Source organism: Coloeus monedula (genome assembly GCF_965178545.1).
Source record: "Coloeus monedula genome assembly, chromosome: 2".
Classification (NCBI taxonomy): domain Eukaryota; kingdom Metazoa; phylum Chordata; class Aves; order Passeriformes; family Corvidae; genus Coloeus; species Coloeus monedula.
In genome coordinates this window covers 25945005-26151397 of record NC_138782.1, presented here as the reverse complement: position 1 = coordinate 26151397, position 206393 = coordinate 25945005, and the positions used below count along the sequence as shown (strand labels likewise).

Below are 206393 nucleotides of genomic sequence, written 5' to 3'. Positions count from 1 at the left end.
CATGTGAAGACTGTAAGCCTGATAGGCCTTTTCCTCACTGCACACTCCAGTGCTAAGGATATTTTGCTAGTATCAAAAATTTTCAAGAAATAGTTCTTTACAGGATTGTACTTATGCCTTTCATCCATACATCCCACACGTAACTGCTAAATGAATGCTCCTGAACTTGATCCTGGCTTACCTGCCAGGAAGAACAGGACAGAAGAGCTTCTCTAGGAAGATTGTTTTTCTCTCTATCGTAAGACACTTTGCTCCTAGAGTGTAAGACTATAAAGTCCTGTGCCTTTCAGCACATGCCAAACAGCAACAGAAAAGATGTTTCTGTTGTCACATCAATTTTGCTGTCACTAGGAACAGAAGTGTCATTTTATCTTCGGGATCCAGGTAATACATTTCCTTTGGAAATGCACAGTTCATTTGAGTTTAAAAAAACGTGTTTCTTTTTCAAAGCCCACGGCATAATATCATTGTGCTTCATATATACTCACTACTTTTGGTAAAATTTTGCTCTTTTTACTGTATTAGCTAATCTGTTGAAACAGCTTAACATGGTTACTTAAGCATCCTCAGCACTCAGACAGCCTCAGCTGGCAGTGATGTGCAGTGCCAGCAGAGCAGCTGGTTCCGCAGGGAAAACAGACACAGCCTGAGCTGAAGAAATGAAGTGCTTCTTTCAGTCCTGAAGGTGTTACACCCCTAAGCAAAGCTATGGTAGAGACTTTTTTCATATTTCATCTTTCTGCATGCCCTCCATCCTCTTTTTACACCCCTCATCTACCATCTGTCCTTTTGTGTCCTACCATCGTGATGACCATGACACGCTGCCAGGGTGCTGCAGTGGGTGCCACCACCCTTCAGGCTTGTGCAGGGGAAGCAGGGAGCTGCTTCAGGGCCACAGCATGAGCTAAAGGGGAACTCAAACAAAGTAACCAGGGTGCAGTGTATCTTGGCTGCTCTGTGGTCCCTCTGGAGGCTTGTGCCAGTTGTGACCCCCCACACCTAAATGACTTTTCCAGCTGCTGGTAGCTCACATTGCCGCTACGGAGTGATCTGGTGATTAGAGAGCTATGACTGCAGCAGAGATGCGAAGGTGATTTCTAGCCTGCATTTGACTTATGTCCTTTCATTGCCTTCTTGAGCTAAAGACGTAGCCAGAGGTGTAGCAAATGCAATGGCTGCTTATTCATGCCAGGATCCTTGACAAAAGAAGTTTCTTAAGTTTTATCGTAAAAAAACCCACAGAACCCAAACCAGTCAGTCACATCAGGGAAAGGTTTAGACCACTCTGAGGTAAAGGATTTCATCTTGTGTTGTATTCAGCAAATGTAACTCTAACATGGAGGCCTCCCAAAGGGACCTGACCTTTTACATGGTCCATCCCTTGCTTTGCAACCTCTAAGACAGGGGCTGCCCTCGCTTTCTGGAGGTCACCATTTGGGCTCCTCAGTACTGGTATGAGCTTTTCCACAGCTGCACAAAGCACCCCAGAGGCTTTTCCTGGCAGGGTGTGCAGAGCCTGCTAAAATATAGTAGCCAGGGAAGCATTGCAAAGGATCCTGCTGGAAATGTTAGGAGATGCAAATCTTCCACAAGGCATCCCATATAACAGCCAAACCGCTCAGTCACGACTACTTGGAATACACAGTAATTTCCTGTGTTTTTTCAGTCTCACTTAAACTTCTCTGACAGATGGGGAAAGATGACTAAACCAAGGGAGTTTACAAAAGTTCGTCTTGTGGTGTTTGCAAACTGTCTCTGTGAGGTCCATTTTCTCTAATGTAAACACAGCCGTGGCTGGGTGCCGAGTGCCTTTGCAGCAGCTAATCCTGCTCAGCTTAAGGCTGCTAAGAGGAGGAGTACCCGGCCAGCCGGTCCGCTCAGGGGGTTGAACATGAACCAGCCCTGGGCCTGGGGGGTGTTAGGGGGAGACCTTCACTTTCTGGGCTTTACACAGCATGAAGCAAAGCACCTGTGGCTCTAAGACCAGACCAAATTTACTATGCCAGGTGAGAGGCTTTCCAAGGGGCCTTGGGTCAGGTGTGGAAGGTTAGATAAAACTCCAGGGCAGTAATCATGTGAAAGCAATTGCTTTTGGGGCTGTAGTTGGCCTGTTGCTCTCTAGTCTTGAATTCACTGCCAGGATAGGATTACATCCCAGGGAAAGTGGATTTCAGTTCTTTGGGTTTGCAGAAGTGGTGCAGAGTATGCAAAGCTTTTTCACCAGCTACAGCTGAAAGGCCAGGTAGGCAAATGTTTTAACTTTTATTGCTTAAGTTCCCCTTGCTGAGGAATGCAGGGAGTGTGAGCAGGAGCCACAGATGGGTGGTCTGTATACATTCAGAAGTATGCATGAGCAGAAAGCCCCAAACTCCAACAAAAACCCCAAAGCAGAGAGATACTGCATTTGAAAAGTAACTCATTTTCTATGGCTAGTAATTCTTCTCAATTAATCCAGCATCATTCTCCAGTTTACTGTGGAGAGCATTTATTCTGTCATACTGGGACTGCAGCAGGACAATAAATAGTCTGCTCAAGGTCAGTCCATTTACTGCTACCTCCTGCAGTAGTGCTTTCCCTGTGGAACAGCCCACCAGGCTCATCTTTCTGTATGGTGGTCTGTGTCTGCCTCCTGAAACAACTGGAGGCTCAGGTCCTTGCAGAAGAGGGTGAGGGACTGTCAGTAGCTGGTGGTCTTGTCTCCTCCATGATGCTGGCCTGTAGCTGTCACAGTTGCACTCAGCAAGCTCAGAGGGACACCACAACATCCCTTCTAGCACCGCCTCACTGCCTTACATTTCTAATACAGTATTTTCCCTTGAGAGCTATGACTGGTGTCTCTAGCAGTTTGCTGGCTGATATTTCAGAGATTTTTGCAGCTGGGTGATGGGCAATGAGACCCTTAGCTGGCATGAGATGATTACGTGCCATTGATTTTTGGGGGAATTGTGCCTGGTCCTATAAAACCTGACGACCCACACCTTTGGTTATTGCTGGTTTTGTCTTTTCCCTTTGCCTCATTTTCTTAATCAGAATAAGTTTTGAAAGACAATCCCTCTCTTCCACCCCACATTGTGTGGGACTGGCTAGTCTGTATTTACCTCTTTTAGTTAGGAAAAAGCTCTGCCAGTGGGAGTTGAAGTTGAGCAGTAGATTGTTTTCAAATCCACTTTTATTATCCAACTCCAAAATGGTTTGTGTCTCTCAGTCTATGTGTAAAATCTGTGCTCTATTCCTTCGCAAATGCTAAAAGCCCTTGTAATTATTTTTTCCCCCTCCATCCATTGCTTTTTCAGGGCAAAATCCTCTGTACTTTGGTCTGTGAACAGGTCCCACTGACAAGACTCATCATCCTCTTAGTGATATGGCTGCCATGGGGCCATTTATTCCTTTGAGTGCAGTAGTGTGGGTTTGGTTTAAAATGCAGTTGTCCTTTATCTTTCTTAAAAAACATCAGACAGGGAACATAAATCTAAGTGTTGCTACATTCTAAGTGTAATGTACTTTCAACATTGTTTTCTTCAAACTTGTCTTCTGTGAGTCTCAACAAGTATGGCCAAAGCCACCCGCATTTCCCAATTTCTGTTAATATTGTAATTATTATTACCGTGAAAATAAAATTTGACTAATTTTTGAATCTTGAACAGCCTACATTTTACCTGTGGAGGCTTAATATTCATTATTCTTTCTTTGACCCCTTCCTCGGTGTAACAGATTGGTTTCTCGTTTACTGGCAGACTAACGGGCATGATGTCAAATCTCGTTTTGTCTTTGCTGTGGAAAGTAAGGCACATAGTGTTACTGCAATCCTGTACCTCCACTGAAAGATTGCTCCAATACTGAAACTTTAAAATAACCTGTATAGGCATCACAGGCATGAAGAAAATTTTAAAGTACGAGTAGGGCATAAGATACTGTCAGATCATTTTCTGCATGCAGGCTGAGACAAGGATTTTCATTGTATGAATTTATCCACCCATTGGAAACGCCTGTTTGCTAATACTGAGACTTAAAGATGATAGTGTAATGCCAGCTTTTGAGGCATTTCACTAGTGACCATTATAAATAAGGCATTCAGCTAACAAGCTTGCCCTCCATTCCCAGTGATCCTGTGAGCTTCTCAAGCTGCTGGTGGACCCCAGTAGTACCCTTCCAGCTGCCAATGCTCCTTTTCCCCTTTGAATATTTCCATGCGCTATCAGTGAGATATATTTCTAGGCTCTAGAAACACAGGGACACGACAAGCTGTCTTTTAACTGAATATCATCATAAATAATGGAAAGGCAACCAGGCTGATGACTTTATTCTTTTAATTGTGAATATAGGAAACCTTTTTCTTAAAAACTACAGTTATTTGGGAACTTAATTTCAATTTAAATAATGTAACCCCAGAATTTTCTGGCTTTCATGAATCTGACACTCACGCACTGAAAATCCTTCATGATCACACAGCCCTACCCTGGTGGGTGCCAAAATCAGAACCTCGGCGGAGCCTCTGAGGTTTCACTGGATGTTTTCCCACACTGCCTTATTTTTCCCCTTTGCACAGAAGTGCTGAGAAGATGCATGTGGAGGGGGATGGTACCTGAGAGAAAAATGTAAATCATAGCAACCTGACTGTCAAGAGAGTATCACTTTTTATTTCCTAGCTCATGTTCCCAGCAACAGCAGAGCTGCAATATTAAATTGTTTTGTTTTACCTCTTGGTTTACTGGTGCCAGAATAGTTGCAGCCCCTCGAGCACAGAGGTAAGGGGACCTTGCAGCTGAAAGCTTGCCTGGAGGTTTTGTTCCCCTTTGATAGGTCGGGCTGGCTCTCATTGCAGGAGCAGCTGGGAAGAAATAATTAGCATAACAAAGAGCTATATTACAGTATTGCATTGTGCATTTGGAGCCTTCACATACCTTCACACGTTCGGTTACAGGCTAAATAAACCTGAATTCCGGGTAGAAATGGAAAAACACAAACTGAAAAAGAACTCAGCCTTTAAAGTGAAAAAAAATTTGAGTACTCTAACTGCAGATGTACAACCCCTCAATGTTTTGGGCATAGCCGTGCTGCAAGTGCCAGTGGCTGTCCATGTGGCTGTTTGGAATGCGTGGCCAAGGAGAGCCGTTCTTCCCGGCTGGGGGGGGGGGGGGGGGGGGGGGGGGAAGGTCCTGAGAGGGATGCAGGGCGAGTTCTTCCTGGCATACAGGAGCTGATGGACTACAGGAGAGGTGGTGAGGACCCAGGCAGCCCAGCAGCTGCTTTCTGCCCCTCCCAGCCCAGAGGTGGTGGGTTACCAAGGAGAAGGTTGGGGGTGCAAGTACTTCTTGTTTGGTCTGTTTTTATTGTCGGCAAACAGCAAAGCTGTGCTGTGGGAGCGTTGGCCATTTGTACGGATTTAGTTGCACAAGAGGTTACAAACCCTGCAGAAAGCGCCTTTACCTGTCCAGGTGCCTCCCCTGGGAGCTCCCAGGTGTTGTGCCCTCTTCTCCTGCCTTGTTCACAGCAAACCTGTCCCACGTGTCTATTCCTGCCCCACGGCACAAGCTGGATGGAGCCTGCTATGGGCTGTGGCGTTTGCAAAACCTGCGGTCCCTTCCCCGGCTCATGTGAAACAAACTTACACCACCATGCCTGCCCAGCTGCCCACTCAATGCCGCATATTTTTCTCCTCCCTTTTCCCCCCCATTTTGTCTGTGTTTTTGCTGAGGAAAATTACCCATCCTGGGAGTTAGAGGAAATGCAGAGAATGGAGTTAAAGAAGCAAAAATTTCCCAGGGAAGGTTTTTCAGAGCTGATCCTCCCCTGGGTCCAATGTCTGTCTTATGTGCCTGCAGCATGCAGCTGCACCATGCTGTCAGAAAGGGGGATTTAAAATCTAACCTTGTATGTAACTCTTTCTCTTGCTTCCTCGGATTGAGACTCCCTTGCAGGGCAGGAGTGTAAATCCCAGTTTAGGAGGGTGGCTCTGTCAGCCCTGCAGGCAGCCTGTATTGCAGCAGGGAGCTGAAAGCTCCATCATCTGTAGTGGTGGTGATTTCTGTAAAACCTGAATGTACTTTGCCCAGATATTTGTATCTTTGCCCAGATATATGCATTTGGAATGACTCATCAAGCAAGGAGATGCAAATTGAGCAAAGGCCCTGGAAGATCCTAGTGTTCTGTCCTGGTTGTGCATGAGATAGAGAGGCTGCTGTGCCTTTAACTGAGATAACTTGAGGGAAGAGCCAGAGGTAGGCTTTAAGGAAGGACAAGACCAGAGCATTGCAATAGCACTTGATGGTTCTTAAATGTCTGTAGAAGTTTAGGAAGCAAAAACTTTAAGTTACTAAGGACACAATGTTGTTCAGGCTTTGTACTTCTGATAGTGATAATAAAATTTATCAGAGAAACAAATTTGTCAAAACTAATGAGATTTTTTACATTTAAAACACACTGACATTGTGTTGTGCTTTCTTTCACAAGTAATGTCTAAAATAAGAGTTGTAGTTGAAAGAGATTTGTGAGAAAAAATTACACAGATCTATTCTTTTGTTTACTTTGTGCACTTGACAGCCCTGAACACAGTCAGGTTCTCCGCTTTGCCTGTACAGTCTGTCAGTCAGTTTTCTGACATTTGTTTGAGCCTTTACATAGCAGCAAAGACAGAACTGGTTCTTATAGGGAAAATATGTCCATGGAAACACAAAGGGTGCTGATGGATTCAGCAGTAGGGAGTATCACTGGGTGATGCTTTACATTCATCCATTTCAGGGGAAAAAAATTAAGCAGACTGTTGATTTTGGGAGTTTTGGGGGGGGTCGTGGGTTTTTTGTTGTTGTTTTGTTGGCTTTTTTACAGCAGAGACTGCTTCTTTGCAGTCTGAGGGCATAAAACACCACACTGATGAAATTTGAAAAACCAAGAATCTCAACTAAGCTCCTGGCAGGTCTGGGAGTGTGGGAGTCCACAGGGCTTTAGTCTTGTCCTCACAGTGTACAGCCACACATTCTGGGACAGTCTTCTTTGTCCATGATAAATGCAGTGTGTCCCACATGTGAAAAATCTTTTTCCTAGGCTCTGCAATGGTAGTTACTCTGAGTCTGGTAGAGGCACCTCTGGTCTGTTTTCTCTCAGCCTGTTTCTAGCACTTCAGAAACTCTGTTGTTCCTTTCTATAACAACCATGTAGCTTCATCAGCTGCATCCATCTACAGTGCCCATTTCCTACAGCTCACATTACTTAGATGGAAAAACAGGCTCTATGACTTCTCTTATCCTAACTTCACTCTTTCTTAAGAAATGTGGTCAATTTAAGCAAAGCATGTCAGACTGAGCAGAGGAGGGGCATGTACATCTCCAGTGATACCAGTAACCTGGCACAGGGGCAGACCCTTTGGGCAAGGCTTGTCAGAGGAGATCTGCTGGGCCACATACCATACCAGGACACCCATGCAGTTATTTCCTCCTCCTCACAGAGATTAACTGAAGAAACAGAAATTGAGCAGGATTGGAAAGTTTTTGCCGTCAGTGAGAGCAGTTGGCTGCAGTGCTATGAACCCTTGATGCTTGCCAGACCCACTGTACTTCCTTCAGGCCAGTATTGCAGAGGTCTGTAAGGCGTGAAAATCCTTCCTTGAGAAACAGGGGATTAGAAAAACCAGAGAGTTTGTGTACTTTTTGGTAGGTATATCTGTGTGCATCTTCTCACACCTCCAAGGCTTGGCAAATATTTGGAACTGTTTGGTGAATGCCAAGCCTGTACATTATGAAGGACCTCTGTGCCCAGCCCCACGTGTGGCTAAGTGGTCTTCTCTGACTGTCCATTTGCCCTGGGATCTGACTTGCTTGAGACATGAAGATTCTGCTTTAAAGATCTGCTCATGTTTGAATGAGACTTATTGGGTAAGAAACAGCTGCCTTATAGCTCTCATATGGTAGTCTGGAGAAGAGCTGCAGTTTTGCTAAAGCTCCCAGAAGCGCAGCTACACAGCATTCAAAGCTGACTGCTCTGACAGGAAGATGCATCTTTGGCACAGCCCCTCTGCTGCAGGTGACCCCATGCATCAGCCCTCTTGCCCCTGTTCTGCTCATCCTAAACTCACTCTGGTGCTCAGAGGCTGTTAAGGGGCATCTCCCGTGCCTTTGAACCTGGGAAATGGAAGTGATTTGTGGCGTCTGAACTATGACCTGAACACTTTTTCTTTTTTTTTTGCTTTGCATCAACACTACTTTGACTCAAATTCTTTCAGACTCTACATCATTGGACAAGAACTGCTGCCAGACCCTCTGCTTTGAAGCAGAAGAGAAACAACTCCATAATTTTCTTAGCCAGTGCCAGAATATGGAGGAAGTCTGCCACAGTGCATGCCCTGATCCTGCTTTGGGGGAATCACTTAGAGCTGTTCCTGTTTTGACAGAGCTCATTTACCTCTCCCTAACTGCTGTAATCTCTTAAGAGTGCAATTCAGGTTGTTAATGAGAGTACCTTCATAAAGAATTTCCATATGCAAATTCCCAGTCTGAACTTCACTACAACAAAGTCTGTGTTGCTGGAATATATTCATCTGCACCCACAATTATTGTCTTTTATTCTCTGTGCACCATACCCTCTGCTACCTGCTCCGAGCTGCTTTCCGCAGGCTGGAAGTTGTGAGCGTGAGTCTAATTTCACCCTTCAGTAAGCAGGGAATTCAGAAAATTTAGAAGTGCTGGGATCAACACCAGGCACTCACATCTGTGATGGTTTTCAGAGTTAAAGCTGTACGTGTAGCTGCTACACTGTCATTTGCTCTGAGTGGGAACCTGAAACCTCTTCGAAGCCACCTGCCTGCAGGCAGTGGGAGGCTCTGTTTGGTGTGCCGGAGGGAGGCTGGGTGTAGCTTGTTGGAGGACATGCACATGTGTGTACTCATTCTGTACTGGGCTGTTTCCTGGAGCCCTGGCCTTGTTCTGTCTTGTCTCTGGGCTCCTTAACGTGAGGGTCATTAGGACTGTTCACTCTGGCATTTGTTCCACATCCTTCTCTGTATTAGACAATGTCTACCTTGTAATGTTTGATACTGATCCAGCAGAAAAATCTTCCATTAACATGACTTCAAGAGAGGAACGTATTTTTCCCGGCCTCGGTCTGCTGGAGTTAATGGTGGTGTGCTGCTTTGTACATTATGACCAAATCAAACTTCCTTTCATCGGCACCAGCTGCGGAGCTTTATGCCTAAACCCGGCATGCAGAGTAAAAAACTCGGGGATCAAAGTCAGAGCAGGAACTGGCCTGAAGTCATCATGCAGCCTCAGGTTGAGTCTGCACCTATCTCCTGCTGTACTAAGCTGTCAAAGACGATTATCTCAAGAAAGCCTTTCTTGTATCTTTATATCTCATTAATTGGTGGGTCTTGATCTCAGTCATGCTGGCACCTTTGGAGCAGGAAATGACATGAGGAGTCCAACAGCAGAAATTCAATGTCATCTCTCAAAGAAAGACTAGATTGGTTTAATGAAGGTTGGAGAGGGCATAGCATACATGGAAGTCTATTTAGTCTCTGCTGATCTTGATCTCGGGAAATGAAAACAGAAAACCAGATGTGAATTTATGAAGTGACATAAGGGCAGAAAACAGAAACACAAAGGCAGCAGTGGGAAAGAGGACTGTTTAAGATGGCTCTTGGCTATAGAATGGAGCAAGATGAAATTAATGAAATATCAGCAAGATCTGCTTAAGTGTGGAACAGCCTCCAGAAAAAACCTGGGAGAGCCTTTACTTGAGCCACTCAACTAGCCTGAACAAGGTGCTGGAAGAGAGGCGCTATAGCAAACAACTCTGCAGCTGCCATAGGGCTGCAATGATCTAATAGTTTTTTTCCATCTTTAATCTCTGTGATCCTACAGTTAATCATCACATATTCATTGTGAAATCTCTGCTCAGACCGTTTGTTAAGCCTCTATCTAACTAGTGAAAATTTATGCTCTCTAGAAGAGGACAAATATAGGAGTTTTCATCCAAAATTACACCAGCCAGTGGCTTTGGAGCCATAATTTTGCAGGCAGAAATTTGGATCTAGGTCCAAATTTTGTGTCTCTACAATGGGCAGATTGGAAACACAGCTTCTTTGTTTCTGCCTTGTGCCACTGTAGTAGGTGCTGCCAAGAAATATGGATAGTGAATCAGAGATGGGTGCTTTTCCAGACCAGTGACAGTGACTAGCAATTGCAAAGAGCTTTGGGCTTTTGAATGTAAGGATGTGAATGGAGGCTGTTTTTCCCTTATATCTTTTCCCCATCGTTTCAAAGGTAGAGGTTGGGTCTTGGGTGCAATGAAGACAGGGGTGGCTAGAAGAGAGTTCAGACCATTTGGAGCTACAGGAAATGCTGCCTCTGATTTGTGACCTGCAAAGCATTGAGGAGGCAGGGGCAGCTGTGAGTCAGGAATTTGGTTTTGTCACTCTGAAAGACGATTATGGATCTGTAAGCAACCCACTGGTACTATGTAGGCTTGCACAGCAATTACTTCTGCAATTTCTTCTGGAATTATTTCTACATCACCCTGCTGGTTGTAAACTTTTAGAATATCCCAGAAATAAGAGTGAGCTGTGGGCTGATGTGTTCCCAAGCAATGAACTCTCAGATGAGCTGTGCCCTGTTGCTCTTCCTCAGCTGTGGAGCAGGTGCAAAGGAAAGCAAATAGCACTGGTGTTCCTCCTAATCAAAGGCTCATTGCTGGATGTGCCTGTAAGTTGGAGAATATGGTGATGGCAAAAGAGCTGCCAGCAGTGGACTGAAAGGACATAGAGGGGGAAGAGAAGTGTACTGGGTCACAGAACTGGGTCATGAATTGAAATATATTTCTCTGAAATTTGCTGCCTTCCTTCTCTGACTTCAGTCATGGACAAGTAACTTCTCATTAGAGTTTCTATTTCCCTCCTTTATTTCACCACCAGCTTCACATCACTCTTCCTTTGGTTTTCTTTAACCTGATCTTCTCCCTGGTAGTGCTTCTCCATATGAATGGACTGGTCCTTATGCAGCCACAGTAGCAAAGAGGCCTGCCCTGCTCTTAAAAAAACTTTCTGAACGTTTTTATTAATAATTCCCTTTTCCTTGAAACATTACCAGAGGGTCCTGACAAAAAAATTGGGTAACTCTGACTTCCCTTGCAAACTTACTGTTCCATGTTCACAACATGCAGGACAGATAAAAGAAGCCAGGTTTTTGCATAAAAGTTACTTTGTGATACTTTGTGCTCCCCACAGTGGATATGACCGGATACAGTTCAAAAACGTACTAATGTCTTGATTATTTTTTTCATCCAGATTATGCACATTAGTAACATGAGCAGTTCCTGGGCATGAATAGATGAGCTTCTCATGGGATTTTTCACTGTGTCAAGCATGGGAAGCTAGAGGAACAGGAAGGAAGCAGTTTTGCTTGTAAAGACTGTGATTTTGAGTTCAGTTTTGTTTTCACCTAGAAGCTTAATGAACTGAAGTTTTCAAGTGGGTTTTGCATGTGGGTTCATTTTCTTCCCAATGTTGCTCTTTGGGTGCAAAAGGGAGGCCAGGGGGAGTTGAGGTAGCTGTGTTTTGAGAGACAGTGCCATGTTGATAATACTGTCCATGTTCCCCAGCCCTGACTCATTGCTGGTGGCTCCAAGAGGAAGAACAAGCAGTTGGTTATCCACAGACTGCTTCAGGAGATGTATTGCATATCATTCTACAGCTTCTGCAGATCATCTGATAAAAGGCTAGAAAGCAACTCCACAAAAATAGAAGAAAGCAAAAAAAAAAAAAAAAAAAGGAAGTGCTTTGCTTTACCAAGCCTCAATCATAGCCCAGAACACTTGGTGGAGAGGTCAGATACCCATAAAATCCCTCACAATTCAGGTATGCTTGGGAATAGACTAAACTGAGATCAGCAATAAAACAGCTTTTATACAAGTTGGGAGTATGCTGAAACATGCCAGGGTATTTTGCTAGTAGTGCCTTTTGGGGCTGTGTTGTGGCAAGTTACATTTTGCACGGGCTATGTCCAGAGATGATCTTCCTTTGGTGCTTCTTCTTTTCCATTAATAAATTTTCTGCTGCTTTCGGCCACAGAGCAGAGGCAGATTGTGTGCTTGCCTGGCATTCTTAAGCGGTGGAATTGGCAGTCAGGCTAAAGGAGTCCTAGGTAGAAAGGGCAGAGGAGTGCATTAGTGTAGTAGTGCTGCATCTGCCAACAGATACACTGGTTAGAAAAAGTTGTGAGCTAAAAGCAATATTTTGTACTATTTTGTCCCCAATTTTATTATACGATCTTTCCAATTATACTGTGTCTTACTGGTCTGTGCCATTCCTGTTTTCTTTCATACTCCTTCTCTTCAGTGGACATTTCCTGGAATGCTTCAGGAAATATCTTGTCTTATTTAAGAAGGTTGTTTCTGGGTAGGAGGCAGAGATAGCCTTCCCCCTGCCAACCAACTAACTTCCAAACCCACAAATTCAACCTCATGATGAGCACATGCTGAAGTGGGGCTCTGTGTCCAGAGCAATCCCCTGATAATGGCCCAATTCATCAGGAAGCAGCATGAGCACCAGGTCCAGGCTGCAGTGTCAGGGTAACTGTTCTCTTCTTGTCCTTGCTCTCTCCTGTCTCTCCTGCTGTTGGTCCAGTGTATGATTGTGGTGAGTTGACCATGGCCAGCTGCCCATCCAGCCATCCTCTTGCTCCCCCTCCTCAACAGGTCAGAGGGAGGAAATAAGATGAGGAAAAGCTCATGGGTCAAGATAAAAACAGGCTATCACTTACCAGTTACTGTTACAGGCATAGCAGATTTGACATGGGGACAATTAATTGATAATCTGTTAAAATGGATTGGATAGTGAGGGAAAAAAAATAAGACAAAACAGCACCTTCTCCCCATCATTTTTCACAGGCACAGCTTCACTCCCAACTTCTCTGCCTCTTTCCCCCTCCCCATCAGGTGGTGCAGGGGGTGGGAAATGAGAGTTGGGGTCAGTCTGGAACAGTTCCTCTCACACACACATTCTTCCTCATGCTGTTCCCTTGCTCTGGTGTGGGTCCTCTCCACAGCCTGCAGTGCTGCATGGATGTCTCCACAGAGGAATCTCTGCTTCGGCACCTGCAGCACCTCCTTCTCAGAGCTGGGTGTCTGCAGGGCACCTTATAATTTTCCTCACACACTTTCCCTGAGGTGCCACAATCTTGTCTGTGGAGTTCAGCTGTACCCTGGGATGGGTCCACTGGAAGGAGGGGGATGTTTGAGGGGGACCTTTGTCAACTGTGTGCATGGCCAGGGGCAGAAATCTTTGTCCCCCAGAAGTCACAACTTGTCACCAAGTCAGACCCTCGCTGGCTTCTCCTGGTCAGTTTTTGCCCATGCTGTTGTACCCCAGGGTACCCCACCATCAGTGGGGATTTCTCAGAGGTGAGAGGAGGGAAAGGAGGGTGTTTTCCCCCCCGGGTGAAAAAAAAATGCAGGAAAAGTGAAGCTCTTGAACAGGAGAAGTATTTCAGGGGAAGGCAGGGAGGAGGCATGTGTGGCTGGAGGGAGGCTGGGACTGAGGCATTTTGGATTTCCTGAAGCTGTGGGATGTGGGAAGCACTGTGGGTGACAGACTTGGACGGGGGTGAGGAAACGGCCCAGCACGGGGTAGGCACCGGCCCAGGAGGAAGAGTGTCGGCCCTGCTGCGGGAAGGGGCCCTCCCCAGCCACGGGCAAGGTGTGTCCCAGCTCCCAGAGACGGCGAGGCTGGCACCGAGCCGTGCTGGCTTTGCAGGGCTGGGCCCGCCATTCCCGCACAGCAGGGCTCGGCCTTCCCGCCTGTTTGAGCCCGCGGCTCCCAGGCTCCCGCCAGAGCCAGTGCCCACACCTGGGCAGTGCTGCTGTCCCACCCGCAGCGGCAGAAAGCACCAAATACCTGTTCACCAGCATGTCTTCTGACTGTGTTTTCCATAAGAAACGCAGAGCTTTAGCGTTTTTCCTTCCAAATTAACCATTCATCAAGACGGCTGCAGTTGAACATGGTTTAAAGTAACACGTTAACTTGGGCTGCTGTTGAAGTTTTGCAGATGGCTGCGTTTTGTAACAGATACCAACATGAACCAAACTTGGATCCAAATACCTCCCAGCTTTTAGATCTGGATCCTTTATGTTCAGAACACTTCTACTTAATCATTAGTAAACTAGAATATTAAAAATGGCATCAAAGTGTGGCCACGAGCTAGAGGTTTTGTCGGAGTGGTTTCACCTTGGCAGTTTCAGAGCCAAAGCTTTGCATAAAGGAGAAATTCTAGGGTAAATGTAAATAACACATGTCTGGAGGATTAGCTGCCTCTTGTCCAGAAATGCCACACCTTGTAATTAAAGAAGAGGCTGTTAGTATACGACATAGGAATGCAGAGGGTGTGGACCATCTCAGATTTACAGGCTATCAAGTTTATGAAAGAGACTAAATACTGTTTAGTGTTACAAAGGTGGTAAGACCTTTGTTCAGCATTGCCCCAAAAACCTGGCAAGCCTCTGATGGGAAAACACTTTGCAAGTAAGATCTTGCTAGAAAAAACATCTGTAGGAAAAATGCAGTAGGGAAACTCCAGCAGCTTCTGAAATGACTGCTTTTCTTCACGCACTGCAACAGGATAATGATGTATAGGCTGAATGTCAATGTGTGTGTGCAAGTTGCCTACTGTGAACTGGAAAGTTTGACTGAGTATTTTAATTTAACTTTACAAGTATCCATTAAAATAAAAGTACGTGAGTGAATTTCAGTGCCAAAATAAGTGCAAGAGAAGCATTTCAGTATGTGAAAAACAGTATCTGTGATGTAGATCTGAATGTAAGCACAGGGCTGAGGAAATAATTTTGGTCTTGTCCTTTGCAGTGAGTTGCTATACCTCAGGATATTTATAGCTTTGTAGAATAATGAATATTAACACTTGTCATGTCACATCCAAAGTGTCATGTTAAAAAAGGGATTTGAACTCTAGAGATTAATGCAGTGAAAATTATGACAACACTTGGTTCAATGAAAGAAAGCCTTTGAGTTAACCATAAAAGGCTCAAAATGGAAAAGGTTTTTTTCCCCTTCCCAAGACCACCATGGTGACTCTCTGCTTCCCACCTTTGTGTCCACATCTCAGGTCTGGGTAAGGCTCTAACACTCTTCTACAGGTCAGTTGTAACATCTGTTATTAAATCTGGTGAGTGTTACCACGGGTTTGGTACTCATGAATGGGCTAGAGAAGAGAATCAAATGCATTAATAGGGTACGAGGAAATAATCAGGGACCTTTGGTTGCACAGCTGTGTTCACAAGAAGTTTTCATCATGTCTCCTGCAATGAAAGCAAACTGAAGAGACTTGATTGCCTGACTTTTCTGCCTGATGGTTATGCTGTCTTTTTCATTCTTGCATAGGCAAAAGTTTCACTTTTCTGAAAGAATCACAGAACTCCCCTTCTCTAAAGGCAATTAGACTTTAAACGGGATAAAGAAACATTAGCTGCAGTGCTCTGAGTGAAGGGGGAAGCAGCTGATTCAGATATCTAGAGACTGGAGGGCACCATTATAATTCAAAACTTGACCTTCAGTTGGATGGTGTTTCCCCAGTCCCACTAGGACTGGATTTGGTGGTGTCATTACAGACACACCATTGTGAGACCAGATTTTGCCCAGCTGCTACACGGGCACAAAGAGCTGAGAAAGCTGCAGGGAGCCTCTTCGTTGTGTGTTCCTGGACAGCGGCCAACCTACCATCAAAGGTTGCTCATTCCTTGAAAAAGCACAGGGCTTGCTCCATCCCCCAGCAATGCCACGACTGAAAGGTGTTCCAAGAGACTCGGAAAGGGTATTTCCAGTGCCCCAGTTTGTGGGCTGGAAAGGGTTTTCAAGGTGGGCTGCTGGAAAGGGAAGTCTGCAGTGACACAGAAGATAAGCAGTGCCTGAATGGGAGGGGGTGTGGAAAACCATCTCTCAGGGACGAGCTGTAAGGCATGACAGAGCTTTTAATGAGTGAGCTGTCATCAAATGTCTAGTAATCTTTAGTAGTGTGTTTCCGTATGCCTATAATTTTTGCATGCATTTGCAAAGACTCCCCAAACTCATCTATAAGCTGGTCTGCCTCTGACCAGCACAATTTTTTGTGTGTCTGTGTAAGTTTGCAGCAAATACACTCTAATTCTTATGTAAAAATTCCATGGGAAAATCCAGGAATGACTGCATAACTGATTTGGTATGGCACTGGGCTTTAATTGTTTTCAGATTTCAGTTTTCAAGGCCAAGAAACCAGAACCCTAAATAATGTTTCATTTCTGTCCCTCTGCAAACTGAGTCTCTGTGAAATGCACAACTGTAGCACTCAGCACTGTATATAGAAAAGCACTTCCAGTGTCCTGCAGATGTCTGCTCAGTAGCTTCCATATGGCAAATTACTTGTTGTTGGACCAGACTCTGTTCATGCTTGTGCAATTCTGTTGCAGTTGGCGAGGAGGTAACGCAATCACAGCTCGATCTGGCCCATTGGGTCAAATAAACTCTCTGCATACTTGAGTGGGGGTTTCAAGTTGAATAATGTTGCTGGAATAATTTCCATCCCTCGCTCATGCTGGTGCAGCTCTGCCTTCCAGAGCAATTGAAAGGCTTACGGGTTCGGTAATAGGTTAAGGGTTTTCTGCCACCTGGGTGCTGGGCAAGGGTGGAAACTCTTGGATATTCCTGGTGCAGGAGAAGCCTTTATTGGCCCAGTGCAATAAGCTAGTGGTCATAGTGAGGCAAAGGACCAGATAATTATAGAAACAAAGTCTTCCTCCAGAAACTGTTCTCCCTGTCAAAGCTGAAATATTTTGGCAGGGGCAGCTTCCTCAGTGTCTCTCAAACTCTGTATTTTTTGTGGCTTAAGAGAACACTGCTTTCACTCGGGCTTTTGAGCCACCTAACTCCATTCTGTTTTCTATTTATAATATTTTCCATGTTTTTTTTTTTTTTGGTTTTTTTTTTTTTTTTTTTTTTTTGTGAGACTTCTGTGTGTATGTCTGAAATGAAGACCAAAATTTGAGTTTAGACTCTGCAACCCAGTCTTGCCAGTACTGGCAGTACTGGTGTCTGCAAAGCCTGGCTCCATGCCCACTTGGTTTCATGCTGGTGGCACTAAGATTTGAGGAGGATATATTTTGTGATGGGGCTGAGTGATGGCTGGAAATTGTTTCTTACATTCAAAACCTCATTTTGAGATATTTTTGATGTAAATGTGCTGGATTCAGGTGAGTTGTACCTGCCTTGTTCACGTCAGGCCCAATCTAACAAATTCACCTGAAAGTCTACCTGAGGGTACCCTGAGTTTTAAAGATCCTTCATATTTAACCAAAAACTTTTCAGCAAATTAAAGTTTTATCCATTTAGAAAAGATGAATTTGACCTAAAGTTTTTAGATAGGGACTGCAGTTAAAGAAGAATTCAAGCAAGGCATTAGGGCACTGGATAGATAAGGCAGAAATACAGTGATCCTAAGTTGTCCACTTTTGCAATACAGGCAGTGGGTACATATAAATAAGAAGATTTTTTCTTTTGGCTACCTTGTTTTGGTTTGCAATTTGCAAATTGTATTTGTAGCTCAGCTAATTTGGAAATGGCAGGAAACTCCAGTCTAGTGATGAAGGGACACTTACCATCTGCAGTCTAGCAGCACTTGCCAACTATATGTTTGGGACACAGCAGTCTAGGCAACAGTGGTATCATCTGACCCTAATATATCTCTTTCTCAGTTTATGGTGTTGTAAGCATTTCAACAGAGTAACTCTCAAACATGGCACATTTTGAAACAAGTAAATTATAGCACTAATCTAATGCCTGATTTTGTTTTTCTGACCTACTTAATTAAAAAAGCATCTAAAAATGGAAATGCTGTTTAACTTAATGCGAAGACAGAACTAGCTTTTTTTCCTCCCAACATCTGTGTCCAGAAAGGAAGAAAAATCCTGTTTTGACTGGCCTTCCTCCACTAGTATTTTTTTTTTTTCTTGTCTAAAGCAAAGTAAGTTACATAAACATTCCACCTCTTTCCATAAATTGGCTGCAGTTTCTGAACAATAGAGTTACTGTGAAGAGAAGAAAACCACAGACACACCCCACAACTGCTGGTCACACAGCCAGAGAGAACTAAAGACGCATTCTTTGAAAGTACCAAAAAGGAAATCCATGGTCTTAAGGCAAGACCTTTTATGTTATGTTTGGAAATGTTTCTCATTTCTCTCTTTCTTCCCCCACCCCCGCTTCTGCTTTAGCTTTCTTAGTTCAACATGTTGGAGGGAGTGAAACGGCTCTAGACAGAACTTTATTCTTTGTCAAGATGTGTTGATAGTATTTGTCAGTAGTCACTAACCTGAGAAGGGATAGTGAAAGAAAACTGAAAAGTGGGATTTTAGAAAGAGGAAAGAAAACATGTTACTAATAATGCCTTTGAGGCTTCCTCAGTATAAAAAAATATACTTCACTTGCAAGAAGAGAGAGGCTAAGACAGAAATCTCTGTTTAAAGCTGGTAGTTCTCAGTTGTAAAAGTAATAATTCTCTTCAGAGAACAATAACTCTGTAGAAACATTTGTTTGCCTCTCTGAAGTATCTCAACACGCTTTCCAAATGGGAATTCACCCCCATCATAGCCTGTGTTCCCCAGCTGGGCAAGCCAAAGCACTGGGAGGTTAGATGGCCCTGTGAGAGTCACGCTACAGCAATAAATACACCCTGAATTACTCCCCTCTGCTGTATACACCAGCCTGTGCAGCCTTCTAAACACAGAATACCAAGTGGTTTGGCACTGTCTGTTGATATTCCCTCTTGGAGGCTCTGGGATTATGATCTCAATGAAGGCAAAGTTGCTGCTGATCTTAGTGGGAGTTAAGCAAGCGTAAAGTCAGCAGAATCCCGCAGGCACCAGGAATGCGCAACAAAGCGGTGCCTATAAATCAGCGGCAAGGTGTCTGCTGGCCCCCTGCTCGCTGGTGTGCGCTGGGGATACAGCGGCAGCCCCGCTCGCAGCTGTGACACCCAGATGCTCCGCAGCCTGCGAGAGGGCACGGCGGAGTTGGCCGGCTCTCCTTGGCGGCAGCTTCCGCTCCAGCCTGCCCCCGGCAGCCCCAGCCGGGCTCCAGCAGCTGCCCCGCTCTCCCGAGGGCTGCCAGGGCTCCGGCCTGCCCGCCAGCCCTGCCATCGCAGCCCTCCCCAGCGGCGGCACTTCCCCTTGTGCCCCCATCCCTCGCTCCAGAGCCAGCCAGGAGCAACAGTCAAATTATCTGCAAGCTGTGTGCCTGCGTTTCTGAGTGCATCTCTGTGTTATCCAGCACGTTTTGTGCAGGAAAGCAGCAGAAGTGAGCAAATCCTGTACCGTGTAAGGAAGAAAACAAAATAGTAGCTCTTCTGCCACGGTACTGAGACATTTCAACAGGATTGGGCCCCCTAAAATACACAGTGTATATAAGCTGCTTCCAGGCTCCCAGTTTAAGACAGAACACAAACAAAGGAGGAGAAAAAAATGTGGAATTATAATCCCTTGCATGCTATTAAACTCAGATGTATACAGAAGCTAACTGGTTTTAGACCCTGCAGTGCCTGGTAGCTGCAGTACTCAGCATGTGGACTGAAAAAGGTTAATTTTTTCCTTTTGCCTGCCAAATAATTTCTCTGCTCCACCCTTGGTGTCCAACTTTCCAATCCCTGAGTCAGTGTCTGAAGTCAAAACAACCAGCTGGGCCTCACTGAACCTTTCACTGTGGGAAAGCTCAGCTCAAAATGGCTGCATTGTTTCTCTGTAATCTTATCTTGACTGTTTAATATCCTCATCAATTCACAGAATTTTCAGGATTGTGTTTTGGCCCTATGGGAAATGCTGACCTAGATGATGTAAAGTTTTTTGCTCTTATAAGAGAAAATATTATGAAAAAGTAAACCATCCATTTACTATCTCTGTTGATATAATTTACCTACCACTTTGAGCAGAAAGCTGCAGGACTGTGCTACATACACTTTTTTTTCAAAATAATTCCTTAAACAGAATCTGATAACCTGCTAAGATGAAAGAAATGACACTGGAAATGTACCTGTTATAAAGAATATGCCATAGGACATCTGCTAACTCAAAATAGTTTGTCCCAAGATTTTCAAACCCCCTTACAAAATTACTCATGGGAAAAACATGCAGTATCTATTACTGTCCAACGATCCTTATATAGGCCAAAAAAAAAAAGAAGAAAAAAATGTGATTAAGACTAATTCTACAAGACACAGAAAAAATGTGAGAACAAGAAGAAACATACTAATTTGGGGGATGCTGTTATGTTTTAGCAACTCTTCCAAAATTTTCAGTATTGAGGTACAGCAAACAAAGGCCACATTTGAAAAAAGACACACGAGGATCACCAAATGGAAGGAAATGTAGCACTTCAATATGAGTGGTGTGTTACATTTTGAAGGCTGGGAGTAAAGCTCTGGGAGTATTTGCTGTGTGTTGGGCAAACAGGCGTTCCTCCCACTGAAGAGCCAATTTTTGTGGTGCTAGCTAGTCTCACGGGTGCACTTGTTGGAGCAGGTGTCAAGGCAGGTCTTGTGGGCTTACCTCAGCTTTGGCAAGGAAAACTTGAGGAGAATCCTGTTAGTACAGTTTTATTCTCAGCTGTGAGCTGAAGGCCAGAAATCCTTCCTTTGGTGGTGAGGTTTCTTGTAGTTAGTTGCATGGTGAGGACCTGTTTCTGTACCTGTTGTACAAATTGCTCATGTCTACTGGGGATGGCAGTGGTCAGGTATGCTGGAAAGCCAAACCAAGTCTTTTCACAGCTCAGGTTGAGAGTGTGCAAAGCCCTTAGGGTTTAGTTGCTCTAAGCTATCTGATTTCCTCATTAAGAACTTGATGTTAATGCAGTAGCTGTGATGATTGACTCATGATGATGTAGGAAAATCACTTTCTGGAGCAAGTCTGAAAAGCTCTGATGCTTCTCAGTCATTACAGATGGGTGAGTACTGCTGGAGAGCAAGTCTTAGAGAAGACAGCTGTAGCCTTCTGCTGCTGGACCTAGATCCCCAGTCTATGCCAGTTCCCATCCTGTTTCATAGTCGTACTCCTGTGTAGGGTCATTTTTCATTGATAAGCACTTTTTGTCTATGGGACAAGTACGCCTCCTGCTTTTAACTCATGTTTAACAGTGCACACTTGTAATCTAGCCTTGGGGATAGGAACTCAGGTCTTGAGGTATCTGATGGCCGAGTATTGTTTTGTGTGCTCAACTTGGAGAATTAGGCTATAAGCATCATTGATGCATAATGCATGTACTTATGTATGTAAATTAGGTTCCTGCTGTTAAAGATGTGTCTGTGAAAGAGCTGGTCCTCCCATTTCCCCTGCTTTTCCCCCCCTTAGGGAAAGGAGCCCATTTTAGAAAACATAGTTATCAGGATATGTCCAGTTCAAGTTTTCACTATTACTTACTGTACGTGAAAAATTATCCCTGACTCATTCCTTTGCAATTCAATGTTTGCACAGCTCTGTTCCCCAATGCTTCTGAGGGGATCCCTCCTCACCAGCCACAAATTCAAAAGATCAATTGTGTTACAATTGCATAGAAAAAGAATGTTGCAATTTCGACCACAGCAAATTATACCAAAAAGATGTGTTGCTGATCTATACAAAGAATGTCAAAGCCCTTCCACAGCTATTTGCTTTGGCGTTATCCATGGCACTGTCCTTGGGCACCGCGTGAGGAACATGCCGGCGCCATACAGGCGATACTTGGGTTTTTGGCTTTCTTAGAAGCAGTCTGCCAGACGGATCCCAGCAATTGTGCAACTGAGAATTCAAACAGATTAGACATGTGTTTTTAAGTGAAATTGGAAGTGAGGAGATCAGTGAAGACAGATGCTGCATTATGCATAAAAATCTGCAACTTGGTTACATTTGAGTTTCACATGACAGTAGGTCCTCACAGTGATCTTAATACAGGACAACTTTCCCTTCTATTCACTTTTCCTACTTTTCCTGGTCTTTGTACTGCAATAGCCCTGAGCCTTCTTACTATCCAAATCCAAACAGGTCTCAGACCTCAATTCATACAAGGCTTCACATTCATAACAAGGCTTTATCTGTTAGTGTAATTCTTAAATCTAAGTAGCTCACCGTAAAAATTACAGCAACAGGTAAACTCTTGGAACTTGCCTGCAGGCACAGCTGACACAAAGTCACAGCTCAAGGGCGTGTTCCACCCCGCAGATATGTGAGGTAACTGGGCACTCTGATAGTATTAGGAAAGACATTGTGTGGGGACCTTAGGGTTATCATACTACTGAAAGATATACTTGAGACCATTGCTACCAGTCAAGGCAGATTTGTTTGTACTGCTTTGCACCTTCTCATTTCTAAAAAACACCCATCTTTGCTAGTGCAAAGTTGCAGCCTGGTATAGAAATATTCACATAGGCGTAGGCAAACATCCCTATCTTTTCAAGAAGTGCTGTATTTGTGACAGGCTGTGGCCCAGTCTTGAATAGATACCTGAACTCCTGATATTAAAGCTGCAAGAGATGCAGTGCTAAATTTTTAAGCTAAAGTATGAACAAATGTCCTTATATAGTTTATGGTTCCATTAAAACTTTGCTCCATTTCCTTGTTAGTTGAACCAGGCAAGTTTGTGATGCCCTAAGCTGTAGTATAATCTGCTTGTATTCCTCACTGTATTCATTTCTCTCACAAGTGTGTTATTTTCATTCGAGAGAGTTTATACTTTTACTTATTTAGCTTTAGCCAGAAGTGTCAGCTCTTTCTACTTGAAGTCCCCAGTCATGCACTTCCACTGTTTTTCCTCAGACCAAAACATAAGCTTTGTAAACCTTACCACCTTCTACAGCAACAAAAACATGTTGTATTTTCCAGTAAAATGTCTCAGGTGCCAAGCACAACCCAACTGGCAGTCTGAAGAAACCGTCTCCCAAAAAGGTTGGTGAATGTGTGCAAACATGAGCTGTTTTTCTAAAGGCACTTGCCAGAGCCCTTCTGACACACCAAGCTTAGAAAAATATTTGGCATCAAGCCCTTCTACCAGAATTTCTCCTTTTGCAGGCAGTGGAAAATGCCTTCTTTTCATGTATTCAGATCTTCTGGGTCAATGCATAAGCAAAGCTTTCTATCTTTAGTTCAGCAATGGCTGTCAAACACACCCACTCTTTCAGCTTTTACTCACGATACCATTTCTTGTGTAGTTGGACCATTTCAGTTCCACAATTCTTCCTTAAAAGGATATTTCCTAGGGCAGGAGCTGTAGGGTGGATGAGTTCTTTTGGCTTTTTTCTTTACCCTGGGGGAAGTGCGGTCTCCTGCATCTCCAGCTTGCTACTCCTCCTGTGACAAGGAATTTACAGCATTCCATAACATAGATTATATACCTCTGCATAAAAAAAAATACATGCCATATACTTTAAACATGTTCAAAGACTGGGAATGAGGATTTCTGAAAGCCAAGCAGATGTGAAGACTCAGGGAGATGAGAGAAGAATTGAACTAAGGTTACTTTTTGTGCCACTAAGCTATCACAACAATCTGACTGTATTCATGGATGTCTCTGTTTCTTCCCATCTGGCTTGCAGGTCTTCCTGTAGACTTCCTGAATGTCATCAGTTACCTGTTATACACTATATCCCACCAAGTGGGCTTTCCCTGTATTGCAAAATGTGAATTTATGAAGTAAGCATTGTACAAATTCTGAAGCAGGTCATGGTATGTCCACAGTAAGCTGGTAAATAGGGCAATAGAGCAAACCGAGCCTATATGAAGGCTTCTCCAACTATGCTTTCCAGACATACCTGCCACACAATTCTGAATTATAACTGAATATCTCTTGGGTTTATGACTCTCTCATGAAAAACAGTGTTGGTCTCTATAAGAAGCCATTGTCCCAGCATGTAGACTTTCAGATTAGATTGACCAGATAAAACCCAAATAATACTTGTGACTTTTCACTAGTTTCAGCTCTTGCTGCTCACATTTAAGTCATTACAGAAGTCATGATGAAAAACCCCAAAGGTTTATTTCTGCAGAAGCCAGGGCGCAAGATCAATAGTCTTTTATTGCTAAAATATTTATGCAAAGCAATACCTTTCTAGCATCTGATCACTGTTTTTTCCCTATAATATTCTTATGCTGGCAGAAACTGATGACCAAGAAATGCAAAGAAAAAAATAAATTGGGGATTAAGTTCCAAAGAACAATTAAACAAGCTGTTTATAACTCAAGCTACTCTGTAGTTATTGTAAATCATATATGGCCATATATCCTGCAGGCACTGGGGGCAGTGTGATTCCGTTTCACTTAACAGATCCTGAATATTGACAACATCTGTAGGGTCAAGTGATCCTGCAAATATTTAATCAAAATCCTTGATGTTGTAATTGTCCATCTACTACATACATACATTGAGGTCCAAAGGCTTTGCTGTATCATTAACCAATTAACCAGACCAATGACATTTTTCTGTACAGAAGGGAAATCTTCATACCTAATCAGACCTGCTAATAAAGCTCCCTTTTCAATTAGGCTCTAAAGGATCAATTTTTAAATTATTTTCTTAAATTTGAATTGCCAAAGTTGCCCAGTCCTCCAATGCTCAGCTCAAGATTAGATGGAGGCCAGGTCTGATAACATATGTTATGTTCCTCCCCCATAATGAGTTACTACACAGGCAGGCAGCAACATAGTCTAATGTAGGCAAATCCTGGATGAGTACCTGTTCCATGAACCTAATTTCTGGGTAGCAGCAAATATAATTACTCAAAGTCAGAGTTATTGCTATGTGGCCTGAGTGATAGTAAACTAATAAAAAGTGGGGTGTCGGCTTCTTTCTTCCTTTTGCTTGTGGCTGATAATGAAGTGCAAAATATCTTCCTGAAAGGTCTTTTCATAGCTGTACAGAACCATAAGAGATTGTGAGATATGGTCCTTCCTGATTTACATCTGCCTACAATTTCTAGCAGCTGTTTGTCTGATTTGTCCCTCAAAACCTATAATTGCACAGACTCCTTTGGTAACCTCTGCCAGTACTAAACTATCCCTTTAGCAACTGCCTGCTCCCTGATGCCCTGAAACAGGTTTGGCTCTTCAATTTGTTTGCTCTGCAGACATAGCAGGACACTGGTGACTCATCTTAAAGCATGCAGATAATACGTGCTTTTCAAGGAAGAACATGCTTGGATGAACAATCTGTAAAACTGATGTTTCTTCCTTTTTCAATTAAACTGTTTGGCAAAAACAGGTATTAGCTTTGCTTTCCTGTTAAAAAAACTGTTTAGGAACTCTGTGGGAACTGGTCCCATCCAGCTTGCAACCCAGCTGCTTGTCAATGACTGTAAGTTATCCATGGGCCAGCTTTTTTTTCACATCCCTGCAACTGTCCTCCCTTGTGTGCTTGTGCTGTCTTGCACACAGGTTGCAGCCAAGCTGCTTTGTCCCTTTCATGTACCTGGGCTCAGTGCCCATGAACTCTGCCTGGCTGTGGGGCCAGCTGTGCTCTCCTAAGGGTCTGCAGATCTTGGATAGATATGGACAGGATAGTTCTCTCAGGCAAAAAAAAAAAAAAAGAAAAAATTCCTTGTGATTCTTAACAGAAACATAAAATAGAGCATAACAGAAATAAAGAGAAGCTCTTCTGTGTGCCTGCCATCTTGTCTGGTAGAAAACAGAGACTGCCTGTTTCACACAGCTTGGTTGGAGCCTTTGTTTCTCATCTGTTTCCCATAGTAGCTCCCTGTCAACTACCAGATCTTTAAAAAGAAAGTCACTTTTGTCCCTCTGTTTCAGTTTCAGCAGCCTTTGTTGTGCCCTGAGTGTGGAAATGTGGATTTTTGGCTTGAAACTGGAAACAAAAAAAAAAAAAAAACAAAAAAAACCAAAACAAAAAAAAAAAAAGCAACAACCAAAACACCAAAAAAACCAAAAGAGCAACCCAAAAACTTTTCCAGAAATTAAACGACCACAACTAAAGGATGTCTGGGATTTTTTATATAGTCTTTATACATGGACTGTTATGTGACCACGCTTTACAATGGTTTTATTTTAGTAAGCTTACTTCTTTTTATATGGAAGGGAGACCCAAAACTCTCAGTAGGCTAAAATTCACTTAGATATTTTGTCACGACTGGCTTAAGTAAAATTCAAGTTCCTGCAAAATACCATTTTCCCTGGGGAGTTCTCTCTGTCAATGGCAGTTAATAACTAATAGACAAAACAAGTGCTTCCAATAAGGTTGCTTGTGGATTCTCTCCACAGGCAATGTGAAATACAATGGGCTTGGGATTTTTGTGTTAATTCCTCTTAGAATAAGCACGATAAAACTGTGGCCCACTTATCAAAGCAGGAATTTCCCTCAGTGCAAATACACTTCCAGTCATCTCCCAGACAAACTGAAAGCCACAGGGGAGAGAGAGCAGTGTAGTTGATGGGTAACACATGGCCTCCTTTGCCCGCCACAGCCAGTGTGTAGGGATGGCCCAGGGTGAAGGTGCCCCTTGGCACACAGCAGAGTCACCCCCTGTGCCACGGCTGGGGCTTTGCAGTGGCCTTTTGATTACATCTATTGCAGCTTGATGCAAGGGGTGGTGCACAGAGATGTGTATCTGCATCTCCCACGCTTGCAGCACTTTCAGGCTGCGGCAGAGGGTGAGGGAGCACACTGGACTGCTCGGAAAAAAGAGACATTTGGTACAAAACGGAGAGAATCTGGGCAAAGGGACTGTCTCCTGTGAAAATGGGTAGGGTAATGAGAGATGAGGGAGTCACTTTTACTGAACAAGCAGCTGGGACAAGGGTGTGATGAAAGAGACTAAATCCAAACCAGAGGCTTGTCTGGGAATCTTTGATCCGCCTCAGAGATCTGGTCTGTTTTCTCTGCAGACCCAAGTACCAAAGAGCTTTGTGTAAATAAAGAGCTGTCTCCATTTTTCTGGGCATCAGGAGACTCCACAGTATTTGCAGGGAGAGAAACCACTAAAAACATTGATGATAGTGTGTGGTTTTTTAATTTGGTTTGTCCCAGTGGGGTTGCAGTTTCCATTGTTATGTGCTGCATTTAGCGTTTGTGATCTATGGCAGTTGTACAGTTTCACTCCAGTAGAGTTTTATTCAAATATCAGATGATACTTTATGGATGTTTGAAATCCTAGAAGTATTTTTTCCCTGTATCTTAGGTCGACATTGCCGTGCAAATGCTTTTCCTCTCTCTTCATGAACATCCTGATGATGCGGTATGATAGCATGTTCTGGTAATAGACTGGAATACTAAAACCACTTCTTTCCTTCTTTCCTTCTTTCCTTCTTTCCTTCTTTCCTTCTTTCCTTCTTTCCTTCTTTCCTTCTTTCCTTCTTTCCTTCTTTCCTTCTTTCCTTCTTTCCTTCTTTCCGTCCTTCCAGGCATTTATCTAATAATATAATCCGTTACTGGATGACATTCCCTTCAGTCAAGCTACATTCTTGCCTTTCTAAATTTAAAGCTTGGTCAGTGAGCACAGTCTCTGGTAGGAATCCGTCAGTCAACAAGTTTGTTAAAGGTGTGATGCTATCAGCAATTCAGTTTCATGATTTTCCCTGTGCTGTAGTACTGTACAAGGAAAGCAAAGTAGCAGGGGAAAGTGTGTATGTTAGGAAGGATAAGAGTAGAGAAGAAAGCTTCCTCATTCTCAAACAAATGGGAATTCCTTCTCATAACATGAGATTACAGTGGATTTACAACCAGGACATTGAGTTTTACAAAGTTGGTGTATCAAGGCTTTTCCTCCCCATTGTCTGCTGGCGAGTGACATTTGCCTACTCTGTTTCAGATGAGAGGCTGAAAGCTGGTGTAGGACTTTGCTTGCCAAAGCTTGTAAAGTGACAGTGACTGCAAGGCTGAGGGTTAAAGGAAGGGGACCATATGCACACTCTTTTTGTACTGTGTAAGGAGAGGCTCTGTTGGGAGAGCAGAGACCTGGGAGGCACAGCACATGTAGGCAGGATCCTGCTCCTAGCTTCATACTGCTGTGTTTGAGGATGTACCTATACCATGGGGCCTCATATTAAAGCTCTGGCTGTTTATATTTATGTGGCACAGCGCTGAGGTACTCATCTAGCATCATCCATAAGGTAAAGGGGGCTTGAGAGCACCCATTCTGACTAGAATTTATGGTGAGATCTTCATCAAGTCTGCACAAGGAGATCCCTGCACTTTTCTGTTCTTTGATTCCCAGGAGAGAATAGTGCTTTATATCCCACTGCTTAACTCTGGAAAGTTACATTAAATGGACACTACAAAATCAAAAGACAAAATGACATTATTGCTTAGCTGTGCCTTTAATTTCAAAGCTGCATGCTGTGGCAGATTGTGATTGCGCTTTTGTCCAACAGCTTAGATTTAGGAGGCTAAATAGTGGGTATGTGTCCAGGGGAGCAAGGAGCTAGAGGTCAATGGCATTGATGTCACATTCACTTTGCCTCTGTAAGAGAATTAATTAGGCTTCACACAGGCAGAAAAGTGAAGGGTTGAAATGGTGAATGAAACCAGAATGAAAGGCAACACATTTTGCATATTTACTCATGTTTGCTGCAAATCTGATTGAGTAAAAGGCCACATTCTCTCCCCTTTGAACCTGAGAATGGCTTAGGGACTCAGAGCAGAGATTTGTCTATTCCAGTGTCTCATTCATGGTATGGGCTAATAGCAGAGCCCTGGGTAAAATGTTTAAATACTAGAGAAGCATATAATCTTGTTTCTCTCAGTATACCCTCCCAGTTTCTGGCAGTATGAAGCTGGGTTTTTTTTCAGCCAGAGATTGTGTCCTCATCTCCATGCTTTTTTTTTTTTTTACAAGTCTTGCAGGGCTCAAAGTCACTTCATTCAAAGAGCTATCTTTGGTCTTGAGGATGGGACACAAAAAAGCTGTAGAAATACAAAATGACCAGTTAACCATGAGCTGGTACTTACCAATTCTGTGTTGTGGAAATGAGTTTAACTTTTTTGGTGTCACTGGTGACTCCCACGTCTTCAGTGTTACTCATTTTTCCTACAGATGTAAGAAGAAAATTGGGCCTTTTTAGTATATTGTTTAACAGGCAATGCCTGCGCACACAGCAAAACCTTTAGATTTAGCATATGTGATTTTATAGTCAGAAGCTATTAACCTCCACCTGTTAACAATACTTTTTTCTCAGAAACTAATTTAAAAGCTCCTGAAGATTGCCAGTGAAGTCTGTAATTGGTATGAAGTGAGGATGAAGTGCACTTTTCATCAAAAAATGGCAGTTTCTGATACTTCAGGTTCTTCTCCTGACCAGGGATTCAATGGAAGCAAAAATCTGCAACAGGAACAACTCTGTGACTAACCAGAGTACTGGATATGCTCATACAAGACTTCTTACCAGAAGTATATTTGCTTAGTTCATTTTACCTTTCTAAAGGGAGGGACACTAACCAATTTTGACAGAATATGCAATTCCATCAAGCTAAATACAAGGAGAAGCAGCATTTTATATTCCATAATTATTCAAACTTTCCTTTTGGCTGTATGTTATACATAATTCTGTGTGTGCCCAGAAAGAAAAAAATCAGATAATCCTACACATGCCCCAAGGACCTTTCCTCCCCACCACCCCCCATTCCCGCCCCCAATATGGGTCTTTTCCAGTTGATTATTCTGGTGACTGAAGAGACTATTTGTACACTGTCATTATTATGGCACAGGAGCACATTGTGCTTGTACCCTTGCCCAATTCCCAGAGATTTCCTTTCACATCAGATTGCATGATTAGATTCCAGTAAAAATCCTCAGCCTCTGTATTACCATACATTCTGTTCAGGTTTGAAATATAATTTTGTCCTTTGTAGAAAAGCAGAATTTTCAGATGAAATGTAACTCTACAATCTGATCTATGATTTAGACTCACTATTTTAGTAGATCACCAAAAAATTGGCAGTATTCTCTCTTTGGTAATCCTTTCTTGGAAAAAGTAAGCTTCTTAATAACTCTTGGTAGTCATGGATGGAAATTCACCAACAGCAACAGTGTTTATTGACCTTTCCAAAGTGCTAGACTCAATTAGACATTCATTAATACAACTGTGTATAGATTAGTCAAGTCAGCTCTTTTCTGTGTTTGTGTGGGGGAGATTCCCAGCTCCTTTTAGGTTTGACTGATTGTTCACTGTAAAGGACATGCTTGCACTTCAGTGTGCAGTGGAAATATACTGAGCCCACTCAGATACTGGGATCACTTTAATTGTAGCAGTCTGGAGATAAGCAGAGAACTTTCCCAGCCTTCTTGGCAGGCTGATCTGCAGCTTGACCCTGCCCAGCATTTGAGCGACCTCCTGTAAGTCCAGCTCAGCCATCTCTACACCGCCCTACAGTTGTAATGCAGATATGCAATGCAGCGGTTTAGTGGTGCTTGGTCCTTTGCTTATGCGCTTGTTCAGCCAACCTGCTGAGGGAGCACCTTGCACCAAAGAAAATGTGAGTTTTCCCTGTATGCTTTTCTGCTTCTTCCATGCTTTCAGTGTCACGCCACAAGCAGCTGTAGTTTTCTCCAGCTATATCATTAGAGCAATGCAGCTATGGAAACATGACTACAACATTTAGGAAGTCTTGCTAGCTTCAGTCTTATGGTGGACTTTTATCTTTCCATGTAAAGGGGAGTATGGAGTGGGACTCAGGGAAAAATATCTGATGTTACACCAAACTGAGATATTCAAACCCTTAGTTGCATTGACATATTTATTATGAATACTTACCTATGGAATTGCTTATGGTGCATGTTTTTTTTCCCTTAGGATGTTTTTTTCCCTTAGTAACACCGTCTGAAGCTGTAAAAATACCTTTTCATACTTAAAAATACTGGCTGGAGCCATATGCCCACACACCCTAATACCTACAAATTAGTATTTCCACAGAGGTTTGTTTAATTCTAGTGATACAAACATATAATGTATTAAGGGCTACCAAAATTGATAAAGTGCTTTAAATAAAATGCTTTTGTTCAATTGTTTCTTTCATCTGTTCAAAAAAACACACAACTCCAGTGCTTTGACAGACATTTTTTTGCTACTGAAAATCTTCATGTATGGATGTTGGAGAGGCTGTATAAATTTATACAAAGGTACTTACTAATGTATATAGTGCTCAGAATGGTAACGAGGAAGTCAATTTGACATGTTGTTCCCCAGAAGACCATACTCTTAAAAGTTCTAGGATGTAAGTTCAAAAATCCTCAGAAATTTCTCACCACAATTTGTGGCAAGTCAACTGTGTGAATGTGAATATACAGTGTAGATCCCTGTGAGCCGTTCAGCCTTCCTGGATTCTCTTCACACACTATGAAACACTAATTTAGATTTTCCTAGCTTCTTTCTTGGAGGCTTAGATTAGTGAATTAATTAAATCTGTTGGTATTTGGAATATTATTTTTCAGATGGGATATTAGACAAAACTCCATTAGGAGGTTATTGTATTTCTGAAATAGGTTACCCAGAGAGGTGCTGAAATCTGCTCACTTGAAACTTTTCAAGGCTTGGCCAAGTCTTGGCTCTGCTGAAATACTGCCTTTCTTTCCACTGGTGTTTTCTATTTTTATATGCAAAATACTCTGCTTTTCCCTTGATGTATATATACCATAATTTTTGGTATTTCCTGTAGTTTAAGACCAGACTTGACCAGTGTAAAAAATTAAGTCTAATCATCTGCATTACACAGACTGCAGAACTTTACCGGGATTTCCTCCTGAAAGCGCTCTTGTAGTCAACTGGCCATGTGCACTGTAATGAGGAAATTCAGTCTTTCTTGAAGGATTTTGGGTGGTAGTACATGTCCTAGTAATGTGGAGGGTTGACCCAGCAGAGAATTATCCTTGCAGCTGCTAATCTGAAGTTTGTCACCAGAATTTTTCAGCTTTTATGCATTGGTTTCTCTAGTGGCTGATAAAATTTTCCTCTGCAATGTTTACCATCCAAGACATTGTTTAGTACATTTAATTCCACTAATTCCTATTTCTAGGAATCTCCTTTTTTTTTTTTTTTCTGTATGACTTTAAGATGGATACAGCATCCAGGACTCTGCTATGATTTGTATTGATACAAGTCTGCAAAAGGTTAGTTAAGGGACATTGTTTCTATTTACTGCTGTGGTACGAAGCAGTAAAGCAGAATTCTTGAAAAAGTAGCTACATATATATGTATTTTAAACAGCTATGGCCTCTGCAGGGACTTTAGGGCACATTCTTTGGAAAAAGATCATCAGTTTAGTTCATTATCTACTCCTCCCACTGAGCAAGGTTAAATTGTACTCCTCATTTATTGACATCCCCTTTTTCAACTAAAAATCTCGTCATAGCATTCTTGTTTCCGTATGAAATCACTTAGTGCCCCTTCAGGTGCTATCAGATAGATAAGAGGTGCTGTTTGCAGAGAAAAATCTTCAGAAAACAATTACAGAATCGCAGAATAGTCTGAGTTGGAAGGGACCAAGAAGGATCAGTGAGTTCAACTCTTAAGTGAATGGTCCATACAGCGACCAAACCCATGAACCATTATTAGCACCATGCTCCAACCAACTGAGCTAATCTGACCAATTGTTGATTGTTACAGATTAGAAAAGTGTGTAGTAAAAGTAACAGGAGAGAAAGCATTCCAGAATTAAAACCAGATTTTTTCCTTCCATATTTTCTCAACCCATTCAAAATGGGAATCTATTTGTGGCCTTTCCTAATATGCCTGAATCAAAATGTGTGTAAACATAATTCCTGATGTGATTCCAATGATATTGCCAAACATCACCGTTTTGAGGACTACCATGCCCATATCGTTGAGGGTATCATCTCATACATTGGTTCACCTAACCTGTAATCTACAGTGTGGGTCAAACCCAAGGCTGCATTACTGGAGCCTTTCAAGATCCCACAAACCAAAACAAACACTTAGACTGACAGGAATCAGCTGTGCTGTGAAAAACACTGTAATGCTGGAGAAGGGTAAGGACAAATCCAGACATGAATGTGATACCTCGGGGCGGGTGGTGGGAGTTACACACCAGTGTTCAATGTTGTGTTGCTGTATCATGATGGAATAATGAAAGCTCAATGATTCGTTTTTTCATTGGTTAAGTGTACTGTCATTTGATACCCTGATGGAGAGATTTCTGCAGGGGAGGGGTTGAGCCCTGTGAAACCTCAAAGCACTTTCTTTCCATTGTGGGCAGCTCAGTTAAGCTCTTATTAAACTCATCTTTTTCTAATTTTGTAATTCACCTCCAGACATTTGCTTTTGCTCCAAAAAATATTAGCTGTAGATGTTTGTCTGTGTTTGTGGTGTGGGTTGTTTCATTGTTTGTTGTTGTTTGGTTATCCTTTTCTACTGTCAGGTATCAAATAAATATTTTATCCTTCTTTGGCTATAAAGTAGTTTGCTAATCACCAGACTAATGTTCTTGAATTCAGGAATTAATTGAGGTTTACTAGTGAAAAATACATGTATTTAGGTACATTGGAAGTAATGTGTTCTTATTGTAACTTTTGTTTACGTACAATGATCCGTAAGCTGTAGAAATCTTCTGGCACTGAAGACAAAGTTAGTTGAAGCAAATTCATTTCAGTATTATTTCTTAATCCACCAGAACGTGCTTCCCTTCTCCTAGAGTAAAACCCTTTTCAAGTCAGTTGCTTGAAATATATGAAGTGACAAACTGCAGATAGCAAATGGAGCATTTGTTTGAGTTCATGCTTATTACAGCAGTGCTCTGGAAAGTGTTTGTGCTTAGGCTTTTAATAAACTCCCTCTAGAGATCAATTAACATGATTTGTCTAGTTACTATGGATAAGAGGTTTTGGGGGGTTGTTGTTGAAATCTTTTGTTAAAGTGAAAGAGTCTTGAATGCTTTTATTCAGGCAGAATAAAAAGTGAATGGGAAGCAGAACACAGAACCTCCAAGGAAAATTTATAATTGAAATAGTAAAAGGACTCTGCAACATTGCCAGGTCTTGTAGGACAATTCTGTCTGTGTGTTTTAGGCTTGTTCACAGGTAGCCCAGAATGTAGGTCAGCAAGGGAAGATGTGTAAGAAGGAGGATAAGCAGCGATAATACTCTTGACAAAGTTTTCTCACTATAAGGTTTCAGTATAATCAAAACCAGTTTAGCATTTGAGGAAAAGCACCATGAAATGGAGTAATGGAATTAGCTTTTATGTTTTTCCAGGAACCTAAACCACATTTCCTGTCACAACTGTATATTATTAATACAAGGCATCTGCTAAGTCGGAGCTGCCCTAAAATGTGCACACATGCAATATGTCTGGTTCAAATAATTATATTTTTTACATTTGTGGTAAAAAATTAAAGCAAGATGCTGCTTTAACTCATCATAAAAAAAAGAGTATGATTTGGAATACTACAAGTTTTCAGCATGGTCTTGCAGACAGATAATATAATTCTGTTAATTTAGCTGTTACAAGACTGTTAGTGCCTGCATTTTTATGTCTTGCTTCCCTTTCATTTTGTATTCTGTGGTTGCAGCAATTAGTTTCCAGTCACAGAGGGAAATGAGCAGCTATCTTGAAACTCCCTCCATTTCCCAGCCCCATGTCATTTAGAACTGGGTGTAGAAAGTTGTTTGTTGTCCCACTTTGGTGGTGACGCATGTCATCTTTTCTCATGTTGTAACCAGTCTCTGCAGGCTTAAGGCAAAGGGCATGGAGTCTGCTAATGAAATGGGATCATCTCAGGAATATAATGTCTGGAATATGATTTCCCAGGGGACTAATGCCCCATGCAGAGATTTTTCCACATTAATACCCATTCTGAAAAAAATATATTACTGTATTTCCTTATAGATTCTTTCAACATATACCAAGAATGACTGAGACTTCTCTGAGAGCCAGACAAGCCTGGAAGTCTGGCACTGAGTCCTGGATTGTGAATCAGGACAAGACGACTCAGAAATTCTTGTGTAGTTTCCCTAGCCCTCTCCTAAAGGCTTGTGGGGAAGGGCTCTGGATGGTGACAGAGTTATCTGTCCCTGTGTGCTGCTCTTGTCATGTTAGTCTCTTTAATAGGTGCAACAGTGGGAGAGCGTATCTGAAATCCCACTTGGTTACCTTAGATGGCTTCCCAGAGGCCTCGCAGATGGCCATAAACTTCAGCCAAGTGTAGCTGTAAACTGAGATAACCTGAGAGCTCTGATGTGGAGATCAGTTCCCTTGTACAGCTGCTCAGCTGGTTTTCCAGCCCTCACCAATTCATTTTTTGCTGACACCAACCCAATCTTCTTCCTCTCATGCTTGTGGTGCCAGTGGTGCTTGACCACCTTAGCCTTGGTCTTTTCTCTGTCCCTTCTAAACACCTCCAACCATTTCCACAAATTGTGCCAAGAAAACAATCCCCCCAGCTCTTTAAAGGAACTGTTCTTAGTGAAAAATGAAAACATACTAAAACAAACAGTTTGTGAAGCCTCTCTTCTGCCCTTTAAATTATTGAGCTTCATCTTTTTTCATCTTTGGTCTGCTGTGATCCCTCGGATGTGTTATATCTAATTTAGGGATCCTGAGATTAAGGACAAGAGTTTTAGCTAGTTCATGTCTGCAGTGCTTTGCAGGTTTGCACCAGAGAGCATCCGAATTAGCATGTGCTAAAAACCGTTTTACAGCACAATCAAGTGACATTTCACATCAGAGTAACCTGCCACTCCAGCTGTACAGCTGGTTTGAGCCCTGAATATTTTGGCTGTAAAATAGCAATGATATTTTATAACCTATTGTTTAGAAACAGATTGGAGGGTCTGAAAGCCAAGCTGGGTGTTTTAAGGTTGGGACATCTACCAGGATAAATATTTTGCCATTAGAGTTAATTAATAATTTCCTTGGTTGGTGAACCAAAACCAAATCCTGCTCACCCAGTTCAGATTTTGTAAAAAGAAAATATTGTTTGTTTGGAATTTACTCTCCAATGGGGCTAATTATTCTTTATATTTCACCCATCACATTATAATCCTCTTAAGAGAAAAGAAAGAAGAGATGTTCTCATTAAATTCTGAAACAGGCATTTTTTATGACAAGTTGCTCTTCCTTTGAAGAGGCTAATATTCAATGGTGGAAATGGTAAAGAATAAATAAAAAAGCTTTGTACAGAATGATTTACTTAAAATTACACTGTCAAAGAGCTTTTCATAATAATTAAAAAAAATTCACAATGTTTGTGATGAAAACACTATTGAAACTGCAACCTGCTTACTCACCTGGTGGTATTTTCATGTTCTTACTTAATGAACACACTGTGTTTTGTTATTGTAAGGCTGCCTGGGAGAGCTGGGCTGGTAGCATTGACTCTTTCCTCAAAAACAGAAGTCTCAGTTGAGCAAATCAGTTCTATTCAGCAATGAAATAAAAAAAAATTTTTGAGCATGCTCTCAAGTTCCATTAATTCAAATGATTTTCTGCCCTGAGACTAAAGGGTCCTTAGTAGCTACACATACTTTTGCTCTTTTTTTTTTTTTGCAGTTGGACCAGATGCTTTGGGTACAGTGACTGTGTGTCGGGGTGAAACTGGATGGAAATCCTCTCCTTAGTAGCTGTGTACACGCAGTTCCGGTTCCCCTGTGAGAGCAGTGTATGTTGATATCCATGGGAGAATGGACTGCTTGGATGTATGAGAATTACCTCTTATACAGTACAGAGTGAAGTCTAACACCTTCAAAATTAAATTGTTCTGGTACCATGCCAGTTCAAACATGAACTTCCTTAGAAGGCAGACATGGCCAAATGAGGCTCATGTGGACCATTATGAACCTGGACTTTTTCTCTCCAAGAGTAATTTCATCATTCCTGGAACCCCATCGTATAAGTGTTCCTGATGAAATGTACCTCTAGGCTGCCAGGTGAAGAAATAACTTTTCCTTAGTCAAGGACTATCTGTCCAGATGAAGAAAAGCAGATCCATACTTAGCAGATCTATTTATATGTATGAAACATCATAATTTAGACCTGAATGTTGTTCCTACCTGAACACATGGAAAGGAACTTCCTTCTCATAACTGCAAAAAACTTGTCTTAGCTGGGAAATAATTAATATGGAGAAGTGTAGTTTGAAGCAGGGAATAGTTATGGTCTTTTCCAGGCCTGCTTGACTGCCAAAGTGTTACTGAGGGTCAGAAAACATCCCAGGGAAATTCATATCCAATTGTGGTGGTACTGTGCTAATAGGCTTATGTCAGTTATATGAGGGCAGCTGTAAGACTAAAAGGTGATTGTACCTGTTTGACTGAAGTTCCCTGAGCAACGTGACCATGTTTTAAACAAGCTTCTCTGCCCTGTCCCACTGGCTCCTGCTATGTGCTCTCCCTCAGCTATAGCATTTCTCAGTAGCTCATTCCACTCCCAGCCTTACAGCTTGTGGGTACCAGGTCTGGATCCACAGGCTGTTGCTGTGTCCTCTGTGAGTTCTACATTACAGCTAGTCTTATCCCTCAAAACAGGAACCATTGCTTTTCATCAACATCCTTTTTCAGGCTCACTTACTTCTCATGTAATTTTCTAATACAGCTACTACCTGGTGTTCGCAAGATATCACAATGGCTAGAAAAGGTATTGCAAGGGCATCACAGCAGGGTACCATGATTGTTCACTCTACACTTTTTGAATCCAGTCCAGCCCTGGTGATGGGGATCTTGACAGCAGAGACAAGCTGCCACTAGGGTTAGGGTTAAGATTCAGAGAGCTGCAGAGCCTACAGCTCCAGGGACACTGTCCCTCGCAAAAAGCATTGGAAGGGCATCACAGCAGGGTGCCAATGTTGCCGTCTCCACACGTTTTAATGTGGGCAATCTATGGTGATGAAGATCTCTGCCACAGTGCCAAGCTGCCAATAGGGTTAGAGTTAGGATTAGATTTAGGGTTAGGAAAGTTAAAGAACCTAGAGCACTTGGGACACTTGGGACAGAAAAGGCATTGGAAGGGCATCATGGCAGGGTGCCAATGTTGCCATCTCCACACTTCTTAATTTGGGCCACCGATGGTGATGAGGACCTCTGCCACAATGCCAAGCTGTTGTTGGGGTTAGGATTGAGAGAGTAAAAGAGCCTACAGCTCCAGGCACACTGGGGCTGGAAATGGTATGCCAAGGCAACCCAGGCAGGGCCCCGGCTTTGCTGCTCCTATATCATTCTAATCTGAACCGCCCATGGTGATGTGGACCACAGCCCCAGAGACGACATGCCATTAGGCTTAGAAACAGGGTTGAGAGAGGAAAAGAGCCTAGAGCTCTGGGGATACTGGGGCTGGAAAACACATGCCAACAGGATCATGGCGGGGTCACAACATTGCTGCCCCCAGACCTTTAAAATTAAGCCCATGCAAACAGATGGGCACTTAAGCTGCAGGCCCAAGCTTGTTTACCAGTTAGGGTGAAAAAAACCAGAAATTCTGCAATGAAGTGAAAACAACTAAATGGAATGGAATGAAGTGAAGAGCAATGAAATGAACCGAAACTTAATGAAATGATACTCGTTGAAATCGTGATACTTCATTTCCTTTCATGGAAATGAAGAATTTCCATGAAATGAAATGAGAAATCAAGGAAAGAAGTGAAAGGAAAAGACAGGAAAGGAATTATAATAAAATGAAATAAAATTTTTCAAAAATGACAATGCTTGCAACATGTTAAATTAATGAAATGGATTGGAATGATGTACACTGAAATTAACCAAAACTTCATTATACTCATTGTTATCTGCAGATTTCATTTCCTTTCATGAGGTGTTGAGATTTCATTTCAAGAAAGGGAATGAAATGAGGAATAATGAAATGAAGTGAAAGGAAAAGACAGGAAAGGAAGTATAATGAAAGGAAGTGAAATTGAAAAACATAAAATGACTTATGAAAAGGAAAACTATTGAAATGCAATGGAATGAAGTAAAGTACAGTGAAAGGAGATGAAACTTAATGAAATGATAGTCAATGAAATCTTGAGATTTCATTCCCTTTCAAAGAAAGGAAATTATATACCGAGATTTCAATTTTTTTATCATTTCATAAAGTATATAATTTTATGAAGTTTTGTTTCATTTCTCTGCACTTCTTTCCAATTCATTCTTCATTTCATGAAAGGAAATGAATTCTTGCAAGATCAATGAGTACCAATTCAGCAAGGTTTGGTTCATTTCCCTGCTCTTCATGTCATCCCATGCCATTTTATTGTTTTCACTTTGTTTCAGAATTTCCCCCTTTTTTTTGGTATCATATAATTTCATCACTTTCTTCTGTGTCTTCATTTGACTTCCTTCCCTGATTTTGAGATTTCAGTAAGTATAATTTTGGCAAGTTTTGGTCCTTTTCACTGCACCTCATTTCATCCCAATCCATATTGTTGTCTTCATTTCCAAATTTCATTTTTTTTGTTCAATTGCATTTTATTTGATCATATCTCCTTTCAGGAGTGTTTTTACACTTCATTCTCTGATTTCAAGATTTCATGTCCTTTCATGAAAGGAAATTCTCATGAAAGGACATGAAATCTTTCCATTTCAATGAGTATCAATTGGCAAAGGTTTGGTCCACTTCTGTGCACTTAGTGTCATCCCATGCCATTCTATTGTTTTCACTATGTTTCAGAACTTTCTTTATTTTTTTTAAGCATTTCATTTCATCAACTTCTTCTCCTGTCTTTTTGTTTGACTTCATTTCTTATTTTGGGATTTCAGTAAAGATAATTTTGGTAAGTTTCCGTCCTTTTCAATGCACCTCATTTCATCGCAATGCATTTGGTTGTAGTCACTCCAATTGCAAATTTTGTTTCTTTCTTCAGTTACATTTAATTTTATCATATCTCCTTTCCAGAGTGTTTCTGACACTTTGTTTTCTGATTTCAAGCTTTTATTTCCTCTCATGAAAGGAAAGTCTTTATTTCATGAAAGGAAATGAAATACTGAGAACACAATGAGGATCAATTCAGCAAGGTTTGGTCCATTTCTCTTCACTTCATGTCATCCCATTGCCATTTTACTGTTTTCCCTTCAGTGCACAATTTTTTTTTTCTGTAAGCATTTCATTTCATCAATTTCTTCTCCTGTCCTTTGGTTTGACTTCATTCCCTGATTTTGGGATTTCAGGAGCTATAATTCTGGCAAGTTTTTGTCCAGTTCACTTCAAAAAAAGAGCACTGCACTGCCCAAAGACTGCTCTCCTCAGACCTTTCTGCTTGGCACAACTCATGTGCTGGGCACCTCAGTAAAAATGTGGCTTTTACTCCTCCACATGAAGTTAAGCACAAAATTTGGGTTAGGCTTGAAATAACAACAAAGCTTAGAGTTCCAGGGACACTGCAACTGCAAAAGGAATGCCAAGGGGAGCACGGCACTGCCCCAACATTGCTCCCTCCACAGCTTTCTGATTGGCACCACTCATGTGCTTGGCACCTCCACAAAAGGCTGCTTTTACTGTTCCACGTAGGGTTAGGCTTACACTTGGGGATAGACTCGAGAAAGCCACGAAGCCTAGACATCAAGGGACATCCAACTACAAAAGGCATACAAAGGGGAGCACTTCATGTCATCTCTTTACATTCGATTACAATCATTTGTCTTCAGAATTTCCTTTCTTTATTTTCCATTGGATTTCATTTAATTAAAAGTCCACCCCAATAAGTTTGTTCCACTTCGTTCTCTGACTTTGAGGTATTATTTCCTTTCATGAAAGGAAATTCTTCATTTCATGACAGGAAATGAAATCTTATAATTTCATTCAGTACCAATTTGGCAATGCTTGGACAATTTGCCTGCAGTTCATGTCAACCCATGTTTTTTATTGTTTTCACGTTGGTTCAGAATTTTTTTTCCCTTTTTTTGCCGCATTTAACTTCATCAATTTACTTTCTTTTGTCTTTCTTTGACTTCCTCCCCTGTTTTTGACATTTTAGTGCGTATAATTTTGGCAAGTTTTGGTTCTTTTCACTGCATCTCATTTCATCCCAATCCATATTGTTGTATTCACTTCATTTTAAAATTTCCTTTTTTTCTTTCCAGTTGCATTTTATTTGATCATATTTCCTTTCCAGAGTGTTTGCTACACTTTTTATTGACAACACAGTGTGGAGGCAGGTGCAGACTGATCTAAGTAAGTGTGAAGGGAATGGGACCCTGCAGCCATAAGGCTACAAATACTACAGGTAGTCAAGGATAATGCACGTCTGTGGCCACAAATAAAATTGCATGAACTTGAGTATTCAGGGGATTTTTAATATCTGACTTGTAGTAGAGCTTAGGAGGAGCAATTTGCAATTAAGGCATCATTGACTAGGCCCCACATACTCACGGAACAAAACAACAGTCCTTGAAGAGAAGGCAGCCTGAAAAACAAGGGAAATACTGGAATTGCTCATGAAAATAAGATGTAGCAAAATCAATTCATAAAAAGTATCAGAATGTATCCAACCCATTTATAAATGTTTGTAAGAAATAATACTTCTATCAGAAAGCTAATATAAAAGACTTATGTCTAGATCTTTTCTGATTGCTGTGGAGGAGGAGTTTCTGCATCCTCTACTGATTTCTGTCTGAATAACTGGCTACTCAACAGGGCTGGATTGGCTTCATTCAAGAACAGTCAGATCCACTGCGTCCTCCTAGTTTCAGAGACCTTAAAAAGACAATAGAAAAATACTCTGCCAGATAGAAATAATCAGCCTGGAATGTATTCCCACTCTTTCACAAGGATCTTGCAAACAACAGGAATTAAGGGATAAATCAGTAAAACAGAGGTGGTTGTGATAGCTGAAATGATCCTTTACTGGCTGTTCATATAGCAAAGCGATGTGAAGAGATGGGAAGTTCAGAAAATCTGCTCAGTGAGAGAGGCCATTCTGTCTGAATGTGTCAATTATCATATAGTAATCTGAGATTTTTTTCTGCTTCTTTTATTCTATTCACCAAACTGACTAAAAACTCGATGTTTTCAGGAATATAGCTATGGATTAAATATAGATGTGCACAGATAGGAGTAATATCTTATGCCACTGAAAAAGATGTGTATAATGTGGCATAATAGAATGAAATTTGCATCTGATTTACAACTTCAGTATAAATAAATTTAAAACACCTTTTGGATCACTTACATTTTGTCAGCTATTTTCCCTGTTTGAGGTCAGGTGGGAGTCTTGCCATCATTTGTAAAAATGTAAATTATAATAGAGTAAAACAGCTGCGATCTGCTCTTTTTTTTCTGAATTTCATTCCACTAATTACTTAAAAATTGAAGAAAAGTAGTACCTGAAGTAGGGGTTTTTGAAAAATTCTTTCTCCCATGTCTGGAGTGAACCATGCCTAAGGATGACTGAGATACTGAAATACTGAGGTGCTTGAATACTCCAGTAGTGGATTATCCACTTCCTTGCTAGGAATCATGGGAGGTGTCACTAAACAGAACCCACCTTTGTGTTTGACAGCTGACTACTTAGAAACTAAGACTCAAACACGATTAACTATGATTCAGACACAATGAAGGTAGCACAGTTGAACTTCACCCCAGCTGTGGCCACCATACACAAGTAGACCCTGCATCCATGATGAGAGCAAGGATGTAAAACCTCTCTTACAACAGTCATTTCATGGGAGGAAAGAATGGGTAATCAGTAGAGAAATCCCTTAAAGGGCTCTGACCAGGAGCTGTGGTTTTCAGGGCTTCAGTTAAGAAAAGCAGGTAGTGTATCGATGAGGATGCCTCTGAGATGCTCAGCATGAATCCAACAATGAGCTGCTTAGTTATCATAGCATCATAATTTACTGTACTTTTTCCAAAAGCAGTTTTATGAATCCCCGATCCAAAGAGTGAAGGTAATTTTGCAGCCTTGCATGAAGCAAGTTCTCAAACTTGTAAGGGATTCGTTAAGCACACACAGAAATAGTAACTTTGCGAATTGCAAGGCTCTCTATATAAACAGTATCTACATAAATATGGCTAAAGGTGATGAGGAAAAAAATGCTTGGCACTTCACAAAAAGCCTGTTTCAGGGCCTGGAGTCAGAGGAGAGAGGATCCTGCAAAGATGGGCCTCTGTAATGCTGCCAAGTTAGTGTCATGTTCACTTTTCCTTAAGCCAAGCCAAACAAGACAAAAAGCGTAAACTTGCACGTTGTCTCCCCAGAGTCCATAACTCCGTGCTTGAGATCCCCAGACAGAGGGTTCACGTTAACATCAGTTGTGTCATTTTTAAACTTAAAAAATTTTAACTTTAAAAAATTTTTAAAAATTTAATTGGAAGACACACCTGGCTCTCTTTGTACATACCATACCTTCCATATTTTTCAATCTTCCCATTTTAATACTGCTGGTTTGCTACACGGAGATTTCTTGTCATACTGGTGATTTCTCCAAAATATCTGCTGCTGAACTTCTAACCTGCAAAGTCTCAGTGGGTGCTGATTGTGTCCCTTCATTTAGATGCTGCGTGCAGGGGGCATTACTGTGTGATTTCCAGAGGGTGAATGAAAACAAGAGTTGAGTCAATGCTGTGAGATCTCAACCTGGGAGGGAAAGCTCTAGGGCATGTAATCCCCATGGGGACTTTATATTAAAAAATAAAACCAGTGAGAAGCCCTATGCTTTGGCCTGCTTGAGGAATCCCCTGCTGGGTTAATATATACTCATTTTGATTTCTTAACCCTATGTGAAACAAACGACAATTGCAAAAAATGGTTTCCTTAAAAACATTTTCTTTGCTTTAATTTTCCAGCTGCAAAATGCCTCATTTGCTCACTTCATTGCCTTTTACAACCCCCACCTTGCCTTTTCCCCGTGGCCATGATGAGGTCCTAGAAATAACTAGGCTCTACTCAGCACTGGTGAGGCCTCTTCTGGAGTGCTGTGTTCAGTTCTGGGTGCCTCAATACAAGGGATACATGGATCTCCTGGAGTGGGTCTAGAGGAGGGCAACAAAGATGATTAAGGGACTGGAGCATCTCTTATAAAGAAAGGCTGAGGGGGCTGGGCCTGTTCAGACTTGAGAAGAGACGACTGAGAGGGGATCTCATCAATGTCTGTGAGTGTCTGAAGTGGGGGTGTCAAGAAGATGGACCAGGCTCTGCTCAGTGGTGCCAGGGAATAGGACAAGAGGCAATGGGCAGAAACTGATGCATAGGAAGTTCCACCTGAACATGAGGAAGAGCTTCTTTACTGTGTGGGTGACCAAGCAGTGGAACAGGCTTCCCAGAGAGGTTGTGGAGTCTCCCTCACTAGAGATACTCAAGAACAGTCTGGATGCAATGCTGTGCCATGTGCTCTCGGATGACCCTGCTGGAGCAGGGAGGTTGGACCAGATGACCCCACTGTGGTTCCTTCCAACCTGACCCATTCTGTGATTACGTAATAAAGAGTTTTGTAGAAGCTCACCTTGCATAGAAAGGCAATAGTAAGGGCCTCTTTAAAAGGCCTTCTGTTACCTCTGTCCTCTTTCATTCTGGATTTTTTTGCTTAAGTTCCTGATAACCACACCTCAGCTGATCGCATAAGAAATGGAGACTTTGACCAAATGGCATTACAACTTCACAGTCAAAACCCAACCCTTTCAACTCAGGTGCTATGCCAGCTTCAGAAATAAAAGTTAAAAAAGGGGACATGAGCATCTATTAGGGACAGATTCTCTGCTAGTGATGCCCGACCCAATCTGCAAGACGTCTAACCCTCTGTTCATGGAGGCGGGGAGGGGAGGACACTCTGTAGCCATTCTGGAAATGAGTAATCTTGGTTCAAACCTTCAAACAGAAGTGATACTCCTGATTGTCCCAAGGAAACATCTCTATCATCACAAATCATCATTCTGCCCAAAGCTGATTATTAATTTTGGCCTCAGAGAAACCTGCCACTTGTACACAGCGTAACACTGCTTTCTTCTCAAAGAGCAGATGCTTTGAAGAGGTTGCCAGGCCTGTGTAGCTGCTGGGGCATAGGGCAAGAGACAGTTAATAATCATTACCTCCTTGCTGATCAAATGACAAGTAGGACATTCTGCTGCCATTTTTCTAGAGTTTTCACTCCTAGATTCCACTGCTACCTGTCAGTGGCTAGAGGAGTAGTAGAATCTGCTTTTCATTCATGCCATCTAAAATCATGAGGGCTGTGTCAATGTATAGGTGTTTGTGCCAGTGATGTTCAGCAGCTTAGTTTACAGCTACTCTTGCAAACTCATACTTGTATTACATAAAATCGTTTGAATAAGAGTGGGGGAAAAAAAAATCATCTAATGTAGAATTCCAGATAGTGATATCTTCCAGCTGGGGCTGCTGTCAAGAGTTTGTCAGTGTTCCTGCTCCCTGGGCTTGGCAGTGACCCTTGTGGAAGGGTAAGTGCTCACCTGGTCCCAGATCATACAGGGCTTTTGAATGTTGCCACATAACTAGTGACAAAGATGTTATTTTCACAGTAACCTGATGTACAAGCTGTACCTTGTTATAACTCTTTGCTTTTTGCAGCCGGCATACTGTTGGTGTTATGCAGCCATCTAGAGGGCCTGGTGCCTGTGCCGACTTCAAACAGGTGACCAGAAACCACAAAACTGCAGGAAAACACAAACTCTGCTGACCCTTAGTGGCTGTAACTTGGCTGCAGTGCTTTGGAAATGTTTTTACAAGTTCAGAACTGCTCTTTTGGTGCTGTTACGCAGTGTGTTGTCAATTTTTTTTGGGGGGGGGGGGATAGGGGAAGATACTGACTAACCTGATGAAGGCAAAAAACTGGGGGAGCACTGTCAGCAGAGAATAGTATCTGGGTATCACAGAGGAGAACATCCCTAACCTTGAGATTTTACAGCAGTTACACAGAGTAAATGCAATTCATACATCAAGGGGCTATCACAATTGACACCGTAAACTGAAGGTGAGTCATTCTCTGGCAAAGAGAGACAGAAAGAAAAAATGGAGGCAAAAGGCAAAAATTATTCAAGAACATCGTGGGCTCTGAGGGACAGATACGATTATTGGAGACATTAGGAGATGTATGTCTGGTTCAGATAGGGAAAACAATTCCTTGTGTTGATGAGACTGATGACTGACTGGAGTAGAGTGGCTGGAAAATGGCCCAGTGGAAAAGGATCTGGGGGTGCTGGTTGGCAGCCAGCTGAACATGAGCCAGTGTGTGCCCAGGTGGTCAAGAGGGCCAGTGGCATTCTGGCTTGTACCAGAAATAGTGTGGCCAGCAAGACCAGGGCAGTGATTGTCCCTCTGTGCTGGGCACTGGTGAGGCCACACCTCGAGTGCTGTGTCCAGTTCTTAGCCCCTCACTACAAGAAAGACGTTGAGGCACTGGAGCATGTTCAGAGAAGGGCAATGGAGATGGTGAAGAGTCTGGAGAATAAGTCCTGTGAGGAGCATCAGAGGAATCTGGGGGTGTTTACCCTGGAAAGATGATGCTCAAGGGTGACCTTATCACTCTCTACAACTGCCTGAAAGGAGGCTGTAGCCAGGTAGAGGTCAGTCTCTTCTCCCAGGCAACTATTGACAGGACAAGAGGACATAGCCTCAAGCTCCACCAAGGGAGGTTCAGGTTGAACATTGGGAAGAATTTCTTCATGAAGCGGGTGGTTAACCATTAGAACTGGCTGCCCAGGGAGGTGGTGGAGTCACCCTTCCTGGAAGTGTTGAAGAAATGACTGGATGTGGCACTTAGTGCTATGGTTTAGTTGACATGGTGGTATTCAGTCAAAGGTTGGACTCGATGATCTTGGAGATTTTTTCCAACCTTAATGATTCTGTGATTCTTTGATTCTATGCCTTCGCCTGGGGTATCAGATAGAAGTCTGGCTTTCAAGATCCAGAAACAGGAATTTGAGGATGCAGCCAGGTGATCAGGGGAAGAGAAATATTATTTTATAAGAGGAACTTAAAGACCTAGCAAGAAAAGATCGAATAGGATATGAAATGTTTCCCCCTGTTAAAATATGACATCACTGATGTCAGCAACAGAGAAGGTTAAAAACCACATGGTGCAAGATCAGATGAGCATAGATTGCTCAAACCTTTGGGGTTGGAAGTCAATGTGCTTTTAACTCTCGGAACAGTGCGGTTCATTAGTTGTGTCTGCAGTGCCAGGAGGAGGAAGCCCTTGCTAAAATGCAGGTTGATCCAGGAGGGAGTTGTCACCACCAGTACTTCCAGCCCCACACTCCTGCTTTGGTGGTGCTGTTCAGACCTGCTAATTTATCAAATTGTGACGTGATAATGGTAAAAACAGTGTCCCAGCATAAGCGTGCCTTGTACATCGAGGGTGGGCGAGAAGGCTGTGAAAGGCTGTTATGGACTCCTTGTAGCTGTGTGTACACCCTGTAGGTGTGTATGTACACCCTGTAGGTGTGTGTACAGCGTGTAGGTGCATGTGAACCCTGTGTGTATGCACCCTGTGGCTGTGTATGTGCACCCTGTAGCCGCATTTGCACACCCGGTGGGTGTGTATGTACACCCTGTAGGTGTGTGCACGCCATGTAGGTGTGTATGTACATCCTGCAGGTGTGTGCACAGCCTGTAGGTGTGTGTACACCCTGTAGGTGTGTATGTACACCCTGTAGGTGTGTGCACAGCCTGTAGGTGTGTGTACACCCTGTAGGTGTGTATGTACACCCTGTAGGTGTGTGTACAGCCTGTAGGTGCGTGTGAACCGTGTGTATGCACCCTGTGGCTGTGTATGTGCACCCTGTAGGTGCGTGCACGCCATGTAGGTGTGTTATGTACACCCTGTGGCTGTGTACCTCCACCCTGTAGGTGTGTATGTACACCCTGTAGGTGTGTGCATGCCCTGTGGCTGTGTATGTACACCCTGTAGGTGTGTATGTACACCCTGTAGGTGTGTGTACGCCCTGTGGCTGTGTACGTACAGCCTGTAGGTGTGTATGTACACCCTGTAGGTGTGTATGTACACCCTGTGGCTGTGTACGTACACCCTGTAGGTGTGTATGTACACCCTGCAGGTGTGTGTACGCCCTGTGGCTGTGTACGTACACCCTGTAGGTGTGTATGTACACCCTGTGGCTGTGTACGTACACCCTGTAGGTGTACACACTCCTGTAGCAGTGTGTGCGCACCCCGCAGGCGGGCGGGCTGCAGCGCCGCCCAGCGTTCGGCCGCGGGCGCGCAGGGCCGGGAGCTCCGCCCCGCTCCCGCCGCTTCCCTCCCTCCCTCCCTCCGCGGGGCGGCCGCAGCCCGTAAGGGGCTGGGCGGGAGCGGGCGGGACCGGGCGCGGGGTCGCCCGTGTGGCGGAGTGGCTGGAGCGGCCGGGCGCGGGGCCGCCCACTCCCCTGCGGGTGTGGAGCCTCCGGTCGGCCCGCCCGAGCCGCGGCTGCCGCTCCTTCCTGTCCTGGCGGCACAGCCCTCCTCAGGTAATTGGGCAGCGGCGCCTCCTCTCCCCTCCTACTGTCCCGGATCGGCTAGAGCTGCCGGGATCCGGCCCTGGTTCTGTCCCGAGGGTCCGCCAGCCGTGGGCCGTGGACCCTCGGCTCTGCAGCCGGTGCCCTTGGAGCCGGGGCGTCTGCAGCCGGCGCGGCCGGGCATGGCTCGCTTGCCCTCCCGGCAGCTGCGGGCGGAGTGGGGCCGCCTCCCAGCCCGGTAACGCGGGGTTCTGGAGCCGCGGTGCCCGTGCCGGGTGTCCCGCTGCTGGGTGCCTGTCTGCCCTCCGCCGGGAGACCGCTCCTGTTCTCTCTTTCCCCGCAGGGAGGCGGCCGGCGGGAGCAGCTCCCGTGCCGATGCTGCTGCCGGCCTGGGAAATGTGCCTCTACGGGCTCCTCACCGTGGGCTCCCACCTCTACGCTTTCTACGAAGCGCACCAAGTGTCTCGAAGTAAGTGTGCGACGTGGGCGGGCTCGCTCGGGCACAGCTTCCCGCCCGTGGCTGGCTAGGCTGTTCGGTGTGAGTTCTGCTCTCTGGGTTGGTTTCTACTGTGTTCCTCTGCGAGGAGCCCCTTTGTTCTTCCCAGCTGCCAACCTGCCCTATGCGAGGAAGCAGTAGGCAGATGCCACCTGGGCAGAGAGCTTTATCCCACGGCTTTTTTGCTTTTGAGTGCTGGGAAGACCCATGGTAACGGTGTCCTCGGATGTGGCTGTTAGGGAAAAGATGAGGGAGACCTCTGAAGCTCAGCTATGCAGATAGGGAAGACTCAGGAAAGCTGGGTTTGAATTGTCTTGTTTTTCCTGTCTAGTCACGTGCAGCTCCTTGCAGGTGGGTGGTTCAGAAGCAGCTGTGCTTTCCGATGGTACTTGCCAGGGTCTGGACCTGGAGTGGCCCTAGCAAGTGGGTGTTCCCTGCCTGGAGCTCTGGGGCTCCGGCGCCGAGTCCAGGGCTGAGAGCAATGGTTGGGTTGTCTGTAGAGCTTTGTGGTCAGTTTGTTTCCAAGCACCTATCTCTGCCTTGTGTAACCTCTTGGTAGCTGCTGTGGTGGCTTGGTTTGGAGCTGTGGAGCTATGTAGTGCAGAGCAAGGGTGGGATTTTAAAGAAATTAAGTACAATTTGTGGATGAACAGAAGCTGTGTTATAGCGCATTGTTATTTAAATGGAAAAAAAAGTTGTATTATAAAAGTATAACAAGCTGGAGAGGCTTGGCAGGGAATACATATTGGATCTTGTTAGGCTTTAATCAGCAAGATTCTACATTAATGACTCTACCTGGCTCTTGAAAGAGCTCAAGGGAAGAACAGAAGTGCCAGGAAGGTATTTGCAGAGCAATGGAAGGAGTGCTGTGTAACTGGGTAACAGGGCTGTGCACCCATGCATACATCAAGTCTTCTGCAGAAGTGGCAAAATGTGGTGGCAACGGGCTCTAGAGGCAGCTTCTCTGAGCAGCTTTTCACTGTTTTGGCTGTATTGGGCTCTCTGGGTCTGTGTTCCCCTTCTGCTCTGGTGGGAGAAACCAGGCAGTTCTGAAAAAAGGCAAGTGAGGATTAGTGCAGGTCTTGTGTGGTGAAAGGTGGGTCACTGCTACTGTCCCTGTTGCAAGTGGGAATCAAAACACAGGTTCTGGGAAATTGCTTTGCCATTGCTGTGGTGCAGAGCTGTGGCACAGTTGGGGCCCTCACCTAGTGAGCAGTGACATGGTGGCTTGCTCTTCCCTGGATTTGGGTATCCTCACTGTTGGAGACCACATGAGAATGTGTTGCTCCTGACTCTTTGTGCTCTGGCTGCTGCGTCCTTATCAAAAGTTTGCTCTTCCCTGCAGAGTATGAAGCTGCAATGGACAGAAGGTTTGGGCTGGACCCAGGGACTCTCTTTCGGGGGCTAAAAAAGGTAGGAGAGGCGACAGTGTCTTGTTTTCTGGCAATAATGTGAATATTGTGCATCAATGCCCTTTGCACACCCAAGCTTCTGATTTGGCTTCAGAAGTTTATAGTAACATGCAGATTTAGATATTTGTGGTTGATTTTAGTCTGACGTTTCTGATGAGGAAGAGAGAATAGCTGTGTGTGTCTAGATCTAAGAATCATAACCAAAGTTTTGTTCCTTTTCTTGATCCCTGGCTTAAGTGTTTATCCTTTGCTATGTCACTTGATAATCCTCTATTTTACTGTTTGACTTTAAAACTCTGATCAACCTTGACACTTTCTGCAGCCTTTCCCCCCTTTTTCTTGTCACTGGGTGATTTGGATAATACTTAATGTCAATGAACATGTTTTTCTCTTGGTTGTCCTGTTGTACAGCATTGAGGAGAACAGATTTTTGAGGTGTAAGGTCTTAAGAAAACATCGTTGGTGTAAGAAAAAAAAAAAAGGCAACAAAACTAGTAGTCCTCTATCCCAAACCAAAAAACACATCCCCACCTCCCCTTGCATGCATTTTTTCAAAAGGATGTGAGGTTGAAAGCAAATAATGCAACTAATCTTGAGGATTCCTTACACAAAACTAGGAATGCATGTCTGCAGAAGTGTTTTGGTGTTTGGCCTGCCATGGCTGCTGGTAATGGACCTTTGATACATACTTTCTAGAAAGCCCTAAGGCAGTTGAGATGAACTTCTGGTGAGGCTCTACAGCAGACACAGGGTTACCAGCTGATCCTTCTTACCTAATTTAGATAAAAATCTCATGCCACAGGTAACTCAAGCTGACCTAACTCCATCTGATTGCAACTGGGCTTTGTTGAAATGGGGAGCTCAACTTCTCTTCCCGCAAAGCACCTTTCCACTGAAGTTTAGTTGTCCAAGGCAGAGCAGAGTTGCTCTCTGAATCCCTCAGGAGAGGTGGTGCTTGCTCAGCTTCAGCACCAGTGTGATGCTTAGAAGGCACACCATCTAAAGCTCTGTTTTCCTGAACTCTGACCCATTGGAAGTGAAAATGGTGCTGAGTTCACTGTAAGTGATCCAACTGGATTGCTGAAATGATGTTCCTGAGATGTGGGAGTTCTGTTGGGTAACACACAGCTGGCATATTACAGAGGTATTCCCTTGTCCCTTATGGCCAGATAGACATAGTGACCAGTTCCCTTCATGCCACAGGACCCCATGGACTTTGAGTGGAGCTACTGGATTGAATGGGGAAGGGAGCATATACTGTGGCTTCTGGCTGGTCACCTGCTGGTATCACAAGTGTCCAGGCTCTTGGTGGAGAAGGTATGTAGGGATTTTCTTCGTGGTAGGGAGTTTCTGATGGGTTTGTTTACTGTGGACATGAGAAGCTTTGCAGTGAGACCACTGAGTGTAGTAAATCCCATTCTGTGGTGTGGATTGTGTGTGGGGGTTGGTTGCCTTAATGTTTGGAGATTTCAGCCTCCAACCTCTAAAAGCTTCTGCCTTGTTGTGAGCCATTAAACAGCATTGTTTGACTTGTACACATAACAAGGGTGCAGTTATTTCTTTCTGAGGAAAGTATGTAAAGTGATGGCTGCTTGGTTTTTGACATGATTGCTAAATGATTACATGATTGTAGGAAATGATCTGTGTGTGGTGTCCCACCTGCTGGTTGGGGGAAGGAAAGGAAGAAGTTATGTTCTCTCTTAAATTAGGGGGGCTCTGGTTTTCATGTGATGCTGCTACAGAAGCACCTTCCCTTTCACCTTTAGGGATGCAGTTGGGTTTTTGTGTGTTTTCATGTGTGTTCCTAATCTTGTTGACTGTATTTGTCTCTACTGTAGAACGTGTCTAGGCAGCACAGGTATTGAGTGCCTTTTTTCTTTAGCAATTATTTAATTAAAGATTGTTAACTTTTCTTTTTCTGACAGTATAAACCATGGTGCTTGATGGTTTATGGAATGACTGCCTGCTGGTTGTTACTGGGAGTCAAGGGCTTTGCTGTCATTTTGTTACATGCGGCTATTTCCTTTGCTGTGGCTCAGTTTCAGCTGTCACTCCTGACATGGTTGTGCTCCCTTATCCTGCTGTCCACTTTACGCATACCAGCTGTGGAAGAAACCAAGGTAATGTGAGAAGGACTAGTTAAGTATCAAATTAATTGTGGTGGTGGTTGTCTGTAATGGCATTTAAGGTGCTGGGTTTTGGGTTTGTATCCAGGAGTTACTTAGTTAAGCCTGCCTGTACTTATTGGTGACTGTGACTTCTGCAGGGAGGGAGACTTTCTCCAACACTTTGATTTGTACCAAATGAGTTACTTGCATCAATCAGCTGTAAGCAAGCTCAGTTTTGCTCTTTGGTGGCTTTTTCTGGGTAGTACAGATTTGGAAAAGCTGTTGCCCAGTTGTGAGGAAATGTCCTGTTGTATTTCGTTGGACCAATGGGAAAAACTGGACATTTGTTGTAAGGGTTGTTGCTCTGATGTTCGGGGAGGGGGGGATGGAATGAGTGTATAGAATCTCTTCATGTGGTATGGTCAGTTTTGTGCTTTGCTCTCAAAAGGAAAGGGCCCACTGCAATATAAATTGTCAGTCAGCCAAGCTGCATTTGCTGATGTTTCCGAGTACTTTGTGGTAATAGGTTTTTGTTGTTGGCAACAAGGTGTGATACCAAGTGTCAAAAGGTCAGTACAGGCTCAGTAACGTTTTTTTAAGTCTTAAGCTTTCTCAGGAGTGACTGATTCTCTTCAGATCTAGCTTCAGCCCTAGTAGTCCCTTTGCTATCAATTGTGTTGCTAGCTGGTTTGAATATTGTATTACTGGACTGAATCTGAGGTGGATGTTTCGTTTCTGTAAGAAAAGCTCTCCTGCTGTCCTAGTTCTTCACAGCCTAACATGTTTCTGAAATCAAGCTCTTTCTGAAAGTCTGAAAGTTGTCTCTATGCTGGCTGCAGTAGCTCTGGAGGGCCTTTCTCCATCAAAAGCCAGTGCTTGTTGATGTGTTTAGTGCTGTTCACTTTATATTCTCATTCCCACTGCTGTTGGCTTTAGTTTCGTCCTGCTGCTACTGACCCCAAAAGTTAGGATGTGAGTAGACACTGCTGTCTTGCCATAGAGAAAACACAACATTGCACCGTCATGAACTGGCTTTGTTTTGTCTTGCAGAGAAAGTGGTACGACACTGAAAATGAGTATTATCTGCTGCTCTTCACTGTGTCTGTCCGCTGCCTCTTCTGCACTAGCTTCAGCCTGGAGTACTGCTGGCATGCACCTACCCAGAAGTCATCCCACTCATTCCCCTGGATGCTGGCATACGTGTTTTATTATCCTACATTCCACAATGGACCCCTTGTGAATTTTGATGAATTCAGTAAGCAGGTAACAGTGGTTGTTGGTCGAGTGTCTAAAGCTGTCTTCCACATAATTATGAAATAATCAAATAATACTATAGGAATGTGACAATTTTGAGTGTATCATTAGGAATTTTGCAATGTCCTGGATATCAACTTTTAAGACAAACCTGTCTCCCCAAGTTCTTCTGCTTCACAGGGTGTTCTTGTCTGACGTCTGGTTCATCCCTTCAATCAGGGAGCCAGTGACATGCTTTGTTACATTTGGAGAGTGTTCATAATTTTAGTGTGCAGCTACTGGACTGGATTTTTGTTTTCTTCTTCATCAGGTGGAATAAAGTAATGTTTTCAGCATAAGCTTGCTATTAACTCTGAAACAGATTTCAGGGTCACAGGAATTTGCTGGGAATTTCTGAAAACTCAAGGTTTCCCCTCACGTGGATATGAAAACAGCTGATGACTTACTATGAGCCCTTTGCTTCAACTGAGCAGTGCGTTTAATGTATAAGACCTACCTGAATGCTTTTCTTAGTCCCTTGCAGGCTTCTTTTCAAGCCTGCTTTTTGCATGGTGGGAAAAGTCCATGTTTTCATCCTTTGTTGCTTTCCCTATTTCCTTGCACGCTTGAGTAAGAAGTGGTATCACAACCTGTTATGTCTGTAGCTAAAATTTTTGTGTCAAAATGGGTTAGTGAACATTTCAAACCATAAAATGTCTTTCTCTTTATGTGTAGAAGCCTAGGGACTGCTTCCTTCTGTTTGTATTTGGGGATTATCTCTTGAAGCCAAAGCAAATACTGGGGTTTATGAAAGTGAAGCTAGATTCTGGTGGACCCTTGAGTGAAAAGTCCTATGCTCATTTGTTTTCACTTGATTTGGAAGATGCAAGGCTGTATGTTGTTATCTTGGGCTGGATATTGTGGGAAAAGTCTGCATAGACTTGCATAGAAACTGAGGTAATGTTTTTTATTAATTATTTTGTAGCTTCTGAAGTATATTAGATTCCACCTAGATCCTTGTACCCTAGAAGAGGCACAGTTGTGTTTTCTTTCCAAGGACTGTTTCAGAAGATCTATGAGATTCCAAGCTGAAAGCAGCTTGGGGATAGCTGGTAGGAAAAACTGGGGGGCCTTGCTTTGAAATTTATCACCTGATATGGCTCAGCAAAGACCTGTACAAAGAACACATGTATTCTTGGTGTAAAAGGAAAAGGAAGAATGAGAATGATATGCCTGTATTTGCAGAAAGTTCTCCTTAAATACATACAGATTGTGGTTAAATCCCTGAAGAAGATTGAACAAACTGGACAACCTTAATGTATTTCTTGTTGGTGTTTGCTGCAGGTCATTGTGAGAGCTCTTTCCTGAGCAGAAGGTATTACCTTGGCAGGTGAGGTCGGAAAAGGGTTTCAAAGGTTGCAGTGCCCAGCAGTTGATTCAAAATGTACTATGCAGAGAGAGTATTTATTGGAAGAGACCACTCTCAGAACCTCTTAACTGAAGCTGAGACTGGGATGAGGGTTCCTGCTGAGCACACTGGGAAGCAAAAATTCTGGAGCTGGAGGCAGTGAAACTGCTGCATGGCCCAAAGAGTGTAATACCAGTTCTGACAATTGGCATCCACTGCCAGGCAAAAATGAGACACTGAGCCTGTCACTGGCCTTGTTGAATTTCTGTGTTGAAACAAGGCCTGGCAGTTCTAGACATGGGTTTGAAGGCCTGTTGTGCAAATCACTGTGATAAAATGGTAATCTCCAAGCTTTCATCTAGCTGATGCAAAGGAACCCTCCAAATGAGTGTCCATGTTAGCTGTACAGTGCTTGGGATTGAGGGCCTGTGCAGATGAGTTGGTTGCTTCTCTTGTATGTGCACTTTTGGTGGCCAGGTAGAGACTGGAGAAGGAAATGTTTCACACAGTAATAGATGTATGACACATGACTGAATTTTTAGGCAATCCTATGTTTCTGGTTTTTGATTCTATTCTCTTTTATTGCAGAAAGGTGGTGCAATAATAATATGCCAATGTGTTTACTGCAGTTAGCAGTGTAAGAGTTTGGAGCCTCTTGAGAAGCCTGTCAACTGCAAACTTTGCCTTATCTGTTATTTAAACTTGCACTTCCATTTGCTTGGCACATCATGTAGGTCTTGCTGACTTTGGCAATGCTGTGGGAGAAAAATAAAGAACTGTCGTCAAGTAATTGAGTCTCTGCAGTTGATTGAAGTTGGAGGTATTTTAAGAGTAAGCAGTCATTATTCCTGTGTTCAGAAGGGCTGCTGCTTCGAAAACCTTCATCACTCTAGTTCCTTTAATCTTTTTAGATTATTTCCAGAGGTCAAGTTGCAGGAATTAGTCTCATGTCTGGATTCTGTTCAGGTTAACAACACTTGGCCTTTTTTACAACAGTTTGGTGCAGCGTGGGTTCACATTTGGCTTCTTGTTGGTTTCTACTGCTTACTGAGATTGAGAATGCAGAGACCAGTCTCCCTCAAGAGTGTGTCAGGAATTTCCAAATGGTGTAGTAAAAAGTTCTCAGGATGAGTATTTTGAGTAAAATGGTCAGTTTTGTGCCAGGTAACCTCTTTGGATTTCTTCTTTAGATGAGGAGACAAGAAGCTTTCAGTGTGAAGACCAATCTCAGCATCTTAATTGTGGGCATAATTCGTATTTTCTTTTGGTGGTGCCTGGCTGAGCTGATGATTCACCTCATGTATATCCATGCTCTCTACAGTAGTGCTCTGCCTTTGGAATCTGCATCTTACTGGGCCTTGGGTGAGTATAGAAACAACAGCAGAAATCTTTCTTCTTCCCCCACTTCAAGAACCCCAGTCTCTTTTATGTCCATTTGTAGGTATGTAAATGTAACACATTATAGCCAGCTGCTGTCAGAAGGGTGATCTACAGACTCATAATATAACATGTAGATTCTCCATAAGCTTAGTTGAACTTACTGAGTGCTTCCTAAATTAAAAAATATTCGGTACTTTTTCCAGTCTAGGGTATGTCTCTAAACTTTGTTCTAAAGTGATTCTTCCCTTCAAGTCATAGAAGTGGACACTTCAAGGAGTTTATTTAGTGTGGGGATGGAGGAGGGCAGATGTTAAGAATTATTTTTGATCTCCTTCTGACTGATTTTTGTTTTTGTATTCACATTAAAAAGTAAAAGGACAGAACTTGTGCAAATAGTAGAGGGAAGGACTTGCAGATAAGGTAACCTGAAAGTAGTAGTCAGTGCCTCTCAGTTCTGTTTTCCTGCTTGGCTTCCCCCACTTCTGCCCTCCTCCCAGCTCCCTGGTATTTCATTAAAATGCCCAACTGTGAGGAAAAAGAGTGCTGAAAATTGCAGCATAAATCAGCAAGAGCTTTAGGTGGTGTATGTGGTTGATTTGATTCCTGCCCCCCCTTCCCAGCTGTATCACCAGGTAGGAGGGAAAAAAGCAAAGAAACCCCAGACCTTAAAACTGGGTTCTGAAAAAGCCTTGGTGATTCTTGACTTGCGGGAGGTGTCTCTCACACCAGGGATTGGCACACCCTCTGGGACGGGCTGTCCTGCACTTGCTGGAGCTCGCCTGTGTCGCCACAGTGCGTGTGTGTTGGAGGGCACTGTTGGACTGCATTGGACTCTGGTCAGCAGAGGGCAATGTGTGCACTCTCTGTGTACCCCTATGTGCACACGTACACACCTGATACATGTTTTAGTATATCATTTTTATACCTAAAATGGGCAAGGGCAGATGGAGAGCAAGAAAGGGAGAGGTTTGCCTCAGTGGTTTGCTGTTCGTTCCACTGCTCACTCAGTCACTGTTCAGAAAGGGGATTCTAGTTTTCATTTTCTGTTCTGAATGTCAATTCATTGATGAGTTGCATCTGTTAGCTCCTAGTGCTTGTGTGTGTTACAAAATTCTGGCCACTTGATAATGCGGGGAAGGCTACAGAATTAGGGATGAAATATTCTAGCTGTGGTGCTACTGGTGGATTCCTCCCTCCCTTCAAGACTACCAGTGTTGATTTTTTAGGGTGGGGAGAGAGTTACTTCATGGACAGCGGCTAAGTTGTCTGTGTATTTATTTGATGAAATGAAGTGTGTTATCCTAAGAATTAAAATGCGTTTTGAACAGAGGGTTAGAAAAGGTGAAAATGCTTCAACACAACAGGAGATGAAAGCCAGTGTCAGAGTAAGTTTGGACTTTAAAGATGCCTGATTTCAAGTCAAATGATTGTAGTTTAACAAGTTGCCTGTGGAGACCCTGCCTTTAGGAGAGATGTACTCAAAATATAACCCTTCTCTCACTGAGCTTTGTCTTTGTGGTAATGTAGGCAGGTGTTTAAAATATACTATATATATGAGATTTTTGAGCTAGAAATTGGTCACTTCATGTTTTCTCTGCAGGTTTTATCACAATGATTATATAGGTTTCCTTAGACTCAAATCAGTGATAGGCCACTGTTGTGACTTGCTTTAGGGAGCCACCAATATATGAGTATGGGTACTGGTAATAATTTGCTGTTAAGTCTTACTGGACCCTTATGGATCTTACCATGCTTCTACACTAGTTCCTGTACAGAGCCAAGCACTCCCCTCTGTTACTTTGCATGCTGTGTTATTGGGACTAATTTAATCAGATAACTGAGTATTGAGACCAAGGAAGCAGCTTGCTGTTGACTCAGGAGGATTAGCCATGGTATGTAAGCCTTTCTGCACTGATGGGGTTTGTTCATTTTGGGTTTCCTGTTTAACTACAGTAGCTTCAAACCAGCATGGAACATTTATTTACACTGTGATGCCTGGCTGCCCTCATAGCCTGGTAAACTTAAGGGAAGGGCTGTGAGGCTGTTCTGCTGTCATCTCTAGTTAGGGAACTTGTATCTGCTACTTCATGCTTTTTTCTGGGATAACTTTAAACAATGGGCAGTAAATGCCAGCAGCACACATAAAGACAACACTGCTGTGAGATTTTGCTCTCAGCATCTGAGGACAATGTCGGTCTCCTCCTCCTGAGTGTGAAGCTACAGTGTGTTCTGCATCACTGTGTGGTGCTCCTGTAAGGTGAGGCAACAAGGAAATAAAAAAATACTCCAAAACTAAACCTTGACTGAGTTTCAATACTTGTTAAAAAATGCTGGTATGTAACAGTGTCATTTATGGCCATGTAAAGTAGAAATTCTAAAGTGACCTAAACTAACATTGCTAAGGGCACATAGGTATAAAATTTAAAAAATAGTACCTGGGAGAATGTTTCCCAGCAGCAAGAGAAGTATTTTCTCTTGTGTGGATGGAATCAGAGGTAAATGAGTTTCTAGAAGCAGCAACATATACCAAGTGGTGCAATATAGCTTTTCAGTAACCAAGTACTAGGCCCCACATCCAGAAGAGAATGGGGAGTATGATGGACTGCATCCAACTCTGTCTGTTTGCTGTATATGTATGGCCCTTCAGTTTGTGGAAAGGGTGTTAATGTGTGAATGCAAGAATTAATTTAAAGATGTCAGCTGTGCAATCACAAAACTGTTATTTATTGGTCCCAGGAAGCCATTGTTTGGAGAATGTGACCATTTTCCAGAATTTACAAATCATTGTCTGTGTGCACAAATGTTTGTGTCTGTGGATAGTTAGCTATTGACATACTGAGCAATATCAGGGCATTTGTGCTTTTTTAATGATGACAATCAAATGCAGTGTTTATAGCAATTCCATGGATTTGTGTTAGTGCTGCATCTCATTCTGGTAGCATCAGTCAGATTGAAAGAATTGGGTGCTTTCAGAATTAATGACACAGCAGGAAGACCCGTATTCCATGTTAATGGAAACCATGGTAGTTCGTTCTTCTCAGATTTTAATGTTAATTGGGAATAATTTTCTGCCTTTAGATTTTGCTCTGTGAAATGTAGATTTGCAGGCACCAAGAATAAAGACCACTATGAGTTCCAATAATCCAGTACCCTGATGAACTGCAGCATGCCTGAAAAATACCTACACGTGCCAGATCAGAGGTTCATCTGTTCTACTGAGTAATGTTTGGATATGGTATGTAATGAAGCAAGAGAAAAGAAATGAGTAAAGGAGAGGTAGATTGGTGATCCTTTTCAATGTCTGTTCTTCAAGCTTCTGCAGCTGAATGACAAATTCACTGACATGTAGTAATGGGGAGCTTAATAGCAATGGTTGAAAGAGCTTAAGTTGGAACAAGTGATTTTTTTTCTTTCTTTACTGTGACAACGTAGACTGTCAGTGGTAAAATCCACTCTGCTGAGGTACATTCTATTGTACAGAAACTGAAATGTATGTTGCTAGGTCATTTTTGTGTTAAGTCTGAGTCTGAAAATGCAGATGTTGAAAGAAGCACTGCCTGTATTTCCCTTACGAAGCTTCACATTTTTCCTGGTGGTTCAGCACTGTCTGCTTACCTCTGCTCATCTGGGCAGAGCTTCGTGTGCATCTGGCAAGGTACAGGGAATGATGAAAGACAGAACTGTGTATGAAAATATATTGTTGAATATAATTGTTGCTCTGGATTAATCTAGATCTCAATCGATCCTGTAGTTGTGAAAGTATCTTTTACTAGGAATCTTTGTCAGAGGTGTGTGATGTATAGACATACATCTGAGATGTACACACACAATGTTGTGAATTCTCTATGGCTTTAATGTATTGGTCATAACCGTGTGCTGTCTTCTTGTTCTAGTGAAGCATGCACAAGGTAGCGTCAATTAACAGTATCACTGTTTTAATTATTAACTAGGCTCTCTCTGCTCCTTCAAAAGTGTATTTTTGTATGAGTGGTATCTAAGTCAATCTAGAATATGATCCGTTCAAAGGTGGAGCCATGTGGTTTAGTCTGTAGTTGCTGATCCCATGTTTTAATTTGTTAGAAGAAGAAATGTTATGTATGTTCTTCTTTGACAGTGAGACCTACAGAGTAGTCTATGTAAATTGCATGTAGGGTGCTGCTTTTGATGTATTTGCAGGTTTTTCTGATAAACCCACAGATAGGAAATAGATTTCTGAGTTCATTTTCAGAAGCATGCAGTGTTTTGCTATTGAAATCGGGGTATCTGTTCATCTAAGTGGTAATGAAATACTAAGAGGAGACAGATTTTTTCCGTCCTGCAAAATAATGATAAGGAGAAACTGATGAAATACTTGGCATTTTGAGGTCTGTTTTGTAAACTGGAAATATAAACATGAATCAGAAAACTCAGATTTTTTTTTTTCTCTAAAATATTAAGTTGTTCCCTGCTTTGTAGAAAGAAGTGTTCATGCATCTAATTTTTCTAATCTTTCCTGTAGGCTGAACTTCCGAGATAGTATTGCCAATTAACCTACTCCTATGACTACTTTTCTTTTTACTCATGTGTGTTGTGACTTAACCCCAGCTAGAAACTGAACACCACACAGCTGCCCACTCCTTTTCTTTTCTTGGAGAGGTGGGAAGAGAATTGGAAGAATAAAACTGAGAATTTATAGATTGACATAAAGACAGTTTAAAAGGTAAAGCAAAAGCCACATGTGCAAGCAAAGCAAAACAAGGAATTAATTCCCTACTTCTCTGGGCAGGCAGCCCTAGAAAAGCGGGGCTCCTTCATGTACAATGGTTGCTTAGGAAGACAAATGCCATCACTCTGAACATCCCCCCTTTCTTATTCCCCTAGCTTTATATGGTAAGTGTGAGCATATGGTATGGGATATCCCTTGGGTCAGTTGGGATCAGATGTCCTGGCTGTGTCTCCTCCAAGCTCCTTGTGCACCCTCAGCCTTCTCACTGGTGGGGGGTGAGGAGCAGAAAAGGCCTTGACTCTCTAAACTGTGTAGTAACAAAAATATCCCTGTGTTTTCATCAACACTTTTCAGCACAGATCCACTGGCTGTGTGAAGAAAATGAACTCTATCCCAGTAAAAAATAGTGCAATGTGATAACTTTTGGTTTATTTAGAGAGCTTTTTCATGCAAGTAACTACTGTTGAACACAGTGCTTACAGTAGATGTTTTCATATAATGGTTTGGGTTGAAAGGAACCTTAAAGATCGTCTAATTCCAACCCCTTTGCCATGGGGGTTCCTTCTACTAGGCCAGGTTTCTCAAAGTCCTTGGGAGTATTCATGGTAGGTGTCTTTAAAGCATGTGTGTGCTTGAAAAGCCTTCTGGTTTCCTTTAACTTGGAAGACCTGTCTGTGCCTTGACTGAGAGTTCCTTGATGGCTCTGTTTAGTCTTGTTTAAGTAATTTCACTTTGGGACCTTTATGTCCATTCAGCTTTGTCTAAAAATAAGCACTTAGCCTCCAGGAGAAACACTGTGGGACTTTCCTGCCACTACTCCACCCACATAAGGATATTCCTTGCTTCTTGTGTGCTGCTGAAAGGCTGGGATATTTTGAACTTGACAATATGGCCCCAAATTCTGAGCTGTTATAAATGTCTGCTTCCTATTAGACTTCTGCCATGTGTCAGTAGCCCTTTTGACATGTGACTTCATCTTTATCTCTGTTTTCTAGTGCAACCTATCCTGGTACTTGACAGAAACAAGCATCTACAGTCATTAATGCCATAGGGTAAATGTAGCTGAAAAAAGGGTAAAGTTGTGATGTTGTGCTCATAATGAAATTGCCCCCTAAGTTACAGTTGACCATGACTTTTGGTGATGGCTTAAGGACAGAGAAATGGCAAGTGTGATTTGCAATAGCTGGATGCAAATGTTTTGTTGCTTGCTTATGAAAATATTCTATTTGTTGACTTCTGTCAAAAAAATACCAGGCAGAATTTTGAGAATAAGTAGACTAAAACTAAATCTTGTGAATATTCCAGTTTGTAGTTATTTTTGTTTCAAAGCTCTATGAAACTTAGGAAATGCAGTTTTGCAGTAAACTTAAGGTTAAGGAAAGCATTTGAAAGTCTGTAAATACATTCTTAAAGCATAGGAAAGCTTAGAATTTTTTGAGGATTGGAAGATGATAAAGCAAAAATACCAGCTTCTATGAAAGTAAATTGCTTTAGTCTGGGACTTCAAACAGCTTAACTGTTGAAATGCATGGGATTAAGATTGGGTACTTTAACTTGATATTTTATCCCTTAACACATTCTGTTAAAAAAAACCAACAAAACCCCAAAAAAACCAAACCAACAAACCTTGACTTTGAATCCTTTGAATTAATTTATTCTGGAGAAAAGATAGAATCTTTGCAGTACTTCTTCCTCTTAGGTGTGTTATAATACACATTTGATATGGCTTGTTTCCAATTTAAAATAATGCTTGTGTGTAAAAATTATGTGATATTGTTAATGAATTTAATTGTTTAATTCGTATTTTTAAATCAGGTGATGCAGTGTGCTTCTGGCTGCTTTGTGCTAGAATGGAGCAAATGCAAAGCAGCTGGAATGTCCCAGGTATGCAAGAAGGTTTAAAGCCTGTGCCTGTTGCCAATACAGCCCAGCTATTTCGTGGTGAATCTTGCCCTTAGTTTTCCCTTGAGTGGCCAGAACTCTCCTACTACTGGCAGGAGTTCAAGACCAGTGAGAACTTGATCTGTGTATTTTGACAGGGACCTTTGTGTTGCTATTTTTGTGAGTCTTGAAATTGCCATTCACAGAGTAGCTCCTGTGTGCCAGGTGTGACTGTGATGTGTGTGTTTAAGATGCCAGTGCTACTGAGCTGCCTGTTAGTTACAGTAATGACAGCCTAGACGTGTGTTATTGGAGGTGGTGAAAATGCCTTTTTTCCACAACTCGCATATTATGACTTTGTATCCGTGAACTCGATCTTTCATCATTGTATTTAAAATCAAATGTATTGATTTTTTGGGTCTCAGAGTGGAAGCCTGTTTCTAAATACCTTTCCATCAAGTACAGCCAAAGGATTTTGAATTTTACTAGTGCACAAACATCTGTGATCTTCATAATTGATTTGTGTGGGTGTCAGTGTTCAGCTCTCCAATGAAATTTATCAGAAAAGAAATGAGACACTGAATGAGAAGGGAATTAAAGCAGAAAGTTGGCTGTACAGATGATTTAGCAGTAATCTAATGTGGAGCTAATTGGCTAGTATCCAAATTGTGCTTCTGATTGTTTATTTTTCTCTGGGGAATAATGTTATTGAATACGGGATGCCTGCTTCCCTGAAGTAAAGTAACATAAGCTTCATGTCTCAGTATTTTGTTCTAACATCAATTTTTATCGTGTATGGCACAACTGTTTCTTATCATGTGCATGGATTATGATATTACAATGTAAAATATTGGATTGTCTTAGCAAAATATTGGCCATGTGTAGGCCAGCCAGAATTTTGCAATTTATGTTATTAGTACAAGAATTTCACTCTAGGTTGTTATACAGTAGATGAATTTTTAATGCTTAGCTTTTGGTTGTCATCCATAGTAATACTCATTAGTCAGCAGAATGCAATAGGGATGTTCCCCCCCTCCTCAAAAAAAGACAGGTTACTTAAATGTTCATGGAGTTGTACTGCTGCAGTCAGATTAAACACTTTGTCTCCAAGCAAAGTCTGCTGGAAGGCTTTAAAATTGGGCTGAATGTCTAAAGTCCTTCAGTCAAGTTCGGTGATATAACTGAGCGAAAGCAGAGCACTGGAATGGAAGGAGATGTAGCAATTGCATTTTATAGGGTTTTTTTCTCTATTGAAGTATAAAATTATAATTTTAGTTTCCCTTCTTTGTGGTGAGATTTTTCCGTGTGTCAGCTGTCAGATGGAAAAGTTCACCAAAGTCATTGGGTCCTTCAGGAGTGACCTCATCAGTTTCTGTAAAGGTGCTGGCCTCTGCTTTTTACTGTGTTTTTACTTATTGGTCAATACCACTTTGTTCAACAGAAAACATAGAATATTAGTTTGAATCATCTTCCTTTATAATGCATTCTAAGGTTGTTACTTGCATGAATAATAATAATGACAATATGTATGATTTTCATCTCAGATCTGTGTAAGATGCTGGAGTTTGTGTCATAACGTGAGGTTAAGCTGTGAGCGAGCACACTGCCAAAATTTCTGCTTTGGGAAAAAGGCAGCTAAAGGACCTTAAGGAGACCTTTGTGGGTTTAGAAACTGAAATATGCTTTAAGCACTATGCCAAGTGGAGTTCCAGTCTTCTATGCCTTGGATGCAGCAGAAGGGCATCTTGTAGGAGTATTTTCTGGGGACTCAAATAATCTGATGGGACATGGGATGTTTGTGGGGATGTCAGGATAAGGTGCAGTTATAACCATTGTTTATGGCTGTTCTGGAGTAACAAGTGTAGAGTGGTTGGTTGGGGTTTTTTTGCAAAGATAAATTTACTGTCCCTGTGGTAAATGTTCATTGCTTATATTGGTATATTCTGATTTTTAGCTCAATATAAGTCAGTTTTTATTTTTTCATAGCAGTCAACACCCACAGTCCAGAGATTTTTGAGAGTGGAACTACAGATGCATACTTGTGCCTTCATATTGGAATGATGGTACCATTTTGTGTGTGTGCCTAATGTCATAAATGTATGGACTTGTGTACTGTGGCTCTTGTAAAAGTAGATGTTGTGTATCCCATCAAGCAATGGTGCTTGCCCTAATTCTTGGAATAATTGCTTTTTGGAAGAAATTAGTATCAACAGCTTTTAAAAATATTGCAGGACTTGCTTAAGGTATGATTTCTTTTTTTTTCTTTTAGGTGGTCTGGCTTTAGCTCAAGTACTGTTCTTTTATGTGAAATACCTGGTTCTTTATGGTGTTCCTGCCCTCCTCCTTCGAATGGATGGACTCCAACCTCCAGCTCTGCCTTGCTGTGTGAGCCTGATGCACAGTTTCACTAACATGTGGAGGTTAGTCATTGTTGCTTTTCAGGCAGTTTGTTACTGATACATGGCATAAAAGTCACTAAGACCATGCACGTGTGTTCATGCTCACATACATGTTTGCTTTCCTGTCCTGTGCTTTTTCTCTCATCCCCATGATTCATCTTCAGTGCTTTTTAAATGAACTTCTACTTGATGATTACTTCTTTCACAGAAAGAGGGATAAGGGCAAGTACCCATTTCAGCATTTGCAGCCTTTTAATTACTAGAGTTAGATTCAGCCTAACTAGGTAATATAGCAATTATTTTTTCTAGTTATCTATCAGCTTGAAATCCTTCCAGAGATGGAAAAAAAAAAAAGGTTGATTAATCACATGAGGAAAGCTGTAGTTAGAATACTTTAACATGTAGAGTCATATGGTAGGGAAGTCCTGAAGGCATTAAAAGTACAATGAAAATGATACTTTTTTATAAAGTAGGATGGATTTCTGGATCTGCTTTGCTTTTAAGGAAGTTTCAGAACAATATTTCTTGAAAAATTTCTAAATTTTGAATCTTATGTTCGCTTTAAATCAGTGTTCACTGAAGTCTTTTCACCGAAAACTGTCTCCCAGGTGGATTCTGCCTAATGTTTAGCTTCTGTGTAAAAGGGAATTTACTTGACTTCTCTCCTCCCTTGTTTTTCTCTGCACTGTCCAATATTCCTTCAGGCTGTGGTATTCTCTGCCCCAGACTTCTAAAAACATTCCCCTAATGATTTAGACTGGTCAGTCTTTTAGTGCAGAGACTTCTCTCGTGTTGTGTTAGTGCAGAGCCTGTCAGAACAGTGCTTTACTCCATCTTGTCTCTGACTGCTTTGCAGTATGAATAAGGCTTTTAATTTCAGTCGTAAAAACAGCAGGCCTGCTGTTATCAGAGTTTTATTGGATGAGATTTTAATTTTGTTTTCAGCTTGAAGCTAGTTGTAACAAGAAGGCTTTAGAGTTCATAATAGTTGGCAAGTGTAGATCCAAAGTATTCAAAGAAATGCAGCAGGAGAAGAGTGCAGAAAACAGATGAATTATTAAAAGATATTTGAGCTACAAAGAACTGCTTTGGTTTAAATGCTCTTTCAGAGTTTGCACTGAACTTATGACCTACAGAGTTAATATAGAAATCTGTCATTTTTACCAGGCAGTCTCATGAGAACAGCATCTCTTGGCCTGCTGGCCCTTGTAGGCAGAGCTGCAAACCCTTTGTCAGTTCTTGTTGCAGGGCATCTGTGTATTGCACGGGAGGTGCCAAGTGAAAAGGAACTTCAGCACAACCACTAATGACACTGCTGTGCCAGGCAGTTTTAACAGGCCATGAAAAGGTACTCTGCACCTGCAAATGTGTGTGGTGTATCACAGTAAAAAAATTGGGCATTCCTTCAAGTATTCATACCTCTTGTATGAAAATTGAAACTAATATGTAAGTAGAAAACTTATTACTTCTGACAGTGAATGCTTGATATAAATTGAATAATTGGGCAAAAGGTAAATATCAGCACTTGACACTTTTTCATTCTATAAAGAAATAAGTTTTCTTACAGATTGAATTTGTTTGCTTTGAATGTGGAAAAAAGTCTGTTAATATATACCTGACTTAATTTCTTGCTCTCAAGGCTCTTTAGTAGTAGATTTTTCTGTAGCTGCTGTGTTATGGGTCATTCTCTGTTATCTAAGGAGCATTGTGAATGCCCTGAATTGTGGCGTCCTTATGCCTTTACAGTTAAACTCTTCAAACGCTCTACCCAGAGGCTTTGCAGTCTAATGTGGTGCATTGGTGTGTTGTATAGGAATGGTGTGTTAGAAGTAGGAATAGCCTTTGTTTCTGAACTGTAGGACTGAACAGGACAAAAACGTTAGCAAATTATGAGTTTAGCATAAAACAATTGAAAAAGGGTGAAAGTAAATGGCTCATGTTGTGAAGCCTTATTAACAATGACACTGTGTTTCCCTTAAGTTTTAAATGCATTTTGATAGTTTGTGGAAACACGTATTTTAACAGGAATGTTCTTGACAACTTTATCAGTGTCTAATTTAAATATCAATAATGCTATGTCTAGTTTTAAACTGGTAGAGTGAGATTTGTACCAGAGTGTTTTTATTAAATGGTAATCTGGTAAAGCTTTAAAGACCTCTTTAGGGCCAGGTTGGGGAATGGAGTGGGTTGGAATGATCCAGATGCCTTGGAGTTACGCCACTCTTACCTTCTGTCTGGCATCAGGGATACTGCTCAGAAAAAAGTGGTTGTCTATGCTTGGCTTACTCTTCCCCTTCTTGCTGGTATCCACTTGAGAATACTGTCAGAAACAGGGTATTATGTTGGCTGGACTTTCCAAGGCCCAGTATTATTATTTTTGTCTTGAAGCCTTTAGCAGTGCATGTTTTGAAGGACAGAAGGTAGCCCGGAGAGAGAGACAACACGAATGTCACAATGTAAGGAATGCAAATACGCTGCTAAGGAACCTTATACCACCACCTGGTGTCCTTTGAGCATAACAACAAAGCTTTTGATCTGACCCATCCAGATCCCTGTCACTTCTAGTCAGTACATGCTGACATAATTCACTGTGATACAGCATGTGGAAGAGCTTTCAGTCAGGAAGGTAAGAAAATACTACAGTGTGTCTGAAGTTGTCTGAAGTTTCTCTAGAGCTGAAAAGCAAAGCAGGTGTTAAACCAAATCAAGTATTCTGTCTCTCTGTTTATGGTACGAAACAATAAACCAAATTGTGTCCATCCAAACCTAAAAATAAAAGACTTTAATTAAAAAAGTTATCAAGCTATGGTAGGTTCTCCCTAATTCACATTTAATCAAGGCAATCGCTAGAGTCAAAAAATTATCAATCTTGTTTGCTGTCTCAAGACAAATACAGGTGTTGAATGTGTTACTGTGGTTTCATTATAGCGGGATATCATTAGCTTGCTAAATATGCAGCTGCATAGCTAATAAATACATTACAAAAGCATTGCTATTCAAAAGCTTTGTTATAGCTGTGAAAAGGTATCTCTGAGCTCCTGATTTCCAGAGAGGATAGCAGTTCAGTGGCACACCATCTTAGTTTTTAATGTCTGCTTTACCTTAAGCCATGAGGAATTAAAACTTAGTTTTTGTCACCAAGGCTAAAAGCAAGGTAATGAATTGTGGGAGAGAACCAATGTTGTTGGAAACTTATGCGTTGAAAGAATCAGTCAAGGCTGATGCTTGCCATACAACTTTTCATATGGGGGGATGAATTGTGTAGTGCAACTAGAAGAAGTTGTGTTACTACTGAAACTTGAAAATTGAAACTTGACTATGGAAAAATATCCTAGTGGAGGAGTAATGGTTTGGAAACTACAGAAATAAAAGATAGTACATAACTAAATCCTATGTCAATTTTAACATATTGGTAAATTATCTTGGCAGTGTATTCTACAGAGGAACTTGTCAGTTTGTAAATTAGGACAACAGTTAGCTGCTGTTCATGGAAAAAAATCATGCTTCCATTTTTGGTTGTTTTTTATACTGAGTGTGACTTGGTAACAAAAATGTTGGACATATTGGTTGGATATGTTTTGCCAGGCTGTGGGAACAGCATGACACAAAGTCTCCAGTTTTTTCTGGTCACAGATCTGAAATGTGCAGAAGCACAACACCTTGGTGATGTTCAGAGGGCTGGAGCACCTCTCCTATGCAGATGGTTTGAGAGAGTTGGGTTCAGCCTGGAGAAGTGAATGCTCCAGGGAGACCTCATTGCAGCCTTCCGGTACCTAAAGGGGGCTTATAAAAATGAGAGAGACACCTTTTTTGGAGGCAGATAGTGATAAGACAAGGGGAAGTGGTTTTAAAGTGAAAGAGGAGAGATTTAGAATAGATTCTAAGAAGCAATTCTTCAGTCAGACAGTGGTGAGGCATTGGAACATGTTACCCTGAGAAGTTTTGGATGCCCTGTCCCTGGAAGTGTTCAAGGCCAGGTTGGATGGAGTCCTGATCAACCTGCTCTAGTGAGAGTTGTCCCTACGTGTGTCAGGGACACTGAAACTAGATTATCATTAAAAGGCACCCAGACAGTTCTGTGATTTTGTGACTTCTTCTGTGTCTTTCCACCTTGAAGTCTTGTCATTCTCAAATATCCCAAGATGGTTTGCAGACAAGTGTGTTGGGGACAAATGGTGCTAAAACTTGATGCATGTTTAATATAGGTTAGTCACAGCAAGAGTAGAGGCTTTTTAAGAAGGTGGGCAGAAGTGGCATCTGAAAGGTAGATTTTCCCTGTAAACAGTATTTCATCTAGAATAAAGAAAATGGAGCTGAAGAAATGCTACCAGAGGAAATTAAAAAATGCAGTGATAAAGATCTGATCATTTTCAAATACCATGATTTAAGTTCTAGATTCCACTCTGTATTTAACACCCTGATTCTTGGCAAACAAGAGTGTGACATGAGGCAACCCCAATTTTCTTGCATGCTAAGGAGTGGACTAGGAGGGCTGTATTTTGCATGTACAGCCACACATGCTTCTATATGAACAAGTTAAATTAATGCCACAGATGTTTTAGTGACATCCAGAAATGGCATCTGGGTTATGATTTGCAAGAAATTGTCTGCAATTCAGTTTAGTTTACTGGCCTTGTTATTGCTAAAGATTATTTGCCTGACATGAAAAACCATGGTCTATGTGCAAGGTCTCAGTGAATTGTTTCATATTATGGATTAGAGTCTGCTGTGGGCTAATTACATTTTTGTCTATAATGATGCCATAAAAAATAAATCTACAGATGAAAATGTAAATTTATTTGCATTTGTTTCTTCCTCATCCTGGTACCTTTTACCTACTTTTACTGTTGTTCCTGAAACCGTCCTCCTTCTGGAAATAATTCCTTTTGTGCATCTATCAAAAAGGACTGTGCCAGGGTTTTTTTTCCCCCTTTGTTTTGGACTTTTTTGGGAAAAGACAAGTCTGATACTCATGTTAGGAGTGAGTGTGAGCACAAGAGATCACTGTGACCACATGCAATAATTCTGGAGTGATGACTAGTCTGCAAAAACCTACCCTCTTTTATTTCTGTCTTAAACTCTTGATAGTATTGTTTAATTGCCTATTAGTTTATGGTGAGGACTGGAATAGATTTTTAAGCAAGGAAAATGTACTTCCTGACCTGTAGAGGTAAAGTAATTACTTAAGTACATTTTCGCCTATGCTGCTTATTGTCTCAACCAGTTTGACACGTACTTTCTGTTCTTTGGGCTTCTGATTTTTTGTAGTGGAATAAATCATTTGGGAAATTAGCTTGTTAAATATATCAAGACAAGTAAGATGCTGAAAGGCTTTGTAAAATACCATTAAGGAAATTTAAATAAGATCAGAAGTGGAGTTTCTGTCAGTGCTTGACTTGGGAAGCTTGCCTCCTTACATTCCCAAATAGCCGATGTTTGGCACGAGTGAACACAAACATAATTGTGTGTAACAATAGCAACTGTAGCTGTGCTGCAGAGCCGTGTAGTCAGGATGAGATCCCTGCCTCTGGGCTCAGAATAACGTGCCTTTGCATGTTTAGTGGCTTGTGTTCTAACAAATGGTGAAAGGCTTGCTCTTTCTCTTCGGGTCTTGTAGTGCTCTTTTGTTGTGGTGTTTCTGGGTAGGCTGATGGATGGTCTGAAATTGGAGATAGCAGATTTTTCTCCCTAAATTTCTCCTTCTTATGAGTTTAGATCTCTGATTACATGTTAGTAGTAACAGCGAATTGCTGTCGTGCAACCTATCATTCGGAGGTAATTGTAGGGCAAAAAGGAAGGATGATAGGTTAAACTTATTTACATGGCAGGTATCCTCAGGAGCAGTTAAGTTACCAAACTTTGAAAAATTTGCATGAGGGACGGAGAAGCAGGCAGTGAAAAGAAACTCCACATCTCCATGGCAGATGGAAAGAGGGATTCAGCGTGAATTACCCAAAGCCTGGTAGAAACTTGAATGGCACAGCCAGATCTGTGGCTCACACCTGCTGCTTACATTGCTGTGGAAAGGGTTGCAGCAGCTGCTTTCCAAAGCTGTTGGAAGACCTCCTCTGAGGTTCTGTGCCTGGGGAGAGGGTCTGTCTGGGGATTAGATAGTAGGGTGCTGGACAAGCCTACTTGTACTATGACCAGAGAATCCCATTTTCAGTGCTATGGGTGGCCTACCAGTCAGCTTCAAGAGGATCAGGTATTATTTTCCATGTGACTTGTTTTGTATTTGTCCTATAGTTCTAGACAGCTACATTTTTGAAAGCACTGTATTCCGTGTTTGTGATGGGAAGCACATGAGCACATGATGAGCAGCTGGAACTGAGAGACAAGAAAAGGAAGGACATGCTTATGTGTATTTCCCTTTCCTCTAGAGTTTAGGATTGCCTCTTCTAGTATATTTCTAGCCTTTGATATTTTCAAAGAAAGAAGTTGTCCAGTATGTTGTAGACAGTGTAGAATAAAGGTCTTTTAATTACCTAGCTTCTCACTGGTTTTAGACTTAAAAAATGTTAATGCTGCAGCATTTCTATTTCAAAATCAAAAGGCATCTTTTCCCTACTTTGTTTTAGAGGTGATATCTTAAATATGAAAGAAGATTATTTGAAAGGATATTTGAACTAAATACAGTTATGCCCACAGTGTTGAAACAGCCTGGTGCTGATGAGTAAAGGAAAATTTTATTGAAAGTTGAGATTATTGCCAAAGTGTGCAGAAGCCCTTGTCTGCAGACTTTAACACGGTGAAGTCATAAGATTGTTTCTTGTCCTGTCCGTAAAAATGCACTGGATCAGATCCCAAATCAGTAGTAAAAATAACATGCACAAGACCAGTTATGTCATGGAAAGCTTGTGTGCTTGGAGAGGGTAGGTGATGTGCTTTAAAACACTTAAAGAATATTAAGTTTTCATTCTTGAGAAGATTTTTACATGGTCTTTGAGGATGCTGAGTGAGAGTCTTGGAAGGGAAAGTACTCTTCTTCCTTCTGTTGATGGGTAAAGTTGAATGTAAGGCAGGTGTCCCTGTATGTCCTTGCCCTCTACAGCTCCTGTGGTATTCCTAAGCAGGATGATTTGGTGGTAAATACACAGCTACTGTGTGGAGTGACAGCTGGAGTCAAGGGGAGTTCTCCTTAGAAAGGCTGTGGAGTTGTAAGTAACTTTTAAATATTGCATCTGCTTGCCAATATCTGAATACTTCAACTTCTTGCCTAAAACTTGGCTATTTGCAGAATTAGTGCATATTTTTAGTAGTGGAGTAACTTGTTTTAAAGTTGAAAAATAAGTCTCCCTGATTTACTGTATTTTTTGTTAACTGTGGTGATGCTTAAAGCTGAGTATTGATCTCTGATGTTTCCAGCTAGGATGTCACCTGAATATATGAAAGTTCTGGACTGTTTAGCCATTCTCTCACTGATGGAGACAAAAGATTTAACTGCTTCTGACGTCAGCTAAATTAGTGTATGCTGCAGTTACCTACTGTACAGTTCAATTTGCTGGTTGTATTAAAGCTTTGAAAGGCTCCTTAAATCTCTTCAATAGGGAGGAAAAAAACCCTGTTACTTTGGAGTGTAAAAAGAGTTGCAATAATAAGGCACCCTAATCATTCTCGGGTCTAAATTTCATAATTATTGGGAATTTATTTATGTAATGGCTGCATTGTTACTGTAATTTGAAATTGCTGGGATTTTTAACAAGCTAAGCCCACGTCCTGCTCTTCACCTGTGAAGCCCATTCTTCACTGTATTTGATATGAGCTCTGCGTGGATACAAACTATTACTGCTGCTCACATTTGGCAAGCAGCCCTCTGCCTGCTCACAACTACTGTAGAAAATGAGTAATGGCTGTTAATAAACTTGTTTGCTCTGTTTGCAGTGAGGATAGAGATCTCACAGTAATTGGACAATCATGCTGCGGTGCAGGAGTCTTACGTGACAAAGGCTGAGGGAGAACTTTCCCTATGGGAGTTTGCCACTAATGGGCGTTAGGTTTCATCCACTCTCCATGAGCTACCACAGGCTTTTGAAGAATTGGTGAAGGTATAAAATTAAAGTAATATTTCTTCTGAAGGGTTGTAGGAGAGATTAAGAGAATACAAATGAGACTTCTCTTTTTAGAAAAGTGTCTGCTGAGCCGTATCACCAAGATCCAATGATTGGATATGTGAGAAACAGAACAAATTTGTTATTTTAAAGCTTCCCAAGTAGACAGACTTGTGCGCTGTTTACATAAACACTGGCAATGGCTGATGCCTGCTGAATGTTCTGCTTCTCTTTCTGTCCAGGAGATTACAGGGGTGAGGAGGAGTCACTGCCTAGAATCATTAAAAATTTTCTCAGGCTTTCTGATATAAAAGTTTGGCATTTAAACTGAAATAAAACAACAAAACATGTTAGGTCATGGGTTCAATTTGTAGGCTGGAGACCACTAGCATTGTGTTTTTCTGTGGTCCTCAGAAGAGCTTTCTCCTTGTGGCTGTCTTATTGTAGGTTATTTTTACTATGTAGGTCTCCAGTCTGAGTTCCCAGCTGATAACTGAAACTGTAAAGATGAAGCTTTGAGACTTACTAATAGTTTCTACTTGGAGAGGAAAGTGTGTCTAACAAAATGCACACCAAAATTGGACTGTTATCTTGCATTATACAGACTGTCCAGAGTCAGTCCAGGTATATTTCTGCTTCCTGTCAAATCAGTGAGGGTTTTGTGCTGATTTTGATGGGGTCAGAACTTCACTGTGGATTTCCGTCATTCTTATGAGTACAGGAATCCCTAGCTTCTCCTTGTGATGCTATGCAGCAAATACTTCCCAAATGAAATGTTGATGGCTTTACCTTAAAGCCATCACACATTTACAGAGGACTCTTTCTGTGAAGTAAGGTGAATGTGCATTGGCCATATTGGTGCTGTAGAGCACTAACAGCACTCAGCAGGAACCTCTGTATGGAGGCCTCCAGCACAGGCAGCACACAGTGGCAGCTTTGGTTATTCTAATAATGGAAGAAACCAAACGGCAAGTTGGTGTGCTGCTGAATCATTCTAGGAAGAAACACAACAGAGATTCAAAGTGTTTTATCTAAGAATGAAGTGTTAAAATTCCAGGGTCCTTAAGCAATTGTCAGAGAATGATAAAGATATCTTCATGTATATACAAGTTCTGCTTATTATTGCTGTAACAAGAAATTGTTTGTCAAAGATATGATATGAAAGCATTTGACAGTCTTCATATTTTTTCTTTCAAATAGCATAGATTTTTATTTTTACTCTTAGCTGCATTTTTATATTGAATAAAAGCAAACTACTACTAATTTACTGCATTGCAGATGGTTAAAGTCAAAGCTTGCAAACAAAAGAGTCCATTGAAGCTTGAGATCTAGGCTTCTTAAGATCTTTATGTTTAAAAGAACACTGAATTCATTTAAACAGGAATTTTTATCATTGGATTGAGCTATGATTTTTTTTTTTGTTGTTGCATGGTAAGAATGGAGATGCATAGGAAATGATAGGATTTGCCAAATAATAGGAATGCCAAAAGAGCTCCATATATGCATTTGTTCCCAATTCCACTACCATATCAGTGGGCAGACTAAAATCTGTGTGTGGGTGGAATTCAGCAAGTGTCTTGCACAAATAGAAAGGCTGAGCTCAAAAATGAGAGCTCCAAAAACATCCTTGTATATGGCAAAAAGAGTCTACAGAAAAACGTTAAAATGTGACTTTAAAGGCTTGGTGCCCAAAAGTCTATTCTATAGTTTAGGTCATAGATAAATCCAAACAGATTGTTATGTTGGACTGGGTTGCATTTTTCATCAGGCGTCTCTCACTCTTCATTTGAAGAACTAATATTGCAACACAATATTCACAGTTTAAGTGAATATTTTCAGTTTGCTTACTGTGTTTATCTCTACTGCAAAATGTGCTGTGACAATTTAATTGTTGTTTTTCTGTTTGAAGTCATGCATTAGCTTTCTAAATAGTGCATTCAAGTATGAAGGCAGTTACGTCGTTTAGAAGAATTGTGCTGATTGTCACTGAAGAGACAAGCTTTACCTCAAACCTACACCTTCATAGCAAACTTGCAGAAAACTGAATGAATGCAAGCCATGGACAGGCAAAAGTGTCTTTTAAAAATATAGATTGCTTTCCCAGATGCTTATTTAATAATGAAGAGGATGGTGAATCATTTGGTAGCAGTCACTGCTTGAAAAATACTTATTCTGTTTGGTAGGCTGTACCCCTCCAGGGAATTTGCTTTAGCAAAGTTTTATAGCTCATTGAGATGTTAAATAATAGCACTTACAAAACCTGCATATAGACTTTGCTATCTGCTTTCCTGGTAGTAATCTAATTCTTCAGACAAGACTTTAAAATTGTTTCAGATTCACATTGCACACTTGTAATTATTTGAAATTTGGAAGCATTCATCTTTAAAGGATTGCCTGCTAGGGAGGCTGCCACAGGGAGCATTGGAAAAAACATGAGCAGATATAGGAGAATCCAGAAAAGTAGTTCTGGGAAAAAAGGGGAATTCTCTTTACAGTCTTTTTGGCATCCCTGCTGTAAGATATGGCTTGAGAAAGAGGAACAATGAAGCAACTTGAGTGCTGTGTCAGCGAAAGCAGCTGTTGTTCAATGACTCCTCAGTCTCCAGTGCAAAATATTCTGGTGTGGGAGAAACTCTTGGTCAGCAGCTCACTGGCTAAATGCCACATTTATTTGCAAAGACAGCTAATGGAAGTGCTAGTCTTGCAAACACTTCTGCAGTTAAGTGGGACAGGCTACTCTGAGGATGAGGGAATGAGTTTGACCTTCTAGTGTCAAGTTAAGCCACATTTTAAGAGGAAGAGCCAAGAACTGTTGTTGAAACATTGCAGCACCTACAGTGCTTTTTTTAAAGAAATGTTGAATACCTAGAGTACTGAAGCTGTAATAAATAACCCACTTGTTGGATTTCATCACTGCCATAAATGGCAGCTGGGCTGATTTGAAGAGATTTAAGTGCAATTATATTGTTTGCTCCAGCAAAGTCCTGTCCTGCTTATAGAAATTACACCATTCCTTTCTGCATTTAGAAGTGTTTGTGTTCAGTGGCAGCATGACTGTTTTTAAGGTGTCTGGGATATTTCTGTCTACAATGCAATGCAGTCTCTGGGTACACAGTGTCACATTTGCCTGTTTCCATCTACATTTCTAATTTTTTTTTTTTTTTAAACAAATGGCAAACTATCTACATAGGTCTACTCCCCTGAAGGTAGGCCCCAAAGTAAGAACCAGGCCACTACTTTATTTTGAGTGGTCTTGTACTGACTGCAGTGAGCATCTTTCTGCGGTCCATGGTTAGCCAGATGCTTCCCAGATTATGCTGCACATTGCATGATATGCTGTACTTTGTCTTCAGGAATAGTGTGCAGCCCAGCAGTTCTGGGGAGAACTGACAGAAAAAATAAGCTGTACTTGTTTTCTCTTCAGCACACAGCTTAAAAATATGGATGTACAAAATCAGAGTTGGGCAATTCAAATTATTGCAATTAGTTTCATAAAATATGGCTCTAGTAGCTGGCTTACTTTAAGTTGATTCTTACGATCTTGGCATGGACTCAGTACTTGCATTTTTTTATATCATTGTAAATCTGTGGGGACAAGATCTCACAATAAGACCTTGTGATGTCAGGGTCCTTTAGCCATCATACTGGAGTTGTGAATTGTAGTCTCTAACACAGCTAATGTGTAGCAGTTTTCATCTAGGCACCTGTGGAGTCAAGTCCTTAAATGCCATAGGCTGGCATAACTTGATTGAATATAAAAGCTGTGTACTAAAGGCTCACACAATTCCTCTGTTGAGGAACCAGCTTTTAGACTTCAGTTAAAGGAAGGCACAACTTTGTGGAAATTGTGATTATAAACAATCCACTGGATGCCATGTGCTTACAATTTTTAAATTTTCCCCCCATCATCTTTATTCTGAATGAAAATTTGGAGATATATTGCTGCATTATGCATTTAGTTTCCAGAGCAGAAACTGTATGTCTGAAATAATTTTGAAACCTCTGCCTGCAGTCATACATCTTTCTCCTGCAGGTACGTTTTCGAAGATTGTAAGGTTTTTGTTGGTTTAGTGTATGTATATTATTGGTCACCAATCTGTAGCTGATGTACTGGGAGAAGACAAGTTTGATTATGAGGGATTGTATGTGTAATGTTTTGTTGAATCGTATCAAACTAGAGCTTCCATGCTTAATAAAAGCATGAAAGTTGTGTACAGAACTGTGATTCAAAACTATCCTTCAGAGGAGCAGAATTAGGGATGCTTTTATAAAGAAAATTCTATCAAATTGTCTGCACTGTGTAACATGCTTATGAAATTCAGGTTAAATATATCTCCTCTTTATTGTTCCTTTGGCTAGTTAAGATTTTGCTCCCTTCCAAGGCTATTGCTATTTTGATAAACTAGATTTTACTTATTTCTCCAAAATTTGAAATACTGTATGCCTATTGACATTTGAGCAGTATAGAGAATTTAACTGGAAAATAATTCTTTACTCATATTGCTGTGGATATCCTTTCTTGTGTTATTTTAGATTTAAATAAAAATGTTTATTTTGAAAAATTATGCTCATTATAGGATTTCTGAAACTTACGTAACTGAGGCACCCTAAATTGCAAGAACTAGCAGCCAAATTCTGTATTTTGCAGGGAACTTCAGGATTTAACAAGCTGTGTGAAGTTGATTATAAACTTTGTTGTAATATTAAGTAAATGTGGACATATTTTATAGGCAGTAGATAGTCCTGTTAGTGTGCATATGGCAAGTCTAATTCTGTGCTGATTGTGGGGGACACTGCCATGTCTGATGCGTGGAGTCCTCTGATGTTGAAGGGATCACTATGAAATTTTTAGTGCAAATATAGTGTGATTATTTGTTCTTTTCTCATTTAATGAAGTTGCTTATTTCACCCCCAAGGTGCAGCCTTAACACTGCTATACAAACCCTCTTTACTCCTTTTTAACATTTCCATGTGAGAATGGAGGGATTAATTGCATCTACTAGATCTGTTTCCATTGCTGCTTCACTGTATTTTCACTTTACTTGTCAACTTAACTGCAGTATGTATTTAAATATGAACAAGAAGAACAGTCAAAAGCGTCTGTGGTAGTGTTTTGTCAAAACCAGTCTCCCATAATTCTTTCTTTCTTTCAGTGCTTTTGCCTTGCACAATGTTTGTATTCATTATCCCAGGTGTCTGTAGACAATATCCATAGCCTTAAGTAATGCAACGATTTCTCCCATTTACAATTTGAACTTGTTCAGCCAATACTTGCTTTTGGAACTAATCAATGGTTCTGTCTTGAGGTGTCTTTAAGATCTAGCTGCACACTCAGATGATGCTGTATAATCTCAAAATTCTGTTGGTCATAGTGTAGTTATATCTTAAATGACTGCTTACATTGTTTAGAATTCAGGATCTAGAGTAGACTCTTGAAATGCATCAGTACAAAATCAAACTGAATAATGGGCCCTGTCTATGTGTGCTGAATTATATCTAGTGAGGCTCTGATAATTTTTCCTTCTTGCTATTTATTCTAATAAATTGGTTCTATGCATGTTTATTTTTAATACTTATTAAAAATATTTCCAGGAAATATCCAATAGCTACAGCCCCTATGAAATAAACTTAAAAAACTTTTCTAATAGCAAGTGGTTTAGATATAAGTTTTATATAAACATATATGCTTTTTTAGGTAATGTTTTGGAAAGAGTGAAAAATGAGGGAAAAGATGGCGTTTCATGGCATCTACAGCAAACTGTCCTTGTTTTCCCGCCCTGTCTGAACCTAGTCTGCCTCAGTTTTGTCCACCCCAATCTCCTCCAGCTCTGATCTCAAGTTAGCAGCACCGTTCACTTTTCATGCTTTTCATGCCAAGTCCTTTGGCTTTTGGTTCAGTGGCAAAAGTAGTGATATTTTTATGTTCCACTGTCCTCAAGAAGCTTGGGGAGTGTGTGTCCCATCAGAGCCCGTAGCAGATTTGGTGATTGCCATGGAGAACAGCTGGGAGAGCTTGAAAAGATCAGCCTGGCTGAAGATGTGCAAGAGGGCTGTTTAGCATACAGCTCTCTTCAGAAACTATGCAAATTTCTTCTTCTCCCCATCCCAGCACAAACATACTGAGTGCATACAGACTGTGTCCAGCTCCAGTACAGAAGGGTGTCTGTACAACACAGAGTATTTTAGTGAAGAGAGAGAGCGCCAAAATACGGTATGTATCCAGGCAGGAGGAATGCAGAAAGATAACTGGATGCACTTCCTGCAGTTTAATTGCACAGTAATATAACAATAATATAAAAGGTGGAATGATTTCAGGAAAGGGTTGTGAAAAATACTGATTTAAGGCTGACAAAGTACATGTTCCTGGCAGGATGTTTTTCTGTTGCAAGGCAGCTTTTCAGTGAGAAATTCATTGCTCTCTTCTCTACCCTACTGAACAAGTGGACTTGCCTTTCCTTTTAAGTCCTAGAATTTCTGCAGCTCATTATCACTCTGCTGTTATCAGGATGCCATTAATTATCTGATGATATCTCTTGCTCTTTCAGTTAGAAAGCAGCACACTGCAAGCAGTACTGTTCAAATAAAACTGTGTTGTACACAAAATGACCAATTAGGTTTTTTGGAACAGAATGCTCAAGAGCTTGGTATATGCCAATGTTTTGTGTGTGTGTGTAATGTAAGCCCATTCCAGAGCAAGTCCAGCACTGGGAATAAGACACTTGCATGTCTCAATTGTGCCATTATGCACACAGTTAATGTGGGATTATATGGATAGTCCCATAAAGCTGGCACATACTCCATATATTAGGTAAATGTCTCAAATAGCAGATTACCTTCCTGTAGAGTCAAGGATTTGTTAGTACATTGTTCGTGAGCTTGGTTCTCCTGAGTTATCTTAGGAATGGAGGAAGCAGAAAAAGGGAAGAAATGCTGACAGCTACTGTCAGTGTATGTTGTTAGGGCTGAAGATTTCAGACATGGTTCTTGTAATTTAATGTGGTCTAACTTGTACTTGATGTCAGAAAGCCTCAAAGTTAATTTCCTTACCGATGTGAGAGGAACACACTTGCGAGGTCTGCTTCTTGGTATATTCTATATTTGAAGGAGACACAAGGGGATTTTTTTGATGATTCTGTATCATGGAGAGAATTCACAGCAGTCCCTTGCATTTTAGTGCAGTACAGAGCAGAAAAGGGGAAAGAGATTCCGCAGCAGTTTTGCACAGAGGATCTACTTGCATATGACAGAAAATGTGCTGATGACCAGGATGCTTACATTATTTCCAGTAACAGCATATGCGTGATTTGTGCTTTATGTGGGTTATAATACTCTGAATGTTAATACTTTACTGAATAAATACTCCAACAAGAGATTTGTGAGCTTTTTAACATGCACCTAACTCTTTTCACGTGATTATCATATTAAATTTCATGTGTTATTACAGAAAGGAAGTTGTGTTATACTTTTGCTCTTTGTTTAATCAATTCTAGTAACTGTATATTTGGTATTACTGTTTTGAAACACAGTGTTTGTACAATACTCAACAGAGTTGTATTTTTTTATAATTTGGTGGATCTCTTTTTCTTACAGAAGTTTTGACGTTGGGCTGCATCGCTTTCTGGTCAGGTAAGCTAATACTTATTTTGAATTGTATTTCCATATTGCTGTGGTTTAACCTCCGTTGGCAGCCAGGCCCACGGATGCTCACTCCCTGGAACGGGGTGGGGAGAGGATTGGAAGGGTAAAACTGAGAAGAGTCGTGGGATGATGTAACAGTTTAATAGGGAAGGTAAGAGCCACACACAAGCAAAGCAAAACAAGGAATTCATTCACTCCATCATGTGCAATGGTGTCTTGGGAAGACAAATGTCATGACTCAGAACATCTCCCAGCTGCTTCCTTCTTCCCCCAGCTTGATACGCCGAGTGCGACACCGTATGGTGTGGGATATCCACTGGGGTCAGCTGTCCTGACTGTGTCCCCTCCTCCCCTTGTGCACCCCTGGTCTACTTCTTAGTGGTGGTGTGAGGAGCAGAACAGGCCTTGACTGTGTATAACAAAAGCATCCCCATGTTTTCAGCACAAATCCAAAACACAGCCCCTTACTAGCTGCTATGAAGAAAACAGATCCTATCTCAGCAAGCGTGTTATAAAGCATTTCTGTTGTTATAAGTAAAAATCACTTTGTGAATTCAGTATTACTTTATACTTTCTATGGCAAGATCTGCTTTTGTCTTCTGTTTATTTATTAGCTTGAAAAACTTTAACTATTTGTCTTGGATATCTACCCAATGTCACTCTCTAATGAACTTCTAAAGGAAAACGTGACTCAGGAAATTTCAATGGCTGTGAAAATCTTAATTTTTCTTGTACTGCAGAAAAGCTTTTAAAAACTCTTTTATACTGGTAACTCTAGTACCTTCATACCTTGTAAAGAGGGCTTGAATTTTACAGAAAATTGGGAATGTGGAGTCTTATATTCTCAACAGAAAAATCAATTTATTCAATGCATGGAATGGACTGTGTTCTGAAGATGAATACGGAAAGTGGAATCGCTGTTCGAGTGCTTTGGTGGATGATACTTAGAGGGATGAAGCAATTAAAGCAGGGCACTTCAGCAAGAAAAGGGAGGTTAATGCATTTGAATTCTACACTGGGAAACTGGTTTTGCTGTTTAGAGTTTTTTGGGGGGGGGGCATAGTCACAGATGTTCACCCAGAATGTGTTTGCCTTCATTTTTAATAAAAAAGCTATTACCATCTACTGATCTTTACAAAGAAGTGTAGTGTGTGCTATGAAAGGTGAATTTTTCTGTAGTCTTTGGGCACTTAGAGAATTAATTCTATCAGTTATTTCATCCACTGGAATGGTGCAATATATCTATCAGTGAAGAACTCTACCTTGGAAGAATGAGCCCAGTATGTATGAGCCAGAGTGCTGTTTGGGTCCCACCATAAGCCTTTCCTTGAGATGACTTGCTGCTGAACTCTTTATTTTAGGCTACTTTGTCATATTTCCTGCATAAAGACTGTCTCAAACCTTCACACATGAGTCCTTGTGGCTTTAATGCAGTGTTTTTTGGCACCAGATATGATATCATACAAGCCTACATCACAAGGAAAATCAGGTTTGTTTTAAGGTTGCACAGGCCAACCCATTTCTCATAACCTTTGAGCAGTAGACTTTATAAGGTTAGGGTTATTTTGTGTATTTCTTTGTGTGTAACATTACAATGTTTAGCAGATAGCTCCCTTCACTGAAGGCATAGTGTCAATATTACTGAATGTACTTGTGTTTTAGAGTTCTTAGACAACTGAATATTTAAGTTCTGGTATCAGTGCTACAAAATTAGTTACATCTATATTTTGACAGGCAGATTCTGTTTGTAAATAATTACATAAGAAATGGAAATCATATTAAGACATGGCTTTAAATATGCTACTTTACAAAAGAGGTATGGTGCCTAAGAAGGTCTCCTGGGAATGCATACAGCCACATAACCAATAGTAGAATCATGGTAAGCATTAATGTACTAAGTTTGACGCCCTGGTGATGCTTCTGCCATAAAATATTTTCATTTGCTTCATACAAAGAATGTAGTAAGATATTTTTCCCTCATACAACATTGCTTTACATCCCAAGGAGATGCAGTATTTAAGTTGTATGTTTGCACGATCCTGGACTGCAAATAGCCATGGAATTGGCATTAGTTGAATGTCATCTTTGACTAATGTATCATTTTTTCAAAGCCAGCTGTGTCCTATGCAGTTGCTCATCTAACCTTAGCATAGACATTTTCAGCCTGTTATCTACCTCTGTTAACCAATTGGAGAACCATCATCTGCTATCTCTGTAGCTGTGCTGCTAAGGAGGAAGTCATTTTGCCTTCTGTTGTACTAGAATGAGTTTTGCTTGGTGTTTCCTTAATTAAAAAAAAAAAAAAAAAAAAAAATCCTTTTAGTAGATGATTTGGAGTAGGAAACAGACTTGGTGCTAATCTCTTCTGTTGGTCTGCCTTGTGAATTTTAGAAAGTTACTGCCTTTTTTTGCCTAGAGAGTCTCTGCTCCTGAGAACTTGCAGTTCATCTCCTGTGTTCATAAAGTATCTGTCACACATGTCATACTGCCCTCTTCACAGTTTTCATTTCTGTGTGAAATACCAACAGTAGGAAAGAATAAACTTGAACCCAAACAGACCTGAGTTGCAGGAAGCATTGAAAGTCTGTGAGCTGGGATTTGAAATGCACAAGAAGTTATATTGTTTTAAATATAATGATGCCACCCTGCCATGGAACAGGGAACCCAGTATGAAGCTTGCAAATATAAAATGCAGGGCCAGCAAAGCTAAATATAGTCTCTGCTAAAAGGACAATCTGCCTAATTAAATGCTGATGGAAGGAACTGGGACTGTATGTACTAGCCTGGCATACAGAGTCAGTGGCTTCCCCAAGTGAAGCATGGCACAAAGTTTTATAGAGAATTACAACTACACAGGGTTTTTTCTGTGTTCTTAGTAAAAAATTAATAGAAAATAATTTCTGTCCACCTGTCTATGTCTTGAACTGTGCTTCTGATACCACTTTTAAGATAGCTTGGAAAAGTTTTAGCAGTCCCGTATGTTCAGATGTACTATGGATAGGTACATATTATACTGCAATGGTTAATAATATGCTGTTTACTGGCTTGGACTGAACTGGATTCTGGGACTAGATTTTTAATTACTGCTTGCAAGCTGAAATCAGGTGGTGTCATGGAACTCATATTTGTGAAGATAAAGTGCAATTGAGTATATGGGTCTGGGTTTTGAACATTTGTTAGTTATACCATTGTATTTGAAACAAGGATCATGGAAACTCACCGGGGAAGGATTAGTACTTTTGTGATGAAAACTGGGGTTTGGTAGTAGTAATGAAAAATATACTACTATACCTGGAAGGTCATCTGCCTACTGTTTTCACACAATGATATAAAAGAATCTATTTGTTACTACTTTTGGGATTACCAAAATTATTAATTGTGTATTTAAATCACATGAGTACTATACAAATGTAGTAATATTTTTCCAGTGTGACTGCAGGAGAAACAAGCCTTTTTCTCCTAAATCAGAGCATTCTCAGAATGGAGCAATAGGTGTATTTTCAGATTTAAAAATATATAGAAATAGCCCTTAGTATAGCAGTTTAGAGGGGAAAGAGTAAGAGGCTGCCTGTTGCTCTTTGCTCACTGAAGCTATTTTATCTAGGCATTTCATCCAGTGCTGAGAACAGGGCATTGGATAAAATAAAATTGTGAACTTGTGGGAATATTTACTGTCCTGATGCCAAACAGTGCTTCCTTTAGGACAGCACTGATGAGGACAGTGGGGAAGAATGACAGTTCCTGCAGGCATGATTCTTTTGAAAAATCTCTATGCTTTCAGCTCTGCCGTGCCTTTGAAAAAGTGTGAATCATACTCATTTCAGTACAGATCTGGCTTTGAAGAGAGCTGCAGGACCACGCACCCCCAGTGTCTCTGAAAGGCTTCCATCTGTTAGCAGTGCTCTCAGCTCACCCCATGGTTTGCAATTACTTTAGCTTGTTTAGAGTTGCAGGTTATTTAGGTTAGCTTAGTTAGCAAAGGTACTCTGAATACAAAACTTGAAAACCACCTGCTTTTTTAGTTTTCTCAGGTAAAGCATGGCATAGTTTACCTCTAGAATCAAAATCTACTGTGTGGTGACCTCCACTGATTTTTAGTTAGGAAAAGGGCACCTCTGTGTAAGGGCAGAATGGTCCTATGGTGAAAGAGGGGATTATGGTCCTAACTAAGGTATGATTATGGAAGAAGAAATGGAAAAATCTGTTCATCATCTTGCTCAACTTCTGTATTACTTTGCTGTGGAATCCCATGGGATCCCTCATCTTCAAGCTGTCCCAAGCTGAAGAAATCTATACTCCTGCTTAAAAAAAAACCCACACAGATCTTTCTATCACTGTATTGAAAAAAACCCCACAAAAACAACTGGCTGAAAAACCCCAACACATCCAGAAAATTCCACAATACTAACCCCTGAACTTCTGAGCTTCCCCTTTCTCTTTAATGCACACAAGTCTTGGAGAGTCAACATGTGCTGCAGCAGTTCTCTAACTCCATTGCTAGGTAAGCTCGGTGGTGATTCTTGGCTCCAAGAGCTGGACACAGATTCTGTGTGAGGTTCTCTGTAGCACATGGCCTCCTCTGGGGAACCAAATACCACTGCTGCTGCTGTACAGTCTCTGCTGCTCTTTTGAATGTAGCTGCCCATAAAATACCATTGATCATCTAATATGCTGTAGCTGGGCTAGACAGCACAGTATTAATGAGATTCCATTTTCTCCAGCAGCATTGATAAGGGTATGTGGAAAGACACTTCTGCCTTTGAAAGTGCTAGCTATCCCAAGGATACATTCTTTTTTCTTTGTTTTGTCAAGAAATTTGACTTTTTGGTTCACTCTGTGTCCTGGATACCTAGTCAGCCTTCAAACATGCACAGCAGTCATAGAATCATACAATAGTTTTTATTCTAAGGGGCCACTAAGGATTGCCTAGGCCATCCTACCCTGGAGCATGTACGTACAGCTTCAACTAGGTCAGTTTGCTCAGCACCCTGTCCAACTTGACCTCAAATATTTCCAGGCATGAGGCATCTACTGCCTCTCTGGGCAACTTGTTCCAATGTTTCATCACCCTAATTGAAATAAAAAAATTCTTCTTTCCCTCTGTTTGAATCTGCCCTCTTTTAGCTTAAAGCTATTACCCCTTGTCCAATTGCAGCAGGCTTTATTCGACATGTTGTCCCCATCTTTCTTATAGGCCCCCCTTAAGTCTTGAAGGGTTGCATTAAGGTCTCCCTGGAGCCTTCTCTAAGCTGAACAGTCCCAACTCTCACAACAGTGTGTGCCCAAACTGTCTTCTGAAGCAAACCACAATGTTTTCCCAAGAAAAAAAGTATGTGTCTGGTTCTAGGGGTCCTTCACACCAATAGGCCACTTGTTTCTGATAGATGGTGTGGATAAAAGTGTACCAGTTTTGCTGTCCTGTGGCCTGTGCAGTTACCTCCTAGTTCCTTAGTAGTTTGTACCCTTGGGACTTCTCTTTTCAGGCTGTTACTTCAGTCAGCATGTAACCTCATGCCATAAAAAATGGCCCCAGTGCTGCGCTCACCTTCCTTCAGACACCTTGAGGAAAACGTGGTGCCCTAAGGAGGAATTTTTGCACTGTGTGAATTTGGCTGGTCTATTCCAAATGAGGTTAATCCTGACCAGTATTGCTAAAGCTTTGTACTGCTTTCCCTGAAAGCCCTGGATGACTGATAGGAGCAGATCTATTTGACTTCTGTGTGTATGTGTGTCTATGGGAGACCTGCTGAGTAAACAATACTCTTTTCTTTAGTATAACTTGTGGTATGTCTATGACAATTTTATGTATCTGTCTCATTTTTCTCAGTTGGATCAGTGCTGGCACAAAGGTGCTGTATTGATTAACCAGAAAAGTCTCTGGATGAAGGAAACCAATTTTTATATATATCTGTAATCATCAAAATAATGTAGACTGTAAAAACTGCCAATGCTGCAAGGGATGCACTGCATCATTCCACTTAAATCCACTGATAGGCTTCCTGGGGAACGATCCAGTGATGCTGGTAATTTGTTCGTCATGTGCAGGTAGGACGACTGTGTGTAGGATATGTGTAACTGCTGTACTTGAATTCTCTTCTGGCTCACTTCTGCCTCCAATCCCTAGCCTTTAAACAAAACAAGGGGACTGGTAGAGTATGTGACTCTAGTAAGTATTCACTAGTCTTGAATTCCTTGGATCTCGGTACTCCTCTGGAGCAGTACAGATAAAGCCGGTGGAAATAGCACAAGCGGTGTTTTCAGTCAGGAGTGGCCCGCTGTGGTACAAGGTTCTAGAGCAGACTAACACAGAAACAGGCTGTTTCCAGGTTTCATTGCAAAAACATCCCTTGGGAGAAGAAAGACCACTGAAATAATGTCTCCTTAGCAAAGGAGCAAAGCACAAAAGGTGATTCTTGCAATCTTTGGGAATCTTGTGATGTAAATGTGACGTGCTGGAGACAGCTTTTGTAGAGACTTGAAATTTTGTGGTTGTTAGTATATATTAAACCTAAAAATGTAGTCTTGTTGGTAATAAACACAATTGTAATAATCAGCCGATGTGATTGAATTAGTTTTGTGTCTAATTTATATTTCATTTTAAGGTTAAAGCATTTATTTCATTGCTGTGAAGAGGTAGTGGTATTAGCTTAGAGAATTCTCTCTTGCTTTCAATATGGGGCCTTAGGGTTTCTGCAAAAATAATTTTAAAGTTTTAAAACATGAGAGAATAGCAGCTAATCCATCCATCCATGCATGGAGAAGTTGAAAAATATAGCTCTTTTTATAAAATACTGCAGTTACATCCAGCTGCATTGCAGACTCCTGTGAGCTCTGCTTTCAGATGCACTGGAAGTTTTGCCATGTCTGCTGTTGTTTGCAATTTTTGAATGGGTCAGCACTGGTCTAAATGTGTTCTGTTGAAAGCAGTAATAAGAGCGAAGTGGTTAATAAAAAGAAAACAAAAAAACCTCAATAAAAACCAGCAGGCTGGATAGTGCTTGGAATCTTTTAAAATGTTTCAAATTTTAGACCAACGTGACCGCTGCTAGAAGTCCATAATTAACTCCTGTGGGTTGCATTGGGAGGCTCTGTGACTGTTCTCCTGTGTGTGTATTGAGCACAAGTGTGAACTGTACACAAGTGACCGTGATGTATAAAATCAGTTGAGGTGTCTGTCTTAGCATGGGACAGTGTCCAAGATACCCTGTTTGTTTTAAAACAACCCAACCTTAAAAACTTGATGAAACAGTAAGAAAGGCTGAGTGCTAAATTGCTTCAGAGCAATTGTGGTCTCTCAGGTGCCTTCTCAGAATGAAACCACCTATTTTTTTAAAAAAGCAAACAATCTGTTGTTACATAATGAATTAGCATTGAGCATGTTACAAAAATAAGGCTGGGGTTTGTATAAACAAAACTGAATCTTTATGTAAATGTTATGTAAATATGACATTTAACTTAAACTGTTGGAGTGGGGAAGTCGGGATTAACAATGTACAGATCTCATCATGTTTATGTGTCGCAACTGTGAATTAAAACAGTTTGTTATTTTTGTTGCAGGGTATTTGAGTTACTATCTGTAAGAAATACACTGTGAAATGTGAAATATTTAAAGATTCATTTCATGCTACTTTTAAATAATTTTACTGAGTCTTTTAACGGAGTGGCATCAAAGGTTGCATTTCAGTGTATTGGAAGAAAGTGTGTGCCCAGCATATTGAACCACCTGTGATTTTAAGGATTCTCAGTTTATTCTTCGTGTAGTCCAGGAAGTTGTGTCACAAGAACTTTTTGTCCCTAGTTGTAAGTGCCAGAATTTGGCTGGAGTTTACATGTGATTTCAGTCTGAGGGACTTTGCATCTTTTATAGGTGAAGCAATCAGTATTTCAGAGTCACAAAAGCGAATACATAAAAAATATTATTGTTACGTAAGAAATACCTTTTATGTATTACTTCAACTTCCACCACACACTTCTAGTTAAAACTAAGCATGTACAAAGTTTCATATGAGTATAAACTTACAGAAATCTGCTTAATTTTGTTTGCTTTTTGATTAATTCTTTTGTCTTTTACCCTTTTAACGTTGTCCTTTCTTTTCTTCTCGTGGTCCATATTTGTGCTTTAGCATGATTACAAATAGGAGGATGGGGATGGTACGAACTTCAAAGTTATTCTGTGTTTTAGACGTGTTTCAGAAACCCACATGCTCTTCATAGTGGAATTGTTAAGATGTAGACCAGAACCAGAAAAAAATAGGATGAAAAGCGTGCTCTTCTACTCCAGCTTCTGGTAAATTAGTCGTGTGCAGCCCAGTAAATGACGTCGCAGCCAGCACATGCCTCAGACTAATCTGTCGCCGGCCCTGCTGCTGCTGCTGCTGCTGCTGAGCTTGCCGTCCATCCCCCCGCCGAGAAAGGGCCGTGTGATGAACCTCCCGCCCAGTGCACCCTGCCGCGTGCGGGAGAAGATAAATCCCTCAGTGCCGATGGCTTTTCCCTTTGTGCCTGGCGGTCCCGGGCAGGAGCGGCGCGGCTGCCCAGGGCCCCCGGCTGCTGTGTCGCGCTGCCGCCCGGGGGCGCTCCTGCCCCGCCCGCTGGCCCGGGCCGGCCGAGTCCTGCGGGAGCGGGGGCGCCGGGAGCTGCCGCCGGCAGCACCCCCGGGCTGCGCAGCGTGTCCTCTGCGCTCGCTTCGCTGCTGCCCGGCTGCGCCTGCAGGGGATGGGACTTCGCTTTCTCTAGAACGTCTTGGGGAATGGCATGGGAGTCCGTGAGGCTGCTTGTGTGTTTTTTGGAAGATGGTCCCGTTTTACAAGAAGATGCAGTCTGTTATACAATCTCCTCTACTTTTGTGCCTTTTCTTCCTGAAAACACCAGATCAGACAGGACGTAGTTCATATAACATACGGGATTTTAGGAAGAGCTGCTCAGCATAACCTATCTGGGTTAGCACCAGAGAATACAGAATGATTCCCTTTATCCCTGTGGGCAGGGAAGCTTGCATGCCTTTCTCTTCCTTGGCTACTTTATTGTGTGGAATGTTGTGGAGGCTGGAGTGTTCTGAATCCTTTCCTGAAGATCATGGCTGTTTGGCTCATCTTTGTGTTCAGTGTCAGCTTGCTTCACCTTGCCTGAGCCTAGAAGCACATTTGAGGTGGTTGTGATACAGCTTGTCAAAGCAATAACCCTTTAACTTCAACGCGAAGTTGTAAGCTACAAAGGTTTCTCACGCTGTGATATCTGGATAGAACATCATCAGGTGTGTTATTGAAATAGAGAGCATCCTTCTTTAATGGCCAAACAGCAGTGTCGGGCAGTTTCAATCCGATCGATACCCTGGTAACCCACGTAGTTGTTAGTACACATTCTGCTCTCAGTCCTTATCTCCAGTACTTGGTTCTAGGTTCTCTGAATAGTCCAGGAGAGTTTATAGAGTTAAGGCAGTCTATGAGTTTAAACATCTATCTGAGAGCAAGGTGCAAAGAGAGAACATGAGAAACAAATCAAAAAGAGGAGAGGACAGGATGAAGCAGGAGGTTTGGTAACTCATACCTAGTTACCCCTAGGTCAGGTAGTTTTAGAGTTTGTGTGGAGGTGAAAATACTTTGAGATACCTGAGTGGAGGCATCAGACCTTGGTACCAGTGTATCTATCTGTCTGAAGGAGTATTGATTTCAGTAGCCCAAGCACAGGACTTGACTCAGTTATTTCCATCACTGAGAGCAACACTGGTGTGTTTGGAGCTGTAAGCAGGTAAAGCACACTGTTTAAAAGTGCTGCCTGTGTGGGATGGGAGGCGTTTAGTGATTGTCAAGCTGAATAAGATACCCTATTGAAAGCCATATTCTCTCTGGATTGATGCCTAAGTAAGTGGTGTATGGAATTACTGCGTGCAACTTACAGGCCACCAGTGTTACAGAAGGCTCTGGAATCCATCTGCAGAGATGGATGCTGTTCTGGCTGACCAGTGGTACTGTGATGGGAGGTGCAATTCCAGCTTCACTGTGGACTGTGGGAATTTAGTAAGATCCAAATTTAACCCTGAAGATCTCCATGTTTTTTCTTTTCATAGATGAAGCAGGATAATGGTCATCCTTTGTAAAGTACTTTCAGATCTATGGATTAAGAATGCTGTGTAAGAGCTCAGTGATGTTTAGTATAAGCACTTTATGTAACATCAAGAACAGATGATAAAACAGGACAGGAAGTAACTATTGGATTTGGACTTGTTCTATCACAGATATGAATTTAGGGTCAAAAAAGGAAATAAAGGGATTTCAGTCTGTGTGTGCTCTTAATTGCATATAGTTAGGTGCGTTATATATGTAGATAGGAAACTAGTAAAAAGTGATCTTTTAAGCAGGTAAAATTAAGAAAATATGTATAAAACATGCAAGTTAGCATCTTTGCAAATATATATTGTTTATGGTGTGCAGTTTAAGGGGAAACACTCATTTCCTAGCGCATAAAGAAATTAGGCTATGCAAATCAAAATTGCATGCAGACTTCCATCTTCGAGGTGATAAATAATTGGGTAGATTTCATACTTTTGAAGGGATGAAGGGTCAAAAGCTTCAGGCTTCTGTTTATCTTACTGTCTGAAATAAGTGAGTAAAATAACATGCTGTAGGCTTCTTATTCTATCCCCAAAATGTAATTGCAGAACTTCCATGCAGTGCTGAAGAATGAGCTAAGGTCATGGCAACCAGAGGATAATTCTTACTGTCAGCTGTCATACAGTTCTTGCTTCCTTTGTCCTGAAGAAGATTTATCACTTTCTTGCAAGCTACATAGCTGAATACTTGAAAAGTTGACTCCACTTTCCAACCAGCCTCTGCTGCTCTGTTCTGTGTGAACAGCAAAATGCTGTATCCTTGCCTGAGTTACATGATGTAACCCCAAACTTCAAAAACCCCATTAAATAAAGAATTCCACCTTGACTGATGTAAAGAGAATCAGGATGTATGAGTACTAAGTATTGCTCTACAATTTTTTGTGAATACTAATGTTATGTAATGAACATTATCTCCTGTAGCTATAGGGATAACAGTATTCCATGTGCTAGTGCTTTCAGAGACTGTTGTGGTAGATTTAGAGATTATTTAAAATGTGTCTAGCATTTTGGTACAATGAGTTGCTTTTCAAATCTGGATTAGACTACTGCTCTGAAAATAATAAATATTGGACATTTGCTAGTGAAGCACAGTACTTTCAAATACTGCCTTCAATTTTTTGACCAGTGATAAGCAACTGACATTAGAATGTAAAGAACAGTAGTGTTTTTCTTTGAGCTCTGCCAAACTCATATATGTGTGTGTGTATATATATGTAAAATGTCTTTCCTAGATGGCTGGAAATGGAGAGTCAAAACAGACCATGACTTGCTCAAGTGAATGTTCTAATTTGAATGCTCTCAGAGTGTAGGAATGACTCAGGAGCAAATCTTGCTCAAGAGTAAGCTAAGTAGAGTTGATCCTGCCATGGAGAAGAGATTAGCTGATCTCTGCTAAATTCACAGATTGTCTTACAGAGTAAGTGCGTTCACTGATGGGAATTTTTGCAAACACAAAGCAACAGTGAAATACAGAAGTTTGCCTGTACGATGGGAGACAGGCTGATAGTGTTTAAGCTACACAAGTTTCCAGGACACTCCTCAAGCACAGCAGGAAAAATGTTGCTTCTTAGAAAAAACTGTCTGTCTCTGAATGTTATGTAAGTAGATTATACCATGCTGCTTGAGTCACCATCCCTGGAGGTATTTAAAAAACATGTAGACCTGGTTCTTAGGGACAAGGTTTGATGGTGGACTTGGCAGTGTTAGGTCTATGGTTGGACTCGATTATCTTAAGAGTCTTGTACAAACTAAACAGTTCAATGATTCTAATTAGCAGATTTTGTTGAGATCAGTACTGCAGGACTGCTGTCACTCTTGGAGTGAGCTGTGGTGCTGTGTGATGGCTGTGCATATGGGACCTAAGGCCAAGTGCTGCCTCTTAACTGAATGAGGTTGATATCCAAATACCAAGAACTCCAAAATACCTCCAGAATTTTCCATGCTGGGTACTCTGTATAGAACTTCTGAGCTTTTGATGGCGTGTCTGGAATCTTCCCGATACTAATGGTACCACAGTTACTTGTCTTTCCTCCCCCAGGCAATAAGAAGCCTAATTCAAGTGAAAGTTTATAGGATATAAAAATGACCTGATTTAGATGACATTTTTGCTTTCAAAGTGCTGTTATACAGAATTAACCTTTCATTTACGGTGATGACTCAAGCTAAGAGGAACTTCTTTTGCATTAGAAGTAAATTATTAAAACTGCAACTGTTGAAATGGGTAGTGCTGGAGAGCAACCTTTGATGATCAGTAAATTTTAGCTGATAGCCAAGCAAGAGCTTTTACTTACTGCAGTTTTATCCCTGGTTTTAAGGCGAGGCATCATCTTCTACTGAAAATCAATTACTGATGAAATGTTAGTAAATGAACTTGGGTCAAGGGCTTCCTCCCTGCACGTAGGGGTTTGTGCTATATAATGTACCTGATAGCACCAGTAGTGAGTAGATGTCAGTGTGTCTTAGGGCTCTGCTGGACAGTCAGCTGTCGAAACAGACATGACATATGGTGGGAGCTTTCTGTGATGTAGATCTTAATAAATATTTCATTTCTTCTTGTTTATAGTGTCTTGTTTAGAAACTATGTAAACAGCAAAATGGGGATGGTTAACCAAGTAGCCATGGAAACCTGTTTTGTCCTCTTTCTCTCCCTCTCTCTGTGGAAACACATTTCAACGATAGTTATGATTTCTTGCTGTCACTGCGATTTGAACTGGACTCACAAAATAACTCACAAAAAATTGTGGTTTAAGTTGTTGGTTATCTAGTGGACAACCGACAGGCCAATATTTGTATGATCAGCGTAAAGAGGGATTTTGTGTTCATTCTCTTTATGTGGAGTAGCACTGCAAGAATAGAGTACATGCCTCCAAATAACTGTCTGTAACACTAGTAGCAAGCTGGACAAAATACACTTCTGCATTTCTGAAAAATTGGTTTTCTGACTTATGGTTTAAATATTTAGTAGTGTTTAAATTGGGAATGATGTGTTTCATACTTTTTGGATGATACAGCCTGTTGTCAAAATACAGGTAGCTTTCACAGAACAACCATCTCTGCATCTACAGAACTGACAAAAAGGAATGTGAAAGGAAATAATGTTTTATATTTAGAAATCTTTAGGCTTCAACATTATAAGTACTGGAAAAAAGACCAGTGTAAGGGGTAATTTAACTTTCTAATTAATTCCTCACAAAATAACAATTGCCAATAGAGAATACATATTTTCTATCATCTGAGACAATTTTAAGAAACAGATAAGTGTGATAAAATTTGGTGTTAATGCCTCAGATTCATATTTTAATTCTGGACTATTATTTCAAGATGATTCTCTGTATGTTAGCATAACAGTAATTAAGCTTAAACTCAGCAGGAAGGGTAAGTGTTCTTTAGTTTTTGTCAAATGAAAAAACTGTTTGAGTAATTTAAAAACAAATTACTTCCTTGGATTAACTTTGTTTCAATGATTAGATACAATGTGACATCTATTAACTGGATGCCTTTACTGCCACTTGACTTACTTGAAGTTGGGGAATAACTTCTAGTCATGCACCAGTGGTCTTTTGGTTTATTGCAGTACTGCTTGTCCTGCATTCATTCTGGTTTTAAGAATAGCTGTTGCCAGGTCTTCCATCACTTTTTGTCTCTGCTTTTATGGGCAACAGTCCTAGTTCATTGGGATACCCACCTCTGGAAGATTTTCCCTGCCTTCTCTGGTTCCAGATTCCAGAACTGAAGGTTTGTTGGTGTTTTGAACTGTCTGATCAGAGCTTTGCATGACTCAAGAGCAATGGTTATGGAACAAAAGTTATAATGAATAATTTCGCAATTTCTCATTAATGCTTTTGCCTTTTTGTTTCGTGGTAGCACAGGACATTGTCTTATGCAGGTTTTCTGCTGCCTACAGGACTTGTTATAACAGGTAGTATTTAAACCCTGACTTCAGGTTAAGGAATTTCACAGAAACTATCAGTATTTCACTTCTGTATGAAAGATCAGCCTTGATGGGACAAAGTGTTTTGTACAGCAGACAGAAATTGCCCCTGCAGACCAATCTTCTGTTATTTGTACTTTCCTGTAGATGTGATCTGCAAGCTTTCTTTCAGTTTTTGATTCTCAAAAATTAATAGTGACAAGTTAGCACAGCTATAACTTAAGTGAAAAGTTGTGATTGAATTGTCTCTGATTGAAGGGTCTGAAGCATAAGTCCTATGAGGAGCAGGTGAGAGTGCAAGGGTTGTTCAATCTGGAGAAAAGAAGGCTCAGGAGAGCCTTCCACAACTTACTGCCTTCCACAGCTATCTGAAAGGAGATTGTGGCAAGGTGGGGGTTGGTCTCCCCACCAAGGTGACAAGTGACAGGAGAAGGGGAAATGGCCTCAAATTGTACCAGGGGAGGTTCTGGTTGGATATTAGGAAAAATGTTCTTCACTGAAAGCGTGGTTAAGCATTGAAACAGACTCCCCAGGGAGGTGATTGAGTTGGCATCTTTGAAGTGTTCATGAAACAAGTGAACATGGCACTTCACAATATGGTTTAGTTGACAAGGTGGTGTTTGGCCAAAGGTTGGACTTGATGATCTTGCCAGTCTTTTCCAACCTAATGGATCTATGATTCTTTGAAATTCTGGTCACAATCTGTGTAGAAGGTTTATGGTGTGTGCCAGAACTGCAGATGTAACACAGTTATATGACAATTGCTCAAAGAAGATGTGATCTTATTTATGTCACCAAGTTAAAAGACATTTTGGTGCTAGGAGGGAAGTTGCCTGTTTACAGAACATTAACCTTTGTTGCTTTTTAGATAGTGCTTAGGGAGTGGTGTAAAGGTCAAAGGCATAGAGCTCAAAAGGGGGTTTCAGAAAGTGAGTGTCTAATACCATACATGCCCTCTGTCCCACTCAAAATTATTTTTGTGCCTAACATTGCTGTTTTCAATGTGGTTTTTTTTCTTCCTCTTGTATTGAAGTGGGGAAAGACAAAAACTTGGTCCACCTCAAACTAAGAGCAGTGACCAAGGTTTTATGAAGTGCTGTTGTGTGCATAGAACAAGTCAATGGGGAAGCCCTGAAATTATTCTTCTCAAATTTCTTCCCCCTTAACAAAAGGCTCAGAAAGCAATTTTCAGGCAGGAGTGTCTCACTTCAGCTGAGGGTGTCTCTGAAGAGTTCAGAAGTAAATTACAAAAATAATGACAGCTTTCATTAAGATGTTTCAGCTGTGGAGGTGAATGTGTAGGAGGTACAATCTTTTGCTAAAGCTGTAGGAGCACAGATCATTCTGAGGATCAAACTGACAAATTATTTAATCACAGAAAGCTGACATATCTTTGTGCTGGTTATGATCAGTGTCCTGGATGCAGCTGCGTCTTGATGAGGTCATTGTGATTTCACTGAAGTAGGACAGACCTTCCAGAACCTGCGCAGGGTGGTCACGGCACCCTGACTCTTCTCATGTGTCCTATGGATACACTTGAGGGCAGAGTAGGAAACATTGTTATGAGTTACTTTGTAGTTACTAAATATTTAATCATCAGTTCGCAGAACTGATCTCTTGACATTTTAATTCCAGTTACTAGTGATAAAATAACTTTTTTTTCAAGCATGGTAACATGAATAACTGTTTGTATGTGTGAGTAAGTTTTAGTCCACTTTCTTCTGAATCATGGAACCATTTAGGTTGGCAAAGACTGACCTCCAAGATCATTGAGTCTGACCCTTGATCACTCACCATGTTGTCAACTAGACCATAGCACTAAGTGCCATGTCCAGTCATTTCTTAAAGACTTCCAGAGATGGTGACTTCACCCAGTGCTCTGGGCAGCCCATTCCAATGCTTGACAACCCTTTCTGTGAAGAAATTCTTCATGATTCCCACCTGAACATCCCCTGAAATCACTTTATTCGAGTAAAGTGTTTTTTTTTCCCTCATTATTAAACAGCAAAGTTATTAATACTGTTATGCTGGGTCAGCATTTTGTGCTTTGGCTTTTTTTGTCCTCGTAACATATAGCTTCAGACCTTAAAATTATATCTCTTCCAAAAGATCATGTTTGTGTTGAGATCAACAGACTTTGTTCTGTTTTATAGAAATAAAGGTTTTGCTTCTCTATGAAAAACTGCATGATTTTAGCTCCTGATACTGCCCCCAAGAACTGCTGATGCAAAAGTCTGCCCAGAGGTGCATGCAGAAGGCCCTAGTTTTGTTAGAATGATTATTTAAAAATAAATTAGCAGTCAAAATATCCCATTGTTTAAACTTGTAAGTCCTCTGAAGACTAACAATGAAATTAGTATTTGCACCTCTTTTAAGCCTTCTTTTGATGTCTGAGTTCAGTAAGGAGCTCTTTGCTCTCACACACTGCTTTTGCTTAATTTCTTATTTGTAAGGATGGACCTTTCCTGAGCTTGGAGGAGGTGATGCCTGAATATCAACCAGCTTTCCTGGATCCCTCTTCTCTCCAGAGCTACATCCCATGAGGTTCTTATAAACAGATCTCTGGAAAGGATGGTGTTTGCTCTTCTGAAATCCAAGGCTGTGGTTCTGCTTACTGCCTTGCTCCCTCCTCTCAAGATGCTGAAGCTCATCATCACATGGTTACTGCAGCCCAGGCTGCCTGTGACTTCCCTCTCTCTGTAAGTACAAAGTCCAGCAGAACACCTTTCCTTGCTGGTTCCCCATGCTGGGAAGTTGTCGTTAAGGCACTCCAGTGCTGCATTGCCGAGTGCTGCTGTGGGATCGGGAGGTCTGTAACAGAGACCCAGTACAGGGACACCCATCCCCAGGCACAACTCTATGCACTCCAGCTGCTCTTTCACAGGGAACAAGTCCCTGTCCAGGCCTTCCCATGCTGTCCTTCCCACAGAGTCTGTATCCATCCTTCACAGCGCTCCAGTCGTGTAACTGCACAGAGACTTCTGGCTCCTCCTGTTTGTTCCCCACGCTGCCTGCATTGGAGCAGAGGTGTTTCAGAGAGCCACCCAAGCATGCTGAGTCCCCACAGCAGGCTTGAGAGCTTTCACCAAAAGATCATTCCCCATTTATTGCTGTCTTTTGAACAAAATATAAATTATATAGAGATGTGTGTTAGTAGCCCTGAAACAAATTACAGAAGCATTTTAAATCAATACTCTTTGTTAAATGTGTCTCTTTCTTTTTCCTACATTTTAATTTATGATCAACATTAAGGAGGCGTGGGGTTCTTTGTCTATGTAATCAATTTACAAAATTATGTTAGTGATGAAAGCTCCCAAACAATTCTGTTTAGAAGTGCATTGGGTGCTGAACATGACCTCCTCTTTTTTGTTGGTTTAGCTTAGTTGTGATTTTTGGAAGTCAGTGCAATGTTTTTGGAAAGATGCTTAATCAACTTTTCTTTTAATACAAAGAAAGGAAAGCGAGGTGTAAAGAGATGATTTATTCTTTTGTATGTAATAAACTAGTCATTATCTCTCTTATTAATTTATTCTGTGTTTGATATGATTCCATCTGTGCTTTTTTGAGTTGTTGCTACTAAACAAAAAGGTATCAATTAAATATTTATATATGAGCACCTGGCAACCGGTTGTGCAGTGTACAGTTCTGCCGACTTTGTGAGAAATGTCAGCTCACAAAAGTTGTTAGTGACAGCCTGCAGGGAGGGAAGCACTGGCACAGCAGTGATCTCGCAGACCTGATAGAAATGGACAATACATGTTGTCAGTCACTAAACCTAGGAAAGGAATTAGGGAATACAAAATGGAAGAACAAAAAGGCAGAACAAACAGAGGGCAGTAGGGAAATAAAATCTGTTCCTACTATACAAGTTGTCTGAGACATTTCTTTGTCCCTGTGGTGAATGGGCTTCTTCCTCTTTGCTGTTTCTGTAGGCAAGGTATTAGAAAGGAAAGGTAAGGGCATCAACTAGTCCTGTCTGACTGAAGGCACTTTATTATTCTATCATACCTACCCCTTTGCTGATTGGAGATAAATGAGACTAGAGAAGAATTTTTCCTCCATTGTCAAGGGGTTAGGAGGAGAAGAAAACAGGACTGTGCATTATTTCTGTTGCATACACAAATGACTCAGAAAACATGATCTGAAGGGATTTGGTGCTTCCAAGAGCAATGGGCTTTGATTCCTCTTCACTTTACAAAAACCATAGTCACAACATGTACAAATAGGCCAAGAATTGCTGTGGTTTGCTTTTAGAAGCATCTCTTAACTCATGCTGCCAAATGGTAAATCATAACACTGGGCATTGGAGAAGCAATTCCTCTGTATTCAGGGGAAGAGTGAAATGATGGGGAGTGGGAAGATGGTGCGTGGATTGAGTTCTGACAGCGTGTCAGGCTGGGCTTCTTGGAGGCAGATGGCATTAAAATGTCAGAGCGTTAAAATAAGCATGTCAGGAATAGGATTGGGCATGTAAGAGGTAATTATTCCACAGAAAAGTGATATTTCTATGAAACAGATTCTGAGAGGATTTAGGATGGTTGCTGCTGTAATTAGCTGTGTTAGGCTTATCACCCTGTCTTTCAGCCCTGGCAGGAGACTGCCACAACCATTTTAGTTGACAGACTCAATTATTTAAATAAAGGCAAAAATGAATGAATCTTCCAATCCTACCTTTATGATCTGGGAAAGGAAAACCTTTGCTTGGAAAAGGTCTTCAGAAAGTCCCTTTTCAAGTTACTCAAGAGCTGCTCTGAAATAGATTCCTGTTGATGACTTAGGTAAGACTATTGTTCCTTAGCTGATATTCACCATTTTTGCACCATTTGCTGTTATAGCAGGACTGTCTATTTTTTACATATTACCTAAACTAATGGCCCTACTCAATATTGAAGTAATAGGTGTCTGTGTGTGAAGGTAAAAGTACTCTGTAATATGTTACCTATGGACGTTCTTTTTTTCCTAACACAACACATGAAAGGCTGTGGCTTTGCATCTGAATTGAAACCAGGTTTTTGGCTCTAAGTTGTCCTCTCAGATAGGTGCAATGGGATAGTTTTGTGTCGGGAGCACTTAGCTCTGGTGTCCATTTTTGGCTGTGAAAAGTAAGCTGTTAATCTAAACTGCTGGGATTCAGTTCATCCTATGTATAATTATGGCTCTTTAGGCTGTCTTGTGTGTCTGCTCACTAAATCCTTGTTTTGAGACAGAATTCATGTATGGTGAGGCCAGTGCATTGGCCTGTGTGACTATCTTCTGGACAAAGAAAGAGGAATCTCCCTGTCCTGCATCCCCAGCTACCACGGACGCTTCAAAAGAATTGTATAGGATTCATATGTTGATTTAGGATTTTTTCTGCAGATGAGTCTTGTGTTACTTCATTATTTTTAGTATGAGGATCTCAATCCATTAGTTACTGTAACATTTGTCACTTAAAACCTCCCAATGTATCCTAAAGAAGGGAGCTTCTAAGCAATTACTGCGTTAGCCTGAGTTAGTTTAATGCAAAGTTCACACCCATTGCTCTTACTATGGACTCTATACATAATTGAGGGTGAAGCTTGCAGTCTTTCAGTTCCTTTACAGCTCTTTGTATTAAACTATCTGTGAAGTTCTCCAGTGACCATTTCTCCTTTGGTACCTTTTGTGGTACAATACAGTTTCGATTGTGGGGGAAAAAAAAGCATTGCACCATGTTTCCCTAATATGTGATAGACAATTCCAGGCAGCCAACATTACCATCTTATGCCTCTTTGCTGTCAAAATCAAATTTGCCTTAGATTTTTTGCAGGTTTTGAGGTTCTTTGTCTAAAAAATGAAAACTTCTCAGGAAAATTACTGAAAATTGCTGAAAAACAATTAGTTAGCTCTGCCTTTTTTTTTTTTTCTCTCATTCTAAGTCAGATAGGTTTTTTCCTGACTTTTATAATTCCTGCCACTCCTTTGGCTTTGCCCGTTCAGGTCTCCTGCTTAGTGCTGTGGTGTCCTTACCTAGCTGCTGTCTCAGGCTAGTTCTTGACGATGATGATAAAAAACCAACAGTAGCAAGGATGACCTTTAATTCCAACTAATTACAGTATCTGCTCCATGTCAATCAGCCTATCTGGCATTTTCCCCAGTCTGCTTTCTCACTTCCTAAAAGTCCACTTCGTTAACTTCCATGTAGGTGGCTGGAATAGACATGGCACTGATGGACAGCATACATGGCATTGTGGTTGACCTGAAAGCACTTGTTACATCCCTATGTTTCCATGGCATGCTATGGGAAGTGTTCCTGTATCCTGATGAGTGGTTCAAGGTTTCTCTAAAAATATCTGTGTTGAACTATGGGTACGTCATTTTGAACGTCAAACACATATGGAAATACTGAAAATGTAAACTCCTCTGGTTCATGCAGGCTGTCCACTGTTACTCAGTGCAGTGGCTTGTTTGGGTGGAATAATGGGGGGCAAGCTCTGCTCATTTTGGCAGCAGAAGGTGATGCACATGTTTCCCTGCCTCCCAGGGTAAGCGTTTAGATGCAGTTACAAATTATGAACAATTGGCTTTACCCCTGGAAGGGTGACTTTGAGGATGGTTCTTATTATCCTTGTGGTAGATTGATTTAGGTTGTTTACAACCTCCTTGTCATCTTTGTTTTTTCCTGTGGTGACATATTATGTTTGTAGGCTGTCATTATGCAATGCTTCATATCTATAGATGGCATTCCTATTTTCATACATAGTTACGAAAGTATAATGGGAAATATAATAAGCAATTTCCTCCTGTGGTGCTGTCAAGTACTAGCTTATATGACTCAAGTGTCAGAGGAGGACAGGACAGAATGTGGAACTAGATTCTGGGGCAACACTGCTTGATTTTGTTTAGTGTTTTGTATTTTTTCACTGACTGCTTTTTATACCATGCAGATAGCTAAGCTAGAGACTATCAAGACTATCTTCAGCAGCACAACGTAGTGTGTCCTTAAAACCTTGTTGTTACACTCACAGAATGCTCTTTTTTAGCTGAGAACCCTTGTTCCTAGATGGAGTGCCACAGTGTGATGATGTACATGGAATGGTCCAGTTGGTATTGAATACTGCATTCTTTTCACTACGATGGACTACTAACATTCTGTATACTTCTACCCTACTCAAGTACTAATCAAGTTCAAATTTTGGGCCCTGTGTGGCTGAGAGACCCAAACGATTTCATTGTGAAGATGTGGGAGGCCAACCAGGGTCAGCAGCCCTAAACTCTCAAAGATAATGAATCTTTCTACATGCAGTTTGAAGATTGATCTTTCCAGGAGTTTAATTAATTTGGTAATAAAGTCCACAGTTTTGTAGTGAGCACCTACCCAAACTAAGGGCCATGGTATCAGCTTTTAGTCCATGCATTTTAGAAAATGTATGCACAGTCTCCCTTTGTGCCATACTGCTCTGCTATATTGCACACACATTTTTCTGTCTCTGCTGAGTGACTAAGCCACAGAGTATGGTGGTTTCAGTTTGGGGTTTTTGTGGGGTTTGTTTGTTTGTTCATTCATAGATACTTTGGTTTTTAAAGACACAACCAGAGTGCATTCAGATACTGTAGTGATGGGTCTAGGATAAGCGTTTTTGTGGAACAAGCAGCAATGTTTGAACAAGCACAGACTGTTTCAAATAAAATACAGAACGCTTACCAGTGCCTGAAATTGACTTTGGAACAAACAGAGGTCTTTTGAGTACTGTTTTGAATAGATACAGTATCCTGGATCACGCATGACTTGCAGAGAAGGAACTATGTTAAGATGACATTCAGCGTAACTTTCTTGTGTGGCAGACCAGAATCTGCATTTTAACCATGACAGTTACGACAAATCTTGTTTATTTTGGTATTTGACTTAGTATGGCTTTCCATCTATCTATTTCATGCATTGGTGTATGTGAAGCTTTACTGAACCCTGTTAGACCAGATTGCATATTTGAAAGGTATTTTCTTATGCATTTTAAGACTGACTGCAACATGGTAATCTATCTGCCTTGAAAGTAACTTGCCTTTCCCAAATATACAGAAGAAAATAGTATCTCTTTAGAAAAGTCTACAATTTTTTTAGAAAAAATCTTTAACATGAGACACATCAGTGGAGAATTCATAGATAAGCTGAAGGGTCTAGAGAATAAAGAACTACTAGCTGTGTTCTTCCTATATGTTCTTTCACCCCCAAAGAGATATGTGTTCATACATTAATAATCATGACACTTTAGACTTAAATCACTTTATAATGTCCATGTGCTGCACAGATTTTAATTAGTGTCTCACCTTTTTTCCAGTCAGCTCATTCTCACTGAGTCGGAACACATTATTCCTCAGTATGCAATGTTTCAGCATAATCAACTTTCAGCTTGCAAACAGTCTAAAATCTTTCTACTGTACAAGCAGTTCTTAAGAGTTATACATGGCAAGGTCAGTTGCATTTGAATAATTATGATATAATTTGAAAACATAATTACCATCTGGGCACTAAATCCGTTTCCATCATTATCGGTCAAATGTCAATTTTCTAGGATACACTTAATTTCTGTCTCTCATTCCTTCTTCACTCTGCTTTAATTTTCATAATTTGGTTCTTGTATTTTAGTTGTATAGGAAGAAAATGATACTGAAAAGAACCAGAAAAAAGTATGCTGGGTTTTTGTCCTTCTGCAGTTCATCTCCACGTTGAATTCTTTTCATGATCTTTTCTCCACTTCGGCAAACCTGTCGATGAGTACAAGTAGGGTGCTTGCAAATGGTGCCAGCACAGTTAGATAGATCCTTATCTGTGTTTGCTTTGAAGTATGAGTTCAAGCCCTTTGCTATTAGATGAAGCCGATGTTAAAACTTTGGGTCTCTATAAGTGGTTTGGGGAGTTTGTTTAGTCATGTTATTTCTGTTGTTAATGTCGGAATCATGAGAACTTCAGAAAGCCTAGGATTTGAAGGTGAACATGTCAAGCAATTATTTTCTTGTTATAATAGAGGTCAATAGAGAATGTTTGACAACTTGGATTTTATGCATATTTGGTCAACCCTTGCCAGCAGGAAACACAAGTGAGAGGCAGTGCTTCATGCCTACCTCTGAACTAGTCAAGTGCTGTCAGTAAAACATTCTCTTCTTTCCTTTTCTCTCTCACATGTACCTGCAGAAATTCACATGGAGTTAGTGGAGTGATAGCTGGGGGGTGCAGGCCTTGCTGTGCTCCTTAGAGGTCTGATAATCCCAGTACAGAGTGAGCTGGCAGTGAGATAGGAGGACTTCCTCAGAAATGAAACCAAGGTAGCCTTGTGAAACCCTGCCCGGGGCTTACTGGTCTCCTGCCGAAGCGTGAGATACGCTGAATGCTGAGTCAGGGACATTGGATATTGTCTTGAGGATACTAGAACTGCACTGTGCAAGTCACAATGCTGTCCTAGTTTATGACCTTTTCCAGAGGCAGGAATGGTACAGTTGAATACTTTGCACTAAGTGCTGGATCAGTCTGTGTGTTTTAGATTTGGTGAGTGGTAGCCCTAAAGGGGTTTGGTTTCTGAGAGAGTCCCCCAGGCATGGCAAATAAGAGATAAATTTGCAGCAGGGAGTATGTGGAAAAAAGTACTGTCTGTGCAGACCAGGAGCCTGTGAGAAACAGAAGAAAGTGCTGTCAGTTACTACTTGTTTAAAAAGAGGGTGAATATATGAATGGAAAGCTCCTTGGATCACTTTAAAAGGTTTGGGTTCTACATGTTATGTAAGTACATGTGTCTGTTGTTAAGCATGTACATCCTGTCCAATTAAGCAAGACAGGTCTGTGCCTGACATGGGATCAGTAGAGTTTAAATACACCATTGGTTTGTACTCACATCACTTGTCTTGTTCTTTGACATAATGGCTTTCAGAGCCAGTAATGGCAGAACAGGGTTTGTACTGTAATGATTTTGTCTGAACTGGCAAAATCTTAAGCCTAAATAGCATTACTGACTAGAAAATTTTGAAACATGGACAGGACAGGCTTGTCTCACATGTCAAGCGCTTTGTACAGGCTGCTGCCTGATTTTGGGTACTATCTACTGTCTGATGGGATGTTAATTTTCAGTATTACATTTCAATTTTAACTAAAACAGAGCTGAAATGAATTGGTTGCTGTTAACAGATTACACAGTAAACAGGTGTTGCGGTCCATTTCTTTGTCTTGTTTGCACCCAGTGTAAAAAAACCCAAGAGGGAGGAATCAGGCCTGCAGCACACAAAAAGTATTTTCTATGTGTTTTGTTCACAAAACCAAAGATTGATCATAAATATGTTTTCTTGATCATTTTACCTTTCAAAAACTCTGAGTTAAAGTGGAACAGTGTGGTGGTTTTTCTTATTGCTATTTTCCCTTAGAAAGTGAAAAAGCACAGCAAAGGCGGATGAAGGTAGAAGATGGAGAAGAATGTCCTTGCTATTGATTTACACTCTACCTACTCAGCAAAACAAGAGTCACAGGAATCACAGCTAGGCTACCATCACAGAATGTACTCAGATTTAATATTGAACTCTATTAACAAGGTTAAAAATGCTGTGTGATAATTATGAACAAGTTTTCTTACTCAGATACAGCTGGCAAAGAATAGTATCTGTCCTGTGCAAAGATCCCGTTGATCACAGGCATTATCATTGTGAAGAAATGTGTATTGCATGACTAGAATTAGGTGTAAAACTCAATTTACAATTTAAATTTTGCCTGCATTCACTTTTGTTCATTCTTTGTGGTTGTTACACTAGGAGATAAAAATCACCTCTGGTTCTGAATGGCAACCCTGCCTGAAATCCTCAACCTTCTGCCAGCAGTAGATGCTTTAGAAGTTGTAACACCGGCTGTTATAGCTGGCTTTATGCTGTCCCCTGTAGCTTTAAAGGGATGTTGGATCTTGCTTAAGTGAGTCTGTGTTCAGATCGTTTGGTTTCCAACCTTTCTCATCATGCCAGGCAGGAGCAGAAAAGCCATTGCCTGTTGAGATCTCGGGAGTAGCCCCGGCAGCTTGTGCATTCCAGCTCAGAGCAGAGGTGATGAGGGAGTGAGGGAACAATGGCTGTCCATGAGGGTTTACCTCAGGAAGCTGTGTCATATGCTCAGCTTGTCCCATAAAGGCACAGAAGAGAGTCTGCGATGCAGAGAACAGTGTTGGTGTATTTGTTCTTTAAGTAAAATTGTAGCTTAACACTGATACCTCACAGCTGAGCTGCAGAGTTAGTACCGTGCGTGTGCTCAGAAGAGGATTTAGCTGGCAGCCTTAGTGTTAAGGACTCTAGTTTAGTTTGCACTGTGTTTTCTTGATGGTTTCTCTATGCTGTGGAGATAATTACTTCTCAATCAATATGCAAGTAAAAATATCAGTAGATTGTGGAAACATAGTAAGAGTTCACATGCAGGAAGGCTTAGAAGATGAAAACTTTTCAGCCAGGTCATAATTATGTACAGTTATTCTGTTATATGAGATGAGAAAATCATTGTATATTGCATGTGGTATTAGGTTTTTATAGTGAAGAGTTTTTAATGTAGGAAATGTTTTTAACTATAAAATGGAAATCCTTTTATGCATATGCTCTGGAAATTGAACTAACATTCAAATGGAAAGAAATTTCTGTCAAGTTCACTCTGCTAAATCCAATCTCCAGACTAAGCTAGTGGTAAATCAATATATTTTTGTCCTGTTGCTTTGCTAAATGTGTGCTCTTTTAATGAACCCGACCCCTCTATTCACAAACCCCACAACACGTGCAAGGGTCCGGGCAAAGCATTTGTGTGGCTACATATCGAAAAAGTAGTATAAAAACACAGTTATTCAATGCTTTTTTCTCTTGAAATAGCAGTTAATTGTAGCATGATCTCTGTAACTGTGGAAGGTCAAGAAATACTCCTTACATTTTGAAAATGTTTGGTTTGGCTAATTTTAGGGGTAGAGCAGAGGATGCTTTGTGCAAAAGGTACTTGGAAATGAAAACAGTCACATATTCCAGATCCTTATCCATCTGAAACTGATGAAAAAAAATCTTGCAGACAATAAAAGAAAATGCAGTCTGGCCCTTTCTTCTAGGAGTAAATAAACTGGTCTTAGTTATCACTGTGCAGGATAGAATGGAGACTGAGACAATCAGAATTACCAGATGGTCACAAGAAGAGGATGGAGTGGGATGCTGTTGTGGGACTAGGGGTATTTAGTTTGTAGAAAAAGGTGAGAAACAAATGAAGGCAACTTAGTATCGCCAATGGTCAAATGTGTGAGCTGGTAAAAGTGAGAAAGTATCATTTTATGCCCACTCAACCTCACATTAATTCTCACTGAACATTAATAAACAGTACTGTAGTGATGGATCATCATTATCAATCTCTGCAGTGGTACTGTCAAACAAAACATTTGCATTGTAAACAGAAAACGTTCCAGGATGTTGTCAACATGCTTGACCCCACATAATTATATTTCACTTTTTGGTATTCATGAATTCTGTGCATATGGCTCTGCTCTGCCACTGTATGAGCTCATAGCTGAGAATCGTGAAGTTTAGGTAAGAGGTGGGGGAGAATGGGAGACTACTCCTTAAACTGGCTGAGCATTTCTAGTCTACTTCAGGGCAAAGAGTCAAATCAACTGGTGAGGGTACATCTAAAATTCAGGTACTTTTTCATTGCCTCTTAGCTTTTGCTCTCAGCCAGGAGCTGATGGATGCTGTACCCTTCTGAAGGTACGTACACATCCTTCCTTCTGAAGTAACCTGTCTGTGGAAAGGGAAAGTGCTCTTGGAGGCAGAGGTCTGCTGCAGTGTGAAGGCAGAAAGCGTTGGATAATGCTCTGCTTGCAGCTCTCCAGGTTGAGTGATACCCATGTGGGTGATGACTTGTGACAGGGAAAAGCCATTTTCCAGTGAAGGACTGCTCTGTGCAAGATGGTAGAAAATCAATAGCTGACAGCAGTGGTTGTCTGCTGCCTTCCAGTTGAGGCCGGAGTCAAGGGCAAATGTGCCACCTCCATCCAGCATCACCCGTGGTGCGGGGGTGTGGAGCCTCACGTTTGCATTTAGCATGGTGGGATGTTCTCTGTGCGTGTACTTTTTTTTGGTCGTCTTCACTGCTATCATGGCAAAACTGCAGTAGGATGGAGGGATTTTGTATTGTCTGATTCTCTCCTGTGGAGATTACAGCCCAGGGAGGTACTTGCGCCCTGTTGCCGAAGGGTAGCAGTTATTGAATATTGAAGCAGTTTGAATGCTTTGTTCAATAGTTGCTGAATTATTCAAACTGTTTAAAAGCTAATCTATAGCTATCTTACCATGACATTCTTTAGGTTGCTGGTTAGACTTCAACTGACAGATTCGGTTTTTTCTTGAGGTTTTTCAGGAAAAATAAGCCATTTTGGTGTTGATGATTCTATTTAACTCTTTGAAGCCACCTTACCTCTTCAGATGCTATTTCTTCAGCTGGTTAGCCCTCAGTCCTAAGGATGAGGTGAGCACAAGCTGCTATTTCATAGAGTGTTCCCAAGTACCACCAGGAATTTGCTAAGCAGTTCCCAAGCTGGATGAAATTTTATTTCTGCTTGGTTACCCCCACTTCGGAAGAAAGAAAAGGAGTTTGTTTGCTTTTTACAGTCTGTTGAAATCTCAAGAAGCAGAAAACATGAAAAGCAAGCACTGGTGACCCCGTATGTAAACCAGATGCTTCCTTGAATACCTTTCAGAGAATTTTGTGAAGGCACACTGACTAGAATGCTGCTGACATCCTTAATGGTCTTTAAACTGTTTTCTGTCCTTTCTGGCTTACATTTGTGCTTACCAGTTAAAACTAGTTTTGTTGATTCACCCTCTTGGGGCTTTTTATGAGGTTTGATGCAAAGTCCTTACTTTATCCATCATTATTTGTTCTCTCTTTCTAACAAAAAGACTACCTTTAGACAACTGGAGAGATAACAGCTCAGTGTTGTAGCAGGATAAGATTTATGGTAAATTTTCTACTCAACTTTCCATTATACCCTAACTGATGATTTTTCCCTGCCACTTTTATCATTCCCTTTTCTTTGAGTATGCAGCTGGTTTTTGTCCCATGTTTTTACTGTTTTTTTCCCCATCCTTACATATATATTTAAATTTCTGGCTGTAACTACGGCATTTCTTTCTCAAGTTCTACCTTTGTATTGGAATAATTTCTTGCTGTATGTTCAAAACTTATTGGTTAGTTTATCTCTAGCCCCTGTTGCTACTGACTTCACAGGAACTGCCATTTTCCACTTAAGTTTTTATCTGGAGTGAACCCTATTCCTGGTGGTTGTTAGACGAGTATGTCTATTCTTTCTTTACATGAGGAAAAAGGAGCTCATCATTATTTGAGGGTGCTACTTCAACAGAAGTAAATATTGTGCTTCACTTTGCTTAATTAAATTTATATTCATTCTCACTTATATAACAACATTGATTTGAGCTGATAAATGTGTATTGTACTCTACATTAGAGGAGATTTAACTCTGCTAGTGTTTGAAGGGTTTTTGACACAGGCTGGAGAGTGTAGAGAAGTTCTTTATTGTGGAAGGTGCTGTATAATCTTAAGTGGTTCCAGCTTTGCCTAGACATCTCAGTGCTTTGGCTGTACTTTATAAATAGTCATTTCCCAGAACTGCAAAGAGCATTTTCTAAGAAATGTGAGCTCAGGAGAGGTGAGTGAATTACTCAGTTTGGAATAATGTCAAAAATCTAACTCTTCAAACTTTGTGCACTTGCAATTTGGAGGAATGTGTAAAGCTACACTTTCCTTAAGCAGATACTTTGATATTTGTCAAGTTTCCTGCCATATTTGTGTGATGTCTTTTTCGTATTTCTGCTTTTCATTAATTACATGCCTTTATTTCAGAGACCCATTGAAGTACATTTTGTTGATGTTGGTTTATAATTTGGAGATTGGAATACTTACCGAGTCTTCACTGACTTTGGAACTTCAAACATTTTTCTGCTCTCACAAAAATTTGTATTTCTGATGCACCCAAGTGAAAGTCTTCTGACATCTTGATTTCTGTTTGTCCATAGAACTATACAGTCCAGTGAAGCAAAGGTATTCATGGTTTGGTGAAACTGCTGTGTGGTCTGTGGATACTAACAATGCCCTTTGACATGCATGTGTACAAAGGGATATAAAAATGAAAAGAATCATCAAACTCTCCACAAAGGAGTCTGCAAAGATTAAACAGTCTTTCTGTTACCTAGCAAATTTTAGAGGGCTATTCAACTTTGTCACCTTGTCTCCAAGAAAAAATGGTTTAATAAGGAAAATAAATGGGTTCTGTTGTAGTGACTGCATTTCATGCACTCCTTTGACAGAGGCATGCTGGAAAAGGTAGCTTTTAAGTGCATGGTGATGAGTGTATTTTAAACATCTGAATTCACACATGTGAATGAATCCACATTTTTTCTGATGTGCCTGGCATACTAAGATTAGCAGAATGGCTTAATAGCTTGTGCTTACACCTATGGAATTTAAAGCAGCTTTCTAGGAGGAGGGAGAAACACAGTACTTTATTCTTGGCGTGGTCAAAGCAACAAATGACACATACTTAACAGTTTTTCACTAACTGAACCACAAACAGTTCAATATGTGCAGTCACACGCAGAGGAAGAACTGGTCTCTCTTGCTTTGGCTGTAGTTGAAAACTACTGTAAAATGTGCTGTTGTGAATGCACTCTTATGAAGAGAGGGGAGATGGCAAGGGAAGAGATTTGTTGCAAAGGGTTTATTTGTGTGGGAAAATTATGCCTATGCAGCCTCCAGTTCAGGTATGCAGAGTTCTGAATTGTGAGCTGGCCCTCTGATACTGAAATAGTCCAGAGAATAAACTTTCTAACACAGTTTGAAGTATTCGAAAGCAGGCATTCTTTATTACAGTGCTGGACACATTTGGAGGATTTTTCCTCTAATCAATTATGTGTCATGAAACTTTACAACAGAGTATTTAATCCATTGTGATCATACACATTCGTTACAATGTACTTCCTAGCTAATACATAAAATCCCTTTTCCTAGAATGAATTGACACGCCTGTGCTTCTTACTGGAAGTCCTTTTATGGTCCAAGAGGGTCATCTAAAGGGGTTTAAAGTGGTTCTATTCACTGAGAGCCCCCAATTTTGTAAATGACCTTGCCCTGAACTTTTTTTAGGGCATGCACTGTTGTTTCTTGTTACATAACTTTGCCACAGAAACCATTTAGGTTCCTCATTATCTGTTTATCCACTGGTTCCAACTACGTTTAGCATCCTGTGTGTCTACTTTTATATTCTTTTATCTAATTTGCTAGCTAGTCTTTAAGTTCTGTTTTGCAACTTCAAGGAAACTGAAAGTTTCTATTGTCTGTGTTGTCTGTCAAGTCCCCCCTTTTCTTGAGACAATGTCTCTTCTAGACAAGTCTCAATACTTCATTTTCCAGCACAAAGGGTTACAAGAGCTATAACACTGAGTCATAATACAAACAAGTACATGTACTACAATGATTACAATGACTGCCACGAGTGCATTTTGTAGCAGTCTCCCATTTGGTAGCCATGAAGTAAGCCAATCCCACCAAGAAGAATGTTCCTCTTTCTGCTACTCTTCTACTGCTCTTCCTGTTGGGATGATTCCTGTCTGCTGGACTTTTAACCCATCACTGATGTAAGTGCAACACTCCTGTCCTAAAATAGCACACGTTCCTCCCTGGCTAGCAAGCAGATAATCCAAGGCTATGCAGTTCTCTACAGCCACCATTCATGTTTGTGGGAGCTTACAGGATGTACTATTTAATATTTTAATAGTATTATTCACCACTTCTTCTAATAATCTATTCAGCTTGTTAATATAAATTCCATAGTGCAGGGCAGTGCACATGGGGCATAGAGTGAATTGTAATCTTTTGCTTCCCGAAATCAAAGGAGTTTATTGCAGATTGTCCCTGGATGGCCCAAACTCTTCCTTGTGCTTGTTGCCAAAGTACCCTAAGGAGAGGCATTAATACTGCTTGGAAACAGGAACCAAACCATCCTTTAGGAAGCCATTTATAGGCCCGTCTCTGCATATCTAGTAGGTCCCATTCCCAGTACCAAAGGTCTGATTTCCTATTTCCAACTGTTGCACTGCTGGTGGATCTAGGGCTCCTACATGTGCTTCTGTTGTGTCCTTGGTGCCATGAGGCCAATGGAGTTTCATAGTGGCATGGCAGCTGGGACAGGTATAATACTGACACTGATTTGTTTCAGCACTCCAAGTTCTATTTATGTTTTGGGTAATGTTAAAGCATATAAATCCTTTCACATTATGACCTCTTAACTGCCATAGTTTTAGGTTTCTTCTTAAGAGAAATGTTGCTAAATCCTGTAAAATTTATAGTTGTATTTCTTTGTTCTTTTGTACAATTTTCTTTAGCTATCCCTTCACTGACTACTACAAGTCATAGCCCATTGACAAAGTTCTTGCCACCCCGTAGGGTGAACCATTCAAGGGAACCCTGTTCCTGCCAACATTATTTGAGAACATATCCAGCGATTAGTTAAATTTATTATTTTAGCTACTTCGATCTTTAAAACTTTCATAAGAGTATTCATGACTAATCCCTTGGTGGAACTCTGAAAGTCTCTTTGGCAAACTAAGATTTTGGTTAGCTATCAAGATACAACTCATGGGTATAAGTAATACTTTAGTTACAAGGTTACTCATTCTCTTTCCTCTTTATTTGGGTTGGGGACAATAATTCCCCACAGAGCTGACGCCTTTTTGATTCTAGAATAATGCACCCAAGGTCCTTTACTGTTCAGTTTTACTGTGGTGTATGTGGTTAACAGAACTTGGTATGGTCCCTTTGGCTTTGGTTGGAGTGGTGCTGGATCCCTGTCCCAAAGGTACACCCAGTCTCATGGTTGGAATTTGTGTGCTGGTGTGTCCAGTCCCACCAGTCTGGCAACGACAACTGCCTGCCGTAAATGCTGCAGTGGATTTACCTGAAGATTTGAGGTAGTTATTGAGGTCTGCCCCACCTTTAAACATGCACATCCCTTGGGATGTGTGGAGTTTGATAGGGCTGACTATAGAGCAGCTCATAGGGGCCTACTTTTTCTGTGCCCTCAGGATGGGAGCACAAAGCAATTGGGAGTGCTTGTACTCAAGTCAGTGAGGTTACTTGACAGATTACGGAGTTGCAGCTTAATAGTGTAATTCATCCTTTCTGCTTTTCCACTAGCATGTGGTCTGTAGGGAGTATGTAAGTTCCATTGAATTCCCAAGGCCTTGCTAACTTGTTCCATTATTTTTGCTGTAAAATGAGGCCCTCTGTCAGAAGACATTCCTAGAGGAAATCCAAAGTGTGGAATTATTTAACAATATTTTTACTACTTTTGCGATGTTGTTGTGACAGGGAACCACTTCAGGCTGTCCAGAAAAGGTATCCACTAAGACTAAAATATGTTTATAGCTCTCCTTATATGTGGAAGTTCTGTAAAGTCAATTTGCTAATAATCTCCTGGGGAGATTTGATAGCCCCTATTACCACTTGGTTTTCAATATTGATGTTATTTCTTTTACATGTGCCACACTTTTGAGTCTTTGAATATACAATTTCAGTCATCATGGAGCTAATCACTGTCTTTCTTAAGTGTTTTAACAACTTTTCTGCACTGCAATGTGTAACTGCTGCTCTCTGTCTACTATTTCTCTCATAATTGCCTTGGGAACTATTATTTGTCCAGTAGGGGTGATTTGCCCATCTATCAGGGTGAAATCAGGCTTCTAATGCTTCATTTAACTGAAAATCTTTTACACTTTATTCTGGCTTATTATCTGGCAGACTAATCTCTTGTTGCAGAACCAAAACATGGATGCCTTTTTCTGCAGCCTCTTTAGCCACCCTGTTGGCCAAGTCATTTCCATGCTTTGGCCCATTTCCACATTATGTCTGGTGTGGTCTGCAGTGCCTAGTTGCAACTTCAGCTGGTTTTTGTACTGCTTCCAAAAAGAGTAATATCTGTGTCCCGTGTTTGACTGATGTACCTTGTGCTGATAACAAGCCCCTCTCCTTCCAAACTGTCCTGTGAGCATGCACTACACTGAAAGCATACTTAGAATCCATCCAGATGTTTTCTTCCAATGCCTGTGTTAAAGCAACCAGTTCAGCCTTCTGTGCTGAAACATCTGGCTTTAGAGCCTTAGATTCAATTACCTCGCTCAGGATAGTTACCATGTATTCTGACCTGTGTTTCCTGTTGCAACGAAGTTATTTCTGTCCCTGGATAGTTCCTGATCTGGATCCTATATTGGGGTATCTTTTAAATCCAGTCAGCTGGAATAAACTTCGATCTTTTGTAGGCAATCATCTTCTGGAGTACTTTCTACTTCAGTGGCTGACAGAAACATAGTAGGATTAACAATAGAGGTGAGTTTGAGGGTAATGGTACATTCTTTGATTCTAATTTGCTGGTTAGTCTTTAAGCTCTATTTTGCAACTTCAAGGGAACTGAAAATTTCTCTGTGTTGTCTGTCACCTTCAGTATAAGAGCTGGGAGAAGTAAAGAAAATAAGTGGAAAAAAATAATTCTTTTGTTTATGGTGTTGCTTATACATTTTGTCTAATGATTGTTTCGGGCACAATGAGCAATTCCTGGTGCAGAAAGCTGGACTGGAATATCTCATCTGGACTGAAATGTCATCTCTCTGAATGATGCCCTAGCCACAGACTTGTTTTTTCTTGCATATTCACTCTTTGAATCTCATTTTCTTTTCTGCCTGGTGGCAGCTTGGTAACAGACAGCTGGAGCACTCCTCTGAGAGGCAAGATATGTTGGTCTCCCTGGCAAAGAGCCTGACCTCTACCATTTTATAAGCAGAGAGTGACAGTGCTATTAATATATCCCTCTTCTAGCTGTGTTTTCAAAGGAGTATATAGCCTGATTGTTGTGCTGCTGAGCCTAGATATCATCAGCACATGGTAGGTGTATTGTGAGTATCAGGAGTGAATTGGGCCCCTGCGGGGAGTTAAGCTCAGAACGGCTTCAGGGAGCTCTGCAGGCTCTTTGTGGGAGGAGGCAGGATGCCTCCTTCCCAGTTTCATCTTGTCAGCTGCGGACACAGCCCTCTCCCACCCAGTAGCTGAGCTGTAGGCACTTAACTCTAGGCTGTTTTGGCAAAAACATCTAGGCTTCTACTGTCAGCAGAATGTTTGGGGCACTGGTTTGATCTTAATGCTATAACCAGTCTTTTGGCTCTTTGGTCATCTGGAAGCTCTCCCATTTCCATTGCGATCAAAGGCAGCTGACTGGTAGGTTTGCATTTGACTGCAAACAGGTGATGGTAAGGCAGGGTTTCTTTCTTTCCTAGATGAAGCTGGAAGAAAACTAAACACAGTACTCCATCAGTAATGAAACTTTTTCCATTAGAAGGAAATATTGCGATTTAGATTAAAATTTCATATGAAATAAATGAATCTCTTTGAAAACATGAGCTTCCTTGGAAGAGCAAATTCAAAATGATTTATTCAGTATTCTGCAGTTATCTGCCCTTTGACATGTGGACTTGACTCATATCATTTTTTGTGTTGAGTGCAAGGGAAGAAAAGTACTTTAAGCACTTCTCAGTTTTTTAGCAGGAAACTTCACCCTCAGTCTTTGCTGGGAAACATGCTAACAATTGTGAATGAGAATTCAGGTCATATTTATAAAGCTGAGTGTTCTTGCATATGAATATTCTCATTAATGCTTTGTAAACCAAATGGACTTAATTTCTCATTAAACATTTTTGTGGTAATGCAACAAGACTTGCCTGCAGCCAACATTAGCTTAAATAATTTAAAGGGTCTGCATTTGTCAAGGTCTCTAAACATCGGGTTAAGCTCATGAGGTGAGAGAGTCTTACAGAGCTTAAAAAGCTTTGCCAGCAGCCAGCAATATTGTTAGAAAAGGTTAGCCCCATGTGGCTTTTCGTGCTCTGACTAGGGTTAGGGTTAGGGTTGAGAAAACCACAAAGCCTGGAGCGCAAGGGACACTGCAGCTGCAAATGGCAAGCCAAGTCCAGGGTGGCACTGGCCAAAACATTGCTCCCAACACACTTTTTCCTTGGCACCGGTCTTAACCCTGTGCTGCTTTTTTTGCTCCACCTAGGGTTTGGGTTATGGTCAAGGTTAGGGTTAGGGTTGAGAAAACCACAAAGCACTGAGGTCCAGAGACACTTCAGCTGGAAAAGGTAGGCCATGGCCCGCATGACACTGGCCTGTACAATTGTACAGGCATGATTTTTCCTTTGTATCAGCCTTTCCCCATTGAGGCTTTTATTGCTCTGCCTAGGGTTAGGGTTACGGTTAGGGTTAGGGTTGAGAAAATCACAAAGCCCAGAGTTCCAGGATCACTGCAGATAAAAATGGCAAGAAAAGGCCAGGGCAGCACTGGCCAAAACATTGCTCCCAACACACTTTTTCCTTGGTGCCTGCCTTAATCCCACGTGGCTTTTATTCCTCTGCCTAGGGTTAGGGGTAAGGTTAGGGTTAGGGCTTAGAAAAGCACAAAGCCTGGAGTTCCCGGATCACTGCAGCTGAAAATGGCAAGCAAAGGCCGGGGCGGTGCTGGCCTAAGTGTTGCCCCCAACACACTTTTTCCATGGCACCTACCTTAATCCAATGTGGCTTTTATTGCTCCACCTACAGTTAGGGTTAGGGTTAGGTTTTAGAAAACCACAAAACCTAGAGCTCCAGGGACACTGCAGCTGCAAATGGCAGGCCAAGGCCAGGGCGGCACTGGCATAACGTTTTTCCCAACACATTTTTTCCTTGGTGCCTGCCATAATCCCATGTGGTTTTTATTGCTCTGCCTAGGGTTAGGGTTAGGGTTGAGAAAACCACAAACCCAGAGCTCCAAGGACAATGCAGCTGTAAATAGCAAGTCAAGTCCAGGCTGACACTGTCTTAACCATTGCTCCCAATTCACTTTTTTTTTGGCACCTGGCATACCCCCATGTGTCTTTTATTTCTTTGCCTAGGGTTAGGGTTAGATTTCGGGTTAGGGCTTAGAGCTCGAGGCACACTGCAGATGAAAATGCCAGGCCAAGGCCAGGGCGGGACTGGCCTAAACATTGCTCCCAACACACATCTTCCTTGTTGCCTGCCTTAATCCCATGTGGCTTTTATTGCTACACCTAGGGTTAGGGTTAGGGTTGAGAAAACCACAAAGCCCTGAGCACCAGGATCACTGCAGATGAAAATGGCAGGCCAACACCAAGGCAGCACTGGCCAAAACACTGCTCGCAACACACATCTTCCTTGGTGCCTGCCTTAATCCCGTTTGGTTTTATTGCTATTCCTAGGGTTAGGGTTAGTGTTAGGGTTGAGAAAACCACAAAGCCTAGAGCTTCTGGCACACTGCAGCTGTAAATGGCAGGCCAACGCCAAGGTGGCACTGGCCAAAACATTGCTCCCAACGCACTTTTTCCTTAGCCCCTGCCGTAGTCCCATTTGGTTTTATTGCTATGTCTCAGGTTAGGGTTACGGTTAGGGTTGGGGTTAGGGTTTGGGTTAGGGTTCGGCTTAGGGTTAGGGTAGAGAAAACCACAAAGCCTAGAGTTCCAGGCTCACTGCAGATGAAAATGGCAGGCCATTTGGCGGCACTGGCCAAGACATTGCTCCCTACACACTTTTTTCTTCGCCCCTGCCTTAATCCCATTTGGTTTTATTGCTCTACTGGGGTTCGGGTTAGGGTTAGGTTTGAGAAAACTGCAAAGTCCAGAGCTCCAGGATCACTGCAGCTGAAAATGGCAGACCCAGGTCGGGGTGGCACTGGCATAACGTTTCTCCCAACACACTTTTTCCTTGGTGCCTTTCTTAATCCCATGTGTCTTTTATTTCTCCGCCTATGGTTAGGGTTAGGGTTTGGGCTTAGTAAAGCACAAAGCTTCGAGCTCCGGGGACACTGCTGTTGACAATGGCAAGCAAAGGCCAGGGCGGCACTGGACAAAACATGGCTCCCAACGCACTTTTTCCTTGGTGCCTGTCTTAATCCCATGTGGTTTTATTGTAAGAAATGGAATTTCACAGAACAAGGCTTAGTCTCCTAATGTAAATTTTGCAAAATGTTATTCCAAATACCTCTGGTTATTTCTTTATTTCAGGTGCAATTATGAGCGTCTCAGCCTTCAAAGTCATGCTTACAGGAGATGTTTCTGTGATTTAAAACAGATTCAGTCCTGTAGGACCCAGTCTTGCAAAGACTTACAGGTGTGCTTTATTTATGTGCTCTGCGTAGCTCCATTCAAGTCAGTGACATCTTGAAGTGACAATACAGGAATTGTAAGAACTCACTCAGAAATAAGAATTTGCAGAACTGGGCCTGACATCTTTTTATTATGTAGCAGAAAAAAATGCTTGAAGTCAATAGTTTAAGGCCATGAAGAGAGTATTAAGAATAAATAAATTAGAGAAGCCCAGCACCAGCATAGTGCTGCCTGGACAAAATTTTTCATACATGTCCACAAATGAACACCCTCACTGTACAGAGCCTCGAGCGATTTATGTTGTCAGGACAAAAGATGGAAAACTGCATTATTGCTTTATAAGCTTTTGCTGTGTTATCTATGCAAGTGCCCAATTCAAAACAGTATGATAGGCACACAGTTAACCCTTGAATGCTTTGAAACTTAGAGAGACATTGGAATTTTGAGCATCAAATGTTCCCTGAAATAAAACACAAAATCCTCGTGTATTAATTGTATTTACTGTGCCATTACAAGCAACTTAACTTTTTTTCCCCCCCACATTCCACCTTGTTCTGAATTAGACATTCCAAGATATGCCTAGGAGAGGGGAAGAAAATCATGGATAGCATCCATCCTGCTGTATGACCTTACTTCAGGAAGAAATTCTGGCACATGTTGAAGAAAGCTCCTGGACAGAGCAGCAGTTAAACAGGTGCTTTACTTGCACTTAATTCAAGATTTAAATATGTTTAAAATTACATGCATGTGCAAGTAAGAGCAGTGTGTGGAGTCCTCAGGGAATAGTAGCTCTCTTGAACAATTCTTAACTGATTACAAATGCTCCTCTTAGAGGTTTTCAGAAGTTACCAGAGTAAAAACTTCGTAATGTAGAGTCATTAAAAGAAAAGAAACTGTGTGTTTTTCAAGGGAATGGTTGTCAGCTCTCTTATGATTGTTCTGGAGATTACCACTTCAAAAAAACTAACAAAATGGTTATTGGATTTAAAAGGTATTCTCTGTAAGTAAATGTCACGTTTAAATACTTCAGCTATTATGTTTGTGTTTGCATTACTGTAGGGATTTAAATGGTACCATTTGCATATTTTATCCAATTCTCTAATGTTCACTTAGTGAGTTAAAATTAAGATAAGTTGTGTAAATGAAACAGCTTGCTGGCTGTGGATAAGCTGATTTAAACTGCTGTACCTGGAGTAAAAGTAATGCACTTGGGGGAAGACACATTCACAGTGTGATTTGTTTGTGAAAGTAGAATGTTTAATCCCAAGTAAATTTTAGTTAGAAATCAAAACAGAAGTAGAAAGATAGGAAACACAGAAATATGGTTAAGACTGACATCTTTGCCTTGGGGGGGGAATGCTAGGAATGTATGTTTAGTCATGTCAGGTGTGGGGATGTGCATGCAAATAGTTTTTACTATACAACATTCTCTCAGTATTTGTATTTATGTGCCTCTAACACACCCCACATGTTTTGAGATTTTAATTACATGGAGTTCTCTTCCCCCTTCTCTTCATGTAGTGTGCACAGCTTTTTCTTCTGACAGTATGAAGTACCTTTCCTTGTTGTCCTTAAGGGAGGTCTAGCCAGACCAGGAATGGCAGGCAATGCTCGGCCTGTGGTGATCACATGTTCCTCTCCGATAGTCTTCCTAGGAATCTGTTCTTTCACCTTCAGATTTCTCCTTTGAAGTTTTGGCAGTGATTGACTTTTGGCCCCCTGAGTTGCTGTTTTATTTTTAAATACTCACATAGCCTGCATTTTTTGATACTAAGCATCTTCCACAGGTCTGATCTACCTGTCTGTCATTTTCATGGATCTTAAGGGGGACCATTGCTGGCCATCCCTCTACAACCTAGAGGGATGTGACCAATTACTACCCTCACATCTACTTAACATCCTTTTGTCTTTGCAAAATACTTTGTTGCTTTTCTTTATTTGTCCACCTTTGGCTCATTGGCCACCAAATAGCTGCCAAGTTTTCTTTTTCTGTGAGTATGTGTGTTAAGATAAATTTGTTGCATATTGTTGCCACATTTTTCAGCTAAGTCTGCCTTCCTTACACATCTAGAGTAAATGTGTAATCAGTTTAAGAGCTGTTAAAAAACTGCTACAAGGGTGTTCCTTTGAGTTGTGTTAGGCCGCCATGAGGATCCCTGGTTAGTTTTATGTGCTAATAGTCCCCGAGCTGGGGATTTTTAACTTCTGTGTGGATTTTCTGTGATTAGAAATGGAAATAATCTTAAAAGCTGCATGGAAGCTTAAAATGAGATGTTTATGTAATGCTATTCTACTTATGGTGCAGCAGGTCAGCATGTTCTACAGCAGCCTCTCCATTTGTGTAAACCCTGAGTACAGTACAGAGGGATAGATTGCAGTTGTAGATTGCAGGTAGGTGGAAGTATCGATAAGAAAAGAAAACTTAGGGAGCATGCAAATATAAAAGACATCAATCTGTTGTAGCCATTGCCCCTTAAACTCTCTTTCCCTGCCTCCTTCCTTCCCTCCTCACAGATTTTCTTAGCAAACGGGAGGGCAGAACAACTTTCTAAATGCACTGTAAGAGGTTCCTTTTTTTCCCCATCCCATGGGGGAGAGTGAATGAGGGGCTGTGTGGGGTGTAGCTGCTGGACAAGGTTAAACCACAACAAATTGTTAGTCACAAGGTATGTGTTGCATCATAAATGATGAAACGAACTAATATATTTCTTCTATCATCTGGCTTAATAATGCTTTTCACAGGATTCTCTCTCACACTTAAATGTTCATGTAGCTTTTTGTAATCAAATGAGTACTCCTCTGTGTTAAAACATAGGAGAAGTATAGAGAAGTTAGATTCTAAACTACCAGCTTGCTCTAAAATAAGCAAAATGCATCTTTGCAGCAATGAGGGTTCTGACTTGGTTCTTTTGCAAGACAGTTTTGGTTATCAGAGTATTTTGGTAATCAGAGAGCACAAAGTGCCTGGTCTTGAGCCAGGCTCTGCCCCTGGCTGCACACTGAGTTGCCTATTGCTTGTATGCAGGCCTGCCAGTGTATGCACAGTTACATCACATGGATATGATGTGCATGGATAATAAGGTAGCAAATACTTTTTTTCCCTGATGTGTTCTGTAATGTAGTAATGGCTTTTTCACAATATTTTTCTGTGTGAAAAATACAGGAGCTTACAGAATTGCTCTTCACACTATTCAAGAGAAATGACTCAACATCTATCAATCCTTAATAACCACTTTAAAACTGCCAGTGGGATTGCCAGTGGAGGCAAGACCATGCAATCTGAGAGTGGTTACTGCCCTTGTGACAAGCAATGACAGCCAGCTGCCTGTCCATGTTCTTATGGCACTAGCAGGGAAGGAGAGAGGCATTGCTTTCTGCTTTCCATTTCTCCTCTGGGCAGGGAGGCAGATTCTCCACAGTACTGGAGGGGAAGGTCAAAGTGTTAGTAAAGATTTTATTATTCCTTTTGGCTTCTGTCCTTCTTCAAACAGGTCTTCACATAGTGGATTTTCAGTTGCACATTTGCCATCAGCCTCACTAGAAGCTAAAACTTCACTAACCTTGAACATTAATCAGCATTACGAGTTATTGCTGCTCAATTATCTAGCTGCTGTTGTTAAACACTAAAAATCAGAAAATAGCCTGTTTTTCTCTGCACAGTAAGCTGAAAGCCCTTCAGGCCAACCTAAACTGAGCTGCATGCAATTGGAAACAAATGAGTTGATGCTGCTGAGCTCTTCCTGGCAATGCCAGTGCCAGTGGAGGCTGCCTGTGCTGACAAGATGGCTGGAGTGTCAGCACAGGGAAGGGGACTGAACAGAAACCTGGAGCTACCTCTGCAGTAAAAGCTACCTTTTGTGCCATGCATTTAACCCAGGGGGGTTAAAACCCCTGTGGGGTCAGCAGAAAGGTTTCTTTGGGGATTGAAGTTAGATCTTTGTCACAGAGATGTGTCTTTTTGATAGTGTCTGGGTTACATCTGCCCGTTTCAGAGAAGAGCTCAGCTGATTGGAGCATGGTGCTAATAGAGCCAAGGTTGTGGATTTGCTCCCGTATGGGCCATTCACTAAAGAGTTGGACTTGATGGTCCTTGTGGGTCCCAGACTATTCTGTGATTCTGTGAATTGACAGACATTAATCAGGTGGGAATTAGTTCCCTAAATGTACAGCAGACAGAGAGCTTTGCGCCTGCGAGAGGAGCTGGTAATGGAATGGGCCCTGCTTAAAAAATAAGCCAATCAGCCTTTAAAAAAGGAGAAGAAAGGTGTTGGGAAAATCTGTCCTAAGAGTATTGAGCTGCTTAGTCTTTCAAGTCTGTAATCCTTTGTGTAGCAGGAATTTGCTGAAGCAGCAGTCAGTGGCTCTGCTCTCTTTACCCTACCTGCCACAGCCCTGCAGGAAATTCTCTGCTTGCAGACTGCTAAGATAAACCTCTCTGCCATTAGATTAATTGATTGCAATTGCAAGTGTCTGTTATTGCCACACTGTTCAAACATAGGAAGGGGAGAGAGAAGAAAAGCACAGCGTAAATAGAAACTATTGATCTTAATTTCTATTTATTTTCATATGCTTAGTGGAAAAGCACACCTATACTGAAAAACATGTAATCAGATGTTCCCTGTAGCAGGCTGATGTAAAAAGGTGTATTGATGTTATGCTACAAAAGAATTTGGAGCATTTGACAGTTGTTTTTTTAATTACTTTTTTGTTTACCCTTTAATTATGTTCATCACCGTATTTTACCCTATTATTTATTTTCTTCCTTCCTAAGATTAGGAATAAAGAAGTATGTTAATTTCTCTTAAATTTTTAAGCAAATATTTATCTCTGAATATGAAAACTGATAACCAGAGATAAAAATGTTACTGGAAAAAAATTTCTTAAATTATCTTAGGAAGTAGGAATAGTCTCAAATATGAGTGCAGCATGTCATGCCAAAGGAATGACAGCTGAGGAGAGCTGTCACTGCTGGTTCTCAGACACCACATCTCCTTCCTGGTACCCATGAGCTGGATGGTGACTCCCCTGCCTGATGGGTTTCTTCAAAGTGTTGACAGAAATATGCAACTCTTTCAGACAAAGTCTGGCCAGTGGTCATGCCTTAATCAGAAAATGATGGGAGTGGTTGTAGCTCTTCAGGCTAGAAGTGAAATGACCCACAAAATAGTGTCAGCTTTCAGAATCTCATTGCTTCCGGTGTTTTTTCTGAAGGAGCACTGCTTTCTGGACACTTCCAGACATCAATTAATGACTAAGGTTCTGACTCCTGGATTCAGTTTAAATGCAGAATATAATTGCATGCAGAGTGCTTCATACAGGTTTCCAGGCTTTTTTTGGTACATGTGCTCCAAAGGTCATTAGACAGACATGATCCTGAGAGTGTAACAGAAGAACCAGATAGGAAATAGTCAAAGTTCACATAATTTTTAATGAAATATTTAAAAAGAAAGAGATTACAAGCTTTTAGTAATAAAGTATGTTTGCATGTGTCTACATTTCTGACAAATGGGAAACAGTCTGTGGGTTGTGACTATATATGACTTTATATAATGTTTTATATTTTTTTGTTAAGACTCTTATAATTTAAATTCACATGAAAATTACAGGTAATTTCTGTAGTTGACTCAGAACTATTCCAGTTTAAAAAAAACAGAATATTTGCTGTTTGCAGTTTTGAGAATATAGTTTGTGCTGTATATTTGCCTAATGCAGAGTTCCCAGGACCACAAAATTGTCCTTTTGCCAAATGGTACATGCACATATTTAATGGAGTGGTCTGCAGCTTTACAGAAAGTAGGGCAAGCTCTGTATGTAGAGCATGTCAGGTAGTTTTTCAGATTTTTTTGTATGCTACAAATGGACACATTTGTTCTGTGGTGGATGTTTTTCTGAGATTTTTGTGAAATGTCTAACAGCATTGCTTATCTGTTGTTTCACCTACAGGTACATTTATGTTCCAATGGGAGGATCTCAGTCCAGTTTGCTTGGAACACTATTATCTACAGCCCTCACTTTTGCCTTCGTAAGCTACTGGCATGGAGGACAGAGTTATTTGTGGTACTGGGGTGCACTTAATTGGCTTGGAGTAATTGTGGAAAATGGCACCAAGAGGATACTTTCCATTTCACTTATTCAAGATTTAATTGTAAGTTGGATCGCTCTCCATTTCATATTCTTGTTTCCTGGCTCCATGCTCATCTGAAGTTCCCGGTTACTAGTTTGATTTAACCAAGATCAAAAGTCATGAATAACAGATAGAGTTAGCATTCCCTTGTCCACCCTCCAGTATCTGAGGTAATAACTAGTTCATATCACTAGAATTTTTCAAAGTAGCAGCAAAGCAGATGGTGAAATATGCATGGTCTTAAAAGCTTCCTCTGCAGTCCTACAGTAAGCAAATGCTTGTCACGTTGTATATGGATGAACAGAAGCCAGTTTTAACATTTGTATTCTGATTTCACTCAGGATGGCCTTAAAATATTCATCTTCACTAAAATTAGGAGTGTATATTTCTAACCATGTGTTTCCTGGACAAATGTGTGTGTAGCAGCTGCTTGCATCTGGGAACAAGCTTACACTGGGAAATCTTATGCCACTAAAGAGCCAAGTAAAGATAACATTATTTTGCCTTGAAATCCTCTGATATTTTCATTTTACTTACACTTTTGACCTTCATGCTGTAATTTCGAAAGGAAAAAATTGACTTTGATGAGCAATTAGATGCAAAAAGCACTATTTTAATTTTGATGGTCATTTTAATCTTCAGGTTTGCTCACCACTAAATCCCAATCTTCTAATAACTGTTTGTAAGAGTAAATAATTAATGTCTTGCTTCCTTACTAGTGATAATTGCACAGAATTCATACTCCTATATATTGCTGTTTTGGTAGAAACTCACTCTGGAGCGTGATGAAGTCCTGATGATCAAGGAATGGTGTTTGTTGTCCATCCTACCCATTTCGGTTTTCTATGATGTGGCATCCTGTGTGTGGCAGCTGATACAGCTCAGTAATTTAATAGCCAGTGCTACCTTGTATCACCCAATTGTCCATCACTGCAATTTCAGTGATACTCTTGAAGCAGATTTTTACCTTCCTAGAGAATGAGTTTATCAGATCCATTAATCTTCCCTCCCTCTAGGGTGACACCGAGCTTCACCATCTGACCAGCTGCATATGTTTGTCTCTGGACTGGAAGACAGCATAATTTTTTAGGCATCCAGCTGTAGGAGGAAATGAAAGTGTAGGGGCTTTTTGTGTCTGATGTCACTGTATTAGAAATTTTAATAGAACTCCAGGGAATTAAGTGCTTAATATCATAGAAATTATCATAGAAATTTTAATGACAATGGCATAATAAAGGTGGGGTTATATATGTTGGATTAATTTCTAACACGTAGTTCTAATTATAGTTAACTGATGCTGGCCGTAGGGTTATTTTTTGTCTAAATTAAATCCCTAACCAAGTGCATTTTACCCCTTTCCTCCACTTTGTTTTCCTCCAGTGTTATTAAAGGCCTCTCCAGTGTCTTCCATGTCTCCTTTGTTTCTCATTTCTATTTGAAAATATAGTTGTAGACCTTCTTTAGAAGACCCTTTCACATCTTTTCCTGAAATAATTCTGAAGCCAGTATTTTTAATATGCATAGTTTTGGCACCTACATTAGTGCATGAGGCAGATCTCACTGCAGTTGTGACTGAGTCATTTTTTTGCCTTGTGCCTTGAAGATTTCTCTACAACAGCATGAGCTGCAAACCACCCATTATTGCTCTCTCCTCACTCTTCTAACTCCCATTTTCTTCTTGAATGCTGAGACTGGGGAGCAGATGAGTAGTTGGACTTTGCATTTTCCTTATCAAGGTGTGGAGTGATATGACATTCTCTGAGATGTACCACATTTAAAAGAAACTGAAAATTTCCCAGTGCCCTGTATAAATTTCCTTTGTCCCCTTTTAATCTGTTTTTTGGAAGCATCCCTATAATCCTGTCTCAGTGAGGGTGTGCTGCAAACCTAAACACTGTGGTGTTGAAGACCCTCTTCTGGGGTATGGGTTTTTCACTTGAATTTCATCTGTTGACAAGCTGAAATCCTTTGCATTCTTGTGCTTTGCTCGGTTGCTGTGTTGGCTCTTGAGGGCTATTTTTGAAAAGGAAAGTCTATTTTTGTCTTCAGAAGAAGAGCAGATGAGTTTCTGAAAAAATACAGAGCACAGGTTTATGCTTTTTTTTAACCCATTCTGTTCACCAAAGCTCCTCATGTATTATTCTTGAAGTTGAGATACATAATTCAGTTGAGCAGGAGGTGTTTTATTAGTAAAATAGAAAAAAATCTAGAGGTATAAGTTGAATTTTAATTCTACTCTGTTCTTAAGATTGAATTGATCACTAAGAGTAACAAGAATGGTGTGAAAACTGCCTCCTTTTTTTTTCCTCACACTATATTGTCTCAATTCTCTTGCAAAAGGAAGATTTAAAAACTAAATAGAACATATTCAGGTCTCATCTTTCCCTGAATCCTTGTGCTGACTAAAAATATATATGTATATATCTCCTATATTTATGCAGATTTTATGGTAGTTACAGTCTCAACACTTGAAACCTAGTGTAATATGGGGAAATAACACTTTTGTAGCAGTCTGACAGGTTTTAAATATCATCTTAGGCGTACTGAGCTAGAATGAACAAAGCAGTATGGTCATTATTTGTGAGAAGTAAAATCAGCATAGAAACAAATATGTACTGAAAACAGTAAATTCCCTGACCCAAAAAATTGGTTCTGGAACTTTAAATTTGAACTGGTTTCAAAGCAGTGCCTGGCTTCCTGAGTTCAGCTCTAGAAGAGCTGATGCTCCTTCTTACATTCTTTTCAGCTTACACTGTTCTGAACTTTGATGTTTCAGTGATTTGTGTGAGGAGAAGGTATCTCCACGTCTTTTTTCCCTCTAGAGATTATTTGTTAGTTCTCAGTAAAGTACAGCTGAATGAATTCATATTGTCTTTTCAGTTAAACGTTATGTATAAAACAACAATAAATGCTAGGCTTTATAACATAGGGCAGATCTGGGAACTTCATATTAAACAGGAGAAGTTTCATTGTGTTTTTGTCAGATCTTTTTTCTTTTTCAGGTGATATTTAGATCTGTACTAAGCAAAGTAATGCTTTGCTTCACTGTTTCTATATTACTTTCTTACAGATGCACAGACTCAAGTAGTAACACGTTTGAAATCAATGACAGAATTTGTATTGACTTTTAATAAACAATGTGTCTGATTTATGAAAGAAAAGGCTAATGGCTAACATTCTCCCAGTGATTTAAGTTTTTCCTTCTTTTTCCTTAAGGAAAACGAGATAGAGATCTATAAAAAAATATTAGATGCTGGTACAAAAATAGATTTAGAATGAGTTAAACCTTAGAGTAGCTGGCAACACCTTTAAATCAATGGATTTTTGAAAAAGAAATACTTGGAAATCATCCAAAAGGAAGATGTAGCAAGGGGAGTGAAGCTGGCAGATTGATAAAATGAATGTTTTAATCTACATTGAAATAGCAACATTTATCTTTTTAGTTCTTTAGTTAAGTGAAAACATTTCATTCGGTCTAGTGAGAATTTTTTAATTGGGACATAAAGATCTCTCTTCTCAAAATCATACTATGATGAATTTCTAGTTTAAGATCTTATTTTTAGAAGAAACTAAATCTGCAACAAACAATTCATTTTGAGAAACCAACTAATTTGAAGCGTGGCATATTTTAAATTTTTACTATCCTTGTAAGTGTTTCGGTTTTTTAAAGTGTAGAATACTTTGATTTCTACATTTTCATTTATGGCTGCAATGAGGTACTAATTAAGTCCATTTCGATGTGCTGTTACTGCCTACCTGGCTCCCCTTTGCAAAAGGGGAAGTATTTTATATGATGTCCATGTTCTTGCTTAGTGATTTAGATTAGACTTCATTAGTGTGTTACATTATTCTTTTCCCCAGAGGAATGAACTCCATACATTTGTCTCTGTAGTTAAAAGATCACCATTATTTTGTGCACCAAAGATGGGATCAGTGACAACTGGTATCCTCAGCTTTCTAACAACAGAATTTTAGATGACTTTCATAGTTTCAGTGTGGTGAGGAGTTTTTTGTCTGTTTTTTTTTTTGTTCTCTGCCTAATTTTGATTGCCCGATTTGTTCTGCTAGGTGCATTAACATTTCTACAGTTATTCATAATAAGTTATGCATTGTACAGTGATCCTGCAGACAGCTGGTGTGGAGCATGGAAAGGTTCTGACTGGTTAGCCTGGTGTCTGGGCTGTGGTTCCACAGGGCATTAAGCTGGACTAAAAGCTCATTGCTGTTGAAGGGGGGAAGATTTAATTTCTCTTTCCTCCCTTCTTTTCAGTCTCACCACTTCCTCCTCCTCACACCTTCCTGCTGGAATCTTTGCTCAGCTGATCTGGCTCTTTATCCCAGCAGAAAGCTCTACTTCCTTGGATTATTTTATTGCTAGATGCTTTGACTCATGGAGAGGAATCTTAAAAGTACCCAAAGCAGTACAGTGTAAGAGAAAAAAGCCAAGGAAAGGGAACAGAAGAGGAGGAGCTCAAGTGCTTGGACCCTCCTGCTTGTAACTGTGCATAAACAGTGTGGGGTAGCAGACTGAACCTCTGTGTTTAAGAGCAGTGAGGCAAAGAAGCCAGTTGGGTTCTGCTGCATTAATTACTCAGGCTATGCTAGGGCACACATTCAGCCTAACCAAGATGAAAGTGCCTGTGAATTTCACAGCCATGTCCCATATACATTGAAAAATGAGTAATTACTTCCTTTAAATGTCAGAATTTCTTTTTGCAAGTATAACTCACTTTAAACTACCATGAGACAAGTAAAGTTTCCTTCTTCAGTAGAGACAAGATCTGACCAAACATTACTAAGTCATTCAAGGGAGGTATGTTTGTTGACCACCTTGCAAGATTAAATCTTTAATAAGACCTTTGCAATAAATAAAGACCCTAACAGCAGTTCTTCAGCATGCACTGGGCTTTGATCTTCCTCTTACTTCATTTGGTGGAAAAAGTATTTATATCACTTGTTTACTATTGTCAAGGCAGTCTGGCCTTTTCTTTTTTCCGGTAGTTTTGTATAATCCATACATATTTTTATTGCAGCATGGTAAATTGGTTAAGTGACAAGCATTGCCAATGATACTTTCTTCATAACATTTTTATGTACTTGCTGTAGAATCGTGTTGAGTTTGTTGCTTCACTTTCTAAGAATGAACAAGTGCCCTTAATCAGACTTATTCTCTAATGCAGAATTGGTTTTTGAGACTAGGTACCAACCATAATGTCAAAACCCAGACTAGGGGAAGGGGCTTGCCACGCACTCCCTACTCCCCACCCCGACCTTGAGTTCAGCCGTATCATTGCTCTAACCAGAAATCTTTACTACCCAAAGTAGATGTACTCTGACTCAGAATCAGTGGAAACTTCCTCTTCTAGATGTGAGCATTAGTCAGGGCAGGTTTGTGACAACTGGTCTTTGATTTGGTTTTAGAAGCAGCAATCTGTGTCAAGGTGCTGTTTTGTACTGAGATGCTGAATGACCATCAAAGGTCAATATGGGTTGGCTGATGTATCCTAGTCCATCCAGTGACTTCTAGCTTTGCTAATAGTTCTGAGTCAAGCAATTCTTGCCATGTTTCTGCTTTTGCTTGATTTTATTTTCTTCGCTCTTCTCCACCCTCCTGTTGGAAGGGTTCGTTTGTCTTCATGGATGTAAATCCCGTAACATTTTGAGTGCCCTGCTAAAATGTGCTCACTCAGTCACACACTTGCATTGTGACACTGGTTTTCTTTGCTGAGGGAACTTCTCATCTCAAACTCAGTAACTGTAGCAGGTTGGGTTTGTAACCGGGCAGAAACACCAATTTAGTGTAGTGGTTTGGTCCAAGATACTCATTACTGTTTATCTTCTGTGAGATAAGAATGAGGAGAAATGCAAAGCAGGCACCAAACTTGAAAGAATATAAAGAAGTTTATTAACAGACCTAAAAGAAGGAAAAAAAATTATACCACACCTTCAGAACTTTTCTCCTCCCCCCACCTTCCTCCCTTCTCCCACTGACAATGTAAAAAGACAACCCTTAAGATACTCAGTCTGTTTACCACTTCCATAATAACCTTGTTCAGCCCATTTAGGAAGAGGAGTCTCTCTGCTTGCATGTGAGTCCCTTCCCCTGACTTGCAGCTTTTCCCACAACTGCTTTCGCGGGTCCACTCTTGAAGGTTTTTGGGGTACAATTTTAAGGTTGAGCCGTTCAGAAACAAAAGTTTTCTTCACCCATCTCTGGAAGCATTTAATCTCTAAGAACAGAGGCCCTTCTCCTTCCCTGCGGTCAAAGGATCTTCCTCATCTTCATCTTTAGGACTATCTCTGGGAGCATCTCTAGGAACTGAGGTTTTCTCCTTTCCCATTTGGAGCAAAAGTCCTCATCGCTTCCATCTCTCCCTGTCCAAACTTCTCATGAAATTACAGCTGCGTCAGCATCTGCCTATCTCAGCGCAGGTGCTTTTGCTCACAAGTACAAGTTGAACACTCCACCCTCCATATCTTCATGAAATTACAATGGGATACTCTGATATATCATAGCTTCACAAAAGAATTTCAGCTTTAAGCATCTCCTCTCTCTCTTCCCTCAGGTTTTTAGCTCTTCACAGCACTAAAAGGGTTAATCTCACCTCAGCCTTACAGCTGGAATGTGGCTTATCGAAGTGGAGCCAAGGGGGGGAGCCAAGCTGCTCCGGCTGCCCACAGCAGGGCTGTGGGGGGGTTCTGTGGGTGGATCAGGGCCCATTGGCTCCAGGATGGCCATGGCCATGGCCCGGCATGGCCCGAGCAGGGCCTGGGCCGGGTCCATTGGCCCCCGCACGGGGCCCGCAGCCACCTGTGCCAGCGCCGGAAACGAGAGAGAAAATCTGCCTCAGGGTTTCTGTTCTTAAGTGTGCATCACAGAGGGGTCACAACTTTAAGTGGCTCAAAGAATTGTCCATATTCAAACTGGCCAGCTGATAGGTTCTGTCAGGCCATAGAGGAAGCTGTAAGCACTCCTTTGTGAGAACATCACTTCCGAGACTATACTAGCTAACCCATGACAGTAACAAAGACTGAAAATGTAGTAGAGGGACAAGCATAGGCAATATGATACAGACTTTTGTGTGGTGAATGACAAAGATGGCTGCAGAAATATTTCCGAAATAACATTCTATTGTTTCCTACCTTTTAAGGCTTTTTTTTTTTTTTTTTTTTTTTTGTCTAATCTGTGCAAGAAATATTATTTTTGATGGCAGAAGTGGAGAAACCATTGTGATTTTTCTGGGATGATTACTGCTCTGCTCCAGACCACAATGTCAGGTGGGAAGCTCCTGGCATAGCTGCTTGGCTATCATAAAAAAAACCCATTTCTCCCACCTACCAGCATTATTTACTTCCTCTTCCATTTTGGAGACATTGGGCAGTTTCTGGTACTCAGTCAGTAATGCTGTTTGAAAAGCAAATAAATCATGCTCCAGTGTGAAAACAAGGCAGAATGATGCTGGTTATGTGCTTCTTTGTTACTGTTACATGAATACAGCCTCCCACTGTGGTTTGCCTCAAAAATTAGTCCAGGCAATAGATGCCAGTAATTACAGAAACATGAGTTAAAGTCCCGAGGAGTGGTTGCACTCTGGTTTTTCTGCTCTGCCTTGAGCTACAGAACCTTGCTGCAGGGAAAGCATGGTCTTTATTTGTTTAGAGTGTTTCTCCATAGGGATTATTACTGTGTATTATTTATTTGATAACAGTCATAAGGGGCAAGATCAAAATTCCGCACTAATGATTGGTGAAGTTAGATCCCTTCCCAACTGGATTACAATTTAAAAGGTAGAAAAGTTAAAATGTGGATGAGGGAACTGAGAGAATCAGAACAGGCAGAATGAGAACCCAAAGAATAAAAACAGGGATGTCAAGGACTTGGACACAGAGAAGAATGCACAGATCTCTCCATCACTGAGAGCTGAGACACATTTATAGGAGTATGTACACTGCCATTACTTGGCTAAATTCCCTGCTTTAAGCATAACCCAGAAAAGAGGATGGTGCATTTCAGGGCTGTTCGTTTTGCACTTTTCTCAAGCTGCTACTTAAAACAGAATAAATGGGCAGGTTTTTGAGAGTGAAGAGTTAAATGTAGAAGTACAGAAATTTACTTGTGTGTATGTCAAACTTTCACACATGCATCTGTAAGTGTAGTGGATACATACGAGCTGGTAGGAGGCTTTCTTCAAACAGAAGGGGGAGTTGGCTGTTTGCTGAGAGATGCTATAAATGTAGATCTTTTGGAAAATCTAAAAATGAAATGGTGCTAGTGCAAGACAGCGTTTTGTTGAGTGAATGTTTAGTAAGACATCAATAGAGAAGATGAGTATCTTCTCAAATACTATATATAGCATTTATTCCTAAATTCAGAATCAAGTTCTATTTGTGAAAATAGATCTTAACTGACAGCTGCTTGATTTTAATTGTGTGGTCCTCTTTTTATAGGAGTTATGTAGGGAATTACAGGTTGTTTGCATCATCCTGTCTCTTGGAAAAATGCTGTCAGTTCCTGCTTTCATGTGTGAACCTTCCTGGAGCTAATTTTTACTTTTGCTTTGGAAGGAAAGTATATACCTTGAAAAGAAATGGGGTATGACCTCAAGCCACAGTTCAGGTTGGGTAGAAGGGAGGGAAAACTGCAAGCAAAATGAAATGCCAGAAAAATGAAGGAAAGTGAAGTAAAGGAGATGTTTCTGGGCTAGAGTTAGGTGAAGAACAGAACAAACAGGAATGATTGCCATGATTAATGAAGGATAGAGTGTATGTTGGTGGGGAAGTAAATTTGTTCTTCTATTTGGTGTGGAAGTTGTGGATGGATAAGATCTGGTAGCAAATCTTGTTCACTTTCCTCTTGCAGGCCTGTTCTTATCTTAGTACTGTTGCAGCCCTGGGGATTCCACAGTTTCTTTTAGATTATTCCATAAGTTAATATTTTGTACATGTGTTCAACCAGAATTCTTTATTTTTGTTGCTCTTCTGTTCTGTGGTACAGTCTCTACTCCTACTCTGTTGAACATCTGTCCCTCAGCTTCAGAGTGCAGGAATGTGTACCATATTGAGATGTCAGCCTCTCATGAGTTGCCTTTCCCTGGCTCCTGCTGATCTTCAAGCATAACTTCTGCTATCATTAATGAGCACATGTAGTCCCTCCCTTGGTTTCTTCAGTCTCCCAAACACACTTTTGTCACTATGACCCATTGCCCACTGACAATGTGTATTAACATAAGATGTTCCATTGCTTGGACCCAACCCATCTTTATTTCTACTGCTCACTTTAAAAATTAAATAAATTGACATTCTGTTTGGCAGAGCTTTGTCACAATTTTCAGCCTTTCCTCCGTCCCATCTGCTCCCCCAGCTGCTCAGTCACACCCTGCCCTCCATTTTCAGTGCGCCGAACTGCAGATAGATAAAATAGCCGGTAACTGTTAGTCAGGATGTGTCGCCTCCCTTCCCACTGTCCCATCTGCTCCTCGCTCTCTTTCAGCTTTTCACCCATGCTCCTGTTTTTTTGCTGTTCCGTTATTTTTGGCAAATGGCTGCATTGCGGATGACCCAGATTCAGGGAATGCGTTGGGGTGTTTGCTCTTGTGGTGATATGACGATTCCTGGGGTTCAGGGCTAGGCATTGAAGATTTGGCTTGTCATTTACCTGAGCACATTTTCTAAAAGAAAGCACTTGAGGAGGGCTGGCACCTTTAAGATTGGCTGGGTGGTATCCTATGCTCCTGTAGGAAAGTATAGAAATTATGAGAGGGGCTTATTCTTTAGCTGGGGTACAATGGAGGGTGAAAACTGAAGCTCAGAAAATTGAACTGGTAAAAGGAACTTCAGCAACTGATTTGAGGCTTTTTCAAAGCACTTTGCTGATATGCATAAGAACACCACCTGTAACCCTCCTGTACTGTGCAACTTTACCCGCAAACATTTTACCCGTCCATCCCCTCCCCCCAAAAGTCCTTGTAAACCCTAAATAAAAGACTATTGCAAAAAACATTTAAATTAGTTTTTGTGAAGTAAAGATGAGTCAACACTGCATCAGGCTTTAAGCATTGTCTAATAAAAACCTTGAGGAAATTAAAAGAATGGAAGTGTAGCAAGCACACTTAGTCTCCTCTCATACACTAGGACAGGCAATGAAAGATAATGCAGGACTAGGTGTTATTTTCATGGTAGTTAATTTGCTTGATTTCTTCAACACAACAAATAGTGCAGTTTCTATATCTTATTCGGCTGATAGGTTTGAGTGGGAGAGAATGAAGTCTGTAGAACAGCTTGTAATAAAATATTGTATGCTTTTAAAAAAAGAAAACTCTTCCAAAAATTTCTCCATGTTATCGTGATCCTTAAAAATCAAAGGCAGATGAAAATAGTATTATATAATTTCTAGTTCTGCAGTTCGTAGTATCAAGTATGTTTCATGTCACTCTGGTCATAGTATCTGATAGTCTTCTTCCACAGTGCATATGTTCACATAAGAAATAATTCAGCTGCTTCTCCAATTTTATCATAACACTCTTGTTTTGCCATGTGCTTGGATCATCAATTCTCTGGATGGGTAGTTCATAAAGATATAAATGTGAGTCTCTGTTTTACTCCATGAAGACAGACTCTTGCTTAAATTGCAGGAATTTAATTCCTTTATATGGGACTTGTTAAAGTATTTTTAGTATAAGCAAGCTTGATAACGTCACTGACTTTATGTAGAAGTTTTCTTTAATCTGTCCCAGAACAGCTCTATAACTGAGATGTTTTGCAAATGCAGCACACGTAGATGTTTTCCATCTTATGAGCGTTTGCCAAGAAGTTACCAGCTAATGTCTGTCAGGGGAGACTTCCTGCCACTTGTCACTCTGTCATCAGGCTGAGTTTACAGCATGGTAGAAAACATGTGCTGCTGTTTCTGAGCCCTCCCTAACTCAGCGTGGTGCTTGTGACCTGCTCCCAGAACAAGCCACTGCAGCTGGATTCAGCAGCCCTCTCAATTACGAGCCACTGGGACATGCCAAATCACCAAGGTGCCATGACTGTTGCTAGAAAAAGTTAAAGAGTGGTTGATTTAGGAAAATGTAGAATTGCTTCCCTGATAAAATACTGAGGGATCTATTTCTGTAGAAAAACTGCAGTGTGATACAGTCTATAGGACTGCCTAGTTTTGACTGCTGTACAGAATTCAGTCTTAGGTGTCTCCTCAACTTTATAGAATCATAGAATAGGTTGAGTTGGAAAGGACCTTAAAGATCATCTAGTTCCCACCCCCTGCCATGGGCAGGGACACTTTCTACTAGATCAGGTTGCTCAGAGCTCCATCCAGCCTGGCCTTGAACACTTCCAGGGATGGGGCATCCACAGCTTCTCTGGGCAACCAGTGCCTCACCCCCCTCGCAGCAAAGAATCTAAAGCTACGCTCTTTCCATTTGAAGCCACTCTTTCTTGTCCTGTCACTGCATGTGACTTGTCCTGTCACTACCAGCTTCCATCTGGAAGGCTGGAGTACTTATTCTGGCCAGTCTTCCCCACAGCATTTTTTTCTGTTGCTGGCTAGCTCAGAGGAGTAAATACATTTACCTGGACCCTCAATTAAATCTTTCCATGCCATTCAGTGATATCATTATGAACAGTCCTGTAAAAATGTGAATTTACTGTTGGTAGCTTTAACTGACATTAGAGAGAAGTCCTTTTAAATTCTGCTCTGCTGCCTGAAGCCACTTCTCCTGCCATGTTTGTGTATTTTGCACTCACAGTGGTGTAATTACCTTGCATAGCAAATTAAATAAGTATTTTCTCTCTAACTCAAAATTCCACCATATCCTTTACCTTGACTCTTAATTCTGTTAACTCCCAATGATCTATTCTGGTGTGTGTTGTCCTTCATCAGCTTTCTCAAGAGACAACCATTATACAAGCTTCCTATTTCTGGCTTGGTTTTCTCTTCAAGGCTAAATGTGACATGCATGTACAACTGGAAATGGATTTAGGAATGGAAATATTTGTACCATGCGATTTCTTTTCACACCCATCTTCCTCCTCCACTCTCAAACACACAGATTTACTTGTAAAGGTACCCCACTACATGGTAGTGCTATTTCTTTTTGTAAGATGGCTGAGAAGGCTCAGTTGAGAAAAGTTTGATGACAGCCAATTTTGCTACTGAATTTTGCAGACCCAACAATGTGCAGAGGGAAGTTTTTCCCAATATCTGGCAAAAATGTCTGAGGCTGATCTTCATTTAGAGCAGGAATGGGTTTGGAATAATAACCCAAACTCCATTCGGTTCCAGGAAAGATTGCTGAGCCAATGTTTTATAAATTGCCTTCTATGTCATGCTGCATGCATTTGGGCTGAGCATCTTGACAGTATGTCTAGTTTTTTAAGTGCTACAATTCATTTATTTGACAATGTGTGGGGAGGTGGGGATGCTGGTGATTACTACAAGTATGGTAAAGGATTGATGTGAGGTTACAAGATGGAGCATTGAGGAGGGATGCAAATCAGGGTTTCAGCCAGGCAGCCATGGCTTCATTGTCATTTTAACACAAGATGCTCTTTTGCTACTCTATCTTCTGGCTGTATTTCCAACAAGAAAGAGGACAGAGAAAGAGGAGAGAGAAAGAGATGGCAGTAAAATCCAGAGAAACACCAGAAATCCATAGCAGTTGTTTATATTGCTGTAATGGAACATATTATTAGAAGCATTAAATGGCATAATGGAGAGTTGTGGGTGTGGAGGTTGTTTTTAAATTTTGCTTTGATGTAAACAACTTGCTGTACATTCACAAAATCTACAAGCTTGTAGATATTTAAATAAAAAATGTTGTTATGGGTTATCTAGACCAGGCTTACCGTTTTTTCATTGCTAAATAATGCTTCCAGTGTATTAATTTTAGCACAATACCTGCTCGGGTACTTTCACAGTTAGCTCATTCTAGATGGCTTGAGATGTTTAAAGAAAGTTTTCTTTTTTACTTTCTTGGCAGCTGAGTAAAATCTGCATTGACATCAAGGACTGTCAGGAAAATGTGTATTGCTTTTTGGATCAATGCCTAGCAAAGCTAATGGAAATTAGCTACAGCAAAACCCAGTGAAGATTCAGTGATTGTCTAAACTGTGTGTCATAAACTGCTCCTTTATACCTTATAAATGGCTAAGGGCTTTTATGGTCTATACTACATTTAACTTGCCTTGTTTAATGTGCAGCACTTTTGTAAAAGGTGATGTACTATATGTGACAGTTTATTTTTTTAGTAACTGTATTCATTTAAAAAAAAGGTAGCAGAGCTTTCTTAGCTATTTATGTTATTTTTGTAATACTACTCTGGGGTTTTTTTTACTGGTGGAAAACAGGCAAACTTTAGAAATTGACCAAGTCTGATCAGTACCTTGATGGAAAATGCAGTTAGACACCAGTTGTCTGATGGGTTGTCCATCTCCAGCTCTTTCTACTGCTTTAGCAGAAGATTTTTTCCCCTTTCTTAATTAAAACTGTTTTTGCTTAGAGTTGACAAGTTTGATAGAAAAGGGAGAGTGAAAGGTAGATCTGATGATAGACAATGCCCTATTTGAGCTGCAGGTTAATCAGAATTAATTAGCATGATGTAAGAAGAGGGTAAGTTTGGTGACTCAACAAAGAAATTCAAGCTAGCATGATCATAACTTCTTCTTATTTAAACTTCGCTGTTAACATGGATTTCGTAGCAAGATTTCAAATGTTTTCTCTGTGTGCTTACACTTACACATTCTGAAAAGGCATACATTTTTCATGTGTGGGACCAAACATTCAAACTATGCATTTCAGGAAGAGACAAACTTAAGCTGTCCTCTATGTGTGTGTGAACAGAAGGAGAATGTATTGGATATCCTTGGATAGCTTTGGAGGTGCGAAGTACTAGAAAAGGAGAAAGTTCTTTCACTAACGTAACTGTGTCTGTGAATATTTATGTAATTGTTATATTCTCTACCTCTCTCCTATCATGCCCTAGTTTTCATCCAGAATTTTCAGAGAAGAATCTCAGTCTCTGTTTTCATGCATGACTGTTTTTCATAGCATTGTATGGAAGATTGGCTATTCTCTACTGCATGTGCAGCCTGATACGGAGCACTTGTCCTTAAACCTTATCTGTCCTCATTTTTGTGCTTACTCAGACTGACTCATACACTAGATATAGTCCTGACCAGGGCTAACGTTCAATTTCCCAGAGATTACTTTGCAGTAATATGTTGAAATTGTATTTCTATGCCTGTAACTGTCATTTATTTGAAGATTTGTCACTTTATAATCTAGCAGTTGAAACATTTGTTTTGATGCTTACAGAACGAGCAATTTAATTGTCTAGAAATGTATTTTTAGGTCTGTTTTGAGCACGTGTTTATGTTGTTTCAGGTATCTGAGTATGAATTCTGGTCTGCCTGTAGCTATTAAAGATTAATTACTGCTTTTTTTTTTTTTTTTTTTTGATGCTACAGTCACAAGTCTTTATTTCCTGCAACATCACCGTTTATGACATGAAGGCTGAGCAGCCCCTGATACTTTCCTTAGTTTCCATGCCCTGGAAAATGCTCATCACTTCACACAAAGCATTCAATCTTCTGTAAATTCAAGCACTGTGTACAGAGGCTTTCAGCCTGGGGGCACAATGTACAAGATATTTTTCCTCGTGTAGTAATGAGACAATATTTCTTGGTGAAGTGCTGTAATGTTCTTTAAAATTTCTTCTAGCAACTGCATAATGGAGGAAGTTAAAATTTCCTTCTCCTTCTTTTGCCATCTTCTTGCAGTCTTCATGCTGCACTCACACCTCAGGTGACACAGGTTCAGAAAAATGGAAAATAATATATGGTTGAGACAGACCTACTTTATTTGTATTGTTAGGACAACAGTACCAAAATCTGGATAATTATACTTTGTGAACATGAGCAGTAACATTTGCACTGGAAAAAAAGTTTAGGATTGCATGTGTATGTGAATCTTTTTTTAGAGTTACCTGTTTGTTAAGACTTACTGCTATAACCAGTTCTGATCTAATTCTAGAATCTTTCATTAATGTCTTATTAATCAATGAAAGGATTAATGACTTCTGAAGTTGTTTCAGAACTTCTGTTTCAGAAGATGCTGTCTTCTGTGTACTGAAGTGCTTGACTCTATACTGGAACCTATTGGAAGTATCACCCACCCTAGAAGCAAAAATTCATCAAGGAGGATATTTTGTAAATAATAATTAATCCATTGAATATATAGAACTGTGTCCAGTTCCGGGCTCCCCACAAAAGGGGCATGGACATGCTGGACTCCAGCCAAGGGACTGATAATAAAGGGACTGAAGCCTCTGCCGTAAGAGGAGAAGCTGAGAGAGCTGGGACTGTTCAGCCTGGAGGAGAGAAGGCTCAGGGGAATCTTACCTGTCTGTATAAATACCCAACTGTAGGGGGGAAGAAATCAAAGGCAGGCTTTTCGCAGTGGTATTCAGTGACAGGACAAAAGGCAGGGGGCACAGACTGAAATCCAATTTAAACATAAAAATATCCCTTTTATTGTGAGGCTTGCCCAGCAAGGTTGGGCAGTCTTCCTCACTGGAGATATTCAAAACCCAAACAGATACAGGCCTGAGCAGCCTTCTGTAGCTGACCCTACTTTGATCTTTCTAAGTAACCTCCAGAGGTCCCTTCCAGCCATAGCTATGATTCAAGACTGCTTTTAATCAGGAAGTCTTACTCTAACATAAATGGCATTGGTGAGAGGTTCTGTTAGATATTTTAAAATCTTTGGGATGTGTTCCATAAGGATTTGAACTTCTGTATGAAAGTTGTTTTTTGTAATGGCAATGTCTTTTTCTAATGCTGCTTGAAAATTTGCAGGGCTTGTTAACTTCATCTGCACCTTTTGTTTTGCCCCTCAGGAGCATTTCTTCTCGCCAAGATTTCGTCGTCGACTTCATGCTGTCCTAGCATCTGTTAGCACTTCAATGCTGATTTTATCAAATCTAATATTTCTTGGAGGAAATCAAGTTGGAAAAATCTACTGGAACAGGATCTTTATGGAAGGCAAGTTTATTTTTATGTGCTTTCTAGGTAACAGAACGTTCCAAATGTTACCTTGGGTGGGCTGAGCCAGGTTCTTCTCTCAGTGAACTAACTGGGAGTTAATTTTTTTCTGGTCAAAACTATCAAAAATCTGAGAAAATTTAAATAACTATGCAGGCTGTGTGACTACAAACAAACATTGCCTTTCTCCCATTCAAGTCTAGAAGGGGGGCTGTCAGGCTTCTCTGTCAAGTGAAATCATTGAAGATCAAGTAAGGAATGCATGACAAGTTACCAGGTTGATTTTTTTCCCCAAACTGCATTTCACACACATCAGTAAGAATAGGCATACTAAAGCCAACCCCGTAGATTCTGTGGAAGGTTAGTGGATAAGATCTGCATGATACAGCATAATTGAGCAATTAATGGCTTTTTTTGTAGTGAATGTGATTTCAGTTTGGGGACCTGCTCACTATTGATGACAAGTGTGGGGACAGGGGAGCTTGGGTGACAGTATCAGCCTGTGGTGTTGCTGAATAAGCAGTATGGGATGCTGTGCTCTGAGCTGACTCAGGAGACAAGTCAAGCTTTGTTTTTTTTGCCAGAAGTCAGCGTAAGTAGGACCAGTTTTCTTTTTAGGTTCTTACTACTGGCAGTCAAATTAAGATCTTTTAGGGGAATATTTCTTCCTCGTGAGGGAGGTACTAATAGGCCTAGAAGTGCTCTCCTGCGAGGACCACTACTGTCTGTTGCAGTGTTTTCTCCTCTTGTTCCTTTCAATGGCTTAGAAATCAGCTCTGGAGTTCCAAGACCCTACTTAAGTATCCCATAATAGTGAAACTCTTAAAGGGTGAGTTATGTACATGAGTAGAAAATTTATCTTCTGAACTAAAGGAAAAGACCATTCAAAGAGCTTGAAGAAAGGAACATTTTTAGCATGAAATATAGTGAAGCTTTTTGTTAATACTGGACAGGACAGAAGGAGTACTAGTTTTTACTCTTTAAAGCATAAAATACTTGTTTTCTGTTTTTTTGAAAGGCTTTGTTTTTTCTTAAATTGTTTCCTTCCAGTTACCTGGCTGATAGTAGAAAATGAGCTGAGAGAAGAAGATTGAGATTTAGACATCTCTTCTTATTTATTTTTAAAAAAAAAAGGACTAGTGAAATTGTCTATCTCAGGCTTATAGCTCCATACAAATTATTTTTGTAATGCAATCCATATATTATAAATGGGGAAAGTATGCCTTCCTTGTCGGAAAGGTTAGAAGTTATGCTGGGGTTTGCAACTGACAAAGAACAATGTTTTATCAAGTATAATAGTATTTAATTAAACCAGATGAATTATTGATTGTTTTTCTAGGTTTTGGGGAGGAGGGGCTGTTCATATTTCTTTGATCTATTCCTCCTGCAGTTGAATACATAGAGTTACTTAAGGATTAGTTGTCTAAGACAGGAATAGGAAATTAGTTTAGTCATTCGCATCTTTGTTTCCATGATGTTTAAATCAAATTAACTTTATTTTTAGAACATGAGAGCTTTTGCTTAGTGTAGCTCATACTCCACTAGTAGAAATCTCAGTGTTTAGCTTTACGAGCTTTATATGCCTGTATTATTTGATCACTCAGATGACCGTGAGCGTATTCTTTAACTGCATTGTTGTTCTGACAACTCTCATGTACAAACTGAAACATCCACTAAAATTTTATTACATCTACACACCTGATCCACTGTGGAACAAATAGGGTGAACTCTGGTATCAATCCAGGCTGGGGGATGAACAGATCAAGAGCAGCCCTGCTGAGGACTTGGGGGTGCTGGTGGATGTAAAGCTGGACATGACCCAGCAATGTGCACTGGCAGCCCAGAAAGCCAAACGGGTTCTGGGCTACATGAAAAGGACCCCAAGGAAGGGGATTCTGCCTCTCTGCTCCCCTCTGGTGAGACCCCTGCTGCAGTGCTGTGTCCAGCTCTGGGGTTCTCAGCTCAGGAAGGACATGGACCTGTTGGAAGGAGTCCAGAGGAGGCCACAAAGATGGTTAGAGGGATGGAGCACCTCTCCTATGAGGAAAGGCTGAGAGAATTGGGATTGTTCAGCCTGGAGAAGAGAAGGCTTTGGGGTGCCCTAATTGTGGCCTTCCAGTACCTGAAGGGATCCTACAAGAAAGATGGAGAGGGACTTTTTAGAGGGACAGAACAGGGGGAATGGCTTCACACTGAAAGAGGGCAGGTGCAGATTAGATACTAGGAAGAAATTCTTCCCTGTAAGGGTGGTGAGGCACTGGTACAGATTGTCCAGAGAAGTTGTGGATGCCCCATCCTGGGAAGTGTCCAAGGTCAGGCTGGATGGAGGTCTGAGCAACCTGGTCTAGTGGAAGGTGTCCCTGCCCATGGCAGGGGGGTGGGAACTAGATGATCTTTAAGGTCCCTTCCAACCCAAGGCATTTGATGATTCCATGACTGAAGGCCAGTCAAATCCAGAAGGACTATTCAAAACTTTGTCTTCAGTTTCAACTAAATTGAAGTGCCAGTCTGTAAGAAAGACAACAAAAATCTAAATTTGGAGTGTGCAGTGCTAAAAGCTAAAGTTAAATACATTTGTTTGTAGTCTGCACTGTTCTGGTGAATCCAATTCATCAGTATTTACAGACCAAGCTAAACACTACAAATACATAGTCTTTGATCTTTCCTTTCCCAGGAACAGATGAGATGATCTAGCTACTTGGCTTGAACTCAAGCTTTTGTCTTCACCTTTATAAAAATTCAATGGGGATATGCTTGACTTGTTTGAACAACTAAGGGTGGTGGTAGCAGGTGGGTGTTCTGTGAGGCAGGAGGGTGTTTGTTTGGGTTTTTATCTTTGTACTTCGTTTCTGGTGTGATGCAAGCAATATAAAGTTCCCAAGAATGAAGGTTTTCTCATGTGCATTATGATTCTGGAGAGCTTTGATTAAAATACTTGTTGACATTCTGTCATTGTCTTGTGGAGAATAGTCTAGAAATCTGGCAAGGGACCCCCAGAGCTTTTTTGTACATAATACCCAAATCTGTGTCCTTTCACTTGGTAGACAAAGCAATGTTCCAATGTCCTATACATTACTGAGATCTGCTAAATATGTATCTAGCTTCTTTGAGTCAATAGCTGTTAGTTTTGGGTCAAAAAGAAAGAAGATACTCTGTGAATTTCAGGTTAAATTTTTAGAAATAATATTCTTCTCTATTTAAAAGCTTTTCAATCTCTGAAATTGGTCTTCATTTAGAAAAACCAAGCAGGATTTTGCACCACTCTAGAACTAGAGAGTAGACATTTGCATTGGGAGGACATCTCTACATTCTCAGGGACCCGGCCAGCAGGATTTAAGATTGGTTGACTGAGGTGGCAGAAGGCTCTGCAGCACTAGTGTGGCATAAAATCCCTCTGAGGTCAGGAATGGAGAGATGTGGAAACAAAACTGACCACCTGTGTATCAGCCGCAAAGAATAGCCAGTTCCTTTCCTTTGTTCAAATCCCACAGAATTCTGTCTACAAAGATTTGTACATGTATGGGTAGGGAAAAAATAGGAGAATAGATGTCTGTTTCACAGTTTGTAAATGTAATTGGCATTTGTAGATCACTAACAAAATTAGTCAAGAACATATATGCTAAACTCCAGCAATAAAATGCATCTCAGTGCAGAAATCAGATCTGCAGGTTGGGTGCAGCATAAGATGTCGTGTGTGGCATTTTCAGGTCTGGCAAGTGTATGAACCTCAGAATATCAGTATTGTAAGGCCCTAAATGCCCAGTGCACAGCACTTCATAGGCAGAAATTAGAAGTTCTATTGTATAGTACCGAAAAACAGTTTTTGAAGAGCAGCTTCCCATTAGCATGTGTGTGGCAGCGATGCAAATTTAAACAAGCTCTTAATGGAAGGTTTTACTGAAGCTTAAGATGTATGAAATGCACTTCTAGTTTCGCTCTTTGGTTACTGAAGAGGATCTACTCAGTTCCTTTGCAAAGACTGAGTACTGTCAAAAATCTCTACAGTTTTCTGAGAGTGGGGAGGAAAAGATATGGATATGAAAGCACTTAAACCTCAGGGCCAGCACAGTCAGTTCAGGCAGAACCATACAAGCGGGATACCTTTGTTACCAAAGCTTTGTGAAGTGCGTGGTAGGAACAGGATTTAGATTAAGTTTCCTGGGATTCTTATTTGACTGATACTTGAACTGTTTTGAAGTGCTTTGGCAGTGCTTTCCACAGCTCCCATGCCACAAAAAAGGGGAGTTGATATCTGAGCATGTATTTTTCAGTATTTATTTGCTTTCCTGTTGTGAAAAATAGATGAAATTTATCTGGCTTTAAAATTATTTTTGTGCATCATTAAAATCACTGTTGTCAAAATTATGAGAGCAGAGGTGTGTGTGTCCTATGAGTATTTGTTCTTAATTTTGTTCTCAAAATTTTCTCTGTTCTTTCTGTTCAGACCAGTCTTAGTGCTTGTTTCTCATACTTAATATGGCCCTGTTATTTGCAAAGAAAAAAATTCCTATGGCAAGCATTTACTTTGATGTTTCTTTAGTAAGAATTTTCTTATGAGAGATAGTGTCACAAATGTCTAATAAGAAAGTTGCAGAAATATCTCTATGTAACAAACCATTTTTAATCCTGTATTCTGTGTAAGTAATTAATGCTTCACTTCAAAATGAGATGCTCCAACAAGAAGGGTTCTCTTTGGAAGGGCTCACTCCTGCAAACAGTACTGGGCAGTGCTTTTGGTTAAGGGACTGAAATATTTTATCAAGCATGGACAAAGGCATTGAGCTGGGAGGGGACATAAGTGTATTGGGGGATAAAAGTCTAAAATTCTTCCTGTTATTTCTCTGGTTTACAAGGAACAGAGTCCAGATCAATGAGGAAAGCACACAGTGCATGTCAGGTGTATTTTACTTTGAACAGCTGTTGGAAAATTGGACAGTCATGATTTAACTGTAAACCAGTACTTTAACTACCCAATTTACCTTGCCAAATTGTGAGGAGTGCCTCTCTGGAGGGCAGTTCAGCCCATATGCATCTGTCTTAGTATGGGATGAGTTGCATTGTCACTCTTCACTGCGTTCAGAGGCATTTTGTACAGCCTAGTTTAGATTAGATTGGACACCCAACCTTTGAGAACGTGTCCTTTAGCAGACATCCAGCAAAGAGTGAATTTCACCCTCAGTTAGGAATGATTTACTGCAGGGGTACAGAATGGGTGGCTGGGCAGAAGTCCTGCAGTGGAGGATGTCTGACTGCTTTAGCAGACTGTGAACTTCATGCAGCAGCAGCATCGTACCACCTACAGCAAAAATAGACCTTGTGCCAAGATGCATTGACAGCAGTGCAAAATGCATAAATTAACCTCTTCTCCTACGTGATGTTCTGAAGGCTAAAGTTAAAATATGTGCACTTTTGGTTACTGCAGTTTAAAAGAACCATAAGCTGACAATTAGGGAGAAGGAAATACAACAACGTAACTGGAAGTCTAGAGTCATGGTCCTGAATAAATGGCATTGTTATGTTTTGAGAGGAAAGTATTGAGGGGAGAAATGGATACATAAAAGATTCTGCATAAAATTTTACCAAGATATTCTATCACCAGTGGGGTCAGGAGAAGGGAAAACCCCCTGTAAAATGTAGCAAGGAGTTGCACTTCAGTGATCCTTGTGGATCCCTTCCAGCTCTGGATATTCTATGGTTCTATGGCATTACCTAGGTAAGCTGTTGGATTGCCAGCTTCAGAGGACAGTCTCCAGGTAGACAAAAATCTGTCAAGCAATGTCAAAAATACTGACTTCATCACGAGGTAGGAGGAATCTCTAAATCTCCAGAACCATTCCAAGCCCTGTTTTCTCTGAACAGTTCATCAGCAATTAAGAGATGTTTAAAGTAAAACTAAAATTTATTTCTCAATGTCTAATATTTGTTCACTAGCTGAAGATGGTGAAGCCTTTATTTCACCTCCTGTTCTCCCTTCTGGCTTGCTTTGAAGCAAGATAAAGTTCTATGCTAATCAGAATTCAGATAATTTGTTAATTTATAGGGAAAATGTGTTCTCATCAGCACCTTACCTACTTTATAGAGGCAGAAAGCCTTCTTCCCAGCTGTGCAGCACAGCAATCTTGGATTGTGTTTCACAGGGCATCTTAGGCACTGATTTGCAAGTGGGAATTTCCACAGTCATGACATACAAGATTCAGAGCTATGAGTGAACCAAAGAGCTTGGTGTAACGTGTAGTGTGACATGCCTAAACATGGATTTTTTGGCTTGCTTTGGTAGAAAGAGTAGAGCATTATCTTATGATATTAAACTAAAATAATGCTGATTGGTAATTACACCATATCACGGGACTGAAGATTATTCTAACAATCTATATTTGTTTCATTTTATGTAAATCACTTAGTGCATGTGTTGAGAATTGCAGTGGTGTCAGCATCTTTCAAGGCATTGTCCTGAACTACTGTTGCCTTTAGAAGTTTTGCCCTTCTAATAAGGAGGCAGTATTTGGGTTTTTTTTCCCCTTCACCTCCCAAAGGATGACAGCTGTATAAAAGCAAATATTCACATGTTTTTTTGGGGGGATTTTCTCTAGAGCTGAAACAGCAAAATGTGTTCTGCCGTTTTCTGTTGAATCATGTTGGTTTGAGCCTCCTTTCTATGTGAAAATTGTTGGAGCATTGCTATGTTTAAATTCAATTGTTGCTGTTTAATCTCAATAGTTTGCCATTTGTCTTTAGAGTCTTAGGACCTGATCATGCAACTATATCAATGCAGAAAGCTCCTTCTCTCTAGAAAGTTCCAGAGCATGTGCAAGCATATCTGCTGGGATTAATATGATTCCAAGGTCAGAATCGGTCACAAAGAATCTGTATTTCATATATCTTATTAAAGCCTTTATTTTACATAGAGCATGTACAAGTGAAAAAAATGCAGGACAGTCCACACTGTGACTGCACATAGAGTTTACTGGTGTCCATTGTGCTGTATCTTACTTACAGAACTCTGTAAACTACTCTGCACACAGAAGACAGGGGGTTGTTCCTACATGGTGCTGCCTTCTTGTTAATTTGCAGCTCTTTCATAAAAATACAAGTTTGCTACTTTGTGAACTTTGCTGATCACAGGCAAAATGCCTCAGATTTTCCATTACTTTGGCAAGGTTCCTACAACCCTTTTTAAATTGTTTTAATATTGCTAGTGAAGGGCAGTATGGTGTGATGAGCAGTTGTTGTAGGGGGTTGGCAAAGGCCATCTTACAGATGTAACCGTGCTGGTAGTGTGGAAGCTGGAATGAATGGTGCACCAAACACACTTGTTCTGCTGCTGTGGCCATTTTAGCATAGTCTTTCAGAGGCTGGAGCAGTTTGAATGTGTGGGCTCTTTATGCCTTAAACATATCATGAACATATAAAAATAAAACTAGTTTCTGTGTCAAAAAGCTTGAAATTGCCATGACCTCATGACTGCTCATCATCAGTGTGTAATTCAGCTTTGCCTTCTTGTTCCCCTGTATTTTTGCCATACACAGCAAAAGCCTCACAGTGGCCCAGAGTAGCATAGCCTGGTATAGAATACTTGAATTGCTGTTTTATTGGTCACTGTTCTTATTGGGAAATTTATACATAAATGAACTCATGGTTCTGGTGGCATGTAAGTAACTGATTAATAGGAGACATTATTTCAGCTCAGATGCACAACCATCAAGAAAATTTTTCTGAGGAATGATGTAATTCCTTTTCCTGTATTCAGAAATTTCCAGGAGTCTCATAGGTGCTACTTCTTTCTTGTCATTGAATTCCTTTTCTTTCGTCTGGTAGCTCCTTTCATTTCTCTTCAGATTTGAACTAGTCCTGACTCACACTTTTTTTTTTTCAAATGCTTTTTGAGAGAACAGTTCCCATATACAGAAAGTAACCTTCTCGCAGCAGGAACTGGAACACCAGCTGTATTTAGCTTTGCAATCATTGAGACTTTCATGACAACTTTCTAAGTTGTTTATTTCCTGAAAAGTAATGTTAAAACAGCATTGTGGTATTCCACAATTACTGCCGCTTGGAGCCTGCTAGATCAAATTTTTTCGACTTACAGGAAAAAAAGACACTTTTTTTTCTCCCAAATGCCAGCCCCGCATATCAGGTTGAGATTGAGATTTCAGCAGTGTTCATTCTGGCTCTTGCACCTCTGCCACCAAAGTCAGAGGTGTTAACAATCCTCTTGTAAAGATGCATGGGCCACAGAGGAGGCTGATCCTTTTCTAAAACTTGTGTTCTCTGTGCACAGGAATGAAAAGCAGTTAAGAGCTTATTTTTCTCACTGAGGAAGCCGGAGAGGATTTTTACTACACTATATCACAGTTCTGCTGCATTTCTACTCTAATGCTGTTTTGCCTATAATTTTATTCTAGCTTCACAAGCAAACATAGTTGTCTCAGACTGTTTTAGCTTTTTTTTCTTTTTTAATCTCGGAATGAATTTATTTCAACCATCTTTAAATAGCTGCTGCTTTAAAGAAAAGAGTAACTAAAAGTACAAGAACCCTGAAAAAATGAGCTGATTAGGCCTTGTCTCATTGTCTGGACTTTTGGGATTTAGGAGAGGGTTTGTTTGGTGTTTGTTTGGGTTTTTTTAAGAGGAAGAGAGCAAAACATTATATACATGTTTAATAAAATTTATAGACTTACACCCTCTTAAGTGCTGACAGTTCTGTAAAATGTCTTCTACCTCATGTCATTCCATTTGCTACTAAATTGCATGCAGGGACATGTTTTCTTAGGGCACTTTGCACCAGCCAGCAAAGTCCTGAAACTCTGCAGAGCTGGGATTTAAGTTCATGCTGAACTTGGAATGTAGCAAACTTTATGTGCATATTATCAAACTCTATGAGAAACAGCACCATATGGTGGGGCAAACAGCTCTGCTGTCCCTAAGGAAGCACAATGAGGCAAAAGTGTGTCTCCTTCCTAAACAGCTGATATTTTCCTCAGTGTTACACCAGTCATTGATAATCTTGGTGTTTAGTGTGGTACCTGTAAAAGATGGATAAGCAGGGAAGCATGTGGCTCTACTATGTGTTTCATCTCTTTGGGCATTGTCTTCCCCTGAGAGAATGGAGAAATACCTTTTCTCTCCTAAAACCTTGGTTCTGTCTGCTGCAGAGGCTGCACCCCTGGGACACACCCCTGTGCTCTCCAGCAGTGTGCGTCCAGTCATGGGTGTGACTTGTGATGACCATTTGAATACATGATGTGCATGGTTCAGGTCTATCTAAGCTCTGTGAGATCAGATAGAATTAGAGTACTAAATAGCACAGTTCCCAGACCTAACTTAATAAGCCTAGAAATATTACAATTTTCTGTTAGTGAATGTACACGTCTTTGAGTGTACCTGAGATATTAGGCTAAATAAATGCAAGAAATAGTAATGCCTTAAAGCCAGTTGTAAAGTCAGAGATCATCATAAGCATTCCCAGTTATTGTTACAAATTGCATCTGGTGCTTACTGTTCATTCTGTAGTGAAATAATTAAAATTTTCAGAGCAGACAAATTCCTCAAGAATGTTTCTTACAAGAAAGTAATGGATTTCAAATACTAGGGTAGTTTTTATTTAATACACTGTCTTCCATTTTCACTTTCTCATTCTCATTCATTTCTCAGTTATTACCTCTAAATTTCCTGATCTAAGGCGAGTGTGTACTGAAGCGCAGTAGTGACCTGTCAGCTTGTGTGGCTGTCTGTAGGTGTTGAATTCTCACTGTTGGTGGGTTAGCCTAAAAGCCTGTTACAAATGTCTTGGCTGTCCATGCTTTAACAAGATCCGTTTTATTTCTGACAGTTGTTGAGATACCAGACAGAGATTTTCCACAAATCTCTGTCAAGCTGCCAGACCTGTGTATTCCTGTCCATTCTGTGGGTAAGCAATAAACACTGTGAGTCACTTGAAGCTACAGAGCAGCATGCCTGTGTTTAGGCATCTTAAGCAGAAAATATGCTCTGTTGTTAATAACTGATTCATAATTGATTTTTCTTTTAAAGCTACTTCCTTGTTTTTGCAGCTTGCATCAAAAACTGGTAAATAACATAAGTTTTCTGTATTGTTAATATCCATCCTCTTAGCCATGTAAGAACATTGGACTATTCTGTCCCTTCTGCCCTCTTTCATGTGTTTTTTCTTAGACCCACAGCTAAGCCTTCTATCAAAGATAGTAATCCTTCTGCAAATTCTAACTTGGGCTTTGAAACAATCCTTGGAGAAGAGTTACTTGTGTATTATACTACAAAGTATCTATAAAAATTCTCCCAATGGTGGGACTTTTATGTCTGAATAAAGATTTAGCTTGCATCTAGATTGAACAAAATCTCAAATCTTTGTACTTGTGAGGAGTATTGTTGTTGAAGAGGGTTTTTTCACTCTTCAGAAATAGTAGTAAAGTGTTACTGAAGTAGTTGCATTGTTCAGAAGGGAAAACATCTTTAGTAGTCCGTAACACTGAAAGAAAACAGTAGGCACACTGTTCCATTACCTGCAGGTTAATATGTATCCTCCAGTGAGGAATAGTTTGCAAATAATTGAAAAAGTTTTAAACTTGAATCTTCTGACTATAATGCTCTGCCAGTCCTATGCCTATTTATAGTGAAGGTATCTTCTATTTAACAATTAGTTTGCATGTAAATAGTTCAAAACCAGCTTATCAGAGAATCTTAATATTGTCCCAGTTGCTGTTGCCTTTCTTTTAAAATGGTTAAAACAGTGATCCTTTTTCTAGCATGTTTGTTGCACACAGCTTAGAATGTTACATACATACATACATACATACATACATATATATATATCTCCTTTCACTGCTATGTATAAAAACTGCTTCAGCTACATTTTTACTGCAGAAAATAGGAAATTAAATAATTTATCTGCAACAACATAATCTTTAAGACAAGGGCAGTATTCATCACAGTTGAAATCCGACTTGTGGATATCTTATTTTTCACCCAGCATTGAGACAGGTGACAATTTGCACATTTCTGGCCAAATGGCACATTTAAATGTTTTAAGAACTGTCAACCTGTACAAGTGTGGAAAATGAAATGCTGAAAAAACTCTAGAGAATTGCTAATGGCATGTGCAGACTTTGACCTTAGCTTCAGTTCAGATTTTTCCAGGTCAGGAGCAACTGACAGTTTGTACCACCTAGTGTTTTTTTCTGTGCCTCTGATATACAGCTGGGAAGAAGGGATTGGAGAAAGTTGCTGTTGTTAACATGAACTCGGCAATATCATGGTGGGTCTGCAGACTTCTCTAGGAGTGGAATAAGCTTGGAGACTCAGCTCCTGCTCTTGTAAATAGTTTGGCCACCTGAGACCACAGCAGCTTTCATAAAAGCTATGAAAAATGTCCATCACACCCATGATGTGCCAGGAGGAGTATTTGCATGGGGATTTGTATATTAGTTAGAGTAGCAAAACCAGTCTCACTCTATCTTATTTTATTCCTAGCCTTACTAAATATATCCTAGCAGAATGAGATTCACTTTTCCATCATTTTTATACCCAGAGTGTTACAATTTCATCTGAAGTAACAGGAGATCTGCATGACTAATACAGGAAAGTGCCTTGTAAGTCAGCACATAGAGCAAAAACAAGGGTTACAAAGACCCTTCGGGTAAAACCATCACTAGAGCCCTGATGGAAAACCATCAGTCATCCCCCAGAAAGCCTCTTAACTTTACTTGACTCAAAATTCTATGAGAGAAGACTGTTGTATTTAGTACCTTTTTGGTGCCCACATGCCTAAAGCCCTCACAGTGTTCAGTGAGGTGTGTTAAACACTATTGTGACCAGTTTAATACTGTCTTCACAATGTGATTTGGCCAGTGTTGCATGTTAAATCAATGACACACACAAGTAGATGGGAGAAATCAGGAGTCCTGGCTCCTATTCATTAAATCCTCCTTCCATGAAGCCTTAATGATTATAATTTGAGCTGTGTAATTAATATTTTGCAGCAGATCAGCCATGTGATACAGTGTTAGTGGCTAACCTTGCCAGTCAGTGTGGGGAGATACAAGACAGAACTGAGCTGTGGGCTGTGGAATTTGCCTGCAGAAGCACATGGCAGCACAAAGGAGCACATGGTGGCACACAGAGGCATGTCTCCACCGGACTCTGGGGGCAGGAGGTGTCACACGGCAGAGCCCTGCAGGGAGGAGCCCGCCGGGAGCTGACGGTCAGGTGAACAGCGAGTGATCATCCCATAGAAGGACATTTAGAAAGTGTGTTGCTGATGTGGCAACACAGGATAGGTCACGCAGTGAGGAGTACCATGTAAGAAAATACTGTGCCTTGGAAAAGTGTGTAAAACTAGCTCGTTCCTTTGAATAAACAATTCAGATTCCCTGCCGGTCTGGGTCTGTGCCTCAGTCACTGACAAGTCAAGAGGAGGAGTTTCATGCTGAACATGGAGGGTCTGGGTTCATTTTCCTTGGATGAGCATGCAGAGAAACAGAGAAAGCAGTATTTATAAGTTAGGTTGGACACATTCAGGTTTTACAAGCAAGCTGTCACTAAAGACACTCGGTAGTCTTTTAAAAAGTGCAAATAGTCTTTCACCATTATGTCAGACCAAGTTTTGGTACATTGGCACACTTAAAGGTCAGTATTCTTGTGGTACCATGTATCATGGTAGCTTCCAGAACCAGATGCTCAAGGCAGAAATGTGTAAGGAAGGGTGCAGGTCTGGAGAGTTCAGGACAGTAAAAGCTTTCATTACAGTGAGAGCCATTGAAAATGAGGTCAGTGAGTGTGTTGCTGCACACAGTGACTGCAGTGATTGCCCTCATGCATAGGACAGGACATAACTACTGAGCAGTACTTGGTGGTACATTAATTTCCCTTGTGGAACTGAGGAAGCAGTGATTATTTCTTTATCTTACAAATATGTGTTAGGCCTCTGCACTCTTCTGCTGTTGACAAAGGACTCAGATATTTTGGCTTAACTACAGCTAATGTGCGAGAACAACAAAAGACAACAACTAATTAGTTTTCTTTTGACTGCGGTTCTGGAGGAAAGGAGCTGTATTCCAGCTCCTTCTTAGGCTGCAATGGAGATTAAAATAAGTCAATGACTGTGAGGGAGTAGAGAAAAAAGAGAACTTGGAAACAAGGCAGATCCAGACAATTTCTTCACAATGCAAATTTATGGAAAATAAACCTTGGAGAGAGACTTGCATTGAACCTACTCCATCTTTGCAGATTTCCTCCATGGCTTTTGCGTAGGTTCTCACTCTTTGCTTGGAGAAATGCTGTTGTCCAGTTCCTTTTACTGGCCTGGTTTGTGGATCAGAAAGTCCCGTTGCAAAGCAGCACAAGGAACATGGATGGCATATCGTGCAGTGCAGGATACCAGTGGGATTAGCCACTTGCTGCAAGAGCACATTCTGTTAAATGAATAAGTTATACCTACTTAAAAATGTAATGCAGACCAATGCTTTTAATTTGTAAAAGCGAGTTCAGATTCACATCTGTCTGTGGCTACATTAGCTTGTGTGGCTGGTACTGACACAGCTGTTGAGGATAACCCCAGCAAGGTGCCTGACCTTGGCACTGCAGGGCAGTCATACAAACTGTGGAGTTACTGGCTTTTTTCTTGGGGTTTTGTGTTAAAGGGACTTAGCAATCGAAGCTCTCATGCTCATTACAGCTGGAAACAGACAGAGTTTTTTCTTGTCCCAGTTGTTTCTCTTAAAAGAAGTTGGGTGAACAGGAGAGGAACATCTCTTTGGACTCTCCAGTAATGAAGACAACTTATTCCTTGCTGGTAGAGGTTAGAGCAGCTGTAAAGCTTTTTCAGTTTCTGCTGAAATTTGAACAAATTACAACAGCTGTCAACAGGCTGAAAACTGCAGAATGCAATAGATTCTACCATGGTTTAATGAAGTCCAGCTAAGGCCTAGGAAAGATGTAAAGTCCACCTACTCTGGCTGTGCTACTTCAGACCATTTGTTCTTTTACTTTATTTCTAAACCAAAAAGTACTCATTCATCATGTGCAGGATGACTTTTTCCCTGCTAGTCCACCTTTTTGGACTGAAACATCAGAAAGTGTAACACCTTTTAGATGCATTTCTCTTTCATTTACCTTAAAAAGATTACAAAACCCTTAGAAGAAATCAAGAAGTCCTTGCCTACAGTGTCATCTGGGATAAAATCCACAACATATTCAGTCATCTCAAATTTTTGCAAACAGATACTGTCCTTGACAGTATTCCTTTCTGTATGTTGTTTCCCTAATTCCCTGAACAAATAAACCAGCCAACCAACTAGTGAGTTGAGACTTTATTATTATTATTATTATTATTAGGAGAGTTGACTCAAGAAAAGCATACATGAGTCTGACTTCATCAACACCTACATTTTACTGAAATACTGCAAGACATTGGTGAAGCTTTGTGTTTAGCAGGAACTCTACTTGCAAGGCTTGAAAGAGGCACAATTCCCTTATTTTGTTCTTTTGGTCATATTTTAATCCTTTGAAATCCTTTTTCTAAGTCTTTTCCAGGGAAGAATTAAGTGCTTGACTACTTTGTGACTACTTTTATTTTTGTAAATTCTTTAGTGGATCACCCTTTTGACAGTTTTTGGATTTTACTGATGGCTGTTGAAAGGCATCAGGATTCACTCTGGGCTAGGGGATGTGTGATGGGTGGCTCATCACTCTTGGCTGACTGGCGGACTGACAGTAGCACTGCTCTGCAGTAGCTGTCACAGATCTGTTTAGGATACCATGACTTTTGTGGGTCAGCCCCTCCTAGTCCCACTATCAACCTGAATATCTCCTTGATACAGAAGAATCAGAATAGTTTGAGGACATTAAGGAGTAAACTGCCTGAAGAGACTGAGTAGCATACAAATGATTGACAAAATTATTTATTTGGCACTATTGGCATTATTTTTTAGATAATGTATTCAGGAGGAAATAAATCAGTAATGGGATTTTAGAAGCACAAAAGGAGATTTCAGTATAATGAATTACATTCAGAGAGGTGATACCAAATATCTATGGATATTACAGGGAGGATTTTTGTGTGAAGCACAAATAGCATACTCAAATTTTTAACTCTGTTGAGCACTGGATTGGTGCAGTATCTGTTGAAGATGGCATTAGTGCTTTGCATTACTCATCATTTGCCCTGTTTCTGCCGGGAACTGGGTAAGTTTCCTCACTGCATAAGAAATAGCAGGACCTCATTAGTCCTTTGATGGCTGCTTGAAGAAGCTGATAATGTTATAGGACCTGAAATTATAAATCTCATTCCTCACCGAATTTCCAGGTTGTTTTATTGAAGCAAAGAGCACCAATGGGCAGTCTTCAAACTAGTATGCTCACATGTTCAGTGATGCTGCAGAATGTACTATTTATGTTTCATTAAAATCTCTGTGCCCCAGTTGCAATGGAGTGATTTGAAGTTTCAAAGTTTCCAGTTTTTAATTGAAAAATCTACCCATGCAGAATTGGTTTGAATATAACTCTCTTTCCATTGACTAGAGGAGAAGGGTAAAATGCTTGCCTGGTATCATTTTACCATGGGCTAATTTCACATAAGGAAGATAAATCAGTTTTATTTTATAAGAGTAGTCCGGTGCTTGGTTTTGAAGAAGTTCTTGTGACAGTCCTAGAGCTTCTGCAAGAGAGGCTGATTGCGCACTTTGGTTCACACTGAACAGTTTGGGAACAGGTTTGCTTATGCCATTGTTGGCATCAGTTTTACTGAGCTAGAGTAGGACTGCTCACATGGTCATTACTGCTTTTGCTTAATTGAAAAGAACTGGAAACATACCTTTCCATTAGACCAATATTAAGCTACAGTTTTGTTTAGGAAAAAGAACATTAAATAGGTGTTGAATATTAGCCTTGATGTAAACATGATCCAAATAAATGCATATGTTTAGAAACACACAAAACCTTAAACTGAAATGGCTCTGACGTTTTTCCTTTTGCTTACTGTAAAATGAGGGAAAACTAGTGAGGTAGCTACCACACGCTAATCTGTAACACAGCAGCTTTTAAGGGTTGATCAAGTGTCTGAGATTCCCTATGTGATTGAGTCAGGTAGAAATTTCCCTTGAATATTGTCTGACAAATTTCTTAATGCTCAAGTTTTCAAACAGAGGAAAGGAGTGTTAAAAGGCTGAAAGTATTTTATGAGATGCCCTGGGGAAACCTTCTTACTCATAACTTTGCTTGAATTTGGTGTGCCGGAGTTGCTTTTTAAATTGTGTAGGTTTTGTGTTTGGTTCAATTCTGGAAGCTGTAACCTCCTGCCTTAGCAGTGCTCTCTGTGTCTGATAGGAAATAGTGGCCAAAGGTGAGTTCACTGGGCATCTTGCTGTTTGTTTCCTGATAACTTATCTGAAATGTTATTGACATATTCCAGGATTGCATCTTTTTCCTTTATGACGGTGATTAGTTTTCTGGATTTATCTCTTAAGTTGTCATGCTACCAATTCCTGTTTCTTAAAATAATCGTTCTGTTGCAATGCTTCTAATTTCAGTGATTATTACAGCTCGTCTGTGTAGAAAAGTAGTGGCAAAACTCCAAACTAAGGAGTCTTCAATTTAAAGTGCCAGAGTTAGTACAGAATAGCATATTCCTGGTCAATGTTACTGAGCAGACAGCCTCTCCATTTTGGCCTCCAGATCATGAATGTGCACTGCTTGTCTGGCAATGGAGCTGTGGTTTCTTTTAGTCTAGTTCTAATAGCATGGCATTTTTCCCTTGAAAAAGGAGAAGAAAGCAGCTTGTTGGAGACGTGGCATAAAGCTTTTTAGCCCAACAAAGAGTTTTTACCCCATGACACCGAAGGAGACACAGAACTGTTATGTCTTAGATAGCCTGGATGCTTCAGCAAGTGAAAAAATACCTTGACATTGTTAAATATGAGTGAGGGGTGGGTGAGTTATGATTTCTGGGGACTCTTAAGTGAGTTCTACTAAAACCCATATATTTTAAAATATATTTCATTAGAAATAGTCATCTTTTCCACTTAGACAGAGGACAAGTACATTTTTCTTGCAAAGCAGCATTCTGTTTTGACTTTTGGAGCAATATTGAAGAAGCCCTGCAGCTAGCTACACAAATCAATGCCCATGGTAATACTGTAGGTTGGTTTGGACTTTGTTTTTTTTCCCCACTCCCTAGATTTACAATGTTAAAAACCTGTAAAAATCTGGGGGTTTTTCCCTTGAAACTCAAAATAAAATGCATAGATTAAACTGAATTGAAGCTGAAGTAGAATTTGCATTGAAGGACAAGATTTCATTCCATAACCTAAAAGAAGCAGCACAGAAGAATCAGCCATACAGTTTTGTGTAACAATATGATTATTACCATGTTAGATTGCTCCAGAACATTGTATTAGCATCTAAATTTTGGAGTGTGTCATTTATTTCCTTCAGATAATGGCATAGTTTAAGAGGCAAAATTCGCTTTCCTGTTGCTCTTCCCACCATCCTGCTATTTGGTGTAGTTTTGACCTGCGACAACTAATTACAGTTCTTTGAGGACATTTAGGAATTCTTCTTCCAAGATTTTGTTGTTTGCATTTCCCCCAGAATGTCAAGTATAACCTTCTGAGGATAGTTTGACATTTCTGCAGCTGCACTCCATCCCAGTATGTTTTGCTCATGACCAGATTTAGTAAATTTCCTATGTTCTTTATCCAGAAAGAGAACAGATTTATTGGACATAATTAGCTTGTTTTAAATCATGGCTGCTTATCACTCTTACCTTTGTCATCACAGAGGTTGTTTGTAGTTTTTGTTATCTAAATATTTGTGGCATTCCTTCAGTAATTATACATGCCAGCATTTACAGCTGCTCTCCATTAAAATGAGCCTAACAGCTCTGCAGCTACTTTTTCATCATTTAAGAAAAACTGGCTTGTGATTTGGCAGGGGGCTCAACTCATTTGGCATCCTAGCAAATGTGTCATGGAGCTTTTTGGATACTCTGGAGGTGTCAATGGAGAAACATTTGGTGTGCTAGCAAGGATGTTCCTGCTGGATGACAGGCTGGATCAAGCAGAGAAAGGAGGGCTGCGTTTCTACTGCTCCCTGTCTTGCTAATCATAAGTGCACCTAAGAAATGTGGGGTCTCATGGATGGTGGTATATATGTTGTCTGCATAATTAAAACATAAAGTTGAGCTGGTTCAGACTTTCTGACTTACAGGGGTTTCCCCCCCTATAGCTGTCTGCTCGTTATCAGTACAGAGTAAAGAATGCCCAGCAAGTGCAGCCAATTCTGTGAATTTCAGCTTTATTGCAAAGGTAAATAAATCTGGGAGAGGCATTGTAAAGGATTAGCAGTGGAGTGTATTGCAGTTATAAATAGTCACCAGGGTTCATGATTGTGAGCTGCATTTACACACTTTCCTCCCAGTGACAGAAATAAATTGAAAGGTGACAGTGAGGTGATGGATGAAGAATTGGTGGATGCAACTGTCCTCTCTTGGCTTCTTTAAAAAAAGGGAAAGCACTGTTTTGTATTACTGTCATGCACAAAGCCAGTACCTTTCCTGAGGACCATGGAAAACATAGAACAGAATTCAGCTTTATATTTGCAGTTCTGGAGTTTGGGGGTCAGTCACTGCTTCATTAGTTCATGTGTAGGAGTGATATTTCAGGGTAGAAAGCGGATTAGCTTCTATTAATTACTGTAAATCCCTTACAGCATCTTCCGTGGTGGAATTAATAAGCAATTAGTTGCTGCTGGAAGCTACTGGGATTTCAAATATATGAAAAAGTAATGATGAGTCAGAACTGTATCACATTAGCTTTGTATGGATGTTGAGGTTGAGGATGACCATGAAATTGTGACAGTGACAGAATCCCACCAGCCATTTCAGACTGCTGTTTGTAAGCTCTGAAATGTTTTTAGTTCTCCTTAATTCCTATTCAGGACCAGTACTGAAGGGATGAGTTTGTATTCAAGTGCATGTTTCTCGGCTGTCTGCTGGAACGGGTTTGCTGAATGACTTATTTGGGCTAATGTAATTAAGCTTCTATCCGAGCCAAGCCCGTACCTGTGTGAGTGTGCTGCAGTGCTCCTGGGCACACTGTCCTTGCTCTCAGTGCACACAGATGGCAGGGCAGGGCTGGGGCTGCATCCCGAAGCAGCTTTGTGCAGCACGAGCAGGGCTCTACAAGCAGCAGTTGACGCCAAGGGTCTGCTGATTACAAAATGCTTTTGACAAGAAAATTGAAAATGTTAACGTGGTGTAACACTCTGAAAGCAGATACTCCATCTTAGGTGCACACTCAAAATTTCAGGCTCAAGGAGGGAAGGCTGAAGGGGATATTTCTGCTCTCTCAGATATCTAAAGGGAGGGTATGGATAAGACAGGAAAAGAGTCATTTTAGAGTTGAATGATAGCAGAACAAGAGGCAGAAGTCACAAGTTGCAGAAAGGGAATATGCAATTAAATTTCATGGGAAAAAGTTTTAGATTCCCAGAGAGGTTGTGGAGCTCAGCTGGCAAAGCCCTGAGCAACCTAAACTGGTGGTGGTGGCACCAGGAGAAGATGAGAGACCCTTCTGACCTAAATTGTAGTCTATAGTCCTAGACTACCTTCACGAGTCCTTGCATGGTGTGCTTCATGAAGAGGTTACTTCAGACTGGATTTGTTGGTTAGCATTGTAAGGTTTTAGTTTCAGCAGAGAGAAGTCCAGTGCAGGCAGACTGTATTGCTGTGTGATGCAAATCAAAGTGCTGTAAGCAGAAACAGGCAGAGGATTCACTTCCAAAATTTATATTTTCATTTTTAAAGGCACTTTTTGGTTTTTCTTAACTCTCCCTTATGCAGGAACATCCAGCATGAAGTAGATAAGTAACTCTTACACAGGCTCAGATCTATTGTTTAAAATTAATCACAGGTGAAAAACTGTTGTTGCAGAACCACTCTGTGTAACAGTCTGGGAGAGTCAGCAGTCTGCAGTAGGTTGGATAAGCTCCAACTTGCTTCTCACACTCATATGTTTTCATGGTCTCTCATGTTGTGATAGATTTTTGGTTTCTGAGATTTGAGTTTAGCTTTTAGATTTACTTGAACTGCTGGAACAATGAAATGTGGTGTGTGGTGAAGCTTGCAGCTGAGTATGGCAGATAAAAGGCTTATCTCTCTTCTAGAATGTTGTTCAACATTTTAAAAAGTTACTTCTAATTTCAAATGAAAACAATACAGAGAGGATTATCTTTGTCTTAACAAATGCAACAAAACAGTAGAAATTATATGCAAAGGCATCCAGGCTGAAACTCCTACTTGTACAGGTGCATGCGCTGTAAGGATGTTGACATACAGTTCAATTTTCTTCTTTATTCTGGCCCAAATATCTGCTCTTTAGACTTTTAATTTCATCTGTCTCCTTTTCTGTTTTCATTCTCATTTTCCTTTTTCCTTTGCACATACAATTTTCTTATACCATGTCCCCAGCTATGTCCTTACCTGCCTATCCTGTAGGCCTTTCCTCCCTTCCCTTCCTTATTTCTTTTTTGGAACCTTTTTTCTGATATCTTCTCTGCCATCCTCAGCATTAGTCATGCACAATCCCACTTTCATTTCTACCCTTAGTTATTGTTATATAATTGTGTGTTCTCTTCTTTATTCCATTTTCAAGTGTGGAAGGATGTTGATTTTGCTTCTGCAGAAAAGTCCCCAGCAGTTCACTGAAATGGCTCTCTGCCAACAGTAATGATCACACAGACCCCAGGCCTCCCACCTCCAGGGTAGCACTGAAACAGGAGCAAGCTCATAACTGGGTGCAGGTCCTGGGGTCTGCAGGGATTTAGGGATCTTTGGAGCAAACAGTGAAGTTTGTGTGTCTGGCCTTTCCTGAGCGTGCCCTTGCCACTCAGCAAAGTGCTGTGCTGATGCCTCTGTAGGCTTTCTCTTGTGCCTGTCGAGGGTGACCTGTTCCAGGGGTCCGTTCCAAAGCAGGTTTCTCCTTCTTGTCACCTCCGATTAGTGTGATATGAAAAGATGTTTCATCAGTCTTCTGTCTGCCACTGATTGATTCTGGTCAATGGCAGCTTGAAAGTTTCATTGCCCAGCTTCATTTTTGCATGTTAACTTAGTTCTGTAAATCACTGCTTCCCCTGTCCCCCCAATTTTTCATTACCTAATACTTTTTGCTTGGAGCAGTTATCTACATGACAGATCAGCAGTAGACCTTAAATAAGTTATGGCTTTGACTCCTGAACCTGGTGCTTAGAAATATGGAAGCAGAGAGGCACAGTGTGTTCAGCTCCTGGTTTTCTGGCTGGTGTTACAGCCATGGTGTGGGCTGAGTCGGTGTTGGGTCCAGAGCCAATACAGTGATATTGAAAGGTGCTGGAATTCTATCATCAACAGTGCTTGTCATCTTCTTTGGGAGTTATATGGCTTTGTGTGCTAGAAAACCTTCTAGCTTTTGACTTGAATTTCACATATTAAAAGGAGAAATTGAAGAAATGTTTTATTTCCCAAGTTGCCTTTCTTTTTACAGTGAAATCAATGGTGGAGTGAACACAATCTACCTGCCTTTTTCCTCTGCTGTCTGCCAATGATGCATCAAGTTACAGGGGATGAATTTAAGAGCAGCTCATGGTGGCATCCAGCCAACTCAATGAGAGAGGCTGCCTGCAGAGTTCTGTTGCTAATGAAATGGCCCATTTCATTGATAGGTATTGATCAGCATTGGTGTGTTTCTGGGGCTTATTGCACAGAAAGGGTCATAGGCAAGGAAACAAGCTGTGGCAGATTGACCTTGGTGTCCACCAAAGCCACTCTGTTGCTTCCCCTCCTCAGCTAACAGGGAAGAAAATGTAACAAAGGGCTCGTGGGTCGAGATAAGGAGTGAGAGCTGTCACTCAGCAATTACTAAAATGGGCAAAACAGACTCGACTAGGGAAAAAATTAATTCAATTTATTACCAAACAAATCAGAGTAGGGTAATGAGAGAGCAATCTTAAAAACACCTTCTCCCCATCTGTCTGTTCTACACTCCTGATTTTTCTACCTCATCCCACCCAGCAGTGCAGGGGGTTTGGGAATGGGGGTTGTGGTCAGTTGCTCACATGTTGTCTCTGCACTCCTTCCTCCTCAAGGGGAGGACTCCTCACATCCTTCCTCTGCTCCAGCGTGGGCTCCCTCCCACGGGAGACACCCCTCCATGAATTTCTCCAGTGTGAGTCCTTCCATGGGCTGCAGTTCTTCATGAACTGCTCCAGCCGGGGTCTCTCACAAGGGGCGCAGTCCTTCAGGAACAGGCTGCTCCAGAGGGGGTTCCCCGTGGTGTCACAAGTCCTGCCAGCAAACTGGCTCCAGCATGGGCTTCTCTCTCCATGTGGCCACAGGTCCTACCAGGAGCCAGCTCTGACATTGGCTTCCTACTGTGGAGTCACAGCCTCTTTTGGGCATCCAGCTGCTCTGGCATGGGATCCCACATGGGCTGCAGGTGGATCTCTTCATCCCTCTGAACCTCCATGGGCTGCAAGGGCACAGCTGCCTCACCATGGCCTTCATGGGCTGCAGGGGAAACTGCTCCAGTGTTTGGAGCACCTCCTTCCCTTTCTTCTGCCCTGACCTTGGGGTCTGCAGGGCTATTTTTCTCCCATATTCTCACTCCTCTCTGTCAGCTGCAATTGTGCAGATTTTTTCCCCCTTCCTAACTGTGTGATCCCAGAGGTGCAGCCACTGGGAGCTGGCTGGCATTGACTCCACTAGACACAGGAGAGGCTTCTCGCAGAAGTCACCCCTGCAGCCCACTGCTACCAAAACCTGGCCATGGAAGCCACATGTACACCCAGTACCATGGGTTTGCATCTTGGACTTTGCTGTAAGGGCTGAAGCAGTGTAAGAGGTTGTGAGACAGGGATGAGCTAAATGCAGGTCTCTTATGACAGGCAGTGACAACTTGTAATGTTCATATCAAGTCAAGTGCTGAGGACAAGCAGAAAAATGGTGGCATAGAGGAAGGTGCAGGGCAAGCAAGTGGTCCTCGTGCCCTATAAAGGAAGGAGCTGGGGGAAAGCAGTGACACAGAGTGTCTCAGTACTATTATGTCTGTAAGTAAGTGGCAGGAATGCTGCGTTTCTGTGCTTAGAATCAGTAGAATGGAAGCTCACAGGGCTGCAGTGCATGCCATCACCCTGGAAACATTTCTTTGAGAAGCCCTTTGTCCCTGTCTCGATTGTGTCTTGCCCATGAGAGACAAGTGCAAGGTCATAAAGGGTTGTTCCATAGTCCTGTGCCTGACAGAGGAGATAAGCTTTGTAGAAATTGTTCCTTCTTTATAGAACAGCAACTAAAAATATTGACAGTGTGTAGGAGCACACCGAGTGTCTTCCTAGACAAGGGACTGGGCATCTTCATCCTCAAATGAGACTCAAACTGCAGAAGCTACAGATAAGGAGAAATGGAATGCTTGGAAGCACTGGTGACTGTTTTAGTGGCTGATACCCAGCCAGAAGAGTTAGATCAGAAGTCAAAGGGTTACTAATTCATTACAGAATTCAGCAAGTTATTGGGTAAAATAGAACAAGGCCACACGATACTCAGGATATTGAATCCAATTTATACAGTTGATAAAAAGCAAGGAAAATAGGACCTCACTGTAGAACCTAGCTAATAAATCTATTCTGAGAGAAAGAGCAGGAGCCACGGGAGTTTCGTTGCTGAGAGTCACTGGATTTGGTACATGGAAATTAGTGGGATTCTGCTCATGCTGCTATCGAGTGACAAAAATCTGTCTTTCATGTAGGTAAAATAAGGCCGTGCTTTGTAGTATTTCTGTGTAATGATGGGCTCCCTGCTTCTCTTTACTCTGCTGTGTTTGAACTAGTTATAATTAGCAGTGACACACATTTGGCAGGCAGCGGTGGGCAGGTGGCCATGGCACTTAGCAGAACTGGAGCTTAGGAAGCACTGAGTGCTGGCCTAGCCCTTCTCTGCCAGCTCAGGTGTAGCAGCTGACCCTGCTGAAACCCTCGCTCCCCCAGCATCTGATTTTTGGGTGTGAATTGTACTGGTGAGCCAGACCTCGTATCTTTTTTTATAGTATTTGATGATGGCTTTCCAATAACATTCAGCACATCTCTCTATTTGAGCAAAACCAGGCTTTGGGAAGACAATAGCTGTGTCATGATGTACAGAGGACTTCATCAGCTGGTCTAGTACTATTTGCATGATGTCCCTCACTGACTCCATTACTTCTTGTTGCCATGCAGTTTTATTAAAGGGCAGTAGGGAACATTATAGTTTATTAAATCCAGTACTAGTCAAATTTGAATAAACTTCAGTTAATTATAAATTCACTAGGAAACCTGATGTGATGTAAAATGGAATTACACAATTCCCCTTCCTCTGTTGTTGTTGTTAAGTGTTTTTCCTATTAGTCTGGCTTTCCTGGAGAACAGCCTCTTCTTTTTCTGTTATTTTAACTTTCCAAAGTAGCTTCCTTGTATTTTCAGAGAGATGATTCAAAATAAAGACTAAAATTTCAGGAATTATTTCAAATGTCTGAGGCAGTCCCTGTCTATCTTACCCCCTTACTTGAGCAAGCACTAAATGTTAAATTATAATAGTAAATGTTAAAGGGAAAAATGTCACAAAAGAACTAATTTGGTCACAAATTAAGACATCTCATGTTACAATGAACTGCAAACTGGTTTCATTTGGATCTCCTCCTCAGCACTGCCAAATGTAAATATCGAAATACCAAAAGTCTGATTGCATAAGATGTGTTAATGTCTTGAAAATAATTTTAGAGCTTTGTTTCATTTGCATTTTCTATCATAATTTTGATTTCTTGGCCATTGGCTACAGTCCAATTGTGTTTCAGGTAGCTTTCAACAAATATGATGGCTGAATGCAAGCTCTAGTTTCAGTGAAAAGCTGAGTTTTTTATGCAATTCCAGCACCTGGGGCTTTTTTAGAATCTAGTTTCCCCAAGATAGGAATTTTGATTTCTATAGCTTCAGCTAGAAGTTGAGCATTTCTGTTTGTTTTGTCTCCATAGTTGAGCTGATTTTCAGCACAAAAAGGAAAATAGAAAGTTGAAGGTAGGAATAATCATATTGGGAGCACTTAAATGGATTTGCAGAGGCCATAGGGGGAATGTATTCCTTCCTGTGTGCCAGTGTTAAGTTCTCACTTTCCTAAGTGTGTTTGTTTGTTTGTTTGTTTGTCTTAATTCTTAGTGCTGTTTTGAGAGCAGTGGGATTTCTTTGGTTTGGATTTGGTTTTGGGTCTTTTTTTATAGGACAATTATGACCTGAAAATTTTGCTTTTCCAAAAAGGTTTCATTTTTTAAAATCAGGTCATTTCATGATGACCAGATAAATGACATCTGTAACTCTTCCCTTGTCCACTGCCATAGTCACTCCACCACAGAAGGCCTCTAGGCTGGTCAGGCAGGACTCGCCCTTGGTGAAGCTGTGCTAGCTGTCTTGAATCACCTTCCTGTCCTCCGCGTGCCTTAGCAGAGCTTCTCAGAGGATCTGTTCCAGGATCTTCCCAGGCACAGAGGTGAGGCTGACAGGTCAGTAGTTGCCAGCTTCCTCCTTTCTACCCATTTTAGATCTAGATACGATGTTTCCCTTTTTCCAGTCACCAGGGACTTTACCTGGTTGCCATGACTTCTCAGTTACCATGGAGAGTGGCTTGGCAACTACATCAACCAGTTCCCTAGGACTCTGGGATACCTCTCGTCAGGTTCCATAGAACTATGTATATTCAGGTTCCTCAAGTGAGAACAAACCTGATCTCCTCGTACAGTGGGAAGGACTTTGCTCCTCCAGTTCCTGTCTTGTGGTCCCTAAACTGTAGGGAACTGTATAGAAAACTGGTAGAAAATGTTCACATACAGAACATCAGGAGCTCTTATTGTCACATGTAAAATGGAAACAAACCTGTATTCGTCCCTTGGCTTTGGTTGCATCTAAGAATATGCCTCTGACAACCATCACAAGCCACAATCATCCTGAATAAAATGCTCTGGATAGGCTGTATTAAAAAAAACCCCACACTGATTCTCATACTTGCATAAGAAAATTCACCTTCTGAACCTCTGCTTTTTATACCTTGTGATGACTCTGCTCTGTTGCAAAGTTGCCTGTGTACAGTGCGCCAAACGTGACTATATGTTTTATTGTTGGGTTATAATAAGGTTCTCCTTGAGAAGAAGTACTTTAAGCAGCAATAAAGAATGATGGGAAGCAAATTCACTAAATAAATAAATGGGGTTGTAACAAAATTGTCGTGCCACATCCATATGTGTGTATCTGTGTGAATTCAAAGGAAAGAAATAAGTAAACATGACATCCTAGCATCCAAAGCTTGTGCCAGATGTCTGTTCTTGGAGTGACGTCCTACATGAATCAAGAAAAGCTGCTGAGTTTAATTAAAAGTCGATTCTGATCTACTTAGCTTGATCTTATGCTCAGTAGAGAGCTACTCAGAGATTAAAGTATTGCCTTTCATCTGTGAAAGTAGGAAAACCTCTGTTGTGTTGTCTTCAGTGTGTAGTTCCCAGTATTTAATTCCCTCTGCACTTAATGGAGTAGAGGAAAAGGATAGGCCCAATTTTATTTTTCTCCAATTCCTACTGGTATCCAAGGAATTATCTGTGCTGCAGAATATAAATTTTCTAATCCCTAGAAATGAGAAGTTAGGAAGCCCTTGCTGGAGCAGCAAGGGAGCTGTTGCATGCCTGATACCACACACTCAGCCTTTTTGGATAGAAAAGGAAATTTCAGGGCTGATCTACAGGCTGGTGTTGCAAATGGGGCAGATCAAAATGCCAATGTGCTGCCATACAAATGAGAATGATAGTGAGGTCTGCTCTTCGTGATTCACATTATCAGTGTTTTGTGATCATTACCATTCTTTCCTCTAGAGAGAGACCCCAAAAATCAGATTAGAGCTGTCAAAAGTGAATGGGAGTGATGGTAAATTTGGAAGTCTTCCAGAAAGAGACATCTGTATGGACCACAGCATATGGGACTTACTGTAGTGTAATGTTTATATCTTACTTTTCATAGAATCAGGTTTGGGTTGGAAGGGACATTAAAGACCATCTGGTTCCAACCCCTCTGCCATGGGCAGGGATTTTCCACTAGACCAGGTTCCTCAAAGCCCCATCAACTCTACATCAAGGACACAAAACTTCTAGCTGGTGCAGAAATTTTTACAATATATAGTGAAATGGAAAATTCTTATCTTTAATTTCACAGAAGAGGAAACAGTGAGTTTATGGAAGGTTTCTACTCCTTGGTCTGACTGCTCCAGAGCTAGAAAGAAGGCATGGATTGCCTGTTACGGTTTTCCTCTTTAAAGTACTCAAATTCTGCAGGGCAACTTTGAAACAAAGCTAAGAGGGCAGTAGGTATTTGAGAGCAATTTAAAGTTGAGCAGGTGTAGTCTAGGTCAAGATACACAAGTATGTGACTGTTCACAGATCAGGTGGGTAGATACCTAGTTTGTGGTACTGTGCTTAAAATTACAAGGCTGGGTAGTGGGAATGAGAGAAATTTTCAGTTTTCAGTGATGCCACCTAAACCAGTGGTCTCCAAAGTAGATAGGCAAATACTAAATTAGTTAAAAAAACTGCAAGATCAGTATCTCCACTATGAAATACAGCACCATCCACGGGAGTCAGTTCCCATTAAAAGGCAAAGTTACTTTTCTTTGCTATCAGGGGCTCAGCTCCCAGAGACAGGGAGTTACTTTGGGGAGGACTGTACAGGTGTGGTAGGGTTTCTTTTAATCACCTAAAACAACCTCCTTAGACAATCCCATGTCCTATGGTGAAAGTGCCAGAACAAATATCTCTAAATTAGATGCGGGGATGTATTTCAAACAATGCTCATTCAGAAATCCTGCCTGGTTTGTTCAATGTGCCATTTGTTACAGCAAATGTGCAGGAAACAGCTTGCTGTGTGTTTCTTCCCTGCTTAAATAGCTTGTTGAGCTGATAATTAATAAGCAACAGGACATTAGGTTTATTGTAACTTTACTGGATGGATGGTTAATCACTGGAGGTTGTTAGAAAGTACAGGAAGTGTGTTACCACTCAAGACTGTTCACATCTATAGGAATTGCAGCCACTGATGTATGGAGCAGAGCACTCCCTAAGAACTGTAATATGCAAATGAATTATTACTGTGTGGAAATTCTACATGGGGTTCTTAAGGTATTCTCCTTTTCTTCAGCTGAACACCAGGTACAATAGTATAGTGTGGTCTTAAAATGAAAGTAAGAGAAATTTGGGCTAAATAGCAGTCATGTGTGGTTTCTGTGGATGCATCTCCGTTGACATGCACTTAAACTGAAACAACAGTTCAGGACTACACAGAGATTAAAGTATTGCCTGCTAAATCCTTAAAAACTAAAAGCTTCCAAAATACCCTCAAAGTTTCCTTTACTAATTCTGCTCAAATCTGTTTCTGTTTAGGCATGATGCTCCAGGGAGGTTCAGTGTCTCCTGCACATATGCCAAATGCACAGAGTAGGCAGTAGTACAAGGCAGGCTTGTGTTCAGCAGGACAGGAGGCTGACATGCAATGCATATCCTGTGGGCTAGGTCCTGCCACAAACAGCTGGGTGCTGGGGAGGGCTGCTGAGCACCGGGCTGCTGTGTACGTGTCCTCCAGGAAGATGATGGGGAGCAGGTGCTGCTGACTTACAAGCTGATGAGAGTGCGGATGCTCATCATAAGCAGCTGGCTATGAGTAACGCTGCTGCACAGGAAGCTCTTCTGTGCCTGTGGCTGTCTTTCTTAGCAGTTTCTGTTCTTGTTTTCTCTTAAGGTCAGCTCTTCTGTTAAGGTGACCAAAGTGCGTCTTCAAGACAGGGATGAGGAAAGCTCGGGGCAATGAGCGCACTGATTGCGCACGCGCCTCCCGCTTGTGCATGGCAGCACTGTGCTTTAACAATGGACTGCATCAGTGACTCCCTGAGGTGCTGACGAACCCACCTGCTCATCAGAGCTCGCTTCAGTGTGCACATAGGTGATTGCTCATACAGACAGTCTGTGCACTGAGGCTGCCTCGTGTTCTGGAACCAAGGTAAAGCTGGGAGTCAGGGCATTGCTTTGTCCCTCTGTTCTTGTCACTGCATTGCAGCTTGTGGGAGCAAGTCCTAAGTGTTGTCCCCACTGCAAATACAGTCCTAGAGTCTAAAGGTGTGTAAATACAAAAGACCTGTTAAAGCTACAACACTCTGCGCCTATTGTAAAGTTTCTTTTTGCTGCTAGAGACATGTAAAAGAACTTGAAGGATTTTCAGTCCTTTATGAGCAATACTCACTCCCAAGCTTCTGCAGGGGCATGGAGTAGAAAGGGCACAGCTGCATATTGAAGGCCTTTCTCAGTTCATGCTTACTTCATGTGCAGCGCTGTGAGCATCACTAAGCAATAATGAAATTTTTGCATTTGAACTGCTTAGTTCTTTGAAGAAGCACTTTTTAGTTCATCTTTGAAAGCTTGAGGACATTTCTTCATGGTAGTCTGCTAATGTAGTTACAGTGCTAACATGTTGCTTCTAAAAGCTTGTCACGTTTATTTATCTACTTGATGGAAGTGAGCTCTGCAAAAGCTTCTCTGCTGGGGCTGCAGTGTAGGAGGAGTGAGTAAGGAACAGCAGTGAAAGAGCTGCATGATCAATCAGATGGGACAGTTGCAACACTTCATTCTCTCTGCTTTGGTGAGCACCAACTGCTTGGCTTCTTGGAGGTGCCTTCAGAGCAATGGCAGATGCTTTGGCCTGGATGCAAACAGCAAGGTTCGTAGCAGTTAGGAGGTAAAAGCCTGGAATTTCCTTCCTCCTGAGAGGCAGTGGGCACTCTTTCACTTCAAATAGACAATTATTGGCCTGTGTCCTGTGCTGGACTTGTTCTAATCCAGCAAGGTCTTTCTTGGAAACCAGAGCAGGACAGGAAGTGGTTTTCTTGCCTCAGGGAAATATTGAGTGTCCAAAAAATTTTCTGTTATAATATGGATTAAAACCAGTCAAAAAGCAGTTCGTTTTCCTGACCTGTCAGACAGGGTCCAGGGAGGTGTGTTTGCCTTGGATTTAAATTTCATTTAGATTTGAATTTTTTAAATTGAAAAATAAAATCTTAGCTTGCATGTCAAAACAAACATTTGTGGGCAGGAATTACTTTTTTATCCTGATATAGGAAATGGTAAAAGGTTCTATTTCATTGTTGTTTTTTTTTTTAATGAGAGACCACACACAGAAGGTTTGTATAAATTTGGCCTTCCCTGTCTGGTGTTGCAGCCTCAATGTGAGAGTGTAATTTGGGTGAGGAAAGTTCCCAACTCATTACTAGTAACTAAATACCTTGTGTAGAATACCAGGATATTTCAGTGATCTCCTACTGCAACATATTTGCACATGTTAAGTTTGAATGCTTTGTCCTGTAGGTTCAGCATCAGATTCTTCAAAAGGGGAGAAGTTCAGTCAGGATTGCAAAGAACTGGAAGTCCTAGATGGAGACAGCAGACTGCAAAACCAGCAGGTCACCTTGCAGGAATTCCAATTGCAGTTCCTCAGCAATCTTTGCCTTTTCAACCATTGGCAACCAATTCAGTGTTTTACTCCTGGCTGTATTCAGTCTATAGCAAAATGCACCAATTTCTAGTAGCTCTGTAGAAGACATGAGATTAGACATTGGTACAGTTATAGGTATATAATGTAATATAAATATATCTGTTCATAATTGGTTTCTTATTGTCTCATGTTTGGAAATGATGCACGTGGCTGGTGAGTGTTTCCACTCTGTGCCTCCAGCTCTGACTCCAATAGCTGGATGAATTCTTACCTGCTTAAGGCATTAAACAATTATCTGATGAGGAAGGATTTCAGCAGGGCTGAAGCTCACTGCACTCTCTCTGATTCTTACATCTTGTTATCCTCACTTTGCTAATTTTCTGGCAGACAGATGTGTTCTTCTGTTGCTGTCTGCATACAAATATTTAATTAAAACAGGAAGTGGTAATGCTTCTCAGAGGCAGCTGTTGTCCTCATCTCCAAATGCAAAGTGTCAGTTTAATAATAGCTTCAAAATGCCGAAAACCAAGCAGTGACCTGGTCAGTAAGTTCATGCTGGCATCTGGTGCATGTGCAAGGAAAGACCACGAGCAGGGTGTGTCCATAAGTGCATTTGGCAGCATGGCTGGCTGCAGGCTGCCTCAGGTCACACAGCAGCAGTCAGAGCTGTGCCTGCTGGGGAGCAGGATGTTCATGGAGGAGTTGGGCTTTCAGAGAAACAAAGAACTTGGGGATGCTGCGAAGCTGGCCAGACTTTTAAAAGCAGAGGAGCTGTGATCACTCAGTAGTGAATATAGGGGACAAAATCAGTCTGATGACACTGCTGCAGCCCTCAGCTGCCCTCCAGGCCTCTTTGATGAATCATCATTCTCATCAGCGTCGTGGTACTGACTGGCATCAAAGTGCAGTTTTCCTTTACCAGAAAGCAGTACACTGAAAACTGTCTCTAAAAACTTTTCTTTTTTTGGATGCAGCAGAAGCACTTTTGGTGTGTTAGGGCAACAGCACTATGCTGACTGCTGCCTTTTTCATTAGAATGTCCTGGCAAAGGTTATTGAACAGCTTCCTTGGCTTGTTCATCCCACAGGCATGCAGGCAGGGTATTCAGAAGTAGGATATTTTTTTAAAAAACCCTACATGGTATATTTTTTTAATAATGAGATCCATTTCTCTGAGTTATAATCAAAACTTATATATTCAAAGGTTTTGTATAATTATCACAGAAAAGACTGAAAATATACAGATGTAGAGAGGAAAAGCATTGAGGGGAAGAATTCCTTCAACATTGTCTTCCTGCTTTGATCTTGGATTTTTTGATGTTCAGAAATGTCTCAGTTAAAAGCAGGAATTCCCTAGAAAATGTATGTGTACATTTCATTAACTTGCCAGCAGGTGAACAAGAGGCATAGCTAGAGAATGAGTTGCCAGTTCACTGTATCATCTGTTGGTTTTACCAGAATACAAACAATGCTTTAGAAGAACAATAGTCCTTTTAAGGACAATATGTTCCATGCTTCAGATTTAATAAAAAAATAAAACTGAAAGGAAAAAGAAAATGGAGAGAGAGAGAAAACCCACACTCATTGAGGACTAAGAGGCAAGTATATGGAAATCAGTTTCATAATTCCTGTTTGTTATTTTCATACATAGTTTTGAAGGAAAAGTAATTAAAGTAATTGAAGTTATTTCTCTTGGATTCACATCTATTAAAATCCCCTTGAATACAAAATGAATGTAGTTAATATAATAAAAAGATCTCTTTTATTCTGTCTCTCGCCTTACCACTTCATCCTGCTGTTGAGTGCTTGCAAATATATTTGTTTCTTAATGTAGTAATGAACACACAAAGCATTTGTTACAGTTCTTCCTTTAAAATATAGAGAGCAAGACAGAGCAAGACTATTTCACTTTTCAGGTTTGCTGGGCATGTTTTAAAATCAGTAAACATGGTCAAATGCTCTCTTATAACAGAGTGTGTTTAGCTGTTCACGTTTAGAAGAAAATCTCCACTTGCAGGTGTGTGCATACACGTGCACACACTTGAATGAATCTGGTATTATGATAGATTAGATACAGCATCTGATTTGGAGCCCACTAATGAGAAAGCAGCTCTGTCTTATTCTTTCAACTACTGTTTGTGATGAGATCTCATTCCAGTAATACTGATGAGTATCAGGTAGACTTTTCCTTTAAGAACTGGAGAGCATCCCTGGCTTATTCCCTACAAAAATAGCTGGTAGTTGGTAACGAGCTTTTGCACAAGCTCATGAGAAAAAAAAGAAAGAAACATTCTTGATCCAGCTGCTTCTTTTTCTTTCTCCTCCTTTATCTGATTGAAATTCACAACACAGTTTTGCCTAGAGAATGCACCTCTCTCACTTTTACTCCCACTGTTTTTTCAGTAGTTCATTTCTAATGGTGTTAATGAAACTCACAGTTTAAATAGATGAACTAAGTTAATAAAAACCTAAACGTTGCAAGTGCATAATAACAAGTGATCAGTACAGTACACTGCTCCTCAAACAAGACAGAAAATCTATTATTCTATTTACACAATAGGTCTTTAAGAAATCAGCTTCAAAACAAGTAACCCCTCGATTTGATTCTGGAAAAAGAGAAATTCTAATACTGATTTGTCTGTATTTTCTGCCATTCTTAACAATTTCCATTCTATAAAAGCTCTACTCTTATACATGGCTCTAAAGTGTCTGTGAAAATTAAGCATTAGGACAACCCTGCCTCCAGCAAATATTTTAATAAAAGTGCCTTAAGAGAATGAGAACAGCTGGGATATTTTATCCTTTTATAATCCTTTCAAATCCATGTAATTTCTCTTCAGTGAGGCAATTTAACTACCAGTGTTCCATGAAGTTTGACATTCCAGTCACAGAATTGACTGATTGTAGTAATATTTATTGGTTGCCTCCATTTGTTATAAACAGAATTCTCCAGATTTGCTTCAGACTTTCTGTCTGACACGGTAAATCACAATTTTGGAAATTAAATTCTAAGATTCAGATTTTTACCTGAACTTTTCTTAAAAGGCAGTTTTCATGCATTAAATTATATGAATTTGGTCAAAGAAACATACAGCAGTAAGCATTGAATGCAGAGATCCACTCATTATTGAAGCAAGTAGTCTTAACTATGTTTGATTAAAAGTATTTTGAAGCTGTGTTCTTAGAAGTTGTGAATGTCTGAGTGCTGTTTCAATTTTTGGGCTGTCTAATCAAAATATAACCATGGGGTTTAAACAAGCTAAACAGGGCATTTCTCTTCATAAGTGAATATCATGTATCACCTCCTAGAAGATGGATGGGATAAACAGGTTCTATTTTGTCATATTTACACATCATCACTGAAAAAGAACTTCTCTTTGAAATGATTTTATGAAAAAGCTTCAGCTGTTTTTGTAAGAAAAATTGAGCAATCACACAAAAAAGGCAGAAGATGATGATGATGATGATTATTGTTGTAAAGTGGGACAGTAGATGACTTTAAGGGGATTTCCAATAGTATAGAAGAGCTTGACAGTACCTTTGGATATCTAAGACCTTCAGAAAGTCTGGCCCATACTGAGTCCTTTAGCACTGAGCTCTTACACTCTGCCGGTTTTCCTTTCAAAGAATCATTGAATGGTTTGGGCTGCAAGGGTCCTTAAAAGCCACGTAGTTCCAGCCCCTCTGCCATGGGCAGGGACACTTCCCTGTAGACCAGACTGCTCAGAGCTCCATCCAGCCTGGTCTTGAACAGCTCCAGGGATGGGGCATCCACAACTTCTCTGGACAACCTGTACCAGTGCCTCACCACCCTTACAGGGAAGAATTTTTTCCTGTTGTCGAATCTGCACCTGCCTTCTTTCAGGTTAAAGCCATTCACCCTTATCCTGTCACTCTCTGTCTGCCCTTGTAAATAGGCTCCTCCTTTCTTGCAGGCTCCCTTCAGGTACTGGAAGGCCACAGTTAGGTCACCCCAAAGACTTCTCTTTTCCAGGCTGAGCAACCCCAATTCTCCCAGCCTTTCCTTGTATGAGAAGTGCTCTACTACACTGCAGTACCTACACTGTAGGTACTTTGTAAGTGGAAAGAGGAAGATGAAGAACACTGATTTTAGATTCACATTGTGTTTCTAACTTTTAGCTACTTTAAAAAAAATCTGGTATATTTTCTGAGAAAACAGAAACTGAAAATTAGTTAGGACAAAACTTCCTCATTTTCGTTATAAACATAAAAAGTACTAGCATTTCGTGTTAGAAGAACACTTCAAACAGGGCCTGAATTCACTTAGGTACTTCTATCACATTATTTAGTGCATAATTATAGAACTTGAATTGACATCCACAGCTACAGCTCTTACTTATTCCATTTCTACATTCATATAACATCATCACCTTTTAACTTATTAAACTTTACAGCATGATTCACTAATGCAGTATTTCTTTTATAAATCAGTTCAATAGATTACCAAAAAGATCAGATGTTCAGTAAATTCACCAGTGGTTCTTATTAAATTTTAAACAAGTTTGTTTAAAAGACAAAATGCATTAAAATGTAATTTACATGGTAAAAATTAATTTTGAATTAATTCCTTCATCTCCATGCAATCATGGATGCAACTGTTAAAGGGAATAGTTCTTTGAATGTATGTTTCCTCTGGCCAGCTGCTCCCCAGCTCCTGAGTCCAACCATTCCTTGTGCTGCAGCATTTACATCAGCAGGTGCTGGTGTCCACTGGTTTTGCTCCATTGGCATCTCTGGTCCTAAGTCTGAACTGCTCCTTGTCTTAGTCTCCTTCCACTGCTCTGTGTAAGTCTTCCACTCCATTACACCTTGTGCCCGCACCTCCTCTTTCTCCTCTCTAAGATCCTTCACATACACCATGGAAGCAAATTCCAGTAAGATTCTCTGGCTGCCTTCTGCCAATGGATGTATATCTTATACATGTTCATTGTCCATTTGGATGCTTTTTCTACATCCACATGATGCTAAATTTTACACACAACAACGCTGCTCAATTAGGTACAGAGTCTGAAAGATTTTTACAGGGATATTGGTGAGATAAGGAGCAGGCCCTCACTGGAATTACTGACAGGTCATCCTGACAGAGGAGCATTTTATATTCCCCAAGTCCTTTATTGCAGTGTATGTGGGTCTGTAATTTCTTTGATGTTGGAGCTGTATTTAAGTGCTGGGCATTTATTGTCTCGAATCTTTTGGGTTAAGAATTGTGGTGGACATGGGGAGGCTGGTTTTTGTTAAGCTTTCTGTTTCATCTTCTTCACACATGGTCTCCTGCTGCACAGACTTGGCTTAAAATTATAAAATGCAGAATTAAGTATTAAAGAGGATTTTGGAAAGGTCAGTGGGTGACTGATGAACAATCTGGACTTACCATGTAAAATCACATGGAGGAAAAAATCCTCCTAATGTGAAACTGGAAGGACTCCTCTTCCTTGCCCTGCTCCAGCATGCCATGTGCCAGACTGAGGACTCTGCCTCCCAAGGTGGGGGCTGAACTAATGCATACCTGAATTCACAAAACTAACAGAAAGTACATCTTTTTCTCAGAAACAGAAAGTACCATTTCCATTTTGACTGTTACAGTATTACTGTCATGTAAAGTTGTGGGAAACAATCTTGGGTAGAAGTTGCTTTGTATACAATTTTGTGATAATTCCTGAAAAGATCCTTTTCCTTTGCTATGAGCCATCTGTTAGTTCTGTCTGTGTTTCCAGGGCTATTTGTGTCAATGTATTTCTGTGTTCAGCAAAACCTCAAAAGCCTGGAGCTGCTCATTTAAGAGAGTCTGATGGTGATTGCTCCTGCCACCTCCAGAGATCTTTTAAAGTGGAAAGAAGATTAGAAAGATAAGAGGGTAAAAATTAGGTTTTAATGGCAATTCCAAGAGCATGTTGGAAAAGTAGATCAGAGGCGCTCTGTTGTTTCTAGCTGAATTGTGTGTTTTGCATACAGAATGAAGGGAAAGCTGGGTTCACAATACTGTGTGTGGTTGGTTTTTCAAGGCTGTCCAGTCTCCTCCACTGCTATTTCCTAATCAGTGACTGATTCATATGATACTATGATACAGAAAACTCCAAAGAGGCTGCAGATTTTGGTTCTTGAAGAATTTTTTGGTTTTTTTTTTTTTCCAAATCAGAAGTACCTCAAACACCTGAAATGTACTCACTAAGGCAAAACCTCGTGTACAGTTGAGTTGATTCCTAAATGGCCAGGAAAGTCAAGGAGTGAGACTTCAAATGCATCTCACTGACTCAGTGCGTCCTGCTTAGGCATCCTGGGACAGCCTTCCCTTTTGCCATATGAAAAAAGTGACCAGACCTTTTAGAAACCAGTGTCTTTCAAATCTACTCCAGTGGGATGAGCTCAAGGAGAACTGTGAGCAGTTTTCCCATCTACTAGTTAAAGACAGGTAGTGAATAAGAACTGAGAGGCAGAATAACTTTGAAATGTGTTTAACCTAAATACTTCTATACATTTGAACCCTAAGCACTTACTCATGCTGAAATAAGACTGCATACTCCTTAATTTTTTCCAACAGTGATATTAGAAAACTGAAGAATAACATTAACATTTCTGTTTTATAATAATCCTTAAAAAAAGTTTGAATTGATGTATTAGTATGGTTAGGAGCAGCTCACATTTTTTGCTACAATACCATTAATTGTTTATTTGCTTTTTGGTTTTTTTTTAATTTAGTTTTTATTTATCCTTTCCCTCAGGCCAATTCCTAGAAGAAATTACTCAGACAAAACACTTCAGGCATCTCCAAGTGTGGGGCTGAAGTACATACATCCAGGTTGGCAGGTTTTTTTGAAAGGCTAGAGGCAAAACTTGACATTTGGCTAGAGATGAGGAAAAGGAGGAGGGAAGTATGGGGAGGACTTCAGATTTGTGTCCCAGAGGTGAGGAACAATTGACTCTGTCAGCATTTGGCTTTTCATCATATGGGAATTGACCACTCTTTTCTTACTCAGAAATTCCTGCTGAAGTTAACAAGGACAGTTTTGTTCTTTTGATATGTAAATGTTATTTAAATTATTTATGGAGTCTGATCTGAAACTGTGTCAGGATGCAGGACAGAGCCTGGTGTATGCTGTGACTTCTTTGCATGCTTCTGTCTTGCTTGTAAGTGCTTGCAGGTCATGCACTGTGGTCTAGGCAGAGATGCAGCCTGGAGCAGACACCACTGCACTTCCCCAGGAGCTGAACTGAACTATACAGGTGACTCTGACTTTGTCCTGTTCTCTCTCTGGTTTTGTGGAAGAAGAAGTCTTTGCCTGGGGGGCACACATTGCTGGTCTGCTCGCATCCTGTGCTTAGTGGTCGACTTTGCTCATGAGGGTGAGAATGGTAAAAGAGCATGCACCAGAGCTTGGCAGGTTTTGGAGAAGAGCAGTGGCGATGGCGAAAGGGTGAGATGGTTTCCATTCACAGAATGATTCTGCAGATAGGTAAGTTTGTAGCTGAAAGGCAACAAAATGCTGCAGTGAGAAAGTGAATAGATGGAGAAATTACAGCAAAATTTGTTCAAGTGAAATTTGCAGATTCAGAGCAGACACAACCTTTTGTTTTCTAAATGCTTTTCATGAAAGTTAGAATAGGAACGCTTTCCAGAAGTCTGGTAGGTATTTGTTAAAAAATTAATTTTACGGAAGTATTTTGATCTGTCTATGCAAAATTGTGTCTTCTTTTTTTCACTGAAGTTGACAAAAAGATGTTTATTTTCCTGTCCTCTACTCCAACTGTTTTACTAGAGAGGTACATAATTTTAATACTCAAGTGTTGCTATTCATTAAGATACTGAATTTACTCATTTTCTTAGATGGGACAGTGTGAGGGATAATTTGGATGGTGGGGCAGGGGAGGATTGTGAGAGAAGGTCTTGTCAGGTATTCATAAATGTGAAGTACCAGAATAACTGTTGCAAGCAACTAGTGTATTTCCAAGGTGAGGTAGGCATCAATATTTCAGCTACTTTCAAGCCAAGTCCCTCCAATTATTTGAGTGCTCAGCTCCCAGCTGAGTTGCTCGGAGTGGTTGTCACTGTACAACAGAGAGCATCATACCCTGGCAACCCAGTCCTATTTCCTTTAAAACTGGTAGCAAAATCCCCACTATTTTGTCAATACCAGATTGAAATGTCTGAATCTTCTTTTGTCAGGTAAACTCATTTTCTAAAAAGACCAAAGGATTTAAATCTGAGCCTTATTATGTCATATGAAAATTTTAGTAGGAGCTTATCCTAGATATGTTAAACCTTCCATTTACTGCAGTCGGCCTTGTTTCTTTCACATACACTTTCATAGCCTTAGAAAGCACCATCAAGGTGTTGTTTTCAAGAAACCTTCTCCAAGCTGTGAGGCTGTCTCACAAAAAGCTAATTTGGGTAAGCTGCATGCTGAATTTTACACAGCCTGCTTTCAGTACACTTGCTGCTTTGTGCTGGCCTGAAGATCTGTCGCCTGACTCCAAAAATGAGTCCAAGTTTTGTCACATCAACTCTCTGCAGGAAGTTGGTGTTTTCAGCTATTGAGCTGCTTCAGCTTGTGTAGTGGCAGTTGTGTCTTTTATCCCATAAACAGTTCAATGCCAACCTTTTATTGTGGGTCATGCTGCAAAACAAAGCAAACAAAGAAAAAGGAGCCCAAAGTTATTTTTTACTTGATAGCAGCATGCCAGTGCTTCCTGAGGGACATTACTAACAGCTCCCCTTGGTGTAAGGGACAGAGGCCCTGGTTAGAAGGAGAGCTGTTGTATTTAATTATGTGTGTAATTAAGCTCTGGTCCATGCATTTAGGAGAGGTTATCCCTGAGGGATGCAAAGTAACCAAGATGCCAAATTTCTTAAAGACTAATGGCCTCCTAAAGAGTGTCTCCCAAAGGTCTGGGATTCCTTTGGAGGACCACTTTTCAAGGAGGCTAAAACCATGAAGGGATTTCTGCCAGAACCTAGCTGATGCTTGGTTCTGTGTTCTCACTTCGTATGGTGGGGCCACACCTATGCAGAGGGCACCTTTGCAAGTACAGGAATGCCCAGAGGCTGCACCACCAGGCCATCTCACATGAATCCATGCCTTGTACTATTTCAGTAAAGCTCTTCCTTGGGTTGAAACAGCATATAATGGCATGAATAGGCTTGTAACTTTTACCAGAAAAATTATGTACAACAGAGATTGAACCTTTTTATACTGTTATCTGTGTGCAGCCTAGTCATAAGGGACACAGAGTTTTGCTAGGGCATTTGATGCCATCTTTCTGCTTTATACTGAACATAAATGCTGTCCCAATCACAGCAACCACAGTTAAAGGTCTTTTCTAGTAGTAACAAGATGATTCTGTTGTTTCTAAGACATCCTTTCCAATGAGCCTGATGGTGACACTATCATGCAGCTCTATGCACATCTCTGTGTGAGTTAAACTTTTAATGGTGCATTAAACATTAAATTTGCATTAACCTGATAATGCAAATTTTACATCATGGTACTCTTTCTGAAAAAAAAATTAAATAGCACCTGTCTTTATTTTATTAAAACCTCTGTTGCACTTAGCAAAAGTGCTCAAAAATGTTGAGTAAAATTGCTCAAAAGTGTCCCAAAACACCTGTCTTTATAAACCTGGTTTGTCAAAAATTATCACTCCTGAAGAGAGAGCAAATGAGCATGGTTTCTTCTCCCAGCTTCATTTGAATCTGCTTTGGTCACTTTAAGGTTACAGTAGATTGCCAGGTTTCTGAGCAGAAAAATATGGCAATAGATGTGTGTATCCTCCTGTTGACATGTATTGTATTTTTGACCTAACCATTTGAAGAATTTTGTGATTCCAATTGCTTTACAAGTCACAAAGGGAAACAAAGAGAAGCAGTAAGTCAGTAGCAGAACTGGGAGTAGATCTTGGCTCTTGTGCCTGATGTCAGTCTGAAGAAATTCACATTCATTCCTCCTTGTGGTGTGCTTTTCCACAGCTCTCCAAATTCTTTGGAGTTTGTGAATGGAACTCAATAAGCACAGAATGATGAGCAAGACATGGTCATGAAGCAGAAACAGTAGTGTTAGATCCTTTCAGTGCATTGTTTTTTGTGCTTCTTGAGCTGACAGTAAAGTCTTCTGTGGCAACAGTGCATGAAAAATCCACAAAAGGGATTGCCATGAGCTAATGATGTCTCAATTTGTTTGACCTATGCCAGGTTTAGAAAGGTCAAGTCCTTATTAAAAAAGTCCTGATCACTCACTAATATGAAGGTGTCACCATTTCATTGGGATAAGCACTGCAGATCTGTCTCCCACTGAAGCTGGCTCCTGCAGTGCAGTCAAACACACAAGGTTTGTATCGTACTTCTTTTTTAAGTAACAGTATTGCTGATGAAAGGTTGTGAGATGAGGACAGGAGAAGCTAGGAGATAGAGTCAGCATTTACTTGCTTTGACAGTCAGTCTAGAAGAATTGTCAAAATGTATCTTATGAGATGAAACAGCTCTTTTGGTTCCATCCCCCTTTCTTCCCTCCAGGATTGTCTGTCTTAGTGTGTCTGCCATGCATAGGTTAGGGGTCCTTTATGATGCTCTTATTTTTATTTGTGTGGTTTTTTTCTTCCTCTGAAAATCTACTCTCACCTTTACTGCCCACTGTTCAGGTAATGTGAAGTAGTGAGATGTTCTTCCCATGGTCTGGGCTCTTGATGTCTCCTGGGGAATGCTAAAGACAATCTGGAAGCATCTGTAAGGATGTAGTTTCTGCCAGTTGTGTGCCATACTGGAGAGTCTGATTTACTTCACGCAGTTGCTGGATAGAAACCAAGTGTAGTCTGTGGAGCAGGGAGAGGACCTCTCTCTTCCATTCTGCTGCAAGACGGTGTGCAAGCTGTGAGGTTACAGAAAATCCTGGGGTGTTCATGTAGTGACTCTAACTGAGCCACAGAGCAGCTTCCAAAGGAGGCAAAGAGCTGAGCATCAGGGCAGCTCCAGAGGGAGCCTCCAGCTGAAGCTTCCTGGGAAGAAGCATGTTTCCCTTGGGGAATCTAGTCCAATATAATTACTACCTCATCAAATGCAATATGCATTGTTGCTACAACATGGTGTGCAGGTGCTGCTATGAGCATGGCTACTGACAAAGTCAAAAAACAAAGGAGACCCATCACAGACCCAGATGTCACATCTTAGAATGCTGAGTCTTCAGCATGATTCTGAAAAAATAAGGAGTGTTTTGGGATTTTTTGTCTTGCTTGCACTTTGCACTTTCTGTATCTTCTCAGTGTCTGTGGTGTTACATAAAGTAGGTATGATTTTCTCTCAGTGCAGGCACGGTGGTGTAACCAGCTGCATGGGTCTGCCTGCAGTAACCTTCCTGCACTTGTGTTACAAGAGTGAGTGCTGACCCATCAGCTCTCTTGAAACTGAGACCATGGCAGTGCTGTGCTTGGCCAAGGACACACAGTTCATGAGCGTTTTAATCACTGAAGTTAATTACATCAAGACCTTGTATTACATATAGTACTTTGACAAATTTGTACTGGGTTTGAGATGACACAAATTACTTCCATGACAGTTCATAGATGATTCCAAATTAATGTATAGTCTGATTAGATCTCCATTAATCAAAGACAGTGGTTATTTTGTTGAAAACGTTAACATTTACTTAAGACTTTTTACAGAACTTTTCTACCGTCATGTGAGTTCTGCAGGAGTAATTTAATTAATAATTCAATTCAGCTTTATGTACTGCTGCCTTCATCAAAGAAGTTGGCTACTGACAGCACTTGTGTTTAATATTCTGTTAAGCCTGATTGAGATACAAGATTAAGTCCACTTATATCTCCAAGAGGAAGGCAATAAAATTTTTCAACATTAATGAGATGACAGCTATAATTAAGCTGCTGGTCAACCTGTGCCAAGCTTACAGGTCCTCACTGTAGACTATCTTAAGTGTTCAGACTGAAACAAAACTAGCATCATTAGCTCTGAAAGAAGGCTCAAAAGACTGGACCTGTTTTTATCTGGTAAAGGCCACCCTAGTTAGTCCTAACTTGATATTACAGAGTGATCATGTTGGGGGGTCTCTTTTGCCACATGACCTTTGGTATCCATTCTGCACGTATGGGATCCATCTATACACCAAAGGCACGAGGCAAGCTGAGCTGGCTGTTGTCCCTGCTGAGGCACACTCAAGTTCTTGTGTTGACATACAAGATTTCTTTGCTTTTGTGACTAAAACCAGCCAATTCAGATTTGAAAAACTATATTGTTACTGAATCTTTCTTACAGTCTACTTTTCTAAAAAAAAGTCTTTTTTTAACAAGAGTACTTGAATGTTTTAGTCTCTCATAACGTACTTGATTAAGATAATTTATCATCTAAGGTAGCATATAGTCCCCATTCTTTGCCCATATTCTAAGTGGACTGTTAGATCAGTATTGATGAGCTGAGGAAGCCTCTTATGTCTTCTTTTTCAGTGAAGAGATAATTTTTTTTTAATCTGTGAGTTTGATTCTTGCTTCCCATCTTTTTTGTTGCTGTTTCCCTAGTTGGGTTCTCAGTTCCCTAGTTGGGTTCTCCTCCTTTTTACTGGAGATGGACTTGATCACTTAAACACTTTAGTTTTTCATAGTCTTTGTCTAGAGTGATGCCAGTGCATTTAAGGCACTCTTCTGCTTTTGTCTTTCTTTGTACTTCCAGTTATTGTGTTTAAGGCCTCTAGTAGCAGATCAAAATGGAGACACAAATGGTGCCACAGCTTCTCAAGTATTCTACCCAACAATTATATCATCTGTTGTAGTTTGGGTTAGAATTTAAAACAAATTAAGCTACATCACTCTCTGCGGAATAAAAGAATAGTTTATTATTATATAAGCCGTAGAAGATACAGGGGCTTCAGCAAAAGGGAAGGTAGGGATGTTAGTAAATTGGTAATGACCTTGGTCCATCTGCCAGGGTAATTTTTCTGCCTTGGTAATTGAAATGTATTCAAATGTGATTGAAAGGTCATAAAGAATGCAAGTCAAAGACTTAAGCACAGTTTCTGATCAAAACATTAAGTATTGTCTTTGACTTTTATGAACGGCTGAAGGACTCTGCCAAATGGTAAGTTTCGTTTATTTAATCAGGCTTCTTTGTTACGACAAACTTTCACTGCAGCTGAGCTCTTCACTTGAGGCCAGTACTCACTGAAACACTGAAGGACAGATGAAGGTCTTTTATCCATAGTTGTCTTGCAGTTCTGCAGAAAAGTGAACGCTGAGGCAAATCCCAGCGCAAAGTAATTCTTCAAAAGGGAAAAAGGGCTTATCAAGAGCAGTTTTGACCCATATGATGAATACAGTGTGAGCAGATGTGAAGGGTGCTAAAACTTGTGCTGGAAAATATGATCCAGAAACCAGAACTTTCAAAATCTATCCTGGGTGTGCCAGTGTCTATTCAAAAGATTCTTTTGAAAGGAATTAGTAAGATGGTAGATGGTGGCTGGACAACCAGAGTGTGCATTTAAGATTTTCAAATAGGGAAAAGAACCAGTAAAACAGACTGATACTTTTCTTTTTAAATGTTCCTTTCCTGTGCAAAAATCAGCTGCATTCAGTGACCATGCATAAAATTTTAAAAGCTCTTCCATTCTATTTCATCCAGAATATTTACTTCAGTATGAGGCATTGATTTTTAGTAATAATTCATATAGAACCAGTAGAAGAGCCAACTGAAAATAAAGGAGAAGGGAAGAAAATGAACCCTCTGTCCTCTCTGTTAGGTATGCTAATTATTGCCAAAGAAATTGGCATTACTCTCCTTGTCAAGATCAGGAGTGATACAGCCTTCAGAAGAAAAACAGCCTATTTCAGCAGGGTGAGCTATATACCCTGTCCCTCTGCCCCCATCCCCACAAAAAAAAAAAAAAAAGGACAATATTTTGGTTCTTCTCCAGATAATTAGGGTAAATTGTGGACACACTGCACTCTATCCTTCTTCAGCGCTGTCTTTGCCCATGCCCAGCCAGCCTCAGTAGCCACCGTGCTCTCTTGATTGGGCATCTTGGTATTTTAGTTTAAAAATGATGATGTGGGGAAGTGTTGTTTTGACATGTAGTGATTATAAGCAAAGATATTTGATCACGGTCTGGGCCTGCTTGAGATGCAGCATTCATTGATTAGCCTACATGTATCTGTAAAATGACCAATCCATGTAGCCACACCATTGCACATGAACTGTGGTCTGAAATCAGATCAGATCCAGCTCTGTTCTATTGGATCCACAGAGCTGATGTGAGGATGCCTGGATTAGTTAATTATTCTGGTTGTGTGGCTGATCCCATAAAGGCAGCGCTCACCACACGCTGGGGAGAGATTTGCAGAGATGATTGTTTAGCAGAGACTGTACATATGGAAATTTGTTCTCATTTCTTCCTTTGTGCTATCCCATTTACAAATGAAAATGACTGCTTCGTAGCCAGTTCTCATTATATTTCTCTCCCATGAGATGTGAAATTAGCACTAGGAGAAATCCCATGAAAGTTGGGACTGCAGCCCAGTTTCTGCCGTCAAGGCTGCCCCACCAGGAGGGGGGAGCAGGGAGTCAGTGAGGCTGGCAGGATCCTGCCCTTTCCAGCACATCTTAGCCAGGGACAGAAGAAGAGGAGGAAACTAGTTGAGCAGAACAGAGTTCTGCCCACTCTCACCTTCGGAGAGGTGTGGGTATACACTGGTTTTGAGCAAGATGTATATATTGGCATTATTGACAGTCATGTTAAAAGATTTGCAGCACTGCTTTTATTACACTGAATAGCAGAGCCCACGTGCAACAGAGAATGTAACAGCTGTGCATCAGATCATGCTCCTTCCTAATTTGATGTGGAAAGATTATATCTCATTGCACTAAACTGCACTTTGTTAAATAAGGCAATTTAAATATAGGCAAAACTTTCTGGGAAGGCATAGTAATTCTATGACTTTGTTATAGTTTTATGTAATGGAAAGGTTTTTTCCTTCTAGAAAAGGGAATATGCTGGTAAAGATACAACAGTTTTAAAAGATGGGGGCTTACGAGATGTTCTGCAGTTGCAGACTTGTTTCTGTACATGGCCAGTGCAGCCATCTTTCCTGAAAGGAACATTGTGAGTGATCCCCTTCAGCGGCTGCTCAGGAAGCTTGGTTAAAACAGGGAAGCAAGGAGAACAGCTAGGCTGTTACAAGATTTAATCTTTCCATGTGCATTCCTCTAAGCCAGCTACAAGGCAAAGAAGGGTTGTATCCATCAGTGTCAGCTTGGGTTGACGGAATGGTTTTGATCTCTGTGACCGCACCGGTAGGTAACTGATTCAGATTTGTGCTCATCAGACCTCCTCCCCTTGGCTGGCTGCTTGCTGGCTGCTTACTGGCCTGAGATCAGATCCCAGGAAAGCAGAGCAGGGCTTAGGAAATGAGATCACTGTCCTTGGAAGTGCTGGCAGATTTTGCATGGTGATACAGCTGCCTGGGTATTTCTAATCTGTGTTTTCTGACACAAGCGATGAATGGTTTACCAGCTTTTGCTTCAGATGACCTCTGTGCTTACACAGCTCACCCAGGTAGGCCTGTATTTTCAGGTACTCTCTGGTTGTGTTGCCTAGTTAACACAGAAAGCAGGGAATAAGGTATTCCCTCCCCAAACTCAAAAGCAGATGTACTCTTGAAATCCAGAATGTTTTTTCTGAGAATATACAAGCAAATTGTCTAATTTTGTCCTTGATGTCAATTAAATATTGACATAATTCAAGGAATTTTAAATTAGTTTTTTCCTTTGTTTCAAGTGGTCTTGATGATGGACCAACACAGACTTGTTTTCCCCCCAAAATTAAAATTAATTTAGTCTTATCCACAAAATATCTGTAATTGAACTATTTTACTGATAATTCTTCTATTTAGTTGCTATGATTCTATGGGCTGCAGCAGGGTCAGGTCAGCTTGTGCAGCTGAAAAGTGAAACAATTGTTCCATCAAAAACTGGTCTACTGAGGTCAATCTGGTATGGCCCTTTTGCTCCAGATAACTTGTGTGCAACACTTCCATTTCATGGAATATGCCACCAGTGGGATGGGGATTGTTTGTTGTCAGGGTTTTCTGTTGGCTCATGGCTACCTTCAACTACCCCTGTGTTTCCAGGGCTGCCTCCCTAAGTCTGCATCAGCTCTTTTCTTTGCCCTTTGGTGACACTGTGAAAACAAGACTCAAGCAGAAGGGGAGTAACTTCATACAGCCTGAGACCAGCAGTGTTCAAAATCCCTTAGTCCTGCATCGACTGCTATGGCTCAGTAAACGACTGCAAGATTGCCTGGTTACCTTATCTGGGCACTTCCATCCCTCAAGATATTTGTATTTGTGCTGAGAACCCAGCTCAATGACCCCACTTGTAGTGCTAGCTTTACACTGATATAGCAATTATCAAAATGCAGTGTTCATGTAAATTAACATTGTGCTCTCAGCCCTTCTCTTACTGCATTAAACTCTAGCAGTTAATATAGTTTTTATCCACGGAGCATTTCAGGTACGAGGGCTCTGTGATAAGGAGTTATAGTTTGTTTGTTGCTAGCGTAGCTGGTTGTAAATACTTGTTAAATTTGTCACACTGTCTGCTTTTTTTCTTATTCTTAATGCTGTGAAGAAACAAGACAGCACCATGGAATAGCTGCAATGGTCTTGGAATGTAAGTGGTTTTGAAGATGACAAGGAAAAATGGCAGATTAAAAAATGGGTTGCAGGTAGGAAGGGGACTGTGAATAATTAATCCTTAAATCATTCTTCATACTTAAAAATTAATTATTTTATGGTCATTTAAGCATCTTATATTCATGACCATTTCAGGGTACCTTAGCCAGCGATCACATTGGGGAAATAAATTATAGTGCTCCACCTTTTTACCCAAATGTTTGCTTACTGGTGATTGATGGCATGTGTCTGAACCCCTGGTTTAAATCCTCTTCTTTTGTGAGTATTTAGCCTTGATTTCTCAAGAGCTCCCTAGCACTAAAAGGCAAGAGAAGGAGCTTCACTGTATGTGAAAAGCCTGACACACAAACCTAAATCCAAGAACCCCAGTTAGACTGGTAGATAAATCTTCCTGAAATTTGAAGCTCCAGTAGATGGGAAGTTAATTCACCTTTCTACTCAGCATGTCTTTCTATACATAACATGGGCATCTCTCTGCTCAGTGAGAGGCAGATGCTCACCTCAGGATCCTGCTAGGCAACAGCAGTGTTCCCAGCTCTGCCTTTGGGACATTCATGTTGTCCTGGGCAGTTAACTCTTCATTCTCCTGTTTCATCTTAAAACTGTAACAAAAGGAGGCTCCTGGCTCTGGTGTTTTCACTGGTGTATATAACACTCAGCAGATAATTACGACTGAAAACTGCCCTAAAATCTTTGCAAGTCTCATCTTTAGGTACTTGTTCACACCATGCAGTTCTGTTGGGAATACCTGAGTAGACATTTAATGATAAATACAGTGTTGTCCTAAGCCAGATACATTACTCTAAAATGTTTTCTTTGCAGAACGCTTCATAGAGGTAGCTCTTTTGCCTTGCTTCTGGGTGAAGATGCATCTTTGTTTACAATAATGCTTTTAGAAGCTTTTGTCTCCGTACTAAAAATAAATGAGCATTAAGATTTCATATTTTGTGGCCTTTGATTTCATATTAGCTGTGTGTAGCTCTCAATTTAAGACATGAGAGGAGAGGGAAGATTTACAGATTCAACCCTTCATCATCTGAAAACTAAAGCTGGTTGGTTGGGGTATTTTTCCTTTCCCATTAGCAGTTTTGGCAGGAAAATTCCAACAGGCAGTTTTCATCAGTCTTCCTTACTGTTAGTTCAAATTCAGCAGTAGCACGAATATGCTTCTTTTGATTTTAGTTGAACTACTCCAGAGTCAACTTGATATGCATGAGGCCACAATTACTGCCTAAAATATCAGGCTTTTTTCCACTGACTAGCTCTGCTGGGAAAACTACTAGAGGGTGAAGATTTATTTTAAAACATGAAGCAGAAGGCATAACTCCTGTGAAATTTTTTTGTTTTTTACAAGGGTTAGAAGTAAAAATGCTTAGGGTAGGATAGTATCACAAAAACACTCCAAGAAATATGAAGTTATCCTGCTCATATCATGTGATACATACAGGGGAAATAACTCTTTTTGTCTACATTGTGCAGCATCTGGAGAGCTGGTAGTGGTCATGGTTAGTTAGCATTAAATGAGGTTCTAGCTCCAAAGACAAAACAGAGAATCCATGCAGGCAGGCGTATCCTATATGGATACCTGCATCCACAGAGCATTTGCCAGCAAACATGATGGTTGTGGGGGGTTTTTTTGGTTTGTTTTGTTTTTCTTTCATATACATACTTAGTGCAATGAAAATAGTGTTGGCATCACCGCTGAATTGTGTTGAGGGGTGCTTCATAAAAGCTATAGGATGGGCCAATCTATTGAGCTCTACCTATGAATTTATTTATTTGCAGCTTATCTAATTAACAGGAAGAAGTGTGATCAACAACCTTAGCCCTGACAGAGGTTGATATCTTGTTGCTTAAGAAAGTCTTTGTCAGCACACAACTTCCTTCAGCGCCATCAAGCATAAAAGTAAAATGATTTTAGCTATGGTGAAGCCTGGTTCCATGCACAGTAAGAACACAGGAAAGCCACAACTTTTGTGACCTCTGTCTACTAAATCCAACCTGTTTGCATTATGAAAACACAAAGAGGCTTTGGCTTTTTGCTTTCAGTAATGCTGATCTGAATGAGTTGTGGTCATCCTGTGTTGTAGCTGATGGTCTTGGACTGTTATGTCTCCATTTTCAGTTTCTCACAGCAGTGATAAGTACTCAGAAAGCCTCAGATGTAAGCATTCTTCAGGATGATAATGATTTAAAATTCACGTAAGTAGACTACTATGTTCCACATTTGTTAGTGCCTTTTGCTGGAAACTGCTTCATGTCTACCAAAGAGGAAGATTTTGTGGTTACTGCCTGTGTACCTGGCTGAGGTTCAGGTCTAGACCTGGAAGCTTAGAATTTTGTCCTTCTTGGTCATGTTTCCAGATGCTGCATGGGACCGATCTGAGTGATCCTTTGAGCATTTCCCTGGGTTTCCTTTGAAATACTACCTATTGTACAGTAATACTTTTTATTAATATTTGGACTTTTTCCACACCCACCAGCTAAAGTGTCTTCAGTGCCTGGAAATCTAGGTCAGGTCAGCCTTACCTAATCTGCCAAGCTGGTTCCCCTTGGCTGAGCTCCTCTGCTCCCAAGCTGCACAATGGATGGAGGGGAAAGCTGTGGGAGTTGTTAGCTGGGGGCTCATAATGGGACATGGTGGTATCTTGAATTTACAGACCCTGTGACTCTGTGTACTGCTTTCTGTGGGGTGGGAGGATGGGACTTGGAGGGCTGTGTGTTTGTAGAATTTATTGCCTGTCCTTTGACACATGTGCAATGTGGAGTCTGAAAGCAGCAGCAAAAAAACCTGCTCTGAATCAGGCTAGGGCTTTGCTATAACACAGCTGAAAAGAGACAGAGTTTTCTTTTCCAAATATCTGAGGACTAATTGGGTATCAAACTGTGCCGTGTTTGTAACACATGCTGTGTGACATTCTCTGCTGTAGTGGTCAGACAGGTCCACCTGGAAGTGACAAAAAGACATTAAATTAAAATTAAAAAGTGTAGAGTTTATCTAGCCCAGCCTTTGAAGATGCTTCAAATGTTGGGCTAGATAATAGGCTTCTTTCAAGAGATCTTTAGTTTGGAATGTGTTCTTTTTTCTGAAAAAGTGGTAGTTTTACTGATCCTCTAAGTATGTTAGTAATTGTAGGTAAGAGACGTCTTGGCCTCAAATGCTGGTTTGCTTTGGCTTTTTATTATGCTTGGCAGACTGGTGCCTGTTCCTCCTCCTTCCCACCATTGTGTCTCTTTAATTCCACTTTACAGAGGAGTTGCTGCAGTGTCTTGTCACATTTGAACTTTTGTTTAAGAATAAATTTTCCTGAGTGCTAAGCCTTACAGCAACTTAGGTACTTCCAAATCAGAGTAGATGCATGCTCCTGAAGCCAAGCTTTTCAGGGAGATTACTTCTTCTGACTTCAATTGATTTAATAACTACTCTGCACTTGAAGACTTCTGAGGACTGTGCAGCCAAGGCACAGCTAAAAATAACGTTCAGGTCCAAGAGCCACTAAGGCAGTTTTGGAAAATGCAAAATATAACTACAGCCCCTTTCTCTTACACCTCACAGGTTGGAAGGAACAAAGGACTGTTTCCTAGCATTTTGATGATGATTGAAACCTGCCCAAAACATTGCCAGTGTGATTCTTTTTCATTACTGTGAGTGATGAGGAAATTTGAAAGAGCTTCTTTCTGGATACATGATTAAATGTTGGTTCAAATGGTTTGAACTGAGGTTATAGGGATATAACTGCTCTTTTAAGAGCTGTGATCCAGACTGTTACTTTTTAATTGAAAGCTTAGTTTTACACCACTCCTATCAAAATCCAGAATGTGTTTGAAACATGACCTTTTCTAGTAGTTTTCAAAGTATCCAGAAATACTTTGGAATGAGGGATAGGAAGTTGAAAGAAAGGAGTAACTCCAAAAGCTGTTCCTGTAGCAGCAAGTTTGTATCAATATTATTTTGATCGTGTAATGAAGACAAGTCTCCTGCTTCTTTAGGCTAAAAGCTGGGTACATAATATACCAAAATGTGGTTTTAACCAGCAAGACTCCTAGAAAGTCCACGAGCTCTGTTGGACAGAGCAGTGCCTCAGGACTAGCTGGACCTGAAGGCTTCTCTGGGAGGAGGTTGTGTGATAGATGGATCAAGTGCTGCTGCTACCTCTCTACAAAATTTGCACTCCTCCTCACAAAGGAGCTCGTGTTTGATGTTTTGTGGAGCAGCATACCTCACCATAAGCAGAGAATTTGGTTGTGATTCTCACCCAGTGTTTTGTTAAAAGTAATATCCAGCTGTCTTAGAAGATATTTGGGCAGACATTTGTGTAAAGCTCACAAATATTGCTGGATTTTCAAAGAGCATATGAATTAGTCCTTGTATCTACAAATAGCATATGTTAATGAATACATTAATCTTCCTGTGAAAAAAAATTATGAAAATCTGAGTAGTCCCATGAAACTTGGCCTTCAAGCCCAAAATCAAATTACTGAAACCAGTCAAGAAACTGTAAGATTTAAGGTGGTATGTGACATGGTTTTGAATAGACAGACTTAACTCAGTCATTTCCTAACAGCCTAGTACTTGATCTGAAACCAATAATGTTTTAAAGAGTACATTCTATGTATGACTTCATAGAGAGAGACTGATCTAGAATGCAGGCATGTACCCTTCCAAGCAGAGTTTGGAGAGTGGTACAGCATAGATGAGGGTGCAGTGGTTTAGGGGGATAAGGCAAAGCTGAGGAGTCACCAAAAAGAAGAGCCCTCTGAATGGTGTCTGAGAGTAGGAGCAGAATGAGAGTCAGCAAAAGGCCTGAGGGACGAACGTACCTTATAATGCTGGCCCAGGGTAAAAGGAGGACATTTCCTTGGAACTGTGGATCCAAGGCCATTGGTACTGTTTGGTTGCTTGGGTTTACAAGGAGAAACTGTGGAAGCCAGAAGAAGGCTCCTGTGACCTTGCCTTGCGAGAGAGCAGCTCGTGCTGCTGTTTGATTGTGGAGGTCAGCGACAAGGAAAATGCATGCTGGGCAGAATTTGAAATTGCACCCTTGCTGCATTAGCATTACTTCAGGTGTCCTTCCCTACATTATCACCTTCTGGAGACCAAGTTCTTCGGACTTTTCAATAACCTTATGGTATATCCAGTCCTAAAATGGAAGAGATGAGTGAAAACAGTTTAAAGGTCCCCTGCTTGCTTCAGGCTGTCCTTGGGCTGCTTCTCAAGTGTGGATGCACCTGTGCAAATCTGCCTTGAGTGGGCTGGAGCTAATCTGGGATTGCCAAGGAGCAGAACGTGATGCCTTTGAAGCAAAGGCATGCATTTCCCCACACCCACCAGCACTACACATGGTTCCAGTATGGCAAGAAAGGGCGAGGCATAGGTGCCCCTTTACCCCTACTTAGAGCTGCCTCCTTCCTGAGCAGCAAGAAATGCTTTGGGATTTGTGCAGCACCTCCTACAAGAACTGTAGCAAGATTGAATTTTTAAAAATCCCCTTTTCCTTTGCCCATATTGGGGTCACTTCATCTTCCCCCTTCCTTCTCACCTTCATTAGGTCAGGAGGAGATGATGTGCTGAATGCCACCCCTGACACCCATTACTGTACAGGATAGACTCCCTGCATTCCAGGAGGATTACCACAAGCCTGATTATAGTGGCTAAAAAACCTGTGAACCCAGGTTCTGGGCACTATGAAGGAATCTTACTGGAAGCCTAAGACATCTAGAAAAGATGTCCAGTGCATAGCTATGTGTTCTGACAGGATCTCTACATGCTGCTTGAGGAGAGCAAGCAAGTCAAACTACGGTTGGCACATTTTCTGTGTGCCAGAGCTTTACAGTATTTAAAAATGCAAAACATGTAACTAGCAAATTTCCAAAGTGCCCCTAAAACAGAAGAACAATTCTAGACTCAGTCCTTTTTAAATTTTCTGGCTCTGTCTGTATAAAGCAGCCGCCACAATATTGCTGCCAGAAGAGGTATGTTTTTATTACATCTATTGACATACTTTCACATGCAATTTTAGCAGAGACAAAGCACAGCTGGGCTTTAGCTTGTTGTTGAAGGTGAAACCTAATCTGCAGTAGCCTAATTTCACTGAAATAAAAACAAGACTTTTATGGTTAAAAATCCCTTTGGAGATACCTCAGCAAATTCTTTTTGTGAAACAAATAATTAAACAAAAGTATAATTTGGCTTCAGGGGGTTGTGAAGACAAGGGATTAATATTTGTAAATGTCTCCATGAAAATCAGTCAGGTTACAGGACTGGATTTCACCACAAAGCAAGGCTAGAATAATTAGAGGTTCATGAAACAAACCCAGCTATTCATAGCAGGGGGAAGCAACTTTTTCTGAACCTGTCCCAGGATGAAGTGTGACAGTGCCCAGCTCTTGGGGCACAGAGGAAGGATCCCAGCACATGCCATCCCCAGAAGTGCAGGACTGAGTCCGGGGCTGTGAGTTCTGCTGAACTCACAGCAGGGTATTGAGCCAAGGCTCAGCTGGATGTGAGCACAATTTAACTGTCCCCTGGCTGGAATTAGCTTGGAGCCTGGACAAAGCCAGCCTGCAAAGCACCTTGTAAATATACCTTCAGAAAGAGCTCTTCTTGCAGAGTATCATGTTGTGCAGAGGTTACAGCTTCTCTCCATCCCTTCTTCCAGGCCAAAGGGGAATCTCATGTCTGCCAGCAGGTTCCTTTAAGCTGGAGTTTTCCCCAAGAGGGGCAGCTTTTCTTTCAGAAGCAGGTATTGGTAGTTCAAAGACAGCAGGCAGAAAAACAGTCATGCACATAACCAAAATTTTTATGTCAACAAAAAAGCCATTGAAAAAACCCACAAACATCTTTCTCTCTGTCCTCTTTCCCCAGCCAACACACACTGAAAAACATCAGGGCCTAGCGCTGAGGATTTCAACCTGTAAGATCTGAATTTCATGCATTCTAAAGAAAGGAGAGAATGTACAAAGGGAACAGAGGTGTCAGGAAAGGTATCAAAGAAAGCAAAACCATTTACTTGATTACAGATTTTTCGAATTATTTACAACTCCACTGGAAAGCAACAGACCTTTTGGCTTGTGACCTCCTGCTTACTGCTGTTTGCTGTGATAAGTTCAAGTGAAAAGATGGTGACTTTTGCGTGAAAGAATTTGTAATATTAATGAAACATCATTTCCCCAGCAAAGGTTTTATATATTGGAAGAGTCTTTTTAGTTAAAAAATAGCCTGGGCATCAGGCAAATCAGGCAGAGAGGTCTGTCTGTTCTTCACTGACACACATTAGCTGTTAGTGGGCTGAAGAGGGGTACATCAGGCTTTACACCAAGCTGCAGGATATCCAAAACAATCTTAATGAGAGATTACCCCAGACTCCTTTTGCAGAACAGGTGACTGGACTAGTTCAGATTTTTAATAATCTTCATTGTGGCTATGCATCCCTTTGTGCCTAGGAAGTACCATAGCCAGCTTAAAGCATCAGGGTTCATTGGGGCAATCTGCTTGATAGACAAACCCACTACAAAGGAGAGGATCAAAACAGACCTTTGTAATTCGACAGGAATAAATCTGGTCCAATTCCCTGAAAACAAGAAAGACAAGGACTGTCAGGGGGTCAGGCAACCCTGAAGCTTAGACAATTCTCCTTTTCAAATTTTGTGGGTTGACTCTACTTACTTATGAGACTGAACTGCTAATAAAATTAATTGGAAGCATCATAAGTTGGTCTTCCCAAGAGTATTTCTACTTGAAGCAGTCATTAATTATTCTGACTGGTATTGTCTGTCTTTTCTATTTATAGGCTGGCCATGGGCGACCCTGACTGTTCTTGGGTTCCTGTACTGCTATTCTCATGTTGGAATTGAGTGGGAGCAGAAGTGTGCGGCGCATTAGGAATGATACAAACAATTATTCTTAAGGCAGGTTAATGGTTTTTCTACACTGGATATTCTGTCTGCATAAGGGTGAGCCATACCAAGTCTTCAGTCCAGGTATTAAAACCAAAAGCTCATTTAATTGATTCTGGATTGCAAATGCAGGAATTGAACTGCAGAAACACTGATGGCCTACGGCCGGGAATGGGGAGAAATTATGAAGCATTTGGAATTATGTTATTTTTGTAAAACAGCATCTCTGTGACTCTATGTACATTAGAAGTGTACATCTCAGAACAGGTATTTTATATATGTTGAGGATTTTTTTCATGTTTTGCTGCCTCTTTTGAGATACTGAAGAAAAAAAAAAAAATTCTACCTTGGAGAATTCAAAAAGCCCAATCTCTCACAGTTGGTGTCTGGGCCATGTAGGGCTGTGCCCTGCACTTACACTGCTCCATGAAGGGCATGATGCTCATCAGTTCTTCCTGATTGCTTTCTGATATAAGCTAGAACATTTTGTATTTTCACTGACTGGAGTAGCTCTGCCTTAAGCTACTTTTCCACCTACTGTAGCAAAGTCTGCTTTTTCTTTTTAAAGTCTTCATTTAAAATTTTGCCTTTAAAATAACACCTTTTTGGTAACCTTAGAAATGGTTTTGTTTCTTTAAAAAGAGAGAGTAGGGAGGCAGGTCTTTTCTTAAGGAACAGCTTTCCTTTTTAATCAAATATGCTCTTAAAGCTCCTTGGGCTTTAAGCGCTGTCTACCTTGTCTTAGAGTTAAAGCATAAAATACTACCTTTATTTTGGGGCTAATACCACCTTCAGACTGTTCAGTCTGCCTCTTGTATTGTTTTGTTACAAAAGGAGATATCCCCAGTCTTGGTGAAAGGTAAATATGTTCAGTCTGCTTCATTCTCTGGTGTCCAGGCAATCAGCTCCTGCAATGTATTGCAGACACCCTAGGAACTTTTCAAGACCTTTAGGAAAAGCCAGAAAGGTCCAATACAGTGGCACCAAATTAGCTGGAGCTCCATGCCCACAGCCAGACCTGTTACAGCAGCATCTTTGCCCAAAGATTGTGTTGTCCAGAGCTGGGAAGGTCATGCCTGCAGGTGTCCAGGTTGCAGGAGTGCTTCAGCACACGCTGTTTTCTGAGGGAAGGGGAGATCCTTCCCCTGTCTGGTACTGTGGGTGTCTGGTACACTGTTCTGTTTTAAACTGATATTGAAGAGCAGCCAGAAGACCTTTAGTCTTTCTAAAGTTAGACATTCTCCCTAGGCATGGTCAAAAGGCCACGAGTTCTGGAGAGGACTTCTTCCAAAAGCAGCTTCCTTCACCCAAAGCATGTCAAAACTTGTTCCATGCCCCTGGCAGACATTTCAGCCTGTTTGGAGTTAGTATCCTACTGTCCATCACTCCTGCAGCTTCAGCCAAGTCTGATACAACTTATCCCTTCAACAAGGAATTCAGTTCCTGAGAAAAATAAGCAGAAATTCAGTCTTCTGCTTATTGCCTGCATTTCTGATGTCTCTGCTGCTCACAACTATGGCAGCCTTCTTGTACCCTCCATTTATTCCTGAAGAAATAAGGGCAGAGGCTTCAGCTCTGTATCCATGCAGAGAAAAGCCCATCTCTTTCTGTTTCAAAGCCTTTTTTGTTGAGTGCCCCGGCTCTCCTGCCTTGAGAATGTCATGATTTCCCCTGGAAGCCAGTTCTAGGAGACACCATGGCCTGTTGAAAATAACTTACCTTGAGTGCTGCCTGGCCAGAAACATGGCCCTCCTGACTGGCTGAATGATGATTGCAGGGATTCTCTCAGCCACAGAGTATACGGCTTTAAGCCTCTGAATTTATTAACGGGATCTGAGATTGGCCTCCATTTTGGGGCAGCACTGAGATAAGGGCAAGAATTTTCTCAAACTTTGCAATTAAGTGGAATTAGCATTAGAGCAAAAAGTCATGAATCTGTTCTGCAGTCTTATTGATTACCATTATTACATGAACCAAGGAGCTGCTGAGTGATTGGATTCCAATTTGTATGCATGCAGAACTTCTGGGTCCAATATGGAAATGACTCTGAAGGTCATATAGAGATGCTTATTTCAGAACTAAATTGTTTTCTATTTTTTTTCAGTGCTTTATATATCTTTCATAATTTTGTATATTTTTCTGTTTCTATGAATAAAGCTGAAATGGACTGTTGGCTTGAGAACTGTCTTGGAAAACTATAGCCTTGTGTAAGAAAAATAAGTGCTCCACTGTGGTGGAGAAACACTAATATTCACTGAAAGCCTGCAGGATGGGCACAATGCAAACTGGTCACTTTTATCCCTGCTGTGCACTGCATGCAACATGCATTCCCTAGTGGTGTGAGTTTAAAAAGCAAATAAGCCTTTTGTAGCTAGGTTAAGGAGAAACTTCCGCATGTGAAGCTTCTGAGAAGAGCAGCATGCACATAAGATTATGCTTCCCACTCACACAGTTCCTTCTCAGTCCTGCTTATACAGCAGCTGTCAGCATGGGGCATGTTCAGTCAGACAACACACAGCTCTATGCCTGAAGCACTTCAAACTTGCCACTGAGTTACACCTTCAGCTTGAAGACAACATTCCTCAGCACGGCCTGAGAAGAGACTCATCATGTGGCACCTGATCTAATTGTGTGGTAGCCCAAAGTGCCATCCTCCAAGCAAGGCCTCTGTGACAGCCCTAGAGAGGTGGGAGTCTGCAGAGATCTGGAAGAGACTGGAGTAGCCATGCCACTTGCCAGAGGAAAAAAATAGATGAGGGGTATTTGAGAGACTTCCAAACCCTGAGAAAAAGCTAGCTAAGGGGTGTAGGAAACAGGTGACAAAGACAGACATGGCCAAAGTAAGTAAAAGTAAAGATGCTGGCCATTTGGAACCAAAGGGAGCACTTCTAGTAGGGGCAGGGGGAACAGCAGACAACAGCTAGTACTGCTCATAGACCCTCAAAGTCACAAAAGTGCAGTGACCAAAAAAAAACCCCAAGATGGTGGCTCTGAAATTGAGCTGGACAGCTACATGATGGCTACTGACAACAAGAGTTCACAAGTGATTTTGAAAAGCTGCCTGACTAGCAAGCATAGTGTGTAGTGATATCTGGCTTTAATGGTCACCACAGAGCTGTAGTAAAGTCTCTTGCACACACAGACACACATCCCCTTGCTCTAGCCCCTCCTTGGCTAGCAGAGCCCTTGTCATTACTGGGTAAGATTATGCTAAGTGGCTCTTTCTTTAATTCTGCATTGATTAGAGGGGGAGCAAGGCTTTGCTCACCTATCTCTTTCACATCTGAGAGCTAAAAGCAGCTTAGTTGGAATAGCCAGCTTACCACATGTCAAAAGAAAACCAGCTTAAGTGTGAAAACCTGCAGCAATTTTGTTATTAGTCACGGCAATAACGCAGGGCCTGTCCTTTCTCTTGCACACCCACTTAATTTCCTTCGTCACCACTAACCCTTGAGCCGATCACAGTTTGCACTTGCTGAGGGGGGAGGCTTTCCTTCGTCTGGCTTGGTGGCAGGATTGTCCTCAAGGAGCTGGGAAGAGCGAGGAGATTGCTATGCATGGTCTGTCACAACTTCTCCTCACGGTGCTTTATAGTTTCCCCCCCTTCCACAAATAGTGCAGCCCATTACTGCTTTCCAAAATAACTCCCAGCACACAGCCACTTGTTAGTCAAGGCATATATTTTAATGCAGTAGGGACAGCTGAAATACTGCTTGATGCAAAGCCTGTGTGAAGAATGCTGTGCCTGTTACACCTTTGAGGAAGAGGGGAAATCTGCATTACAATAGATCATTTCTTGTGTTATGGGACCTCTGAGATCAACCCTCTCTGGTGGGTCCCCATGGATGCCTAGGGGTGTTCTGTGCACATGCACTGAATTCGACAGTCCAGCCAGGAGCTGCTTGTGGAGCGGTCCCTCCGTTAGTTGCGTGTAAAAGGAAGTAAAACTGAAGACCACTTCGGTGTTTTTTAATTTTCTGCTTCATGCAAATGCAATCACATCCAACACAGGTCCTGCCCAGAGCATTTGAGAATGAGTCCCAGCTGCCTGTGGCACCAGTCACCTACGCCTGACCTACGGATGGACAATGTGGCTCAGACATCCCCAGCCTGGGGGACAAGCACTGGCAAGCTTGAGAGGCTTTCACAGATGCCACCAATGCCTAGGAGGACAGGAAAAGGAAAATTCTAATGGATATGACACACTTTAGACACTGCACAGGAGATGGAGCTGAAGGGTGTCAAGGCTCAACTTTGAGGCAGCCTCAGCACCGCTCCCTTTAGTTTCCACAAGCTTTAGCAACCTAAGTGAACTGTTCCGAGAGGAAAAAGGTGTGTCCACTCTGTACCCAGTGGAGATAATGCCAGGATTAAAACTATGTTCAAAAATCTCCTCATTCCTTATGCTGGGAATCACAAAGATCTGGGTGAGAACAAGTCAGGCTACCATCAGGATCTAACAGGCAAATTTTGACCACAAACTAGGCTGCACCACCTTTCTTAATATCCAGGGGCAGCTCAACGTGTAAATAGCCTTAGGCAGCTGCGTATCAGCACCTTTCAGGAATAGAACAAATTAAATGGCCTACCTGTGGCCTGTGCCTTCCCCAGCAATGGTCAGCCTGCAGCTAACAGAAATGCATTCTACCCACAGGGATTTAAGAAAAGCTTTATATATGGTTGGGTAGCTGAAGTGAATCATTGCAGACAGGTGCATCAGCCAGCCACTGAAAAATTAAAGTCTACTGAAGAAGTGGCACAGAAATATAACTTCAGTTATGACCTGAGACATTTAAATTGTATTGGCACTCCCTCTAAAGCTGATATTTCTTGACAAAATTAATTAATTTTTATGGACCATAGCATTTTCATCCCTGCACTAGTGCATTTGAGTTTCCAAAATTAGGTGGCAAAAATAGAAGAACTGGAAATGATACTAGAAGACCAGAAACAGCTACACTGTTTGTAAGGTAATTACAAGGCAAGTCAGTGAAAAAATTAAGGTCCAATTGATTTTTTTTTTCAGATTGCTGCTGGAAGGGTTAAGGTTGCTTTAGGGACTCAGGTATGTGGGAGGATTAGTAAGCCACAATTCAGAGATAAAAATGAGCATTTATGAGACAGTTCTTGAAGTGATGGTACTGCTAATTTATAGTTACGTGTTTCTTTACTCTTGTGGTAATAGTTTTGTGCCGAGGCAGTAATTCATTATGAAATTACAGGCTAATAACTTCCATTTGGTTATATATTTGCTCCAGGCCACTTCAGTGACCTCTCCACTGCCTTTCCCCAGCTCTTGGCATCCTGTCTCCAGGCTTGGATCCAACTCTGTTGACCCACACTTCACACAGCACTGCTGGTGCCATCTGCCCAACCATCACTCAGGTTATTCTTCCCAGAGTTCCTCAATTTGATCAAATCCTGCCAAACATCACTTGGTAAAAATAAGAGACCTACAAAGGGTCCTGCTTGCCTTGAACAGTTATGCCAATAACGACTGACACCATGAACAACTTGGATATGGCATGAACAACTTGGCAAGTTGGGTATGAGGCCTGACATAGGTGTAAGGCTTTAAAAAGCATGACAGCCATTCAAAATAAAATGGCACACTGCTTTTGGAGTACTTGGGGCTCTGAACTTGGGGGCTCTTAGTTCATGCTGGATGAGGAAACTTCTATGTTAAGAAAAATGGCGTTTTCATAATAATAATGTTTCCAAGCTAAATCTTTAAAACTTTAGGGGTGCTGGCAGTAACACAAGGGCACACTCTGACACTGGCAGAGACAACTGAAGCAGCATAAAGTATCTCACAGCTCCTTCCAGCAGGCAAATGGTGACTCAGAGGGCTACAGCCCTTTAGAAACTCCAGCTGAAGGAGCCTCCTGGGCAGTCAGTTTCATTTGCCCTTGTGCCAGTGTTGTGCTTCCCCTTCCTGCTCCCTACTGTCTACCCCCTTGGTGAGTACAACTCACAAACCCACCCTCTCACACTTCATTTTCCAAGGCTTTCTTCAGATGCTTACCTGAGACACAGACAGGTTTCCTCCATAACTGATTTTCCTGGGCAAAGGAAATGCAGCTGATTCAAGCCACAAAGACAGGTCTCCAGGGCTCTACTTTGGCTACATTAAATGCTGCTTCTATTTGCTGCCATGACCTTAGACTCTCCCTGGTCTACCCTGGGGTCCGAGCAACCAGCCTGCAGTCTTTCAGCACACCTGCTGAATAGCTGCTCTATTTGCTGCTCACAAATGAGAGGTGCCCACCCTCATTTTACAGAGCTATTTACGATTTGTGTTGGCAGAATTGTAATTTCATGCAGTATTTCATGCACAGTTCCTGTACACTTTCCTAAAGGATGCTTTTTCCAACCTAGCTTGCAGCTGAGCAGCTGTACTTTATATTTTTGTCTCTCCACTTCCACCTAGCCAGGGTCAACGTGGTTGCATGCACAGTGTTAACATTGTAAAGGAAAACAAAAATAAATATTTTGACTTGGGGCTCCATATGGACTAGCTTAGCTTTCTTTCCAGTCCTCATGCTGAGAGTGTTAATACATTTTCCTGTTACCGTTAGTTCTTCTAAAATACCTTCTGCTTAACCATAAAACTCGCCAAAAAAGATTGCTGGAGAGCTTTGAAAGCAATCTATTTCTCCTCTCTAAGCCCTGCTTGCAGGGAGCCATTTCTTGTTGAGCTGTCTTGGTCCCATTGCTGAGCACACAGTAGCTCCCAGGTTTAATAGTGCACTCTGTGTGCTACTGCTGCTTAGCACTTCCCCCCCAATGGCAGCCCCTGATGAAGAAGAGGCCATAATCTTCCTTTTATAGAAAATCCACGTGGAATAGATACTCCAGCACAGTTTCTTTCTCCCTCCAGTTGTGTAAGCTGGGAGATGGGGAACATGGAAGAAAACTCCTCTTTGATTTGCACGTACAAACTGCAGTGACATTTGCAGGGGCTCTGTGTCCCCCCAGGTAGGAATTAACAGCCAAGCCTGTACTTTCCCCTCATTCCTCATTCACCTGAACAGAAATACCTTCAACAAAATCTCTGAGCAAAGCTTAAAAAGAACCAAAACCTCTTTAAGGTTTCTCAGACACTCCTGCCTCCGTAAGTACTTAAAGTGAGGCTGCAGGGAGAAGGCTTCAGAATTGGTAATGATGGATGGAGCTGCCACAGTTAAGCTTGTTTTAAACCTACACCTGTGCCACGGGGCAGCTTAAATTTGAATTTGGCTGTACTACGTAAGGACTTAGAACTTAATTTGGAAAGGGGGAGCAGGAATGAAAAAGAAAGGGGAAAAAAAAGCAAAAAGACAAGGCTTGAGCACATGTATTTTACAGATACAGCTGCGCACAAGCGTCTTGGTGTCTACTTCTGACAGACTTCAGGAGTTCACTTTCCCTAGTGCCTTCTTTGGATTTCTCACAGGTTTTTAGTCATCCTGTCTTTCAAGAACAGGACAGGTTATTTCTCCCAGCTGCCACGTACCAACACAGAAGTTGTGGTGAATTAGAACGAAAGAAGCACAGACTGAATCGTCTAGGTGAAAAATACTTGTATTGGCTGAGATTCTTTATATGTGTGTTGCAAATCAACCCGATACCACTGGCAGCAATAAATACCATAGCAACACACCATCCTTCCCAGCATTTTCTGTTTGGATACACAGCCTTACTAACCAGCCTAACTCATGGAGCAGAAGGCAAGCACAGAGAGCAGCTCATCAGCCAAGGTCTCCTCAGCCTCAGTGCTGGGGTGCAGCGGCAGCTTCTCACTGGATGAGGAGCTTGGTGCACTCTCTCCCCGAGTTTTGGGGGGGGAGGGGGAGTGGTATTCTGAGCATTGCCCTGCACCAGGCACACACACACTGCTGGGACATGCTGAACCAGAATAGTTGTGATGTTTCCTTAGTGCTGGGGGAGCAAATAAAACCCACTGCTATTGCACACATGTGGGGGGAGGGATTTTCTGCAGTTCAGTCCCACTGGCTCTCACAGCACAGAAGAGCTGCTTTATGCTGGTTGTCTTTACTCCATTGCAAAAAAGCACCAGAGTGCTTCTGACTTTAACACAGATACTAAAATGCACCACAGGACAACTAAAGAAGCACCATTACCAAATGCAGAATTTAAAGCTGTGTATGCAGCACTCACCTCCCCACAAGCCAATGCACTGCTGACTGCCCCCGGGGATCCCTGCTGCTGCCCTGGGGCCGCACACTCAGCCACATAAAGACCCCACGTTCCTGGCAGGGGTCCCCAGCAGCTGGACACTAATTCATAACCAAACAGAAGAACAATACCTGCAGCTGTTTCTGAGAAAAATCGGAAGCCACAGCACACTCCCTGTGCTCTAGAAACCTTCTGTCCCTGCTCTGAATGTGCTCCCAGGTGCAGGGAACGAGGAGCAGGTGCTGGTGCAGATGGGCCCGAGGCTGCTCACAGCTGCTGGGGCTGCAGCTGCCCTGCTGAGCCCAGGCCTGATGGGCAGCATGCAGAACATGGACCTTTGCAATCTGGCACGTGAATCTGGGCAAAAAGTGCTGTAGTTAATTACCTTTGGTTTGAAATGCTGTGGGGATGCTGAGGGGAGAGAAACTCTGATGGGGAACATTGAGTGGCCAGTGCTAACCCTCCTGCACTTACTGAAGCCTGGAGCACAGCCAGGGAGGCTGCGAAGAATGCAGGAGCAAAGAAAATAATGAAGAATCAGAAAATGAGCACAACAGCCTCTAGAGACCTCAAAAAAAACCCAAATAAACCAAAACCCAAGCAAAACTACATGCCTTCACTATGATAATTTTCCCTTTTCTAGTAAGTATAAGGACACTGTATAACATCACACAAAAGAAAGTTGGATTTTCACTCTGGCCTGAGAAACAATGTGAGTGACGAGAGATCCTGTCACACCACATACGACAGTGGATACTGAAATGGTGTTAAAAATAGCTCCTCATTGTGCTCCTTGGCTGCTCTCCGTACAGCTCCGCCCCAGCTCGGCAGTCTGAAAGCTTATGCTTTATTGCTGTTCTTCTGGAGATGAGACTGACAAGCCCCTGGAGTGCATTAATACAGGTGACAGCCACATTCACCAGACCCCTGAGCGAGAGGATGGAGAATGAACCACAAAAATGGCTGCAAAGCTCACGGGGCCCAGGCTGACATCCTGAAGACTAAAACTTTGTATAAACTTCCAGTGTGGCTTCTGGCCTGCAGGAATGCCTGCTGACTGTGGTCCTGTCACGTAATGTCCATCCTGACCTGAAAGGATCTCCCATTCCCATGACCTCTGGTTATTGATTCCTTTGCTGAGGTAGCCAACAAAATAATATTCATTGCTGCCTGTTGCAGCAGTGTCACTGCCAAGTGACACACTGCTCGGGGGTTCCTCTGTGGGGTTTGTCTTTGTGTAAGTCCATGGTGAGGTCACTTTCTTCTGCAGCAGATGACAGGACAGCAGAAGCTTCTTTGATCTCTGGTTTCCATGAGCTTTGTAAAAGTTCTCAGATACTGCAGCAGTGAACACAGTCTAAAACACAGACCAACTACAGACATGTGTACCCTCAGGACATGGGATGATCATTTCAGACAGGTCACAGCCAGTCCTCTGGTGATCTCTTTTTGCTCAGCAGATACCTGGACTAGACTTGAGGTCCACAGCACAGGACACTGCCTGGCGTGTCAGGATATTCCCTTTATAGAGCACCTGAGTTCAGTTTATAGTAAGCCTGGAAATGTGAATCCCTTTGCACTGATACACAGCAGAAAGGAATCTGAAAAAACAACCTGAATCATTTACAATCTGGGTAATAATATCCCACTGCTCCACTGATAACACTTGAGATACAAACCAACAGCAACAAAACTGCTAGCCAGAAGTTCCAGAGGGTGATTTAAAACTACCTTGTTGATCTTGTGAGCACATATTCAACACAGAGAAAAGCACACCAAAGCAACTGTAATGTATAAAATAGTTTATTACTATAATAAATAAAATTAAACTTTTTTTTTACAAATATTATTTGTGCTTGTTTAAAAATGTTGACTAGGGATATCATTAATGGAGGTGGCTGCATTTGTATCTAAAACATTCCCAGACAGTGCGTATACATACATACATACACACACTGTCTATCTACTGGCAGCTGCTTTGCTGACCACAAAAATAGTATCTACTCATTCTCTGTTTCTAGTCATGCTTCATTGAACAAAGTGACAAATGCAAAGAAAAAGAACTGAGAGTATTTGGTGGATTTCTGAAAGGATAAAAATGAGTGAAGTACATTGAAAAGCGCCAAAGCAACTGCATTAACTGCATATCAATCAAGTGTCCATGCAGTGGTGGCTAAATATTGAAACGCAGACAGGTCTCCAACAGATGTACAAATATTGATTGTATGTAGGTACAATAATATAACACATTCATTAGAAAACTCGGTATTTCTTTATATAGCAGTTCATCCTGATACAAGATTATTGAACTTCTTTCATCTACAGCTAAAATGATTCTTTTTCTATGTTAGTGGTCACAGATTTAGTGGGAAGAAGAAAAAAACCCATGAGCCTTTCAGAACAGTTAGTGAAAACCCTGAACTGTTTTGCTAATATTAGGCATTGGATCCAGTTACAGAGATGTTCTGGGATTACACATCAAATATGTTTACACAACACTCAACAATCAGCTTGAAACAAATTACAGTTGCAGGTAATTCACATTAGCTTTGTTGATCGGTAAAAAAAAAGTCTCTGAAACAAACACTTTTGCAAT

At 41.1% G+C, this 206393-nt stretch overlaps 1 protein-coding gene across 1 annotated transcript; it reads left to right on the top strand.

Moving 5' to 3' along the window:
- Positions 1-48690: 48690 nt before the first annotated feature.
- On the top strand, positions 48691-195605 carry HHAT (hedgehog acyltransferase; the record flags this gene model as incomplete). The annotated part of the gene is made up of 11 exons (XM_082302942.1): positions 48691-48793; positions 50166-50233; positions 51436-51549; positions 52158-52352; positions 53391-53603; positions 56172-56343; positions 65217-65367; positions 80985-81020; positions 124229-124430; positions 140306-140450; positions 195514-195605. The coding sequence occupies exons 1-11, from the start codon at positions 48700-48702 to the stop codon at positions 195603-195605; spliced, it is 1482 nt and encodes a 493-aa protein (XP_082159068.1). The 5' UTR covers positions 48691-48699.
- Positions 195606-206393: the final 10788 nt, after the last annotated feature.